The sequence below is a fragment of the Acomys russatus genome, chromosome 22 (genome assembly GCF_903995435.1).
Source record: "Acomys russatus chromosome 22, mAcoRus1.1, whole genome shotgun sequence".
NCBI lineage: Eukaryota > Metazoa > Chordata > Mammalia > Rodentia > Muridae > Acomys > Acomys russatus.
In genome coordinates, this window is record NC_067158.1 from 16,008,039 (window position 1) to 16,296,396 (window position 288,358).

Consider the following 288,358-nt stretch of genomic DNA (forward strand, 5'->3'; position numbering starts at 1 on the left):
AGGGCTGGTAAAATTCTGTGTTTAAACCATGTGGCCCTGAGTTTGTTTTGTTTTGTTTTTGTTTTGTGATTTTTTTGATCACTGCTTCTATTCTATAGAGGAAATAAGAATATTTAATTTGTTTATTTGACCTTGATTCATCTTTGGCAAGTGGAATATATCAAAAATTATCCATTCTTTACATATAAATTTTCTTCATTAAATTCTGAAATGGAAATAATTTTTTAGAGTAATGAAGTTACTCTATCACTACTAGAATCAAAGTGATTTGGTGGTACCTCATTTAAGGTCAAGTAGACTATCCTGAGAGCTTCAGTAGCATCCTAGTGGAACAATTCTTTTCAGTACCTTAGTCATCGTGAGGCAGTGAGGTGCTTACAAGACTCAGCTGTTATCACAGCAGCCATATGGAACAGATACATTGCCTATGCTGTAATTGTCTCTGAACTAAATGTTTCACTGAACAACTATAATTATTTTTCCTTTTAAGAGAAACACTTTTGATTTGTTGCCTTAATGATTACAGAGTTTGAAAAGCCTTTCTCCAAAGCAATTAATTTTCCCTAGTAATATGCCAAAAACTCAATTTTTTCTCCCGAATCATTTCATTGTATTATGACTGTAAACATTGCAATTCTTTATTATGCACTCTTTAGATGTTTGAAGAATATATATGCACACATATCTATCTTCCATGTTGTTTTGTTTTATATTTTAAAAACATATATTATTTGAAAATTTCATGTAATGAATTTTGATAATATTTGCCTTACTCCCTTCATCTCCACCTACGTCCACTCTCACCTGCTTACTTCCTCCCAGTTTCTCTCTTTCTCTCTCTCCTTTCTTCCTTTCCACCATCAAGTCCAATTTTTGCTGCTCATATGCTTGAATTCTGGACATTTGCTGTGGGGTGATTTACCAATGAGGGGTCACAACCTGAAAAAGAGAAAAACCTGACTCTCACTCTTACATCAGTCATCAATTATCATTACCTCTTAGCTACGAGTGGGTGCCTCTGTGCTGGATTTATTCTACTGTGAGCTTGTCTTACGCATGCTAGCACAGCACTGTGATTTATATGTGGAACAGCCCTATTATTTACCAATTAGTTTTGTAATTCTCTCCTTTCTCATTGATTAATATATTTGTTTACTTTACATCTCTAATGGAGCTTCCTCTCTCTCTTCTCCTCCTGGTACCTCATTCTCATTTCATTTCCCCATTCCTCGTTTCCTCCTCAGGGAAAGGGAGGCCATCCATGAATATCAACCTTCCTTAGCATATCAAGGTACAGTTGGATTAGGTGCATCCTTTCCTATTGAGGCTCTAGACCTAGACAAGGCAAGCTAGTTAGGGGACAGAACTCCAGAGACATGTAACAGAGTCAGAGGCAGCCCCTGCTTCTGTTGATAGGGGGCCCACATGATGACCAAGCTGCACATCTGTTACATATGTGTAGGGGGCCAAGGTCTAGCCCATGCAAGCTCTTTAGTTGGCAGTTCAGTCTCTGTGAGCCCTATCACAGATTAGGTGATTCTATAGGTTTTCTTTCTTTTTCAAAGAAATCATTTTATTGTAAAAACAATGTAATGTACAAAGATAAAGAAATGTAAAAAACAGAAATAAAAATATTTCTGTCATTCACAGCTTAGAGACCATTATGTAATTAGGTTAAGGAACAATTTCATGTTCTTTTTAATATTATCAATTGCTGTGTACAAATGATAGGTGCTTTAAACTCACTAGCAGTTGGTAATGTTCAATAGATGATAGTAATATATATTTTTAAAATGTTTTATGTTAACAATATTGATTGTGGGCATACTTTTTATTAATGTATGAAAAATAGTTTTTGATTTCTAATTAAATGTACCATATATTATAGTTCTTCTTTTTTTAAAAAAATATAATTTATTCAGATTACATTCTGATTGCTATCTGCTCACTTTTATCTTCCAGTTCCCCCCTCCCTTCCTATTTTGCCCTGTCCCTTCCTGTAGACCTCTGAGGGGGGGCTCCTCCCAACCATCTGAACACAGCCTATCAGAGCTCATCCAGATAGCCTGCATCCCCTCCCTCTGTGTGCCCAGAAGGACTCCCTGCCAAGGGGAAGTGATCAAATTGGGGACACCAGAGTTCATGTGAGAGGCAGTCCACACTCTTCCCCACCACTAACTATGGAGAATGACCTATCTATTAGCTATATATAAACAGAGGATTTGAGGTTCTCTGCATGCATTGTCCATGGTTGGTGCATCAATTTGTGCAGCACTGTCCCCTCCCCTGTCCAGATCTCTCAGCCTTGATGGTCTCCCTGTGGAGCTCCTGAACACGCTGGGTCCTTCTATCATCACACACTTCCATACAACTCTCAGTGCTCCACCAAGGGTCTGTCATGAGCCCCAGCATCTGTCAAGATCCCCCTAGTGAGTGGAGTCTTTCAGAGGACATCTATGTTAGACTAATATCCACTTATAAGTGAGTATATACCATGTGTGTCTTTCTAGGCCTGGGTTATATCACTCAGAATGATATTTTCTGGGTTCATCCATTTGCCTGGAAATTTCAAGATTTCCTTGTTTTTAACAGCTAAAAAATATTCTGTTGTATAAATGTACCACAGTTTGTTTATCCACTCTTCAGTTGAGGGACATCTTGATTGTTTCCAGATTCTGACAATTATGAATAAAGCTGCTATGAACATAATTGAGTAAATGTCTTTGTTGTATAGTGGAGTGTCATTTGGGTTTATGCCCAGGAGTGGTATAGATGGGTCTTGTTATAGCGCAATACCCAATTTTCTGAGAAAGCACCAGATTGATATCCAAAGTGCTTGTACAATTTGTACTCCAATCAGCCATGGAGGAGTATTTCCCTTTCTCCACATACTCTTCAGCACGTGCTGTCACTTTGAGTTTTAGCCATTCTGATAGGTGTAAGATGGAATCTTAGAGTCGTTTTGATTTGCAGTTCCCTAATACCTAAGGATGCTAAGCATTTCTTTAAATGTTTCCCAGCCATTCAAAATTCCTCCATTGAGAAATCTCTGTTAGCCCTGTACCCCATTTTTAATTGGGTAATTTGGTTTGGGGGTGTTTACTTTCTTGAGTTCTTTATTTTAGATATTAACCTTTATCAGATGTAGGGTGTCCTTGACCTCTCTGGCTCCTTCAATCTTTTTTCTTCTCTTCCACAAGGTTCCTGAGCTCTGCCTAATATTTGACTGTACACATCTGCATCTCTTTCCATCAGATGCTGGGTGAATTCTATCAGATTACAGTTCAGATAGCCTACTGTCTTCAAATGTGTCATAATATCACTAATAGTGTTGTATGTGTTTTGGTGTATCATCTTTGTGTGGGCATATGTGCATCATGATGGTGGACAGAAATTTTTGGGAGTCAGTTCTCTCCACTTTTGAGTTCCAGGAATTGAATTCAGGTATCAGATCTGCTTGGCAATCATTGTTACCGCTAAGACTATTTGGCCTGATTTTCAACATAGTTGTCTAATTTGCAATTGTATTAACTTGCATATATAGCATTCACTTGTAAGGATGTTAAGATATTATTACTGAGGTCTTATCTTCTACATTAAGTTTTCTGCAAGTTTGTGTTAACTCATCACCCAAGCCACCTAAATCTCTTCCTGTTCTGGGTATCAAGTTGTAAGGCCAGTGAAACAATATGACTTAATAGGTTGGCTCATGGAAAATCCTGTAATTTATTTTATATCTCTTAAAACTAGGAAATATTTTAACAACTTACAACGTTTAAGCTATAAAGTTATTATGCTATTGTTTATTGAATATAATTTACAATGAAATCAATTACAACACATATTTCTTTGTAATTTAACAAAAGAACACATTTTTAAAAGTCAGAACCTTTCTAACGAGAACTTAGAATGAGACATAATACATAATCTTATTTAACAAATCCATAATGAATTATTATAATTTTTTGAGATAGGGTTTCTCTGTGTAGCCTTTACTGTTCTAGTCTCACTTTGTAGACCAGGCTGGCCTCAAACTCATAGTGATCCACCTACCTCTGCCTCTCTAGTGCTGAAATTAAAAGCATGTGCCACCATGCCTGGCTATAAAGGCCACATTCCTCTTTTGAAGTTTTATAACTGAATGTAAATATTGAAGAAAATTTAGCAACCAGAAAAAAAATCAGGAACAATTTACACTTGAATTCAAGGTATTTCTAGCAATACTGCACTACAGAACTTCCCAGCAGCTTTGGTTCTGAACACAGAGTGTGAATCTTGCTCTTTATGCATGCCCTGGCTTAACAAAATGCCAAGGAATATTGCTCAAGATTCAGCTTATATTTGAGGCCATCATATATTATACATAAAATGGTTTATTTACATACAAAATTTCTGCTGTTACAGAAACATAATTACATAAAACAAATATTTTTAATATTTTTCTGCCCTCTATCCTCACTGTATACTTGTTAAATTTAAAAATCTTTGGATCATAGTATATTATAATGTTTAATTTTAACAATTGTTGCCTGATTTATTGTCTTGAGTTTCATTAAAAAATAAATCACTCAGTGAGTTTTGGTTTCAGGTTAGAATATAAGATCCAAATTGGCAGTATCTATACTGCTAATATTCTGTTGCACACATTAAAAATTGTTGGCTATAAAATAAAGATATTGGCTAATTCTGAAAGATGATAAATATGATCAATGCCCTCCAGTTTCAAGTCCATCCAAGATTTGTTACATTGCATTAAAATTAATAAGCACACCCTTATCAGTAATATGTAATTAATATGTGACTTTGTCTATTAAAATGAAAAAATTATATGTGTACCAAAAGATTGTTTTAAAATATATTTCTTTATGACTTGATACCAGTAACTTAATTTAAACACCTGTTTTGTGCACTCATGATCACATAAAATTTTCTTCAACAACAACAACCAAAAAAGATCATGGATGAAAAGAGTTTATTTTAGAAGCTCTTGTTTACAGCAAAATATTGCCTGTTGGACAAAGTGTGCCTCAAGAGCTGAAAACTCTTGCTATGGCATCTGTCCTAAGCATTACAATATATTCGACAGAGTCTTTGGACTCAAGTCATTAAATGCCAGGAGTAGTGCCCCCAAATGTCTCCACTATTGCTATATGTTACAGATGACAGAAAGATCACACCTGTTGAGAACGTTTGCTCCAGATGGCTTTTCCTGGTTCTTAATTGCACCTTTACTGGGAGCACTTTGGTGAACCCACAGGAATATCCTGTGTTTATGATATAGGCCATCCATGATAAGAAATCTGAAAAGGTTAAAATTATCTTTCTCAGCCACATAAGAACATAGTATTGAATACTGCACAGCAAGGAGACTCACAATTTGGGCCTCCTTTGGTGAGGCTGTAGTGACAGTCTTCACCTAAACTTTTGTGAGTAAAAAGAAGAAAATTCATTCCCTTTATATAACTTGATTGGTACTGAAGAATTGGTACTGAAGAGGGACTCTTAAACTCCCTCCCCATCTCACAAGATTGATCTGCTGTACTTCATTTAACATCATTAATGGTGTAATTTTATCTTTAGTCTATATGTTATTGAAAAATTATATATTGATAATCATGTATCCTATTTTGAAAGTTGAAAATCCACTTTCAATGCAATAAATCTGTCTTCAGGTCTAGAGTCTGAGAAAGCAATGAAAAGAGGACAGCTGTCTAGGTGACAAAGCATTGTAACCAATATCATTCCTTGGATTCTTGTAATACCCAACATTGTTCATTTAAATAATGCATCAAAGCCATTTTGAGATTCCATCATACACCTGTCATAATGGCTAAGATCAATAACACACAGTGGTGAGGTTGCAGAGCAAAGAGAATTCTCCTCCATTGCTGGTGGGCGTGAAAACTTGTCCAGTTACTTTAAATACCAATATGGTGATTCCTCAGAAATTGGTAATTACTTTACCTCAAGACCCACTTTTGGGGGTCAAAGCATGCTGTATCCTACCACAAAGACATCTGCTCAACTATCTTCATAGAAGCTTTATTAATTAGCCAGATCCTTGGAAAAAAAACTAGATATCCCTCAACCGAAGAATGGATTTAAAAAATGATGTGGCACATTTACACAGTGGAGTATTACTCAGCTATTAGAACATGACATAATAAAATTTGCAAACAGTAGGTAGAACTAGAAAAGATCATTTTTAATGAGGTAATCCAGACCCAGAAAAACAAACACGTTACGTACTCACTTATAAGCAGATATTAACTGTTAAGTAAATGATAATCATGCTACAATTCACATACCCCAAGAGGCTAAGTAACAAAGAGGGCTTTCAGGGGACACATAGATCTTCCTGGGAAGAGGAAATAGAATATATTTTATGAGTGTATAGGGGGTGGGTGGGGATGGGAATAGGAGAGATGAATTGAGGGAGAAGGATAAAGTGAAAGAGTATGGGAGGAGAGGACTAAAATTGGAGATCATTTGGGGGGCAATGTGGAAACTGAATGCAGTAAAAACTCCCAGGAATCTGTAAGGGTGACCAAAGTGAGCTCTCGTAATAAAGGAGAATATGGAGCTTGAATATCTTCTCTAACCAAACAAGGCTTCCGGTGGTGGGACTGAAACAACGACCTATCCACAAAACCTTCAACTTACAATCTATCCTGCCTGCAGGATGTGCTGGTGCAGTAGTGGCACAGAGCTTGTAGGAGTGGCCAACCAGTGACTAGCCTAATCTGAGGCTCATTGCATGAGAGGGAGTCCAAGCTCTTCACTGCCTGGATGACCAGGAGCCAGAGACCAGATAAGCCCAGAGACTTATGATAAAATGTCAATAAAACTATTCCTATTGATATTATGCTGTAGTCATATAATCATATAAATCTGAAGGGGGCAGACTTAGAGAAACACTGCCAAGTATAAGTTGGGGAGGAAGCTAAAATTGGCTATCTCAATTGGGTCGCTCCCACATAGCTAAAGGTATCCCACAGAATAGGGGGAGAAAACATTATAGGAGCCACTAGGAGAGAGAACGAGTTCCACAGAATGAACTAAGTAGATCTCATAGGTGCTCCCAGAAACTGAACCAACAATCACAGAAACTGCATGGGTCTGTGTTAGGTTTTCTGCATATATGTTGTGGTTGTTAGTTTGGTGTTTTTGTGGGACTCCTAAAGGTGGGTGTGGAGGTATCTCTGACTCTTTTACCTGCTCTTGGGACCCTCTTCCTCCTACTTGGTTGCCTTGTTCAGTCTTGATATAAGGGTTTGTGCCTAGTCTTATTGTAACTTGTGCAATCTTCAGTTGATATTTCTGGGAGGCCTTCTTTTATCTTAATGGAAAAGCGGGAGTAGTCAATCTACCTGGGGGTAGAGAGGTATATGTGGGAGAGTAGGGGGTATTAGGAGGAGTGAAAAGAGAGGAAAATTTGCTTGGGATATATTGTATGAGAGAAGAATGAAGAAAGAAGGAAGGAAAGAAAGAGAAAAGAGGAGAGAGAGAGAGAGAGAGAGAGAGAGAGAGAGAGAGAGAGAGAGAATATGAAAAAGTTAACTCTCCTAAAACTGGGTTCAGCTGAAAATTATTTTCCCTTGTAACTAGTCTTCCTAAAATCTAGTACATCAAAACACTTAAAAGTTCTTTGTAAAGAGTCTAATTTTTGGATATGCTTTTAATGAACATTTTCTTTCCGTATGTTTATCTGACTATTATACTTATTTGAGATATCTTTTTGTGTTTATGGTAGAATATTATTTCTTTCAAATTATAACTGCCAAAATTAAAAGTTTAATAAAACTATGACTCAGTAATAAGCTTATTTTGATTTTAGATACCACATTTCAATATTCTTACCAAGTAAGGCCAGCAGAATTTAATGAATATATTTATAAGTTAAAAATGAAAACCAAAACAGTAGTAAGACATGAGCAAATATAAGATTTGTATATTCAGAGAAGACACATAACTCTAGCTTAGAATCATAAGATATATTATTTTTGTTTTTAAATTTTTTTACTGGAGCTCAGTATTGATAAAATGTTCAATTATAGTCAAAGATATAAAATAATTGTCTTTTAAATTATAGATTATGCAGAGGAGATGAAATAATTATTAACTACACATTTTCATGGACATTATTCTGAAGCCTTTTATTGCCATCTAAATTCCATGGTCCAGAGTATAGCAATTCCTAGAATTGAAGAACACTATCATTATTTGTCTTCAGAGAGCTCAAAAATGATCTAGAAATGTCAAGAATCACTCCATATCTCTGGCAAATAGTGATCACAACACAAATCAGTAAAACAGAGACATAAAAGATGCTGGCATGGTAAAGGTAATTTTAACCAGATCCTATTTGAAGAGTAGTTCCAACCATACCAGAGCAATTGAAGGAAGCAAAGGAAGAGCCAGTTGGCTTCAAGCAAAAAGCAAATTTTCAGGGTTCGAAGCGAAGCTACAACATTGTAGATCATATGAAACTGACTTACAGAGCATGCAACACACAATGGATATAGTGGAAGAAACACACACATGCATGTGCATGCTCACCCTTCTCACAGTATGCCCCTACACCAGTTTATGCACAGAATTCTTCTGCGCCCTTCAAAGTTGATCTCTCTCAACCTCAGATGTCTAGCTACCTGCAGCTGTTACCAGTAGTTACTCTCTGGACTTTGGCGTGTCCTCACTTCCTGCTTAATTCCCATGCTAATGTTGCTCTCCCTTCCACTCTGATATATCCTCAGATCAGCAGTGGTTAATTACACATTCAGATTTGTCCTCTAGTCTGTATATATAATGACATTATGAGATATATGCATTATTGCCCAACCTCCAACCCAGAATTCCTTTCTCAGCTGACTTTTTCCTTCAGATGACCAGAATCTGGATTCATATGCATAAGCCAGAATGCTTAGGAATAAGTCTCTAGTTTTCACATTAGTACATCAACATGTTAAGACATGAGATAAGTAATTATGGTTTTCAAAATACTGTTTTTAACAAGCTATTACAGATATAATTTAAAGAGAATATTTTAGTAAGATACATCAGCTATAACACTGAGTTGTAAACTATTTTGGGTTTGTGATTTCCTCCACGGAGAACAAGAATTGAGGTTGAGTCTAATGGAAAGCTAAAATATGTCCATGATTTCTCCTTCTTAAGAAGCACATAAAAAAGAGAAAGAAGTGTTGCCATGTGCTCAGTGCATGGATATATGATGCCACTTCAGCTCTTTGGCTTCATCATACGTAATATATCGAGTTATGTAAACAAAGAAAGAGAAGCAGAGCAAGGGCATCGTCATGGGTACCCTACCCTCAAGAGCTGTGTTCTGGCTTCAAAGGCATGAACTCCATAGAGCTCAAAAGTTTGCTGAGGGCAGACAGATAAATCTAGCATGGAATTGCTTGTTTATTTAATGGTCTGCCATGTTATAAATATTTCATTGAAGAACACTCAGGGAGGAAGCATTCTGAATACACAATAAAAATCAAGCGAGAAATACTATGCAGAAAAAAAAATACTGCAATGGGCACACTACAGTGTGCCATATAGTGCAAGCAATTCATCAAGGGTTGGAGTGCTAGGGAGTAGCAGGCTGCGGAGGCTATGTACTTAGCTAAATAAACACTCATATGTATCTGGATTTTGCTCATGGCTAAGACACTGTTCTTTTAAACCCTTGATGATTGTGTTTTATGTGCTTGTAAATTTTACATGAATATGAAACCTAGATTGTAGCAAATGGCTAAAAGTAATGCTGGGTTATTTGTTCATTTTTAACAACTTTTGTTTTAGACACATTCATATTTAAAGTATTTAATATACTAAATGACATCAGGATATTGTCTGTGTGGATCAATCTGAAATGATAATGAGCAACAGTTAACTGATTACTTTACATGTCTACTCAGTTCAGCAAGTGATAATACATGGTTGATTGGACATGTTATGAAAGATGCATTCTTTTTTTTTTTTTAATTGCATTTGTAGCACGCAATGCTTTGGAGCCTCAGGTATTTCAGATATTTCTTAGATGCTCTCACTCATTGTGATTGATATTTAGATTACATCCAAAAAGTGTAGGAAGATAAATAATGGCAATTTATGTAAATTGAATGAAATATATAGATTTGCTTAGTGGATAGATGCATACAATATTACTAGAGCTTGTCCTGAATTTGCTGAATCAAGTTATTACTTGAGTCAAGGCAATTAACATTAGCCAATATCTAAGTTTTAATCTCTCAGCATTTATATAGCAGCATTCCTATCTTATTTATTTCTCTTACAATATGATCAGAAACCTCACTGATGTGAGCAAGAGCTAAGTTTCTGCTCTAGGCTTCCACCATCTTGGGAGCAAAGCTGTAAGCACTTAGAAAGGGGCTGTGAAGAGAACAGAGCTGAGAAAGGGAACTCCCCCATTCTACTTGGTAGCTGTTTATTCACCTTTGTCTTCCAGCATAATTCAGATAACTGCAGCCCTGGTCATCAGAGGGCAAAGCAGGAGAGAGTAAGTTGTATATTCACTTTCCTCTTCAGCTTCTTCTCTATAGGTGAAGATTTATCATCAGCAGTGCTAATTTCCTGGCTTCAGTCCATAAAAGCTCCAGCGAAACTGTTCCTGGAGCTCATTAGGAGTTAGGTGTTAATGGCTCGACTTAGCTTCTCCCAAATATGTTCCACAAACACCGGTTTCTAAGCATCATCCAAACTGTCTTCAACTGAAATTCTGAGATACACTCCATGCCCTGCTGGATACCAATGCGCACAATACACTCAGATGGGTGCAGGAAAGCCAAAGTCAATGATGATAAAATTGCTGTGCTCCCAGGATGGAACGTTGGTGAACTTCTAGCTAGACTTTGTTTCTCCAGCATCTGGGCACCTCACAGGTATCCCAAGGTATTAGTAAAGGTGCTGTTAACAGTGTTAAACAAGGTTAAATACAGTCCTTCCTATGTACCATAGTTGCCACTGCCCTGGAAGTGACATTGTCCCGCAATGTGCTACTACTCACCAGTTCCCAAGATGTCTGATCTTTTATGAAGTCAGTAACTCTGCAGTTATTCTTTAATAAGCATCTTGCAGGGCTACCTATAACTTTGCCTAGAAAGATATATTTTTCTGGTTTCATCAAATAAAATTTGGCATTCTCTAAATTTTATTTGCTAAATTGCTTGTGTGAGACTTGAGTGATCATGCTGGTTAAGCATTTTTCAAATTGGCATCCACTAGAGTCATCTGGGAGGACTGAGCCTTTGCCACCATCCAATCAGCTTGCAGGCAACTCTGAGAGGAGCAATTTATTGATTAATGATTCATATAGGAAACTCTAGTTTTCTGTGAGTAGATTTTACTCATATTCTTTTGTTTTCAGCTTTCCCCTTTTATTTTATGGTTTGAAAATGCAAAACATCTGATCATATCTATGCCCCACTCCTCTTTCCAGCTCTTGTCCCCCCACCCACCCATTCTCTGTACAACACATCTCCATGTTATTTTTCTCCTCTTTATTCCTCCATATGCAGATGACTACTGGGAGTCATCTCTTGGAATATGGCGATTCCACTAGTACCCACACCATCAAAGTAAAGTGACTCTTTAGCAGCTATCAACTGCTCAGGCAGGTATGGTGTCTCAGGAGCCCCTCCTCTATCTGTTTTGACTGTTTGAGTGACTTCATCTTGTGTGGGTATTGTGTCCAGAGCTCAGCTGCCCACAGCACTCTGCCCATTCTCCAGCTCTTACTTTCCTTCCAGCTCCACTTGTGTGTGGGGTGAGGAGGTGTTTATACAGATGTTCCATCTATAACCAAGCACTCATAGTCATTTATTCTCAGACTTTGAACATTTATGAATCTCCATTTCAACTACTATCAACTGCACACATAAGCTTCTATGACTAAGATTGAAAAAGCACAAACATATGCATAAAAACGTAACACTTTAGAAGGAAGTTTAACAACATGATCATCTAGTTAAACAATATTAATGGTTTCCTCCTTGGGCCTGTGACTTCCCTAGCCATGATTTTAATCTGGCTTCAATCCTAGTCATAGTCTGCATTATATTCCTGAGTAGTTGATGGACTTACAGGTGTATAGCACCCAGTCCCAATTTTCACGTTCATCCTTTCTTCTTGGCAAATCCTGTTTATCTGCTTCATTTGGAAGCTTACCATTTCTATGCTCCTAAGATTACTTAGAAAATAGAGTGGAAGCCAGGTAGTGGTGGCACATGTCTTTAATCCCATCACTCAGAAGGCAGATGCAAGTGGATCTTTGTGAGTTCAAGGCCAGGCTAGTCTACAGGGTGAGTTCCAGTACAGTCAAGGCTACACAGAGAAACTCTCTCTCCAACACCAAAAAGAAAAGGAAATAGAGTAGACGTAAGATTAGTAAAGTAATGTTGTATCCTACCCAATATTATCTTGGAAGATCATTTTCATCAGACATCATCTGCATTAATGTTTCTTTAGCTAGTTCAGAGTGACGACAAGGTCCACCATAAGTATCATAGCCAGAGTGACATGGCTCAATATTTATTTTAGGCAGGTGTATTTGCTTCATCATACTTGTGGTATGCCACTTTATACACAAAACAACTTTAGAGGACATGTACTACTGTCACTAGCCAAGTTTTATTAATATCGATCAAATCATTCTTGTTCTTGTAAGCATCAAAGTAGAGTGTCAAAGCAAAAGTAAACCGCTGCTACCTCAATGATACTTTGGGAAAGAGAAGGTCTTGTAAAGGTCAGAGGGAGATTGGGAAAAGTCTGAAAATAAACACAGGGGACAATATGGAAGAAAACAAGCCGATGAGATGGAAGAAATTAGCTTTCACAATTACTTTAAATGACACTCTTGAGAATGAAAAAAAAGAAGAAGCAGGAAAAGTAGTTACATAGAAAAACCAATTAGATGTGAGTAGGGTAAATAAAAATTTGCAACAAATTGCTTGGACTATGAGTTGAGTAGCAAAATGTTTTAAGTAAAATAAAATTAGGGGGCTAATAGACAAGGTCAAACACTTCTGACAGAAGTCACCAATAATGGATAGAAGACAGAGTCATCAAAGCTAAGAGGTAAGGTTATGAAAATAGAATGCTAAAAACATTCACGCATGCTAAAAACGTTAAAAATGGAGACATATACACTAGCTCTGTTTGAAATGGTATGTGAAGTTTAAATTGCATATATGATGAAACAAAACAAGATATAATTAAATTTTAAAGTGCAAAAAATAAAATTTCAGGGAAGATCACAAATTTTTTTCATTACTATAAGCTTAGAATTAACAATAAAACAAGTGTCACACTACAAATAGCACATATAAGATGAACGTTGGGACAAGGGAAAGGAGATGGAACGAAAAATTTTGAGTAAATATTATTTATATTCTGACATTTTGTGATTATAAATTGAACTTACAAGGTGATTAAGCAACTTTCGTACAAGGTTTCTATCTACAGTTGTTTGTGAAATATTTCTGCAAGAATACCCATGCCCTAAGCTTTTATCCTATTGACAGAAAGCGGGGATAATCAAATGTCCAAGAGAAGAGCAGGTAGTCATGTCTGCTAAAACACAGTGACATTCCTTGGACTGGATAGAAGCCTATGAAAACATTATGCAGACAAAAAGCCTTCAGGGGCCAGAGTTCATGCTATATGATTCCACTTATATAAAACTCAAAAGATCCGTATTTGTGGCCGTACAAATGGAATTATGAATGCCTCTAGTAAGACTGGGGTAGAATTGTAAATGGACAGGTATATAAAAGAACTCTCTAGGCTAATGAAAGCCAATTTTGTTTTATCTTGTATGTAATTGCAAAGAACTAGTGAGGAAAACACAGAACTCTGACTCAGCAAGCATAATATTACAAGGTCCTGTTTGTCTGGGTCTGGCTTGATACAATGCAGGTGAGTGTGCGTTGAGCAGATCACAGGTGAAGCCTGGGCAGATGGGCAGGGAGGCTAAAGCTTTGGAAAGCAGACCGGGAGTTAGGTGCTGGGTTAAGTCAGCGTTGGGCTACAATACCTCAGAAATTTAATCTTGCCATTAATTTTTCATATATTACATCTAAAATCAGTAATATTTATGCAAATAAACGAAGGATTGGTCTGAGAATTAAAATTGTTGTATAAATATCGATGAATCGCAAGTAGAGCAAAGGCCGACAGCCACAGTCAATGCTTCCTTAGTTCCTCGCCCTGCTGAAACACTGTACAGCATTACCCCATGTGATCATACAGCAATTTCAAAATGGGTACAGCTGTTCCATAAAAAGTATGATTTTGTATAATTCCATTTCCACACTCCATATATTTCTATGTATTCTATAAACTTTATTCTCCATAGTGCTCTAAGAACTAATATTTTGCCCTTTTATAAAAATAGCTGAAGGAAAGAGAGACTAAGATACCAATCCATGGATGCTGGATCATGTGTACAGCATAAGTGAGAAACCAGTGTGTTTTTCTCTAGAGCCTCTGGCCATAGCAGCTGTATAAGGAGGAAGGCATTTTAAGCCATGTCGGAAACAAGAACTTGAATATGACAAGGGACGTGTTTTTGTTTACCTCCTACTCTATTTCTATAATTCCTATAGATGAGAGAGAGAGAGAGAGAGAGAGAGAGAGAGAGAGAGAGAGAGAGAGAGAGAGAGAGAGAGAGAGAGAGAGAGAGGAGAGAGAGAGAGAGAGAGAGAGAGAGAGAGAGAGAGAGAGAGAGAGAGAGAGAGAGAGAGAAGCAAGGGAGAGAGGGAGGGAGGGAGGGAAGAAGGGAGGGAGGGAGAGAGAATTCCCTTGAACTTCTATCTTAATTCTATGATATTTTCATATTAAAAGACCATAATGCTGTATAAATAACTAACTCTTGATAGTTAAAATGATCTCCCTCAATAACCACATTAAAATTCTGGTTTGTTTGAGGGTAAAAGCAGTTTTTTTTTTTTTTCAAGTACACTGTTCTACCTTTTTTATTTCCCAATCAGGCTGACATTAATATTCTTTTCTTATTTTTGAGTACACTGTTAAGAATCTTAATTTTAATATGAATAGAGACCTGTACAGTGGGGGTTGAAGGAAAAGAAATAAAAGCGAGAAATTAAGAAAAACAGGCAGCTTTGGTTTAGGAGCCTGTGCTGCCCAAGGCAGTCAGGTGGGACTGCAGCACATCATACTTGACTCTGTTTCTTGTATGATACTATGAGTGACCTGGGGCTCTGAACCAAACTGAGCTGGTGCTGTCTCAAGAAACATCCCAAGCACTGCTGATGCACTTCTGTGGGCAGAGCTTAATGGTTTAGAAAACCCCAAGCCAGTTAGAAAGTATCAGCTATCAGTTTTCATCCAACACGGTTGAGACAGCAAAAGATTGGATCTTCTTCCTGGTTCAATTCTTGATATATTTTTTAAAAGTACTAATCAAGCTTCAAGGGCAAGCTCCAAGGTCTTCTTCTTTTTGATGTCCTCCTTGATCCCCTGCATAAGAATTAATTGATCCCTCTGTGTTTTTTTTGGCTCTCTGTTTATATCTCTAACAAAAGCTTCAAAGGGAATCCAAAGTCTCTGAGTAGAAAGCCTGTGGGACTATGGGAAAAGCAGATGGATGCTGGAGAATTGTGAGGAGGAAAGACCTCTTCCTGTCCCAGCAGGAGCAGTGAAGGAGAAGTTTAAGGGCTTTTGGCCCCAGCTTTTCTACCTCTCAAGAGCATTGGATGGAATAAGAGTAGAATTGCAGCAGCCGAGGGGAAATATAACAGAATGTAATTTGCCTGGATGAGCAAGTGAGGTCCTTCGGAAGGCTTCTATTTAGAAACACTGTTAAACAGTAAGGAGGACAAAGGCGGGCAGGCAAGTAGGTGACCTGGAGGTAGCTGCCATTGTATCAGACACACTAGACACTCGGAGGCCTAAAAAAAGCAAGTTAGCAGGACAGGAAGGCTCCAGAAAAAGGAAAGGATCAAAGCATTCTTACATACTGAGTCTCTAAAGCAGAAGCTTCTTGTTTGTTTTTTATCAGGAAATTGTAAGATATCAAACACAGTGTTGTGAATCCTCCATGCAGGAAGATCTAAGTGTTGCAAAGACAGCTGAGATCTGCACTTAAAAATGTGTTAATTGCAAAATTTTAAAGTGTAAACAATGAGCAATGGCTTTGGAGACAGATTGCCCCAGTTTGTAACTGCACCCTTAGTAGCCTTAGTTGCATGTTTTGAAGGTGCCAGTGTTCTATGGGGAATATTGATGCAATCCTGAGATGTCTGAAGATCATTTGTTCAGTATCATGCCTTGAGATTCATCTGTGAATTCTCAGAGTCACCATGCTAGCATTTGCCAAGAAGAGATGAAAGCTGCAGTAGGTTAATTTCTGTGGACACAATGCCTGAGACTTCCATGTAGTTTGTACAAGCACAATATCCAGCTACAAATTTTACATTCAGCCACTTGCTGATAGCATATGCCTTTGTAAACTTTCCCTCCATCTCCTCTTTTTCTTCAAGACACACACATATATACCGTCAGTATATGGACTACGAGATCTACTGTGTAATACTTTTCACATGTAATATTGGACCCAAATGAGAACAGATTCTTTTATTAGAGATAGGTGTGAAAGAGTAAAAGTTACATTTTGAAGAAAACTATTAAATGATTTAATGACACTGTGAGCACATTCACAATTCAAGTGTGTCAGTATCACAGTGTATAACATACCTGTGGACCCATATTTGACCACATTCCCTTGATGGGGAGGCCTGGCGGCACTCACAGGAAGGACATCAGGCTACCAAGGAGAGACTTGATACCCTATGAGCATATACAGGGGGAGGTAATCCTCCTCAGTCACAGTCATAGGGGAGGGGAGTAAGGAGAAAATGGGAGGGAGGGAGCAATGGGAGGATACAAGGGATGGGCTAACAATTGAGATGTAATATGAATAAATTAATAAAATATATTTTTAAAAATGTAAAAAAAAATAAATCTTTAGTACGTGTGATAGAAAAATTAATTCCAGATAGATTTTCACTTTTGACACTTGTGAAGTATCTTCAACATAAGGATAAAAACACTTTGCATCAGACCTTCCCTTAAAGAGCAATTTGTTCAATTTGACACTTAACAATCTGCCCAAAGTTTTTCTTTATTTTTTTCATCTTAGGAGATGCAGCCAAAACCTTAGCATTGCCCTCCTTTTCTGAAACTCTGAATAAGAAAAGTCAGTCTGTGTTCAAAGCTAACTGAGCTGTTGTGTGGGATCTTGGAGGGTAAGGATGTTGCGAACAACGCAGATGATGAAGGCCTGACTTGTGAAGTTCCAGGAAGAGTTTGAGAGTCCTACAATGATTCTATTAGTGCTGTTTGCTTTTTTGAATTAAGAATCTATGGTTCTGGTTTACTAGTGCTGAAGAGTCAGGTGTGGTTAACAAGCTATCAGAATCACTGTAGTAAAACCTTTGATATGCTGGGAAAATGGATGTTGGTCACCCAGAGCTAGGAAACCAGTTGTGATTAAAAAGAGACTAGCATCACTGATGGGAAATCTTGTGTTCCATCAGAGTCAGCACATGCAAGCTGTGTTCAGAGGTTGTACCTTATTCTAGAGGCTGAACATGGTAATGAGTAAGGGTCTTCCAGGTTGGACTGCATTGAAGGCACAAAAGGAAATGGAGATAAGGCTTGACACTGTGAGAGGTAAGGAGAGGACATTGTTGAAGGCAAAGCATCTGTAGCAGTGGAAGGGTTAGAGTCACTAAGAAAATTTCAGGCTTGGCATCATAACGAGATCCCAGAAGAGACTATTGATGATGTGGCAGCTCAGCTTTAGAAGACCCAGCATCACAATTATGCTAGTAACATGGGACAACTACCAAGATAACCAGCAGCTACGGAGTAGACCAAGCCTAAGCCTAAGATACAAACAAGCTGTGTGTGCTGAACAGCATGAATCTAAAGATGTTTTCTCACTTCCTTAAGTGATAAACAATGACTTGGAAATATAACTCAAATAAACTCTTTTCACCTCAACTTGCTTTGGTTACGGAGTTATATCACTGGTATGGAGATCCTAAGAAGGACAAGGGAAAAAAAAGTTGTAAGGCTCTGTTAAACCTAATGATAAATTTATCTAGAACGAATACCAAACATAGGCAAATGATAGAGACAGTAGCACTTTTTGCAAGGCTACAGAGACTGTAGAATGGTGGAGCTAGAGTTGAAAATGCTTCTCAAGCTCTTGAAATTATTAAGCATAGAGTCACCAACACTTCCACTTCTAGGTATCAATACAAACTTCCACATGAATGGACTTTCTCACATACTCTGGTGCCTCACATTTGACCATGTCCCCTGGAGGGGGAGACCTGGTGGCACTCAGAGGAAGGACAGCAGGTAGCCAAGAAGAGACTTGATACCCTATGAGCATATACAGGGGGAGGTAATCCCCCTTAGGAACAGTCATAGGGGAGGGGAATAATGGGAAAATGGGGGGGGAGGAATGGGAGGATACAAGGGATGGGATAAACATTGAGATGTAACAAGAATAAATTAATAAAAAAAAAAAACACAGGATAAGGACACACATATATCAGTCCGTATAAGGAGGCTGTCCTTGGTTAGTTTTTGTCCGTTTGGCATAAGCTAGAGTTTTTAGAGAAGAAAAAGTTTGAGAAAACACCTCCATCAGGTTGGTCTGTAGGCAAGTCTGTGGGGGCAATTTTCTGAATAATGATTGATTTGTGAAAATTCCTCCCAGTGGAAGTGGTGGCATCCCTCAGAAGGTGGTGCTGTGGTGTACAAGAAAGCAGGCTGGACAAACCATGTGCAGAAAGTCAGCAAGCAATGTTCTTCCATGGTCTCTGCTTCAGCTCCTACCTCTGGTTCCCTACCTTGACTTTCTGCAACCATGAACTTCAACTATAAACTGCAATACTCCTCAAGTTGCTTTTGCTCATGGTATTCATTACAGCAATACAAAGAAAACTAGGATGGAAGACTACTTTCAATTACAGAAATGGAAAAAGACTGCTAATCTGTTGCTAGCCACTCAACCATAGGGTTCCCCCATATCCTGCCCTCTCTCTCTCTCTCTCTCTCTCTCTCTCTCTCTCTCTCTCTCTCTCTCTCTCTCTCTCTCTCTCTCTCTCTCTCTCTCTCTCTCTCTCTCTCTCTCTCTCTCCCTCTCTATTTCCCCATATCTTTCCGTCTAATACCACTCCTCTTGCTTCAGTTTCATTTGGCCTCTGTGACGCTAACATTTATGAGATAGGCTTCACCTTGTTCGCTTCGTTTCTGAGAACAGTGTATTCCCTTATGGATGGTCATGAAAGATATAAGAAAATGCTGAATTCCAACAGGAGACCCTGTAGCCCTCAGATAACTCCATAAGTCTATTGACATGAGGCCTTTTGATTCCTGAAGTAAGGAACAAAGTCAAAGAAGAAATCAGACTAGTGATTTATGCACTATCTTTTGGAAACTTTCCAATGAAAATCAAGACTCACTTTACGTGAAGTGATCAATGATACCATTTTGATTTAGTCAAACACCCCAGTCAGTGTTTCTTCCAACAGTCCGTGAACTTTAGAATTGCCTTAGATTTTCTCATGGAGACTGCAGCAAAGCTTTCACATTCACTAAAACTGTGGCCCAGCTCACCAGAAATATGTACCCAGGTAAATCTAGTTTCCCAAAGTAGATCTTCAAAGTCTGGGTGGGTTTATTTATTCTGCAGACAAAGTTAGGTTCATTACTATGGGGAAGACTTCCTTGATTTCTGTACATATCTTGATCAAACAGTCCGAGAAGCAGATCTGTCATCGTTGCCTTAGATTCTGCTCCTCACTTGATGTGGTCTCAAAGGAACTAGGATGCTAACAGAAGCTGAGATACTACAAAGATGTACACTGGATATTTTTTGTGTCTTTGTCCATGGATCTTTTATAAATCTGTGTGTCTGGAGAGCAGAAGATCTGTCAGGCCTTTGCTATAGGTAATATTTGGAGAGTGTTTAGTGTGCATCTCTGGGAGATAACGTCTGTCTCCCTGTGAAGAGGGAAGCTGATGGAGTCCTTTCTAGTATAATATAATAATGTATTCTGGAATATAATTGGGTACACATGCTCAGTAAAGGATTTAGGTCTCTTGTGTTAGCAGCTTCTCACATATGGAAACATACCAGGAGATACATATACCTACCTGGGACATATCACACATGCAGACAGCAAGGAAGGAGCATTGAGAGGAACATAAACTCAGGCCACTTACCATGTGACATTCAAACTTGTTAGCTTAGACAGAGTGTGCTGCCCCAGCAGTAAAGTCAATTTGAGCTTTAGAGGTAACTCCCTTAAGGTAAAGAGAGTTTAGTCACTGCTGCTCAGAATCTTCTGGTTCAGGAAGCAGATTCAATGATACACAGTTTATTGTTTTTTCCCTGACCTGTCCTCATATTATTTACCTAACTTTCCTTCTTCATTATGGCAGAAAGACATACTTTTTTAAGCAAAAGATTAATGTTATATTTGCGTGTTTTAAGTGACATCTTTTCTCACCAAGAATTAGCTCCTATAACTTTCTGGATTGATGATGAATATGTACGTGATTCAAACTATCAATATCTATTGACTGGCTTTTAGACCTATAAAATGGGGAGCATCTTCCAATCAGCCTCTATGTAATTCCCATGGGAATTTGAGCATGAGTAGATGTGATGCCTGGAAACCCTTTCAAGTCCAAGGGTTTACCTTATATGTAACCAAGACTTTACCTTATGTGTCTAGATGATCTCATGCCTTTTGTTCCTGATTTGAGACTTAATGTTTGTGTTTCTGAACAGGTGACTTGTAGAGAATTGGAGAAAGTTGTTTAAGCAAATGTACCAATGGATAATGGTTCAAGAAAAAATGTTATCTTCACTCACTGAGAGATGACCTCCGAGTGTGTTGATGGAACCCAGAAGCCTACTCTAAGCTCCTGATACTCCAAAGGCTGCATTTTACTATTCGTGTGGTGAAGCTCCATGACCAAAGCAACTGGGAGAAGAAATGGATTCCTTGCCTAATACTTTTACATCATTGTTCCTAATCAAAAGAAGTTAGGACAGGAACTCAAACATAGAAGAAACTTGGAGGGAAGAGCTGGTGCAGAGACCATGGAGGAGCGCTGCTTACTGGCTTGCTCCTCATGGCTTGCTCAGCCTGCTTCCTTATAAGACCCGGGACTACCATTTCAAGGATGGACTTATGGCTCTGCTCTCTGAATTGCTAGTTGAGACGATGCCCTACAGGCTCTCCTACAATCCAATTTTATGGATACATTTTCTCAATTGAGGCTTCCTCTTCTAGTTTGTGTCACACTGACATAAACCAGCCAGTACAATCACCAACATCTGAGTCATGAATATAAGCACAGCCACATGTATCACACACACATACACACACACACACACACACACACACACACACACACACACAGACATACACACACACACATACCTGAAAGAGAAAGAGAGAGAGAGAGAGAGAGAGAGAGAGAGAGAGAGAGAGAGAGAGAGAGAGAGAGAGATTAAAAGGCTATGTAGTTTGCTCCAGGATAAACATGGTGCTACTAGTATGCTTGAGGTCAGGAGTTTTTGTCTGTCAGTTTAAGATAACTCTAGGGATACATGTCTAACTTTGAACATCTGGCCCTCATTCATTCATTTATCACTTATTTATGCATCTATTCACATAACATTCACAAAGTTGCTAACCAAGTATTTTTTGACAGATTCATTCTTCATCAAGTAGAGCTGACTACAATAAGAAACAAAGCCAAAATCTGTCCTTGATGATAAGTCAGATGTGAACGTGGGGTTGGATGACACACAGTGAAATACAGCAGCATGGAGGATGGCTTATGACCATGTTGGATAAGACTCAGGAAAGAGTAGATAGTTCTCAGCTCTCTGGTGTTCTCCGAAAGTCCAAACTTCTCTGTCCACTTTTTCTAAGGCCAAGTCAAGTCTCTACATTCATATACCTATGGGGAACCACATTAATTTCTTGTGTTTTGGAAAAATTAATTTTCACTTATATTTTAGAGCCTGTAAGGGAATCGACAGAGTGGTTTTTACCTTTTGTCTGGAGGGTATCCTAGCTCTTCTGGCTCTCCTAGCCAAAGGACTAAACAGCATAGAAAGTCAGAGCTGTGGTGGTAAAGACTGCACTTCAAATACAACCTTAACCCAAATCTATGAGCTTCCTAAAATGTGACATCAACACAGTGCACTTTAAAGAGTGGTAGATATTGTTTCATTCTTAAATAAATCTGGGGGCTAGTGCTTTCTTCTCCAGGTTACTATAAAATTCACTTTAGTTCGTGGGAATACAGTCTTAGAGGAAGACAAACAAGCTCATAGCCAGTGCTGACTTCCTTTCCTGAAAGACTGTGCAATGCACTTGGATTTCCTTGACCGGTTTTTCTCCTCCTGTTATGAAGATGTGAAACTTTTGTTAGAAGTTTTTGACTGATAAACTCATAACATACACTCTTGTTTTAAATAAGCCATATTTTTTCTTTGGATAGTAAGTATAAAAAACTAATTTAGTTTCTTAAATTTATTGTGTTTATGACTTCTTAGAAGAATTGATGATGGCATAACATTTGTTATCAATAAATTATATTCTTAGTGAATCTTCTGTATATTAATCATACTGCCTCAACTTAGAAATTTCATTTTTATGTGAATATATACAGCCTTGCTGTGATGCTACACTGCTAGTTGAATTATAGAGCTAGACAGCCCCTTGGAACGCACATGGGCTTAACTTTATTATGCAAGCAAGGCACTGAGGTCCAAAGAAATTAAACAGGTATCCAAGATTATACTCTTCAGACTCTGGGCTTTAGCATATTCTCTACATCACTTCTTTGAAGAGAAGATTTGAGTGGGCTTATAGATTTTTAAGAGGAGCCCACAGTTTGCTTGCACACTGCTTTTCCATGACCTCTCTACCCTATTACATGAAGCACACCCTAGAAGAAGCAAAGCTTCATAAGTCTGAAATGCAGAGTGTTTACCAGCCTTGTACACTTTTAAATGTTAGTTTCTCTTCCTTTCTTTGGTCATATAAGCATTGGTTTTGCACACAAAATGGGAAAAGTTACACACAATTCAAACACAGAGTGAAGTTAAAAGCCAATAGCTTCCTAGACAAAGCAACACAAACAGCCGGAAAATGTTTCTATGATTCATATCCTTGAAATGGTTAGAAAATTATCCGTATTCCTTATAATTTGAATATTGTATGCTGTGTTTTATAATAAATAAAATGTTCTCATTTATATATATTTCATTTATGATGAGAACTCTATTAACATAAAAGCTGTTTCTTTTTTAAATTTTTTATTTTATTAATTTATTCATGTTACATCTCAATGTTTATCCCATCCCTTGTATCCTCCCATTCCTCCCTCCTTCCCATTTTCTCCTTACTCCCCTCCCCTATGACTGTGACTGAGGGGGATTTCCTCTCCCTTTATATGCTCATAGGGTATCAAGTCTCTTCTTGGTAGCCTGCTATCCTTCCTCTGAGTGCTACCTGGTCTCCCCATCCAGGGGACATGGTCAAATATGAGGCACCAGAGTACATGTGAAAGTCATATCCCACTCTCCACTCAACTGTGGAGAATGTCCTGTCCATTGGCTAGATCTGGGTAGGGGTTTGAAGTTTACAGCCTGTATTGACCTTGGCTGGTGCCATAGTTTGAGCAGGACCCCTGGGCCCAAATATGCCTATCATAATGTTCTTCTTGTAGGTTTCTAGGATCCTCTGGATCCTTCTACTTTGCCATTCTTCCATGCTTCTATCATCTAGAGTCCCAATAGGATGTCTTCCCCTCTGTCCCAAATCCAAGTGGGTCAAAGACCTCAACATAAAACCAGAGACACTAAGTCACTTAGAAGAAAAAGTGGGAAAAAGCCTGGAACACATTGGCACAGGAGACAACTTCCTGAACAGAACACCAACGGCCCAGGCCTTAATGTCAACAATTAATAAATGGGACCTCATGAGGCTGAGAAGCTTCTGTAAGGCAGGAGACACTGTCAAGAGAACAAAGCAACAGCTTACAGACTGGGAAAAGATCTTCACCAACCCTACATCTGACAAAGGTCTAATATCCAAAATATATAAAGAACTCAAGAAACTAAACACCACCAAACCAAATGACCCAATTGAGAAATGGGGCTTGGAACTAAACAGAGAATTCTCAACAGAGGAATATCAAATGGCTGAGAAACACTTAAAGAAATGCTCAACCTCCTTAGTCATCAGGGAAATGCAAATCAAAACATCTCTGAGATTCCATCTTACACCCATCAAAATGGCTAAGATCAAAAAATGTTTCTTATGTGCTCTGTATTATGAGCATTTCTGTGAACCAAAACCCATCATCCCAACATGAGCTTTTTTTATTGTTATTATTGTTATTATTATTATTATTATTATTATTATTATTATTAGTAGTAGTAGTAGTAGTAGTAGTAGTAGTAGTAGTAGATAGTAGATACATCACAAATTATTACTTCATTGGCATATCATTATTCTGTCAAGTTTTATCAAAATTGAATATTCAAAATCTTTGGGTCTGGAAAGATAGCTTAGTGGTTAAGAGCCCTTGTTGCTCAGGCAAAGGATAGAGATTCGTTTCCTAGCACACACATGGTGACTCACAATCATGTGTAACTCTAATCCTATGGTATCTGCTGATGCCCTCCTCTGACCTATGCAGGTAACAGACATGTTATACACATATATACGCATATATACATGCAGGCCAAAAATGTATACACATAAAGCAATAAAATAAATAGATCTTTTAAAAATATTGTAGAGGTGAACATTAAGTGTACATCTACAATAATAAAATGGAGAGTGGGGAATCACTTAACCTAAGCCTTTACCCAGAACAAAATGTCATTTCTTTTAGGAGTACCTAAAATAACACTTGTGTATCTATTTATCCACATGCAATCTTTTACTTAAAAGCCAAATAATATCTCCAGTACACTTTCCTAGAGCCACTGTGCAAGTGGTTTCAATCTTATGGTCTATTTGTATGCAATAGCACATAAAAATTTAAAAGAAACCTCACAGATAAGCACTGAGAGCTGTTCAGGAATGGATATGATACATAGGACAGGAATTATTTTATTGATTAACCTAAGGGATAGAAAACACGAGGGTGAATAGCAGATCTGGTTTATATCTATTAACTTGAGCATAGTTATTATTTCATTCCCACTAAAATTCTACATTACACACATATAACTTTAGTTTACAAATAAAGAGAGCATGGAAAGAAAAATCTTGAATGTGTTAATTATTTTTATAGAGCATTTATTATTTATCAAGTTTGTTTCTAGACCATGTGTTGAAATTGAGGAAATATAGGATCGCTTTTCTTTCTGTACAACTTCTCATGAATTCCCAAGAAAAGAAACAGCAGCAAACCCTTTAGCAAGACAAGGGACTTGATGGTTGGTGAAAGGACTCAATCTTCAGAATGAGTAGGCTTCTCCAACGAGATGCAGAGGGAGCAGTGGGCCTTGAGGTAGCAGAACAACAGCTGTAACTTGACGATCCACTGCAGGCATCTCACTGAGGAGTCCTTGTTTGGTTAGAAAGAGATGCTGTGTTTCAACTCATTTTCTAGCATGAGCTTGTTTTCCATATAGATGAGGGCAGAATTTTGGTACTCTGCTGCAGTTAATTTTGGTTGTTGCATTATTCTGATGTGTTGCTTGATAACAGCTCCTGTAGAATAGAACCATGGTTTTTGTTTGCTTGTCTGTCTGTTTATTTGTTTTGTTGTTGTTGTTTTGGGTGGGGGTCATGCTGTTGGAGCAGACTTCCATCGGAGACTTGTTTTCTTTTAGGTCTTTTAATCATAGACTCCCTGTTGTATTCTTCCCTGAAAACAATAAACTGAATCTTTAGAAATAAGAATTATTTTCTTGCCTACATATGCTCCTGACAACACCCAGCCAACCTCAAAGAAGATGATGAGCATCAAAGAGCCTCCTTATGGATATGGCTTCAAAGGTGGCAAAATAACCATTGGGCAAATGTCCTCGTTCCACCACTAACAGAATCTGCCTAAAAATGGGCAACTAAGACGCAGGCAGAGTCGACGGCCACACTCTGCCAAGTCAGAGTAAGCAAGTCCTCAATAGTTCCTGCCCTGCGAACAAGTCTGGCAGAGATATTAGGCCAGAAAGCTGAAGATGAGGCTCCAGTGTTATAAAGTGTATTGGGTGACTGGTCAGGCAGTAAACTGTCTTAAGTCAATTTGTACATTTTGGAAGCTGCTAACCCACACTGCTGATTCACTCAGGAATTTAAGTTTTATTCGTTCTCAAGTCTCTGAGGGGCATTAAAGACAAGATAATATAGTTCTATAACCGAGTTTAGCTGGTTAGGGGACAAGATCGTTTTAGGTCAAGATAAAGAAGTTAAGCTATTAGAGTTGAGATAAGATAGATATTGAATCTCATTCAGAAATCTAGACCCAACAAGACAGGAAAAACACTTACTTCAAATGAGACGAACGCAGATGGCCAAGTCACTACGAATGTAACATGTATAGAACTCATTATCCTCATGATTGTCGCATGGTTCTCCCTGCTGTATGTAGTTTGTTTTATACATGTGTAATAAAATAAAAGTATATTTTTAAAAAAACAAGTATTTTCTTCTGTAACTCATTATAACTGAGTAAGGGCAACATGATAGCCAGTTTATTAGACAATACTGCAAAGGTATCAAGGGGCCCATCTACCGTGGTAGTAACCAGTGTACATAAAGATGAGTAGCTGGACCTCTATTTTGGAGAAGCCTTAGTTTTGATAACTTGAGCACATTTTCCCTGAATATAATTCTTGCTTTTCAAATAAGGGCAACTGTGTGCATCTGGGTGTGATCAATTTTGATTGGTCATACCATTCTGACCATCCCATGTTTCTGCTAGTTCACTGTTCTGTCACTTTGGTAGAACCCAGGCACAGTTCAAAGTTTTTTACTTTGGGGATGTTTTTCTGGAACAAGATTTCTTTGGGAAACACTTCCCTTTTGAATCTGATCAGCTTCCCTCAGCTGAGCTCATGTAAAGAAGGACAAAAACCTTTGTCTATGCCATCAACATTACCAAAGTGAGTTTAGAAAAATGACTCTAAGCAAATGGCTTAAAATGGCTGTGACATTACAATTGCCTTGGGTAGCATGCACTGAGAGGTCAGTGTGTTCCAAGGAAGGGAATGCATAGAAGGAGTGTAGTCTGAGAAAGGGTCTCAACAAATGGGATGCCTGTCAAAAATTTTTGTTAAACTCTGTAATAAGATGATAGAAAAGGGTATACAGAAAATGAAACATGGCATTCTTTAAAGCAGACACATGGATAAACAAATCAGTCCATGATCACAGAAGTAAACAATATGGGCTACTCTGCCAAGACCTAGCCCTTGGGAGACAGCGGTCCCAACCAAATCTCCAGAATTACGCTGTAACTTTGAACAAGTTATTCCTTGTGACTACTGAGGTAATCAATTTTTTCAATGCTCTATCATGCCAAATATCTCTTTAATTAGAGTTGAAGGTTATAAATTGCATATCTTTCACTTCATCTCCGATGCTTAATAATCTCCACTTGAAGAAGGGAAGAAACTGTGGAAAAATTATATTTTGCTGTTGAAGCAGCTAAAACACTGCTGGTGCAAATTAGAACATGCAAATTTGTTAATATGAAATACTTTACTGATCTGTACAGTGATGTTTCCTTACCACAAGTGTGAATTGCTGATAAAATCTAAATACTAATTCACACTCTATATAAAGTGATCATAAAACAACAAATTAGAGTGTAAAGAGAACAAACTGTAGATTAAACAGCTTTGCAAGAATCTTATGATCATAGCAGCGAGACTGAACAAGTGCCCAACTCTTTCACATTGTTTTTATGTGAATGTGGGCTCAACTCTGAGAAATAAGAATGCCTCCTTTATTACTTGTTATCACCTTTTGAATTTTCTCGGGCTTTGATAATAAAATAGCACAAATGGTTCTATCAAAGATTATTGTCTTATGGCTCTGAACACTAAAAATCTAAAATTAAAGTGACAACAGAGTTGTCTGAGGGCAATGAAGGAAACTCTTTGTCTCTCATCTTAGCTCCTGATCTGTGCCTGGCCTTCTTTGAGGTCAGTTCTCATAATTTTATGTGCATCTGTGTATAGGGAGGAAAAAAGCAGGATGAAAGAGGCCACTTGTAGCTAGTTGCTTCCAGTGTGCCAGTTGGAGCTTAGATATATCTACTCCAGATCACTAAAATCCAAATGGCATGATCCCTGGTCATAATCTTTTCTTGGGTACACAGTAGTCTTTCCCTTCCTGGGGTCCCCTTTAGGACACATGAATAGCTTGCTGCATGGTCAGTGGCCAGTAGCCCCCTTTACAAGTAGTTTGGTTTGTAGCTGGTAACAGCCTATTGATATCAACAGCTGGTGCTTTCCTGGCTGAGCAAGGCCTGAGGTCTCCTGCTGGAAGGAAATCATCCTGTTTTGAAACCTAAAGACCACCCTTAAGCCAGAAGGGACAAAGAACATGGGAAGAGAACCTGACCTTAAACACATGTGCACCACAATCTTCCAAATCTCCTTCCTCCATGCAAGTGCATACAGAATGACTGATTTCTGTCTCCTTTTCGCTCTTTCTATATTCTTCTCCAGATACCAAACAAAGTCCTAGGCTACTTGTCCTGACTATCTTGGTTTATGAAGACATCCTACACTCGCTGCACACAGACTCTTCCTGCTCAGCCTGCCTGCTTCTTACTTCAAGTGCCAACAGCATAACTTCTGCTGTTTCTATGTTTCTACCTCATTCTACAGAGTTACTCAGATCCATTTTCCTGCTTGCCTAATCTGTTGCTTTCTCTTAAACTTCAACAGAATTTTCCTGGTGATAAATTCTGTTCTAAAACTATTTTGTCAAAAAGGAGGCTTAGTTACTACAGAAGGGGCTCTTTGTGACATGTCTCAATGTCCCTGTTACTATAAGGTTACTGATCCTAATGGATTATCAGTCAACTATGACCTTATTCAGTCTTAACTAATGGTCAAGCTTGCAAAGAACCAATATGCAAACAAGTTTATGAAGTACTAGTAATGAAGGCATCAACATGCAAATCAAGGGAGCACAGTTTTAAACATCTACCCACTGGCCCTGCAAAAACTGTATCTGTCTCACATTGAAAACATTGCCAAAATGTTTAACCCATTCAATACCGATTGAAGTCCAAAATCTTATTTAAATGGAATCAAAATCAGATATCGGTAAAACTTAATGTATTATTCACTCTGGGGCCAAACTAATACTCAGATAGTTAAGCAAGACATTCATTAAACCAGACAGCCAATGATCATTGATCTAATCACAGGGCACAATGGTGAATTAATCATAGGAAAGATATTCTCCTTCATAAAGCACAATGGTGTGTCAGCATAAGAAAAAAAATTCTCATTCATTTATAGAAGGAAAATGCTGAGCCAAGAAAAATAAGTATGCATTCCAGCATTGTCTAAATACCTTGAGGCAAATTCTACCAGAGCTTAAGGCTATGAAGAATCCTCTCTGGCTCTGTGCTTTGTACTCCAGGCCCTGACTTCTTGGTGTCACACACTCTTTTCTTGTGCTTCAGCCTACGCTGTGGGACAGCCTCCATACGTTCTAAAATATTTTTTTCTTCATTGTATCCTATCTCATCATTTACAGTCATTTCTACCATTGAAAGTGTCTAAAACCTGCTGGTTTTCTATGTAAATCATGGGGCCCATGCAATTAAATAAAAGTGCTTGGAAAAACTAGACGTCCTTACTGGTTTCTGATGAGATGGTTCACTGGGCTTGGGAGTCACTCAGTCTGCATGACCACACCCACAGCACCACAGCCATGACATGTTTCCTGGGTAGGCAGTTTTTTTTTCTTTTGCTTAGCAGTTTCATTCTCACTTTATTCTTCTCTCTTGCATTTTACTAAAAGCTACAAGGAGAATCTAGGGCACACCTGCAACACTTTGATTAGACATCTCATCAGATGAAGAGCCAAGTTCATTACTTTCCATATTCTACTTCCCAGAATGCTGTGAAACACTGGGTTCCGTCTCCTCTGCTGGTTTATAACTGAGCTGCTTTTCTTCCTATTCCAAAGACCTGGTCAGCATTTCTTCCTGGATTCTCCTCAGAAGTACTTTAACAGTCATGCTTCTGTTACGACTAGTCTCCAGAGAACCTGGGCTCTGCTTAAAATAAAAATCAAATGCCACTGCTACATCGAGGGAATTAGTAAAAACAGAATTCCACTTCCCCATACCAAACTCTGAGAAGTCACCATGGGAAATATAATCAATCTATTTGCTTTGTTACACTTCTTCCTTCAACAATAAAATACAGTTACTTATGCATAGATAAGACCAGATAGGACCACAAATACAGTGACCCTAGAAGTAGTTGGAGCTATAATAGTTGATGTCCATGATTTATATGGCATTCTGCATCATATTTTTCACCTGTCAAAATAGTCCTCACATAAAGAGTATACATTTGTCAGAACTATCATGTTAACTTAAAGCAGACATGTTTGCGACATTCTTCAGTAATGACTCAATATGTTTCTCTGACGCATGTAGTATTTCAGACTTAATCAATAACTGTTTTTCCAAGTCTATGTTGTTCCTCTGATTTAAGAATGTTTCAATTTTTATCAGTGTCTATTTGTTCTTCTGAGAATATCATCAAATCCAACAATATCTTTCATCTGTGTCATTATTTTGATTCATTTCTATTCAAATAAATAAAAAACCAAGGACATCAAGAAATTTTCAGACATATAGATGGAACTAGAAAAGATCATCCTGAGTGAGGTAACCCAGACCCAGAATGACAGGCATGGTATATACTCACTTATAAGTGTACATTAGCCATATAATACAGGATAACCATATTACAAGCCACAAACCTAAAGAAGCTAAGTAACAAGGCAGACCCTGGAGAGGATATTAATTCTCATTCACAGCAAGTAGACACTGCAAATTGTTGAAGAGAGGAGACAGGAATGGAGCCTACCATAGAAGTCCTCTGAAAGACTCCACCCATCAGGGGATTGAAGCAGAAGCTGAGTCTCACAGGCAAACTTTGGCCAGAGGGAAAGTCTTATGATAGAGTAGGGGCTGAGGAGAGAAGGACACAGAAGGTACAGGAACCACATAAGAAGAAAAACAAAGCCAACAAATCGGGGCCCAGCGTAGCCAATGGAGACTGATGCCCCCCCAAAAGGACCGTGCATCAAGAAGACCGAGGACCTAGAGTCAGATGTAACCAATAGGAATCTCAGTTTCCTTAGGGGTCCCCATTAAGGGGAGCAGGGCTATCCCTGTCATGGGCTCAGTTGCCTGCACATTGATCATTTCCCCCTACCAGGCCACAGAGGAAGAGGACACAGACAGTCCTGAGGAGACGTCATAGGCTGAGGTCACTTGAGAGGGGAGAAGGACTGCTCCTCTCTGAGGACTAGGGGGTGGGTAGAGGGGGAAAGAGGGAGTGAGTGTGGCATCAGAAGGAGATGAGGGAGGGGGTTACAATGGGCAGGTAGATTCCATAAATTAAAAAATAAATTTAAATTTAAAAAATAAAAACCACTCTGTGTCCTTAGGGACACAATAACACAATGACAAGACAAAAATAAAAAATTAAAAAATTAAAAAATAAAAACCCACAAAGCCAACAGTTATGCTTCTGGGAAGTAAGCAAGATAGATCGAGTATGAGCACAGCATAATCTGATATGATAATATAGAGCTATAGAGATGGCTCAGTGGGTAAAAGAAAGCACTAGTTGCCCTTGCAGAGGAGCTGTATCTGTCTCCCAGTACCCACAAGGAGGCTCACTACATCTGTAACTCCAATTGCAGTTCTCATGCCCCCTTCTGGCTTCCTTGGGCACTACAGACATGTGATGTATACACAGAAACTCAGACATAAGACATGAAATAAAAATAAATAAACTTAAAAGAAGTGACAAGAGACTAGTGACTTTGCAAAGTGAGAGAAGGGATGAAAAGGTCTAAAAGTCAACTATTATGAATAACTAAAAGGAGTATTGAAGTTTCATGTGAATCAAGAAAAAGGAGATTTAGAAGGAAATTACTCTTGACAACAAATCAAAACATTAAAAATTTTCAAAATATCTCAAATCAACATTTTAAGTGCAACAAAGCCTGACACATTAAAACTTTATTCATAGTCTGGTGTGGTGGTGCACGCCTTTAATCCTAGCACTCGGGAGGCAGAGGTAGGAGGATCACCATGAGTTCTTTTGATGCTAGCCTGGTCTACAAAGAGAGGTCCAGGACAGACAGAACTACACAGGGAAACACTATCTCAAAACAAACAAATAAACAAACAAGCAAACAAAGCATAAAACCTTCCTTAAGCTTATAAAGCAATTGATTTAAAACTTTATTTATAGTTAAATTGCTAAAAATCTAGTTAAAAAAACGAATGGGGAGGTGTTGAATTGGTGGCATGTGCAATTTATTTTGCAATTCTCAGTAATAAATGTGTTTGACAACAGGATCAAAAAAATAACATATGGCAAAGCAAGAATAGAAAATATTGATGGTAAAATGATTCATATATACATTTTAGTAGGTTGAATTTTTCATTTTTTAAAATGTTGAAAAAAGGGAAAAATGCTAAAAATGAGGTATTTAAAACTTTGCCATTTACCAGTATTTTTCACATACTTAATATATATTCACTAATATATTTATATGTTCACTAAATATATATATATATGTGTGTGTATATTGTATATATATATGTATATGTATATACATATATACATGATTGTGTGTTAAAGCCCTACCTAATGTCTTTAAATAATAAAAATGACATTGTTAGGAACTTAAGATGGGTTCAGTAAATTTGAAATTTTAAAATTAATAGATTTATTTCTTCACACACAAAAAAGATCTAAAAACAACATATTCTTTTTATCCTTTCTTTTAAATTGTCATGTATTTATTTTTCCCTTGAAAATTTGAATTTCATATGTGAAGGATGATCTTGAATCTTTGAAGTTTAGACTTTTGAATATGTCTGTCAATTAGCATATCTCTCACTGGAAAATCCCTTTTTACCTTCTAAAGCTGTTCAATCGCTGTACCTCCTTTTTCTCCGAGGGATTAGAGTTGACACTTTTTATTTTTTTTGCCAAAGGATGAGGAGGTTATACTTTGCATTAGACCTTCTATAATTGAAAGTGACCCCTTTTTAAAGTAAAATTCTGACTTCTGCTTTATGTGCAGTGTGCTACTGAGAACAATATTCTGATAAAAACACAACTTTAAAAACACTGAAAAAAACTTCATGAATATTTGAGTCAGAAATGTTAACTGCAGAATGTTTTAACATCTACATATTGGAAACTATCTGAGAGCCCATAGCATCTAAATTTTCTCTGACCTACTGTCAGATCTTTTTTTAATTTCAAATTATTTTTTCCTATTTATTTATTTATTTATTTATGTAACCACTTTGCATCCTGACCACAGCCCCTGCCCTCCTCTCCTCCCAGGCCCACCCTCACATGCCCTCTTCCCATTATACCCTCTACTTCCTCCAAGGGGAGGAAGGGGAGGCCCCCAATTGGTACCAGTGCACCCTGGTATCACAAGTCATTGCAGGTCTAAGCACATCCTCTCCCACCAGGGAGTGACAAGGCAGTCAAGATAAGAGGAAACAACCCAGTCGTAGGTAACAGACTCAGAGACAGCCCTTACTCCTGTTGTTAGAGGACACAACATAATGATAAAGCTACACATTTGCAACTTGTGTATAAGGGCTCTAAGTTCAGTCAATGCAAGACCTTTGATTGGTGCTTCAGTCTCTGTGGACCCCCGTGGATGCAGGGAGGATTACACTGTAGGTCTTCTTGTGGTGTCTTTGACACCTCCCTCTCCAGCTATCCTTCCTCCCACTCTTGTATAGCACTGCCCACCCCCAGCTCAACCTATAGCTTGGCCTTGCACCTCTGCATCTGTCTCCATAAACTATCAGAGGAAGCCTCTTGGAAGACAGTTATGCTAGACTTCTGTCTGTAAGCATAGTAAAATATAATTAATAGTGACAGTGGTCTGCCCTCTCCCAGTGCAGTAGGTCTCAAACTGGGTCAGTCATCCGTTTGCCATTCTCTCAATCTCTGTTCCATCTTTGCCCCTAAGCTTTTTGTAGACAAGACACATTTTGTGAAGGTTTTATGTGTGGTTATGTGTTTCCTTCCCTCCACCGGGAGTACCACCTGACTATAGGAGGTGCCGACAATGCTCCTTAAAACCTGTTGCTTTCAGTCTCAGCTAGGGTCACTCCAATAGACTCCCAGAAGCCTCTCTTGTCCAAGAGATGTGTCTCACTGATTCCTGGTCTCCCTTCCAGTTCTTCTCCTCACCTCCTCCTCCTCTCTCTGCCCATCTGATCCCTACTTCTGTTATCCTCACCACCCCATCTTCCACCCAGTTCCCTCCCTCCATCTACTTAGGATGTTCTATTGTATTTCTTGTACTGCGTGAGATTTAGGCATCTTCCCTTAGACTCACCTTGGCTTCCTTTAGTTTGTGAATTGTACTATGGTTATCCTGTACTATATTGCTAATAGTCGCTTATAAGTGAATACATTCTAAGTGGGTCTTCTGGGTCTGAGTTACCTCACCCAGGGTGATCTTTTCTAGTTCCATTCATTTGCCTACAAATCTCCTGATTTGCTTGTTTTCAATAGCTGAATGGTATTTTATTGTGTAAATATACCACATTTTCTTTATCTATTCTTCAGTTGAGGGGTATCTGGGTTGTTTCTGGTTTCTGGATATTATAAATAAGGCAACAATGAATATGGTTGAGCAAGTGTCCTTGTGGTAGGTTGGAACATCTTTTGGGTATATGCCCAGGAGTAGTATAGCTGGGTATGACGTTGATCTATTTCCAATTTTCTGAGAGAATTTCAGATTGATTCTCACAGTGGTTGTAAAAGTGGAGGAGTGTTTCCCTTGCTCCCCATCCTCACCAGCATGTGTTGTCCTTGGGTTTCTGTCTTAGACATTCTGAAGGATGTAAGATGGAATGAATCCTAGAGTCAATTTGATTTGCATTTACCTGAGGACCAAAGAATTTGAACATGCCTTAACCTGCTTCTCAGCCATTTGGGATTCCTCTGTTGAGAATTTATTGTTTAGCTATGTACACAATATTTTAGTTTGGCTTTTTGGTTTGTTGGTGTTTATTAGTCTATATAGTTTTATGTTGAGTTATTTGATCCACTTGGACTTGCATCTTGTGCAAGGTGATAGATATGGTCTATTTGCACTTTTCTACATGTAGACACCCAGTTAGGCCAGTAGCATTTGTAGAAGATGCTGTCTTTTTTCGCATTGTAAGATTTTGGCTTCTTTGCCAAAAATCAAGTATTTGTAGGTATGTGGGTTTATTTCTAGGTCTTAAATTTTATTATCTTGATCAACCATTCTATTTCTATCCCAATATCTTGCAGTTTTTATTACTGTTGCTCTATACTACAGCTTGAAATCAGGGATGGAGATACCTCCTGAAGTTCCTTTATTGTATAGGATTCTTTTTAGCCATCCTGAATTCTTGTTTTTCTGTATGAAATTGATAATTGTTCTTCCAAGGTCTGTAAAGAATTGTGTACAGCTTTTGATGGGATTTTCATTGAATCTGTTGATTTCTTTTGTTAAGATGTCCATCTGTACTATGGAGTCCTACCAATGCATGAGAATGGGCCATCTTTCCATCTTCTGATATCTTCCTCAACTTCTTTTTTTCAGAGACCTGAAATTTTTGTGTTACTGGTTTTTCATTTGCTTGGTTAGAGTTGCATCAAATACTTGATATTATTTGTGGCTATTGTGAAAGGTGTTATTTCCCTAATTTCCTTCTCAGCTCATTTGTCTTTTGATACATGAGAGTTATTAAGTTTTGAGTGAATTTTGTATCCAAACACTTTTCCTAAGATGTTTATTAGCTATATGAATTCCCAGGTAGAATTTTGGGAGTCACTTATGTCTATTATATTATCATCTGCAAGTAGTGATAGTTTGACCTCTTCCTTTCCAATTAATACCCCCTTGATCTCCTTTAGTTCTCTTGTTGATCTAACTAGAATTTCAAGTACTATGTTGAATAGACATGGTGAGAGTGGGCAACCTTTTCTTGTCCTTGGTTTTAGTGGAAATGATTTAAGCTTCTCTCCATTTAATTTGATGATGGCTATTGGCTTACTGTGTATTGCCTTTATTTGTTTAGGTATGTGCTTTGTATCTATTATCCCTCCAAGACTTTACACATGAAGGAGTGTCGGGTTTTGTCAAAGGCTTTTTCAGCATTTAGTGAGATGATCATGTGGGCTTTTTTTTTTTTTTCAGTTTCTTTATATGGTGGATTACATTGGTGTTTTGATGGTGTTTTGTGTTATTTTTGTTTTTTGTTTGTTTGTTTGTATATTAAACCATCCTTCATCCCAGGGATGAAGTTTACTTGATCATGGTAAATAATATCTTTGATGTGTTCTTGGATTTGGTTTGTGAGTATTTTATTGAGTATTTTTGTACCAATGTTCATAAGGAAGACTGATCTAAACTTCTCTCTCTTCATTGGGTCCTTGTGAGGTTTAGTTATCAGGTGACTATGACCTTATAGAATGAACTTGGCAATGTGTGTTCTGTTTCTATTTTGTGGAATAATTTGAGGAGTATTGGTGTTAGCTCTTCTTTGAAAGTCTGGTAGATTCTGCATGAAAATCATCTGATTCTGTCCTTTTTTGGTTTGGAGACTTTTAATGACTGCTTCTATTTCCTTGGGCATTATAAGGCTATTTAAGTAAGTTATGTGATCTTGATTTAGCTTTCATAAATGGTATCTATCTAGATATTTGTCAGTTCCATTTAGATTATCCAATTTTGTTGAGTACAGATTTTTGTAAAAAGACATAATAATTCTTCAGAATTCTTCATTGTCTGTTGTTATGTCCTTTTTTTCTGAGTTTTTCAATTTGGATTCTGTCTCTCTGCCTTTTACTTAGTTTGGCTAAGTGTTTGTCTATCTTGTTGATTGGCTCAAAGAACCAGCTTTTGGTTTTATTGATTCTTTGTATTGTTCTCCTTGTTTCTACTTTATTGATTTTAGCCCTGAATTGTTAATTCTTGTTAATTTGATGTTGGAGATATAGTATTGGTGTTTGTGTGTGCTTCCCTTCTTTTGTCTTTGCTGGTGTGGAATTATTTTTTCCTGTGTTTTCTTTGGTATACTTAACCTCCATGGGGTTTTCCTTCTAATATTTTCTCTAGTGCTGTATTTGTGTATAGGTATTGATTAAATTTGGTTTTGTCTTGAAATATCTTGTTTTCTTCATTTATTGTGCTTGAGAGTTTTCTGGGTATAGTAGTCTATGTTGTCGTTTATGGTCTGATAGGGGTTACAAGACATCTGTCTAGGCCCTTCTAACTTTTTGAGCCTCTGATGAGAAGTTGGGTGTAATTATGGTAGGTCTGCCTTTGTATATTACTTGGCCTTTCCCCTTGCAACTTTTAATACTATTCTTTGTTCTATAGATTTAGTGTTTTGATTATTATGTTGCAAGGAAGGAAGATTTTCTTTTCTGGTCCAATCTAAGTGGTGTTCTGTAAGCTTCTTGTATATTTATAGGCATTTATTTCTTAAGGTTACCGAAATTTTCTTCTACGATTTTGTTGAAAATATTTTCTGGTCCTTGGAGTTGGGATTCTTCACCTTTTTTGATTCCTGTTATTCTTAAGTTAGGTTTTTCCCATAGCTTTTTTTCCTCCAGATTTCCCAGATGTTTTGTGTTAGAAATTTCTTAGCTTTAGTATTTTCATTGATTGATGTGTCATGGAAGATAGATGAGAGATGGTGTAGAGACAACTTATTTGGTATATTAGACATGAGACACTTATAAGTACATGGAAACTTTCAGCAGAATGTCAGGTTTCACTAAAGTGAAAGACAAAAATGAAAATGTAAATGCTGCAAGTACAAGCAGAAAAATGTTGATACAATCCTTGGAAAATTCATTTACTAATCCCAGTAAGATTTACATTTATAGTATTAATATGTAGGGAGCTGAACAATAAGAGAGTGGCCTTGCCACGGAGAGAGTTGGGAAAGCAGGTTACATGGTGTCTAGAATCAAATTGAGTGAAGCGTTTGCAGGATAAATGACTACTCACCTGTGTTTTGTGCTAATGACTGAGAATTAACGTTGTATGTCAAAATTTAGATTGGCTCTTAGTGACGTAATAAAAAAAGCACCATTTGAGTATGAATTATTCAAAGTGAAAATTAGTTTTGTTTTTATTAATGTATAGTAATTGTGCATATTTATGGATAAAGATCAATAGTTGAACAGGGAAAGTGTATATGCATCTGTACATGGACGTGTATGACTTAATCCTGAATAAGAATGTGTTCTTTGAACTTCAGCAATTCGATGAAGATTCAATCTTGTTTATAATGTTAGTGTATCAGTGGCCTGTTTATTTGCTTTTAATAGCATGTCTGTATGTACCATGATATTTTTTTCATAAGAGACCAAGCCATCTGTGAATGCAGAGGAGATGAACTGTCCCTTTCCTGACTGATTTCTACTTATCCATTTTTCTTCTTACACTGGCTAACAGCAACAATACAACAACTTACAGAAGCCGTGGGAGTAGACATGTTTCTGACTTCTATGGGAAAGCATTAGCTATATTATCACCAAGGGTAATATTAGCCACAAGTGATTTATAATGAGTTTCTCTTGATTTAAGAAGAAATATGCTTATATTCTCACATTTTAAAAATTATAAACAAACGCTGAGATTTTCCATGTTCTTTCTCTAGCTCTTAAACCATCTTTCTCCTCTGCTTCCTCCTCCTTCTACCTCTCCTCCTCCTGCTCCTCTTCTTTTTGTTTGACTGTTTATAGTTGGGAACACATAGGCCATTTGTTTTCTTAATATATTATCCTTAGTTTGTTGAGGAGTAACTGGAAAATACAAATCATATATACTTATTATGTAAATTTGATGGTTTTATACATGGAAACATTGTAAAATAATCCATAGATTCATGCCTGTCTATTACCTCACATCGCTCTCACATCCTTTCCCTGTTTTGTTTGCTTACTGTGTGATAAGAACTAAAATCAATTGTCTTGGTAAAACTAACTTCTTAAAATTCTTCACTAAAGATTGTCATGGAAATGCTGTGCATTAAGTGTTCAGAATGCACTTAATCTTGCACAAATGATCCACTGTGAACCTGATTAAAGTCCTCCATTTTTTCCTTCCATCCCTCACTTATGGCCTGAATCCTGTTCTTGGCTTCTATTAATCTATTTTAGAATCCCCATAGGGTAAGTATAAATATTTAGTCTTCCATTTCAACCATGTAAAAAATGGATGCATGAGCATCTTTAGTGATATGTAAACCTTCTTATGAGATGTTTTATTACAGTATTTTGTTGACTTTAAATCAGACATTTTAATTGATCTCCATACATTCTGTCAACAAGTTGAGTGTTAACCTAATATCAGTTACACCAATTTTGTGTACATTTACCCATTTTCACTCATTCATTATTTTTTCTCTTCAGAATTTCTCTTGTATGTTGAAGCTTTCTGCTTGATGTGAACCTTACTTTATTTTTGCCTTCATTATCTGTAATTTTCATTTTATATCAAAAAAGTTGTTGCTGAGAAAAGTAAAGGGGGCTTATGTTGCTTTTTCTAATAATTTACAAGTTATAGGTCTTATATCTGTGCTTTTAATAGAATTTGAATAGGTTTCTACACATGGTGTTGAGTCAGTCTTTTTTTCTACAAGTATTTGTTTCTAGATTCTATGCTATTACTTGGACCTGTGCATTTTTACCCCTTGTACTAGTTTATTATCCCTTGGCTGATTTTAGCAATAATAAATCTGCTTTAAATTCCTGTACCACTCCCATTTTGGTACATTTGATATGCTGCTAAAACTTATGTTAAGGATATTTACAGATATATTCATAAGATTTGATCTATAGTGCTTTACAATGCTTTTCATCATTTATGTGCTAGGTCAACACTGGTCTCAGAGGAAGGTAATTATAGTTGCTATGTCTTACATTTTTATGTGTATTTTTCCACTGTAAATGTTATTGCCTGTAAATCTGACTTTGAGTGGAGTTATTCTTAACAGCAGATTACCATTTACAAACCCAGCTTTGTAAAATGTAGATATTTGGTATAACATACACTAAAGATCGTACTGACAGCAAAAGATTGTCATAACTTTTGTGCAAAAATCATTAGAAATTCATAAAAAATTTTCTGTACTTTTCCCAAAACAAAAATTTAACTTCACAGGAATCTACATAAATTTTTCAATTTTCCGTTTTATGGCCATTCCACATCCATTACTGGCTTTGTAGATTTCAATTCTGAGATGGAAGGTGGATTTAAAGATGCAGACCAATAACTATAATAAAAATACATATAAATAAGGAAAAATTATAATCTTCTTGATGGACAGAGAAAAGGTCTCTGAGAAATTACAACTTCATTTCATGATTAAAAGAAAATAAGAAACCTTAAGAAATTAAAGACAGAAGTAAACCACAACATGATTAAGACATTATATGACAAAACTTATAGTCAATATTATATCAAATGAAGAAAAACTGAATTATTTTCTTTTAAAACCATGAACAAAACAAGCATGCTCAATCTTCATAGTATTAATCAAGACAGTCTCCAAAGACTAAGCTGGAACAGTAAAAAAAAAAAAAAAAAAAAAAAAATTAACAGTTGTACAAATAGAAAGTAGCCAATTCATTCCTGTGTGAGACTCTACAATATCCACAAGAAAAGTATTACATCTCTTAATTATGTTCATCAAAATAAAGAGATAAAGATGCCACAAAAGTGATTCAGTATCTTTTCTATAAGAATGAGAATACATAAAGTAATCTAGCTTGAAGTACAATACCTTCAAACCATCATAAAATACCTAAGAATATGCCTGATTAAGTTTGCAAAACTCTTTGGAATGATAGCTTTAAGAGAATGAAAAAAAGCTGGAGCACCTCTGCACTCCCAGCTGTTAATGGGATAGGATCTAGACTGGGTCTTTTCCAAGTTCTTGGCATTGCATGCAAAGCATTGAAGTAAAGACATATAGATTTTCAGGGTGGCAAGGAAATTTTAGTCAAATCACAACAGTAGTACAAATAAAGAGGAATGCACTGTCAAGGTTTCCCACTCATGGGATACATGAGTGAAGGTCCTTAAGGATACCTACAGCTATTCATGAATTCCTTTTATGACTTTCAGGAGGAAGAGAAATTTGTTTGCTTAGGAGCGCAGTAGGAATAGCTTGATAGATTGATGGATTGATTTATCTAACCATTTCTCCACTGTGCATGCATTTTCACATAATAGATCTGATTTTAATCATCTACACTCCCAATTATACGTAACCATAAGATGGTAAATAGTTGATTCCTCCTAACAGATTACTTTGAAGACAAAACTTGCCTTATTATGAATGCACACCAAACCACTTCCTGCTGTATCAGCCCCTTTACACTCTGTATCCAGGTGCAATCAATAGGATTGAATAGGATCAGTCTAAGTTTGGTTGAGAGGAGATGAAACTTATTCTATTGTGCAGAGAGGAGTGTATGTGCAGCTTGATATAGATGGGACGCTTGGTTACTAGCAGTTTGATAAGGTTGGAATTGGAGGTGAGATGTGTGGATACTATTTGAAAATAAGGAGCTGAGGCTTCCAAATGAATTAGTTAGTATAGATAATTAATAATTAAGTAATTGTGCTTAGCCTAAATCAGGGGGAGTCCCCAGTGGTTTAACTGTTCTCTATACTTTGCCTGGATTGTACTGTAGAAAGTTCTATGTTACAAAAACGTGCTGTAGATTCCCTGTGGTCGCCAGCAGAATCGCTGTGACAGTTTTTCCAGATAAAACCCTACAATGTAAACAGAAACACAAACGATATCAGGTAGACAAAGAAGTCCCATGAAGAAAGACCATTCTTGCAGTATTTCAATACCTAATCTCAAATTATACTGCAGAGCCAAACAAACAGAACTGTGGAACTGACACAAAGAAGATATGAACATCAGTGGAGTAGAATCCCAGAGGCTGAAATAAATCCACAAAGCTCCAGCCACCTAGTCTTTTACAGAGATTTCAAAAACACACACACACACTGGGGGAAAAACGACAGCCTCTTCAATAATGCAAAATTGTTCTAAGGTCCTATCTTAATGTGAGACTTTACTTAGAAATTGGTACAGAAAAATGGGCAAATGCTTGGTGATACTAGCCCAGGCAAGGACAGTCTGAAAGGGACTCTAATAGCACAGAAAATGATTCTTGAAATTGGGAAACAGCATTGTACAACAAAGTGAACAAACTACAAAAAAAAAAAAAAAAAAAAAAAAAAAAAGATATAGTCTTTAGATAGAGGAAATCTTAGCCAACTATACATCTAACAAAATCTGCAAAGAACTCCCAAACCTAAACATGCACATACACGCACACAGCACACACACACACACACACACACACACACACACACACACACACACACACACACAAATTACCCATCCAGTTATGGACTAATGAAACAAATAGGTAGTTCACAAAAGAATACATACAAATGACCAATAACTATTTGAAGATGTGTTGGAAATCTTTAGCCTTCTGGGAAATGTTAATGAAAATTCTATCTCATCCTTCCCAGATTGTTTCCGATGGATAAAACAGACTGTAACAAATCATGACAAGGATGCTGGGAAAGAGAAGCTTCTATTAGTGCTTTGAGGAGTAGAAACTGATATAGCTACTAGGAAACTTGGTTTGAAGATTTCTCAGAAAACCAAAAGTCTATCTATCATATTTCTGGGTTTATACTACAGAATGTTCAGGGTTTAGTGAAGCATATACTTGTTCATGCATCATTACTGTGGGACTCATCACAAGGGACAAGACAGGTACCTAGCCTACTTATCTATCAGCATATGCACAGGTGAAGAAAACATGGCATACCAATGCCGTAAGATTTTTTCTAATTAAATTGCCTTTTCACTTAGGTAGCTTGTCTATATGTGTCTGTGTGCGTATGCACACAAATGTAGACATCTGCCATGTTGTAAAAGTTGAAGTCAGATTACCACCCGTGGTCCTGTTATTAAGGGTGTTTTTTTCATTTTGTCTAAGGTCCTGAATTTATTAGTGAACACTTACTTATATACCCCTTGGTTTTCTTCCAATGTCTGTAAAAGCTCTGAGGCATACATTTTCTTTAACCTTTATATTGGAGAGTTTTCATTTTCTACTGTTTCTTCCAAAGTCTATCCAAAAATCATAACAGTTTTATTTTCTGATTAACCTATTCATCTCATTATGTACTAGTTTGCACTTAATATTTTGTTAATATTTCTTATTTCACAGTGAATCAAGATTTATTTATTGTTTTTACATTTTTCACATATTTATTTATAGTCCATTTTATGTTATCTTTCCAATCAGCAAATTTTGCTCTTTTACACCTTCATACATGTACATTATGTATTCTGGTCCATCTCCCCCAACTCTCTGCTATTCCTTCCCCAGCCCTATAAGTGCCTCAAAAATCTCTCTTCTCTAGTCATGAGTTTTGCTTTTTGTTTAATGTCTAGTGGAGTTTAATCTAGGCCAACTGTATGATACTCATCAGAGCCCGATGGGTTCACTAGTGGAGGCCCAACTTGATACCATGCCTCCACTCTTCTATCATCTTTCTGATGGTACCAGATGGGCAGTATTTGGTAAGGCCCTGTGAGTCCCTTCTGCCTCCATAGCTGACCGTTATGAGGATCCCACTTCTGTAGACCAAATGGTGGTATGCACAGCTGCTGGGAATGTGTAGTTCCTCAAGCCCATGTCTTTCTTAAAAGATGGTGTTTTGAAGCCCTGTACCATCCTGTTCAAGACTCAAACTTCAACTATCCTTTATCCTTATCATTTTCGTTTGCATGGGTCTCTGTGTCCATTCATTGCAAGGAGAGGCTTCTCCATAAAGCTGAGTGTAGCTTTTATTGTTGGGATAAATTATAGATATTTAGGGCATGGTTTTTGGTTAAGTGTATTACATTTTTTTTCAAAAGTATAATTTATTCACATTACATCCTGGTTAGTATCCCTCCACTCTTACCTTCCAGTTCTCACCTTCCCTCCCTCTTCCATCCTATTCCCTTTCTCTATACCTCTGATGGGAGGGCTCCTCCCCCATCATTTGATAACACTCTCCCCAGGCTGGCCTTCCTCTGTGTGTCCCTAAGGCCCCCATGCCAAGGAGCAGTGATCAAATCACAGGCTCAAGAGTTCCTGTCAGGGGCAGTCCCCTCTCACCACCCTTCCCACACACATGGAGCATGGGCTGTTTCTCAGCTACATCTGAACGGGGGGTCCAGGTACTCTGCATGCATTGTCTTTGGTTGGTACATCAGTTTGTGCAAGACCCTTGGGCCCAGATCTGCAAGATAAAACAAGACACACTAAATCTGTTGAAGAAAAAAAAATGGTAAGGAGCCTTGAACTCATTGGCACAGGAGTCAGTTTTCTGAACAGAACCCCAATAGCTCAGCCTCTGAGGTGAAAAATTAATAAATGGGACCTCATGAAACTGAAAAGCTTATGTAAGGCCAAGGATACTGTCAACAGAACAAAAGGACAGCCTACAGACTAGGAAAGAATCTTCACCAACCCTATATCTGACAAAGGGTTAATATCTAAAATATATAAAGAACCCAAGAAATTAAACCATACTGAACCAAATAATCCAAATAAAAATGGGTTACAGATATAAGTAGAGAATTGTTAACAGACGGATTTAAATGACCGAGAAACACAAAGTATTTACTTTGTAAACATAAGGCTTACATTGTCTTGAGATTTTCTATTTCTTGCACTATTATGATCATTGATTATTCTTTCTATGTATAGTATGCCATTCGTTTTCAAATATTTATTTTCATTTTTAAAATTTTATATATGTGTGAATTTTTTGAAGGGCTAAGCACATGACTGCATGTGTGTGCAGAAGTCAGAGGGCACCAGAACCCAAGGGCTGAAGTTGTACGCTGTCATGAGTTGCCTGACTTGGGCTCTGGAAGTCAAACCTGGTCCTGCTGTAAGAGCAGTACCTGATTTTAAATGCTGAGACACCCCACCATGCTCTTAGAACAATTTGAAAGGCTCCCTCTAATTCTGATATTTTGAATTTGAGTTTTGTTTGAAACATTTTCTTAGTTTTGTCTTATCTTTGTATTCATATCTTTTGCCAAGTGTTTTATTTTGCTTCCAAACATTGGAGGTAATCTAGGCATCTTTATCATATCAAAGCCAATTAAATTTGTGTGTGTGTGTGTGTGGTCAGAGAAAATCATCTGTCTGACTGAGATTTCATACATGATTCTGCTTGCAAACAGCTTTGAGACTTAAGGTGCTGCAGAAGCACCTTCTGGGAGACTCCAGTCAATAGACCGACCATGCAAACTACATACTGCATAATGGGAAAGCCCCCACCTCATCTAGTTACTGAAACTAACTCTAACACTCTCTCTCTCTCTCTCTCTCTCTCTCTCTTTCTTCTGTCAGTGTTTCCAAAAATGTAATAATATTTATATCTATACACACAGTACATGCACATAAATATACACATAGGAATGCTATGCATACATAAATGCATGCATACATGCAGAAGCTCATATACGCATATGTACAGCCTAATAGATATACATTCAAAAACTCATACACATATGCACAGATATGTAGAAACATGCATAAATATAAACTATACAGCAAGTGTACACACACACACACATTCTTTTTTATTGATTGTATTTCATTGGAAAGTTCTAACACAATTTGCCTATATGGTCTAGAACACTGTCTGCCTCGGAGAATGACCAACATAAGCTTGAATAGGACATATATTACTGCATTTTTCAGAGGACTATTGTTTAGTTACTAACTCAGTTAAAACAATGCATAAATATCATAAGATAACCAAGAGGAATTTATTCATGACATGCATGAGTTTTTTAATGTTCAGAAATCAAGTGTAACCTTCCACATAAATATGCTAAAGAAGAAAATTCATAGGATTATACTAGGTTATAGCAGAAAACATTAGACAAAAATCCAATATCTATGCATGAGAAAAATTCTTTATTGCCAATAAATTAAGGGAAATTAGCTCAGTATTATAACAAAATTTAATTAAATATACTTACTGCTAAAATCACACTGAATGGTTAAAATTTGATGATTTCCTAATAAGATCAGAAGCACAACAAATGTGTCTACTCTCACCAACTGAATTCAACATTCAGAAAGAACAAGGTCTTTCAATAAGATGTTGACACTTTGGAAAATCATAAATTTATTTGGTTTTATTTTCAGATAACTAACCTATGTGAGAGTATAAAACTTCAGAGAATCCATCAAACATTCCTCTAACTGCCAAGTAAATTTTCAAGGCCTTAGTGCATGTACTGGCACAGAATAAATCACATCAGCAATGAGCATGCCAGAGCAAAACTTTAAAATCCAATACTACCTCACAGTAGCTTCAAGGTTAATGAAACTGGTGCAAAACTTTAAAAAAAAAAAGTAAGAGATGTGTATATTTATCAAATTACATAATGCTGGAGAAAGAAACCAAAGACCGGAGTCAATGGAGAGATGTGGGCTTCTCATTAGAAGGCTCAGTGTGGCCGAGGCTTCATCTCTTTCCTGTTATTTGCAAGTTCAAGTTTAAAGCAATTCATATCCCAGTTCAGCAAGGGTTTTCAAAGACATGGTCAACATTGCTCTAAAAACATGTATGGGAGGAAAATGGAACAAAAGGAATTAAGTGAAGCAAAGGTGCTCGAAGCAAGAAGCACCACTCTGGCCAAGTCAAAGCTCTCTTCAAACATACAGTGTGAAGATATTGCTAAAAAAAAAAAAAAGCTCAGCAATAGAAAGTGTAAAACATGTAGACACTCATAAACACAGAAAATCATGGTCTGAATCAGAAGTAAAACAATTGACGAAAAAAACGAACAGTCAACAAATAATGAGTTAACACCTAGACATTCGTGGACCAATAATAAGGTGAACCTTGACTTAAGATGCACAGTTGAAAGCGGCAGGGCTCACGCTCCCTTGGCAATGTGTTGGCTGCTCATGAAGAGTATTCTGGATTCACTCTGAGCACCACATAACTACAGGCAAGGTGGCACTGACTTCTAACTCCAATCCTTAGAAGACAGAGATCAGAGGACCAAGGCCATTCCCCCCCCCCCCAAAAATGAGTTTGAGGGCAGTCTAGAATAACATGAGACCCTTCTTTTAAAGCCACTATTAAAAAAATTCTCTCACAACCTAAGATGAAAGAACAATAGATTGATTTAAGTATAGTATGTGAAAAAAAAAAAAAAAAAAAGGTCGGTGCAATCAAACATAGAGTAAAAATCACAACAAAACCAAATCCACAAATGATAAAAACAGACAAATGAGATTAGGTGCAACAATAGCAAACATATCCATATATAGGCACAAAGCCTAGCTTCTTGATAAAGTGTACATGTTTTAATTTATCCATGAAATGCAAATTTAATTTAGATATAAAAGATAAAAATATAAGTGCCAGAGTTCATTAAGATGGCTAAGAAACTGGCTTATTAATACATGCCTACTGCAACTGAGTCTGACCAAATCTGGAATATTCTGGCAATATCTTGTAAATCCATTCTCAACAGGGTGAAGACTAGACCACCCTCTGAGGCATGAATACCAGAGAGAAGAAAACTTAGATTTTCACAAAACCGTGTGCATACGTGACCTTCTGGTATTACTTGTAGTAGCTTAATATAAAACAGAGAGTATTTTTCAAAGGGTCAAGAAATAATCAGATTTTGTTATCAATATATGAGGAAGATCCGTGCAGCAATTAGGAGAGCCAGTTGGATTCGTGTAACACCTTTCATGAGTCTCCAGAAAATAATTCTGAAAGAAAGAACAGCACCTCGACATAAAAGCTTACACACTGCACAACTTTAATGTTAAAAAATTAAAAAGGAGAGATCATTTTTCACAAGGTTTTGTTGCAGGCGGGTTGAAGAAGAATGATGATTGAGGTAAAAATAAAAGCTGGTGATGATTCATTTCAATATCATGGTGATTGTAAACACAAAAACCCAAATATGATAAAATTCTGTGGAGGATATATTTGGGAATATATGTATATATAATTTGTATTATATTATATTTCATCTTATCTTTTTGTATGCTTATTTTTAATAATATATTTTATTAATATATTCATATTACATCTCAATTGTTATCCCATCCCTTGTATCCTCCCATTCCTCCCTCCCTCCCATTTTCCCCTTATTCTCCCCCCCATGACTGTGACTGAGGGGGATTTCCTTCCCCTGTATATGCTCATAGGGTATCAAGTCTCTTCTTGGTAGCCTGCTATCCTTCCTCTTATATATGAAACATATTTTTGCACATATATATGTATATATACATATACATATACATATACATAGTCAAAATATATGAAAGTGAACATAAGTAAGACTAGAGACTCCTACACATGATAATTAGATGTTTCAATGTCATATGTTTTGATATTATGCTACAGTGTTGTGAAGTATCAGCATTGGAGTTACTGAGAATGTTTACATGGAATTTCTGTTTTTTTTCTTTAAACCCTGTGTCCCTAAGCAGTATCTCAATACGTTTCAATAAATAAAAAGTGCAGCTAGTATTGAATGCTTAATTAATTTTCTCAAGGCAATCCTATAACACAAAGCCAATAAGCCCGCCTCCAGATGTTGCAGGTCTAAGCCTTGTGTTGTTCTTTCTCTCTTGTGCTGCTAAAAAGAATGCCAAAAAAAATTTATCTGAGAGCTGTGAAGAACAAAAGGCACCAAAGAAATTAGTGTTTCAAATAAATAGCTTTTAATCTATACTCCACCGGCTGTCTAATTAAAGAACACAAGCTTTTCTGGTTTTGCACTTTCCAAGTGATTCATTTCTGCCAGATTAAAATATTCACATGTTACACCTGTGTATAAGATAAAATACTAGAATATGATTTTTTGAAAAAGCAAGAAGATGTAGAAACTTCAGAGTGGATTATGAGTTGCCATAAATGAATTTACCATTCAATCACGTGGTCGTTAAATGCCTCTTTTCATGAAAACTGAATTTCAACACCAAGAAGAAGTTACTTAGTTGCTTAGTGGGGCTTCGAACTATTGACATTCCTGTGGATTGTCTTGCTTAAATATTTTTCTGCCACAGTAGTGTAACTGCATCTAAAAGTTTTAACTGTGCCGTGTGTGATTACTTTTCTGCTGCCATCATAAAGCATCATGACCAACCGAAGGTACAGAACAAAGAGTTTCTTTTGTCCTATGGTTCCAGAGGGCTATAGTCCGTCCACATAGGGAGGCAGGCAGCAGGCGTGGCTGCAGAAGTAGAAAGCTCAACAGCTTTTACCATGAGCATGGAGCAGGAAACAAACTGGAAATGGCTGGAGGTTATAAACTGAAATCCAGCCTCCACTGACATACTTCTTCCAACAAGGCTACTTCCTAAACCTCCTGAAACAACACTACCCACTGGGTACCAAGTCTTCAAATGCCTATGAGGAATGGTTATTCACAGAACTACAGTGTACGTGACAGGAATGTATGAGCGGAACTCCTTTTTATACACGAATTTTGTCGTTATGGAAATTGACATTTGTCATTGAGTCATCACTTTATAAATGTCAGTTCTTGACTCTCAATGAATTTCTTAACCTTTCCTATTCTTCCTAACACTGAGTGAATGGGGTCCATTGAAGCAGTTTTGAAAATGCAGATTCTCAAATATTATGAGCTGAATTGGCTGCTATTTCATATATGTAAATGTGTCAAAGTTCAAAGCAAATTTTATGTATTCATACCAATTTGCATAATCTGAAACACATGCCTTGAGTGTTTATTTCTAATCTATACAAATGTATGCTTTTATGTTAAAGTATATTAATCATTTTGTGTTACAACTACACTCACAGATCTTTATGAGCAACATAAAATTAATTTTAATATTTGCTGGTAAGACCATGAGACTATGTTTAAAGGAGCTATACTTGAGTAACGCCCATAGTAACTTAAATAATGTAAAAATTATACTCTGATTTACCTAGGTGCATAATATTGCCAAAACCTCACCCTTGCTTCTCGTCTACTTTCCAGCCCCTGTGAGCGCCTCTGAAAGCACACAGCTGAGGTCTGCAGGAGGAGGTACAGAACACAGACAGGATGCATTCAAGGGGTAAGAATGGTGATAGCCAAAGGCATCCTAGTGGAGGAAAACTCTCTTGTGAGGTAAGAGTAGACATGCTGGGGATATCTTTGAACTAAGGTCTTTAGACTATTTCTAAAATCTCTGAAAAATAGACAATACTTTGGAGAAATTTCTGTTGTTGTTGCTTTTGTTTGTTTGTTTTTTTGTTTCCTGTCCATGTGATTGAAAAACTGTCAAATTAGGTCTTACTGATGAGGCAATGGTATATAAAGCAATCATTTATGACTCCTGGAACCATGTTTAGGATGTTATCTGTTAATGGCTGTTCAGGTAGCTTTTCCTAGGGCCCATTTCTCTGACCAGTACATTGAGCCTGATGATGACAATTTTAGTGTTTTACACTCTGTGAATTACAAAGGGACGTCTCTATCCCTAAGAAACTTTAAGCCTGTTAATTTCTTACTAGCTACCTAACAGTAGAAAATGAAATGTATGTTTTCTTATTTAAATTCAGTTGATTTTCTTAACCCACTTTCCAGAATGTGCCACAAGGAACAGGGTAAATAAACAGTGGATTTCTTGACAACCTGTCGTGTGTTGCAGTAACCAGGCACTGTGGATAGTATATACTTTTATAATTATACACAATTTAGAACACCCGGTCATACTTTCAGGGAGCTTCATTCTAGTGTAGTGTGTGTGTGTGTGTGTGTGTGTGTGTGTGTGTGTGTGTGTGTGTGTAAAAGACAACTGATAGCTACACAGTTACTCACATGTAATGGCTGCCCAATCAGACTTAATTACACATTTGCCTTGGAAACAAGAAATTAGAAAAACTATGTTGAAGCAATGTCTTTAAAATTCTTAAAGAGTGGCCAGAATTACCCTATAGAAAAGAAAGTGTAGTTGTGGAGAGGAAATGTATATAAACTACCTCACAAAGTGCTGACTTCTAACTTAGTTTACTTAGTGCACAGCCAGGTAACATGCATTAAGTCATTAATGCTTAGAGACATATATGCTGCTAAAACACCTAAAAGGGGTAAAATAACACATATAGGAACCCATGGCTGTAAAGTTGTACTGAAAGTTTATACCAACCTAGCTGGTGTCCTTTAAGAATTGATAGCATTCTGTCTATGGCTGTTTTTATCACATAATGAAAAAAAATTACAAAACCATGCCAAGTTAATATTATTAAAGACAGGTTGGAGGGATAACCACATTAGTGCCCTTGGGTGTAGTCCTAATCATTCTTCATTATTGAGGAGTATGCTATCACTTTGTAAAAGACTAATGTGATGAAGGAGAAAGTATGCGAAGTAATTTCTGAGTTGTTACAGAGAGCTTTGTTAAGCAATGCTTAACTCCGAGGGAGGCTTGCACTGAATGGGTCTCCATGCTTTGTTGTCCCAGACATTCAAGAAAACCAAAGAATGAGAGGTTCAACTTTTAAAATTACATATCCATTCCCTGCCTGAGTGTAATTAATTTACACAAATTTGAGATTTCTCACACAGGGTCAGCGGAAATTCCAGCATCCACTCCTGAGTCGTTGTTTCCTGCGGAGTGGAAATGATGCACTGTTGGACAATTTTGAGCTTTTTGCTCCAATGTGGTAATTTAGAATTATTGTTTTTTTTATAAGATTTACACTGTTTCAAGAAATTGTCATAATTACCACATATTAGACAACATGCCACAATTGCTATCCCTTCCTATTTTTATACTTTGCCATGCTAACATTTAATAAATTCACTTTAAAGAGTTTTACCTTCCAGACTGACACTGTTTTAGTATCATTGCCTTTACAGCGTTTATGTTACATTCATGAGTCTTCACTTTTAATCATAATTTTAAATGTGGCTTCATATTGATCTCCAAATCTTTTAAATATGTTTTGTGGATTTATCACAAATTCGAACATATTAACAAATATTCTCATCCTCTTCAAATATCCTGGGTATTACAGTTTTAACTTAGAAGTATACGCCACATTGCCTACTGCTTCACTATTTCAGGGCATTTAATTCAAAAAGAAAAATAATTCAAAAGAAGACTGTTGCTTACAGAACTTTTACTAGGTCTTTCTGCCCAAATACCTACCCTGAAGCTAAATCTAAAGTTCCTGAGCATTACATGTAAGACAAACATTAAAGTGGAAAAGTTAGAAAATGGCAATTTGCTCAGAACCTAGAAAGATCAGGAATAACACAGGATGAGCCCCCGTCAATATTCCACACTGAAACTGAAGACATCAGCTCCACAGAATACTAATGGGTTTGGAAAAACAGAGGGAATAGAAGCCTGGTCATTCCAAAATAAACAAACAGCTACCGAAACAAACAAACAAACAAACAAAAACAACAACAACCAACAACAGCAAAACAAAAACAACAACAACAAAAATACCAGTTGGCATGCCAGCATGGAAAGGGGAAATTTTACAGGCCCCCATCCCTAGATGAAGAGCTAGAGGCAAGAACGACTGTTTAAATGACTCGGCGCACTAACTAATTATCCAATAACAATGATCAGCCATAAACAGATACACAACAGAGCAACACTAAATGGGCTCATTTAGTATGTGTGTCTGTGTGTGTACATATATACAATTTTATGTGTATAATATATCCAAGGTATGTATGTTCATACACATATATAATATATAATACATATTTGTTTATAAATATGTAACAATAGTAACTAAATGAGATAATGCAATGTTTATATATTTTATATTTTTAATTTGTTCAATTTACATCCCAATTGTAGCCCCCTCCGTTGTCACCTATCAATCCCATCTTCTCTCCTCAGACCCTCTCCCTCCCTCCCCTAGTCCTCAGAGAGGGGAGCACTCCTCCTCTAATATCTGACCTCTGTCTATCAAGTCTCATCTGTACTACCTGTATCATCTTCCTCTATTGCCTGGCAAGGCTGCCCCGCCAGGGGGAAGTGAACAACACGTGGAGACCAGAGTCAGTGTCGGAAGTAGTCCCTACCCCCCATCTTGTGGGACCCACAAGAAGACTGTGCTGCTTATCTACTACATCTGAGCAGAGGGTCTAGGTCCACATCATACATGGTCCTTGGTTGGTGCATCAGCCTCTGTATTGTAGTGTGGTTATTCTGTATTATGTGGCTATTATCTGCTTATAAGTGAGTATATACCATGGGTATCTTTCTGTTGACAGTGTCCTAAGCTTTTCAGTTTCATGAGGTCCCATTTATTAATTGTTGATCTTACAGCCTGAGCTGTTGGTGTTCTGCTCAGGAAGTTGTCTCCTGTGCCAACGAGCTCAAGACTCCTTCCCACTTTTTCTTCTAACAGATTTAGTATATCTGGTGTTAGGTTGAGACCTTTAATCCACTTGGACTTTAGTTTTGTGCAGGGTGATAAAAATCAGGGTCTACTTGCATTTTCTATAAGTAGACATTCATTTAGACCAGCAGCTTTTGTTAAAGATGCTATCTTTTTCATTGTGTGGTTTTGACTTGTCAAAAATCAAGTGTCCATAGATGTGTTGGTCTATTTCTGGGTCTTTGATTCAATGCCATTGATCAACTTAGCTGTTTCTATTTCAATCCCATGCCATTTTTAAATTGTTGTTACATAGTACAGTTTGAAATCAGGGATGGAGGTACCTCCAGAAGAGCTTTTGTTGTATATGACTGCCTTAGCTATGTGGGTTTTGTTTTGTTTTTCCAGATGAAGTTGAAAATTGTTCTTTCAAGAGCTGTAAAGAAAGGTGCTCCGGAGGAATCTCCATACCTGATCTCAAACTGTACTATAAAGAATTGTGTTGGCGTTTTGATGGGAATTGCATTGAATCTGTACAATGCTTTTGGTAATAGGGCCGGTTTTACTATGTTCATTGTACAGATCCATGAACATGAGAGACCTATCCATCTTCTGATATCCTCTTCAATTTCTTTCTTGATATTCTTCTCATACAGGTTTTTTGACAAGTTTGGTTAGAGTTAAACCAAGATACTTCATGGGTTTTGTGGCTATTGTGAAGAGGATATCTTCTACACTTGAGATTCTCTCTTCCATCCCTTGAATTCGGTTGATGTTGCTGTGTCTGCACTTCCTGTTCTCTTTTACGTTTTCCAAGTTCAGCATCACTCAAACTGTGTTTTATTTTTTGTTTCTAATTCCCTTTTTAAAACTTAAATAGTTTCATTCATCTCTTTCTCCTGTTTCATTGAATTTTCCTATGCTTCTTTATAGGATTGATTCAATTCTTTCATCTGTTCAAATGTATTTTCCTGTATTTCTTCGAGGGATTTATTTTCCTCCTTCAAGGCATCTATCATTTTTGTTACCTCAGATTTAAAATATTCTTCTATAGCCGGGCCTGTTGGTATATGCCTGTAATCCCAGTACTCCAGAGGCAAAGGCAGGCAGATTCCTGAGAGTTTGAAGCCACCCTGTCTCCCAAATGCAAAAACCAAACCAAAATAAAATAAAATCTTCTTGTGCTTTGTGGGTGTTCATATCTCCAGGGCTTCACTGGTTTCTGGTGGTGTCATATGGCTCTGAGTTTTGTGCTTGTCTTCTTGCGCTGGCCTCTAGCCATCTGATTGTCTCTGACGTTAGTGGGCCTGGAGGTTCCTCCAATGGGGTCGCTGTCAGTTTGTGTCTTCCATGGGCCAGGCAGGTCAGGAGCCAGTATAGAGAGCTCTAAGCTGAAGGATGTTTACTAGTGGTTTCTGGAGGCCTTCTCAGGAAGGTGGACAATGAGTGGTGGAGCCTGCACCCTGCTCGGCTCTACTTGGTTCTTTGTCTGTGACCCAGTTTGTTCCGGCAGGAGAGGAACAGGCTGAGAGAGTTTCAAGCTGAGAGCTGCTAGAGTGTGCCTCAGCTCTCCTTGATATAGTGGATAATGTGTATGGTGGCAGAAGCCCGACTCTCCTCTGTCGGATTACTTTCTGTGATCCAGATGAGCTGGCTGGTAAGCAGTATGTGGGCAGAGAGTTCCAAGCGTAATGTTGCTCCATTGTCCCATGGACCTTACCTAGATAGCTGTTAATGTGTATTTTCACCTATGCCCAACTCGTCTTTGCCTGTTTGCTCTCTGTGTACCAGATGGGACAGGCCAGTATGCAGTGGGTGGGCGGAGAGGGATTCAAGCCCAAAGCCTCTTGCAAGGGTATCCCACAGATCTTTTAGGAGTACCAGCTGATGTGGGTTATGGCTTCTGCCCAACTCACGTTTGCTTCTTCTCAGTGTCTGAGATGAGCCAGGTCAGTAAGCTATGGGCAGGCAGAGAGAGATCCAAGCCCAAAGCTGCTCAGACCTCATCCAGATAGCAGTTAATGTGGATTGTGGCTTGTGCCCGATTCAGCTCTCTGGATTTGGTTTTGGTGCACCAATCTTACGTTCCCCAGGGGGCCCTGCTATGTTCACTCGAGTGTTCAGAGGAGTGCAAAGTGCTCAAAGCTTGTGAATCCCGAACCCGGGATCATCCAGCTGTAATGGGAGGGAAGAGCTGATTCTGATCTTCAACTCCTTCCCTCTGTTCCCTGGACACAGTACACAGTGGGAACCACAATCTTGGTTTTTCTGAGACCAAGAAATCTAGAATCCTCCAGAGTAGTGGAGACATGGGAAGAGGAGTGGGGAATTATGCAAGTATAGTACACAATATGAAATCAAGAAAAATAAAAATAAAAAATCTAGTTACTCTGTGGGCTCAATTTTCTTAACAATTGTACTTTTTTATGAACTCCCTAACAAAGCATACCTCACTTACAGTTCGACTCACCTAAACAATAGGAAAAGGAGATTAAAGAACACAATAATGAAACCTTAAGGATATGAGTTCTGAGGACCGATTCTCTTGGCGTAGTCAGCAGGACCCCAGCAAACCTGCAGTTCAACCAAGGTGGCTGCTGGAAACTGAAGCAACTGGACCCAGGAGCCTCAACTGGAGTCCAAAGCCTTGAAGTTTTCCCTGGAGCAGTTCTCTCTAGGAGCATCTCTTGAAGTGTTGATGAACAGCACCTCCCCCAGAGAGGTTGGGAACCCTGCTTTGTGCCCAAGCCAAAAGCCTCAAGCACAAAGTGCTCTAGACACCCCTGAATGAGAAATGTACTCATTCAGAGGCAAGCAGTTCCCAGACCTACTCGTAAGGCATGGAACTCAGACTCAGCACCGCTGGATGCAGAACTACACATATACATAAACAGGCAAAACAATCCCAGGTCCTCTCTCTAAAGCCTCTTATTTGGCGATCTCTATCAGGATGTTTTCAGCTGGCAACATCCATGCTGCCCCGTGAAGTAGGTCAACTTGTAAGTGGAAAACCACGCTGCTCTCTTCCAAGTCTGTTTCCCATCCTGCACTTGGGATCAACATAAAAACATATTTATCTCTCCTACATTACTCCAGCTAAACCCCAAAGCAAACTTTTATTCCATCCCAACTCATAAAATATTGCTCCATGTTAAGTCTAGACCTATATGACCTATATGCTGTATCACTCTGGAGTTGCTGTCAGAAACTATCAAATTGAGAGCCTGGGTTTTCCTTCCTCCATTAAACAGTGACATCCCCTCAGCTTCCTCAGTGTAAGTTCAGGCTTCACAAGGTTCGAGGAATTCTACGCCAATCCAACGCAAACATGAAGCCCCATCACTACAAACTGGATAGGCTTAAAAAAAAAAAAAAAAAAAAAAAAAAGGCTTACTGGAGAATCCATACTTTTGTTACCCCCTAGCTGTAATGAGGGTACATGCACTACCCAATTTACATGAAGGACCGTGTAAATGTTGCTCCTAATCATGCCTAGTACTAATGAGGAGCTCTCATCTGCTAGATGTCTAAGGAGTCTGAAAGCGGAATCTCTGTGGAAAGTTGCTTATATACCAAGAATGTTTGAAAAGCAACTTAAGGAGATGATAGGTACCAATGCTGATGTAACAGAGGAATGAAAAGAAGATTACTCGGTTGTGAATTGAATTTTACTTCCAGTAACAGTTACTATAAATGAAATTGTATAAAGTTTCTCTTTAAGGAAATATAAAATATGGGAAAATACAGGTATAATGAACTAAGTGAGTGGAAACTTTCTCCTATGATAATCTTCAGAAAGAGAGAGACTGAGGGTGGGTGCATAGTTACTCAAGGAGATGATGAATATAAACTTAAAAAAAAGAAGCAACAGACCCCATGTCTACATCTTTATTCATCTTGTTTGAAGACTAAATTTGATAAGCACAAGGGAATCCATGTCAATAAGCAACAGTCTTGTGAAAAAGCAATAACATTGAAAAATTTGAAATAATGCAGATAAAAATGATGCATACTCAGTAGAAAACTAGTACTAATAGGCTTATCATTTGAAATCCACCAAATCCTGGAGAAATGTTTTAAGGCATTATAATTGTAAAATAAGAGTCTTTTTACCTGATGAAATGGATTGACAAGAAAATCAGAACACTGTCAGACATAGACAACTATGGCTAAAATAACTCTCTGAATAAAGAGAAAGATTATTTTTTTTCTGCAGCTTCAGAAAGCTAGTAAAGGGCCATGAAAACTCCTTTCAAGACTTGGTAGATAGAACACAGTGATATAAATGGGTCAGCAAATAATGGAACAGGAAATGTTAAGTGGGCTGTGCATATGAGGGCAAGGCACACCAGAAAGTAAGAAGAGGGATAGATAATATTAAAGACCTTCTGGAAAAAAAGTCATTTGAAAAATTACTACTGAAGAAACCTTCTAAAATACACTTTATCACACACCACTAGATAGACAAATGATTAAGTAGATAAATAGGTAGATTATTGACAGATGATAGATTAGATAGATAGATAAATAATATATAAATGATAAATGGATGATTATAGAAAGATAGATGATAAAGAGATGATATAGGTAGATGATTGATAGATGGTGACCGACAGATGGATAAATAGATAATATATAGATAGAGACAGACATATAAATATATATGAAAGTAATTTAAGTGGAGTTAACATATGATGGAGCAAGAATATCCCTACAAAAGAGCACAGGCTAACAAATAGCTCAAGGCCAGGAATGGATTAACATTTTTTGAGTTGTTGGATAGTGAAATCTCACAGAATATTAAAAGTCTATTGTCATTCCTTTTACATGCCCCAACTTGCTTGGTATCAAGACTATTACAGTATTACATACCTGAGTAAGAACATGGAGAAATGAAGGTGCACTTGACCTAGAAGTTTCTTCCCTGCTGGTTTGATTTCATAGTGTTGGAAGGTGCAATGCACACTAGTGGAGACAAAATTATCAACCTTGCTCATCTTTGAAATATGAAACTACAATAAAAACTAGCCTAGCAAGATATAGTCACTGGTTTAATACTGGCATAAACATGATGCAAATAAGGAGGTAGTTTCTGGTCAGATTTAAACCTTGCTCACTTCACAATATCATTAAACAAATTCCTAATTATTCTTGTGGTCATATATTAGTGCATATCTCAACCCTCATTGCAATAGATGGCAATTAATACATAGACCCGTAATTGGCCAAGTACAGAAAATGAGACTGCAAAATATTCAGCTAAATAAAGCATCTATATTATATCTCCATTCTAGGCCCCCAAAAAATGATTATGGAAGTAGGGGCTTAAATATTTTTGAATCCAGAGTCATGAATGATTAAAATAAAACTGTATTTTTTGGCCTTGATAAATGCTGGAAAAGGTAGAAGTAGTTTTCTTTTCTATCTTTTGGCCCCTGTTAGGTCAACCATGCTCAAATGGATGTGGTATCAACTAGGGATATAGTTGCCTCACTAAAGGGTTACTTGCTCTTATGCCTTTATGTGGGACTCTGCCGGATAAGGTTGAAGTATGGCTTTTCCAGACAGCCATTTTATGCTCAGTCTATGAAAAATGGACTCCCTTTCTTAGCGGGATCCACATTCCACTTGACCTGGTAACTCTAGAATTTGTAAGGGGTGTCACATAGTCCTAGGAGTCATCCTCTCACACATAGGATAATCAAAAACTGTTTTCTCCTTCTTGTGATAACGTACTGTGGTATTTATTGTAAACAATGCACTGTATGTAGAAGAAGTATCCTGGTACCCTCAGCTCTAGTGAATCAGACTTGTTCACCCTCACAAACCCCCCGCCCCAGTCCCAATTCCCAGGATGTATAAATCTCTGACTCACAAGTAAAGTTTGGCTTGTTTTCTCACTCCACCACGACCATCTCAAACTCTTCATTATGGCAAAAGAAGGGTTCCTGGGGGATGTGCTGAGCTTCCAGGTCTTCCTGCCATTCACTGGTGTCCTGAAATACCTCCTCCATTGTGGCAAGCCTGATGCTGACCACTGGGGAAGGACCTACACAGCCCACATCTCACATATTTGCCTTCTGGAATGTGTCCACTTCTCCTGCCTGCCTGTCATAAGACAGACAGATCAGATAGCTGAAACACTGTGGTAATCGCAGGCCTTAGGAATGCTCGAGTTTCCAGTACCTTCTGATTCATAGCCTATTGGCTGGTTTGGGGCATTTGCCTGCTTTTTATGCCATGACATCAGCACAAAAAGCTGTGACACTTTAAAATCTTGTGGGGTTCTTGAGTTGCCACTACCTATTGAAACCTGCAGTCTCATTCTGAAAAAAGCTAACTGTAACGCCCAGTATGAGATCTCATTTCCCACCTCCCCCAGAGAGGTTGGGAACCCTGCTTTGTGCCCAAGCCACAAGCCTCAAGCACAAAGACAACCCTGAATGAGAAATGTACTCATTCAGAGGCAAGCAGTTCCCAGACCTACTCGTAAGGCATGGAACTCAGACTCATCACCGCTGGATGCAGAACTACACCTATACATAAATGTACATATATATATATGTATATATATATACATATATATATATATATATATATGTATATATATATTTGAAAGCTTCTACAATAGTAGGTAGGTTTCCATATTAAATTTTCATAAAGTGTTTAGTGTTATTTAACCTTTCCCAAATTCCATTCATTTTTCTGATTTGCCACTTCCCACCATAATTTAACCTCACATGTTCCTTTAATACCATTTAACCTTTCATGACTGTTCTTTCTATCTCTCCTCATTGAACCCCTCCCCCATGGTCCTTTGGAAATTTTCTAACCTCTATTGTTATTGCCCAATGAAATACACATATCAGAAGATTCAACGCTAGCATCCACAGGTGAAAGAAATCATGCAGTCTTTATCTTTCCTGGCGTGCGTTATCTCACTCAGAATGATGCTTTTCCAGATCCATCAAATTTCTGTTTTCTTTCCCAGCCCTCCCCAACCCTGTCCACACACCTGCCCCACCCCCACTCCTACCCTGTTCCCTCCCTCCATCTACTTCAGATGTCTATTTTATTTTCTCTTCTCCATAAGAATCAAGCTTCTCCCTTGGGTCCTCCTTATTACGTAGCCTCTTTAGGTCTGTGGATTCTAGCACAGTTATCCAGTACTGTATGGCTAACACCACTTATAAGTGAGTACATACCATGGGTGTCTTTCTGGGTCTGGTTACCTCACTCAGGAGGATCATTTTTAGTTCTATCCATTTGCCCAAAAATTGCATAATGTCTTTTTTAATAGCTGTGTGCAGTATTGCATTGCGTAAATGTATCTCAACTTCTTTGTCCATTCTTTGGTTGAAGGACGTCTGTGTGGTTTCCAATTTCTGGATACTATGAATAAATCTGCTATGACCACAGTTGAGAGAGATCCTTGTGGTATGGTGGGGCATATTTTGGGTATATACTCGGGAGTGGTATAGCTGGGTCTTGAGGTAGAGTTATTTTCAAGTTTTTGAGAAACTGCCAGACTGATTTGCATAATTTACATAAGTTTGCATGCCCAAAAGCAATGGCCTTTGCATCTTCACAAGCATATGCAGCCCCTTACTTCTATTTCCTGAAAGAAATTATAGAGTGTGGGCACCATTATTTTCCTGCCTAGATCTGATTGAATCCAATAAACAACCAAAGCTTTATATTTTCTTCTGTGAAAGAGAATTTTAGTTTGTTTTCATAGACTCAAGTTGCATATTTCTCCTTGTGCAAACTATTTATAGTTTACTATGTCTGAGAAATTGGTTCTATTAATTTATTATCAATACATACATAGAATTCTTCATAATAATCTGTTATCTTTTATATTTGTAAAATGACTGTTTCTACTCTTTAGGCCTAATAACTCTAATTGATGTTGTCACTCTTGTTTTTTAGTTAAGTCATCTAAAGTTTTATCTGATTTATTCATCTTTTCAAAACACAATTACATTCTCATTGATCTGTCTACTCTAGTTTTCTTTTGAATGTTGTCAAAGCATAGTTTTCTCTGATCCATTACTTCTGTTAGAGTTTGAATGTTTCCCGAAATTGATGTAATTTAGTGTTAACTCCATGGGGGACAGTGTGGAAACATGGGGCCTTTAGGACGAAATTAGAGAACTGAGGATCTGCACTTAGGCTTGGTTTCATGTCAAAATCGTGGGAAGAAGTATGTTGCTATAAGTGTAGGCTGTTAGGAAAGTAAGTCTAAATGTTTTCTCACTTCTCTCATGTCTGTGCCCTCCTTGCCTTTTCACCTTCCATCATGGAGTAGTGAAGAAAGGAAGCTTCCCAGGATCTAGGCAGCCCTCAACATTAGACTTTTCAGCACCTAGAATTGTAATAAGAAAATTTCTGCTCTCCAACAACTACCTTCCATAAGAGATTCTGTTGTAGCAACACAACACAGATAGAGACAACTAGTAGAGAGAAACAGCAATAGGATTATTGATGTAATTAATATAATAAAATATACAAAATATCTATGAGCCTGTAAAATTGGTAAGCACTGAAAGAATCTGGAAGAGGATCCTATAAAATCCTATATCATCACTAATAAAGGTTTTAGATAAACTCTACTAGATTCAGTAAAATATAACTGGTGGAGAATATTAATCTTCTTAGAAATTATTTAAGAAATTGTTATACAGGGTTGATATAAACTAGGATGACAAATATATTCTAAAGATGTCTTAGACAGAAATGAGAAACGTATCAGTAATTGAAGACAAGGTAATTCATGTTTCTCAGTAGTAGAGGACTTGACAAAATTGCCTTCATGTTCCAAAACTTCAGAAAGCACAAATTGAAAACAAGCTAGGATACACTGCATAGGAACTATCAAAACAGAAAAGCATTCATATGCTTCCTGGCATCTTATTGGCACGGCCAGAAAAGAAGAGGAAGGAATAATTACCTATACCTGGAATTTATTATTCAAAGGTATGTGAAGAGCTATGAAACTACAGGTGTTATCAAACAACTATTTGTTAAATAAATATTAAAGTGGTTAAAAAGGAACCATTGCCTACTCATCAAGACCATTGAGAATGATCCAGTTTGGAGATCTTCAAGATTAAACAGGACCATGAGGGCAAGTTTTCCAGAGAAATATCCACTGGATCTGAGCATTTGCTGCTCTATGACACCTTGCAAATAAGCTCCACAAACTTTAGTGCAGTATACCCCCAACCATAGCAAACAGCTCAAGTAGGCTCAGGTGCTACTAAGTACAGCCATCAGTCTCACAGGCATTCTTGTGATGCTGGCTCTGCACTTGAGCAGAATGAGAGAGCTACATCATCAGCATTGTCTCCAGTAGAACTCAAGGGCCATAGCAAAGAGCCTGAAAGCCCATGCAAAGACCAGCTATAGGGTAGACCCCTACATAATCATCAGTTGCCAGAGTCCACTGGTAAGTTTTCTGATGGAGTCTTCAAATGAGCTGGTTTCAGATGTTGACCTAGGGGTTCATGCAGGTAGCCTTGCAATGGACTTCACTGAGGTATGCCTGGAACTTAAGTCCATGTGATGGAATCTAAAATTCTTAATTCACTGTTTTTCAAACCAGTTTTTATTTCTCTAATGAAATTCTCTTTTAATAAGATAATTTAAAAATCAGGATAATTTTGAAATTATTTTATGTTCTTTTCTCTTTCTCGAGGAGCCAAACTGTCTATTTCTTCATATATTAGAAATATTAATATATACCTTTGATATTCTCAACATTATAATCATTGATTATATACCCATTTAACAGCATAAATGAAGTTACATTTGACCACCATTCTTGTCCAGCCATCTTTAGGTATTAAAATGAGTTTTATCTCATTTTCTAACTTTTGCAGAGCAAGTGTATTTTCTTGGAGTTCTTTCTGTTGTTTGGTTTTTCTTTTCTTTCTTTCTTTCTTTCTTTCTTTCTTTCTTTCTTTCTTTCTGTGTTTTGTTTTGTTTTTATGATTTAAAAGGTGGATTTACTTTCAGAATTGTAGCTCACTGTATTTCTCTGAAAACAGGATATGGTCTCAGTGAACAGACAAGACCAGAACAGCCACATGGGTGGCTAATTAGTTGTGACCTGTGGCTAACTAGCTATAAAGTGCTTGCATTTGTTAGTCTTCAGTGCTAGGAGCAGGGTTGACTGTCATCTCAGAAGTGCTGTGTAACTCAGAACCTCCACTTTAATTGTTGTTATTTTTATTTCTACATATTTGGTGCGGGTTTTCATTCATTGATAGATTTTTTTCTTCTCCATACCTGCAATGTTATCAGCTCTTCTTTTACAGTGACTTCATCATGAGGCTATATTTGATTAATTTTCTCTTAAAGAATGTTTTCGATTCTCACAGTTTTTCCAGTGTTAAGTAATTTGGATTGTATTCTGAATACTATAGATGTTAATTTGTAAGAAATTTTAAATTAGTATTTTTATTCAAGTGTGTGTGTGGTGTGGTGTTTGTGTGTGTGTGTGTGTTTGTGTGTGTGTGTGTGTGTGTGTGTGTGCAATTAAACTGAAATGGCTTGAGATGATTTTGCTTGAGTCTCAGGTCTAAATTTTTGTCTTCAGGCCTGTCTTTTCAAAAGTCTGGTCTGAATATGGCTGATTCAAGAATCCACCAGTGTGTGTAGAATGAATTCGTACATTGCTTCTTAGCTCTTTCTTTTTTAAGTTTCCTCGCTCTTTGATTGCTTGACTTCAGTTTGGTGGTTCTCTAGGTAGAAGGTCAGGAGGATATTTCACTGATTCTCCTGTCTCAGCTCCACATGCCAAGCCAATTGCACTTGGATTAGGGCTAAAATCTTCAAAAATGAGAAAGCTATTTTGAATGGGAATTTCTGCTCTTTCATTGTCCTGCCATCCAGTCTCCTCCCATTCACCTCATTTAAAAATGTTATTTTTATTTTTTCTAGAATTTTAATTGTTTTCAAAGGTGAGAGGGTCTTTGACATGGGGATTGAACATCCATCATTTAAATTAGTCTCAAGATAATCATTTTAATTTAAGAGGTATGTGGGATATGTAGTATAAAAATGTGGATATTAAAAAAAGGTGGATATTCACAAGCACTCCTTGATTACTTATCTGTATGCTCATCAGCCTTTGTCAACTGTTAATTATGTAGCAGTTTCCTCAACTGACCCAGTAAAAACTCATTTCAAAGAACTATTAAGTAAATTTGAAAAGAAATGGATGTTTTTGCTTTATGGTACTGTTTTTTCAACGTATCTCTCAGTCTTAGTGTATTGTTTTTAATGTATATGTATTTCCAATGTTTGAAAACACATTTGCGGAACCAATACTATAAATGTAGAGTTTTATTTCTATATTGTTTTACTTACAGGCTTGTGCTGTGACACCACATATGCCTTTTGGGTGTATTTTAACCCTTATTATTATGTAATAGTCTCCTTGTGATACCTCTTTTGCCTGTTAGTTTTATGATTAATCTTTTTACACATATTCTTACTTCATTATTCTATCTGGTAAATAAAAACGGCATTCAAAAATAATCTTCTTACATTTCTAAATGTTTAAAACTTATGTTAATTATTTCAACTTGACTCAAATTTAACAATAATATATTATGACACAGGAGCTAATCAACAACAATCTAAATTATCTTATTTCATCCAGCAGATTTCTTGGGGTTATTGAACCTTTTTATGGAAAATCCATGAGCTAATGTTATATTGGCTAGTTTTATGTCAACTTGATACAAGCTAAAGCCATCAGACAGAAGGAAGCACCAATTGAGGAATGCCTCCATAAGATGGGGGTATAACTAAGCCTGTAGGGCACTTCCCAATTTGTAATTAATGAGGGATGGTCCAGTCCGTTATGGGTGGTGCCATCCCTAGGCTGGTGGTGCCAGGATCTATAAGAAAGCAGGTTATACAAGCTACAAAGAGCAAGTCTTTAAACACCATTCCAATGTGGCTTCTGCATCCACCACTGTCTGCACATTCTTCCTCTACTTTGGTGCCAATCTTAACTTCCTTTGACAAGGAACTGTTACATGAAAGCATAGCCTGAATAAACCCTTTGCTCCCTAAGTTACTTTAGTCATAGGGTTTTATCACAGCCGTAGTCACCCTAATTAAGACATATGTTATCCAAATCTCCAGTTTTTAGTGTATACATTTAAAACTTATACCTGCTTAATTACATTGTCACAACCCAGAAAACTCAACAACAATCTCTTTTTCATTTGATTTCACTATCTAATTATGTTTATCAAGTGATATCCAAAGGTTCCCCCATTGTCTCAGTGCCTCATTTTATAATTTTGCTGTTTAAAATAGGCTCCAAGTAGGGCTGGGGAGACGGTTCAGTCAATAAATTGCCTCCTGTACCAGCCTGAGGGCCAGAGTTCAATCACCAGAACCCATGGGAAAAAGACAGGTGTGGTCGTGTGTGCTTGTAGTCTCAGAGATGGGTAAGATGAGACAGGTAGATCCCTAAGGCTTAGTGGCTAGCCAGCTTAGTATGCTAATAAAACAGCCAACTTTGAAACTTGAAAAGGACAGATGCTGAGGAATGAAACCAAAGCTTGAATTCCGATATCCTCATACATATAAACATACATGCATGCATATGAATAAATGTACACACATGGGTAATAAAATAAAGCAGGTCCCAAGTGGACCTACATATGAATGTGGTTGCTGTGTATTGAATCTGATTTCTGTAGAATGTTGCTTATTGTGTTTCATTTAGTGTGATTTTCTAGTACAAAGAATATTTTGAAAACCTTGTCAGCTCATAACACAGCCTATATTTTCTGTCCATTTCTTCTCTTGGTATGATGTAGGCTCTACCTCCACTGTGCCTCTACCTCCACTCCCACCAACCTAGACATTTGCTGGAGATATGTGTTATTTGCATGCTAACCAATTTTGGTGAGGGTATTCCAAGGGTAATGTTTGTCCTTCATCCAGAGACTCAGCATATTTGTCCCAGCCTTGGTGAGCTGTGAATATTTGCTGAGGAAATTGTCTCACGACCTGATAGTGCTGCCATCCACTGCTGTTCTTTACGTGAAGTGAATTGTTCACCAGGTATCAGATGCTATCCAATTGGCTTTTCCATATTATTGCTAGAGATTCTTTAGTGAAAGAAATATCATTCTCAAACTGGGAACATCTTCATTAACATGTAATAAGCTTCAAATGACACTAACTCAATAATTATCCAATTCTTTTTCTGTACATTACAATTTTCAAGGTAAGTTTTTTTTTTTCCTTGCTAATTATCTTCAATCAAAGGTAATGTTATTTCATTTGCGGTGGCTTCTATTTATAGTATAGCAATATATTAGGCTCATACAGTATTACAAACCCACAGGGCTTCATACACACAATGAGTTTCAGTGAATTATACATATGGGCTTATTTTTGTGCCTCCAAGCATCTTTTCTAAGTCTAACTTTTTCCATGCAATAAAGTGGCTCCTAAGTTAAAATTGCATGAACTCACAGCATATTTTCTTGCACTAAAACAATATATTCTATGCATATATTACATATATACCTGACCTAGAATCAGATACCCATTTAAAAGTTCCATTTTGTCTTAATGGTTTACAGTACTCACAGAAAGCAATTTTGTTATCAGGGCTATATATTGATGCTACGTTTTCATGCCTTCACAAAATTTTGAGGTCAAAATGTAATGTGTGTTTGTTTAAAATAATGATCTGCATTAAGATTTTGATTCAAATCAAAAATTGACTTCTGTTGTTTTAGTCCTACACTATATTTTCTTTTGTAATAAGTATATAGGTTGCTAGGAACATTTAGATAACTTTATTACCCACATTTTATAAGTTGAATAGAATGCCTTCAAAAAGCAATATTATAATAACTTGTGGTAAATTTTAGCTCCCTGAACTATAGAACTCTTAGCAGTAATTATAGGAGGGCCAATGCTTAACACCTGATAATGTAAAGAACATCAATGGATAGACACATCAACTGGTGAGATGAGTTCCCAGGCAGACATTCACAACTCACCATGAACTCTGAGACTCTGGATGAATAGCAAAAAATCATGCTTATAATATCCTCAGCAAGAAATTCCTCTCACACATAGGCCAAATAATCATTTCTTAATATAGTTCTTGTATGTAAAAATTTAAAAGTATATGAAATGCTTTGATTTATACTAACAGAGACTGTCACTGTTCATGTTTCACTAAAATTAATCAGAAGGTTACTTTAAATAGTATGAAAATAATTTTTCTTTATTTTCTTGGTATGATTTTTGAGACAATGTCTCATTATGTAATCCATAGCTTATCCTTTATCTCAAGGTCTTTCCAGTTTAGGAACTGGAGAGCTCTGATTCTGGAGTGGCCAGAGACACTTCAACATCAGAAGCATTCTTTTTCATAGTTGTGATATACTCTATTGTCTGGATGGATCAGTGTTGATTAAGTAACTTTGCAAATACTGGTTATTAGCTATTGTTATGGCAAATTTATCCTCAGCAGGTCCACGGGGTTCTAAAGATGAGGTCCTCAATGCATTCTGAGGAGGAGGATTGTGTTCCAGAGCTACACAGACATGTTCAGCCCCAAGAGCCGCCTGATTAAGAGGAAACACTGTGAACAAGTATGGCAGAAATATTAGGCCAGAAAGCTGAAGATGAGGCTCCAGTGTTATAAAGTGTATTGGGTGACTGGTCAGGCAGTAAACTGTCTTAAGTCAATTTCTACATTTTGGAAGCTGCTAACCCACACTGCTGATTCACTCAGGAATTTAAGTTTTATTCGTTCTCAAGTCTCTGAGGGGCATTGAAGACAAGATAGTATAGTTTTATAACCAAGTTTAGCTGGTTAGAGGACAAGATCGTTTTAGATCAAGATAAAGAAGTTAAGCTATTAGAGTTAAGACAGATATTGAATCTCATTCAGAAATCTAGACCCAACAAGACAGGAAAAACACTTACTGCAAACAAGACAAATGCAGATGGCCAAATCACTATGAATGTAACATATATAGAAGTCATTATTCTCATGATTGTCACATGGTTCTCCCTGCTGTAAAATTATATATATATGGAGAGAGAGAGAGAGAGAGAGAGAGAGAGAGAGAGAGAGAGAGAGAGAGAGAGAGAGAAATACCTAAGCCAAGATCATAGATCATCCAAGATGGCGTCAATCACACACTATGTCTGATCCACGGCACAGCAGTGAATCTACAGCCACCAAAGTATCATACTGAGAGCTCCAAAACATAGTGCTGGTGTTTCCCAGAAAGAAGGAAATTCTGCCATGTGGATCATCCATGCCCTCCTGCCACAGGACCATGGGAACAGGCTCTGGTGAGTTCCCAGGGACCCAGGACCACAGCTGCTGTCGGGCTGTTGCTTTTCAGGTTGCGGCCTGGCACAGTGCCGGCTAAGGAGATGGCATTAGAGAGGGATACTGTTCAAACTGGGCTGGAGCAAATACTGCACCGCCCACACCACAGGCCTCACAGACCTTCTCTCATGGGCCTGGGCCATAGTCATTGCTGAGAGTTGGATGATGCAGAGGTGGATACTAGGGGCAGTACAGAGGGGGGGGGGGGGTAGGTGGAGGGGAATGGCAGATGGAACATGCAATAGAACCAGGGACTCAGGAGGTATGAATCACCAGAGCCACATGTTCCCCTGGACAAGAAGCTGAGCTGAGCCAACATCAATGGTTTCTGTGAGCAACTCAAGGAAGGCTTTGAGAAGCCTCCACTTGCCACCTGCTTAATGGCCCACCAGATCCAGTACCCACAGGAGTAGGAGGCCATCCAGGCCTTGACAGCCAGCAACAATCTGGTAAATTGAACAGGAGCAGGAAAGCTGGCCCTGGAGACACAGAAGCAAGAGAGCTGACCCTGAGGACACAAGAACAGGAGATCTTGCCCTGAGGATGCAGGAGCAGGTGAACTAGCCCTGGGGACATGGGAGCCAGAGAGCTGGCACTTGCCTGAGGACATACAAGTAGGAGAACCGGCCCCACGCCTAGGACTTTGGAGCTGGACAGTAGGCCCTGCCCTGGTGACATGAGAGGAGGTGAGCAGGCCCTGCCCTGAGGACACAGGAGCAGGAGTGCAGGCCCAGCCCTGAGGCTACAGGAGTGGGAGAGCCAGCCCTGCCCTGAGGCCAGAAGTGGGAAAACTGGCCCCACCCTGAGGACATGGGAGCTGGAGAGTAGGCCCTGCCCTGATGACATGGGAGCAGATGAACAGGCCCTGCACTGAGTACATAGGGGCAGAGAGCGGCCCCTGCCCTGAGGAGAAGGGAGCGGGCCCTGATCCAGGGCTCTGAGTGGACCTCACCCCAACATCAAACCCATGTATGTCCAGCTGGAACACATGAAGGTGCCGGACCTGCAGATTCAAAGATTAAAAATCTCCTTGACACACAGCAACAATGGGATATCTGACAGCAGTCCCAGTGAGGATCCGGTAATGATAGTGTAGGCCTCAAACCAGATCCCTGATTTATTAGCAATGAACATTTGAAAGTAAACATATGTGGACAAAACACTATACTGCGTGATACACTACAACTCCTGAGACAAGATTTTTTTTGCTTGTTTGTTTTATTTTACTAGGAGAAGGGGAGGGATTTTGGTGCATGACATATAAATCATAGACATTCAATAAAAGTTAAAAAAAAAACTAAAAAAGAAAAGAAGCATCCTGTGGGTAAATCTTATAGTAAGTGTTTCTACCACAATAGTTAAAAACTACAGGGAAGCTATTTTGAAACTAGTTGGGATATAAAGTGAATACATTTAAAAAATAAATTTAAAAACTTAAAGAAAATACTTTGCAGTCATGTGGTATGTAGCAAAAAACTCAGATATTTACATTATGACTCAACAATAGCAAAATTAAAGTTATAAAGTAGCAATGGAAATCATTTTATTGTTGGGAGTCACCATAACATGAGGAACTGTATTAAAGGGTAACAGCATTAGAAAGACTGAGAACCACTGATAAGCCAACATAGTTTGTTCCTCCAAAGTAAAAACATGCTATTACTGTTCTGAACTCATTTCCAAATAATGTTAGTAACTATTTCTAAGTCATAACATAAGATTTAATACACAGTCTTGAAATAATGCCTCCTTGCCACTATAAATGCTTGATATCTCCTTTTAGTATCAGTAGAAACAGAGCAACATTATTTTCCTCCTACCCTTCTCCTTCCCACATTTCTTCTCCTTCTCCACCTACCTTCTCTCCATCTTCCTTCTCATGCCTTTCTTCCTGATTTTTGTCCTCTTTCTCTTCCATCCCTTCCTCCTTCTCTTTGAAACAGGTCTTTCTTATGTAGTCCAGGCTGTCCTTCAAACCAAGAACCTTCTGAGCCAGCACATTGGTGGCTGTGATTACAGGGGCCATGCCAACTTTCTCACCCTTAATTTTAAATACATAACTGACTTCCATATAGTATTACTGATAGTGGGTCCTGAAGTGAGCCTGATCCGTAACAACTATTCTTTCCATTCCCACAAAAATGGTTCATCTGACTTCAATCTTTTCTTTTAGTTGATGGAATATCCAAGAAATCACATATCCTCTCCTTAAATAAGCTTTACCTACCAATCATTCGCAGTGTCTCTGTCTGGGCCAGGCTTTTACTAACTCTGAGAAGTCTTTTCACCACAGGGAATTCAGGTTGTTATTTCTTTCTCAAGATTTTTCTTATATTTTTTGGTATAATCCATATAGCGATTTATTGTAATTACACACTCACACTCTTATTTTAAGATCTCAAATTAAACCATTTTAACCAGAAGGACTGGAGGAAGACTAGGAACTTAAGTATAATTCATAAACAATCACTACAACTAACTCATCCAGGCATCATATGAAAGCATGTAAGCATTCTTGCAAAATTACAGTCATTGAGGAAAGTATCTGGTTGACTGTGCCAGGAGCAAAACTGACATATGTATGGAAATTATGAATTGGAAAACACCATATAAGTTTCTTAGTGGAAAATGGCAATGGATATATTAATAAAGTCTGTTGTTTTTGTTTTCCTTATATAATTGTTTGTTAACTACTGTTATGGTTGTTCAAGTATTAGAACAATAATTGGGTAGCATAAAAATAATATAGACTCTCTTTCAATATGTTTTAAAATGTATAATTTATTTATTTATTTATTTTTACATATACATTTATATCATTCCACATATATACAATAAATTATCTATAGCAAGAATAACCATGACACAATCTGGAATTATACAAATGTTACATTCTTAGTGTTTTTACTATTTGTATTTGACAGCCTTGAAGAAAACATCTATCTTGGTGTGTCTAAAATGCTGAATGTAAATCAATATCATCACATCTTGTTATTATCAACTTAAAACATCTATCTAGATCTAAAAACAACCCCTAAACAACTAAGCTTCATGGTAATACTAAGCTACCTGGTCTTCAACTCCATCAGAGACTTGAGAAGGAATAAATTTGATTACCTGAGTATGCCGGGAGTGCAAGTTAGTAGCGTTCCAAATGCAAAGATGACAGAGACAGTTTGCTACCTGAACAGTCACCCAAAACTCTCTATAACATTGGAGCATCTTCTTCAGCCTTCTGGCCCAATATATCTGACAGACATATTTGTGAGGCATGAATTGTTAAGGACTTGCTTACCCTGTCTTGGCAGAGTTTGGCCATTGACTTTGCCTGTATCTAAGTTTGGCCATTTTTAGGCAGACTTCTGTCTGTGGTAGAAATGAAGAAATTTGGCCCAGTGACTTGTTTGTCACATTTGAAGCCATCTCCATAAGGAAGTTATTTGATGCTCATCATCCTCTTTGAGGTATGCTGGGTGTTGCCAGGAATTAACCTTTCTCATGTTCACTGAATCTTTAAAATAATAAAAACATTTTAAATGCCATATTCCACAAGTCTCTGAGGCTTTTGAAGACCTTATCTAATTATGGTACCTTATCTTTCTATAGAATCATATCTATCGGCTGCACCTAAGATGTATATTCTTGTGAAAAAGGTAGACTAGTGAACGACATGACCATGATTTGATCAGCTAACAATTAACTTGTATAAAAAATGGCACTCTCAAATTTTTGGAAGTAACCCTTGTATTGTAATTGAGTTATATGGTTATAATACCTCATATTAGAGTGAGTATATATATATATATATGGTGTGTATGTGAAGAATAAACTTACATTTGAATTCTATACCACTATATCTAGAATTAAACTTATTTTGCATCTATACAAAATTCTATACCAATAAATTAAAAATAACCTTGTGAGTGACAATTGAGGCATTAAGTTGAGGAGTAGATTCACAAACCTACTTTTTGTTCAATCTTCGCTATACATTTCTATATTCCCCCTTCTTTCTTTTCAACCCCTATCTCCAAACCTAAGAATGTAAGATAAGGGAAAAGAGAGACATCGCTGAGTCTAACCTTATTTTCTTTCCAAATAACACCAATAATAACTTGTAACCAACTCCCATTGACAATAACCCTCTATTGCCCAAGAAAGCAACCAAAAACCTACCCAAGCCCCCTTAAAGAAAATTACGCGTCATTCTCTTAAGGTTTCTTCTTGTTGATTGGGGATGAATAATACCTAGTAGGGGCCCAAATAAAAGTGGGGAAATGGTTAAACAAGCTAGGAATGGCATTTGTGGTCCAGTCTCTGAGTGTTGAGAAACTCCAGGCTTGATTAGAGTCCTATGTGGGACAATTTGAAATGCTGGACTAATTGGGATTGGAAGCTTTCTTTGAAAGTGTCCTGGGAGCTGTCCTGTTCTGATGAGGAACAATATGTGTGTAATTTTTATTCCAACGTTTTTCTCTTCTCGCCCTATCTGCATAATAGATTGGAATAAACTCAACATGGAACATCTAGAACTTGTCTCTCATCTTGGGGAACATACGACATGAACGTAACGTGAAAGAGCATATGGACGAGAAGACTCCTGAGATGCTGATTTTTCTGGGTATGCTTCCATGAATTTTCATAAATAATTTGTTTTATGGTATCTAACCTGCAGCCCACCAAAATTCAAATTGAGAGAAGTAATTTTGATTACAAAACAATAATAAAGTGCATAGCTTTTAAAATGTACTATATGTCCCCAGAAAAAAATAAATATCTTTTCAACAACTATGTATAATTCATTATTTTCAGTGAATGAATATATATGTAGAATATTCATTATACACACATTCTGAACTGGGATTTTCATTTATAATAGTTTGATTTAAATCAAATCAAGATGAAATACATTTTAAATGGCCCTGAAGGTGAAAAGGAGATGAACAGTCACATGCAAAGAAAATCAAAAACAAAATTGAAAAGATGAACTTCAAGGAAGGCAATGCATTGTACATACTACTAAGTTCTGAAAGCAGAAAACAATAATGATTTAAAATATTATCTTAAAGTAAAATATCATAAAAGCATCAGCCCTCAACTGTGGTCCTTGATTTGTAAGTAAAATGGTCCTCCATGACCCACTTCATTCGGTGTGCTACACATATTGGATTTTTTTAAAGATTCATTTAATCATTGCTGATGAGATTCTAGAGATTGCAAGGCAAAGCAAGGAGTCTAGATGACTGTGTATAAAAAGAAATCAAAATTTAAATCCAATATTGATTCCCTCCACTTTACGTCTGGTCCTATGGATGTGCAACTCCGCTTTTGCTCTGCCTCATTTCCATCCTTTCGGATGACTCTTGCTTCCACTGGGTTTCTTGACATTAATATTCTCTAAAACTGGATCCCAAAGTTGGGGTTTACCTCAGTAAATTCCTTGAAAGTTTTCCATGGGTAAGGTTCCAATCAAGGAGAGCTCACAGTCAAAAAAGAAGGAATCAGAAGGATGTGTGTCAACAGAAGATGAATTCATGCTTGGATTTTAGATTATAGATTTGTTTGTATCAAAACAATCCTTAAGTATTACGCTGTTGCCATTTGATTTGCTTTGTTTCCCACCAAGGGTTTTATATTAACATGTGTTTACTCAATATGTTATAAATGTTACGTGTATTAAATTATGTTGCCAATGTTATGAATTTAATGGGTAAGATAGATTTAGGATTTAAAAAATTGCCCATCTGATTATGGAAGCAAATACATCCCAAGATTCAGTCAGAAAGCTTGACACATAATGTAACCATTGTGCAGTCCTGGTGTAAATTGGAAGCATATGAGCCAGTAGAGTTGAAGATCCAGTGTGCAGTAAGTAGCTCAGATCCTATAACTAGGACTTTATTTCAGTCTACATTCACAAGTCACAAAAGACTAAGATTTAGTCTCAAGGAGCTGTGCAAGAGAAATTCATTCTCTTTTAGTACTTTTGTTCTACTTGGGTCTTATATTGTTTAAATAAGGGCCAATGCTTTAGGGACAGTTGGCTGCACTCAGTTTAGAGACCCAAAGCCAGGACGATCAATGATCATCACTGCTGGGCATCCTGTACCTTCAGTCACACCAACACATGAAATCTACTCTCAGACCAGCCACTCTACATTTCCTTAACTAATGACCTCTGCGGGTTGGGGCACATCATTTGAATAGATGTGTTAGTGGGAGTTCTAGAAAACTGGTAGTTATAATTGAAGCATAACAGAAATCATGAGCTGGACATTGTACCAAGTTTTTTACTATCTTCCCACTACAGTAAACCAGGAGTTGGCAGTGTGACTACATTTTCACACCTATTCCTGTTCAAAGTGGCTCATTCCTAACAAAATTGCCCTAGTTAGCCTGATATCAACATGACAGAAGCTTGACTTACCTGAAAGGAAGGAATCTCCATTGAGAAAAAGCTTCCATAAGATCCAGTGATTGATGGAGGAGGACCCAGCCCATTGTGGGTGGTGCCATCCCTGGGCTGGTAGTCTTGGGTTCTATAAGAAAGCAGGCTGAGGCAGCCACAGGAGCAAACCAGTAAGAGCCTCCTTCATGGCCTCTGCATCAGCTCCTGCCTCTGTGTTCTTGTCCTTTTTGGGTTCCTACTCTGACTTTCTTCCATGATGAACAGCAAAACAATCTCTTTCCTCCTCAATGTGAATTTTGGTCATGATGTTTCATCACTGCAATGGAAACCCTTAGACAGACATAAAGTAATTGCTGTTGCTGTCACCCCTAGGCCCTAACACACTATCTCACCTCTATCTCCTTTTTTATCTGAGAAACTGTTACATGAACATGTCTGTGACCTGTGCTTGATGAAGAAGATGATATTAACTTTACAAAAGAGAAACAATTTTGAGAACAATGAACACAATACTCTGCGTACCTTCCCTGCCATTGAGCATGAGGAATACATACAATTATTTGCCCATTAAACTAAGAAAAATTATTTCTTTGTATTAAACTAAGCTCCTTATGGTTTTGCCTTTTTTTCTCATATTAACTTAGTATTTATCCTAATTCCTCCTTAGCATAATCCTTCCATTGCTTAGAAATCAATTTTTACTGTATGTTTCTCAGTATTTTCTCTCCTAATATTAATTATTTTACTGCTTGCTCTCCATTCATGTCACTATCAGTCAGAGAAGTGGTGATTTGTGGATGGAAAAAAGGGGTCTTGACTTGTCTTACACAGGGCATCCATCCATAAGAGCTGCAGGCTGACCCAAATAGAGAACTGCCACCAGTGGACCAGATCTAGGGCCTTAGTAAAGAGACTCCTGGGTAATATGGTGCCTAAGTGCAATCTTGGCACACCTGAGAGAAGTCAGAACAACATAACAGACTGTACGCCAAAGGGAGGCAGACAAAAAAAAAACTTCAATTTTTAAAAAAGTAGTGATAAAAATACAGAGGAGAAGACAAGTAATATGTTGGTTAAAAGCCAAGTTTAGCACAGTTCCAATCACACAGCACCTCATTCTGGTAAGGGGAAGTTGAATAGTATCCGGAAGTTGAGTCAGGTGGCCTTGGTCAAAAGAGATTGATGCTCCTCTTCTGACCACACTGCCACAGCTTCAAAACCAGTTATGAGCCTAAGTAATAGATGTTCTCACAGAAGATGGGTCAGGAAAGATAGCAGTACCATCTTGAAGGGACCATATTGTCTATACTGAGCTAGCGTGGAAACCTGAGAATGGAGAACAACTACAGTGAGGGAGCCTGAATGTATTGTGCCACTGACCCAGGGTGAGAGACAATCCAGAGAAATCATCCTGAGAGGGAAAAGGCCACATATGGAGAAGCCAAAATATGCTGGTGTTAAAGGGAAATTATGCTCAGGCAATGAAGATGCTGGGAGCAGGGCTCATCAGCTCAGAGTGGCACTAGGGTTTGATAGCCCTGACATGGCTGAGTGTGAAAATCAACCACTGGGATCACTGACCTGTAAGATCCCAGGAAGCCACATTGTCACTATGGGTAAAATATATTTGAGGGGAAATTCTCAATGCCATCTATGGCAGCATGACAGGGCTTCTTCTTCTTCTTCTTCTTCTTCTTCTTCTTCTTCTTCTTCTTCTTCTTCTTCTTCTTCTTCTTCTTCTTCTTCTTCTCTTCTTCCTTTCTCTTCTTCTTCTTTCTTCTTCTCTTCTTCTTTCTTCTTCCTCTTCGTTCTCTGTCTCTTCTTCTTCTCTTCTTCTCTTCTTCTTCTTCTTCTCTCTCCTCTTCTCTCTCTCGCCTCTCCCTCCTCTCTCTCTCTCTCTCTCTCTCTCTCTCTCTCTCTCTCTCTCTCTCTCCTTTTTTCCAAGACAGGATTTCTCTGTGTAGCCTTGACTGCCCTGGACTCACTTTGTAGACCAGGCTGGCCTTGAATTCACAGAGATCCTCTTGCCTATGCCTCCCTGAGTGCTGTTGACAGGGTTTCTAAAGAATGATTGGGCTCCTGAGATAAAGTAGGTTGTCCTGTTGTGCCGACCCCACCCCTGCCCCAGTCAAAAGGAAGTCCCATGGTATGTGCTCCCTGTCAGTTTGTCTCCTGTTCAGACTCCTGGGTTGCAAGAAGAAAGGGATAAGATTTGTCTCTTCCTTAATTTGTATCCATCCCAAACACAGCCCTGACTATAGCTTGGAAGCTTGGTAAACTTCCTTCTGGAATACTGAAGATTATAGACTCAAGGACATTCTCAGGAGGGTGCCTGCCATTTTCTTACATCATCTATAGGATAAAAGCAAAGAAACCACTGAAGGTGGGCATGACCAGTAGCCTCTCCCTGCCCAAACCTAACACTGCCATTCACTGTTGGAGAATCTGACAATTCTGAAGCTTTAGAGGTCATTTTGACACTTACAACTGCCCTTCAGCAAGATGTTTGATACGCAGAGTCTTAAAAACCACAAAGCCTGGGGCTAGAGAAATGGTTCCATGACTTGGGAGAACTTACTGTCCTTGCAAGGGACCCATGTTTGTCTTCTAGAACCCTGAAGCACCAGTATCTGCAGTTGCAGGGAGATCTGATGCCTCTGGCCTCAGAGGACATTCCCATTACAGGCAAACACCCACATGAATTCACAAGTGCACGTGTGTGCACAAACATGAGCGCACACGCACGCGCGCGCGCGCACACACACACACACACACACACACACATTTAAAAATACTGTAAGTAAATCTTTGAAAGTTAGACAAATTAGGGCCTGGAGAGATGGCTCAGTGGTTAAGAACACTGGCTGTTCTTCCTGGGGGTCTGAGTTCAAATCCCAGCAACCACCTGGTATCTTATACACATGTATAATTGGATCCTATGGATGCCTTCTTCTGGCCTGCAAGCATCCATACAGACTGGGCCCTCATATACACTAACTAACTGACTGGCTAAATAAATAAATAAGTAAGTAAACATATCTTTTTTAAAAGCTATCTGGGTGTAGTGGAGCACACACCTTTCAACCCAGCACTCAGGGAGGCAGAGGAAGGCAGATCTTTGTGAATCCGAGGCTAGCCTGGTCTGTAAAGTGAGTCTCAGACAGCCAAGGATAGACAGAGAAACCCTGACTTGAAAAAAAACAAGCAAAAAACAAAACGAAAATGTTAGATAGACAAAGTCTGGTCCTCTGCCTGTGCAGTAGGTCACTGCCGTAGTTACTTCCCACTCTCCCAACACACTTAGAATTCCCACACCAGCAAAACCTTAGCCACACTAGCAAGTAAGAGCTTTTGAGCCCTGGTCAGATTATTGATAGAGCCTGGCCAGGCTGCAAACTGTAAAGCCAACTGTGGCCAGCATAGGCCCCTGTTGTGTAAAAAAGGGAAGCAATCAAAATGAAGATAGCTCTAAGAGTTATAGGATAGCAGTCCACTATAGACTCAGCCACAATCACAAGCCATAGCAAACACAGGAGTCCACAGTGTCCTCCCTTGCTGTGCATATAACCTGCACATTCTGATTTTCAAGGAATAGGAGGCTATGCCTCAATACTTCATCGTGGCTTCAGTACCTCCTCTCCATGGGGACTCTTCCCTACTTGTTCGGGCATGGAGCTTTTGGGATTCCCATTTCTTGTACAGCAGTCTCCTTTAAAATGTGATGATCCCTTTGTTTTTAACTAACACATAGCACCTGCATGTCCAGTTTTGGGATAGGGTGGCATGTCAATACATTGTGAGACACTGATAACAGAATAATCTACACATCAGCCACATTGCTTTTATCACTTCTTTTTGTTTGTATTCTTTGGAATGTTTTCCACTAGCAACTTTGAAGCATCCAATTAATTGTGTCAACCATAGCTTGCCATTATGCTGAAGTGAGAAAAACATGTTTGCTAAATCCTGACCAGACCTTGAACTAAAACAGAGGTCAACCTGACCCTCAGGCATGTATGGTACTAACAGGAACTTTTACTAACGTGCACTGTTCTGCTTCTGTAACCTCAAGGCTTTCTGCTCCCCTATTAAATAGAAATACTTTGGTGACACAACTATGTTCTATTCTTATTAAAAGTTCATATCCTTCCATGCTTGGTAATAGTTATCACAGCTATGTCAATGGCAGGTATCAAATGTAGGGATTTCCCTTCATAAGAGAGCTGCCTTGAGATTTGTAGTCACAAGAATGTATGCCCCAGGCAGGTCTGTGTAGCTCAATAAAAATTTCAAATTAATAAAAAAGCTTACCCTGTCTCCTCCTCTTGGGTAAAAACAGCCTGGGTACAACAATGCCACACGCAGACACCCTAAATACATGTAAAAGACAAATGTCTTGATTATGTATTAGATTAGAGATTAAAATGAAGAATTCTATTCAATAAACAAGAAGAAAAATAAGACTAGATATGTTCTCACTGGCAAAATCTGACAATTTGTGCATCAAAAATATGTTGATAGTGACATTGAATAAATTAACAGTGCATGGGTTCACATTGATACAGACAAGCAAATAAATAAAGTTTAAAGAGGAAATGTAGTTTATATAGTCTATGCAGCAAGCTTACTATAACAGTAAGTTGACTCAAGAAGCCTGCACAGAGTTGAGAGGTTCCTTGGGAGTTCTCCTGTTCGTACACACCCCTGTAGCTACCAAATCACAGTGGGATCCTGCATAGCTATGCACACAAATGTGCTACGTACACATCACAGAATTTCAGAAAAAAAATCTGTTCAATAAAACAAATAGCGAAATTATGTATGCTGCTAAAGCATAACTAAACATGTAAGATTGAAGGTTTGCTATGCTTTCAATATGGAAGAAGAGCATGTAGATATTAATTTGGCATCATGGCAATCTATAGGGGAAGAAAAAAAGAAGAGAGAATAAAAGGATATACGCATTTTTCAAATGCAGTAGTGATTTTATTATTTGAGTCAGGATGTGGGATCCATTATGAGAGTTAAGTAATTATTTAAAATCACTGATATGCTTGAAATATGCCAGAATATGTTTTGAGAGATTGCTCTAGTTTATGAATAGATTGTTGGCAATGTGTTTGGATGCAGGAAGAGCAGCTGGGAAATTAGCACCATCGTCCTGCCAGGAGGTGAGGCAGGCTTCAGCTAGGGAGTTGGCAGCAAACTCCGAGAGAAGTGCGTGGTTAAAGTGTGTATTTTGGAAGGTAGAATCAATTGATTTTCCAGATGGAATGGTGCAAATGCTGATTAAAGGGGAGATTACAAGATGATTCCAAAGTTTTTTTTAAGCCATGTTAGCCACAGGGTGTCTTATTGACTGTATTCAGTATAGAGCAGCTGGAATGAAAAAAGGATTTGGAGTTCTTTCAAAAGATCAACTCTTGGTTTGGACTGCCTTTTAAACTATCTTTTTGGTCTCTCAATTTTTATTGTGTTTTTTTTTTCATTCTGCTATCTGTCGGCAAAATATGTTCTTTTAATAGTGCAAATATTTGCTTGAAATATTCCTTCTTTTTAAATGGAGGCATTTATTGATGTAAACTACTCTTCAGATAATCTTTCATTTACTAAGCTTTGGGACAGTGCTTCCATTTTAGACTGAATGCGTTGGAGGCTATGTGAAGGTTCAAGGCTGGAATCCAGGTTTGTGGATCGGTGGTAACCTGGGGCTCAGGTAAATAGGATTAGTCTTAGATCCCTCAACAACCACTCCAAGCGGCAACATCAGTGGAAAATGGGCTGCAAGCTGAATTCACATGGAGCTTGGTCTGTAGCTAGACCAATTTGAGGTGCAAGTGATGATGTATTAGGCTGGGCTTCTAATAGCAGTCCTTGACCTTGGGGATCCTGGTCTCAGAGACTCCTTTTGTGGGCACTAGGACTGTACCATAACTTTACCCATGCATGACTGCAGAAGTCTCATTCTGGGAGGATAAGTGAGGGCCGGATCCCACATTTTACTGTCAGGTGGGAGTGTTTGCTTTTTTATATAACTGCAACCTTTTTGGTCACATTATCATTTCATTTAGATGTCACGCTTGTCATTTCCTTTACTTTGGCTCATGCTTGCCTTTAGCACTTTGAGTTTATTTGATGTCATTTTGTGGCCTTTAAGAAGTCCTGTATTTTGGCCCCATCAAGGCTGGGCTTCTGTCCACTCATTTTGTCCCTTTGAACAGCATTCTTCTTTGTGGTCTATTAATTAATGAGTTCATTCATTTTAACTTATTTCTTGAAGTATGATCATTTGGCTGTTAAAATTCTAGAAGTCAAATTCTGTCCATTCCACAGTTTTGATTTTCTGTGAATAATTTAATGCTGTGGTAGGGCATCTGCTTACATGTGGCTATTTTGTTAGTTTGTTTATTGGTTTTCAATATTTACTTTTATTTTATGTATGCAGTATGCACCTGTCCTATTTATATGTGTCATGTGCATTCTGGTGCCTGTGGAGACCAGGGGCCTGGGAATGGAGGTTGAGGATTTACTAGGAATAGAATTCAGGTTTCCTGCAAGAATGGCAAGTGCTTTTAATCCCCTAGCCATTTTATCAGCACCTCCTTAGTTTCTCTAATAGAGATTCCCTTGAATACAGAGAAGGAGTAAGAGGGCAAGAGAAACAGAAAAGAGGCAAACAGTATTAGTCTGTGCAGGTGTTATATGCTGACTCCCTCTTTCGTCATAAATGGCATAAACCTGCACAGGGCCTATAGACCAGACAAAAGGGAAAATTGTCATCACCCTATTTCTTTGCTTGGGTGTGTTTTATCTTGGCTTGGTCATGACTTCCTTAACTCTCTCCTGTACAGAGATGTTGTTGAATACTTTAATTCTCTCCTCCAGACCTCCTTCTCTGCATTCAAGCGGGGAATTTTCTATTTTAATCTTCTGCCCTAAGCACCTTCAGTTTTTCTTATGCTTTACACTTCTTTTGAACAATGCCCACTGTTAACCAGGCCTGGATAAATTCTAAGTTAACCAAACAGAGAAACTCACTGCATGTTAGTTCTTTAGGCAGCCCACAGACGGATAGGAATTGACATGTAGAAACATTGGTCAGTGAGGTCCCACCTACTCTTCCTCTGGAAGTCAGGATAAAGGTCTCATCCCAGAACATGGGCTGATGTTGGCATCACTGTTTGAACCTAGATGTGCCGGAAGACAGAGTGTGAATATCATGCACGTTGCCTTGTACTTTATATTAATTGGTGTTTTCTAGGTCTGTTATTTGTGTGATTGTGTACAGCTTTGCCTGTTTCTCTATTTTCTAACAGAGTTGGTTCTCAAGTTTCTTCTTTGTATCTTACAAGGACAGAAGGGATTCTAAATGATGACTCAGGACAAAAGACCATAATAGGTTATACAGAAACAATGTCTAATTAGCTTTTGGAAAGTGTGTTCATGGAGATTTCCTTTGACAGAGGTAACGCAAGGATTGAGATCATCAAAAGAATGCCAGATTTAGAATAAGGTAAATTCCATGAAGATCCTGCCCACGTGTTTGGATTAGTAGGATTATCACAAAAGCACATTCATTATAAAAGGGAGTCGTATCCTTTTCTTTCCTGTCATCATTTTCTCCAGCCCTATGCCACCAATATGGAATGGTGACCAGTGCACTTAGGCTTCCACATGCTGAGACCATGAGTCTAATAAATCTACTTCTCTATAAATTTCTCAGCCTCAGATATTGTTTCTAAAGTGGCAATGAAGATTAATACAGCTCTGTTTCCTCCACTTAGCATTATGGTGATCTTACACAGGGCATGAAAGCTTTAGATACGTTTTTTTCTTCTCTTGGTTGCTAATCAAAATAATTATCTAACACCCTTGTAAAGGTGTTCTAAAGTTAAGCAAAGGATAAACTCAATGATTAATGTACGTTTGTATTATGATAATGATACTACTACATTCTTACCCAAGTGTTTTGATACTTTCCACTGTAATACATAATTTATATCATTCATTTTATTTTTTATTGAAGATAGTATTTTTCATACGATATATTCTGATCGGATTTCCTCCAAATCGTCCTAGATCTTCCTGACCTCTACCCCTATGTAAATCCAAGCCATTTCTTAATCTCTCTCATTAGAAGATAACCAGGCATTTTGACTTTATTTTTAATTTAAGTAATTAGTTGGACGTGAATAGTATTTTATAGAGTGAGCCTTTTTTTTTCCCCCAAGTGACTATAGGCACAAGAAAGAAATCTTCAAAAGGAGAAAAGATATGATGCACTTATCCCTCAGTCTATGAGCAGAAAAGAACAGCTCTTCACAGCTGAAAAGCCTTCCAGCTTCATCCCCAGAAAGAACTAAATGAAGACAAAATAACTAAGTGAAGTCAGCACTAGTGAATTATTTAGGTTTGCTTCAAAAAAGTCCATTTTAATGTATGAAAGAAACTTTCTCTGAGAGACTTAAGGTTTCACTAGGCAGCGTGAGGTCTTGAGCTGATTATGGGCAAAGCACTTTCCCTTGTATAAGAGGAAATCAAAGGTAAAGGAAATGTTCTCATAAAACTTGTAGCACTTAAAATATCCTCAAGACATAAAGTCAATGTAGCAAAAAACATGCTTGCTGGGTGAGAGATTCAGGCCAAGGTCACACTCCTTTAATAAGTAAACTAGACAAAGACCTATGGAAAGGTTGATATGCTTGGATGCAAATCAAGTAGGTGAGCATCACTAAAAGTTGAGTGTACCCCTGGCCAACTAGTGCAATGATGTCCCAGTGAACATCAGCTTTAAATCATTCTACTTGATTCATATTGAAGCTCTCTAATCTAGACATTTTAATCACATGACAATGTGGATCATTTTGGAGTAGATCCCCATCAATCCATCACTATAATTCAAAATTCATTTCCATTAATTCCCCTGATTCTTTTTACCTCTTTGCTCCCCTCCTCAAAACCTTAAGCATGTACAATAGATAATTACAAAATAAATCTTAGAGACCTACCAGGCAATCAAAGAAAAACTTCAAAATAGTTCCCTCAAAGTAAAGGATATAAGTTTTAAATACAACTTCAATTCCATTACAAGACCAAAACATAATAATTCAATTGTCTCCAACCAGTAGTAAGTCTTTTAGGATATAAATAAATTTACATATTATATTTGTGTGTACTGTTATATTCATGTGTAAATTTTTGTATCCTTCAGTATTGTACTTTCTATTATATTTATTGATGACAGCAGTCATATTTTTTGCAGAATTCTTTGTCTGAATAATGTCATATTTATCTATACAACTTTGTCCTTAATAATTTCTCTGTTTCCTCTTTGCTTTTACCGATTTCTACTTCATAGTCTTGAAATGATTCAAGCTGATTTCTATATGCACGTGTCAGGGTTCCAATGGTGGAACAGTAAGTAAAAACATCCATTATACAGACAGGAAGGAGGATTATGTTCCAGAAATACCAATTTGACATTTAGAGTAGGAGGAATGGTGACACATGTTGATATTCTTTAGATTGGAAACATATGCTGTGTGAAGCATGGCCTGTGTTCTTAATGCTTGGTACCCTGTCCTGGTATTATTTTAAGACTGAACTCTTAGGATATGGGATCTAATAGTAGGGAGTTATGTTTCTTGGGGCCTGTCCTGTCAAGTGGATGGAATTTGGGACCCTGGATGCTTTCTCTTTCTCTTTCTTTCCCATTGGCCTGTATGAAAGAATGCTTCATCTTTTATTCTCGGCTCCCATTATAAATTATTGAGCTACCAGAGTCCCAAACCCAAAGAACCAAGGGACCATGGACTGGGCCTTGAAATTATGAGTCAAATAAGCCTCCATCCACTTAGATATACTTATTGTGAGAATTTGCTAAAATAGCAGAAAGTGAGATGACAGACCATAGTGGTAACAAATTTCAGTGTGAAAACCCTGAGCACCAAATGAGTATTTATATTTCATAAATAGGCATAAGTTCTGAATTGGTGTTCCATTCCCTGAGATTGTGGAAAATTAATCTTACAATTTTCCAATAACTGGAAAAATAGAAAACATATAGTAAAATGTTATGACAAATGTGAGCTGTAAAGGCAGACCACAGTTAGAAGTACTGGCTGCTCTTCCCAGCACCCTTGTGGTAGTTCACAACTTTCTGAACTCCAGTAGCAGGGGATCCAAGGTCTTTCTTTGGCTTCCTTGGGCACTGTACACATGTGGTGCACAGACATGCATGCAAACAAAATACCTACATACATAAAAGAAAAACAAATATTTTTAAAATGAAGGAAATGTTAAATAGACAGCATGTTTCTTTCGCACTTGTTTTAGTGACATGTGACACATCAGGGGTTGTATGCCTGCACGGTTTTATACAACCTCCTTTGTAGATTCAAAGAATACCGTTCAGACATAAGGCTGATAGCATTTGGGGTGAGTCTCAATATTTACGAATATCCTTTAATGTTTTTCTGAAAAGGTGTCTTGGTTTATACTTTGAGATTCATGCTGATTTTTAAAAACCCTATTCCTTGTCAAGTGTCTAATGAGAAAAATGCTGAGTTTTCTACCCAGAAGCTCTCTCTTCTTAGTATTATAATCATCTGGAGACTGAGAACAGTTCTGAACAAAGTGTATTTATAACTTCATAGTTCCAGGTCTTGAAAGTGGTAGTTGAACACTAATCTGTCAAATTCAAATTCCTTTCCTTTGGTTGTAGCCACGGATACTCTCTCAAGGGCTAACTTCTGAGAGGCTGTTTTCAGGCAGCAGCAGAACAAATAACTTAGGATTTTCAGAGTTCTTTAGATTTAAGAGTTCTTTAGAGGTAACACAAAATGCGTAGACTTTTAGAGCCCTACAATACACAGGGCTTGATAAGGTGATAATGACCCTGATGGACTTTATTTGACCTTCCAGCTCAAGGTTTTAAGCAAGGAAACCAAATGCCCTTCAATGGACCCATAAGAGTTCCCAGTAAGCACATATTACAACAAAAGAAGCATGTGGCACGTGTGTGTGTGTGTGCGCGCGTGCGCAAGAGAGAATATTTTAAGTATTTAGCATTTCATTCCCAAAGGCAACAAGGTTTTCTAGTTATTTCTTAAAATGGACATAGTTTGAGGGTTTTCATACATCTTTTTCCTTTTTGTGTCTACAAACAAATAAATCACTTTTTCTAGCAAGTCCAGCTTTTCATTGTAGCAAATTCAAAACCTGGGCTGGTTGAGAGCTAGGGAGGTTTATTTTTCTTTCCCTTTTTGAATGAGGCTTTAAGTCTAAAATTGCCCTCAGTGATAGATTCTTTTTATCCCTAATCCCTCATAGAAATACCTCTATGAACTATAAATGACCAAGGCTTCAAAGAAAGAGGCTATCACAGCTTTGTAAATAAAATCCGTCTTGGAAACTGGAAGCAGTAGAGACTAACTCTTCTCTAACTGTGTTAAAATTAGCTTCAGATGTTTATCTTGTCAGAGTAAGTATTTTGGCACCAAGGCCTCTAATTCTTTTTTCATCTAAGTTGAATATTTAAGTTGTCTTCTTTGTCTAATTGTTTAGGAAATATAAGGAAAAAAAATGGTCATGGCTTCTCATTCTCTTTGGAACTGCCCATATCGTTCCTAACTGAAGCCCTTAAGTGATCAGGGCCAAGGAATCCCTCCCTTAAAGAGACTCATCACATCTTAGTCATTTATTCACTTTCACAATCTGAAAGATGTGTTGATGCACCCATCCATCCCCAGCATGATGCTAGCACCCTGCAAGTGTCAACGTGATGAGCCCAGGAGCCTGACTACACCTTCACCTGCAGACTCAGTCTCTGAAAGAGGTACTGAGATGAAGCTGCAAGATTGCTTTGCATAACAGTCAAAGGTGTGTTTTCTTTTAACTAGACTCCACCCTCAAGACTAGGAGGACCATGTTCTAAAATTAGGGCAAAAAAAAAAAAAAAACTGATATACAAAGAAAGTGGAGAACATAAAGAATTTGGTAGCCTTAGTGCTTGGCCAGGAAGATTAAGAGTTCAAGGTCATCCTGGGCTAAATAGCAAGTTGACTACATAAGACCTGATTTCAATGAATACATTTACATTTAAAAAGCTTTAAAATGATACACAAATTATTCTCTCCTATGCCTAAAATGTTTTTGGACTTGATTTTATATGAGAATTTAAAAAGATTGAAGGAACTGAAGAGCGTCTTGCCCTTTGATTAAATACATTGCTTTCACTGGCCTAATTTGACAATCACTTCCCAATATTTAACTCACTGACATAAAAAAAAAAAAAAAAAAAAAAAAAAACCAACTGTATAAATGTTGTTGTCTTTGGTCATTAAATGTCATAGTCTGCAACTGACTGCTAATCCGTTAAGAGATAAATATTATTAATATGAAAGTCTTCCATTTACAATGAATGATTCAGTTACAATTAGTACAACACAGGGAGCTGTAAAATTCTCATAACATGTCACTGTGGACATATCTGTCACTCCTGAAGGGAGCCTCCTACTTATAAGTGCTAATTCCATTCTTAACAAGGCTTCATTTGAAATCATCTTCAGCTACTCCACACTTCTTTTTTTTTACCTGGACTAGAAGATTTTCTTGGCTGTTTAAAGCCCAGTGTGAGGTTTCCACAGGTGTGACTTCTCCTAGAGAGACAGGAAATAGTGTCTAGTTACTCCAGATAAGGCAGCAAAAAGCGAAGAAGGCTTAATTCCAAGTCTAGCTTGGTACAAAACACGTAATGGGTTTATTTGTTTTGATTTTTGCTTTGTTTTGTTTATGGCCAAGTCACAGGCAGCCATGTCACTGAAAGGCCCATCCCTGCATGAGTGACCAAGTGACAACTTAGGAAAGTTGCATCCCTAAAACTCTGCTTATTGTTACCTGTACTGAAAAGCTCCCTGCCCAGCACTTACATAGAGCTTATATAACCTTAGGGAGGAGCCTGGTGATCCTATAAGATTAGATTAATGAATCTAGGAGCCCTACTCTTCCTTCCAGAAAGAAATGCTTCCATCTGGAGGAAATAGCTACATCATATCCCCAGAAGAGAGGGAATAGCTATGTCATATCACCAGAAAAGAATGAAGATAGAGGATAGGCATGAAAGATCCTAATGCATGCTCTGCCCACTGTCACACAAAATCCTCCATAGTCTAAGTTTTGAGATTGAGCTTCCTCTGTCCTCTTTAGGGATGGCTTTAAGTAAACCTACTTCTTTCCACAGATGTCTCCTTCCAGGTTTTGGTTTGTTTGTTTGTTTGTTTTTGTTTTAGAGAAGTGAATATAATGGCTCTGAGGGTCTTCTAGCTCAGCTGTGCTTGTCTCTCCCCAACCCCCCATGCACAAGTCACTTTCTCTCTCTAGCTGTCCCTAGGTTTCTTCATTCTGAGATTTTCCTATAATGGAAACAACGTAATGCATGATTTTTGGTAATTGCCTTGATTTCCCATGTTACCAGGAGTCTTTTACATTGTAGCCCTGTAAGCATATCTGGCTTCATTATCACTTAATAATTTATCAAATGGAGATGCTGTGTTTCATTTCTCCATTACATGATGGACGGATGGATCCATTTCCTCGCTATTAAGAATAATTCTGTATCTAGGTCATGTGTAATTAATTATATCCACATATATCTTGATTTCTCTATCAGAGTTTTTTGATCATCCAGAGGTGCTGTGTCATTATTCATAATGGAGATCACTGTACAGCTCCACTGGTAACGTAGGAAAGCTTTGCTTCTTCACATCCTATTCAGTTGTTAACATCTGTCTTCTTTATTAGATCCATCCTAGTGTGGGGGACATGGAATTCTTCTGTAATTTTGATTTGCATTTCCCTAATGACTAATAATAGTGAGTGTCTTTTCATCTGCATACTGCCATTCACTTTTCCTCTTGGGTTAAGAGCCTATTCATATAATTTCCTCATTTAAACAAATTTATTGAAATCAATTCACATAACATATTACTTCCTTGATTTAAGTATACAATTTAATTGGTTTGGGTAAATTCAATAATTAATTTTCAAAGATTGTAGTAAAATATATACAATATATAATTGTAAAACATAGAATTTGTTAATTTAGTCATTTTTAGGTGCACATTTCAGTGGCCGTTCTTTCACTTCACAGTGCAGCACGTCTATCGGCTTTACTTCCCAAATTCTTTTACTACCTGAAAAGTAATTCTTGTAACAATTAGGAGATAACTGCTCATTATTGTAATAACTTTTACTATGTTCTAGAGTTGGCCTATGTAGTTACCTCATGTAACAGAAATCATGCAGCACTGATCTTTGCACATTCAGCTCATTTCACTGAGCATATTTCGACAGTCTTCATCATGTGTCAGATTTTTATTTTATTTTCTATGTGCATATAGTGTTTTGCTTACTTCTGTTATCTGTTGATGTATGCTTGCAGTGTTTCATCCTCTTAACGGTTGTGCCTTGTGCTAATCCAATGAATATTAGCATAAGAGAATCCTTCCAAATCTCCATTTTTAGATCCTTTGAGCAGGGACTGGAGAGATGGCACTTGCTGCTCTTGTGGATGATGTGACTCTGTAGTCTGATGCCCACCCATGTTAACTAGCCTGCAAGCATATGTAGCTCCAGATGCAGAGGATCTAAAGCTTTCTTCTGGCTTCTAAGGAGACTTAAATATGTGTGTGCGTTCTTCTACATACATATGAATAATTAAAAGTTAAATAATCGTTAAATAATATGAGTATACAATTCTAAGTGTAGATGCTGTATGAGATTGCATTTCTAGAGTATGCTTTTGAAATATGTTACATTAAAATATAATTACATCATTAACACCTTCCCCTTTCTTTCTCCAACTCTTCCCCTTTACACCCTGCTTGCTCTCTCTTGAAATCATGGCTTCTTTTTCTTTAATAGTGTTACATATTATTTACATAATGATTACATATTATGTTGCATAGTAATGTAAAACAGCCTCATATTTATTGTTATTATTACATATGTGTGTACACCTATCTTAGTGTTCTATTGCTGTGAAAAGACACCACGACCACAGCAAATCTTACAGAAGAAAGCATTTAATTGGGAGCTTGCTGACTATTTTAGAGATTTAGTCCATTATAATCATTTCATGGAGGGTGGAGGCATGTGGGCATACATGGTAGCTGAAAGTTCTACATTGGGACCCAAAAGCAACAGAAAGAGAGACACACTGGATCTGACTTGTACTTTTGAAACCCCAAAGCCCACTCTCCGTGACACAGTTCCTCCAACAAAGCCTCACCTCCCCCAACAAGGCCATACACCTTAATCTCTCTCCCTAAGGACCAAGCATTATAAGCCTATGAGGGCCACTGTCATTCAAGCAACCGCATTCCACTCCCTGACAGACATAGGTTTGTAGACATATCATAATGCAAATTTCATTTACTCCAACCTCAAAAGTCCTTATAGTCTATCACAGTATCAGCACTGTTTAAAAGTCCAGTGTTCAAAGTCTCTTCTAAAACTCATGCCAACCTCTGAACTGTACCATGTTACAATGTACACAGGCTATACATTATAATTTAACAATCATACACATTAGAAAAATGTTCTGTAACAATGACACAGATTGTACATTATAATTTCAAAGGGGAGGAAACGGAGCATAGTGAGGAAATGCTGGACCAAAGAAGACCAAAACCCAACTGAGCAACTCCAAATTCTGCATCTCCATGTCGGATGTCAAAATGCTCTTCAGATCTGCAACTCCTTTTCAGCTTTGTTGACTGAACACACTTCTCTCTCTTGGGCTGGTTCCATACCTTGTTAATAGCTCTCATTGGCAGGTATTCCATTGCTCTGGCATCTCTAGCCTTTTGGGGTCTCCAAGCAAATATAGGCTTCCCTTTCCCAGCTTCATGCAATGTCTTCTCTGAGGCTTCATGCATGGACACCCCCATAGTACATGTCTGGCTACAGAGAGATACGCTACAACCTCTTTTTTGTATCCTTGATTCCAGAGCCAGAACCAAGCACTAAAGCTAACAAGTTCTGCATCCTGGGGCGAGAACATGACACCTTCTTTCAACTAAATCTGTATCAGCTTTCTGTTTTCAATGTTTTTCTTTTCCTCACTGCTTTATCTTTTCTTTTAATTCCATTTTACAAAATCCAGGCTTAGTTGGGTTGGGGTCTTGCCTTGAGTTCATCACCCCTTTATTCCAGGCATTTGTTTAAACTTTTATCTCCTTGAAAACTGGACTTAGCTCCATTATACTTCCTGGTGCTCCTTCTGGTGCATTTTGTAATTTTCCACACTGCTTTCCAGTATTGTTCTGCATAAGAGTGGCCACTAGTAACCACAGGACACGATAAATACTAGGCTGTTTTGAAATCTTCTCTGTCAATGCCATTAATCAAAAACTCTTCAATGTAGCTTCTGGCAGTTTTTTTTTTTTTTTTTTTTTTTTTTTTTTTTTTTTTTTTTTGGACAAGGGCAGAAAACAGTCACTTTCGTTGCCAAAATATCACAAGAACAGTCTGTAGTCCCCTGAACTAATAATCTTCCTCTCTGAAACCTCTTGAGCAGCGCCATCATAATCTACCCTGCTCTCAGCACCACTTTCTTCCATGTTCTTACTAGTATGGCTCATTAAGCCCTACTTAAAGCTTTCAACCACTTTCCTAATCCAAAGTGCCTAATATATAAATACAACCTGCTTAGCTATTTAGTTTAGCTTACATATATATATATATATATATATGATTTTTTACAGCACTTTGAACATAAGACCTAGAGGAACCAAGCTAGATCCTATTTGAAAGCCTCCTCTCTGTCAATTAGCTTTCATAGTACTGGAAGTTGTTATAAAACCTTTGAATGGAGAGAAGCATGCAACAGTCTTAAGTCTATATAACACCTATGAACAAGGAAGATCAGGACGCCACAATGAGGGTACAATAGTGGCATGCATACTTTGGCAGTAACCAAAAGCTTTTTAATTGGACTTAAATCCCACTCAACAGGAGTGAATGCCAGGAACTGAAAACACAGCCAACTACCCAGGGCTAGTAAAGTCCTGGAGGAGAACTTACTAGCACCACTTTACTAAGCCAGCATAATACCTCACTGCATTCTAAATCTTCATACCTACAGATTAGTGTGTTCTCATACCACATCAGAGGAACTTCTCTTTGTAAAGAACAAAACATTCTTGATTCAGCTTTTTGAGGAACTGTGAAATTTCTTACAAGGTGGTGTAACACACCAGGTTCCAATCAGTAATGTAACTGGTTTAAATTTCTTCATATCTTCATCAATGTGTATTTTCCTTTTGAATGTTTATACAGTCTTGCTGGTTTGTTTGGGATAAGGTCTCCTGTATGTCAAGCTAGTCTGGAGTTAAATCCTTATTCACAAAACAAAAAGAAGAACAAATCTTCCCATTTCTCAATAAGTCAGATTTTGAATTTGCTACCATGAAAACCTGCATTTGCTAGAAAAGTGATTTACTTGTTTGCAGACATAAAAAGGGGAAAGTGTATGAAACCTTCAAGCAACACACATTTCAAGAAATAGCTAGCCTTAAAGTTCCTGGTCATCTGCCTCAGTATCCCAGTACTGAAATTAGACAGGTGCTGCAACACTTGGTTCTGATTTTTATTTTGGGTGATAGTACAGTACAAAGTACAAACCAGTATATCATTGTGGGTATTGTGAGCATTTTTTTTTAATGAGCAAGAATGCTGCTCATCACTTGCAAAGAGTTTCTGTTTTCAGTTTTTTTAGAGGTACTGTGATCTAGACTAGAATGGCAAGAGACATTTCTTTCTTTTCAGTTCCTTTAAAAGAATTTGAGGAAAATAATGTTAGTTTGCTGCAAGTATCTGGTACAACTTACTAGTGATGCCATATAATCCTGTGTTTTTATTGAATATTCTACTTTTCTTATTTGGAAATATATATCATCCTATAAAGAATGATAGTCTATATAATTTCAATTACTTTAAACACATTTCTTAGGCCTGGTTGGGTTTGCAGAAATTATAAATATCATTAATATTCATCTATGTGTTACTCCGTCTTAAAAGGTCCTATTTTTCACAGTTCTCTTATAGTATCTTTCATCCTCACAGTCAGTAGTAATTAGACTACTGTTTTTCACTTTAATATTTGCCATTCTCTTTTTTTCTTTAGTTTAAAAAAATGTGTTCAGCTTTATTATTTTTCAGAAAACAAACTTTCCATTTTATTGTTATCTTTCCTTAGTTTGTCACTATGCTAACCTGTGGGGTTTCTTTTGTTTTTATACCTGATTAAGTTTACTTGCATCATCTTTTTCTATTTCCTTGATGTTTTTATTATTACTGTTTTAAGATTTTGACTGAGAATTTTGAAACTGTGTACTTTCATGTGGGGCATTGATGGAAAGATCAAAGTCTGATGTATCCAGATAACCAACTGAGCTCAGCTTGTGATTCCTTTCTCAACGTGGTTCTATCTTCCCCTGATATGGGAGACCCCAGATCTTGTAAGAAACATCACAAAGCCCTCAGGGAAGATTACAGGCTGGATCCTGTCCTAATATAACTTGTTTAGCAAGCATCTGCAGATTCCTGGAAGTACTCCTCCCATGCTAAGGAGATCCTAGTCTTCAGCAAATGAGCTTTAATTGTACCTAGAAATTCTTCCCCCATCCGGAAGATAATTAAGTATTGTGTTTTCCCTTTTGTGATAGGACCTTGAGCAATTGCATGCAAATGAGATACTGTACCACTGCACGGAAATTAAGTATCCTAGCATCTTTAGAGCTAGTAAATCAGACATATTTACCCCCAAACCCCTCTCCTCTGCCTAAGGTTTATAAATTAAGGTTGGATGCCTTGCTCTCTTATGCTTGCACCATTTCTCCACCAAATTTGAATGCACCTACCCAGTACTATATTTTCAGTTAACTAGGCAAAGTTTATTAGTTAAAAAAAAATATATATATATATATATATGTATATATATATAATTAAAATAATAACTAAGTCACCTGAGTTACTGTACAACTAAAATAAAAAATGAATGATTGTGCATGCTGCCATAATAGCTGTTGTGTCTGGAAGACACTGTTACCTTGTCCCCATCCACTGCCTCTGGCTCTTAAATTCTTTCTCACTCACTTCCACAATGATCTTTGAGTCTTGGGAGGAGGGGATGTGATGTGGGTGCTGTATTTAGAGCTGAGAATTCCAGTCTTTTATTCTCTGTTTCTTGCCTCATTGTGGATATGTTAATCACTGTATACTTCTAATAGAAGTGTCTTACGGGGGTTGAGAGATGCACTAACCTCTATAGGCATAACTGTACTTCATTAGAAGGCAGACATGCTCATTATTTTATGTTTTATTTGTCAACTATATCTTCTCTCTCTCTCTCTCTCTCTCTCTCTCTCTCTCTCTCTCTCTCTCTCTCTCTCTCTCTCTTTCTCTCTGCGTTTAAGCACCAATTTATTAAAATGAGAGACGGCAACACCATCTGCGCCAGGAGGGAGACACAGGACCCACTGTATCTTCTCATGAGCTTTCTTGTTATCAGGCTGAGATCACCAGGGAGAGACATGAGTGTGTTGGTGGGCCAGGATGGGTCTTACCCAACAATCCTAGGTACCATGTAACCCACAGATAAGTTCTTTTCAACCAATAATGCTTTATTAAACAAACAAAACACATGTTGCCAACACTTAAAAGCAAGTGATTTCATATTTAACCCAGCCTACCCTTGCCAAATCTTACCTTTGACCTCAGATTGCCCTTCCCAGTCCTTTCCTCACTCATTACAATTTCCAGACCCTGGACTTGAGGGTGTACCCCTGATGTGATGAACAACCAGGAAGTAATCACAGTGCTCTTTGAACGAGAGCAGGGAGAGTATGGGGCACAAAAGGGGTGCTCAACAACAGCTAGCGGCAGATGTGAGCCCAAAGGTGAGTCCAAAGATCTGGATCATCCTATTAAAAGGACCCTTATGTACCTATGTACCAGGCCCTGGTTCTAAGCTGAGGGAGTGGGACTCTTGGAGGGCAAGGGGCAGAAGTCCAGGCATGCCAGGGTTACAAAAGGATGGTTCTCTGGCCTGGTAGGAAGGCAGTGGGGGTGGTTGAGGAACCACCAAGGCTGCCTCACCTCGGTTCTCATGACTGGCCATCTGCTGGTCCTCAGAATCCAGCGGCCCCTATGACCAAGCTTCTTCCCACAGCTCCATGTCCGGGTTCCTCCTCGGCCGGTACTAGGGCCGCTGTGCAGGACTTTTCCTCCTCTCGCCTGCCTGCGGATGGTCCCAGACCCTGAGGTCAGAGGAACAGGCACCCAGGCTGGAAGTGACCTTCCCTCAACTATTTATTTTCAATACCATACACTGGACTGAACAAAAAGTGACATCAAGACATAAGTATAACAAATTAATAAGTTACTACAGAAAAGCAATGATCAAAGTTAGCGATCGTTTTGACTTGAGTGGGAAAAAGAATTGAAGGGCTATTAGTTTCATTGAACAATCTGAGTGGGATATAACAAATTAAATTAGGGTTTCTTGATAGGATAGTAACCTTAGGTTTTTAACCTGAAATGCTTATTTTTTATTAGAAAGAAATGCAGATATAAAACATAAATTTGGATACAAGCCTCTTTTAGATTTATTTATCTATTGTATTGAATTGTTGTAGCTTTTTGGTTAATAATCATTATATTCATTTTAAGGGAATAAATTAAGTTGTAAGATAGTAATCATTTATGATTACATTGTGAATCAAGGATAATATCAAGTGAACTCTGTATTTCAAAATATTTTTATATTAATTTCCTGAAGCAGACATTTAGATTTGATTTTTTTCAAAGGTGGGGTAAGATTAAATTGAGAAGTTGAGATTCTCCTTGTGCATACACTTGATTTTATTTAGTTAAACAATACAGGAGGTAAACTTTAAACCCCTTCCCAGATCTAGCCAATGGTCAGAATATTCTCCACAGTTGAGTGGAGAGTGTGATACGACTTTCTCACGTACTCTGGTGCCTCACATTTGACCATGTCCCCTGGAGGGGGAGACCTGGTGGCACTCAGAGGATGGACAGCAAGTAGCCAAGAAGAGACTTGATACCCTATGAGAATATATAGGGGGAGGTAATCCCCCTCAGGAACAGTCATAGGGGAGGGGAATAATGGGAAAATGGGGGGGGGAGGAATGGGAGGATACAAGGGATGGGATAAACATTGAGATGTAACAAGAATAAATTAATAAAAAAAATAAAAAAATAAAAATTAAAATTAAAATTAAAAAAAAAAAAGACTCTGGAAACTGAGTATGGTGGTACACACCTGCAAAGCCAGTTATACCAAAACTAATAGGAGATAAAGTGGGGAATAGCCTTGAATTCATGGGTACAGGAGTCAACTTCCTGAACAGAACACCAATATCTCAGACATTAAGAACAACAATCAATAAACGAGACCAACTTGAGACCCACACCATAATAGGGAGCCTAGTAGAAGGAGCCCACACCAGGAATCAGAAGCAAGACAGCCCAGAGAGCCAGAGGAGAACCAAATATGACTGTCAAAAGAAATATAGGGGCATCAAACTCTTCTTTAATCATAGCTCAGTGCCTAGCCCAAATGTCATCAGTTAGGTGACATCCAGCAACTGATGGCATCAGGTAGCAGATGTAGAGACTCATAGCAGCCAGACACTAGGAGAAGCAAGGGGAACCTCTCTGAAGAATGGAAGGAAGGACTGAAGGAGCCAGAGGGGTTGAGTATACCATGAAAACATTAGCTACAGAACCAACGAAGGAGAGCTCACTTGGACTCACAGAAACTGAAACAACAAACATGGATCCTGTGTGAATCTCAGCTGGGTTCGAGCAACCAGGTCCTCTGCATAAATCTTATGGTTGTGTAGTTTGGTGTTCTTGAGGGATTCCCTACAATGGGAGTGGTGTGTGTGTGTGTGTGTGTGTGTGTGTGTGTGTGTGTGTGTGTGTGTGTATGTCTCTTTTGCCTGAACTTGGGACCCTTTCCTCATACTGTGTTGCTGTGCCCAGCAGTGATAGGATGGTTTGCACCCAGTCTTATTGTATTAGGCCTTGTTTGCTGGATATCATTGGGAGGTTATTCTTGTTTTGAAAAGAAACAGAGGAAGGGTCTGATCTACTTGGACTTGAGTTTTCTGCAGGGTGATGAACATGGATTTATTTGCATTCTTCTACATGCACACATGCAGATAAACCAGTACCATTTGTTGAAAATGCTTTCTGTTTCCCAGTGTGTAATCCAGGCTTATTTATATATTAAGCAAATTTAGGTGTCCTTAGGTGTGTGAATTTACATCTGGGTCTTCAGTTTGATTCCATTGATCAACCTATTTGTTTTTGTGCCAATGCTATGCATTTTTTATTACTATATCTTTGTCGTACAAACTAAAATCAGCAAGGATAATACCTCTGGATATTCTTCTATTGTACAGGATAATTTAGCTATCTGGTCTTTTGTTTGTTTGTTTGTTTCTCAATATAAAGTTGAGTATTGTCCTTTCAGGCATTATAAGGAATGTGATAGAATTTGGGTGGGAATTGCATTGAATCTGTAGATTGCTTTTGGTAGGATGGCCATTTTTACTATGTTAATACTGCTCATTCATGAGAAATGGAGATCTTTTTCCATCCTCTTTTATCATCTTCAATTACTTTCTTCAAAGACTTGAAGTTTGTGTCAAACAAGTCTTTCACTTGGTTTGGGAAAGTTACCCCAAGACATTTTATATTATTTTTGGCTATTGTGAAGGGTATTTTTTCTGTTATTTTTTTCTCAACCCATTTGTCATTTTTATATAGGAGGGCACATGATTTTTTTTCAGTTAATCTTGTATCAAGCCACTTCTGTAAAAGTGTTTATTTTTTCAACTGTAGAAGTTCCCTGTTAAGATTTTTAGAGTAATTTATGTATATATCATACCATCTGCAAATAGCTATATGTTTTTATTCCTTTTATTGCTCTGTATCATCTTGATCTCTTTCAGTTGTCTTATTGCTCCCACTAGAACTTCAATATATGATATTGAATAGATATGGAAAGAGTGGTCAGTAGTGTCTTCTTCCTGATTTTAGTGGAATTGACTTGACTTTTTCTCTATGCTATTTCTTAATGCCTTCAGGCTTGCTTTAAATTGCCTTTATTATGTTTAGATATGTGCTTTGTATCCCTAATCTGTCCATGACTTTTATCATGAAGATTATTGGGTTTTGTCAAAGGATTTTCAGCATCTAATGAGATGCTCATTTTTTTTCTTTCAGGTTGGTTATATCGTGCATTACATTGACAGATATTTATATGTTGAGCCAGCCTTGCATCTCTGGGATGAAGCCTACTTTATTGTTTGGTTAATCTTTTTGATGTATTCTTGGATTTGGTTTGTAAGTGTTAATTTTTTTTTTCTGTCGCAGGGAGAAATTGGTCTGTATTTCCCTTTCTTTGTTGAATCTTTGTGTGGTTTGTACATGAGGATGGATTTGGCCTCGTAAAGTGAATTTGGCAATGTTTCTTCTGTTCTATTTTGTGGAATAATTTGAGAATGATTGTTCTTTGCTCTTCTTTGAAAGTCTGGTAGAATTCTTCACCAAAGCCATATTGTCTTGGGCTTTTATTGGTTTGGAGACTTTTAATGACTGCTTCTGTTTTCTTAGGGGCTATAGGTTGGTTGGTTGGTTGTTGGGTTTTGGTTTTTGGTTTTTCGAGGCAGGGTTTCTCAGTGTAGCCTTGGCTGTCCTGGACTAGCTTTGTAGACTAGGCTGGCTTTGAACTCACAGAGATCCAACTGCCTCTGCCTTCAACTAGTGCTGGGATTACAGGTGTGCAACACTGCACCCAGCTTCTCTTGAAACTTTTTATATACTTTCTTTGTTCTGTATGTTTAGTGTTTTGATTAATATGGAACCTTCTTTTTAATATGTTCAATCTTTTTGGGTTTCAATAAATTTCTTGTATATTTTTGGGAATGTCCTTTTTTAAGTTAGGAAATTTTTCTTTTATAATTTTGTTAAAAATATTTCTTATTTTTTGACCTAGGATTCTTCTCCTTCTTCTATTTCTAATACTCTTGGGTTTTGCTTTTTTCAGAGTTTTCTAGATTTCCTGCATGTTTTGTGTCAGAAATTGTTTAGATTTGATACTTTCTTTGAACAATGTATCACTTTCTTCTATTGTATCCTCTATACTCAAGATTATTTCTCCCATATCTTGTATTATGTTGGTGATGTTTATGTCTGTAGTTCCTGTTCACTTAAATTTTTTCCCTCAGTTTCTGTTTTCTTCATTGCTTCTATTTTCATTTTCAGGTTTTGAGCCATTTTATTCATTTCTCTCAGCTGTTTGTTTTTTCTTGGATTTCTGTAAGGGGTTTATTATTTTCCTCCCATTGTTTATCTGTGTTTTCCTGGTGTTCTTTGGGTAACTTACTCGTTTCTACTTTAAGGGCTTCTATCATCTTCATAAGTTGGTTTTAAGATCATTTTTTTTTGTGTGTGTTTCCACTGCGTTGGAATATTCAGAGCTTCTTGTAATAGGATAGCTGGACTCTGGTGGTGACATATTCCTCTATTTGTTGTTGATTATATATTTAGGTTGGCCTCGAGGCTTCTGGGTTTTGGTTAATTATAGATTTGGGTGCCCATTTCTGAGTTTGTCTTTGTTGGATGATTTTTCCTTTTCCGGTCTCCTGCCCTGAGTAGTTTTGTGGTTCTGGTAGCAGACTAGTCCTATAATCCTGTAGGGTACCTACTCTAGGGTTCTGAGTTTCTGGAATTCTGAGTGCCGGTGTACCATCTAGTAAAGCATGGACCTTCTGCTAGAGTTATGATCCAGGGTGAGGTGACCAGGAAATGGAAGACTGTTGGGTGAAGCATGGGTGTGCTCTAAGGAAATGTTGGTGATCTGACAACATGGACTTACCTGGGGTTTTGGATACCGGTGTGGCCTTTGGTAGAACAGGGTATTCTGCTAGTGATGTGGGCCAAACGATGGTGATAAGGGGAGAAGGAATCTTGAAGATAGTCTAGGGGCGCTCTAAGCTTCATCTTGGATTTCAATATAGTTCTACTTCAACCTCTTTGCTTATGTCTTAGCAGTCCTTTCTAAGTAAACAGGTACAGGATACTTTCTGTGTGTATTCATGTGTTGTCTTTCCTGGATTCCTGGCATGTTAGGGCAGGACCAAAACCTCCCACTTCAGTCCAGATTCATCAGAGAATAACAACCTTAAATTTTTTTTTTTTCATTTGTGTTTTCTCATTGTCCATGCCTTTTAGTACGTTTGCTTTGTGTCATGCAGAAGTACTGTGTAGAACTCTTCCTGGACAATGTCATTTAAGTTTGAATTTTAGGTTGTTAAGGATGTGTTTATGTCCACATTTAGTGTTGAAATGCAAACTAGTTTATTCTAATATGAGACTTGTATAAATTACATATATTATTATAAAAGCATGTCCTTTGGAAGGGTTCTAACATTCCTTTCAGATTTTCCCTATCTATTAGAAGAAGAAGAAAAAAAAAAGAATGTCAATAAGAGAGTAAGGGGAGTTATAATTTAGTGGTGTTCAATGGATTCCAATTGATGAAGCATATAATTACCCATGGGCTTAGAAAGGTATCTTATAGCTATGTCAGTTTTTCTTGTACACTGGCAGGATGGTATGTATCTGAGAAATCAGAAGCAAAACATTTTCCCATTTGTGAAGAAGCTAGAATCACCTCTTTTTACACTGTTGTGAGATATGTCATGCTTTATATAATTAAGTTTTTATCATTAATTAATCATTGTTAACTAAACAATTGTAGTACCAGTGTTTCTGAGATAGGATTTTTTTTCTTTTTGGTTTTACTAAGAAAACATGGCTTCAAACTCTCTTGTAATAGAAGTTATTCTTAAACATCTGACCCTCCTGCCTCTATCATTGAAGTACTGGGGCAACAGTTTTTAAAAAATGCTAGCTAAATGATGTTCCAGTACTTTTAAGAAACCAAAGTCCTAAGAAAAAATTCTCAATTTATTTTCAGCTAAAAAGAGACATGCTTTGTCAACTGTCAGAAACTTAAAATGATAAAATTCCCTTTCCTACAATGCACTTATATTGTTATATTGCTTTACTGAAGCCTAAAAATGAATATACGGCATTTTGAAACTGAGACCTTACTATTTTGTGTACCATCTCAATGTTTGTGGTCACACATATTTGTGAAATTGAATTGAATTAAATTTAACTGAGTATATGAAGAAGTCAGAATATGTGCCCAGTGGCAGCCTTTGCCAAAAGTCTGGGGAGAGAGAGAGAGAGAGAGAGAGAGAGAGAGAGAGAGAGAGAGAGAGAGAGAGAGAGAGAGAGAGAGAGAGAGAAGGGGGGGGGAGAATCTCCTTTAAAACAAAGTGCAACATTGCTCTTTTTTATATTTTGTTTTAAATTCTGATTCTAGTGATTTACTAAAGACTAAATGAATAAGAATCTCTGGCTATCAGGCTATTAAGAAGCTCCATAAGGTGATTTATCAGTACAAGAAAATTAGAGAACCAACCTTGATTTATCTTCTATGATAAAATGGGATCTCCTTCTCCTTGATAGTAGCTATCACTATAGGCATACAAAATTGAGCATTCACTGTGTATCTGTGGGTTTGAGTGTATGCATGTGTAAAATATGTGCTATATGGGTCCAGCATAGGCTAAATGTCTGTCTTTAGCTTTCTTTAGTAGTTCACAACTTTTGTAGGGTTCATCTTTCCTCCTTCAATCCATCCCCATCCTACCCCTGTGTAGTGCTTATAAATTGTGGTAGCTTGAATGAAAACAACCCCATAGGATCATAGAGAATGGCACTATTAGAAGCTGTGGCCTTGCTAGAGTAGGTTTTGCTTTGTGGGTAGAAGTGAGTCACTGGGAGAAGGCTATGAGGTTTAGGATACTCAAGCTAGGCCCAGTGTGGTAGTCTCTTTCTGCTGCCTATAGGTCCAGATGTAGAACTCTCAGCTATCTCTACAGCACCATGTCTGCGTAAAATACTGCCATTCTTTCTGCCATGACAATAATGGACTAAACCTCTGAACTGGATATTTTAGCCCCAACTAAATATTTTCCTTTATAAGAGTTGCTATGGTAATGGTGTCTCTTCATAGCAATAGAAACCGTAACTGAAATTTAGTATTTTCCCTATTACTGGCCCTGAGCACTTTGACATTTTAGTTGTTGGTGGTGAATGAGCTAAGATAGCTATATTTTATTTTTGGTATGATTGAGTTTATTAAGTATGAAGCAGGTAACAGTAAGATGAAAAAACAAGAAATAGTGGATAGATCTACGCACATGTCATGATCAAGTCAGGTGCTTACAGCATCTACCTGAGAAACTGAACAAACTGTTAAAGCAGCCATCTGATACTTTGGGTGGAGAGATATCTGGATAGAATAGAACTAATTCTCTTCACAGATTCAATTCCAACCTCAGATTCCCATATCAGGCCTGGTATGTCACGGAACAAGCAATAGTTGCCTTAGTTAGAAATGGTTTGTCATTCTCTCAATTTCTGTACCATCTTTATCCCTATACTTCTTGTAGGCAAGATAAATTTTGGGCTGAAGGTTTTATTGGTGGGTTGGTTTCTCCCTCCATCCACTAGATGTCTCACTTGGCTATAGGAGGTGGTGACATCAAGCTCCTTAACCCTCATGCTAGGAGTCTCTGATGGGGTCATCCTCTTAGATACTTGAGAGACTCTCCTGTCCCAGAGATGCCCCCACACTAATTTTTGTTGTATTTCCTAACCCTACGCCCAACACCTGATTCTACCCCAGTTACATTCCCCACCCTCTCTTCTTCCCTCCATCTACTTCAAATACCTATGTTGTATCCTCTTCTGAGTGAGATTAAAGCATCCTCCCTTGGGCCATCCTTGAATTCTTTGGGTCTGTGTATTACAGCATAATTATCCTGTACTGTATAGCTAATATCCTCTTATCAGTGAGTACATACCATGCATCCCTTTCTGGGTCTGGACTACATCACTCAGCGTGACCTTCTCTAGTTCCATTAATTTGCCTGCAATTTTATGATTTTTCTTGTTTTTAATAGAGGAGTACTATTCTTTTTTTTCCTTTTTTTTATTAATTTATTCTTGTTACATCTCAATGGTTATCCCATCCCTTGTATCCTCCCATTCTTCCCTCCTTCCCATTTTCCCCTTACTCCCCTCCCTTATGACTGTGCTTGAGGGGGACTTTCTCCCCCTGTATATGCTCATAGGGTATCAAGTCTCTTCTTGGTAGCCTGCTATCCTTCCTCTGAATGCTACCAGGTCTCCTCCTCCAGGGGACATGGTCAAATATGAGGCACCAGAGTACATGTGAAAGTCATACCCCACTCTCCACTCAACTGTGGAGAATGTTCTGTCCATTGGCTAGATCTGGGTAGGGGTTTGAAGTTTACTGCCTGTATTGTCCTTGGCTGGTGCCATAGTTTGAGCGGGACCCCTGGGCCCAAATCTGCCTATCATAATGTTCTTCTTGTAGGTTTCTAGGACTCTCTGGATCCTTCTACTTTGCTATTCTCCCATGCTTTTCTCATCTAGAGTCCCAGTAGGATGTCCTCCCCTCTGTCCCAGTTTCATGGTAAGTGAAGACTTTCATGGGACACGCCCCTTGGGGAATTCTCAACAGAGGAATATCAAATGGCTGAGAAATACTTAAAGAAATGCTCAACCTCCTTAGTCATCAGGAAAATGCAAATCAAAACAACTCTGAGATTCCATCTTACACCCATCAGAATGGCTAAGATCAAAAATTCAAGCGACACCACATGCTGGAGAGGATGTGGAGAGAGAGGAACACTCCTTCATTGCTGGTGGGAATGCAAACTAGTACAGCCACTTTGGAAATCTATCTGGTGCTATCTCAGAAAAATGGGAATAGGGCTTCCTCAAGACCCAGCTATTCCACTCCTTGGAATATACCCAGAAGATGCTCCAGCACACAACAAGAAAATTTGCTCAACCATGTTCATAGCAGCCTTATTAATAATAGCAAGAACCTGGAAACAGCCTAAGTGTCCTTCAGTAGAAGAATGGATAAAGAAACTGTGGTACATATACACTATGGAGTGCTACTCAGCTATAAAAAACAAGGAATTCCTGAAATTTGTGGACAAATGGATTGAACTAGAAATGATCAAAATGAGTGAGTTAATCCAGAAGCAGAAAGACTCAAATGGTATATACTCACTTATATCTGGAGTACTATTCTATTGTGTCAAAGTACCACATTTTCTTTATCCATTTTTTTGGTTGAGGGATACCTAGCCTGTTTCCAATCTCTGGCTATTGCAAATAAAGCTGCTATGAACATAGTTGAACAAGTGTCCTTCTGTATGGCAGAACAACATTTGGGTATATGCCCAGGAATGGTATAGCTGAGTATTGAGGTAGGTCTATTTCCAATTTCCTGAGAAATTGCCAGATTGATTTCCACAGTAGTTTTACATGTTTGAAACCAATCAGCAATTGAGGAATATTCCTTCGCATAACAATAAATAATAAGAACATTGAAAACCATAAAGTTTGACAAAGATCCAACAAAGCTAAACTGAGTGATGCAATCATTGTGGTGCAGTCTCCCACTTTTGGCTTTGATCACCATGTGTTGCATGTTTGGGGGGCTTTTATTATTTGTACAACTTGGTGATATTGTACTGATTAAAATATTGTTATGAATAATTAATGGTCTCTCAGGAGTACTGTTTCTAAGCTTCTCCAGGAATGTTCTGACCATAATATCCATCCTGCTTTTAGAGGGAATATTCTTATCTGGCCCTACTTGAAAGTCTTAATTGCACCCTGAAGGTTGTGACTCAAATAAATATGCCAAAGACCTCCTTATGAGACTCTGACTCAAAGATAGTATTGACCTACCTGCCTCTGCACTTAATCAGGAACAAGTTATCAGAACAAAGTAAACAGAAGAAAGGAAAACAATATTTGGTAGGCTAGAGAAATTGGCAGCAGATCAAACAGAAAGCCTCTTCTTACTAGTGATGGACAAAGAATGGTGTGGATAAATGATAAAATAATTAATTATTAGGACCTCCCTTTGTTAGGCCACTATGGTATCTTATTACCAAAGTTCAAAAAAAAAAAAAAAAGAAAGAAAAGAAAAGATTAGAAATATAAATAAAGTCTACAAATACATTAAAATATAAACATTGTATTGTGTCAGAAATACAACAATAAATACAGTAATTGGCCTGAAGATTTCCCTTGGGTCTTATGACAGTTAGCACTCTTACTATGAAAAGTTGATAATACACTGCTTTGGATATGACAATATGCCAGGACTGGCTTGAAGATTTTCTTTTTGTACAGTGCTCTTGAAACCACAAGAACAACCAGCCTGATAAATAGGCTGTTGTGCTTTAGAAAAATATGCCCTTGAAACTACAAGACTGTTAATGTTTGGTTGTGGGGTTAGTGAGGGAAAGAGATTATAAATGATAATTCTATTCTGTCACTATTTATCAATGATTACTAAACTTTTGACCAAAAAATTAACACACATGTCTGGGGACAAAATCGCTAAGATTTGTTTTGGAACACCATGGATCTATTTCTGCCTTCTAAGTTCTGTATAAAAAAGCACTCCACCAATCAGCCAGGATGTAGAACTCCCCTTGATCCTCCTGCCTGCCTATTCCTCCTTTATTGCTTTTGCATCTGCCCTTCTTCAGGCCTTGTCCTCACCTGAGACTGGATCCCAGCATCTTGGTACCTGAACAAGGACCTGAAGATAGGGTAAGTTTCCCCCTCCCTGTCTTAGTTCAAAAAGGACTTCACTAAGGTGGAGCGTATTTCAAGTATGTTCCCAGAAGTGTTATGGCTGGGTCTTGAGGTAGAACTCTTTCCAGTTTTCTGAGAAAGCACCAGATTGATTTCCAAAGTGCTTGTACAATTTGGACTCCCACCAGAAATGAAAATGTGTACCCTTTTTTCACATCTTTGCCAGCATGTGCTGTCACTTGATTTTTTTATCTTAGCTATTCTGATAGGTGTAATGTGTAATCTCAGAATCATTTTGATTTGCATTTCCCTGATGACTAGTGACATGGAGCATTTCTTTAAGTGTTTCTCATCCATTCGATATTCCTTTGTTGAAGATTCTGTTTAGCTCTGTACTTCATTTTTAATTGGATTATTTGGGTTGGTGGTGTTTAATTTCTTGAGTCCTTTATATATTTTGGATATTAGTCCTCTGTCAGATGTAGGGTTGGAGAAGATCTTTTCCCAGTCTGTAGACTGCCATTTTGTTCTGTTGATCATGTCCTTAGATCATCTCCTTAGATGTTGAAAACCATTTGACGAAATCTAACACCCATTCATGTTAAATGTCTTGGAGAGATCAGGGATATAAGGCATGTACCTAAACATAGTAAAGGCAATATACAATAAGCCTATAGCCAACATCAAACTTAATTGAGAGACCCTTAAATCAATTCCACTGAAATCAGGGAGAAGACAAGGATGTCTACTCTCTCCATATTTTCTTCAATATAGTACTTGAAGTCCTAGCTAAAGCAATAAGACAACTAAAGGAGATCAAAGGAATAGGAATTGGAAAGGAAGAAGCCCCTTAACTTTAGATATCTCTTTTCATATTGTTTTCCTCCACCCCTCTTTCCTCCCATTCCTCCCTTGATACTCCAATTCCAGCCCTATCCCAATCCACCTATAACTATATTCTATTTCCTTTCCTAGGGAGATCCATCTGTCTCCCACAGAGTCACTTACTCTATACCTAACTTGTGTGGTTCTGTGGATTATAGCTTGGTAATCATTAACTTAACAGCTAATATTCACATAAAAGAGAATACATACTGTATTTGTCTTTCTGGGTCTCGTTTAAATCACCCTTGATGACTTTTTTTTTTTTTTTTTTTTTTTTTTTTTGTAAATCCATCTATTTAATGATATCATTCTCATCTATAATATCAGTGTATCACATTTTCTTTCTCTTTTCTTTTGTTGAGTGACATCTAAGCAGCAATGAGTATGTTTGAGAAAGTGTCTCAGTAGTAGGATGAAGCATCCATTGGGTATGTGCTCATGAGTGGTATAGCTGTATTTGGAGGTAGGTCATTCCCATCTTCCTCAGGAACCACCACACTGAGTAACTGGACAGGTTTTCAGTCCCACAGGCAATGATGAATCTTCTCCTTATTCCACAGCCTCATCAGCATGAGCTGACACTTCTTTTTATTGATCTTGACCATTCTGGCAGGTTAAAATGAAATCTCAAAGTACATTTATTTTGAACTAACCTGGTGACTAAGATGTTGATTATTTCCCTAAGTGGTTCTCAGCCATTTAAGTTTTCCCTATTTATAATTCTCTGTTTAGAGTTGTATCCTACCTTTAATTGAGTATATGAGTTTTGCTTTTGCTTTTTTTTTTTTTTTTTTTTAGTTCTCTATATATCTTGGGTAATAGGCTTCCAATAGATGTGATGTTGGCAAAAATCTTTCCCCAGTTTTTAAGCTGACACTTAGTCAACATAATGATGTTATTTGCTGTGCAGAAGAAGTTTTTCAGTTTCATGAAGTCCTGTTTATTAATTGTTGATCTTAGTGCCTGTGCTAACAGTGTTGTGCTCAGAAAGTCGTCTCCTATGCCAGAAAAGTATATTTCACTTTTTTTTTCTATCAATTTCAGTGTATCTGGTTTTATGTTGAGGTCTTTGATCTATTTGTTGCCAAGTTTTGAGCAGGGTGATAAGTATCAATCTATTTGGATTCTTCTACATGCAGCCATCTGATTTGGTTAGGGATATTCCTTGAAGATGTTGTCTTTTTCCCCCAGTCTTTATTTCTGGCTTCTTTATCAAAAATAAGGTGTGCAGTGGTATGTGGATTTATCTCTGGATATTCAGTTCAATTTCATTAAACTACTTCTCTGTTTTTGTGCCAGTAGCATGCTGTTTTCATTATTATAGCTCTGTAGCAAAATTTGAGGTTGGGGATGGTGATACCTCTCATGGTTCTTTTGTTAATCAATATTGTTTTAGATATCCTGGATTTTTCTGTTTCTATATGAGGCTAAAAATTCTCTCAAGTTCTGTGAAGAAATGTGTTGGAATGTTGAAGGGGAATGCACTGAATATTTAGATTGCTCTTGGTAGGGTGGCCATTTATCCTATGTTAATCCAACCAATCCATGAGCATGAGAGAGTGGGAAGGAGAATAGAGGGAGCTGTAGGGGTCAAGACCACCACAGCAAAACCTACAGACCAAATTAATCTGGGCCCATGAGGGTTTACAGAGACTGAACCACCAATCAAAGAGCATGCATGGGCTGGATCTAGACCCCCTATACATGGAGCAGATGTATAGCCTGTTCAACACATGAGTTCCCTAACAATGGGAGTAAGGGCTGTATTTGGATCACTTTCCCCTAGCCGGGCTGCTTTGTCAGGCTTCAGTGGGAGAGGATGCATCTAGTTCTTCTGAAACTTGAGGTGTCATGATGGCCTGGTACCCCTTGGGGGCCTCCTCTTCTTTGAGAACAAGGCAGGAGGAATGGGAAAAGGGACCATGAGAATGAGACTGGGTGGAGAGGAAGGAGGGGGCTGGGCAAGTGATTGAATAAATAAAGAACAAAACTTAAAAATCTAAAAATCTTCACATGAGTGATTTTTTCACTTTAAATTCACATTTTAATGAATTATTTTTTTATTAATTTATTCTTGTTACATCTCCATGTTTATCCCATCCCTTGTATCCCCCCATTCTTCCCTCCCTCCCATTTTCCCATTATTCCCCTACCCTATGACTGTTCCTGAGGGGGATTACCTCCCTCTGTATATGCTCATAGGGTATCAAGTCTCTTCTTGGTAACCTGCATTAGTGATTTTTTTTAAAGAAAAAAGAAAAATAAACGATCATCTCATTGTTTTCAAGAGCACTTAAAAAAATCCTTAGATGTTTTCTTGTCTGTTTCCTTCATATTACACTGTTTGAGGGCCAGACTACCTCAGGACAAGGAGTCTTGGGGTTGACTTTAGACTAGTATGCTCAAGCTTGAGACAATGAGGCCTGTCTTATGATCAGAGTCCACTGTGGTCAAATACAAATAGCACATGTCAATTTACCAAGAGAATGTATTTTACAAGATACTTTCCAAAGTGCTCCATTGTACCCTAGTGGACACCTCCCCTAGTTTCTCCTCAGGGTCAACATGTTGGATTTTAACCATTCTAATAATTACTAGTGTGAACACACTGTTGTATTAATTTATAGTTCCCAAATGACATGTGGTATAGAATATCTTTACTCATTATTATTTCTACCTGTATGAACTTTTGTAATACATCCATTGAGATTTGTTGACTTTTTAAAGTTGGGTGGTTTATGGAGTAAATAATTGTCTGCATAATTTGTATACCATTCCATTATCTCAGAATATTCTTTACACACCTAAGACTATTTATACATGGGCATATGGTTGATGCTTAATCTGGAATGTTCTTTACACCTCATGCCAACTTGGTTCGAATTCTACCTAACACCTAGGTCTTGGCTGAAAAAAAACATGCCCTTTGTGACCTTTACATTATGGTAAGTGTTATCAGTCTGCATTTTCTTATTTAGTCTTTTTTCCTTGTGGAATTTTGAAGACATCTACTACCCACACTAATATAAAACAGCTTTTATGTTTACATAAGGATTTCCACCTTTAAGACAAGAGGTGTTGAAGGGGGATAGTTATCATACTTCTCCTGAGAAATATTGCTTAAAGTGGATTTGAATTTAGTAAACAATCAACAAATGTTTATGGAATTATGCCACAATAAGTTATTTTGCATATTTGCATTTTGCCATAATACTCTTAAAAACTGTATTATGATCTGGAGTTCTCTGAACAATAAACACTGTGTTGGGGATTCTGTGTATTGATCTATATTTTTAGAGAATAGGAATGTCATAACCAAGACTCAAAATTGTCTTCAGTTACTTTTTATTTCCTTCTCATTCATGTCTCTCAATAAAGGATTCTTGACTATCAGTAAATTTGTGGCACATATTTCCTTAGTAAATCACTAGCTTCTGTCACCTCAAAAGGAAAAAACGCCAAAAGAGATCATCAAATACCTGTAAAAGGGATCACCTTGCTTGCTGTAACCCACTTATTTTCAGTCCCCACCCCCATATTTGGCAACTCATTGAGTTATGATTGCCTTTGTGTGTATGTGAAGACAAAAGTTCACATAACCAGTTCTTTGATGAAACATGTCATTCTGGTGTTCCCAACCTATGGTTATTCTTATTCAGCTCAGACTAACTCTTCTTTAGGGTGAGAACAGTGCTTTGGTTGACGGTAGAACCATGACAGAATAATCAAAACTTCAAATGAATTTGGCATCTGAGTTTAAGCAATGTTTAAAAAATGACATTTTTGTTTCTTTCTTGATATATGATATACTTATCACTTCTTTAATTAGCATGTATTTTTATAATCATTCTTCCTGGTCCTTATTTACAGTTTTGTGACTGGACACTTACACCACAAATTAGACATAGTATAATAGGCTAGAATTACAAAGACTTTGCATAATTTATCAAATTAAGGTAAATTTTTAGCGACAATGCCAAATATGTTGAGGTAATAGTTTCTTCTCTTTCTATTATTTATTATATAATGTTAGAGGATGAGTAAATATTTGTTAAAGTGTCCAACATAAATGTAAGAAATATGTAAGAAATACATTTCACCTCATACATAACTACAGGGCTTTGGCTCTTTATTACAAGTGGAATTTAATAGAATGTCCTTTAAACACTAAAAAGAAAACCTGTACAGTCTTTTAGGAGATCAGGGTATATTAATGGAATTCTAATAATGTAGGGTCATTTATTGTCTATGGTTTCCTATGACTGTGACAAAACACCATGGCCAAAAGAAAGGGTTTATTTCATCGTACAGTTCCATGTCACAGTTCATCACTGATGAAAGTCAGGGCAGGAAAGCAATTGGGCAGGAAATCAAACAGAGCAGGAACCTGGAAGCAGAAGCTGATGCAGAGACCATGAAAGAGTGCCTAAACACCATGGCATCCTTACCTTGCTTTCCTATAGTACTGAATACTAACAGTAGAAAGGTGACACCTCCAATAATGACTTAGGCCCTCCCATATCAATCACTAATTAAGAAAATACCCTACAGGCTTGCCTACAACCTTATTTATAGCTACGTTTTCTCTACTGAGGTTCCCTTTTCTCAGATGACTCTGGTTTGTGTCAAGCTGACATAAAACTAGCCAGCATATCTATGTAGAGAAGTCTGGTTTATATTGTATTTGTAAAGTTGATAAGAATTTCACATTATTTCAAAATGAATGTTATATGGGATTAGCCATCTTACCAAAAGAAATATATTTGCAATCCAATAGCATTCTTTGAAAAATTGTATAAATAACTATTTTTTATCTTAGTTTTTCTACCATCTGATCACAGTCTAGCAAGTCTCATTAGGGTAGCCTGTATCCCCGTCCTCTGTGTGCTCACAAGGCACCAAGGAGTAGTGATCAAATTGCAGCCAGCAGGTAACTTCTATATCACCCCAACATAGAAGTTTTTCTGAGAAATTCTATCTAGCAGGGGTTCGGCTCAGATACTGGGACTTGCATCCAGATCCTGGGCAGAGAGCTGACAGTTGTACGGAATAGTAGGGACATGGAAGGACCCAGTGGGGTCAGGAGCTCCACAGGGAGACCTCCTGGACCAGCGGATCTGGACCCAGGGAGGCCTGCACAGACTGATGCACCAAATAAGGACAATGCTTGCAGACTACCTAGACCTCCTGTTCATCCTAGTTTTTATTCATTCGTGGGTCTTTTTAAAAGTGGGTAGCATTTGTATGAAGACAGTTGCTCTTATCCAGTAATTTAGGAGAGCGTTAAGTTAAACAAATTTCCTCTTTATATGCTTTATGAGGGGAGACAGTAAGTTGTGCTTTTCATGGAAGACGTCATGCACACAGGGAAATGGAGAATTCACAAAGATATAATGTACAAACTCACAAAGATATAATCTGTTCTAACCCGAGTTGTAGTGAAGCTAACTGAATTTATGATTACATTTAAGTAACACCCGTTAAGGAACCCATTCATTTTCTCTGCAGCATCTTGTACCTTTTTAAAAAATAGCTTCACCACAATATTTCTGTCCTATGAAATAACTATCATTTTGGTAAGAAACTTAAAGACTGTTTTTAAAATTATATCAGTGAGTATCTAAGTAAGGCACTAATGGTTTCTATTCACGATCTACGTCGAAGAAGCCTTCAATAAGTTAAGTCTCAAAGATTGGGTCATAATGTTCACCAAATTTAGGAGAGCAAAATACCAAGAAACCATTTCCCAAAAGAACTTGAAATGAAACTAATAGAGAAGTGGATAAAAAAACTCTCTTTTGTGTTTTAGAGACTGCTTCACAATTATGACCTATTATCTTCATTATAAAAATGGGGAAAAAAGATCTAACTCAGGTCAAAGCAGAACCAGAAATAAAGAAATGTGAGAGGGAAAGAAAAAACAAAACAAAACAACATGAGAAGATAGCATCTCAGAGACTCATTTTCCCACAGGAAAACATCTCCACTGTTTATTTATTTGTTTGTTTGATGGTTTTCTCAGTGACCCAATGATTTTAATTATGGTTGCTCGTGTGAGCATTCATGGGAGAACATCAGTCATTTCACGTAGTTGGGCAACTCACAATCAGCTGTACCACTCAGCATGTGTCATCAGGGACCAGCTTTATCCACAAATACTTCTTTTGTTGTTATTGTTTTAATTTTTAAACTTCGTTTACAAAATAGGAGAGAATTTCTTCTTCAGATGAGGCTAAAAGACTACCATAACATTTCCATTGACTCCATCAGATCCTGGCTATATGAAAAGTGGTGGATACAGAAGCTATGGCTACCCAAGATACTAAGAACAAACAACAGTTGAGATATCACCCCTAAATAAATTATTTACAATCCCTTCCTGCCTAAGGTCCAAGGAATGTTGTAGAAGAGAGAACAGCAAATACATAAAAGCCAGGTGATAGAGCAAATGAACAACAATCCTGTCAACGATGGCAATCATGAGCTAACCACTGTGGTCACCTGGAGGGGCTCTTCCCAAGACCTGCTCTGTCAACATTTAGTCATGAAATAGGGAAGAGATTACAGGACCTTATCCCTTACCAATGAACTATTAATTAGCTATTCATAGATTCTAGGAGAGAGGATATTGTTGTTTTCAGTTGCTTAGCCACTATTGAACCTTCCAGATTCCAAGAGATAGCTGTACCCATTTCACACACACAGTCTAGATAAGCTTGGTGGGTCACACACACACACACACACACACACACACACACACACACACACAAATGAATAAGCATGAATGTGCACGAAATACTTGCAGAGAATAAAGGAATGGATAGTACAGGAGGGAGGTGGAAAATGTGGGAAATGAGAACTTTTAGTATGTATTATGTATAGTGACACTGTTAAAGAACAAATTCAATCAATAAAATGCTTTTAAAGTTGTATTCCTTGCTTTCTTTTCCCAAAGAGTGTGCAATCTTATTCTGTATATTGGTTCTATTACACCATCTTGTAAATTTCCAACCTTGTGTTTTACGGCCTCCAAGAATCACAACAACTATCTCAATTCATCTAAAATAGGCTGCAGGGCCCCTTTATGGAAAGCTTTTCTGAAGACCTGTATCATATCTGTGAAGAATTGACAGCACTAACTAAAGGCATTCCCTCTCATCTTTTTCTGCTTTGTGTGTCTCCATTTCCCCCTTCCTATTCTACATTCCTGTTGCTTCCTTTCCTTTCTTACATTATTATACCAATGCTCCCGGGAATTGTTGGATAAGAGGGAAGGCAGCTGTATCTTTTCAGTGTATGAACCTAATTTCTTATCATTAGGTATGATATTGGCTGCAGGTTGCTACGGAGTTCTTAAGTGGAAAACCAAGCTCTTCTATTTCTAATTTCTCAGTATTTTCACAAAGGGTAAGTGTTGGATATTGCCAGATGAGTTTTCTCACTTATTATTAACAGGACTGAGGTGGAGTAGAAAGACAAGAATGGTACATGAGAAAGGAAAGAAAACTCTCACACCAGTGTTTGGTCAAGCTTCTTATCAACTGAGTATGGGGCAGGAGAGGGCAACGAGTCATGTTTTGGATCAGTAAGAAAACAAAGGCATTTACCAGCTATACTGCAGAGAACTCAGTGATCATGGCACTAACAGGAAAAACCACCTATGGAATTTAACAGTGGTGTTCAGAGCAATCCTCACTTAGTTGAGCTAGTAATGTATGCAATTGCAATCACTCAATTCCAGTTATACAAATGAAGACAATCCCGAATGGGCATTGACTCTGTGTCAGCATCTGTCGTCAACTCTGATTACACACAATCACATTCTATTTGCAGTTTGGCAGGATCAGTGACACAGTTGTCTGTTTGCTAACACTTTCTCAACCTGACTTGCACCGCGAACTTTCTTTCTCATTTCATAATCACGGCTTTTCTCTAGGGTAAGAAGGAAGAATCTAACCATAACTACCAAAATTTCATCTGAGGATGACCTAACTACAGAAAATATTTGTTTTTATACAGATTTAAATAAGAATAAACAATGCCTAAGACATAAGTATATATAACATTTGAGTTTGACCGTACTCTTTTCCCCAGGGTAAACTGGTAATTTTCTGATAATCTTACAAAGAATATTACAACAATTTTAAAAGTCAAACATATGTCTTTACCACCTTGAAACCTCTACATAGTCATGATCTCATTTCTTTGGGCTCCTCTGGGATCGGCACTCTTTATGACATCCTCTGAAAGAATTCAAATGAGACACAGGAAGCTATAGAGAAGATGAATGCTCTTAAACTTTTCTATCCATGAACAATATTTGACCTGAGAAATATTTATACTAACTCTACTATATAAACATATAAAATAAGTATACTGATTTTTTGGTAATGAGTTGTAAAAATTTTTACTTGAAAATAATTTCTGTATACATATACTTTCACCATTTATTAAGTACAAAATCAAATTTGCATACTGGTGAGCTGGATTAGTTCATTTGTCTATAAAGAATTATGTATTGACTAAATAGCACTTCAGGATACAGATTATTTTTAAGTATTTGGAGAATAGTCAAACCAATAGAACACTGCTTTGAACAAATACAGAGTACAAAATGACAGATATATGCTTGTATGCATTTCATAAATTATTGGAAATTCTTCATCCCTAGTCCTAAGTCAATTTTCATTTAGCATTTTTTAAAAAAACAAACTGGCATTATGATGAAATTGCAATTTTTAAAGCTAAACATTTAATAGAGGTAAATCCAAAGATAGGATAGTTAATCCCATGTTTAAGAATGACACTTGGAAAATATTAGAAGTGTTTGGGTTTTTTTGGTTGGTTGGTTGCTGTTTTGTTTTCTGCTTTTGCAATAAAACACTGTATTCTTATAAGAACAGAAAAGTCTTCCTGTACACTAATGTCACTGAAAAACATACCAACACTAGTCTTCAATCGGAATGAAAGCACTTCAAACCATGGTCATGAGCATTGCTGCTGTAAAGAATGAAAATGATGAAGTGTATATGAAATGCATTTAGCAAAGCAAAGAAGCTTCCCAATGCCACATGAGGCAAATACCACTAGGAACACCTCAAGTCCATTATGTGTTTGAACTTGAAATTATTTCTTAATTTTATGCCTTTATTAGTGTTCTATGCATATGTGTGTATGATGTGTAAGTGCATGTATGTGAGGGATTGAAAAATGCCACAGCACACTTTGGGATTATAAAACAACTTTCAGGAGTCATTTCTGTTCTTCCACTGTGTGATCTGTGCCTTGAGCTTAGGCTGGGAGGCTTGCATGCTAAATTCTTGTATCTCCTGAGCCTACTGAGCCATCGCCAAGTCACCTGCCCAACCTTTGTCTTTTGCATGTTGCATTCAGTAACATGTTGTGTTGTCCAGTGGTGTGTGTGTGTGTGTGTGTGTGTGTGTGTGTGTGTGTGTGACATGCTATTAAGTCTCCGTGAGACATGATTCACAGTTTAAAAAGAAGATAGGTAAAGTTTGTTACAGAGTAGAGCAATAAGCGAGAGAGGACAATGTACAAAAGGGTCATGGCATCAAATGACAATTTAGGTTGGATTTGTGTTATTTTTATGAGGGACCTTGTCTTGTCTAGATGGTTGGGATGCATGTTTTTTGTTTGTTTGTTTGTTTTCTTTTTGTTTGTTTGTTTGTTTGACTCAGCGATGATACTGTTCTTTGGCAGAAAGCCTCCAGCTGGACTGGAGTGCTTAAGGTATTTAGCTCTGGGAGCCAGATTAACATGTTCATCTACTAATGACCTTCTGGGCAATTTAGGATGTCCTATTACCTACAGGGCCAGTGTTCTGAGCTAGATCTCAGTCTTCTAATTATTAATTAGATATTTCGGTTCACATTTTTGATTTATGAATCTTTTTATATCTAGCTACCTGTCTTTTAGCCTTTTGGCCTATGTCATTTTACTAAACAATGATTTTGTCCAACACTCTTCAGATGCTGCCTTATGAGTTCACTTACCAAAATAAAAAGGATGTTTCTTAGTAACCTCTTGATCGGTAGAACTTTAGAGGCCTCTAAAATTGTATATATGCTATTGGTAGGAACCTTAACACAACTCTGTTTATACAAGTTTTAATATATATTTTGGGTATAGTATCATTTTTCCCTAATATTCCCTCTCTCTGTGTCTCTGCCAGTCTATCTGTCTCTATTTTCTGTCTCTCTCTCTCTCTCTCTTTTTCTCACTCTTCCTCTCCCTCTTTGTCTCTTTCACTCTCTGTGTCTATCTCTGACTCTGTTTCTTTCTGTCTCTCTTCTTCTTCTTCTTCTTCTTCTTCTTCTTTCTCTCTCTCTCTCTCTCTCTCTCTCTCTCTCTCTCTCTCTCTCTCATGCTTAAATTTGTGGTCTGAAGTTTTTTTGTATAAGCCTCATCTCTGATTAATATTTCTATACTGGTTAAGTAATTACAATTTCTTGATTATGGATAGTTGAAATGAAAGAATCTAACTTAACTTAGCGTTGGCTAATTTTTTGCCTCTTAATGGGCATCATTTTACCACTCACTGTGTATTTGATCCAGAAAAATCTGTCTTACTTCCTTTGGAATGAGAGCTATGTTTTGCATTGATGGGGGGAAAGTTGTTCTTAATCAATTCTATATTGACTTATTTAGAAATTATTCTCTGTGGTAAAGCCTAGAATCTGACCTACCCTAGGTAGCAATCTCTGAATGGACTCCATAGGCTGTTACAAGTGACTGGGTGATACTGTGTCTCTTGTTCCTTACCTCATTGTTGTTGGTCCTCAACTTGCTTTGTAAACCAGGCTGGCCTTGAATTCACAGTGATCCCCCTGCCTCTGTCTCCCCCAAGTGCTGGGATTACAGGCATATGCCACTGCAACAGACAACATCCTATTTCTTATGTGGGCTACAGACATCATGGCTCTATTTCTTTACTCTTTATTTTAAAGTGTTGAGCTAGGTTTGTAAATATTCAAATGAATCCCACTTGTATGTTAGCACAGATTGGACTAAGAAAGCTACATTTGAACCACATATAGCCTTTATCTATTCAGCATTCATTTCTAGTAATTTTAAAGTAGTCCCATCCTTGCTTCACCATTATTATATTTCCACTGAATTACATGTCTAAAATAGCTAAAGTCCTAGATTTCAGATTAGCTTTTACCATATCCTGCTTTGGCTCCATCTTTCCCAACCTCAAGAAAATAATATTTTCTCTTGAGTAACATATATTATGAGTTCTCAGCCTCTGCGACATGTTCCCTGATCGACAGAACTGCCATTCTTCTTCCTCCAATATCAAGAAAGCTGTACCATAGATATCCCCTTTTGTCGTCCATGTTTTGGTTTTTAATAGACTTATATAGACCCACTTTTCAATGTTTCCACAACAAAATTCTTCAAACAGTGAAGCAAAAGAAAGCAAATTTATGTCATTGGATAACAAATTGGTGTGCTCTTCCCCAGGGAAAGCTATTTCTACTGATCTCACCCTTCCTTAGCTGATATATGTGTGTGTGTGTGTGTGTGTGTGTGTGTGTGTGTGTGTGTGTGTGTGTGTGTGTATGCGTGTGTGTGTGTGTGTGTCTGTGTTAATGAAACAGAGTCAACGAACTTGGAAGGGAGCAAGGGCAACTATGGGTGGGTATGGAGGAAGGAAAGGTAAAGAGTACGTACTGCAATTGCAGGATAAACTTAAAAAACAAAAGTTTTTTTTAATTAATTTATTCAGATTACATCTCAGTTGAAGATTTTTTTTTAAAGAAAACATGTTCACTCCTTTTTGCTTAGGAAGTTAGCAACTCTAACTGAGTCCCCCTGGACTAAGTTGAAAAGGAGTATTCCTTTCCAATTATTTGTTTTCCTGCTTTCTTCAGTTCTTATTGCCTAAAAATACCCTCTGAAGCCTCTGAAAAATTCAGTATCATTATCTACAAAACCCAAGTGGTGGCGATACTAGGCATATCACTTCATAAACTCACTGCAGACTTTCCCTGAATCTTTGCTAAATTGAGAGGTAGAAATTGAGAAAGGAAATGTATTTGTAGTTTGACTAAATGTAGAGGAGAGGAAGTGCTAATATACTCCCCTAGCAAGACTCTGGATACCTTAAAATTTAAAGAGATCAATGAGACAAGGGCTAGAATCCATGTAAGTTTAACTGAGATAGGCCTTACTTTGTGAATATGAGACCTGAATCCCAGGTTGTCTCCAAGTTTTTTTTTTTTCCTTATAGATTTGCAATAACTTGAGAGCTTTTCTAATTATTATTCAACAATGTCATAATATATGCAATACATTCTGATTATCTTCACCCCACCCTATAGTATCTCCTTCCTACCTCATTAATAATCCTTTCTCTAAAAATCCCTTCCCACATTTAAGTCTTGATTTTGTTTTCTTTTTGTGTTCTCTACAATTTAAACAGGATGCTTAGTATGAACATGGGCATAGAGCTATGAGGGGCGCCCCAATCCCTAAAACACAATTCCCCATGAGCCTCTACTCCATTCCTCCATTCATGACTGACTAATGACAGGGCCACCCTTGTACAGTCAACCACAGCTGCTGTAAGTTACAACAGCCATATCATATTTACTAGACAGTATTGCACAGCCCTCTGCCCCATTAGCTGTCTCCAATAGTCTGCTTGTCCCCTTTCCATGATGTTCTCTGAGCCTTCTAGGAGCTGATACAGGTGTAATGCTCAGGATTAGGCACTCACTAGTCTGTGTTTGGGGGAGTGTGAGACTTCCCTCACCAATGACTCATACAATTACCCCTGGTTCTGTGGTTTGTGTTGTCCATATATTCAGAGCACTGCTCTCCGTGCAAACTCTTCATAAGCATATGCCCATGTGGCATATGGTTCCTTTAAACATCATAAGTTTTGATTAACCTTGTATCTTCTCGGGCCTTTCCCTTATCCCAGTGGTTCTCAGCTTGTTAGTTGTAACCCTTTTGTGGTGGTGGTGTATATATCAGATACCCTGCATATCAAATATTTATATTATAATATATAACAGTAAGAAAAATACAGTTATGAAGTAGCAATAAAATCATTTGATTTTGGGGGTGTCACCACACAACATGAAGAACTGGCTTCAAGGGTTGCAGCGTTAGGAAGGTTGATAACCAGTGCCTTACCCACTTTGTTTTTTCCCTGTTTAAACATTGCTACCCTCAGTATCCCACCTACACATCTATCATATATTATTATATAAATATATGGGCTCTTTCCATCTTCATTGTCTATACAGAAATTCAAAGATAAACATAGATCTAATCAGTCAAACCTATTATTTAAATATGTGAGAAAATGTGGCATTTCACTTTGTTGGCCCACTGCATTAACTATATACTTTGTAGATTATTCAAATTCCTGCAAATTGCATATTTCTTTATGGATAAATAGAATCTCTTTGTTTATGTACTATATGTTTATTATCTTATCAGTTGGAAGATGTATAGGACAGTTTCTTTACCTAGCTATTGTAATAAAGCATCAATGAAGACAGGATGTGCAAATATCTCTGGAGTAGTATACACAGTCCATTGGGTATATGTCCAGAAGTGGTATAGCTGTAGCACATGGTAGCTCTGTTTTTAACTGAGAAACTTCAAGACTTATTTCCAAGGTGGCTGCATCAGTTTCTCGTCCTACTAACTGTGCGTAAAGGTTTCCTTTTCACCATATCCTCAACAGCATTTGACATCACTTGTTTCCTTCATGACAGACAATCTGACTTGGGTGACATGAATTCTCAAAGTAGATTTAATCCGTATTTTTTTCTAGCATTTAAGTATGATGAACACTTTTTAAAAATTTTTTTATTAATTTATTCTTGTTACATCTCAATGGTTATCCCATCCCTTGTATCCTCCCATTTTTCCCTCCCTCCCATTTTCCCCTTATTCCCCTCCCCTATGACTGTTCCTGAGGGGGACTTCCTCCCCCTGTATATGCTCATAGGGTATCAAGTCTCTTCTTGGTAACCTGCTATCCTTCCTCTGAGTGCCACCAGGTCTCCCCCTCAAGGGGACATGGTCAAATATGAGGCACCACAGTACGTGTGAAAGTCATACCCCACTCTCCACTTTTAAAAAGATGTGTTTTTCCTCATATTTGTTTTTCTGAGAACTCTATTCTGTTTTGTAACCCAGTACTCATTTCATTTTATTTTGGAATATATCCATACTGCAGTTTCTCCTCCCAGGCCTCCCTTTGAACTCCCCTCTCCCTGAGACACACTCCTCCTCTATTTCTGTTCAGAACACAGCTAGCCTACCAGGAACATCAACTGATCATGGCATAACAAGATACCATAAGACTAGGTACAAACTCTCCTATCAAGACTGGACAGCTCAGTTTTTAAACTAGGATCTTGGCTTTCTTGGTTTAGTTTTTAGTTATTTGTATAATCTAGATACATATCTAGTACCAAATCTATAGCTCATAAGATTTTCTCACATTCTGTGAATATTTTTGATTTATTGTCTGTTTTTTGTTATAATGATTTTTAGTTTCATGATATACCATTTGTTGATTATTGGCCCTATTTTCTGAGTAATCAGAGGCCTGGTCTTAAAGTCTTATCTATAGCTTAACCTGACTCCCTACTTTTTTACTCTTGTAGTCTCATAGTTTCCCATTTAGAGTTGTTTTATGCAAAGAGAGTGATAGCAACTTAGAATCATTCTTTCCAATGTAGATTTCCAATTTTCTCAGCAAAATTTGTTGAAAATTGTCTGTTTTCCCATTTGTATTTTCACTATCTTTGTCAAAAAATCAATGACTATAGTTGTGTAGGTTTATTATTGAGCTTTCTATTATATTCTATTATATATAGTTGTGTAGGTTTATTATTGATCTATGTGTCTACTTTTGTGCCAGTACTTTGCTGTTTTGTTACTATTACATACTCTGTAGTATAACTTGAAATTGGGTATGGTTATATCTTCAGCAGTGCTTTTTCCAAGGTTATTATATCTGTCTGATAGATTTAGAAACAGTTTGTGTCTCTGAAGAATAACTGTAAAATTTTTGTTAAAATTGCATTGAATCTGTAGATTGATTTTGTTAAGATGGCCATTTTCACACTATGAATCCTTCTGATCAATGAGCATAGAGATCTTTTCATCTTCTGATGTCTTCTTCAATTTATTTCTTTTGTATTTTTCATTATAGAGGTTTACCATTCCCTTGGTTAGAGTTACTACAAGGTATTTTATTACTTTTTGGTCACCATAGTGAATGAGATTGTTTCCACTTCTTTCTCAGTATGTTCATAATTTTTTGCACAGTAAGACTATGACATGTTTTGTTAATTTTGTGCCCTAAAACTTTCTGACAATGTTTATCAGATCTACGAGTTTTCCAGTGATTTCTCCAAGGTTTCATAAATAGAATCATGTCATCACCAAATAGAGAGGCATTGGCTTTTGCCTTTCCTCTTTGTAATCCTGATATTCCTTTCTTAGGACTACCTGCACTAAGATTTCAATAATCCCGTTCAATAGGAATAGAGGGAGTAGATAATCAACCTTCAGTGCCACTGTCCTTAGTGTAAATGCTTTGATCTTTTGTTTAGCTTGATGTTATCTTTAGATGTTTGTTGTATCTAGTCTCTATTACTGTGAGATGTCCTATGTCCATCCTTAGACTCTTCAGAGCTTTTATCATCAAGGGATGATGGATTTTATCAAAAGCCTTGTCTGTATCTATTGAGATGATCATGGATAAACAATGTTTTATTTTCCATGCTAAGAAAAACAGGGTCCCACATTTTTGAAATAGAAAATAATACCAGGGTTTGTAGGATATAAGTTCCCTACCAATTCCAGACTTTGCAGTGCTCTTGAGCTTGATATATAAAATGGAAATTTCTGGTATCTTTGAAAACTCAGTTGTTTCATGTGATCTTTTTTGGAAGCTGTCTTGTGAGAGGGCATGTAATGTTTTACTTAAAACAGAAATGTTAGAGGGTGTGTGATGCTTAGAATGAATAGAAATAGAACCCTACAGAGAGTGAGACAATGCTTTTACATTGCAGCACTTCACTGTCTTTGTTGGTCTTCACTGGTTTCCTCTGGTCTTCACTTTAGAGAGAGAAAAGCACCACAGAACTTCTTATGTTATTCTGTCTGATTCTGGCTGTTTCTGTCGACTTGTGCCAGTTCAGCAGGCAGAGCCTTGAGTTTTCTGCAGGATTGTGCCGCTGCTACTGATTCGTGTTGCTGTTTGGTGTTTGCTATTGTACTGGACTGCTAGTATCCTGAAAATGAAGAGTGGAATTGTCCCAAGGAACCACTTCTAAACAGGTCCGCAATCCCTTTTTCCTATTAACCTTCTTTCTCCCTACCTCTGGTTGGTGGGTTAGAAGGGAGGTAGAAACATTTAAGAACTTCAAGTAAAGTAGATTTTGGAAAATCTAAGCCTACAGGTAGAGCTGTTTATCCCCACATTCATTTCTATTCTGACTGAAATATTGAAAGATTTTTACTTCTTTGGAGGCCAGCTTCAAGCTCAAGAATTCTGTGTCCTTGCTAAACACACCAATTTTACAAGTGAACAAAGGTGATTTTTGAAGGTAGTGTCATGAGAAACTCTATTTTGAATACCTCCTCTCTTGGGACAATTTCATCATAGGTTACTTAGCAGTACACTTATAGATCAATTATCTGTACTGTTTGAGCAAGTGAGGCAATTTACATATAAAGTAAATGACACCATTCAATAAATTACATATTTATGACTATTGTATTATTTCATGCAATTTTTATAATACCATGCAAGTGACTTTTATCAAGATACCTTATTTACCTGAACATAATATGCTTAAAAATGCAATAGTTTGTCCTAAACTTAGTATTTCCTTTTTGCTTAATCCTTGAATGAATTCTACCTATTTCAGTTGAGATATTACATCAAAAATTTTGATTGTTCAACTATTAGCATTTTGTTTCATCATTAGAACCTTCAAAAAGGGACTAGGGGAGAAAGGGTAATGATTACATCCACCAGAGAGGATTGCAGCACACAAGGGAGAGTAGGAGAGAGGGAAAAAACTGAGAAAGTGAGAAGAGATGGAGCATAAAGGGATAGAGGGAACTGGAAAAGAAAAGAGAAGGGGTGTATTCAAGATATAAAGTGAATAAGTAAATAATTTTTTTCCTTTTTTATTATTAATTTATTCAAATTACATCTCAGTTGTTAGCCCATCCCTTGTATCCTCCCATTCCTCCCTCCCTCCCTCTTCCCCCCCCATTCCCCTTCCGTATGTCTGTGACTGAGGGGGACCTCCTCCCCCTGTATATGCTCATAGGGTATCGAGTCTCTTCTTGGTGACCTATTATCCTTCCTCTGAGTGCCACCAGGCGTCCTCATCCAAGGGACATGGTCAAATATGGGGCACCAGAGTTTGTGTGAAATTCAGATCTCCTTCTCCACTTAACGGTGGAGAATGTCCTGTCCATCGGCTAGTCTGGGTAGGGGTTCGAAGTTTACTGCCTATATTTTCCTTGCCTGGTGCCATAGTTTGAGGAGGACCCCAGGGCCCAGACCCGCCTGTAGTTTTCCAGGACCCTCTGGATCCTTCTATTTCCTCATTCTCCCAGGCTTCTCACATCTAAAGTCTCAATAGGATGTCCTCCCCTCTGACCCACTTTCCTGGTAGGTAAAGTTTTTCATTGGGACGTACCCCTTGGACTAGTGTCTCGATATAAGTGAGTATATACCATTTAACTCTTTTTGCTTCTGGGTGAACTCACTCATTATGATAATTTCTAGTTCAATCCATTTGTCCACAAATTTCGGAAATTCCTTGTTTTTAATAGCTGAGTAGTATTCCATAGTGTAAATGTACCACAGTTTCTTTATCCAAATTTGAAAAATCTAAGGGAAATGGACAATTTCCTCAACCGATTCCATTTGCCAAAATTGAATCAAGACCAAATATTTTTTTTAAAGAAAAAAGGGGAAAGAAGCTATCTGAAATGAAATGACACCCACACTAAGTAAATTTTGCTAAATATTATTTTAATAATTTTAAAGATACTTTTATCGAATTAGCATACAAAATAACGCTTTTAATTATGACACGTTTACACACATTGTTAATTGTACTGGGTTCGATATTACCTACATTATTATGTTTCCTTTTTCAATGACATAGGAGTCTGCTTACTTGACAGAAGTCTGAGGATAAAGCATTCAATTAAAGTGAAAAGTGTGTAGTCCAGAGATGCTTTGCCTGCAAATCAGAGGCAATTGAATCTGACAATCTCAAGAGCGTGTTTGTTGTTTAAAGGTAGAAAAAAATGAATTGAGCCAGAATCAATCAATCCATATTTCTTCTACCTCAATGTAATGCTGCAAGTCTTACATGTGCCCCAGTGTGCTACAATTGTCTGGTTATCTACCTGTGTACTTCAAATTGTAAGAGAGAATTGAGCCCTGGAAACCACATTAGAGCAATTACTAACATCACAATTAGGCAAATGATCTGCATTGGGAAACTAAATTAAGAACTAATCTGAATTATCACAAAATATAGGTTTGTTTCCATAATCTATTAGTTCCTTTGGATTCAAATTGGCTAGGCTGAGACATCAGTGACCTTTGCTACCTATTCTTTAATTATATTATATTTTGGTCTCTTTCTGAATCAGGTTTCATTGAGTCTTCCAGGTAAGCCCATGTGTCCTTGCAAATTTCCCAGCACTCAATCCATTGTCTACTGTGTAACTAGAAATGTTCTTTCTGATTATTAATCTTGTCAACTCCCCAAGTCAAATCACCCATGTCGCACCAAAAGGCATTAGGTTTTAACAAGATATTCTAGTGATGTAGAGTTTGCATGGTAAGATAAAAGAAAGAAAGGAAGAAAGAAAGAAAGAAAGAAAGAAAAACAGGCAAATAGGGATTACTAAAGCACTGCTACTCATAATTTAGGCTTCAAAACATCTTCATACAGTCAAATTTCATCATGTTACCATAGTATTTGCCAAGATAAGACACTTCAATATGACAGTGACATTTGAGCATTTATCAAGATCTCAATGTACAAAAGGACGCCAACATAGCATGTGTAATAGCAAATATTGGACTTTCAGCATCAGCACAGCTATTTCAACTCCCGGCCCTTTGTTCTGCTTTCATAATTAAAAATCAAAGTATCTTACTCTCCTGCTCCCTACCCTCATTCCAACCCCTTGTAGCTACCCTTCCTCAAACCCCTATGATGTACCTTACTCTCTAAGTGGTAGCTCTATCATCATCATCAACATCGTCGTCATCATCATCGTTATTATTACATGTGTGTGCTCATAAGTATGTATGCATAAATGTGTGTAAATGCAATTGGTGGGTCTGTTTTTGTAGTTTACGTACATACCATTTCATGGCTGACCACAGCATTGAGCAACCAAAAAAGAGGATTATTCTTAGGAGATATCAATTCTCCTTCTCCCCGTAGTCATTAGTTTAAAAAAAAAAATTCCCCTTCCACACTACTCTGTGTATTGATCTTGCCATTGCCCTGGTCTTGTTTATACACCCATTTCTAGGAGAGATTGTTTCACAGAGGATTTCTTACTATTCTAGCTCCTAGAACCTTCCTCCCAGAGCCCTAGATCCAGGAGCTGTGATGTAGATGTATGCGCTGAGCGTGAGGTCCCAATTATTTGTTGATTTCTACGCTATATCCAGCTGTTATACATTTACTATACAGAGAGTGGCTTCTTTGATTGTGGGTAGAAGTGGCACTGATCTATGGGCATAAGAATAAGATTTTAAGTATAAAAGGACGTGTAGTGCTCTAGCAAATTTAAGACGGTATTTCTCTTAAATCTTGACATTCTTTGATCATAGATTCAGGTTCAGCAGTAAGTAAAAAGATACAGAGGGAGGGAGGAGCACATGTTGAGTGTTTGAATTAAATAGGTTGAATGTGTTTAAAATGTTTCAGTTTTACAGAATGGCTTGGGCTCCATCTGCTTCTAAAAAAGTGTGTGTGTGTGTGTGTGTGTGTGTGTGTGTGTGTGTGTGTGTGTTTAAATTAATGAATCCAAATTTAATTAGAACAATTGATTTTAATTTTAATAATCATTAAGGTTAAGCCTCTAGTTTAATATTGACTTCACTTTTACATTTACTATAATAATTCTCTTTTGTAGTTATGAAATTGGAAATATTCATCATTTTCCCTGCAGGAGTAAATAGAAGATGATAAGAACACAGCAGATGCATTGAATTTTTGATGCCTGAATCCTTGAGGAATGGATAATTCTGCTCTACTTTGTTGCTGTGTGTGAAAGTGCTACATGTTACTAAATTTCACTCATATTGTCTAAGGAAAAATGCCAGTGTCAATGTATTATTATTTTTCCATCTTAAAGGTTAGCTTGCTTTTTTGTAGGAGCTAGTGGTGCTCTGGAGTGACTTTTTAGACACGCCTATTACACATATCATTTGTATTTCTCACCTACACACAGAGAAGGCCCCTTCCTCAATAATAGCTTTGGCTTCTAACTTCCACCTTCTCTGCTTCCTACAATGAAGGATCCCTTTCTCTTCTGCTCATCAACTCACTAGAGTTTTCTGTCTCTCTCAGAAGGTGTGATTTGGGGCCTTTCCCTTTCAATCTAGGGAACTTAGTTCTTCATTCTTTAGCCATTTCTTCTTTGTTTTTCTGGTTCTCATGGCAAGTCTGGTTAATGTATGATTGTGACCACCACAGGCCTAGAATATATATTACTGTGTAAGTGTAATTGAAAAATGAATAAGTGATATTCTGCTGAAGTGATTTGGCCATGACACATAGGAACCACACAAAATTTCAGAAATTGGCACTCATGGGTTTGCAGAAATGGAGCCATGTAACAAAACAAATGTCATGAGATAAATTTGTTATTTACATTTCTAGGGATTAGATAGGAAGGGGATGCTTATAGAAATGATGATTCTCTACGACTGGTGACATAGAAGCTGTGAAGAATGGAATGGACAGCCAGCCTTTAGGAAACACGCTGACAGTTTTGCTGTCTATGGCAGGGACCATTATTGCTGAGGTGAATCTTGCAAAGAAGTCTCCAAGCTGACTAGAAAGTTCAAATTTAAAGGAATGCCCAGGTTTCTGCCTCAGGGTGCATTTGCATATTTGAAGAATTAGCTGGAAGTAAAATAAATTTAAATGTACTAGGGAGAGCTAGAAGGAACTCAAGACAAATTTCAAGAGAAAGGTGTATCAGAAGGACAAACACAGAAGTGAGCCACTCATTCCAGTGTCAATCATTGAGAAGGCTCATCCCTAGACAGAAGATACGTATAGAGGGGAAGAAGCCCCACTTAAACCTTCAAACTGAGCTTCCATTTTACACACCACAGTGTACATTCTTGATTGACAGGAAAATGGCAAGGGATGATCTCCACAAAGAATACATCCCGGCAGGAAGGACACATACCTTCTAGGCAAAGTCAACTAGTTAAATGCCCGACCTGTTTATTCACCTCCTTTGCCACTGGTGTTCAGGAAAACCTTTCCATTACCCCCAGTGTGGCTGTGTCCAGCAGAAGGACCTGAAGTAAGCTGCACCACAGTGAAGATACATCCACCAAAGAGAAATGCGAGGGCCAAGTATCCACTGCATCTGGATATGAAACTCATCACATTTTGTTTTTTCTCAAAAGTGAGCTTTTGAATAAAGCAAATGTAGATGTTGTCTTTTCTTGATTAAAAGGCCTTCATTAAAACTATGGACTCAATAAAATAAATATCCTTATAAAGATAAATTTTGACATGCAAGTTCATTCTATTCTCAGAACTATAAACCTATTCATGAATAATAAATAAGAACCCTGCCCTAGAAGGAGAGTGTGAGTTATAAAAGGATGAAGAAGCAACTGCTACAATACAGAATTCAATGATTCCATGCGCGAACAGTACATCATGAATTAGGCAAGAGTTTTGTGCTGGACACAAGGATATGACCTTACTTGCCTCTGACAGAGCTGATCATGTCTCGCGCTTCCTCCTTAAAAGGTGTCTGGATAGAAGTTGATGCCATCTCTACCTGCTCTATCTTCAAAATATTCATACAGTAAACCATGGGAGAATGTCAATATGAGAAAACTGAGGTCCTGTAAGTGTGAAATAGTTAATATCAGGTGGAATATATATATATATATATATATATATTCAGAGAGAGAGACAGAGACAGAGACAGAGACACACAGAGAGAATCTGCTTCCTAGGTTTAAATTAAATGAAGAAAATAGACTTTTAAAAATGTATTTAATATGATGGATAGAATGGTGAATTTCTTTTTTTTTTATTTTTTTTATTATTTTTTTATTTTTTATTTGTTTTTATTAATTTATTCTTGTTACATCTCAATGTTTATCCCATCCCTTGTATCCTCCCATTCCTCCCCCTCCCCCATTTTCCCATTATTCCCCTCCCCTATGACTGTTCCTGAGGGGGATTACCTCCCCCTATATATTCTCATAGGGTATCAAGCCTCTTCTTGGTAGCCTGCTGTCCTTCCTCTGAGTGCCACCAGGTCTCCCCCTCCAGGGGACACGGTCAAATGTGAGGAAAAAATAGAAAAAAACCAAAGTTGATAATATTGAATGATTAAAGCTAAAATTCCATTTTCAAGTAAAATGTAAAGCCAAAATTGAATACTTCTGTGGTATCAGTGAACTATCTGCAGGGAGAAATCAAGCAACTTGTTCAGAACCTTCAAGAGCCATCCTTGCCTGGAGCATAGAAGTGACTGCAGCAGCTTGAAGAAACTCAGCTGCTTTCCCCAGAAGGTACAGGTGAAATGCCACCACATATCCTCAGAGCTTTGCCATGATGTCACCTTCCCTGATGGCAGATATTTCCCCCTGCAAAAAAAAAAAAAAAAAAAAAAAAAAAAAAAAAAAAACCTGTTTCAGGAAATGAATATGGCCTCTTAATGAACTTCCAACTTCTGTGGTGACTTTATACATACCCCCTTCTCTTCCTCCTCAAGGCTAGATAGCAGCTTGGAGAGATTTTCAGGTGACAGGTGAAGGAGTATAGATAGGCAAATACACGGGGTTGTAGACATTTAGTACACTAAGCTCTATGTAAATATTGTATGGTCTTCAAGTAAAGAAAGGTGTTTTGAGGCACTGTGCCAGCAAGTATGATGGCCAAGGTGGTTAAGTCACAGGACACAGACTTCCTGTTGTAGGGCTATACTCTTGATTTAGTTATTGCTGCCAACTGTTCAAGCCACTTGAAAGGTGGTTGAAAGAATATATACACACACACACACACATATATATATATATATATATATATATATATATATATATATATATATATATATATATATATAATGGCTTCCAAAAAAATATGCTAACTGGACCTAAGGCTGAATAGGTGGATGACAAATGAGAATGCAGACAACATCCCAGGGAGGGAGCAGACTATGTTATAGACAGGAGGTTAAATAAATAAATAAATATACAAAAAGGATGCATGAAAGTGAATGGGTCCAACTTGGAGACTGTCAGTGAAAACAGAAAGAGTTTAGTTCTGGAGGAAGAGAGAAAGCACAGCTAAACTCAAAGCTGAATTTTGCCCTCAGAATGCAACCATGGGCCATACTGCAATTAGTGATGAACGATGTACATGGCAATGATCAAACAAAACTACAGTGGGCCTAAAAATTTCCCATCTCTTAGTCATGTCATATCAATGTAAATATTGTCACGTAATGTATTATACACTTGTCTGTAAACAAACCTACCATGCTTCAAGTCATACAAATGTATAGTATACATAATTACTGCAAGAATAGTATTTGAAGATGAGATGATTGAGATGGTTTCATAGGTAATATTTCTTCTACAAGTATAATGGCCTGGGTGTGGACGCACCCATCCACATAAAAGCCTGTAATCATAGAGCTGAACAGGTGTAGATAGGAGTGTCCCCGGGGCTAGTTTGGCAGCTGGCCTAGTCAAATCCAAAGATTACTATCTTGGGATACAGCGAGAGATGTTGTCTTGAAAAGTAAGGTGGGGAACAATGAAAGAAGACACCCGAAGTCAACTTATGACCTCCACACTCAGTTTCACATACACTACAAGAACATATACCCCCCACACCAAAAAGCTACTTGAGAGTGAAGATAATTTTTATTCTGATTTATATGCCCATTATACTGTAATTTTGTTACTTACTAAAATGAACGTTCTCTACTTGTGAATTAAAAAGTTAACTGTAAACTACCCTAGACCAGCTCCTTGGGAGTGATGCTGAAGGAATCATTCCAAGAAACTTTCAGAATGATCAGGTGTGAGCAAGGATGGCAATGATGCTGACCCACTCTACCACAAGGCTCTCTGGGCTCTCCCAATGTTCGGCTGTGAATCTCAGCATCTGTTTGATCCATTGCTGGGTGGAGCCTCTCAGAGGATAGCTAGGCTAGGCTCCATATTTTCCCAGGCTTTTGTAGATTTACATATGCCCAGTACACAAATACTTGCTATTATGCTGCTAACGTTGTCAATAATCAGCAGAGTAACATATTCACAGGTTTTCAGCTTAGGGTCAAAAAGCTCTATTCTACAAGGAATTGTGTGGTAGGTTCTACTACTGCAGCTTGTGTAAATAGACTTTGTCACACTCATAGAATGATAGAATCTCTCATAACGAACCCCAGCAGTCAACAGCTTACAACTCCAATTTATTTAGGGAGGATTGACCTCAAAAATTATCTTCAGTCACTCCTGTGAGACAATCCAGGCTTCATTGTTTACCTGTATTATAATCATATTAGTTATATTCAATATTCACTATATAGTTTTTCCTTTTCATATTATGATAATTTTTAAGTGAGGCAATACCATTAACTACTTATAGAACTAGTAAATTTCACAATCCTGTTTTAATATCTGTGTTCCTATTATGATCTTTCTGACTGTTTCAAAACAGTCTGATGGTCTATCTTTTTATTTATTTATCTATTTTTATTGACTGGGTTACTTATTTACATTATATTACATTGCCAGATTTCTCTCCCTCCTCTCCTCCCAGCCCTTCCTTCTCACCCCCTCCCCAACCCAGCTTTCCTTATCCTTCTCATCAGAAAAGAGGAGACATTCCATGAATATCAACCACCCTTGGCAGATCAAGTTGCAGTAAGATTAGGTGCATCTTCTTCTATTGAAGCTACACACAAGGCGGACCAGTTAGAGAAATGGGATCCAAAGGCAGGAATGTAGTCATAGACAGCTCCTGCTTTAGGAGTCCCACATGAAGACCTAGCAGCACAACTGTTACATATGTGTAGAGGACCTTATTCCATCCCATTCATGCTCTCTGGTTGGCAGTTCAGTCCCTATGAGCCTCTATTAGCCTAGGTTAGTTGATTTGGTAGATATTCATGTGCTGTCCTTGGCCATTCTGGCTCATCGAATCCTTTCTTCCCCTAATCCACGAGATTCCCCAAGCTCTGCCTAATGTTGCAATGTAGGTTTCTACTTCAGTATCCATCAGTTGTTAGTGAAGCCTCTCAGATGACAGTTATGTTAGGCTCCTGTCATCAAGGACACCAGAATATCATGAATCCTGTCAAGGGTGTATTCCCTTTCATGGCATGGGCTTTAAGCTGGACCAGTCACTGATTAGCTCTTACCTCAAATTCTGCTCCATCTTTTATTCCTGAACATCCTGTAGAAAGGACAAATTGTGGGTCTAAGTTTTGTGGCTGAGTTGATGTCCCAATCCCTCCATTAGAAATCTTGCCTAGATGCAGGAGATGGCTGGTTCAGGCTTCATATACCCCATTACTAGGATTCTTAGCTTGGGTAACCAAAACAGATTCCTAGGGGTTTCCATTGTCCTCACTCTCTAGCTTGTCTCAGAGACACCCTTCTATCTAGTTATCTCTCCTTTGATCCTCCCTCCAACTCATCTGTCTTGTTCTCATTCTCACCCTTTCACCCAAACAGTCCCTTCCTTCTATCCACTCCTGATTTCTAATCTCTTCCCCTTCACAGTGAGATTTAAGCATCCTCCCTTCGGTCGTCCTTGCTACTTAGCTTCTTGGAGTCTGTGGTTTACAGCATGGCTATCCTGTACTTTATGGCAAATATCCACTTATAAGTGAGTATATACCATATTTGTTTTTCTGGTTCTGGGTTACATCACTCGGGATGATATTTTCTGGCTCTATCCATTTGCAGGAAAATTGCATGATGTCCTTGTTTTTAATGACTGAGTAATACTCCATTGGGTAAATGTACCACATTTTCTTGATGCATTCTTTGGTTCGGTACATCTAGGTTATTTCAGTTCCTGGCTATTATGAATAAAGCTGCTATGTGCATAGTTGAGCAAGAATCTTCTGTGGTATAATGGAGCTTTTTGCATATGTGTCAGAGTGGTATAGCTGGGTCTTGAGGTAGAATTACTTCCAGTTATCTGAGAAACCACCAAATTGATTTCCACAGTTGTTGTACAAGTTTGCACTCCTACTAGCAATGGAGGAGTGGTCCCCATATAGTGTCACTTGAGTTTTTTTTATCATAGCCATTCTAGGGGGTGTAAGATGGAATATAAGAGTTATTTTTCATTTGCATTTCTCTGATGACCAAGGATATTGGACATTTCATTAAGTGTTTTTTGGCCATTAGAGATTTTTTTCTACAGAGAATCCTCTATTTAGATCTGTTCCTCATTTTTTGATTGGGTTATTTGTTTTTTTTTTTTCATTCTATATTTAATAAGAGTTTCTGCTTTATTTTCAATAGTCTTTCAAGGTAATTGATGAACTTTCAAAATTCAAAACCACCTAGGATTAAACATAAATAACATTTTGTATAAAAATTTTTTAAATACCCACACCCATCACACACAGAAAAAAAGAACATCAACCAAAACATATCTATAAACTGTCTATTAGATGGAATGACCTATTTAGTTTTCTATTTAATACCAAATCCCTGCATTCAAATTTACTTGTCCAAAGGTAAATCACTTTGGCCTCTCAACGGAAAATATTACCTTCCAAGTGCTTATTCAGGTTCTTGGGTGAGCTTCCAGTAATCTTTGATGTTTAGTTTCTTGAGGACTTTATATACTTTGGACATAAGACCTCTGTCAGATGTGAAGTTGATGAAAATATTTCCCATTCTTCAGGCTGGCATTTTGTCCTTTAATGGTGTCTTATCTTTTTCAATTTCATGAGGTCCCATTTGTTAATTGTTAATGTTAGTGTCTGAGCTATTAGTGTTCCATTCAGGAAGTTGCCTCCTGTGCCAATGACTTCAAGGCTATTCCTCCATTTTTCTTCTCTCAGATTTATTGTATCTTATTTTATGTTGTTTTTCATATACTTGGACTTGAGTTCTGTTCAGGGTGATAAATATGCATCCATTTGCATTCTTCTACATGCATTCATGCAGCACCATTAGTTGAAGATGCTTTAAATTTTTTCATTGTATAGTTTTGGCTTCTGTGTCAAAAAGAACTGTCAGAGATGTGTGGATTTACTTCTTGCTCTTCAATTTGATTCCGTTGACAGTCTGTCTGTTTTTATGCCTGTAACATACATTTTCTATTACTATTGCTCTGTAGTACAGCTTGAAATCAGGGATGGTGACACCTGTTGAAGTATTTTTATTGTACAGAAATGTTTTAGTTATCCTGGGATTTTTGGTTTTTCATATTAAGTTGAATATTGTTCTTTCAAGGTCTATAAAGAATTGTGTTGGAATTCAAATGGGATTTGCATTTAATCTATGGATTGCTTTTAGTAAATTAGCCATTTTTACTGTGTTAATTCTCCCAATCCATGAGTATGGGACATCTTTCCATCTTCTGATATCTTCATTCATTTCTTTCTTCAAAGATTTGAAGTTCTTGTCATACAAATCTCTGATTTGGTTGGTTAGAGTCATACTATGTATTTTATATTATTTGTGCCTATTGTGAAGAGCATTGATTCCCTAATTAATTTCTCAGCCTATTTATCATTTGTATAAAGGAATACTGATTTTCTTAAGTTAATTTTGTATACAGTGCTTTGCTAAAGGTGTTTATGGGTACAGAGACTCCTGGTAAAATTTTTGGGATCATTTGTTTATATTATATCATCTGTGAATAGGGCTATGTTCATTTCTTCCTTTCCAATTTGTATTCCCTTGATCTCCTTTAGTTGTCTTATTGCTTTAGCTAAGACTTCAAGTACTATACTGAACAGATACAGAGAGAGTGGGCAGTCTTGTCTAGTCCCTGATATTATATTGAACAGGTAGAAAGAGTGGGAAGCCTTGTCTTGTTCCTGATTTTAGTGGAATTGCTTTACGTTTCTCTCCATTTAACTTGAGGTTGCCTATTGGGTTTTTGTATATTGCCTTTATTGTGTTTAGGTATGTGCTTTGTATCCATGATCTGTCCAAGACTTTTTAAAATTAAATTAATTTATTTATTCTCTTTAAATCCCTATCACAACCCACTCCCTCCTTTCCTTCCAGATCTACCCTACAACCCTTTTAGCCCTTGCTCCTCCACTTCTCAGAAAATATGAGCACCCTCACCCCCCTCCATTCCATACCAATCCACCCTGGCACATCAAGTTGCATCAGGACGAAGCACATGCTCTTCCACTGAAGCTGGACAGGGAGAAAGTGATCCAAAAGCATGCAATAGTGTCCAGGTCAGAATCAGCCCTCAATCTACTTGCTAGCTGACCCACAGGAAGAGAAAGTTGTCCATCAGTAGTAACATATGTGTCAGAGGTGTACATCCCAGCCATGCCTGCTCTTTGCTTCAGTCTCTTTAGCCCCCATGGGCCTATGTTATTTGACTCTGTTGGTCCTCTTGTGGAGTTCTTGTCCCTTCTGGGTCCTTCTATCCTTCCCCTGCCACTCTTCCACAAAACTTCCCAAGCTCCACCTAATGTTTGGCCATCGGTCTCAGCATCTGTTTTGAGTTGCTTCTGGGTGGACCCTCTCAGAGGGCAGTTATCTGTTCTGTTACATCACTAGTATGAAATCTTACTAATTTCTTTATGATGGCATTTAGTGCTATGAACTCTTTTAGCACTGCTTTTTCATTGTGTCCCATAAGTTTGGTTATGTTGTGCATTCATTTTCATTCAATTCTACAAAGTCCTCAATTTCTTTATTTCTTCCTTGATCCAGTGGTCATTGAGTAGAAAGTTGTTCAGTTTCCATGAATTTGTAGGCTCACTGTTGTTTCTGTTGTTGATGGAGTCCTGCTTTAATCCATGGTGGTCTGATAAGATTAGTCCAGGCCACCAGGTGGTTATTTCAATATTTTTTTGTATCTGTTGAGACTTTCTTTGTGACTGTGTGAATTGCCATTTTGAAAAAAAGTTCTGTAAGATGCTGAAAATAAAGTATATTTGTGTTTTGGGTGAAATGTTCTGTAGATATCTGTTATGTCCATTTGTTTGAATATATCTGTTAGTTCCATTGTTTCTTTGTTCAGTTTCTGTTTGGATGACCTGTTCTTTGGTGAAAGTAGGGCAGTGAACTCTCCCACTCTTAACGCATGTGTTTCAATGTGTGATTTAAGGTTTAGTAATGTTTCTTTTATGAATGTAGGGATCTTTCTATTTGGGTCATATATGATGTTAGATAGTTTCGTTGGTGAGTATGAAGTGTCCTTCCCCATCTTGCTTCTTGGGTTCATTTGTTTGGATAATCTTTTTCCAGCCATTTAGTCTTAAGTAATGTCTATTTTTGATATTGAGGTGTGTTTCTTCCATGCGTCAGAATGATGGGTCCTGTTTTTGCATTCATTCTGTTAGCCTGTGTCTTTTTATTGGGAAATTGAGCCCATTGATATTGAGGGATATCAATGACCAATGACTGTTAATTCCTGTTATTGTAATATTGGTGTGTGTGTGTGTGTCCCATTTTTGGCTTTGATGGTGTGGATCATTTATTTCCTTGTTTTCTTGCGTATATATAGCCCCCTTGTGCTGGAGTTTTCCTTCTAATATTTTTCATAGGGCTGGATTTAGGTAAAGATATTAGTTAAATTTGGTTTGTCATGGAATGTCTTCTTTCTCCCTCTATGGTGATTGAATGTTTTCCTGAGTACAGTAGGCCTGGCTGGCATCTATCATCTCTTAGAGACTGCAAAGACATCTACCCAGGCCCTACTATCTTTTAGAGTCTCTGTTGAGATATCAGGCATAATTTATATGTTACTTGGCCCTTTTTCCTTGCAGCTTTTAACATTCTTTCTTTTTTCTGTGCGTTTAGTGTTTTGATTATTATGTAGTGGGAGAATTTTCTTTTCTGGTCCAATATATTTCATGTTTTGTAAGATTCCTGTGTGTTTATAGGCATCTCTTTCTTTAGGCTAGAGGAATTTTCTTCTATGATTTTGTAGAAAATGTTTACCGAATCTTTGAGGTAGAAATATTGTTTTTCTTCTACTCCTATTATTTGTAGGTTCTTAATGTTCCAGATTTCCTGGATTTTTTTTTGTGTGAGGCACTTTTTAGATTTAATATTTTCTTCGACAAATGTATCAGTTTCTTTTATTGTATCTTCTATTCCTGTGATTCTTCTTTTTCTTGTATTCAGTTGACGGTTGCATCTGTAGTTCCTGTTCTTTCCCCCGGTTTTTCTATCTCTAGGATTGCCTCAGTTTATTTATTGCTTCCATTTCCATTTTCAGGTTTTGGTATGTTTTGTTCATTTCCTTCACCTTTTTTTCTTGCATTTTAAAAGGAATTCTCCTCCCCCACACCCAGATTTCTTGAAAGGACTCATTTCTGCCAAATTATAAGATTGAATTTTAGTTCATTTCTTATGCTTCACCTGTGGTAGTATACCCAGGGCTTGTTGTAATAGGATAGCTTGGCTTTGGTGGTTCCATATTTTCCTGGCTATTGTTGATTTTGTTCTATGCTGGCCTTTAGCTATCTGGTTGTCCCTGTTGCTGCCAAGCCTCTGAGAATGCACCAGAGTTGTGTACCAGAAATGAGGCATAAGGGATAGGGCACAGTTTGCTACTGCTGGGTGTGCCTTAAGCGGAATTAGAAGTCAAGGGGTTTGTGGGGGGCAGTTCTTAACCTCCACGCAGGTCTATAGGAATTCAGGAAAATTTGTAGGTCAGAAAATAGAGTGCAGGTGACATGACTTAATTCACTAAGAGGTGTGCCCTAAGAGGACCTGAAGGTCAAGGACCCAGGGGATTCTTAGTGGGAAGAGGATAGGATGGGTTCTCATCTGGTTGCTTCTGGTACCAGCAGGCGTCAGGAAGTGCAGGCATAGCTGTGGGATAGAAAGTGGAGTGTAGAAGATTAAGTGTAGTTTTTAGCTGTAGCCTGTGCCCTAAAGGGACTTGGTGCACAACGAACCTGGGGAAGCATCTTGCCTAGATGCTTTGGTGCCAGCACACCTCCAGCAATTCAGGCTGAGTGATGGACCAGTGCTTATAGCCAAATTGGGCTTCCAAGTCTTTCTGAAATACCTTCAAATAGATTATATTGCATGTTATTATAATAATTAGAGCATGCTATAGAAGCTTGATTGTGTTCATGTATGAGTGGCCCTCAGTAAGTCTGCTTGGATGAGTTTAGTGTGACCTTCACTGACAGAGACTCTCATGGATTCTGTCAGGATAGAGGAGGCATTCTACTTTCTAAACAGATACACTGCATCCCTCCATCTTAAAAAGGCGAAGATGACTTGAGGCTTCCACACAAGAAAAGACACCCCCCAAAAGTACTGTCAAACTGCATCACAATCAAATCTATTCATTTGTTGGCCTTTCTCTCATGGGCTTCTGTAAACTTTTAGACTGCCAAAGGCAGTTTGAAGAAGACATTACATGTTTCCTACTGGTTTGGCCAAAGAGTCAGCATAATACTATTTTTTTTACTTTTTAATTCTTTTGGAATAAAGGGACACTAAAACAGAAAGAGCCGTGGACCCAGATGCTTGGTAATATGAATGTCTGTGAATATACTTTTGTTACACAGTAATTCCTAGAAAGCAGATAGCACGTTCAAGCTATACCCATGACCAACTACTAAGGGACTGATATATATTTATTCAGTAAAGGAAAGGCTACAGAGGTTAGCTGTTAAGTTAGAGAAATGGAGTTTCAGAAACCTTTACTCCCTAACATGAAAAATATCTACTCATATTTTAATGTGGTAATTATGACTATTTTCGGGTATTTTTACAAGCAATTCCAAGTCAGCTTATATTATGTGACCCTTGTAATGTCCAAGTGTAGTCCCTGCATCAAAATTCCACCAAAAACAAAACAAAAATACAACAAGCGAAAAACCAAAACAATGAATTGGGCAGATACAGAATGCAAAACTCACAAAGACTATCAAATAATTAGTGGCAAAACAGAGAAAAACTATCTGATGCTCATAATTAAGGTCAGGAGAGGATTATTTTGCCAGGAATGTGCCTGCCATGATCATAAGAGACATGAGCCTGGATTCCCAAAGGTTGGTTAAGTGAAGCAGGGCTAAAACATGACATAATTTGTTTAAATTTAAAGACAATACCAACTGTTGAGGCAAAAACAATATGAACATGTATTATAACAGTCTCTGAATTTTCTATGTATTAGAAAATTTTCCAGATTTTTAAGTGAAATAAAAGAAATATATATTATAAAAGAGAGAGAAACAGGGTTTTAGTACTGCCCACTCTGGCATGTCAATTGATGTCATTCTTGTTTAGCTTATGTGTAGGCTGACATGTTGATGAGACTTTATGGTGCATCTTCTGACATGACTAGGAGACACATTCTCACAGGAAATTTCCCAATCCTCTAGCTCTTACAGTATTTCCACTCCTCTTCCCGATGTTCTCTGAGATTTAGATGCAAGAATGGTTTGTAGATGTATCCATTGGAACTGGGCTCCAGAACTATGCATTTTGATTGGTTGTAGTAGCCTCTGTCTGGTGCAAAAGGGAATTTTCCTATATTATAATGCAAAAATAAAATAAAAAAGCAGGGGTGGCAGCATGTTCACCAACCGTAATATTAGAAGGTATAGATATTGGACAATCACCCCAATGTAACCGGTGAGCTTCAGTTTCAGTGTGAGACCCTGTACTGAGAAGTACACCTGATGTTGAATTTGGACCTTCATGTGCACCTGCACTGTACCTACATGCAACTGCACCCTGCATACAAATGCCCTCAAATACATACATGAACAAACACATACCAATAAGTGTAACACACACACAAACACACACTGCTATAATAATTACTACTACTACACACAAACTAACACTGAATAACTTTTCACACAAACCACAACTGGATACAATGCAGAAATGAATGGTTCCTGGGAATCCCAACCCTTGCAAATACAACCATATCCATGGCTCAGGGAACATCTCAGAAGGGAAAGTTGAAAGACTGTAAAAGCCAGGAAAAAAGGAAGTCTGTTGTGAAACATTCTGTCTTAGAAATGCCCATATAAGTAAGGTCAGAAAAAAAGGTAATATCCAGAAATTTGTGGACAAATGGAGGAAATTAGAAACGATCATACTGAGTGAGTTAACCCAGAAACAGAAAGACTCACATAGTATATACTCACTTATAATTGGACACCAGCCCAAAAAGCATGTCCCATGAATGTCTTCACTTACCAGGAGATTGGGACAGATGTGAGGGACTCTAGGTGAGAAAAATATAGGAGATGGGGAAATAGAAAGATCCAGAGGATCTTGGAAACCTACAAGAAGAACTTCTTAATGTGTGGATCAGGGCCTGGGGTGTCTGCTCAAACTGTTGCACTAACCAAGGACAATACAATAGTAAACATCGAACCCCTACTCTGATCTACCCAATGGACAGAACATCCTCCACAGTTATATGGAGAGCAGGAACTAACTCTGACATGAACTCTGGTGCCCCATACTTGACCACCTCCCCTTGGTGGCACTCAAAGAAAGAATAAGCAGGCTACCAAGATGAGACTTGATAGCCTGCGACTATAAAGTGAGGGAGGAGATCCCCCTTTGGGCATGGACCTAAGGGAGAGTAATAGGTGGGGGTAATAGGGAGGGTAGGAGGAATGGGAGGATATGAGTGATGGAAAAACAATTTACTTGTGTAATCTGAATAAAGTAATAGAAAAAGAAAAAAGAATAAAAGGTAATATCAATGGACATGTTAACAGGGAAAGGGGAAAATTTTCAAAGGTAACTAATGACTGCTGGGAGAAAGAGAATTAGTCTTTCCCATGGATGAGGACTGTTTTTGTTTGTCTAATGTAGAGCACTCAGTCTCAAAACCACACACACACAAACAACAAAAGCAGACTCAGCAGGCTACTTTTATATATATATTGTTATACATTTGCGCATGTACAAAATATAATAGAATGGAGACTATAAGAAGAGTAGTAGGGATATGGGGTGAGTTCAGAGTTAGCAGTTTGTAAAAATTAAAGGGAGGAAAGAGAGCAGGAAAGGGACTCCAATTTCATTCACTTAAAATGATAGTAAAAGAAACTTTTATTCGTTCTTTTAAAAGATAAATCTTTAAATAAAGATGATTTATTTCTGTCCCTCATCTTCTCCCAGTCTCACCCTCCCTCCCTCTTTCCCCTTTCCCCCTTCTCTACTCCTCAGAAAAAAAAGAGGCTCCCACCACAGCACATCAAGTAGCATCAGGACTGAGAGCATTCTCTTCCCCTGTGATCTGACGAGGTAGAACATCCAGGGGGGAAATTACTTAAAAGCAGGCAACAGAGTCCATGCCAGAGGCAGACCTCAACACCCTCTTCATGGAATCAAATGTGAAAGAATTTATTTCACCCAAAATAGTATTAATGAACATGAATTCCCAGTGCTACAACACTGATGATTATCACATAAAAATTTTTTTAAATCCTTTCAAGTATTCATTGAGGCAAATATAGTATTAATTGAAAACCTATAAGCTCTACTCTAAAATGATTTTCAGATAAGGCTCATGTTTAAATAGAAGCAGAAAAGATGAGGTAAATAAAAGATTATCAAACAAAATCCAATAACAAATTAAAAATATCACAGTTTAACTAAACGGGATATATTCCAGGATTACAGCCTAATGCATCAGGCAAATACTGAGAAGAAACACAAGCAGACTTGTATTTCCTAGGCTTCAGCTTAGTGGGCTGTAGAACTGGGGAAGTAAGAGCCCCAGGATGATGGCGATAAAAAGGACGGAAACTGAAACTTAACTTGCTTTTCTTGGGCTGCTTGGGAAGAAAAAGTATTGCAAATCTAGAAGCAATGGAAACATCCCTGGAGGAAATGCAATGATGACGTATGGTAAGAGATGATGAGGAAGGAAACCTTTGAGCACGACTGGCAGATGCTGTGCAAGGAGATCAGCCAGTGAGTTGCTCAAGGTGTCGGAAGCTAGTAGCACGTGTGAATCCCCTGTACACCACACATTGAAGCGTGACACTCAGGGGAGCCACACTACCAACCTCTTTCCTGCTGTAAGAGGAGAGGATGGCTCACAATCATTTTCAACCCTTAAGATTGAATCTGTAATTTGAACGGGACCCCGGGGCCCAAATCTCAAACTATAGATTCATTCTTAAGGATTGAAAATGGTTGTGAGCCATCCTCTCCTCTTACAACAGAAAATGGCACCAGCCAAGGACAATACAGGCTGTAAACTTCAAACCCCTACCCAGATCTAGCCAATGGACAGGATATTCTCCACAGTTGAGTGGAGAATGTGGTATGACTTTCACACGTACTCTGGTGCCTCGTATTTGACCACGTCCCCTGGATGGGGAGGCCTGGTGGCACTCAGAGGAAGGATAGCAGGCTACCAAGAAGAGACTCGATACCCTATGAGCATATACAGGAGGAGGAAATTCCCCTCAGTCACAGTCATAGGGGAGGGGAGTAAGGTGAAAATGGGAGGGACGGAGGAATGGGAGGATACAAAGGATGGGATAACCACTGAGATGTAATAAGAATAAATTAATAAAATAAAATTTAAAAATTAAAAAAAGAATGAATCTATAAAAACAGGAGCTTTAGAGTCAAGATGTAGCTGTGAAAACAACACTTTCACTGAGTTTACAAAATCACCCCTCCCCCATCATGTTACACGGACCCCACATATTCTAATAAGAAGGTCACTTTGCAGATGTTCATCTTTTCTTCTCCCCTAAACACAATCTGATCACAACATAAATCAGATAAACCCAAAGTGACATGAACTCTACATAATATTCCATCAGTAAATTTCTGAAGAACCAAACTACAAAAAACAAAACAAAACAAACAGCCTCAGGATGAAAACCTGTTTCCAATTACAGAAATGTTAAATTGTCAAGAAGACAGAATACAATGGGAATCTTTAAGTGGAGGAATGATTTTGATGGAAGTTGTGCTAAAGTCTTCATAAGAGTTTGCCTCTTAGTTATCATCCACATAGTAAACACAGTTTCTACAAAGTTTCTACATGAATTTTACAAAACTTTAGATGTTTACAAACATTACATGAATGTTGATGGAAGCTACACCTCCATTCTTTTTAAAAATTATGTGTAATTCTAAAAAAATTTTTTTTAAATTAAATTAAAAGTTGCAAGGGAAAAGGACCAAATAACATTTAATGGCAAACCTATCAGAATTACACCCGACTTCTCAGCAGAGACCATCAAAGCCAGAAGGGCCTGGACAGAGATCCTGCAAACCCTAAGAGACCACAGATGCCAGGCCAGACTACTTTACGTAGCAAAACTATCAATAACCATTGATGGAGAAAACAAAATATTCTATGACAAAAACAAATTCAAACAGTCCCTATCTACAAATCCAGCTTTACAGAAGGTACTAGAAGGAAAACTCCATCCCAAAGGGTCAAGCCACAACAAAACTACTCAGGAAATAGATAACTATCCCATGGCAAAAACACAACTACACAAACGCTCGACTGGAAACAACATCAAAATTAAGACTCTTAATAGTCACTGGTCATTAATATCTCTCAACATCAATGGTCTCAATTCTCCAATAAAAAGACACAGACTAACTGAATGGGTGCATAAACAAGATCCAACATTTTTCTGCATTCAAGAAACACACCTCACCCATAACGATAGGCATTACCTCAGGGTAAAAGGTTGGAAAAAATATTCCAAGCAAATGGTCACAAGAAGCAAGCAGGCGTAGCCACTTTAATATCGAACAAAATAGAAATTCGACCAAAATTAATCAAAAGGGATGAGGAAGGACACTTTATACTCATCAAAGGTAAAGTCAACCAAGATGACATCACAATTCTGAACATCTATGCTCCCAATACAAGGGCACCCACATTTGTAAAAGATCTGCTAAAAAAGCTGAAACCACACATCGATCCCCACACAATAATAGTGGGAGACTTCAACACCCCACTCTCACTGAAGGATAAGTCATTGAAACAGACACTAACCCGAGAAATAACATCATTAACAAATGCCATGGGTCAAATGCATCTAACAGATATCTATAGAACCTTTCACCCAAACAAGAGAGAATATACCTTCTTCTCTGCACCCCATGGAACCTTCTCCAAAATAGATCACATCATAAGTCACAAAGCAAGCCTCAATAGATACAAGAGGATTGAAATAATACCTTGTATCCTATCAGATCACCATGCTCTTAGGCTGCAATTCAGCAACAACAGAAATAACAAAAAGCCTACACGTACGTGGAAACTAAACAACTCTCTGCTAAATGACACCTGGGTCAGGGAAGAAATTAAGAAAGAAATCAAGGAGTTTCTGAAATTCAATGAAAATGAAGGAACAACATACCCAAATTTGTGGGATACATTGAAAGCAGTGCTAAGAGGAAAATTCATAGCGCTAAGTGCCTTTAAAAAGAAATTGGAAACATCGCACATAAGCATCTTAATGACACAACCGGAAGCCCTAGAAAAAAAAAGAAGCAGAAACACCCAAAAGGAGTAGACGTCTGGAAATAATCAAACTCAGGGCTGAAATTAACAAATTAGAAACTAAGAAAACAGTCCAAAGAATCAACAAAACCAAGAGCTGGTTCTTTGAGAAAATCAAGAAGATAGACAGACCATTAGCCAAACTAAATAAAAGACAGAGAGACAGTAGTGAAATCAACAAAATCAGAAATGAAAAGGGAGACATAACAACAGACACTGAAGAAATACAAAGAATCATAAGATATGATAGTGTACATAAGTGACCCTCAAAATTCCACCAGAGAACTCCTGATGCTGATAAACACCTTCAGCAAATTGGCTGGATACAAAATTAACTCAAAAAAGTCTGTAGCCTTCCTGTACACAAATGACAAGCTTGCAGAGGAACAAATTAGGAAAACCACACCCTTCACATTAGCCACAAGCAATATAAAATATCTAGGAGTTACCCTAACTAAGCAAGTGAAGGACTTGTATGAAAAAATTTCAAAATTCTGAAGAAAGAGATTGAAGATGACCTGAGAAGATGGCATGATCTTCCTTGCTCATGGATCAGGAGAATTAACATAGTAAAAATGGCCATCCTACCAAAAGCAATCTACAGATTTAATGCAATCCCTATCAAAATACCTACACAATTTTTTAAAGACATTGAAAGTTCAATTCTGAACTTCATATGGAAAAACAAAAAACCCAGAATAGCTAAAACAATCTTGTACAATAAAAGGTGCTCCGGAGGAATCTCCATACCTGATCTCAAACTATACTATAAAGCAATAGTAATTAAAACAGCATGGTACTGACACAGCAACAGGCTGGTTGATCAGTGGAATCGAATCGAAGACCCAGATATGAATCCCCACACAAATGGTCACTTGATTTTTGACAAAGAAGCCAAATCCACTCAATGGAAAAAGGATAGCATCTTCAACAAATAGTGCTGGTCTAACTGGAGGTCTATGTGTAAAAAAATGCAACTGGACCCATATTTGTCATCATGCACAAAACTCAAATCCAAGTGGATTAAAGACCTCAACATAAAACCAGAGACACTAAATCACTTAGAAGAAAAAGTGGGGAAGAGCATGAAACAAATGGCAGAGGAGACAACTTGCTGAACAGAACACCAACAGTCCAGGCCTTAATGTCAACAATTAATAAATGGGACCTCATGAGGCTGAGAAGCTTCTGTAAGGCAGGAGACACTGTCAAGAGAACAAAGTGACAGCCTACAGACTGGGAAAAGATCTTCACCAACCCTACATCTGACAAAGGTCTAATATCCAAAATATATAAAGAACTCAAGAAGTTAAACACCACCAAACCAAATAACCCAATTGAGAAATGGGGCTTGGAACTAATCAGAATTCTCAACAGAGGAATATCAAATGGCTGAGAAACACTTAAAGAAATGCTCAGCCTCCTTAGTCATCAGGGAAATGCAAATCAAAACAACTCTGAGATTCCATCTTACACCCATCAGAATGGCTAAGATCAAAAATTCAAGCAACACCACATGCTGGCGAGGATGTGGGGAGAGAGGAACACTCCTTCATTGCTGGTGGGAATGCAAACTAGTACAGCCACTTTGGAAATCTATCTGGTGCTATCTCAGAAAAATGGGAATAGGGCTTCCTCAAGACCCAGCTATTCTACTCCTTGGAATATACCCAGAAGATGCTCCAGCACACAACAAGAAAATTTGCTCAACCATGTTCATAGTAGCCTTATTCATAATAGCCAGAACATGGAAACAGCCTAAGTGTCCCTCAGTAGAAGAATGGATAAAGAAACTGTGGTACATATACACTATGGAATACTACTCAGCTATTAAAAACAAGGAATTCTCAGAATTTGTGGATAAATGGATTGAGCTAAAAATGATCATAATGAGTGAGTTAATCCAGAATCAGAAAGACTCAAATGGAATATGCTCACTTATATCTGCCTCCTAGTCCAAGGGGCATGTCCCACAAAAGCCTTCACTTACCAGGAACTGGGACAGAGGGGAGGACATCCTATTGGGACTCTAGATGAGAGAGGCATGGGAGAATGGCAAAGTAGAAGGATCCAGAGGGTCCTAGAAACCTACAAGTAGAACATTATGATAGGCAGATTTGGGCCCAGGGGTCCCACTCAAACTAAGGCACCAGCCAAGGACATTACAGGCAGTAAACTTTAAACCCCTACCCAGATCTAGCCAATGGTCAGAACATTCTCCACAGTTAAGTGGAGAGTGGGATATGACTTTCTCACGTACTCTGGTGCCTCACATTTGACCATGTCCCCTGGAAGGGGAGACCTCGTGGCACTCAGAGGAAGGACAGCAGGTTACCAAGAAGAGACTTGATACCCTATGAACATATACAGGGGGAGGTAATCCCCTTCAGGAACAGTCATAGGGGAGGAAAATAAGGGGAAAATAGGAGGGAGGGAAGAATGGGAGGATACAAGGGATGGGATAACCATTGAGATGTAACAAGAATAAATTAATTTAAAAAAAAAAGAAAAGAAAAGAAAGAAAAAGAAAAAAATTAAGTTAAAATAATCACACTTAATATAAGAACTATTTCCCAGACTCAGTTATTATAAGAGAACCACAAATTAATGTTACATTGAAATAATATTAACCATCTATAAACTTTTACATGTAAAACAACAATATGCTCTGTCAAGTCAAACTTTGGAAAACACTTTATTATATAAATGTGAAATTATTCAATGCATATAAGATATATGCAGGAATTCCTGGAAATATAACCTATATGTTTACAATTTTATCCCTCATTCTTACTTCTACAAAAAAATTGCAAACCTATTCTCCAAGGGAAGAATTTTGCTGTGTAGTGTTACATGCAATAGCAAGAAATAGAAATACACAAAATACCTCAAACTATGGAAACATTTTCTGGTAGAAAGAACCATAGAGTTGTACTAACTTATTTAAAGTGGTAGGAAAATGCTCACATTAATATATTATTATTGTCAGTACCCAATTTTTAAAAGCGGAATGAGAAAATAAAAACAATGAAATCCATATGTGTAAAATTTAAGTTAAAAACATCACTGTTTACTTTTCCTTGAAATTACATAAATTCTAGAAATGCATGCATGGCTGTCTAAAGGCCATGGCAACCTCATGGCAAAAGCTACACACAGTGACAAGTTAATGCTTTCTAAATAGCATTTTCTAGTTAAAAAGGCAGCAGAGTGCTTTGGGTGAAGGCTGACTTCTTATCTGGGGCAAAGATACATGATGTGTACTGTGTTTACCTTGTGTGCCAGATAGCAAAAAACCTTTAAAGCCCCAAAGGTCATACAAAAACACTCAATTCAATAGAATATCCAACTAGGAGGGAAAATATATTAATATGTTAATAGTAATGAATCTATTTAAACCTTAAATGCAATGCATGTATAATCAATGAGGAATATATATAATGTAATAATGATATGTAATAAAATATACAAGAAAGGAGAAAAGAGCATACACACTTAATGTGCTTTTATCAAGCCATTGGCATTGCTTCTGAAATCTTAGAAAATTATTAGCTATTTCTTGGCATCATGTCAAAGTTAACTCAGTTGTTCAAAAGTCGTTTTTCCTCTTGGCATTTATAAAAGAATAAACTGTCTTCTGTAAGCTGGATTTGGTTTATTCTAATAGGATTAACCTGTAAGTTCCTTTAACACCAGCACAGTTCCACAACTCCACATTTCCCCATCTTCTTTAGTGCTGCGTGTTATTGATAGCTGTCTAGATCACTGATTAACTTGAAGCTCACAAACTGTGTTTTGCTTATGCGTTTCCTCTTTCTCATCCCCCTGAATAAATTGGATTGATTCTGTAAAACATGCTTCCCCTTATCAGGTGGTCTTCACTTAAAGTTGTTGTTTATATCTGAATTATGAAGCATTGTATCCTCATTCATTTTAAGTATAATTTTATGAGTGATGGTTAAGCTGTTTCAATTATATCTGCATATATCTGTCTCTATGTAGCAGCGTTCTCCAGACTATAAGTGCTTACACATGAGGCCTTTGCCATTTCACATGGTTTCCCACATGCAACTAAAGGGTTTGTATCTAGATGTCTCATGAGGTCGTGTGAAGCTGTAAGGAGTCACAACTAACATCATCAGTTGAATTAACTGTGTGAGAAAGATATTCTTTCTAAAAAAAAAAAAAAAGCCACGACTCATGAGCGTGGCTGTTGCCTGAAGGCTTGAGAGCCTTCTGGATGTAGGTAGGAGATTGCAGTTTCTTGCCAACATGATCTTTTCTATACAGTCAGTTGTTCTCTTCAGAGTAAAGAATTAAAACGAGAACACAATGTGGGCAAGGAGGAACTGGACCCTTTGTAACATAGTCCCTCAAGTCACACACACACAAAAAAATTTAGCCTTGCAGTATTCATTTGGAATTAGTTACTGACTTCAGCCAACACTCAGAGTAGAAGAATAAGACCTAGTGCCTTGATGGAAGCATGAGGAACCTATGGGATGGGTTTAAAGCTAGCATAGAACTTGCTTTATTCTGTCTGTCTGTCTGTCTGTCTGTCTGTCTGTCTCTGTCTCTGTCTCTCTCCCTCTCTCTCTCTCCCCCCTCTCTCTCCCTCTCTCTTTCTCTCTCTCCTTCCCTCCCTCCCTCCCTTCCTTTCTTTCCTTCCTTTTTTCCCAAAATAAGGAAAGACAATGTGAATGTACTATACCTTGAAATGGCCAGGCACACATAGCCATTGCTAAAGTGATAGCACTGGGTATAGGAGCTGCACCTGAAGATCAGAGGGGAGTGTGGAGTAACCTATGCTTGTTTGGGGGTTCAATTTTGAGCAAGTGCAAAATAATAATAATTATATTACAATTACTACCAAATTTAGAACAGTCACTTCAACAGTGGAGCTTATCTGAACCAAGAAAGATCACGAATTAGGCAGCACCATGAGCCAGGGAAAGTTTAGAGTACTATTATGTGCCTGGCAGCATTTATTGACAGAATAAGACTATATGACATTTAATTTCTGTGGATATTATTGCCTGAACTTTAGCTATTCATTGCAATGATATAATCTCAAGTTAGACTGTAGATCATTACATAGTACCTTAGGTTAGTTAGCTAATTAGGGATACAAAACAGTGGGGCAACCTTAGATCAAATATAGTTTAATAGCTGTTATCAGTAGTGTGGGAGCCAATGAGCAGGGAACAAAAAAAGACTGTGTAGGTTTTTGTTCTACTGCCTTCATGTCATGGCTAGCTACCTATTGCTTTTTATTTATTACATTCTGCCCTTTTGTCTTATATATGACTCGTATGAACATAAAATTAAAATCCACATTTTTGTATGAAAGCAATTCAGATTGATAGCAGTGAAATTCTATCTCCCTATAGTAATAAATCCTTCTATAATTTCATAAGTAAACCAATAGATCCACAATATTTAAAATCTGACTATGCTCTATGAAACACAACGACCAACATATAATATAGGTGTTATAATGTGTTGTTTTGTTTTTCTTTGCCTATAGTTAACACACATCAGGTTTATATTTAAGCATTCATTGGCTAAAGGTACGAAGAAACAATGACTACACAGTTAAGTCTGAAGAGTGTACCCTCAGCCATAAAATGCATTTAGACACTTCTCATTTTTAAAAATCTCACAATGATTTTGGTGTTAAAAGTTTGCATATTGGGATTTTACTCACTTCCATGTTTGTGTACAAATTTGCCTTCTCCCAGTCCATTATCGTTTGCCACCATGGCTTCCACTCCAGTCTTTAAGTAGGTTGACTATTTCCCCAATATTAACTCTCACCAGAAATAATTCACATGGCAGAACTCTACCTGGATCTGTTTTATTGCAGGATAGTGAAGCTTCTACCAAGAACTCCTCTGAATTGCGGCAGATGCCAGCAGTGTCTCATTTGTGGCTCCATTTCCTGTTTCTCAAGTGTGGCTCCATGGCTTCCATTATCCTCTACAACACGGCAGATAGAGAGAAGAGCACCAAGAAACACTGTGACCTGGACCTTGGCCATGCTTCTTAGTAAACAGAAAATCTAGCTGATCCTCAACAAAAGTATATGTCACAAGCACACACTGTTCTGTGCTATGAAAATGCTCAGTTTTCTATATAAAAAAGACAATATACATTTAAAAAATTTTTAACTTTTGAAATTTATTTACAACATTTTCTCCTCCCTTTCCTTTCTCCTGACTTGTCCATATACCCTTTCTTGCTGTTTGTAAAATTCATGATCTCTTTTACATTCCATGCATATATGTTTATGTAAGCATATATATTACATATATATTACTAAGCATTATCAGCTTAGTCTGTATAATGTTGCTTATATGTTCATCTTCAGGAATAACAGTTGGTATTAAGTAACCCATTGGTGTGCTCTTCCCTAAGGAAGACTATTTCTCCTTCTCTCAGAATTTCTCAGTTGCCTGTACCTCTTTGTTTATGTTTGAGGCCCCTTGGGCTTTGCTGTCCACTTTGCCATGTCTACTGCTGTTACCCCTTTCAGCTCATGTTTGGAAGTCATGCTGGTAAAACTTTATGGGTGCATCCTTTACTAGAGAAAATTGCTGCTTATTTTATTCCTGTTGTAAATGTTTACCAAATCAGTATCATTTATTGTTCGAGATCACAATAAAGCATTTAATATAGAATTAAGTGTTGCTGGGCTATTTAAAAAGTGGTGCTGAGTAACTAAGTATTTAAGGGCAATATTTGCAGGTAACATTGTGATCCTCATTTTGTTCTAAATGTTGGAGAAATAATTGCAACTCTAATAAAAATCTTTATGATTATACTTAAAATTGCATCCGTAATTCACAAATTACATTTAATTTACAATCTCATCTGCCTTTGATAGCTAAAGGAAGAAAAAAAGGTAAGCCAAGGTGTTAAAGAAAAAGATGTTTCTTTATGTTTAGGTAGAATTTGGGTATTCCTATTTTCAGATGAGCAAGACATTGTTCATAAAAAAAAAAATCAATAGAACAGTAGAAGTATCTAACCCCAGGAATAGCCAGGCAGAGCCCTTCTGGGCCAGGAGACAGGAAAGGGATTGGCTCCCAATAGACAGCACAAATACTTTGAGAGGAAGAAAATATCCCAACACACTTTTACAGTGAAGAAATTGATTGAATTCTACCCCCAAAGCAGGTGAATTTTATGGCACATAATTAAATCTCAATAAAGCAGTTTAAATTCATAGGCTGTTTTATAAGGCTTTTCACATTTCAGTTCTGACAGATAAAGATCTTGAAGTCATTGTTTTCATCTCTACAAATAATAAATAGCTGAATCATTCCTTGAATTCATGAAAGAAATAAGTGTCATCCCCAAGGCGGGGCCTTCAAGAAAAATCAAACAACATTCTGTTTCCTGTGAGAAGAAGATGACAACACCGATGAGCTGGTTGGCACAGCTGCTCATCTCTTTGCAAATGACATTAAATTATAGGAATGATAGTGGTTAATAACTATGAGGGAGAGACACTCTGAGGGCCCCAGCATTTGGATCACATTCTCATAGTTTCTCAAAAGACTCCAAAGTGTGGCTACTTAGGTTTCTGCAGGTTTTTGCAAAGAAAGAAAGGAAAATCTATTATAAAATGAACTCAGTGATTTCTTGATCATGAAGATTTAAGTACCAAAAAGAAAGGCTCTTTCAGAACTTTGTCTCAGGTAAGGAGGAAAGAAGAACAACATCTAAAATGTAGTACATTTGTAGGAGGGATAGGCATGGAAAACTATGCAGGTACACACACATACACACACACACACACACACACACACACACACACACACACACACACACTTCATGGGGACTAGCTCTAAAATTCAATGGAAGCCTAAGGCTCCACACAGGTTGCTTCTGTTATACATATATACTATAATTTCCTTTATGAATTATATACAGTAAAAGATAAGGGTACCTAATAAGAAAGAAGAACAATTAGTACAGCAGACTATAATAAAGTTGCTCCTTGACTCTCTTGTTTGGGGACCATTGTCAATTGAAATAAGAGTGCCTTGAACATAGGCACAACGGCCCTGGGATAGTGATGGGATAGCCTACAGTAGCTAAGAGACTAGCTAACAGGTGGGACATATATATGTAGACTATATTACATGGCTGAAACCGTGGAGCAGGCATTGTGGATGAGACAGTGTGAGGTTTCAGCTGGCCTCTCACATATAGTGCACAATACAAGGTGTGTGGGTTATCTCTTTTTTATTTACATCAGCCCTGATATAGAACATGTGATAAGCTGCACATTTCATGCGTAAAAAAAATCTACACCAGAACTTACTCTATACTGTAAAATGGTAAACTATCCAGCTTTCCATTTGGGCACAATTTCTTGTGTAAGTGTAAATTGTAAGTATATTTTCCACTTGTATTTGCAAGGGGAAAAAAAGTCTATTATATAATCATCATGCCAACTTCATGGTCTCTGCCTTCTTCTCATTGATTGATTTTTTTTCTAATTTTACTAATATACTAAATGTGTTAAAATCATATTTTTGTTTCAAAGTATTCTTTGAATTTTTTACTATACATGTCTCTGTTATTTCTTTATTTTATAGTATCACATGCCTCCACCACTACTCTGATTGACAGTAAGCTTATGCTTTTCACTGAAATTTACCAGAGTGCAATGTCACCTCTGTTGCTTTGTTCCTTCAACATCTGGTGCAGAGAAAGTATTCAATAAGTAAACTTTTATTTAATGAATTTTTTAAAAGTCTGTCCAGGTGTGCTGTGAGATTTCAGCCCTTCCAGAAATACAGACAGTGTTCACAAAAATTCAAACAAGAAAACTAGTTGTACTTTTTGTTTGATTTTTGTTTTTTCTTATTCTTCTTTGATATGTCCTGACTTATGGCAGATAGAGGAACTCTGCAGAAGTCAATCTGTCTGTTCTAAGAGATAAAAGAGCACTCTGAAGTCAGAAAGACTGTAGTTCTGAGTCAGCTTCTATGAATGGCCTTCTAACCTCCTGTGAACCAAATTACTCAGCATTACATTGTGATATTACATTTAGGATATGTCTTATTATCTTTCTGTCACAATTAGAAATTACAATGACCAAAGGAATGTATACATAAAAACACATAATTTGTGGGATCACAGTTTCAGAGTGTAGTAGAGTTCATGAACACCATTGTTAGAAGAATGGCAGCAGGCAGGCAGGCAGGCAGGTAGGCGTGACATTGGAGCAGTAGTTGAGAGCTTACATCTTGAGACAACAACCAGAAAACAGAAATGGAAAGAGAGATAGAGAGTCCCAACAGATAGAGAGTCCCAACTGAAACAGTGTGGGCTCCTGAAACCACAAAGCCCTTCTCCAGTGGGTTTCACCTTTACCAACAAGGCCGAACCTTCTAATTCTTCCTAAACAGGAGTACAAACTTGGTACCAAGTATTCAGACGCCTGAACCAATGGACACATTCTCATTCAAAAACCATTCCTGAGTGCTAAAAAAATAATAAAGAAAATACAAAATAAGGAGATTATGTGAAGGAAGTCTGCCTTTGAAATTACCAAAATTAATAATAAATAAAAACACATGTTCACGTAAGTCTGAGATCATGAAGAAGTATAGATAATCAGTACAAGTGGAAACCCAAGCAGACCATACTGAACTGTACAAAATCAAATTCAAGATGAAGACGTTGGAAGCACCTAGAGTGAGGATTAAGAAAGCTTCAAAGAGAGACGGGGTAAGGATGACAGTGGGCTTCCCAGAATCCACTTATTAAAAGATGGTTATGGTTATCTTTTGTTTTTCAAATTGCTTTTAGTAGACAGTTGAAATATGAGTTATAAATATCTAGTCTATTTTCACATAAAGAAACAAGAGGCACATTAATAAAAACATCCATTGAATAAAAGTCATTATTGGTACATAAACATCCTGAGATTTGAAAATGAAACCATAGTACCAGTTCAGTTATATGGCTCTAGTTATCTCAAGTAGCCTTCAACTAATAGGCACACAGATTTCTCAATTTGCATTGGGTTCTAACACTAAATCTATGTTAGGAATCAAATGCTAACATGGGAGAGGAACTAAATGTGAACAAAGAGACTGGCTTTTGGGTATTCCACGGTTTATTTTTATTTTATTTTTTTCCAGTTTTTTAAAATTAATTTATTCTTGTTACATCTCAATGGTTATCCCATCCCTTGTATCCTCCCATTCTTCCCTCCCTCCCATTTTCCCCTTACTCCCCTTCCCTATGACTGTGCCTGAGGGGGACTTCCTCCCCCTGTATATGCTCATAGGGTATCAAGTCTCTTCTTGGCAACCTGCTGTCCTTCCTCTGAGTGCCACCAAGACCCATGGTTTATTTTTAACACATTATAACCCTATCATATTTCTACTCCCATGAATAAACATATCATATGGTATTCTTTAGTGACAAATTCACTCATGCAACATCAGTATTGCATTTGGTTGATATTTATTGGAAAAACACTTTGGTTTCAATTTGCACATTCATTAGTTTTGGAATTTTTCTATTATCGTTAGTGAAGTGAAGTGAAAGATATGGAAAACTATCACACACAGTTTTCTGCCACAGCAAATAAGTATTTTTATTTTTCCAAATAATATTGCAGATTTTGAATTCCTTAAACATTTGTTTCTTAAATAAAACAACAGTTTTTTTTCAAATAGGATTTCCTCATACAATGCCATTGGGAGATCTCTGAGATTAATACTTTTTCAACAGATATTCTGTAATATAATACATATTCATATCATATATATTAATATATATACAAGTATATATATTCATTCTTGTAACAAAACGTAGATTACAGTTTCCATAGCTGGGTGTGAAATCTTAAGACATCAAAGAATAAAGACCATCTACATAATATTCTGAATCCAAAATAACAATTCAAAATAAAAAAGTGAGAAGAGATATATGTTTTATTTGCTAAAATTATCTGTGAACAATTTTAAGGAGAGCAAATCACACCTAAACCAACCAGAGAAACATTAAATAATAACAATTAAGCCACAGCTTAAAGGAAGTAATAAGAAAAGAGTGCAAAATGAAATATAAGCCTATAAGAACCAATTCTATTCCTATATAAGAAATGTGAAATTCAAATTTAAACTTAAAATACAATGTATATGAAAATGAAATAACTGTGTAAAAACTGAGCAACCTATATATAGGGTCTACATCAAATTAAAGAAAATGAACAATGGAAGAATAAATGGATACATTGTAGAATACTTAGATTGGCAGGACTCAGACTTGTTAAAGTATCAGCTCCTCTCATCCTGTTTATACTTTTAATATAACAACCAAAACTCCAAGCCACTTATTTGGTACATATCATCAGCTATTTTAAATTTATACGCTGAAGCTGAGAATCTATAATAGCCAAACAAAGCAAAAGATGTAACATATATAAGGACCCCATCCCACACCTAGTCCCCTGCTTATTATAAAGCTTAGGTGCTCAGAAATAGGTCCCTGGTTCAGTCAAATTATTCTCTCTCTCTCTCTCTCTCTCTCTCTCTCTCTCTCTCTCTCTCTGTGTGTGTGTGTGTGTGTGTGTGTGTAGAGGTATGCACATGAATATACAGGTGCATATGCACAGACCTGCATGGGGAAAAGCAGGATCTGTTGTGTCATCTACTGTCACACTCTGCCATATTAACTTCTAACAGGACCCTCTAGCAAGCAGCTCACTGTTTTTCTAGGCTACCCGGTCATCCAGCTCTCAGGATCTTTGTATCTTCTCCCTACAAGCTGGGGTTACAGGTACATGCAGCCATCCTCATGCTAGGAATTTGAACTCAGCTCATTGGGGATGCAGAAGCAAGTATTCAGCCACACTTAGTGTATTCAGTCTCATGAGATCCTATACAAAACCACCATCTTTTCATGTGCAAGAAAAATAAAAGGAAGCCAGACCCACACACTTCCTGACTCACACAAACTGTAACCAACATACATCATCATCTTAAGCATAAATGCAAATGTCCAACTCTTGTCATAGAAAACAGAAGAGAAAGTTTATGTGAAATGTGATTATTGACTATTAAGAAAAAAAAAAGATTTGAAGATGGCAAAATAGAAGCTATATCAAAAAAGAACACATAGAGTTTGACAATAGGCTTTTGTATAATTTCTCCAGCTTATTTACTATAAAGAGGTTAGAAATTAGAACAATTTGGTGGCAAGTCTTCATTGTTACCCTAACGAGATTTGGAAATACCCAGGACACACACTCAAGCTGGATACAACTTTGTGGGAGTTTCTGGAGATTTAATTTAATGGAGGAGGAGAGACTACACGGAATATAGATAACACAATCCCTTCAGGCTGGGGACACAGAATAAATAAAAAGAGAAACAGTAAGCAGCAGCAATATTTCTCTCCACCTTCTCTCTTTCTTTCCATCCCCCATCCATGGACACAGTGAGACCAGTCACCACATATGCTTCCTGCCACGTCATACTCACTCAAACCATAAACAGAAATAACCCTTTCTTCCTTAAGCTGCTTCTGCCTGATGTTTGGCCCAGCCTTGAGAGTATTACCAGCACACAAGAGAAAGAAAGAAAAAACTACACACCTATTACAATAGCTAAAACCTACGAAACTGATTATTCCAATTTCTATCCCATTGATTGTTATCGGAGATATAAATTTGCACATCCCATTATGCGAGCTGCCCTGATGTAAAACTTATACATTGTCTAATTGTAAATGTAACGATCAAATTTAGTGCATAGTCAAACATTTCAAAACATGTACAAAGTTTGGCACATAAATACTTATAGCAATCGTATCAAAAAAGTCAAAAAAAGAAAAAGAAAAATGCCCTTTAATATACATGAAGATATCCAAACTAAGGTAATGAACAATCCCAATACTATATACCACTCAGTCACATACAGAAATCAGCTCCCTTCCCACAGAGAGAAAAGGAGATTGCTTAAGAACACTTTGCTGAGTGAGGAAGGCAGTGTGTATGAGTCCATCCACTTTCATGCCATGTAGAATGCTCAAGCACAGCAACACTGGACCTATCCACAGCCACAGTAGGCTCTGGTTAGAGACATGAGAAAGTTCTGATGCAGGAAGTCTTCAAAATATTATATAATTTTCAAAACGTTTAGAACGTTACCACATAAAGAGTGAAAGGTTATAACATGAATAATATTTTAAAAGAGAGTTTTGTAGACTTTGATAAGAGTAATATCATTGTATAAACGATGCATGAAATAACCCCATGGAAGGATGTGGGGAGAGGCATTAAACAAGGCCACTCTGGAGATGAGTGGGGTCTGAAAGACTAAGAACAAAAGAGAACTGGATATACCACTGCGTTATCTAGTCGATAGACTCAGTTCCCACAGAAGTAGGTCAAACAATGCAGATATTGCCATTGATGTATAATGCGACTGAACAGTTAACTAAAGGAAAGGCAGATGGTTGTGGCCAGGTTTGCTAGGCTTGGAATGAGAAACAGGTAAGGAGAGCGGGGGTTATGACCCAGAGCAGAGTATTACATTTCAGGTATATGATACTCATAGGTTTATTTTATGAGTTGAAGACATAGATGCTACTACCCTCTAAAATAGTTAGCGCACAGAGAACTCGGGGTCTAATAACTACGTTCCAGTTGAAGAAAGTGGGACTCTTTGAAAAGATAACAACACCTGCAGATTCAAAAACTAAATACAGAACAATCCATGAAGCCACAGAGAGGAAAAAAATTTTAAAAATTAGAAAAAGTGAAGCAATAAATAAATAAATAAATCCAAAGTTACAGGGATATATTCACAGATTAAGGAGGCAAATGTGGGGAAACCAGAAAGGCGCTTGGGGGCCTACACTGAGATAATTCCAATAAGAAGACAGTGGAGGCTGCATTGGGTGTTAAATTTCTATTTTACTCCTTAAAACTAACACATTCATGAAATATAGGAAAGAAAAGAGGAAGAGGAGGATGTCCACAGCCAGGAGGAGCCAAGGACATACATGTAAAGCTTTTTTTTTTTTCAGTCGAAATGATTTTATTCAAGAAGCACAAAAGCAAAAAGCAGCCCTGTCTCTGACCCTTCCCTTTCCTGTACTTAGGACAATTGTCACCTTGTACCTTTGATGTCCAATTAGGGAGCAGCCAGGACATGTGCCCTGGCCATAGCCCATCGAACCCTGGGAGTGTGCTATAACTGCGAAACACACACCAGTTCTTAAAACAAAACAACAAAACCAAAGAGAACAAAAAACCCTTATGAAATAATATAACCCTTCTCATAAATATGTCATCTCAGTTGCATGTCTATAAATATTTGGGGTGTCATGAAGTACATTTCACATGTTTCCTTCTATTTTTCCAAGTGTGGCTCTGGGGAAATTTCAAGTTGCATATGTGGTTTACATTTGTTGCTCAGCTTGTATTTCTACTGGACTGTGCTGGTCTGTTAGACAATAAATGTTTTCTTGAAAAATTGGGACACAAAGTGATAGTCAATAGGGATAAAGAAATATTGAATAAAGCATTGGCTTCAGCTAATAATCTGTGTCCATTAACATTAACAAACATGGCCAAACAACAGAAAACAGTAGGGATGCGATATTCAGAGGTGTGGAACATGCTGCCCTCTCAACGGTATGCAAACATAAATTATTTTAAAAACATTTGAAGTCAATGAAAGTAGCAGCAAAAATATGGATAAGTGAAAATAATAGTGAAATATAAGTGCAAATATCACATAATAAACAGAGAAAAAAATCACACCAAACTAGGAAAACACATTAATGAATATGCCTTTGTCTTAAAATTATCAAAACTATTAGATGATTAAGTACTATTACAAACATATGGATAAACAGTTACAGAGTATTTGAAAATAAACATAAAATTTAACTTAAAATATTTACTATTACACATAAGTAGTTTATCTTTAAAATTATAGATTACAACTTTTATCATGCTGTCACAGTTCCATGTTGAAAGATGAAGTATTTTTACAGTGATAAAATATTGAGAGGCTATATAAAGATATTGGTAATTATTAGGAACTCCCACTAACTCTATATGACTTGATTCTATATCCATATATTACATGCTTATAAGCATTTCAGTTTGAAAAATAAAGTTTTGTTTCAAAATGGTTATGATCAAAGTTGAATATATAGAATCTTACAGGTATGTAAAATGGCAGACATACTGAAAATTACTGTTCTATTCTTACTGAGCTGAAATACAGCCATCAATCATATTTTATTAATAATAGATTCCATCAATAAAATTTCCAGTAGAAATGTCATCCTAAGATAATGTATCCTTCTCCTGAAAGATCTGATTCATCAGAATGTAGAATCCTTAAAGACAACCAGAACCAGATTCTAAAGGAATGATTTACCCTTGGCATTTCTTTCTTACCTTCTATGATCACCTGTCTAACTATAGCTTCCATCGCAAACCTTCCAGACTACATCAGCAGTGCTCACATTTAGATCATAAATGGTACATATATGTAGAAGAGTCTGACCTCTCCGTTAAGGGGAAAATTAAGCATAAAGGGTGTATATGTTACATCTTTTTAGGTTATTCAAATCTTGTATATTCATTTTTACATTAAATTATGAAGATTATATTGCAGGTACTGGAAATTATTATAAAAAATGAGGTAAATGTGTGGACTGATAAAGGGAGGGCTCAAACTCAAATTTCTATGATTTAGATAGTTGAAAGTAGAGCATAATGATAAATAAAAATTTAAAAACCTTGTGAAATAAATTGAGAGTTTTATAACAACAAAAGAAGTAAAAATGTAAGGATTTTGGCTCAATAATGGAAAGCAAGAATAATTGAGGGGCAATTTTCTAGAACAGTGGTTCTCAACTTTCCTAAGGCTGTGACTCTTTAATACAGTTCGTCATGTTGAGGTGACCCCTAACCATAAAACTATTTTTGCTACTGTTGTGAACTATAATATAAATATCTGATATTCAGTCCCTGTGTGGGTCCCTCCCAACCCACAGTTGAGAACCACTGCCTTCTAGAACAAGATAAACAATGACAAGATTGTATTGGGCAATTGTCTCGCTGACAGCAAGATCTGATTTGCATAACTTATTATTATCCATACTCTAAGTATCCCATCATAACAAGCTTTGTTGTGATTTCACTACAAATGGAGTCAATATTAAATGTCTGACAATATTTCTGTCCTAGAGATACTTGAAGAGCAGAAAATAACAAAATGGCAAAATTAATCAGAAGTAACAAGTGGAGAGCAGTAATGACAGTTTCTTTCTTTTTAGGATTTTTTTCATCATATTTATTTATTTACTTATTGATTTACTTATTATAATTTATTCACATTACATCCCAATTGTTATCCTCTTGCTCTTATCTTGCCATTCTCACCCTCCCTCCCTCTTCCACCCTATTGCCCTCCCCTAGACTGCTGACAAGGGGGCCCTCCTCCCCGTCCTTCTGACCTTAGCCTTAAGCACCAGAGATCATGTCAGAGACAGTCCCTGCTCTTCCCCGGCCCCTACATGGAGAATGATCTGTCCATCTGAACAGGGGGGCTAGGTTGTCTACATGTATCAGTTTGTTCAGCCATGCAGCCCCACCCGGGTCCAGATCTGCAGGGCTTGATGGTCTTTTTGTGGTGCTCCTGGCCTCTCCATGTCCTTCCATCCCCCACTCTTCCATGCAACTCTCATTGCTTCCCCAGAGTGCTGTGGGGAGTCCCAGTATCTGTCCCAATCCTTCACTGGGTGAAGTCTCTCAGGGAACATCTATATCGGGCTGGTAGTATCCACTTATAAGTGAGTATATGCCATGTGTGTTTTCCTGGGTCTGGGTTACCTCACTCGGGATGATCTTATCTAGTTCCGTTCATTTGACTGCAAATTTCAAGATTTCCTAGTTTTTGATAGCTGAATAATATTCCATTGTGTAAATGTACCACGGTTTCTTTATCCTTTCTTTGGTTGAGGGACATATAGGTTGTTTCCAGCTTCTGAATATTATGAATAAAGTTGCTATGAACATAGTTGAGCAAATGCCCTTGTATGGTGGAGCATCTTTCAGGTGTCTTACCAGTTCTGTTGCTGTAAGTTGATTGACTTAGATTCTAAAGTTGATCATGCTTACAATTGCATTGTAACATTTTGAAAAATTCATCAATCATATCTCATGAGCTTACTCAAGCCAGCTCCAACAAAACACTGAAAATGCAATCTACATATTTTAATAATGTTCTGAGAACGAGAGTTGAAATCAAAAAAAGAGGAAAAGGGTTTGATAAAGAAACCGAAGATTTGGCTAAGGATAAACTAAAGCCTAATAGGCTAAAGGCTTCCCATAATGGAGCTATTTCTTTATTTTATGAGGACTATCAGGAAAGTGTTTCTCTCTCTCTCTCTCTCTCTCTCTCTCTCTCTCTCTCTCTCTCTCTCTCTCTCTCTTTCTCTGTGTATTTGTGCATGTGGGAATTAACAATCTGATACAAATGCTTACTACTGGATAAAGTTAAAGTAGACTCTAGTGAGTCAATGTGGAAGTCTTTTCTGTACTCAGAGAGGAGGGAGGTATAGAGTGCCAGAGTGAAAATAAGACAAGGAGTATCAGAGCCCATGATACATTGTTGTTTGCTCTGTAAATCAGAGCAGAGCAAATATGAACTCTGTATATAAAACATAATTTCTGTTTTCTTGATTGTAAAATCTAGCACTTATGAAGAGAAAACCCTAAAGACTACAGGTACTCCTCATAGTAAAATAAAGCACTCTTTATCATGCTGTTACCTTGTTTATTTTCCTTTTGTGTAAATTTTATATATCTAATTCAGTTGTTCTCAACCTTCCGAATGCTGTAACCTTTTAATGCAGTTCTTCATATTGTGGTGGCCCCTACCATAAATGTATTCTTGTTATTACTTCATAATTATAATTTTCTAGTTATGAAAAATAATGTAAACTTTCGTGGAGATATGGTTTTGCCAAAGGGGTCACAACCCACAGGGTGAGAACAACTGGTAAGTAATCTGTTCATTTTAATCTGGTCAGATTTAAGCCTGTTTGTAAGCTCGTCCTAAAAGTGTGTCAGAGATGGCTGAGTGAGTGAAGGTACTTGTTGCTAAACCTGCCTACCTGAGTTTGAATCCCCAGGACCTATGTTGGGGAAAAGGTAAATTGACTACTGAGGGCTGTCATCTGTTCTACAAACACACACACACACACAAAGTTTAAATATTTAAACATTTTAAAAAGGAGTTAATTCAGCATATTTGTGTATAGTGGCTGGGTGTTAATTTTTAAAATGAAGCCAGGCAAAGTGGCACATAGCTGTAATCCCAGCACTCAGGAAGGTAATGGCAAGCAGATCTCTGTGAGTTCAAGGACAGACTGGAATACCAAGTGAGTATAGGCCAGCCAAGGCTACACAGAGAAACCCTGTATCGAAAGTAATAATAATAATAATAATAATAATAATAATAATAATAATAATAATAATAATAATGATGTACCTAACTTTAGAAAAAGTATATAAATGTGTAACTATTAAAAACTATTCTATATAATTATTAAAAATTTTATAAACATTATAAACAATTTTCTATACTTTTGCAAATGAATGGGCATACTTTTCAAAACTCAAGGCAGACTTAAAAAATCTGCTGCCTTTGAGGGGGGTAATGGAACTATAATTAACATGCAAATACTTTAACCTAGCAGTTAGCTAATCTTGAGGACAACTTTACTGAGCCACTTCGGTTCATAGATAAAGAATTCAGATAGTTTAAGTTAAGCTTTTCAATGGGTCACGGAGATACACATATCATACAGGGTTTTCTGTGAAAACTATTGATGTGTCCAATGAGTAGCATGGGACAGGCTCCTCCATCAGCACTCTCCTGCAACAGGAGATTAACACCATTTTTCCAAATTGTACCTGCTCAGGGACACAGATAATACGGAGCCATTCTTGTTAAAGTTATTAGTGTTTAGAAAATATGTAACTTAGAAAGCATTACTTTGTTGTATTTCAGAATGGAATATAAATTTTACTCAGAGATGTCTTCAAATATTTTGAAGGATGGAATAGCCAACATAAGCTTTGTAGCTCATTTTTACATTCTTGACTACTTAGGGGTTTTTGGAAGTTATTTTTATTATTAATTTATTCAGATTACATCTCAGTTGTTATCCCAACACTTGTATCCTCCTGTTCCTCTCTCCCTCCCGCTTTCACCCTATTCCCCTCCCCTAGGTCTATGACAGAAGGGGACCTCCTCCCCCACTATATGGTCATAGGCTATCAAGTCTCGTCTTGGTAGCCTGCTTATTCTTTCTTTGAGTGCCATCAGGCCTCCTCACCAAGGGAAGGTGGTCAAATACGGGGAACCAGAGTTCATGTCAGAGTCAGTCTCAGCTCTCCACATAACTATGGAGAATGTCCTGTCCATCTTGACTACTTGTAAAGTGAAGACTCATTAAACTTTTTAAAGGTGTCTATCTGTGGATTATTCTGGCCAGATGGACACAGATAAACACGGAACATCTCCGTGAGTATAATTGCAAAATTTACAAAGTGCAGAACTTAAGCACTGGAAATCATCAAATCCAAATTCCACAATTTTATGATTGAAAATTGTGTTTTCTCAAGATACCAACTGACTTGTATAACATCATACAGTGAGGGAAAACTCCCCACAGCAAGTGAAACAATTAGGGACCCAGCCCTGTGGGCAGATGTCTTGTTCCATAGACTCATCCCTTATATAACTTCATGCTCCCGTTGTCTGTGTGTATGTGTGTGTGTGTGTGTGTGTGTGTGTGTGTGTGTGTGTGTGTGTGTGAGAGAGAGAGAGAGAGAGACAGACAGACAGACAGACAGACAGACAGACAGAGAAAGACAGACAGACAGACAGACAGAGACAGACAGACAGACAGAGAGAGAGACAGACAGACAGAGAGAGAGAGAGACAGACAGAGAGAGAGAGAGATCTGTGCTGTGTCTCACTTTAGTTCTCTAAGTGTAATATCAGTCATACTGATTGGTGATGCCTTTGCTCAATGACAGAGACAGTCACAGTCCCTGTGTCAGGACTCACTAAAACAGAATAACTACTCCAGATTTCTGCTCCCATCTGAGCCATATCTTACCAATTCTGCACCTAAAACTTTGCAGTGTGCTCACAGTCAATGCTGATAACTTACGCTTATTTTTTTTCTATGTGGAAATGGATTCAACTGTGTGTCCTGTGTTTAAAGTCATAAAAGGATAGTTGTCCATTTAGGATTTAACTAAATTTCACAAATGTTATTGCCTTTCAAAGCCATGGCCTCAGCCTGATACTAGTAAGAAGGGCTCTTTATCACAGGTCTTAAGCTCCACTCGGGGAAAACAGAAAGCAAACCAGCTTGTCAGTTCAATTATTTGACGGATGTACACATAATATCTAAAAACACAGAGCACTTGAAGCAGGAGAGTAGCACAGCTCTTTAGAGTAGATGGGGCATAGACTAGATCTTCAGGACTGAACCAATTCAAGCAATAAAAGAAGAAAGGATTTGCAGAGAATGTTGCTAAATGAAGAGCATGAAAGCAGTAGACACCAGGGAGAACATATCAAAAATACAAGAAGGAGGGTATGTCTCAAGGGATGTGAGTAAAGGGCATTAGAAGAACACAAGGGGCGTGAATGATGGAAAGCTTTCTCATTTGTATATTTTCCTATTTGGATTATTATTATCAGGTAGGTTTGGCTTAGTCCCAAAAACAGGAGAATCTAGACTTCATTTCCCACACCTGTCGGAAGCTTCCAAAGAAGAAATTCCAGCCCACCCTGAAGAGCATAGTGAGATCCTGGCTTAAGAGTAAGTAAATACCTCACATTTGACCATGTCCCCTGGAGGGGGAGACCTGGTGGCACTCAGAGGAAGGACAGCAGGTTACCAAGAAGAGACTTGATACCCTATGAGCATATACAGGGGGAGGAAATCCCCCTCAGGAACAGTCATAGGGGAGGGGAATAAGGGGAAAATGGGAGGGAGGGAAGAATGGGAGGATACAAGGGATGGCATAAACATTGAGATGTAACAAGAATAAATTAATAAAATAATTTTTAAAAAAAGAGTAATTAAATAAAGGTCTGGAGCTAACTGGGCATACTGCTTGACCAGTTAGACACAATCCCAGTTTCTGTTCCCACATGACATAAACCAGACATGGTGGTACATCTCTGTAGTCCCAGCACTTGGGTGATAAAGGCAAGAAGACCATCTCTAGTTACTTGGTAAATTTTAAAGCCTTGTGGTGTCTAACTGATTATTTTTGACAGGTTTTGGTCAGTCACACGTCGCTACAAAATTTCTCAAGGCTAGAATAGACTTGGGGTTTTCAACTAGTCTGAAAATCACTTAGAGCTTGGCCTGAAAGGAAGTCATTGGTTCTTGTTGGTAGTGGTGATTTCTGTTTTTCAAAGGTTGTATTTATGTGTGTGGATGTTTTGCCTGGGTGTGAACCATGAGTGTGCTTAGTGTCCTCAGGGCAAAGAAGAGTGTCAGCTACACTGTCTGGAGTTAAAGGCCGTGTGGATGCTGAGAACCAATGCACTTCTCTATAGTTGCTGAACTCTCTCTCAAGCCCCCTTTTGTGGTGTTCTTAGGGGCTACCCCTGTTTGCTTTTCTATCCCTGTGATGAACACCATGAAGGAAAGCAACTTGGGAAGGAGAGAATGAGTTAAATCATATACTTCCTTGTAACAGTCTCTCACTGAAGGAAGTCGGTGCAAATGCTCAAGGCAGAAATGGAAAAGCAAAAAAACAAAACAAAACAAAAAACAAAAAAACAAAAAAAAACAAAAACAAAACAAAACAAAAAACAAAAAAAAGCAAAGAAGGAATGGTTCTTTACTGGTTGAATAGGCTTATATTAATCGTCCTTACTTATATATCCAAGGCCTACTTGAAGATTAATGGAATTGTCCACAGTAGACTAGGATTTTCTCATCAATTAGCAATCAAGCAAATGCCCCTACAGACATGACCTCAGGCAATCTGACAGAGGCAATTCTTCAACTTAGGTTCCTTCTGCCCCAGTATGTCAAGTTGACAACTGAGTTTAGGCATCACAAGAACACTTCCTGATCCAGGTTTGCATGGGGATATGCTTCTGTTTTGGGTCTCTCAGTCATAGCCTTTAATATATATATATATATAATAGGGAAACATTAAATCAGGTAAATATCTAATTCTTATCTAAAAGGTAACATTAATGCCTATGCATCATAAAATTATCACTTATCAGTGTATCACTCTTACTTTTCATACTTCTTTTTACATTGTCAGGATCCTAAAATATTCACTTTCTATAGATTAGAACAGTCTTTCTAAAACAGGTGTGTACTTTACGGCATGAGGCTAAGTTTTACAGCTCAGTGAGGCTAATGGCGGACAAATGTGCCCAAAAAGCAACCTTTCCATTCAGAAAAGTGAGAATCTGCATTTAGCTGCAGAGAAGTCATGGCCACCAGGAACTCTTTCTTCCTTTTCAAATTTTGTCAAAGGGCAAACACCTCATTTTGAGATTTCTAATAAGAACTCAGACAGAATGTGTAAGCAGCCTGCAAGCAGTAAATCCTATGAAAGTCAATGAATATGATACAAACATCTAAAAGTGGGCAGTATAGCTGAACAGGATCGCTGACTTCCCAAGGAAAGACACTGGTTTGTTTCTTTGGTTTTTTTCCCCTTTGCATCATATTTGCTGTGGCCCATCTTCTACCTCTATATGCTTTCAAGTCTCATGCTGTTTTCCACGGTTTCTTCTTTTCATCTGCTGATATTGCCTTCTGATACAATGCATGTGATAGAACTCCTCCCTGACGAAAAGGAGCACAGAAGCCAATATTTCTGTTTCTACTCTTGATGCTTACTTGAACTTTGATGCTTATTTGAACAAATTCCAGAGGAAGTTGTAGATGATTAATAGAAAATAGATGAGTGGCATATACTACATGAACTGTATTGATATGTGATATACGTCTGGCAACATAGATTTCTAAGAGAAGACAGACCCCACTGGCTTCAAAATGACTGGCCTGGTTAATTTCAGTTGTCAACCTGATAAAACCTAGATCACCTAGGAAGAGAGGGAACCTCAGCTGAGGAGCTATTTAGATAAGATTGGCCTGTGGGCATGACTTTGGGACATTATCTTGATTGGTGATTAATGTAGGAAGACCCAGGCCACTGTGAGCGACACCATCCTTAGGCAGATGGGCCTAGACTGTCTAATGAAGTTAGCTGAAAATAAGCCAGGAAGTGAGACAGAGTTATTCAGTGAGAAACAGTAATCTATGGATTCTGCTTTGACTCTTGTTTTACTTCCTGCCAGGGCTTCCTTCAGTGACGATTATGACCTGGAAGTGCAAGCTGAGTTAACTCTTCCTTCCTAAGATCAGTTTATCACAGCAATGCAGCCAAACCAGGAGCTATAGCCAAGGTGAGTAACTAGGCGCAAACTAGGACAATAATCACACTGATGGTAATTCTATTTGGTTTTGGCTTTTGGCCAAGGTCACAGAAAACCTTTGACACAAAGGCCTGCAATGAGTTTTTCTTGTTCTTGAAGACAGGAAAAGTCAGAAAGAAATATGCATTGTCAGCTTATAAGGATGCACAGAGTTGAAGAAAATGATTTGGTTTTGGCAGGAGTATGTATGCTTCCGCATACTTAAAAGGGAGAGCAGACAGGGGAATGAATAGAATAAGAATAGTTACATAAGGATTAACATTTCTATTACCTACACTGGCTTTAAAAATGGCTTGCTAATATAAAGAGAAATAGTCAAGCTCATATACCACAGAATAAAAGCAATGAAGCTCTTTGGGGGCTTTTGAGTTACAGGTTGTTACAGAAGGTAACTGCAGAACCGGACAGATGCTAATAGAATTGCAGCCTCTACTGGGTATCCTTCCTGCCTCTGTAACCAAGTTGTTGAGACAAAAAGCATGATGTTAAGTTTCACAGGTTTTAAACTAATTCTTCTTCTCCCAGCAGTCATCAGCTGCCTCTAGTTCTTTGCCTAGGGGTAGGGCCCCCACAACACTTTTCTCCTTCCGAATCAATGTGTATTAATCATGCCACTCTAGTTTTGTTTATACAACTGTTACTAGGAGACACTGTTAAGGCAGACTCCCTAGTACTCTACCTTGTTGAATCTTTCTCCTGGAGTCAAAGACGCAAGAGCTGTGATCTAGATGCATGCACTGATGCTGGGCTCCCTCAATCTTTTGATCTCTCCATTGCATCCAGTTGAGTAAAGAGAGACATCTTTGATGAGAGGCGCAAGTTGCACGTAGCTGTGACATAAGGATTTAGAATGTAGTAAGGAAGTGACGACGATGGTCTAGGAAAGGGACACTAGTACATTATTTTCTCAGGTCCATGACATCACTTCCTCCAGGAAGCTGGCTAGATTTTCAGTACCAGGTCTGATTCTTCTCTGAGTAGGCCTTAAATCCGACCGAATAGCTGTTGGTTGCCACGGGAATATGAATGCCACTTATCAACCCTTTTTACATATACTGTGCCATGCTGAGGATTATTATGGTCTATAGGCAGGGCTGCTTGACTGCTTCCCTCCTTTTTCTCCTTTCCACATTAGCATTTACATTGACCCTGCCTTGTTTAGGCCTCGCTTATGCAGCCGTTTCTAGGAGAGACTATCACCCAGCATACGTGCTGGTATTCTGGATCTCACGATCTTTCTGTGATGTTTCTTGAGCCATGTATCTAGGAGCAGGGCGTGGGCTTGCCACGGTTTGTTGATCTTTGCATTTGGTTACATTGTGCTTTCCTGTGATGATGGCTTTGCTAAAAAGAGAGGTTTCTGTGATGAGGGGTGGTTTGGAGGTTGTTGGGGTGGCTCATGCTGGCTAGATATGCTGAAGAAGCAGAGGCAGGAGGACATTTATTTCTTAAAAGAAAAGAAAACCTCCATGCCCTAAGAGACTCCATTTTACAAGCAGTTTTTAACTCCATTTTGAGGAATAAGGATGATTGTATTCCCTGGGTGGATGCAGAGCTGCACCATCTGCCAAGGAGAGCTTATCTAGCATAGACTAAGAAATGACTTAGTCCTGGGAATAAGAAGAGGCGCCGTACAAGTTTATTCAGAGTATGACACGACCTGCTCTTAACAACATACATCTCCAGCCTGGTCTCTTCCTCTGTAATTTAGGCATCAATCCAATGCTTAGAGATGCTATGAGGATGAGCTTAGTTTAACACATGAAGCATTTAGAATATAAAAATGAGTCTTGAAAAATTCTTTTTTTTTTATTAATTTATTCTTGTTACATCTCAATGTTTATCCCATCCCTTGTATCCTCCCATTCCTCCCCCCTCCCATTTTCCCATTATTCCCCTCCCCTATGACTGTTCCTGAGGGGGATTACGTCCCCCTATATATTCTCATAGGGTATCAAGTCTCTTCTTGGCTACTTGCTGTCCTTCCTCTGAGTGCCACCAGGTCTCCCCCTCCAGGGGACATGGTCAAATGTGAGGCACCAGAGTACGTGAGAAAGTCGTATCACACTCTCCACTCAACTGTGGAGAATGAGGAGGTACCTGAATGGGTAACAGGCATGTTATAAGTACCAACGTGACACAAAGTAGGCATAATGGTACTCCTGCCATCAGTAAGGTAGGGAGGGGAGGAGCAGAAGTTCAAGGTCATCATCAACTACATAGAACTGGGGCTACATGAATCTCTGTCCCCCTAAAAACAATCACCTTTGTTATGCAGTAGCTGTTGACTTCTGATGTCTATAAAGAAATCAATTGTGTTAATCCCATGTAGACGGCTGGGGATAGATGCTTTTCAGTTACACTCACCAAAGCCATCTGTACTATCCTTTCGTTTGGAATGTTCTGGCCAATCCCTGATTGCTCATGCAAGTACTGTCTAATATGCTCCATTCCGGGTGCCTCATGTACTTATCAACACAGGAGTTTAGCCCTAGTATGTTTATATCTGTACTTGTATAAAACCAGTTTGACTAAATATTATTCATTGAATAACTAGAGAAATTTTATATATTTTTATTATAATTTATTTACATTACATCTCGATTATACTCCCCCCCTCGCTCTTATCTATGACTAGAGAATGTAAAGCAATAACTCTGCTTTGTTCACTTTAAAAATTTCCATTTCTTCCTTCTTTTTATCATGTCTTTCCCTCATTCAACATAACTCAAACAGCCTCTACCCCGACTAAAATGTTTCAGTGGCTTTTTATAGGTCTTATTCACAGCAAAAGTTCTTCTCGTAGCACTTAAAGATGATACTATGTCTAAACCAGATACAAAAATATAGATACAAAATCCAACATTTAATGAATGGTCAGTCATCCTGGTTAAACAATCATATATATGAATAAGAACCTACAGTTGGTGTTGTTATTGAATTTTGAATTTCAGAGGAAGGGGCAAACAACTATGGCATCTCTAAAACCATGGGAGTCATTCCCGTCTTTTTTATTCCCAGAAGACCAGTCAGGCTGAAGAGTTAATTAACTTCTACAGAAGTTAATTCCAGATTGTTATAGAAGACATATTTGAGGAGTTTGTCTTGCCTGTTGAGACAACTTTTCTTAACACATTAAAAATATGTTTAAGCGAGAGAGTAGGTGGCACATTGATAAAGATTAATCTGGAAACAGGAGAAGGCACAAAGGAGAAAGCTGGTACAAACAGGTCTTTTGGAAGTTTTTTGAAAATGTCTCAAGAGATACAGAAAGTGAGATAATTCACTTTCATCTGAAAGAACAACTTTGAAGTCCTGACCATGTTAAGTGGTAAATAACTTCAAAGTGGAAACAAGTCCTCTCTAGACTCTGCAAGAATTTCAGGTACCACTTGATGTGCATGTGTTCTGAGAGCTGTCCAGAGTCATCATTTAGAAGGCAGTGATTCTTATTTTATCCATTTAATACACTGGATTAGTAGGCACTTGGTGCTTTTTTACTGAGAGCTATTTTCAGTATTTTCATTAAGGTTTACACACCTGTCATCTACCTTCTGACATTTTCCATAAGCAAAACCTGCCTCTGTGTGCCTTCATAATCTGCATTTATTAGCTGTCTCTGCTGATACTTGCAGTAAATAGCCATACTCCCTAGATGACAAACCTGCCTTTCACAGTATGGAACACACAATTATTAAGATGCTGAGTTAATATGATTTCTGGTGCGTAGAATATTTATTAAGATATCCCAAGTCTCTGAAAATTTTCAGCATGAAACAAATAACCTCCATGTGGCTTAATAAAATTAATCCATCATGCCCTTCTGGCTGATTCCCTAGCATTATTGGGTTATCTGTAAAAGCATTTCCTTCACAGAAATTACAGAGAGTTCTGACCTTGAATTCCCTCAGAGACAATTCGGCAGTGCTTCCATGTTATTGTCTGAAGCTAATTTATTCATTAAATGGAGGTAGAGCCATTTGGTCAGCTACCTACTCCCCTCAGATCTTCCCATGTCTTCTTTTCCAAATAGATTTGGGGCACCATGCTATCTAGCATTCATTCACACCCTTGACTTTGGCAGAGAAAAGCCATGAGTCTGTCTTCCATCTCTGCTAATAACTCTCTCATTCAGGCACTCACTACTTTTATGTGGATTTGTTCTTCAAAATCACTTCCAAATTTTCTATGTTTTTGCATGTCACCTAATATTTCTAGGGACATTTGTAAATTATCAAAGAGCATCATAGTGTCCTATTTTATACCAGTCCTGCCACCACATTCTGGCAGATGTTGACATTTGATTGTCACAGCCCCTAAGAGAATGTTGTAATTGTTCCTGTTTCAACGGCAAGTGAAAATGAGAGAAAGTTGAAAAAAAAAACCAAAACAAAACAGGGCGTTGGCTCACAAATTCTTGCTCCTTGGGTTGTGTATATTCCACAAACCGTTAGAGAAAATAAACTGACATATTCTTCATTTGTTTTTATTTTTTTCAGTTCTATTTGTGTGAAGGTGTGCGATAACGTGCTTAACTGTGTTTTTTAAAAGTTTTTTATTCTGTATGTCGAAGTGTTGATGTGTGTGTGTGTGTGTGTGTGTGTGTGTGTGTGTGTGTGTGTGGACAACTTTTGGGAGTCTCTTCTCTCCTTCCATCGTGGGTTCTTAGAGTCAAACTCTCTCTGGCCCTTAACTTCATTTCTGACTGGGGAACACATTCATCAATCATATCAACATTATTTTACATCCAGATAGAGCTCATGATTCAGATTCACTCAGATTTGCAAAATCCAGTCGTCACTTAGCCCAGTCTTCTAACCGCTGGCTGTTACAAGGGAAGGGATAATTGTTCCTCCTTCCTCCTGCTTTTACAACACTTCCACTCTCCTGTTAATGTGATTCAGACAGTTTAAATAGCTCTGTTCTTTGTGTGTCTTTGCTGTATACTGATATTACGGTGGTTCTTCACCATTTGGGGACATCAATACCACAAATGGAGAGGTGATGTTCTGGTAACTCCATTCAGGCCAGATGAGGTTCCCACCTATAGCTCTGCATCCTGATAGAACGGAGTGTGGGCATCCCATAGATATGACTGCCAGGGACATCTTGCATTTCCTACAGGACATCTCTATTAAAGAAAAGGCTTTTCAAGGGGAATTTATCCTGAGACTGAAGTTCACTTATTGAAATCCAAATAGTGCTGCAGTATTACATGCTTCTTTCATAAGTCATGGTTATAGAAGCTATGACTGAAGGATGTGAAGGCATGTTAGAGACTGACGGTGGTTTTTGCCACTTAAAGTTCTCATTTTGAAAATCACATAGAGCTACAAACTCTCATGGAGAAGACAGAGTCAGAACATTGGCCAGGGAGATGTTAGCACCGCTGAGAGGCAGAGACCTAAAAAACCAGGGTTCCCGGATGAAACTCAAGGCTATGCTATCAAGGTGTTACATGTGTCATCTTTCTCTTGTCTAAGAAAACAATCTCCACTTCTGTTACTACCTGCCATGCTACAGCTCACACTGTGTTACTATTTTCCATGATCTCTTCTAGTACACATGAGTCAGGATATGTGGAACTTATTCTAGCTCTGCCAGACCATCTAACTTAATGCTAAAGATGTGTAGTGAATGCAGTCAAGCTGACCCCAGAATTATTTCACAAAAAGAAGCACAGTTTAAGTCCACTGTAGTCTCGCCTGTATCCAGATTCAGGGACAGTGAAGGATATGGGTCCAACTGATATTATTTTTAAAAATTGTTTTATGATTTTACATATACAGGTATATTACCTGCCTGTGTGTCTGTGCAGTGTGTGAGCATGCCTGGTGCTAAAGGAAGCCAGAAGAGAATGTTGGATTCCTCCTGGGACTGGAGAGTTGTGAGCTGCCATGTTGGTGGAAAGAATCACATCCTGTCCTCTGCAGGGGAGCCAGTGCTCTTAGCTACTGAGCCATCTTTCCAGTTCTCAAATAATTCCCTTATCAAGCACAGCACATTATGTGTATTCTTGTCCACTAAAATAGAAAAAAATAGTTTTCATTTTCTCTGTGCATAATATGTTACTGAATTATTATAGTAGGAAATATAAATGCTATTATTAGTATTACTTTTTAAAAACAATCTCAATGGTTTTATGTTTTATAGAGAAAGGGCATATAGATTTAAATCACTTATCTATAAAAGTACAAATTGATTTACTTCAACAAAATTTGATTTGTAAATTTAACTATGAATTATCATCTTGTGAGTTTGGTGGTATACACAATTTTAAATATTGTCAGTACCCTGCCCTATATATACAGCAGAAAAATAATCCCTGAGGACTATTTGGTGTTCAAAGAATGAGTGAAGTCCACATAATTTTATTTTATTTTATTAATTTTTACTGTTTCATGGTCACTGCTATTTTGTTCAAGATGATGGGCAGAAAGAGTCATTTCCAATATTAAGGGCAAAGCTCAGAAGCAAGAGAGGGAAATAGATTGTCAGACATGACAGGAGCAAAAGCACATTGAACAGCTCTAGGACCTGCCGTCCTCAGTGAATGGAAGACACCCTTTCCTTCCATATGTTTATCATGGCCAACACAGACACAGACACACACACACACACACACACACACACACACACACACACACACACACACACGGGATTCAAAGTTGCTCTTTCATCCTCTTGATTCCACATACAATGGGGACTTCATAAGAAATAATTTATTTGGACTTTTAGAATGATTTTCACATAAGAGTAAGGACAAAAACACTGAAGACATGAGAAAAGAAACAAACATTTTTTGGGGGTGGTTTTCCCTTTAAAAAATTTTTTTATTAATTTATTCTTGTTACATCTCAATGGTTATCCCATCCATTGTATCCTCCCATTCTTCCCTCCCTCCCATTTTCCCCTTATTCCCCTCCCCTATGACTGTTCCTGAGGGGGATTTCTTCCCCCTGTATATGCTCATAGGGTATCAAACATGTTGTCATTAGCTGTCCCCGTCCCGCGGGTTTAGTTATTCGGGTTCTCGAAGGGGGTCGCGGCCTGTAAATGAAGAATAGGGCGGGAGAGAGACACGACTCTAGAAAGGTTGTCTTATCAAGAGTCATTTACTGAAAGCAGGTGTATGATTTTTAAAGTGCGCTTCAGGAAGGGCGGGGGAAGGAGGGAGAGCAGTGGGAAAGTACAGAATCTTCTGGGGTAGGAACCCCTGGGACAATGTATGGGGCGGGGGGAGAAGACAGGTGGCCCCACGGTCCTCTCCCAGAGACCACAACACGTCAGATGTTCATGTACCATGACTCCTGTGAAAGGCTACAAAGCCACGGTACACTGAGTGTTCCTTTTCTCAGGGCCAAGTTCCCTCTCCTGGGGCCAAGCACGATGTTTGCGGTTTGTTCGTGCCAGGCAAGATGTTTGACAAGTTCTTTCTGTATAGGCTGGCTGGAAAGGGTCAGCTGCAGTTCAACGCAACCAGGGTCTCTCAGCTCAGCCAGGGTCTCTCAGCTCCCAACATCTCCCCTTCCCTATTTAATAAGGGCCCAGCACACCACATGCCAAGGAAGGTCTCACACATTCCCGAGAGCGCTCTCTGTCGGGGTGGCGGAAGGTGAAAACTGGTGCCACATGTGGGCGCAGTACTTCGCAGCTCTCCATAGGGTGTTATATGGGCAGTGAGCTTAGGAAAAGGAAATGGTCTGATCAAGGCTGGAACATGTCTCAGAGCCAACTGATCGAGGACCATCTTAGAGGTGCCAATCAGTGCCATCCCGTGTGCAATGGGCAAGCTTCCCTGCGGGGTGCAATGGCCAGTGGGTGCACGCTGATATAGGGTGCCTTACGACATGCAATGGCAACCAGGGCCAGTCGAGTGCAAAGGCCACGCAGAGAGAAGAGAGAGAGACTCACTGCAAGTTAGTTATGTAGGACTTACAGGCAGCCTGCCAGGCCTGGGGGAATGATCTGACCTCTAAGGCAAAAAGGCTGTGCGGTAAGAACTGAGGATGATGGGAAGGGGTTTGATGAGGTTACCAGAAACGCCTGGGGCAGAGTCGAGCCCTCCATTTGGCATCGCGTAATGCCTAGAAATGTAGGGGTTGTCCATAGGGCTGCTGTGAAGGCTGTTGGACCCTTGAAGTCTCTGTTTCAGAGGCATTATTTTTAGGATTTTCTGAGGAGAGGCGGTGGTAATGGACCTGTATATTCTTGGTAGCAGAGTCAACCTGGCTTTTAACAAAGGTGGTTAAACAATGGAAGGCCCAAGGCCCAAAAGAAAGGAGGAGGAGGATCCCCACAAAGGGGCCCAGGAGGCTGGGAAAGAGGGTAGAGAGCCATGGGGAGGAGGAAAACCAATTTTGATACCAGGATTCTTGTTTCTCTCTGGCTCGCCGACGTTCCTCCAGGGCCTTGGAAACTTTGTCAAGGCTCTTTTGTGCTAAGCCTGTTTTACTGACATAGAAACAACATTCCTCTTTAAGAGCAGCACAGAGCCCCCCCTCCTTGAGGAAAAGGAGGTCAAGGCCTCTGCGGTTTTGAGGAACTACCTCTGCAAGGGAATCAAGGGAGTCCTTTACCTCCTGAATCCCATCTCTCATATTAGAAATATCTCTATCAATAATTGTCTGGAATTCAGCAAAACCTTGTTTGGAGGTCACCAGGGAGGCAATTCCTGTACCTGCCCCCACTGCACCAAGGCCCAAGATAGTGGCTATGGTGAGGGTCATAATGGGCTCTCTCTGAGATCGGGGGTGGATGGAGACGCCCTTATCTATAAAGTTCAGGAAATCTTCAGGGTTGTGGACAGAGAAGCGAGGGAATAAGAGGACCGTCACACATTTATCCACATTTGTGGATAAATAAAGGGGTAAAGAGAAAAGAGGCCAGGCCTGAAGAGCAGGCAAATAAGTACCATTAGGGGCCAAGGCAAATTGGAAGGTGGTATTTAATACAAGAGTCTGATTACAAACTTCCAATAGGTCTTTGGGGGGAAGCATCTTTGGGCCCAGAAGGCAAGTGCCAAAACCAGAAATAGATTGAACTGTAATGGAGTTGTCAGGTTCGGACGTGGAAAGGGCGGGAGGTGGTAAAGGAGGGGGTGGAAAAGAGCGTGATGCCCTCATAGTAAGGGGAGGTGGGGGAGAAACATATCCAACATTCTGGGTAAGTGGAGGAGTTAGCACTTTTAAGGGTCTGGATAGAGGCATTAGCGAGATCAATAATGAGTTTTGCAGTACTAGGGGGACCAACAGGGATGGTGGGTTGGAACAGGGTAGGGAAAGAAGAGTGGGGGGGGTGGCAGAAGGATGAGGGGTTGGCTGTGGCTTAGGTGCAATAGGCTTTGGGGCGACTGCTACAGGCTTATGAAGCATATTATTGGGGCCTGCAGAGGCAGCATTTTTATTGGGGACTTCTTTTAAGAGCCTGATTTTAAAGGTTAATCCCATGTCATAACCTATTTTATAAAGGCGTAGGCCCCCCTCAAAGCCTCTGTCAGTCCACATTTGACGTTTACCTGGGGCGGTGAAGGAGATGGATAGGGGATTGCACCAACCGAGGGTGGCGGAACGAGCGCTATTGCAAAGGTTTTTTAAGTCATTAGGCATATAGTAATTATTAACTTCAGGGTGTATCCAAGAACTAGTGACAGAGATATAATCCCAGGGGGAAGATGGCTTCCAATAAGTGGTTCCTGATGTCTCACATCCCCAGGAGGCACAAAAGAAATCATTAGAGCCTCCGCACTTGTAATTATTGGTCCAGGGACGATGGGAAGTGCCAGGGCAAACATATAGGCCTCCATTTAGTCCCCAGTAGCCTTGTCTTCTTAAAGCCTTATGAAGCAGTATTTGTTCTAAATCATTGCGGCATCCGACATAGTCTCTTCCTCTTATGGGCTGTTCGGGAGCCTTAGACTCATGCGTGGGCCAAAAAATGTTCTCAGTACCCCAGTCAGGGTTAGCCCCGAGTGCCAGTGCACAGAAGTCTACTTGGAGGACCGGCCAATGGGGCTGAGCTCCCAGGTGGCTACTGGAATTAACGATGTCACCAGCCTGGTTTACAATGACCCATGTCTAATTGAATATCACGTAGGGATTATAGCGGGGCTGGGAGAGGGGAGTACTCACCACTGGGCTCAGGAGAATGAGGAAGAAGATGTGCAGGGACATTCTAGGAGAGAACACATTTATTGATCTTTCTCAGGGATTTTCCCTGGGGAGGTCGTTGGGTTAGCCAGTTTGATTAGCCTTTCAGGAAGCCATCGAGCATTTTGTTGAGTCTGGTCATAGACACAGGCATGGCCTTTGCCCCAAATGAGCACAGGGTCTGGTCCATGCCATTGATGAGTCAATGGATCTTTCCATAGTACTTGAGCATAAGTATCGGCAATTGAAGGATGCCAGAATCTATCGGCAGCCGACTTTCCCTGTCTATCAAGGGTTAAAAAATTAAGGATAAATAAGGCATGATTTAATAAGTTTTTATGATTATTATTGATGGGGTATAATATCCCCCCAGAATTTTTGAGTTTTAAAATCATATTTTTTAAGGTTTGATGAGCTCTTTCTACTATGCTTTGTCCTTGGGGATTGTAGGGAATTCCAGTAACATGTTTAATTTGTAATTGGGCGCAAAAGTTTTTAAAGGAGGAGCTAGTATAGCCAGGCCCATTGTCTGTCTTAATGGTGGAGGGCCGGGGCATAACTGTGAGGCAGGAAAGAACATGGCTGATTACATTCTTTGTAGCCTCCCCAGACTGAAGGGTGGCGTAAAAGAATCCACTAAAGGTGTCTATAGATACATGGATGTATTTTAGTTTTCCAAAAGGGGCAAAATGGGTAACGTCCATTTGCCACAACTCTCCTGGGGTGAGTCCCTGAGGGTTAACTCCCAGATGTGGCTCAGGGAGGAAGGTAATGCAGTGTTGACACTGACGTACAATCTGTCGGGCCTGTTCCCTGGTAATGGAGAACATTTGTCTCAGGGTTTGAGCATTTAGGTGGTGTAGTTGATGAACCTGTTGGGCCATTTGAAGAGGGTGCTGTTCTTGGGATAACAGAATTAAGAAGCTGTTTCTGGTGGCCAGATCGGCCAAATGATTGCCCCTGGCCAACGGTCCAGGCAGACCGGTTTGGGCACGAATATGTCCGACAAAGAAGGAGCATGTCCTTTGCTGGATACTTTTTTGGATTTTAGCAAAGAGGGGGGAAGCATTAGTATCTGGCCGAATAAAGGACACAGTTTCTAACAAAGGAATGGAGCAAGCGACATAAGCGCTGTCTGTATATAAATTAAAGGGGCGGTCTTGTAGGGTTTGGAACACTTGGAAGACCGCAGTCAGTTCCACTAGTTGAGCAGAAGATAGATTAGTCTGAAACCTGGTAGTTTGCCAATCAATAACATAGGCAGCCACACCGGAGGAGGAGCCATCAGTAAAAACTAAGGGGGCTTGTGGGATAGGGGTACTCTTGGTATGTTTAGGAAAAATTAGGGCTTGTTTACTGAGAAATTGGATAAGTTTGTCAGAGGGGAGATGGTTATCAATCTTTCCCTGGAAGGAAAAGCAATTGACGGCCCAGTCATCGGATGTTTGTAGTAGCCATTGGATTTGGGCGGGGCTATAGGGTTGGCTGACTATGTCTGGGTCTTTTCCAAATATTTTAAGGGAACTCTCTCTTCCCAACCTGAGTATTTTGGCCACTAGGAGGGGATATGGGGAAAGGACTTTTGAAGGGGTAGCGCGTAAATGTAACCAGTATAACGGTTTATTTTGCCATAGCAAACCTGTGGGCGAAAAAGTGGTGGGGAGGATCAACAGCCAGAGAGGGGAAGAGGAGGAGTAATATGAAATGGTCTGATTTGAAATAGCAGCCTCAACAACCTGTAAGAATTTTATAGCCTCAGGGGTTAGTTGTCGAGGGGAAAAGGGGTCAGGATTGCCCTGAAGAATAGAAAAAAGGGGCTTAAGATCTCCAGTGGTGAGTTTTAAATAGGGGCACAACCAGTTAATGTCCCCCAGGAGCTTTTGGAAATCATTTAGGGTGTGTAAAGAAATTCTTCTAAGTTCCATCTTTTGAGTGAGAATCTTATGAGAATGTAATTCATATCCTAAAAACAAATAAGGGGGCTGAAGCTGAACCTTTTCTGGCGCAATATGGAGCCCAAACTCTTGGAGCCTGGCTACTAAGGAGGACGCAACTCGCAGGAGCTCCTCCCCATCCGTTCCCTCCAAAAGGATATCATCCATGTAGTGGATAAGGTAGAGATCAGGATGTTCAAGGCGAAAGGGATCTATGGCCTGGGCCACATACTTTTGGCAAAGAGTAGGGCTATTGGCCATACCTTGGGAGAGTACCTTCCACTGGAAGCGAGGGGAGGGTCCTATACAATTAACAATGGGTAGGCTAAAGGCAAAGCGCTTGCAATCCTCCGGATGTAAAGGGATGCAAAAGAAGCAGTCCTTAAGATCAATAACAATTTTTGAAAATCCCTTGGGAATGGCGACAGGGGAGGGGAGTCCTGGCTAAAGGGCTCCCATGGGAACCATAGTTTTATTTATTTCTCTAAGGTCTTGTAGTAGACGCCATTTACCCCCTTTTTTCTGGATGACAAAAATGGGGGTGTTCCAAGGAGACGTAGAGGGCTCAATATGGCCTGCGGACAGCTGTTCCTGCACTAACTGCATTGCCGGGGTGAGTCTTTTGGTGGGGAGGGGCCATTGGTCGATCCAGACAGGGGAGTCATTTCTCCAAGTAATCTTATCAGCCTGGAGTGCAGGGGAGCAACGGCCCTTATAAAAAAGAAGTACGGTAACCCAATCCTGTTCGATCTAGTTTGGGAGTGGTCTGGACAGAAGTTGGGCATCCCTGACTGTTTTTGCCCAAGCCCTGACCGGGGAGGAATCCCTGATCTAGCATTTGTTGTGTCACAGTAGGAGAGGGGCTGAAAAGGTAAACTCCCATCTGGCTTAATATATCTCGCCCCCAAAGGTTGACAGGCAGGCCAGGGACGATGAATGGCTGAACACAGCCCATATTGCCATCAGGATCCTCCCATGTCAGAATCTGGGAGCTTTGGAGGGTGTTGGTGGATACGCCTATACCCTGGAGGTGGGTTAGGGAGGGATGGCACGGCCAAGAGGAAGGCCAGAAGGCCTGAGATAAAACAGTGGAATCTGCTCCTGAATCGAGGATGCCTTCAAAGTATTTGCCATTAAGTTTAAGTTTAAGGTGTGGACGTTCTCTGGTAATCTTTTGGACCCAATAAATGTCAGAGGATCCGGGAGCAGAGGGCCCCCTGGGCGGCCCCAATGCAGGCGTAGAGGTATCGAGAGGAAGGGGTAGGGCCTGAGCAATACGTTGGCCCTGACGGATGGTGAGGGGCCCTCTCGTGGAGGAGGCCAAGATTTTAATCTCCCCAGTGTAATCATTGTCTACAAGGGAGGGGAAAATAGTAATGCCCCAAAAAGCCGCAGAGGCACGCTCTAGGATTAAATAATAGGTCTTAGGCGGCAGGGGTCCAAAGACTCCTGTGGAGATGACTTGAACGCCTGAGTCAGAATTTAATATTGTGTAGGCGGAGGCACAGAGGTCCAATCCTGCACTTCTGGGGGAGGCACGGCAAAGGCTTGTGGCATTTGGGGCAGGGGCTGAGGGGGAGGCAACAGTGGGCTGGATTGTGGCTGGCTGACCCCCGAGGCTGGCAGGAATTGAATGGGTTCTGGGGCCCGGGGCTGGCCCCGCACCCCGTTTCCTGGGAGAGGGGGGAGAGGATTACCCAAGACATCGGTTTTGGAGTGGCAGGTGTTAGCCCAATGTCGGCCACGGCGGCAGCGGGGGCAGACCGCCGTGGGGGATGGGCGACCCATACCAGTAGCAGCGGGAGAAGTAGGTAAAGGTTTAGATTGGGGGCAATTTTTGGCAAAATGACCTAGCTGTCTGCAGCGGAAGCAGGGCTGATTGTTAGGCGGAGCCCCCGCTACAGCTCCCACAGCAAGGCTGACAGCCTGGGTGACTTTATGGGTAAAGGGATCTACTTCTCGGCAGAGCTGAACCATTTCATCAAGATCTTTACTCTTGTATTTTCCTCTGAGGGCAGCCTTGCAGGCAGAATTAGAATTTTCATAGGCAAGTTGGTTTAGTAATTTATTTTCATTTTGGCCAGGGCCAAGAGACCTTTCAGTGGCTTCAAGAAGGCGAGCTACAAAGTCGCTGTAACTCTCCTGAGCTCCCTGAACAATCTTAGAGGAGAGAGAACGGATCCCTGGGTGGGAATCGCCCTCCAAGCGGCCATGGCGGCGGAGGAGGACTGAGCCAAAAGTCCCAGGGAAAAACCTTTCTGTTTATCATCAAGAGCATATCTGCCTTGTCCAAGAAGCTTATCCAATGTCCACCGTCTGGTGGAAGCATAGCTACTCTGGCTGTTAGACCGTGCTGTGGAGCGGCAACGGTCTGACCAGTCTGTGTGCCAAGAGAGAAATTGGCCCCGCGTCAATAAAGACTGGGCGACAGTAGTCCACTCATTGGGTGTGAGATACCTGCTACCGCTGAGGCTCTCAAGCAGGGAGAGGGTAAATGGAGCATTGGGACCGTAATTTCTGATGGCAGCATTTAACTTTTCCAATTTTTTGAAAGGGAGTTTGCGATAAACAGTAGGAGCGGGTGCCCGCTCATCAGCGTCACTTTCATTTTCACTGTTTACATTGTCGGAGTCAGATTGCTCCGCCTGGGAGTCAGAATGGAGATTAATGAGGGGAGGAGGGTCCCTGCGAGTGGACCGCCGCGAGGCAGAGGCAGGAGGGGGGAGTCAGGAAGGTGTGGAAGAGGGAGGAGGCGAAAGGCCCGCAGATCCGGAAGCAGAAGGTTGCGGTGGAAGAGTGGGAGGCGGGGCAGTCTCTCGGCCAGACTCAGGGGCCGTCAGGGAGCGTGTGACAGGGAAGGCGAGACAGACGGAAGGCAAGTCTGAAAGGGGAGATGATCAGAGAATGGAGAGGCTAGAGAGGCGGTTTTGAATTTGGAGGACTTCCATAAGGTCTTGGATCCGCTGTGTCAGGCGGGATTTCATAGCGGTGAGTGGAGTGAAAGGAAAAGGGGGCGTGGCAGGCAAAGAGGCAGGCGCGGGGGCCGGCGGAGCAGCCGACTCTGGCGCAGCCAGAGCTGGAAGGAGAGGAGGAGGAGCGGCGGCGGGGAAGGAGACACTGATGGGAGGGGGGAGGGTCGGGAGGGGCAAGGGAGGCCACTCTTGGGAGTGGTAGCGGGCGGCTTTATCCTCAAGGGTCACAGCGTCTCTGGGATCTAGGGGGTCGTCACCATTCTGGGCAAGGAGCACGGCGGGCGGAGCAGAGGGAGAGTTTTTGGTCGCAGGAAAGACAGGGGCACAGAAAGGAGAGCAGCCACGGTCTGCAGAAGAGAGAGGGTCATTATAGGCAGACGGGAAAGAAGGATAGGGAGGGGTCGTAGAAGAAGGAGGCGGCGGCTGGGGAGGTTCCGGAGGTGGGTCGACAGGGGAGTCCTGAGGGATATCTATGGAGGTGAAAAGGAGAAGAAGCAGGGGCAGAGGTGCGAGAGGAGGAACAAGAAGGCGGCAGGGAAGACTTGAGGCAGTACTCTGCAACAGAAAGGAGTTGTTTGTGTCCAGTCTCCGAATCGGAGGCTTGAATAATGTCACGAATGAGACCCCAGTATGAAAAAATGTTGTGTCCTAGGGCATCATTCCCCTCCCTAGTTATGAGGACATTTAAATCACGACCGACTCGCTGCCATTTGTGTGAATCTATGGTCGGCCCATCAATAATGAACCAGGGACATTTCTCATCGACAAAAATGAAAAATTCAACCAAATGTTTCTTTTTAACCCTTATGCCTCTCTCTCTGAGTGCGTCTTTGAGGCCTTTAATGAATTCCGCCTCTTTAGACAAAGTTTTACCCATTCTGAGAAATTGGACAGATGACTCACCTAATAGTTGAAGCGGCCGGGCGAGCGGCGACAACCATGAAGTCACATGGGCAATCGCGATCTTAATCTGTTCGTGGGGCGACCCGTACTCCGACAACCACGTCTGGGCACCACTGTCCCCATCCCACGGGTTTAGTTATTCCAGTTCTCGAAGGGGGTCGCGGCCTGTAAATGAAGAATAGGGCGGGAGAGAGACACGACTCTAGAAAGGTTGTCTTATGAAGAGTCATTTACTGAAAGCAGGTGTATGATTTTTAAAGTGCGCTTCAGGAAGGGCGGGGGAAGGAGGGAGAGCAGTGGGAAAGTACAGAATCTTCTGGGGTAGGAACCCCTGAGACAATGTATGGGACTGGGGGAGAAGACAGGTGGCCCCGCGGTCCTCTCCCAGAGACCACAGCACATCAGATGTTCATGTACCGTGACTCCTGTGAAAGGCTACAAAGCCACGGTACACTGAGTGTTCCTTTTCTCAGGGCCAAGTTCCCTCTCCTGGGGCCAAGCACGATGTTTGCGGTTTGTCCGTGCCAGGCAAGATGTTTGATAAGTTCTTTCTGTATAGGCTGGCTGGAAAGGGTTAGCTGCAGTTCAACGCAACCAGGGTCTCTCAGCTCTGCCAGGGTCTCTCGGCTCCCAACAATTAGCTGTCCGACATTTTGGCCATAGGTGTCTACATGCATGGGCACGAAAAGCGCACTAGAAGTGTGCACCCATGATCACACTGTATCTCCATAAAGATAAAAGTAGTCCTAGAAAGAACCTTTAAAGCTCCCTCTATGCCCACTGTTGCAGTTTTAGAAAGAAAGGGGAGCAGAACGTCTACCATCTATTGCTCTCATGAATACCTATTCTGTGCCAGTATCACTTCAGGAAATCACACTGTTAATCCACCTGTGCAACATATATTGCATCAGGTACTAAAATTTAGTTTTTCTTTCTTCTCAACACTTTATTAAGTATAGTTAAATTCAATTTCTCAATATAAAGTCAAATTTAAATATAATTGCTATAACCTACATACATCAGAGTTAATTTTTAAACAAGCCACTTGATTTTTCTTTTTTTAGATTTTTTTTAAAACTATGTGTATATGTCTATGTGTAGGCATGTGCACATAACTGTCAATTCATGAGGAGACTGGAGGCAAGTTAGAAGCCATTATGAGCAGCCTGATATGGGGGTTGGAAATTACACTTGCGTCCTATGTTAAACCAGTGCACTGGTTGGTTTCTGTCAGCTTGAAAGACACCTAGACATGTCTGGGTAGAGGTGATCTTCTGTTGTTTGTAGTCAAGTTTGTGGAGTATTGTCTTGATCAGTGAGTATGATTGGAGATGCCAGCTCACTGTGTACAGTGTCGTCTCTGAGCAGATGACCCTGGGTCACGGAAGGAAGCAGGTTGGGAAAGCCAAGTGGAGCAAGGCTGTAAGGAGCATCCTTCTACGACGTCTGCTTCAGTTTCTGCCTCTAAGTTCTGGCTGAGTCCCTGACAAAACTTCCCTCCACGATGGATTGTAATATAAATATAAATATGCAAACTAAATATACATATAATTTAAATATCTAAGATGTACTTTGAAAAGATATCAAAACTTGAAGTCAGGAGTGTATTTCAAAGGCATAAATTAGTGTTGCTGATTTTGCATATACATATGTGTGCTTAAGACCTCCCAGATTTTCACTCTACCCAGAAAATACACACCTTTCAGTTTGTAATATATTCACACTGTAGTTATGTTTACATTTTCATCAGGGGTACTTACATTCATATACATATTCTTAAAGAAAACTGGGAGAAGAATTGCTAATGAAGAAAATAAGTTTATTTAAAATTTAAGCAAAGCTGGTACAAAGAGACTCCTGATTCCCGTCAGCCACTTCTGTAGAGGTGTTACAGCTCTGTAGACAGGAGTACTAATGGTGGCCAAACATTTAGAAATGAGAAACCTGGTGAGATTTAACCTCAATCTGGAATGCATTTTCGATGAGTTAAATATTTTGGTGTAGACATAAGTGATAAATGAATTACATGGAAGATACATGTAAAAATACTTGTCTATATAATATCATTTGTATACTTTTAGTGTGAAATTCTCCTTAAACACAATTCTGAGACTGATGAAATTCTTAATCATACACTGCTTGTTTGGAAGGCTATAACTGAATATAAACCATGCTTGTATTAAGTTAAAGCTAAACAATAAACTGCCAGGGACTATTTTTTTGGTTCTGGGGTTTTCTCGTTTTATTTCTTTTTTAAAGGGAATTACCTAAATTGCATACTGACGATGAAGTGTGAATTTACAAGGTAGTTAGTGAAAGTGAACACAGTGAGAAGGGAGACCACATGCTGTTAATAACCGTCCTTTTCTCAGCTTGGTCCATACCTTCAAAGACGTTGCCGAGGACCTCTGGGTTCCTGGGACAAACAAGGTGAATTTCAAATTCCCTGGGAAAGCAAAGGGCCTGGCAAAGGAAGAAAAGTTTGCTCCTAGCTGAGTCATGTAAACCCCTAGGGAAATGGACATTTGTCTCTTGTTCCTTCTCACTAGCTGGGAGCCGGTGTCCCCAACCTCCCACAGCCTCAGTCTCCCATCTTTAGCTGGACACATACTTCAAGGTGGTAAAAGATGAAAGTATGCTACCTTACAAGATTGTGCATGTCTACTTTTTCAGAGGTGTAGAAGCTCTCTAGAGGTGCTGCCATTGCCCTCCAGTCTCCCCATCTACACTGTGTGGACCTGTGGCACTTTGTATTCTGACACGGTATTGGAAAGACCCAGGGCCATGTGCCTAATGACTATCAGGTACCTTCTGTGTTCTGTGCAATCTGCCTATTAAAAGGCCAGCACTAGCTGGAAGGACTCAGTTACTTCCTTAACTAGAGGGTTAGATGTGTCTCTCAAGTGAAACCATCCTACCTAAGCAATGGTTACAATGCTCCACAAGTTCACCAGTCTGAAAACAAGCAAAGGACTGAGATCCTCCTGTTCCACCAGATACATGTTTGGGTTTTAGTTTGTGCCTTCAGTAAATCTAGTTCTTTATAAGCGTCAACATGAAAACGCTTCCCTGTTTTTCTGATTATTCAAACACCTGCCCGCAAAACACTTCTGTCCCCCTGCTGCATTCCAACTCTATCAAATCAAAAGTGGAAAAACAGACAAAACAACTGCCCACATTTTTCTTCACTTCAACTGCTTTTACTGAGTTATTACAGTGAGACATAGCATTTCTTTATTAATAGTTTTACCATCTTGTTATGCTTTATATTGTTAATTTTGAATATATTGCTTCTATATAACATAAATTTTCTGTGCCTAATGTTGCTTAAATATAACTCTGAACTTCAAGAAATCCACTTACATGAATTATTGAGTTTTTATGGCAATATTTAATGTATAGTTTACTAATAGAGGCGTAAAAAATAAAGCAAAGTTTTCATAAATATGTAAGAGGTCTGCATTTATTCAAACTCTTGTTGTGAAATTAGCCTATAAATTTTTATAGAATCTCGTGTTTCTCCCATTAGTAGATTTACAAATATTATGAGTCCAGAAAAAAAAATAAGGCAAAAAAGAAGAAGAAGAAGAAGAAGAAGAAGAAGAAGAAGAAGAAGAAGAAGAAGAAGAAGAACCATAACTCCAAATCCCAAGAATCAGAAGATTTAATGAAGAAAGTTTTCATATTGAAATATATTTTCTTACATAGGAAGTACCTTTTGACATATATATGCCATACAGCAGGTGGCCAGTGTCTGTAGGCCACTCCATGTTCTCTTTCATAAAGTCTTTGTCACACTCTGTAGAGCATGTAGCAGGGAGGCAGTGTTAGGAGGTAGTCTTAGGACAATGAATGTTTGCATTATGACAGCAGGTCGGTGAATCCTTCTCCCTAAGAATAAAGAAATTTACCCTAAGTGGGCTTCTCATGCTGGAGGGGGGTCCTTTTGGTGGCAAGTGTTTCTACAGTCAGAAGGCTCCTTTGGTGGGAACCAATTGGCCTTCCTGTCTTTGTCCAAATTATATAATATGGAGTAAGGAACAGAATTCATCACAGGCCACAAACATAAAAACATGGACCTTTCAGAGGAGGAAGGACTCTCAGACTCTAGATTCTCTCTTCACGTTAAGAGTCTGTCCCTCTGCTGCCTGACCCCTAGATGGTAACTGTCATATTGCTAGAATTATCAACCACAAAGGTGAGGGAAGGAAAGGGAAGCCCAGCGAGTACACGCAACATGAGCTTCTGCTGGCTTTGCCACCTCCCCAGCATAAGGTCCTGCTATTACAGGTGCTATTCCCTAATATATTTTGAACATCCCTGGGAGAGAAATTCAAAATTAGTTAAGATAAATATGAGGTAATAGTTTTGAAATTTCATGTGCGTGACCATATATCTAGATGTCTTTTAATCATTTTTAAATTTTTTTAATAATTCTATATTTTAACATTCTAAATGGTTAGCAATAATATCGTCATCCCTGTGTATGAAGGAATAAACCCAAAGCCCAGAGGATCTAATACATCCGCCCAAGGTGGCTCACTTCACAGCAGAGGGGCAGTCTCTCACAGACATCCTGGCCTTGAGTGCTGTGTCACCATCTGTAACAAGCACCACATTTAACAGAAATAGGGAAGCAACACTGCTCAGAAACATAATGGCTTTGTCTTTTCAGCCAGTGAGATTGATCTTCAGTCCCAGGACTGCTCCATTGAATAAGGGAAGAAGTTCACTGGATCACCAGCTTTCTCTAAGTAAAATTCCACAACAAAGTCATAAGGATCATTTCTTACGAGAAGCAGAGAGCCTAGAACAAAAAATGTCCAATTTGTGTTGGTGATGCGGAGGAAGAAGGGAAAAGAGGAAAATGGATAGGATGCTGGAAATAGTTTGTCTTAGCATCTATAGGAGGAAAGTGTGGCTTATTTGATATTGGGAAAAGGAGGTGGTGACACTGAAGGTATTGTAATTAGGTGTCAACAAGCAACAGACTCCTCAAGAAACACATCTCAGGGCAGTTTCATCAACCTGTCGACATGAGACTGCACTTACACAGAGCTGGTGGAAAACATCTTTGAGGCTGTGCTACTCCTCAGTCAGCACTTCTCATTTCACTGGTCAAGTAAGACAGGATGACCTGGAACCAGAACAGATCACCTAGGGCTTCTTGCTGTGGTGCTACACTGGCAGGGCGTCACTGACAAATTTGGAGGTCTGTGTGTGTTCTTCCCATGGCCCAGCACAGAAACTCTCCATCTGTGACCTGCAGCATTGCCGCTTTCACGGTCTCCATGGCATTGACTCCCCCGCTTTGTGGATAAACATCCTTCTACCGCGGCAGGTAGTTCTTCTACGGACCTAGCTTGTTTGGAGTTTCAAATATCTTCCGTTAGTGCAGGTCAGTACTGCTAATTAAAAACACAGTTTTCTCTGTGGCTGTGATCATCATGGCTGAGATAGATTGGCTTCTGAGCCTGGTCATCACTCTCCATGTCGAGAATTCCTCCTTATCCAACACAGGTTCTTTTGACGACTGTTTAGTTCCATTGTCTTTAGCATAGAACAGCTCTCTTATTTGTTCTTGCTCCTTAGGTGAGGTAGAAAGGGACATGGTTGACAGCTGAGCCACTGCCACTCATTCTGTAACTTCCTACGATTCACCCACTTCCAATCTTACATCCAGGCCAGCCATTGGGTGTCCTACCGGCAACATTGCTGAAGAGAAGTGTTTACCAAACTCACATGAGTCACAGCTAAATAGGTTAGTGAAAGCCACCCTTCCTGGACCTTCATCCCGGTATCCTATTCATAAAGTCTTTTTGGATATAAAATATCCCTGTTCCCCATGTCCTAAGTGACACAGTAGGGCTGGTCCAGCTGCACTCTGAGTGGAACTGTTCTACTCAGCCTGTTTATACTATTTCTTCATCTACGTATCTGATGAAGCGTGTGCAATCCTGAAAACCCATCATGTCAATTGATGGATGATAAGAGCTTAACTTATAAAAGCATATAGCTCATATTTTGCAATATAATTTGGATGCAGACATCTTTCCAAACATGGAAGATATAATCCAATTATAAACAATCTAATCAGAAAAAAAAAAAAAAAACCCGTAAGGTCTGCCTTTATCTCCATTTTTCCTGGTACATATTTTGCTTCTGTTCCTGTCATAGCTATAGTGCTTAAAATGTTTTGCTGCAAAGGCTCAGGCTCATAAAGCAGCAATTATCTTGTTAACGCTTTTATTTGTCTGCAGGAACAAGTAATACTATGTTGAGTATAATGTATGGAATAAGAAAAGGGAATTTGAGAAGTTGAAGCCTGTCATTGGTGGAAGGCCCTACATCCCATCCCATCCCATCCCATCCCATCCCATCCCACCATGCAGCACAGTTTGCTATACATGCAACACCTCGAATTATGCAATAACCTCTGTGATGGTCATCTTGATTGGCAACTTGCAAGATTTAGAAGCACCAGGGATCCCAGTGTCTTACATAGCTGTGAGAGAGTTTCTCCATTAGGTTAATTAAGGTGAAAAGATCCACCCTATATGTGGACAGCACCGCTCACTGTGTAAAGAAAATGAATAGCTTCTAGATCATGCCATACAGAAAAGTGAACTTCAGGTCCTTTGAAAAATCTACATCAAAGCAGTAATTCATAATTTATAGCAATTAATAATTTACATGACAGTGAATAGATTTTGTAAAAATAACAAATACAATAGAAAATATAATTACATCTCATTAAATAGAAAGTTATTTGTTCAGAAATATTACTAAATAAGTAAAACAAATATAAGTCACTGAGAGAGAACATTAAGTTATTTCTTATAAAAATATCACCTACAAATTATTATGGCATTTATCTTACTTCCAAGTAAGCACCATTTCAGTAGCCATTACCATTTTAAAAACATATATGACCATGCAGTTAATTCTTACATAAAGCACACATAAGTGCACTCGCGCACACACACACACACACACACACACACACACCCCACAATATGACCATAATAGAAGAAAGAAAAATACATTAATTTTGGCAAAGTTTGATAGTTCTTTCAATGATTCTATTGGATAAAGTAAAAGTGAGCACAAAGGAGAAAGTTATTTGTAAAAGAATGTGATAATGAAATACTATTTTATAATTCCAGCTGAATATATGCCAAATCTGAGAAAACACTACACAACGAGATTCATCTGTGTCCCCATGGATGTGGAGTACTTTCATCCACTATCATCCTTCCAGTGCAGTAGTGCGCTCACTTAAGAAACGCAGTGTGGAAACTCCTAAAACATTTAAACAAACACTCAAAATGTGTGCAAGCAAACCTGTCCTCAGCTATATACTCAAAGAGTATATACTTCTCACAATATCCGAGAACTGGAACAACCCATCTTGCCACTAATACAAATTAGATATACTTATAAATACATATGTATTATATGTAAAATATATAAAGCTTGTTTATAGGATTGATAAATTTTGTAACTGAGCACAGTCTACAAATTCCATTCCAATACAATGCCATCACTATGTATTTGAATGCTTCTGAATTTAACACTGTTTCCCTGGGTAATTAAATAAGTTACTGGTGTGCATGGCATTGATAAATCTATAAATCATCATGGGGAAAGAAAATACAGAAAGGCATATTTTAAATTCTTCTTAGGAGATATTTTAGTAGGTTTTCTCTTCTTTCTTTTCTTTCATCTGGAGGTTGGTATCAGCATGCCACAGTACACCTGTGAGAACACTTTATGAGAGTTGGCTCACTCTTTATCTGGAAATCAAATTCGGGCCATCAGTCCTAGCAACAAAAAAGCTTTGCCTAAGACTCATCTTGCTAACTCTTTTTAGGTAAAATGTTAGGCAAAGCAAACCAATTGCTTATTGCTATGAAGGGGAATGGTGATTAAATTGAAGCATAATATGCCATGCATTGACTGTGGATGGAAATGAAAAAGATTTTCATGATGATGAAAATATTCTGTGTCTTGATGGTTGTAGAGACTCATATATTTTATAAAACTCATTGAGCTGTAATCATGGTCACAGTAGGTTATTATATTGTATGTGTAAAGCACTATTACATTTTTGGCCTTACTATGTCATACCTAAGAAGACTAGAGGAAAAATAAATACCAAACTAAATTTTAAAAGAAAAAACTTTTAGATATAAAAGCATAGGACATGGAGCAATAGATCACTGCCTGTCCAGTGATCTTCCAGAGGTCCTACGTTCAATTCCCAGAACTCACATGGCAGCTCACAACTGAAAATAACTCCAGTTCAATGAATCTAATGCTCTACCTCTGGACTCCATGGGCACCAGTTATACATGTGATACACAGATAAATATGCCAACAGACACCCATACACATAAACAATACTTTTTAAAGTTTTAAGACAGTAAAAATAGAAATCCTTGTATTTTTATTATCAGTTGATTTCCCTGAATGAAACTGGCTTTGAAGTTGGCTCTCTGGCCTCACAGCTGTCTTGGTAGTGACATGACAAGTTGAATAATACATCTTCAAGAGTGCCAGTCCTACAGTAGGCTCTTGGGAGAATATGGAGGTGAATCTAGCTAAGACCCCTAGCTGTGGAGGACCTGGAGACTGAAGTGGCCACCTCCTAAATGGGCAAGACTTCCAGTGGAGAGAGGCAGACAGCAACCCACCCACAAAACCTTTGATCCAGCATTTTTCCTGCCTACAAGATGTGTAGGGATAAGCATGGGGCAGAGATTGAGGGAAAGGCCAACCAATGACTGGCACAAACTGAGACCCACCCCATGGGAAAGAGCCAACACCTGACATTGTTAATGATACTCTGCTATATTGGCAGACAGGAGCCTTGCATTAATTGTCCTAAGAGGCTCCACCAAGTAGCAGATGGAAACAGATGCTGGGACCCAGAGCCAAACCTCAGGCAGAGGTTGAGGAGTATTGTGGAAGAGTGAGTGAAAGGATAAAAGGTCTGGGAAGGGACAAAAACTCCTCAAGAAGATCAACAGTCAAGTAACATAAGCCCATAGGGGCTTACAGAGACTGAAGCACCAGCCAAAGAGCATTCATGTATTGGACTTAGGCCCCTAATATAGATGCAGCTGATAGTCAGCTTGGTCTACATGTAGGTCCCATAACATGGATGCTGTTGTATGCTTTTGTATCACTTTCCCATAGCTGGAATGCCTTGTTTGGCATCAGTGGGAGATTATGTGCTTAGTCCTGATAGGACTTGATGTGTCAAAGTAGGTTGATACAAGGACAAGAGCGGGGAGCTCCCCTTTTCTGAGGAGATGGGGAGGAGGAAAGAGGGAAGGGAATGGGTGGGTGGGGCCAGGACAAGAGGAAGAAGGAAGCTGCAATTGGGATGTAAAATGAATAAATAAATAATTTAATGAGTTTTTAAAAAGCACCCAAAAGATATGGACTTGATGCTCACTCTCACTTTCTTCTGAGATGATGCCACACCCATATGAAGTTATACATCTTGATAACTTAGGCATTTCTTTTGTGTCTTCCCATATCATATCATATCATGTCATGTCCTAGAACATTATTTTCTTATTACTACTGAAGATGTGAATTTTCAGAATGCACTTGGGGTTTGCCACAGATGTTAAGTGAATACTCCACTGAGAAGGATAGAGGCTACAATACCCACCAGAACTCACAGAAGGCTTTTGCTGGTTTTTTGTTTCCATAGAAACAGACAAAACTGTACCAAACGTGATGTCAGGTCCTTTAATACAATTTTCATTATGAGCAGTTTTCAAGGATAAGATTTTACTTTTCCCTGATAAATGTATTTATTTGATGTTTGAAGTTAACCAGTGCCCTAAACTTCATAAACATCAAGGTATATAGCTCATGGAAATGCATTGCAACTGTGAAGCTATCACTCTAGGACAATATGTTCTGATTCTCTGGACCCAATGATATCTGACTTTTAGTTCTAACGCAAGAGCACTTGGGCTCTGAATACCACATTTACACAGAAATGGAAAGAAATCATAGTAATATTAAACATTAAGAATTAACTTTGAATATCCTAGAGAGAAATTCTTTAAAAAAAAAAAAAAAAAAGAAAGAAAGAAAAAGAAAAATTCTTCCTAACAACAAGGCAGTGATTTGGCTTGAAATAATATTCAGGAGTTTTCTCATGCTATCCTTGAATAAAGACAGGCCAGTCCATCATCACTTCTTTTTACATGACCCTGCTCTCATTCACAAATGTCCTGTTCCCATACCTCTCTTTTTTATAAACATCTAGAGAAGCCTCCCTGCCTTCCTTTATGCAACCAATGTGATGTTCAGCCCTGGATGACAGGGATGTGTTCTTGGCTTATGCTGATGTGTGTCTTGGTGTGTGGGTATTCTTGAGAGACTTGAGTCTTATCTGTGGGCAAGGTGACATGGAATGATGCAGGTAGGTAAAAAGAAAAAGATAATTTTCTTGACTGAGTTTAGGGTTTATCTCATTCTTAGCACCTGACAGGTGGACAGTTTTAGGGAATTAGCATGTGGGCAGGCTCCCAAGACAGACAAATAAATAGTATTTCAAACCTTACTACTTCATGTTATTTTCTAAAACTTCAGTCTCTTCTCTCAATTATTATGTGAGGGCTTTGAATTTGATGATTTTCATCTCCCCCATTCCTAGATTGTTTAACAACCCTTTTCTGCAGAGACAATTTGTCCAGAGACTTCACCTACATTCCATCCCTCCTCTTTGCCCCTCTGTGGTTCACCACTACAATGCTCTTGACCTTTCTGATTGGTCTCTGTCACTCACTTTAAATTGATTAGAACTATTTGCCTCCATAGGAGCATTTACTAGAGAATATTTTTGCCTCCCTCCAAAGGAAATAGAATGGTATTCCAAAACGAAAGTGACATATAATATAAAGCTAAAAGAATGTATCTTAAGCATTTCTTCAGATATTGAGAGTAGAATAGTGTTAACCAGTGGCTGAAAAAGAGTCTGGGAAGGGAAAATGGGAAAAGATTGACTTTACAATAATATATATTAAATTATAGCTCAGTAGGGGTGGATTTCTAGCTTGCTCAGCAGTGTAGTTAGGACAATCATGAAGGGCAACATAAAGAAAATGGAGTTTAGAAAGTTTTCACTGTGTAGAAATGTTGTAGGGATATGTATACTTATCTTTGTTTGGGGACTCATGCAATATAAGCATGGTGAAACATGCACAGTATTGGCAAATAGATACTATTTTATGTCTTTATATATCAAATAAACGCAAATTTTTAGTTTAATAATAAAAATACTCTTCTAAGATATAATTCTATGATAGCCTGGCAATATATCTCTGTATGAATTGAGCTACAAAGGTTGGTCTAGTTTAGATTTATTTCTAGGGTGAAATCTGAAACCAAGAAAAGACTTTCAATTTTTCCCACCTTGCCTTTCTAATGTCATTTCAGTATCCTGCTTCATATCAGAGACCAACAGAATAATCACCATCCATCAAACAACCATTTATGACAGGAGCATTATCAATGCCATAGCTTCCAACAAAGAGTCTAGCACCTGTGTTTCAGAAAAATCCAAGCTTCTTGCACAGGGCTCTCACCATAATGACAGCCACTAAGTTTAGGCTTTGATGTCTGCTTTCCCAGCACATTTTAGATAAGTGTTTAAGAAGTTGTGGGGTTTGTTGGGTATTTTTTCTTGAATTCTGAGGGAAAATCTTATTGTATTTCAGATTCAGCACTTAGTATTGTTTGAATCACTGACACTAGAGCCATTTCATAAGCTTGCCAATGCCTAAGAGACAATGACCCTATGATGAGATCCTGTCTAATGGTGGAACTCCAATACCTTGGAATATTGGTCACTTGAAAGGTAACCTCATAGTAATCACAGGAATGTATATGAGAGTTGAGAGAAAGGCAGACTTGGTCCCATGCATAATTTTATTTGGTCCTTTCTACTATCCAATCTACCCTGTGCTACCCAAATCATGAACCTCCAAGAAGTAAGTTTTTTTAAATGTCTATTTATTTACCTGTGCTCCTTTTGGAGAGGAGAGGAAAGGAGAGGATAGGAAAGGAGAGGATGGGAGGGGAGGGAGGAAAGGGAGTACGAGAGATAGAGAGAGAGAGAGAGAGAGAGAGAGAGAGAGAGAGAGAGAGAGAGAGAGAGAGAGAGAGAGAGAGAGAGAGAGAGAGAGAAGGAGAGGGAGAAAGAGAGATCAACTTTGATTCTCCACTGTTAAACTCAGATAGAGGATGTGAACAAGTAAGGAGACTCTTACTTAACAAACTCATGCACACATGGCCCTGGGTTTGGGTTCATATTGCTGAATGACTTGCATGACACAGAAGGTTCAGGGAATTCCCTAAGCTTGTACTTTTTATTACAGGCATTCACAAAAGCATTGCATCTGGGGCCAGCTTTCACAGACACACACACAGGAAAAATAGAGATTAGGATCTGTGGTCAAGGAAATCTATCAGAGTGACAGAAAACCCTCAGTCCTCCTTCTCCTGTCCCCCTGGAACTTCTAACTCTTTCAACAACAGCAGTTATGAGAGTGCATTTGGGAAATGAAGTCCTGTAACTCTGAAACGTGATGCAATTGGGAGCTGGCAATTTAATATCTCCTTTCCACACCTAATGAGTGGCCTCAAGTGGTGGTGTTCTGTGTATATAGGTGTGCTGAAGTTTACTTGGCAAGCCATAACAGTCCTTCACTGGATATATATTTTGACTATATATGCACAATTGGGTTTTGTTTTAAATTCAGTTGTTAATGGTGGAGAAAACTAAGAGCTACTCATATGCAGGTGTGAAATTTCAACTCTACAAGAAGAAAAAATTTCAAACATCTGCTATATCTCCATATCCACACTTAACAAAGTGGTATGCTATGCCACGGAGAAATAGTGCAAGAGTGCCACACCTCCTGTTAAGTGTTGCAAGATAAAACACACACTGTGTATGTTTCGATCCCTCTGCATCCTCGGCAGTCCCATTCAAGTTTTGCTTCATTTATTTTTCAAAATGCAACCTTGGACTTTGATATAAATTAGTTTGAATACACAGGCAAATATTGTCATTAAATAAGTCCCAGTCTCACAATGCATGAGTTGCTTCTCCACTTACTTTTTCTTTCAGCTCTTGAGTTATTTTTTTCTTTTAGAATGTTGTGGATGCCTCTACAATGCATTTTGATCATGTACATCCCACAGTCTGTGGGTTTGCAGTGTACAAGATATACCCCTCTTTTATCTAATATATTCTGGAGAAACATGGCAGCATAATGTGTAAATTCCTGCCTTGTTCTTCATCTTAGAAGAAACATTCATTCTTTCAGAATTATGGGAGTTGTAGGCGTTAATAAGAACTACTTGGTTTCTCCTTGCCTCGTTGCCTCTTTCTGTACTTCCCTTCCTCTTCACCTCATTCCCTTGCTCTTTCTCTCTCTGTTCCATTGAGTGGTGGGGAACAAATCCAGAATTGTTGTCATGCTAGGGTAGTGCTCCAAAACCAAGTTATGTCTCAGTAATAAACTACTATTACTGTTTTCAGCTTTGGTATCCATTTTTATCTTTATTTTGTTGAGTGCTTTTGATTTTATAAAATGCTTCTGCTTGCTCTTTAGATGAATATGATTTTGATTTTTTCTTTGCCTATATTTTTTACTAATTAAATTTGTCCTTTGGCAATTTCACACTTGCACATAATTCATGCCAACTAGTTTCAACCTGACCCTCTCCCATCTCTCTAGCATGCCTTTCATTCCGAAACAAAGCATAAAAAGATCAACAGTCTTTCTCTGTGTAGTGACAACTGTCTTCACACACAAACTTGGAAACCCAAGCCACTGGTACGTTATGTGTTATATACCATAACTATGGATATTTATTCCAGAAATGCCAGTAACTTTGTTTAACATTTGAAACCAAACAACGTGACAAAGAATGACACAATTAGACACAAATAAAACCTCCAGTGCCAGGAATGGGTTACATTTTGTTGAGCCATTGGCTAGTGAGGTACTGTGGAATGCCACCAACATCACAGGCTATTTTCAAGGCTGTTTGTTGCTCATCACATGAGAGAAGTCAAGCTGGTACCTAACTAGAAGCTTCACCCCGACTGACATGCATTCATGGGGCTGGAAAACTCAATGCGCGTTTACTGAAAGAGAAAAGTAATTATCAATATTGCACAGCTACAAACCCTATGACCTGAAACAGAGACCTGTCTTCAGATACACTGGTATAATAGGAGCATACATGTTATGGGAGTATCCAACCACTTTTTAAAGACTGGATTTAGAATTCAAAACAGGAGACAGAACACATACTGGTAGATAGAGCATGAGCCTAGTGAAAAACTTACTACTATTATTTTGCTAAAGGAACATACCATTAAATGACTCCTGATGGCACATTCCTGTACAAAAAACAAAACAAAACAAAAAACAAAACAAAAACAAAACAAAACAAAACAAAACAAAAAAAACAAAAAACCAGAGCCTTTATCAACATTCATCTGAAAAACTTCTTCTATAATTAGATGGAAATTCACACAGAGACCCACCACTGGAATGTGTACTAATAGTGAGAGACTTTAGAGCTCTCATTCCTAGCTAATTCTTCCATTCAATACCCAGAAATCTATGCAGAAAAGGGTAAAGAAAAATTGTAAGACAGAGAGGTGATTAATGCCTTCAAAAATCAGTATCTTTAGATACAACATGACTTCTGCACATATGAACTTATAGAGACTATGGCAGCATGCATCATACCTTCACAGGTTCAACCCAAGATTCCTCATAACCCCATACTTTAACTCAATCTGGACTGCACATTGAGGCTCACTTAAAAACCCCCATCCCACCACCAGTCTGCCTGGTGTCTCTTCTGGGTAGTCTAATAATTTATATTATAAAAGACAACCAGCATCTTATGTTCAGGTGCCCAGACCCTATTACAAAAGTCACAAACACAACAATAAACCAAGACAAAGTTTCCACTCAAGAAATCAATCCCCTAGTAAATGTTCTCTAAGCAGATCAACAATTATGAAATTGAGGGCCTGGAATTCAAAAGACAAATATTAACACATTCAGTGGTTCCAAAGAAGTTAAACAGAACACAAATGATCACTGGGTAAATTTAAGATGATAAGAATGACAGTATTGAATCTACGAAAACACAAGCAAAGTGGTAAGTGAAATAATGAGGACAATTCAGGACAAAAATCTCAAATTCAATAAACAGATAGAATACTAAACAAAACACAAACTGAAGCAGGATATGAAAAACCTAGCTGACCTCACCTGGGGCTCAGAAGAAAGTTTCACAAGCATAATAGATAGGATGGAAGACAAAATATCTGGTCCAAACACAAGACAGAATAGCAGGATCACTCAGTCAAAGGAAACACTGAATTCAATGCCTGTAGAAACTTTGAGACCCTATGAAAACACCAAACCTGTGAACTATGGCAACTAAGAGGAATGCCAGGCCAAAGACACATTCAGTGTTTTATAAAACCATAGGGTAAAAATTTATAAATCTAGATAAAAAAATTTACCCCAACATGAAAGTCCCAAACAATGCCACGTAAGTATGACCTGAAAAATAACTCCTCGTGGCCTTCTATAATTAAAGCCCTGAATCCACATGCTAAAGAAAATGGGAGGGAGGGAGGAATGGGAGGATACAAGGGATGGGATAACAATTGAGATGTAATGTGAATAAATTAATAAAAAAAACAGAAATACAAGAAAGAAAGAAAGAAAGAAAGAAAGAAAGAAAGGTGACTAAAAACTCTTAAGAGTGAAACAAGTCAAATATAAAGCAGATGCCACTGCAAACCCAGAGCATGGTACTTAGTAAAATTGTGTACTAACATTAAAGAATATTTTTTAAATTCTACAATTAAAAAGAGACTAAACAAAGATATAAACACAAAGCCAGCTAGGTATACAAGGCCACTGAAAGATTTGTTAAGACTAAACAGAAGGATAAACAAATCCAAGCGGAAAAATAAACAACAACAAGAGAATTAGTCAAAACAACTTCAAAAAGTCATCACAAAATCAACAGAAGGACAAAGTTAATACACATCTTTCTATAATGGATGTGAGTATTAATCGTCTCATTCACAATATAAGAAGAGACAGACATCCCCGTACCATCAAACATAGAGAATGTTTCAGGATAAAAGGATGGATAAAAGTATTCCACTCAAGAAAATAAGCAGGCTATTCTAATATCAGACAAACCAAACCTCAAATTAAATCTAGTCTGAATAAAACAGGCTCCTTCATGCTAATGTAGCAATTAATCTAGTCTATTACATATATATATATATTTATGTATCTCACAGGTGCACAGATTCTCAATTTCATAAAAATGTATACCACGTGATATAAAACCACAGATTAACTTCAACACAGTAATAGTGAAAGATTTCAATATTCTGTCATAGCCCATAGGTAAGTCATAGACACATACACACAAACAGAAACATCAGAGTGAAAGAATATTATCAATCAAGTACAACTAACATATCTATAGAATAGTCCACTTAAATACTAAAGAAAACACATTCTTCTCAGAAGCACTCGGAGCTTCTTCTTCCAAATAGATCACGTATTAGGATACAAAGCAAACCTCGGCAAGCTTGGGAGAATTAAAATAGCATGTGTACTCTGAGTAAGATGGAATAAAGACAGATATCAATAAGAAGAGAAAGTGAAAAAAAGTAAGCTCCTGTAGATTAAACAATACATTTGAATAATGAATAGGCCACAGAAGAAATTCTGAAGGAGATTTTTTTTTTTAATGCCTATATTTGAATGAAATGAAAACACAACATTTCAGAATCTGAGGGATACGGTGAAGGAAATCTAAGAGGAAAATTTAAAGTCTTAAATGTCTTCATATCATTATACATGAATTTGACACATATGGGAACATATGTGCATATATATCATATTGTGTGTGTAACAGGAATTTAAAAATACCTTCCAATCATGTAATGGTTGACTAAGGTTACTTAAATAATGATTAAAATATGAGGAATGTTGCTTTAGTGTTTGAACTAGTTTGGTGATGATGAAGATTCACTCAGAAGATGTAGGGACATAAACACCATTAAATTTTTCTCTACTTGAAAACAACCATGAAGGCAGAAAAATAAATAAAATAAAATAATAAATAAATTAGGAAGTACACACAATTATCATTAGGATGAAGTTAGAATTTTGCTAATAAAATAATGGCGGTATATCAGAACTGCTGTTTGTAAAGGATTACTATTTTAATGGGATTTGTTTGAAGAATATCTAGGCACAACAAGTGAATTTTGAAAATAAATTGAAAAAGTCATAGATTCTGAGAGTATTGTAAAAGTTCAAGGGACACAGTTGATAGGTTAATAAAAGCAGGAAACGCAGATGCTATTAAAGCAAAAAATTCAAAATGTACAAATGCATAAAATATTACTTTGACAGCGTAACCATTTTCTGTAATACTGGCAATGGCAACAACGCTGACAGCAGTACATGGAGAAATAGATGAATTTGTTAGTGAAGCTCACCTAAGACCAGGCAGAGAGCTGCCTGGTTAGCTGTGATTGAGAAGAATTAGCAAAGAAAAACAGACTATCCCAAGGCAGAAACTGTAGGAGAACTTGTAGGTTCAGTTTTCTTAACCAATATATTTTATTACAAACTTGTTAACCGAGAGTACATCCTTTATAACCCAACTAACCAAAACAACAGGAAAAAAGGATCAAAGAATAACAAAACCATGAGGATATCCGTTCTGAGGAACGATTCTCCTGGCAGAATCAGCAGGATTTCTTCTGCTGGAACCTGGAGTAACCAGAACCCGGAACCTCAGCAGGAGCCCGGAGCCCTGAAGCCTTCCCTCAAGCGGTCCTCTTCAGGAGCGTCTTGAAGTGGAGCGATGAACAGCCAAAACTATCTCAAGTCTCCAAAGGCCTCATCTCCAGTTTTGGGCTCATTTATATATCTCCTCCCAGAGTGTGCTCACAGGATCTTTTCAGCTGGCAACAATCAAGGCCCTGCACGAGGTGGTTTGTCTTCTAGTGGATTAACCTCACCTGTTCTCTCACAAGATCCCACTAGGGATCATAACAAAAAAAAGTTTATCTCTCCAGAAATAACCTTGGAGATTCACAAAGGTAAGGCAGGGTACCCTTCAGAGTTCAGAGGTAAAGACTAATGATATACTGGAAAAGCAGTAAGCCATGATGAACACAGTTCATCTATCCACATATAGATGGCCCTAGTGAAAAGAACTGTACCTTAAGGACAAGCAGACAATCTTTTACTTTCGTTTTCCAACTTAAATTTATTTATCTATTCATTTTACATCCTGATCGCAGCACCCTGTCTCCTCTCCTCCTGGTCCAAGCCTCCCACCCTCTTTCTCCTTGACCCCTCCCTTTCTCCTCAGAAAAAAAGAGAGGTCCCCTCAACCAACCTTAGCTCATCAAGTCATCTCAGGACTAAACAAGCCCTCTTCCACTGAAGCCAGACAAGGCAGCCCAGCTAGGGGAAAGTGATCCAAGACAGGCAACAGAGTCCATGTCAGAGAAAGCCTCCACATCACTTGCTAGGAGACCCACTTGAAAACCAAGCTGCTCATCAGTTACATGTGTATCCTGGGCCTACATTCAGTCTGTGCATGCTGTTTGAATGGAGCTTCAGTCTCTCTAAGCCCCATGGTCCTAGGTTAGTTGACTCTATTGGTCTATTGTGGAGTTCTTGTTTCCTCTGGGTCCTTTTATTCCTCCTGCCCCACCCCTATACACACTCTTCTTCAAGGCTCCTGAGCTCTTCCTAGTGTTTACCTGTGGATCTCAGCATCTGTTTTGATCTGCTGCTGGACTGAGCATCTCAGAGGACAGTTATGTTAGGCTCCTGTCTGTAAGTATAGCAGAGTATCAGCTTCACGTTCTGCTAGAGTTTTGGTGAGACAGTGTTTGCACTAATACATCAGTAGAGAATAATCGCTTTTTAAAAAAAATTTTATATGTATGGTGCAACCCGCATCATGGTGAGTCTTTCTTATGTTAAGTCTCTGTAAAAATACCCTCATAACTGTCCTGAGATGTGCCTTATAGGTGAGGCCAAAACCATTCAAAGTACAATACAAATTAACTATCACCATGACCAAGCTGTTTGAATTCTCAGTGTGAAAGGGTGGTTACTCGCAGTCAATGCATATTATATAGTGCATGAGTAGGCTTAAAGCCAGAAATTGCATGACTATCACAATAGATACAGAATAGTTTAACATGCTTTCACAATAAAAAAACCTCAATAACTATGAATAGAAGGAACACAAGAGCACAATATGTCTATATTCAACACACCTACAGTACGTATTATACTAAATGAGAAAAGGTGAAAAAAAAAATGTCCTCTGAAATCCAGAACAAGATGTGAGTGTCTTATCACAGTACCCATAGTCAATATGGTATTTCTAGTCTTAGCTAAAACAATACAACAAGATGAAAAACAGGCCGGTATGACCAGAGAAGATAAGAAATAGAAAGGAAAGCAGGCTACCAAGAAGAGACTTGATATCCTATGAGCATATACAGGGGGAGGAGGTCCCCCTCAGTCACAGTCATAGGGGAGGAGAGTAAGGGGAAAATGGGAGGGAGGGAGGAATGGGAGGATACAAGGGATGGGATAACCATTTAGATGTAATATGAATAAATTAATAAAAAAGAAATAGCTCAACATCAAACAATGTGATTGTATATTTAAAAGAACTTAATGATTCACCTAGAAAGTTCTTACACCTGACACACTCAACAGAGTAGGAGAATTCAAACCAACACACAAAAGGCAGGAACTTTCATATGTGAAAAAACTTGTGAAAAAATTATTTTCTCACTCTAAAAGAAACCTTTTCATACCCTCTGGGATAGGTGTACATCCAGTTTTTGTACTTCTTAAAAACTATTTTAATTTGCATGGCCAATAAATTATAAATGATGGTAACTGAATATACAGGTGTGTCTAAAACCCCTTTCTTTTTCTTGGATTTTAATATTCTTAAGGACTTGCACAACAGCTTTCAATCACTTTAAGTCTCTGAGCTTCAATCAGGTAATGTACTGTCTGGGGGATTCATACATATTTATTGACAGATTAAGTGACTGAACAAGCAAAGAGATGAAGCACCAGAGGACACTTGTACACTCAGTCTGCTGGCACTTTTTACTCGTGACCCATAACTCTTGGGAAATCCAAGGAAGTGTGCCTGTGTCAGGGGCAATGAAACCCATTGCTTCAGCCAGTCTGCTATCATCATCCCCTCCAAATACGATTGCTCAGGTTGCTGATTTATTCCTCATTTTCCTCCCACCAGATGTCAAGTTCCTATTCTCATTGTCTTCCACTAGGCTCTTGGCCCTCACTCCAGCCTATTCCACCAGAGTGAAGTTTTCACTTTGTGAACCCAACTGAAAAACTTACAGGTAGTTACTGTCTTTTCCCTTCTGCCCTTCCTCCTTTCTTTCTTCTCTCTCTTCCTTCCTCATTTCCTCCTTCCCTCCATTTCTTCTCCCCTCCCTGTCGCCCTTTCTCTTTCATCCCACGCAGAAATACAAATGTGTGTGTGTGCTAACAGAAAGATAAAAAATATGGATGATCCCTACTTTAGCTTAGCTTTTGTCATCTATGTTGAACTGACCCCTTTAAAATAAACTGTAGGATGTATCCTTGTCATCCTAGAAACTTTTCTAAAAATGTATTGAACACAATGCAAGTACTTGCTTTGCTTTTTAAACATTTTTAAGGGGCATTTTATTAGATGAAGCAGCAGTGAATGCAGTTGCTCTGTGCAGGATAACAACAGCTGAACCATTCCACCACAGTGGCCTGACATATCAACTTGAACACAATAAAGATAATCCCCCACTGGCATGTGCATAAGGCCTTCTCCTAGGAGATTCTAGGCTATCCCATGTTGACAATTAACAATAATTATCACAACTGGTTTTTAAAAAGTACTGAATCATATGGAAAGGGGACAGAGAAACACTTCCTCTTTCCCTGTCAATCATTTTCAGTACCTGAAGGCTTTTCCTGCCAATTATTTGGATTCTTCTTGGAAATAGGCTGCTTAACTCTGTGGATGTGTTCTGCCTGGAAGATGAGCTGGTAGGAAATACAAATTGTTTGTGTATCTTAAAAGTATTCTTTGTTCAAAGCTACCTTTTCATAAGTCAGGCTGCTACAGTGAAAGGCCACACACCCAAGAGTACTTGGGGCAGAACAAATTAGTCTTGAAGCGTTCATAAAATAGAAGGATACAAAGTGGGAAAGGTAAGAGGTAAGGTGGGCCTGATAAAAGTGAGGGAATAAATACATATAAGCAAAAACCTGTCAGAAATGTGAATGTATCAAAAGACTAATTTTAAAAATTTTTTTAAAAAAAATGAAAAATGAACAAATTTTCTAAGTAAGGTTTTCAAAAGAGAAAAATTGATGTTTTGAAGTGCAACATGAGATGTTCAACCTCTCCTAAAATTAGAAAAATGTGATTGGAAAAAAGTAAACATATACTATGGAACCTGAAGTCCACAGTTCTGAAATATTGATGATACTCTCTTAAGGTATGAGGGAGACAGTGCACATGTACACTATTGGTAAGATTCTGAGTGGCAATGTTTTTAAAGAGAAATTTTTAATGCATTTCAAAATTTGAAATTTGCCATTCCATTAATACAACTTTATTTTAGGGAGTACTTGTATGTCTGGGTAAAGTTGTGTAAAGATTTTCATTACATTATCATTGATGAGAACATAAAGCTACAACAACTTAAAAGCTCACCAGTAGCACATAGATAGAATATTATTTCTATATTCATACAAAAGAATACTATGCTTCTTTGAAAATAATTAGACATTGTTTCCTTCTGTGCTAGGGAGTAATTACAAAGACTTCTACATAGAAACAACAATGCAAAGTACATATAAATTATTCCCCAGCTTTACAAAGAATAAATTCAGAATATTTCTGAAGTGGTAATTTGGAATGAGAGAATAATGGTTGCCTCTGTGAAGGACACTTGGAAACTGAGGTTTGAGTTTGGGAAGATAGTCAGCATTCTATGTCCCTTTCTCTCCCTCTTAGTTGCTATCTGCTGCCAATAGCTCTTTAGCTAGTCATGACTTCATGCCTGGCTCCAATCTCCACGATGGGTTTTATCAGGTTGAATTTACCCAAGTCTTATTCAAGCTTTCCAAACTGCTATGTACTAACATGTGTAGCTGTGTCTAGAAGACACAGTTTTTTTGTTACTATCTACTGTTCTTGCCCTGTCTCCCTCTCACAGTGATTCCTAGTCCTTGGGAGGAAAGGGTATGATATAGATGACCCAGTTATGGCTGAGCATTCACCAGTCTGTTATTCTATTTAAGCACCTTTATATGTGTATACACACACACACACACACACACACACACACACACACACACACATACATATATATATATATATATATTAGGAAACTCATATAGGTTTTTAATATGATGTTTTTGAAAGGTCTTTAGTGTTAGTTATTCCTCCTCATATTTCCTTCTTTTCCCTGTCCTTACATTCCAAACTACCCAGTTTAACCCTCCTGTTCTTTTAGTCCTCCTTGTCTCTCCTCTCTCTTGAAAGCACCCCCCATGGCCCCTTACTAGTTTCCTGACATCTATGGGAATTTCAAATGAAAAAGAGATATCTAAGGACTCAAAGGTAATATCCAAAAATTTGAGAAAACATAAAATGATTTTTCTTTCTGAATCTGGCCTATGTCATTCTAAATCATTGTTTCTTTGTCTGTCCTGGTTACTGATACATTTACATGAAGAGATACCATGACCAAGGCAACTCTTATAAAAGAAAACATGTTGTTGGCATTTGCTTATAGATTCAAAGGGTTAGTCATCGATAATCGTGGTGGGAAGCAGGCAAGAGTGGAGCTGAAATTCTAGCTAAGAGCTTTCACCCTGTTGCGAAAGCAGAAAGAGCAATACTTGGCCGAGTGTGGGCTTTTGAACCCTCAAAGCCCAGCCCCCAGTGGCACACCTCCTCCAACAAGGCGACACCTCTTAATACGTCTCAAGCAGTTCCACTAACTAGGGACTAAGCATTCAAATATAAGAGCCTATAGGGTGGGGGAGCAGTGGAGGAAACACTTTTCATTTAACCCACCATATAACTACATCCAGTGACTTTCAATTTTCATAATTTCATTTCTCAAGAGCTAAATAATATTACATTGTGTAAATGCACCACAGTTTCCTTATCCACTCTTTGGCTGATGGTAATTTATGCTGTTTCCAGTTCCTGGCTATTGTGAATAGATCGACACTGACCATGCATGTCCCTGTAGTAGGATATGGATTCCTTTGGGTATATGCCTGGGTGGTACAGAAGGGTCATATAACACAAATGTAGGAAAGTTCCAGGTTTTGAAAGGGTCATAATAGATGCCACAAACTCAGAACTTGTCTTTCACCATATTTTAACTGCCCTGAACATGACCAGGTCATAGACAGCCAAAATCACTTTTGGATCCAGGGGTATTTCAAGCTTTTTGAGGAAAGTCTATGATTTTCACAGTGGTTGCACTAGCCTGCTCTAGCAGCAACAATGATAAAGTGTTCCCCATATCTACAACAACATCTCCTGCCATTGGTGTGTGTGTGTGTGTGAGTGTGTGTGTGTGTGTGTGTGTGTGTGTGTGTGTGTGTGTGAGTGTGTGAGTGTGTGACTGTGTGTGTGAGTGTGTGTGTGAGTGTGTGTGTGAGTGTTTGTGTGTGACTTACCCATTCTGCCTGAAATAAGATGAAATATCAAAATAGTTTTAATTGGCATTTTCCTGGTGGCTAAGAATGTTAATTCCTTCAAAGTATTTCTCATCAATTTGTATTTTGGGTTTTGTTAATTTTCTCTCTACTTACATGCCCCATTATTTATTCTTCTCTTTGTTTTCTTGTCATTCAGTTTGAATTCTTTGTACATTCTCAATAATAAGCCTTTGCCAGATGTATAGCTGGTAAGATTATTTCTCCCTGCTGAAAGATGTTTTGTAACTTGCATGATGCTATCCTTTTTCACACAGTTGCTTCTCAGTTTTGCATGGTCCCATTTATCAGTTGTTGGTCTTAAGATCTACACCACTGGAGTCTGTTCAGAGAGTTCTTTTCCATGTCTGTAAGCTCACCCATATTGCCCATTTTGTCTTTATCAGATTTCAGGGAATCACATCTTACAGTGAGGTTCTTGTTCCATTTGGAGTTGAGAAGGGATTGCTTCATGATGAGAGTGCAAGGCTGACTTTTTCATCCTTCAGTCTGAGAAAGAGGAAAGCAGTTATCCTATAAAAATCTGTAAGAGTACAAGCCCCTTCCCTGTGTTAACTCTTAACCTCCATGGAAAATGCTTTGCCTATAAAACTTGAAGGCAAATGTAAGTAAAAATTTTTCCAAATTGTCACTAATCAAAGATATTAGGCAGACTGAAAAGTATGCCTTGCAAAAAGTAAACTGAATACCAGATGTTCTCTCAGAAAAAATACAAGAAATATGAAAAAATGTGACACAGTGTCTTTAAAAGAGGCCAGAGTCCTCCACTGAGAGATGTCAGGAGGGACAAATAAACTGCTTAGAATCATCAGGCAAACTGAAAAACAATTTAGTAAATATTTACTAATAAATAGGTACATATAAAAATAACCAGGAACTCACTTCAGACTAGAAATAAATGAATAAAGAATTACTAGAGAAATCCGTATGAAATAAATGAAAAAACTATGAAAATATGGCTGGTTGGAAACATGAAATATGAAACACAGAATAAAAATTAAAACCAGGTGCAGTCACTAATATCTTTAATCACAGCACTGCAGAGGCTAAGGCAGGCTGACCACTATGAGTTTCAGCCTAGCCTGAGCTACATAATGAATTACAGGCCAACCTGTGTTATTAGTGAAAATCCATCTAAGAAACATAACTAAATCATGAGAAGTCTAATTTTATACTTGAGCAATCTTCCATCAAGTAAGTAATTACCTTAATTTCTGGGTATTTGGGGGGGGTTAGTCTTAGTTTTCATATTGTGGGTTTTTTTTTTTTGTAGAAACAACAAATGAAATTAATTTTGAAATTGAAGAAGCCCAATAAGCCTCCCAAAATATAAGCAAGAATAACTTGAGCACTAAGCATTTAGTATTTAAGGTGTAGGGCATATACAATGAGATTGCATTATATATGAGAAACACCATAGGACCCAGAGGTGATGAGCTGGAAATGGGGATGGGGGTGGGGAGAGGGTAAGCAAAACTAAAAATATATTCTGACTTTTCTGTGCTGTGTTTAAAGAGTGGAGAAAAATAAACAAGAAAATGTTAAAAAGTTTGTGGGGAGTACCCTACCAGTCAAAGGTCATGGAGAGGGGAATAGATTAGAAAAGCAAGGGAGGGTGGAAACAGGGAGATAAGAGCAAGGGGATTACAATTGGGGTGTAATGTGAAGAAATTATAATAATAAATTTTTTAAAGTTTGTGGGGAAACCTTAAAGGAAGATATTTCTAAAACTGATAGTTGAAAACATTAACACACACACACACACACACACACACACACACACATATATATTCTTTCAATTATGTATTGTACTAGCATGTGAGAGCAAAATGTTGGAATTATTTAAAAACTGGACTAAATAAGAGTAAAACACCCACAGCATGAGTTATGAATTATGAGAGATCCCCAAACCATAAGACAAGCCATTTCACAGAATAAGCAGGAATCCCATGAGACGTGCGAATAGCTGCTTGATGCTATTAAAAAAAAAAAAAAAAACCACAAAACCAAACAACCCAGTTGCGAAATGGGGCTTGGAACTTAACAGAGAATTCTCAACAGAGGAGTATCAAATGGCCGAGAAACACTTAAAGAAATGCTCGACCTCGTTAGTCATCAGAGAAATGCAAATCAAAATGACACTGAGATTCCATCTTACACCCATCAGAATGGCTAAGATCAAAAACTCAAATGATACCACATGTTGGCGAGGATGTGGAGAGAGAGGAACACTCCTTCATTGCTGGTGGGAATGCAAACTAGTACAACCACTTTGGAAAGCTATCTGGCGCTTTCTCAGAAAAATGGGAATAGGGCTTCCTCAAGACCCAGCTATCCCACTCCTTGGAATATACCCAGAAAATGCCCTACCACACAACAGGGACATATGCTCAACCATGTTCATAGCTGCCCTATACATAATAGCCAGAACATGGAAACAGCCTAAGTGTCCCTCAGTAGAAGAATGGACTAAGAAACTGTGGTATATTTACACGATGGAATACTACTCAGCTATTAAAAACGAGGAATTCCCGAAATTTGTAGACAAATGGATTGATCTAGAAATTATCATAATGAGTGAGTTCACCCAGAAGCAAAAAGAGACAAACGGTATATACTCACTTATATCAAAACACTAGTCCAAGGGATACGTACCATGAAAATCTTTACTTACCAAGAAAGTGGGCCAGAGGAGAGGATATCCGATTGAGACTTTAGGCAAGAGTAGCATGGAATAAAGAGAAAATAGTAGGACCCACAGGGTCCTGGAAACCTACAAGAAGAACTTTATGACAGGCAGATCTGGGTCCTGGGGTCCTCCTCAAACTAAGGCACCAGCCAAGGAGAATATAGGCAGTAAGCTTCGAACCCCTACCAAGACCTAGCCGACGAACATGATACTCTCCACCGTTGAGTGGAGAGTGAGATCTGACTCTCACACGAACTCTGGTGCCCCTTTTCTGACCATGTCCCCCAGATGGGGAGACCTGGTGGCACTCAGAGGAAGGATAGCTAGTTACCGAGAAGAGACTTGATATTCTGAGAGCATATATAGGAGGAGGAGTTCTCCCTCGGTCATGGACATAGGGGAGGGGAGAAGGGGAGAAATGGGAGGGAGGGAAGAATGGGAGGAAACAGGGGAAGGGCTAACAATCGAGATGTAATATGAATGAATTAATAAAAAAAAGATTAAAAAAAATAAAAAGAGAAAAAAAAAACTGAGGAAGAGGAAGTTAACACCAAAACAAGTCTTCCTTCCTCCTGTCACACTGGCAAAAGTGCAAATCACCTGCCAGAGCCATGTTCCTGAGAGGGTGCACAAGGAACTCTCACACATCATCCTGAGAATGTCTTGAGATTACACTTTGAATAACAACTTAGCATTGAATTCTGATGTGAAACACACAGGTCCAAGAAACCAGCAGTTCGGCTTTTATAGAAATCTTTAAAGTTCTTCTCCATTCTCAACATGTTTCCAGCTGTGCTCACTTCAGAATGGTTTCTGATGTTACGAGACAAAGCCCCGAGACCCACCTGTAGCTGAATGCTAAATAGTCAAATCATAATAAGGACTACAGAAATCTAGAGTTAATTTCATTCCCAGCGCATATCTGACCGTGGGCGAACTGCATCACCCCTAGCATTTTAGTATCTGTGATGAAGTGGGAAATCATTAATAACCCGCTTTTGTTTCTATGAACTTTTAAATTAAGCTATGTTTTAGAAGGAAGCGACATATGGCCAAATATTTTAAAATTTAAAGAATGTTAAGGCAGCCAGAAAGTTGGTAATTTTGAGGGCATAGGAATAGCAGTTTTAACGGTTGTTACAGACTTTTTTCATGAGTCAACATTCCATGATAAATACCATCCATATCTTCTTTCAGATACATTTGTTTTGGAATGTGAAAGAAAGAGGCTATCATATAGCTCCACTAACAAATGAGAGGATAAACAAGTCATTTCAATAAATCCCATAAGCATTTCATAAAATTCCACCCATATGGTTTTTTTTTTAAAAAAAAAAGAAGAGCAGGGAGTGGTACCAGATGTAAACACACTGAATCTGAGGAAGTGAGTATCAGTCCAACCGTGCCAGGCATAAACGTGTCTTTGTTGACTTGTATTGATGGTCTTAAAGGTACAGAATTAGAAATCATATTGGCATCATTGTTCTAAGCAAAAAAAAAAAAAAAAAAAAAAAAAAAAACAAAAAAAAACAAAACCAATTGTATATTTATACATTTCAAACAGGGATTATGATTAGGAAATTTAGCTCCCAATACGAAGAAAGGACTGTGTTAAGTCATCATCTTACAGTAGGGGGCGGAAGTCACACTCAGGGTAATTGCCCTTACCTTTAATTGAGGTAATTGTGAAGCACCTCCTTCCGCCACGTGTAATCAGGCACACAAGTGCCTTGTTGATTCTTGGTGGGCGTGCTACATTTACACAGATTTCTCCGTGAAAAGGTGAAGCCGTAAGAAAGTGAACCGTTTTTATTCGTCTCCTTCAGCCTTGTCATATTGTTAGCATATTTAGACAGAGTTTCACTTAATTGTTATTTTTTTTTAAGAAGATCAAACACCTGAGGTTTTTTCAGGGAAAAGGAATATTGAAATTAATGATTTTTAATTCTTCACATTTTTTTGTAATAATTAAAACACTACTAAATTAAATATTATCCTCACTGTGGGATATAAGTGAAACTTGATTTGAAAATCATATTACATCTTATATGTATTTCACAAACTTCTGTGGCTTTCTTATAGGTACAAGTCCAGAGTGCAGAGGGACAATTTAAGAGAAACAAGAATATTTACCCAGTGAACTGGGTGATTATATAAGGGACCTATCCAGGAAAAATAATCTTAGCTCTTCAAACAGCCTATAAAAATTTAGAAACCAAGATGGGCCAAGGGAAAAACTGCTAAATTCTAAGTGATGTAATTTCCTAGAATTTTCTCAGATCTGCGGGACAATAACTTAAAATTCTTCTAATAATTTCCAGGAAAGAAAATGCCACAACTTGGTTTATAATATGCACAGCTGAAGGCCAGGTAAGGCTGTTTCTGCTCTCTGTCTCTTCCTCTATCGCACTATGTCCATCTTTTTATTGTTTCTTCTCTTTTTTAGGTATGTTTTGATCTACATAGTTGGGGAGAATATCTGAAAAATAGTTCTGAACCTAGTTAGTACAATGACAACAGTACAGGTGGATAGTGCAGAGATACAGGTGCTGGGAAGTGGGAGGGAGGGAGGCAGGCAGTAAGGTCCAGGAAAGCATTAAATACTGTGGAGCAGAGAACCGAAAAGGACTCTGTTGCCATTTTCTGCTTTTGCTTCCTGGCTTCCTGGTTTGTTGGCACTAAGGTAATCTCAGAGCAATCAGGATGTCCTTTCATGTCCAGGACAGCTCTGCTCCACAGACATGTTCCTGACGATGGCCCACACACCACCACTTACCTCAAATACCTATCCCTAAGTCAGCAGTGACCTTTGTGGTCACTTTTCTCTTGACTTGGCTTAATTTACTTATTTTTATTTTCTAAGCTGTGAGAGTCACGGAAAGCCAATTTCCTTGCTCCAAGATACCCCCACACTCAACCCTACTGGAAGTTGTCTTCCTTGTCTCTCATTCCTTTAAGAAATTTACCAATAGCATGTGATGGGTGATGCAGGATTTAGGTGTCGGGACCACCAGAGACAAGGGAAGGTCAAAGAAGCAAGTTAAATCACTAGCAAAAACTTTCGCATGTGGTTCATTGCTCAATGGGTGTGCTGTGTTCCCACACCCATGACGCGTTCTGGCTGCGCTCAGCCAGTTGAGGATCTCCAGGGCTCAAATGGTATTTCCATGGCAGTAGTTTCCACAGAGCACAGGATCAGAGAGTACCGCCAGGCTGCCTATTCTGCTCGGCAATATAAAAACCTCCTCCAAGACTTTAAAGAAAACGGCAAAGATAAAAAGGATTTCTGAATCATTAGGCAGGTCATCTTTCATTTCTTTGACAGTTTAGAAAGCCACACTTATCGTTTTCCCGGGGATATAGAAGCTTCCCTGAAAGCAAAAGAGAACAGTTTTAAATGATTTCTGAGGACAAAAAGTTTATTATCATTTCTCCCGTGCCTCCTCTTGGTAAGTGCTCATGCACGTGCGTGGTGGTGCACTGTTCCTCTGTGGCGTTTTCTACAATATCCCAAATGAATATGCATGGGGGTATGCAGTGAGTGAAAAAGAAAAAGCCCGTGCAAGGAGGCTGGCTGCCAGAATTCCATGAGCTTCTGGACATTGTCCCCCCCCCCAGTGTGGCTTCCTGTTCCCCTCAATTATCAACACCTATTTGAGGTAAACTGGCTTGGGGCAATTGCTATGTTGAAGTGGTTTCCTTTAGTGATGTGTTCTGAAGCCTAAAGCCGTTTTGGTTTTTAATTGTCGGTTAACATTTTTCTGTGTAGACTCTCCTCTGCCCGTATATGATGTGTCGCAGAATTTCAAGAATTTGCTATGAACGTTGGTGACAAGGTCATGATTATGGAAGAGAGTGAGCAACCACATATTTCCTAGGTAGGTAAATGAAATGATTTCTTCCACTTAAAATTAGTCCTGAGCTGTTCATTTTGGAAGAGACCCCTTGCTGGAGGTAGAAATTCTGAATAGGATCTTGAGGATGCCATCTTCTGCGGGGAGTGTAGACGTCCCACAGAGGTGACAACACCACCAAGCACACTTTTCTGGATCCGTTGTTTCGTGTTACCAGATTTAACAAGAAACAGGCTTGTTATCTTCTTGTGGTGACAGTGAAGACACACTGTGAATTAAAACTGACCCTTGTGCCCTCCTACAAGCATGCTGAAGGTATGCCTGCTGTTGCATCAGCGCATACATTTCATCACCTTCTGTCTGCAGAACTTTTCAGTTTCTCAAACTGAAACTCTTTCACTGTGTAAGCACCAACTCCGTGTGCGTGTGTCCCCCACCTCTCCCCTTCCTGCTGCTTTTCTGCTTTTGTCAGTTCATGTCCTGGTTAGGGTTACAATACTGTGATGAAGCATCATGACAAAAAGCAAGATGGGGAAGAAAAGGTTTATTTGGCCTACACTTCTGTACCATAGCCCATCATTGAGGGAAATGAGGACAGAAACTCAAGTAGCTCAGGGAACTGGAAGCAGGAGCTGATGCAGAGATCTTGGAGGGGTGCTGCTTACTGGCTTGCTCCCCATGGTCTGCTCAGTCTGTTTTCTTATAAAACCCTGGACCACCTGGCACGCCAACCATGCACTGGGCCCTCCCCCCTCAATCATTAAATCAGAAAATATTTTACAGGCTTACTGACTGCCCAGTCTTTGGGAGACATTTTTTTTTCCATCTGGGGTTCTGTCATTTCAGAAGACTCTAGCCTGTGTCCACTTGACAATTAACCAGCACACTAAGCATATTGTCTGAAAGGTTGATCAGGGACATAACTTCCAACAACTAACATTCTACAACTATATTCCCCAATCCAACCTTGCTTTCACACCAGGAACATACAATACATGCATAAAATATGTTTTGTCCATATCCGCCCAGGGTTTGCTCCTTTACAATTCCTACCCTGTCCCTACCACCACTGTTCTCTCCCAATTTCATATGTTGCCTGTTCTTTTAAGGCTCTAGAATCTTCTCAAAGTACAAAATCATTTCTACCCATGTCTTTAACATTTCCAATCTCCTTTTTCTCTCCCCCAGCTCTCAAATTCATGACATATTTTAAATACATATAGTATTTTATATTATAATATATTATATATGTGTGTGTCTATCATGCACGCTCTTATTCAACCTACTGAGTATATTTACTGTTGCTTGTATGTACATGTGTTTAGACCTGACTGCTTGCTATTGAATAACCTCTGAGGGAACATTTTAAGCTTCTCTTTCTAATCTTCATACATTTTCATTTTCATGGAATGTGAAAATGTTACTTCAGTAAAACATCTCATAAGCACTCACTGCTAACATAGGATTGATTTATACTAGATTTGCATGCTGCTTTTTGTAGCAAGGTGCTTTTATGTCCTTTGTTTATTAATGTTTATGCTTCCATAATACGTTATGGATTAACTGTTCTGTGTGTATTGATCTTTCATTTCAATGAGTCACACAATAAATTTATCCAAATGAGATGTCTCCTCTTTAAGTGATGGGCAGACTGATCCAGTTGTTGGCTTTCAATACCGAAACTTTAGCGATATTCATCAGGAAGCTGACAAATGTTGAAACAATTTCCAAATATGGAATGAAAGCCCACTGAGGATTTTTGATAACATTTTTCTATTTTTTGAAATATGAATATTAAAATGTGTATATTGCTTGTATTATCTGCATAATAAATTGCATTTGACATTTTAAAATAGCCAATGTCAATTAATTTTGGCAAGGTAAATAGGCCAAAATCAGGAGACAATAGTCAAATCCTTGTTGCACATGTTAATATTCAATTTACAGTCTCAGTGTTACTGCCTGATAATATCATAACAGTGAAAGAATCACAAGGAGATCATCAGACAATTATGTCAACTACGGCTCATTCTGATGGGCAGATGAAAACAATGTGAAATTACATGGAATTTGTACACCATATTGTTTTCTGTTTTCCTTTTAAGAATATTTTGGCTAACATGAAACTTCGGGTAACATTTTCATATATTTGATATATTTTATTATGCTTTCTTCTTGTTTGAGCTCCATCAACTGCCCTCGCCATCCTTCTCTCCCTCTCTCAATAGTCTTCTTCCTCCCCCAAGTATTTTCATCTTCTGCTTTTCTGTTGAGTGTTCTTCTATTATCCTCTTTTTGTTACACACACATAAAGAGAAGATGGAGTGGGAGGAGAAAGAGAGTGGGGGAGAGAGGGAGAGAGAGAAATAGAAGGAGAAAGAGAGAGAGAGGGAGGAAGAAAGAGAAATGGAAGGAGAAAGAAAGAGAGGGAGGAAGAAAGAGAGAGAAATGGAGGGAGCAAGGGAGGGAGGGAGGGAGGGAGAGAGGGAGGGAGGGAGGGAGAGAGGGAGAGGAGGAGACAAAGAGGAGCAGGAATCCCTTTGTAAGTATGTAGAAAAGGATGAAGTCTGGAGAGAATGTTTGTTGTAAACATGACCATGTCCACGTTAAGGACTTCAATACCTCAGAATGACACAAAATCTTCTCCTGGTTCACGTGCAGATATTGACAATGTGTGTTGAAAATATAAACTGTTGTTTCCTCCTCCCGGATGTTCATGTTTTGAGACTGTTCTTCTATCAGTCTATCAGCTAAACCCACTTCCTTGTTCAACTGTGTAGAGTAAACCCACTCCCTTGATTAGATGTATAAAATAAACGTGCTGAATTTCTAGGCTGTTGTTGGCAGTACATCTCCAGCAGAGTACACAGCCCACTTTTCCGAGCTTTTCTATACACAACTGCCCTTCTTCATTCCCTGTTGTTCCAGTTAAGCCAATCCCTAAGCCATGAAGGTTGCAGCAGACAGTCACATGAGTTTAAATCTACCTGTATCCCACATATGAAGGAAAACATGGTGTTTGTTTTTCTGTTCCTTTATCATTTCTCTTAACAAAGATCATCAAGCCATTCCTTTTCCTGAAAATAACATAATTTCACAATGCACATAACATACCTTGAATGCATGTGCCACATTTTCTTTATCCAGTCACTTGTCAGTGGAAATCTAGACTAGTTCATTATCTTTGCTATTGTGAATACTTCAACAATAGCCATAGATATAAGAATATGGCAGCATGGAATCCTTCAGCCTATACCCAAGAGTGGTTAAACTGAGTAATGTGGTGGTTATATATTTTATTTTTAATGACTCTTCTTCCTTCTTCTTGTAGTGATTACATCAGTTCCTATTTCCACCTGCCATGTATGATGGCTTCTCTTTGCCCACACCCGTGCCAGGATTTCCTGTCATTTGTATGCTTGATGATAGCCACTTTGGCTATAGTGAGATGAGGTCTCAAAACAGTTTTAAGCTGAATTTTCTTGGTGGCTAAGAATATTCAACATTCTCTCAAATGTTAATTGGCCACTTGTGTTTTTCCTTTGGTGACTATCTAGGCAAATTCATCACACATTTGATTAGTTGGATGACACAGTTAGTGTTTTATACTTTTCTAGATTGACTACAAATCTGCCATTTTACTAATGTACAGGTTGAGAGACATTCCCCATTCTGTACCTTTCTGATGGTTTCCTTTGCTGTGCACAGTCTGTTAGGTTTCACCCACTCTCTTTTGTCAGTTATTGGCATTGTATCCTGTGCTGTTGCAATCTTCTCCAGAATATCTCTGCCTACGTCTTGAGATGTTTTCCTTAGTGTTCTTTTGCAGTTTGAGGCTTTCAATCTTATGTTAATGTCTTTGACCCATTTTTTTAGATGAATTTTGATCAGCATTAAAGAAACTGATTCAGTTTCATTCTTTTAGATGTAAATATCAATTTTCCTCAAAAGCACTCATTGAAGGGGCCTGCCTTCTTTTTGCCAATGTTTTTTTTTTTTTTTTTTTTTTTTTAACTTTATCTAAAGTTTAAGTGGTTGTAGCTGTATTATTTCTGGATATTCTACTTCATTCCAGTGGTCTATTTGTCTGTTTCTGTGCCACTACCATGCCTTTTTGTCACGATGACTCTAGGTTATTGTTTGAAGTGAGATAAATGATTCCTCCAGTGTTGTTGTTGTTGTGGTGGTGGTGGTGGTGATAGTGGTGGTTGAAACAGGGTATTTCTGTGTAGCCCTGGATGCCTTGAAAATCACTCTGTAGACCAGGCTGGCCTCAAACTCACAGTGCTGAAATTAATGATGTGTATCACCATGCCCAGATCTGTATTGTTCCAAACTTTTCTGCTTCCATATCAATTTTAGAAAATTTCTTTTTGAGAATTGTTTTTATTTGAGAGTATTATTTGGATTTTTCTTGGGAGTACATTGGTGTTGCATGTCTCCAGGTATATATTCATTATCACTCTGTTAATTCTTACTCATGTATAAAATTTCTTTCAATCCTTTAGCTACAACGTCTATATTTAGTGTTCTAAGCCCTTTATTGTATAGGACTTTCACTTCCTAAGTAATTTTTGAAGCTATTGGGAATGAGATTTTTCCCTTGATTACTTCTCAGCAAGTTGGTGTTGGAATGTAGAAAGTATACTTAATTTCGTATGTTGATTCTGTATCTTGCTAAAAGTATTCACTGAATTAGAAGCTTTCTGGCAAATTTTTTTGTGTATTTAAATATAAGATTATGTTGTCTACAAATAGGAATATCTTGATTTCTTCTTTTCCTCCTTGTGTCCTTTGTATTTATTTCTCTCCTGTTATTGTTGTAGGTTAGAATTCAAGTGCAAAGAGTATACACGTCTTGCTCCTGATTTTTGAGGAAGTGATTCCTGGGTTTCTCTATTTAATATAAAATTGGTTTTAGGAATAAAGGATTTTTTTCTTCTATTCATACTTTCTTGGAATTTTTATCTTAAATGGATGTTAAACTTTGTTAGTCCTTTTTTTTTTTTTTTTTAAAAAATATTTTATTAATTTATTCATATTACATCTCAATTGTTAGCCCATCCCTTGTATCCTCCCATTCCTCATTCGCTCCCGCTTTCCCCTTACTCCCCTACACTATGACTGTGACTGAGGGGGATTTCCTCCCACTGTATATGCTCATAGGGTATAAAGTATCTTCTTGGTAGCCAGCTATCCTTCCTCTGAGTGCCACCACTCAGTGTCAAGGGGACGTGGTCAAATATGGGTCACTCTAGAGTTCATGTGAAAGTCAGTCCCCACTCTCCACTCAACTGTGGAGAATATCCTGTCCATCAGCTAGATCTGGGTAGGGGTTCGAAGTTTATTGCCTGTATTGTCCTTGGCTGGTACCATAGTTTGAGCAGGACCTCTGGACCCAGATCGAGTTCTTTTTTGCAACCGTTGAAATGTGTATTTGTGTGCTGTATGACACACACAGGGTTTTTGGGTTTTTTTGGTTTTTGTTGTTGTTGTTGTTGTTGTTGTTTTGTTTTGTTTTCCTTTTTTATTATTAATTTATTCAAATTACATCTCAGTTGTTATCCCATCCCTTGTATCCTCCCATTCTTCCCTCCCTCCCGCTTCCCCCCCTATTTCCCTCCCCTATGTCTGTGACTGAGGGGGACCTTCTCCACCTGTATATGCTCATAGGGTATCTAGTCCATATATTTGACTGGATGTACTGAGTATGACAGATTAAAGGAATTGGTGTTATCTCTTCCTTTAATATTTTGTGAAGGAGCCATCTGTAGCATATGTAAACATATTTTTTTTTTTTTGATCCCGAGTGTGAAATGGGAGAAAGACTTATGAGAGAACAGGTAATGTTTATCCACTAGAAGAGGAACCGCCTCTTTTAGTTGCTTGGTCTTTCCTAGTACGGACTCTGAGATTATATACATGAGCCCAAAACAAGAGGCTGGTCCTTTTGGTTTTGGCATCATTTCCTATTGTTTGGTCATTTATCACTCCAGTTCGAGACACTCCTACAGAGTGTCTTTGAGGCTCCAGGTTTGGGTTGCTGTTCTGGGTTGAGGCAACTACAGTTGCTGTCACCTTTGCTGAATTGCTGGTTTGTTGTTTACGGGTTCTGTTGGAATCTGCCAACTATGCCAGTGGAATTCCTCTCAGCAACTGAGTCTAAGAAGAGCTACTTCTTCTGTTCCCGTAAACCTCTTTTCTCTCCTATCTAGGATAGGTGGATTGGAAGGGAGGTAGAAGCATTAAAGAAACTCAAATAAATAGATTTTTAAAAAGTCAAGTTACACCAATGCAGTGCAGATCTCACATTTATTTGACAACTTTGGTACTACTTCCGTCTTTGATGATTTGGATCTGTTTGAGTTATTTTTATCTACTTGACTTAATATTGGAAGGGCACCTATATTTAAGCATTTAAAGATGTCTTTCAGATTTTCTAGTTTTGTAAAATGTACATTTTAAAAGTGTTCCCTATTGTTCCTCTAAATTTCTTTGGTCTCTGTTGCAACATCCCCACTTACTTCCTGTTTTCTCTCTTGGTTAGACTGGCTGGAGCTGTGCCCACCACTTCTGTTTTACTCTAACTGCTGTTGTTTAGTGTGTGTTCCATTAATTTATGGTACAATATTTATTATTTATTTCCATTTATTTTTTTAAGGTTTGGCTTAATCTTATTTTTCTAAGACTTTCAACAATATCATTAGGTTACGTGTTTGATATCTCTGATAATTTTATATAAGAATTTATATAAGGATAATTATATATATACATATATATATATATACACAATTATATATAAGGATCTATTTCTAAGGTTGTAGAAGACAATGCTTTTATATTAGCCTGATACTAGAAATTTTAAATTTAATTTTTGATCTATAACAGAATACTTTTTACACAAGGATGTTATGTTCAATATTCAAGTATTTTCTGCTTCTACTTCTCTTCATACTGATTTCTTGCTTTATTCCTGATGGAGCCTTGGAGCCTACACATAACACACCTAGACAAATTCTCAGCACAAAAACTTTATTACCCAAGAGGGACAAGTTGGGAGCTGCCTCTGAATCAGGCACAGATGGCATCAGGTGGCTCTGCATGAGTGGTATTTAAGGAGAAAAAGGAAACATTTGTGTTAGAATGAATTGTTAAGTCCTGACTGGACATTTTAGTCAGTGCAGCCAAATAATGCAGTTTGATTACTGGACCTTGGCATTTTGATAGCCTGTACCTTGGCAATCAGTCTAAGGGATGAGTTAGACATAAGGAAATGACCAAATAAAAGAATGGACCTTGGTGGCTAGATTTAGAAATGTGGAAGTGCCTAATGAGGAAATCTAATGGTTTAGGGAGTGAGAGGGAAGGAGAGATGGTAAGAATTGCTAGTGCCATGTTTACAATGCCTGTTACAGAGCCCTTCAATTCCACCATTTACGCATAATAGGAATATTTAATGAATTTGTTAAGATTTGTTGCGTGACAGAGAATATGTCCTGTTTTAGAGAAGGTAATTTGTATTCTAGGTCTTTTGGATAAGACAGGGTATCTGTTAAGTCCACTGATCTATGATATAGTTTTACTTTAGAACTTCTTCATAATATTTAGCTTAAATAAACTGTCTAAAGATGAGAGTCAGGTGTTGAAGCTATTTACTGTTATTTTATCAGGACATATCTGACTAATTTTGGTTTGAAGTTATTACTATGATGGCTAATCTTGGTTGTTAACTTGACTCCATCTGGAATCAACTAAATTCCAACCTACTCCACTCACCTGTGATTTTCATGATGGATTAGTTGAGATAGAAAGACCCACCATAAGTCTGGGCCAAACTTTCTAGTAGCAGCCTACTCAAAAAGACAGGGAAGAGGAAGTGTCTACCTTTTTCCTGCTTTCACTCTCTGACAAGTTCATCTATCCTGCGGCTGAGTCATTCAACCTTATTGAAACTCACTTCTTTGGGATTCCAACATAGACTGAAGACCAGCAGCTCTCCAGGAATCCTAGCCAACTCTAGCATCAGAAATATCCAGCCTCGTGGCATGAAAGACAGCTATAGTCTTCATGCTTCTGTTGTGAGGCCATCATTGTTGGACTACAAGAATCACAGGACATATGCCTGTCTAATAAATTCCCTTTAGAATCATTTATTCTGTCACTTCTATTACTTTAGAGACTCTGATTAATACAATTACTTTATCAGAATATCTACGACAGTGTATTTTCAGCTTAAAATTGGTTGATATATTGACATATAATTCTGACTCTTATTCTGTGGATATCTTCACGAGAGAGGTATTTATTGGAAACATAAGATGGCTTGATCTTGCTTTTTTAATCTACTTAGGTAGTCCCTGTCTATTTATTGATGTACTAAAGCTGTTTACATTTAAGTTACAATTTAGAGATATTGGTTAATTCCTGTACTGTAATTTTGTGAGTTTTTTTTTTTTTGATTGTTTGTTTTTATTATTTTTTTTTAGACAGGGTTTATCTATGTAGCCTTGATGTAGTAGGATTGTCATTATTTTTTGTTCTTTATTTCTCCTCTGTAAAGATGATCTTTTCTAGTTCCATCCATCTGGCTGCAAATTTCAGGGGTTTTGTTGTTGTTGTTGTTGTTGTTGTTGTTGTTGTTGTTGTTGTTGTTTTGTTTTATTTTTTTGAGGCAGGGTTTCTCTGTGTAGCCTTGGCTGTCCTGGACTCACATTGTAGACCAGGATGGCCTCGAACTCATAGGGATCCACCTGCCTCTGCCTCCCGAGTGACGGGATTATAGGCGTGCGACACCACCACCTGGCAGATTTCTTTGTTTTTAATAGCTGAGTAATATTCCATCATGCAAATGTATCACACTTTCTTTATCCATTCTTCAATTGAGGAACAGCTGGGTTGTTTCCAGATTCATGCTATTATAAACATAGTTAAGCAAATGTCCTTGCTGTATGGTGAAGCATCATTCAGGTATATGCCCAGGAGTGGTGTAGTTGGGTCTTGAGGTATCAATATTCCTAATTTTCTGAGAACACACAAGATTCGTCTCCAAAGTGATTGTAAAAGTTTGCACTCCCATCAGCAATGGAAGGGTGTTTCCCTTTTTCCATATCCTTGCCAGCATGTGCTATCAATTCAGTTCTTAATCTTAACCATTCTGATCGGCATAAGATGGAATCTCAGAGTAGTTTTGGTTTCTTTGGGTGTTTCTTTGCCATTAAATATTCCTCTTTTGGGAATTCTCTGTTTAGCTCTATACCTCAATTTTAATTGGATTATTTGGTTTGTTGGTGTTTAATTTCTTGAGCTATTTTTCTTTGCATGTGTCATTGTTTTTATTGCTTAAAATATTTTATAAAAATGAGCAGTAACAATGAGAGAAGCTCTGTAAAAGAAAATGTGTCCACTTCCCAAAGGTCTGCCGGCCTGCTAATTGTCTTTAGTCAAGGCAAGAGCATGAACATTTAGAACTCACAGAAGGAGGAGCTGGAAGCTAGCGATGTTTGTCCAACTTAATTAACCTAATCATTAAGAATAATTTAACTACAGAGAAAGAGGTTACAGCACCAAGTGCATCAATTACTGTTCTTCATCAGAACAAGATAGCTTCCAGGACACTTTCAAAGAAAGCTTCTAATACCAATTGGTCAAGGATTTCAGACTGTCCCACACAGGACCACCTCCCCTGGGTGGGGAGACCTGGTAACACTCAGAGAAAGAGTAAAAGGCTACCACCAGGAAGAGACCTGATAGGCTGTGATCTTATAGTGGAGGACAAGGTCCCCTTCTGTCACAGACATAGGGGAGGGGAATAAATGAAAGAGGGAGGGAGGGGGAATGGGAAGATACAAGTGGAAGGATAACAATTGAGATGTAATCTGGATGAATTACTTAATAAAAAAACTTTAAAAAAAAAGAAAAGGAATTTCTCAACATTTAGAAACTGGACCACAAATACTGGACCACCATTTCCCCAATTTTATCGTGGCCCCTACAAAGGTACTATTTATCTCAAATCAGCCTGAAGAATCCTTAAGAGAATGATGCCCCACTTTTTTTAAGGTTGCTTTCTTGGGCTAGAGAGGGTTATTATCGATGAGAGTTGGTTACAAGTTATTGTTGGTCTTATTTAGAGAGAAAATAAGGTTAGATTCAGTGATGACTCTCTTTTCTTTTATCTTATATTCTTAGGTTTGGAGATAGGAGTTAAAAAGACAGAATGGTAACATAGAAATATATAGGGAAGACAGAACAAAAAGTAGATTAGTGAATCTAATCCTCAACTTAAAGCCTCAATTGTCACTCACAAGGTTGTTTTTAATTCAATGGTACAGAATTTTGTATATAGATGCAAAATAAGTTTAATTCTAGATACAGTGGTATAGAATTCAAATGTAAGATCATTCATATACATATACATATATATACATATATATATATATATGTATATATATATATATATATATATTCTAATCAGAGGTATTTTACACTTACAATTCAATTATAATATAAGGATTACTTCCAATACTTTGGAAGTGCTATTGCAGGCTGTTTAGGATAAATAAGTTATACAAGTTAATTTTTAGTTAATCAAATCATGATCATGTCAATTACAAGGCTACTTTTATCGTAAGAATATACACCTTAGGTGTAGCATATAGATATCATTCTATAGAAATAGATGGTAGGATAGTTAGATAACGTCTTTAAAAACGTCAGAGACATGCAGAATATGGCATTTAAAATGTTTTATTACTTTAAAGATTCACTGACAATGAGACAGGTTAACTCCTGGTAACACCCAGCCCAACTCAAAGAAGATGATGAGCATCAAAAGACCTCCTTCTGGAGATGGCTTCAAATGTAGGAAACAAACCCTTGAACAAAATGTCCTAATTTCTACCACAGACAGAATTCTGCCTAAAAATGAGCAAGCTTGGATGCAGGCAGAGTCGATGGGCAAACTCTGCCTAAACAGGGTAAGCAAGTCCTCAATAGTTCCTGCCTCACAAATGTATCTGTCAGATATATTGGACCAATGTTATAGAGAGTTTTGGGTGACTATTCAGGTAGCAAACTGACTCTGTCATCTTCTCATTTGGAAGTCTGTTCACCTGCACTCCCAGCATACTCAGATAATCAAGTTTATTCCTTCTCAAGTCTCTGATGGAGACGTAGCTTAGTTTTACAATGAAACTTAGTTGTGTAGGGGTTAAGATGTTTTTAGGTCTAGATAGATGTCTTAAGTTGATAATGACAAGATGTAACGGAGATTGATTTACATTCCTAATTTTAGACACACCAAGATATGAAAGATGTTTTCTTCAAGGCTGTCAAATACAAATAGCCAAAACACTAAGAATGTAACATTTATATAATTCCAGATTGTGTCATGGTTCTTCTTGCTATAGATAGTCTATTGTATGTATTTGTAATAATATAAATGTATATATAAAATGAAATGTTTAATTAATAAAAAGGAATATTTTAAATGATAATTAATCTATGATAAACCCAATTCCACACTTCCACCATTATTATGACCTTTCAAGTAGGGGCACAGTATATACATGGTTGCATTAACTTCTGAAAAGTCTCTGAAATCTAAGAACTGCACAGATGCAGAGGGCCCTAGGGTCTCTCTTTACCCTGGAGTTCACCCTCTTCTAAAACGTTACTTTATTTTATAATAATTTATTCACTTTGTATCCAGATTGTTATCCTCTCATTCTTATCTGCCCATTCCTACTCTCCCTCCCTCTTCCTCCCTATTCACCTTGCCTCGACCTCTGAAAGGGGAGAGAGCTCCTTTCCTACCTTCTTAACACAGCTATCAGGTCTAATCAGGATAGCCTTCATCCTTTTCTTCTGTGTGTGCACAAGGCTGCCCCACATCAGAGTTCATATCATAGGCAATCCCCATTCACTCCTCCTCTGAAAATGGAGAATGAGCTGTCCATTGGCTACATCTGAACAGGGGGTATAGGTTCTCTGCATGCATTGCCCTTGGTTGGTGCAACAGTTTATGCAGCCCCTGCTTGCATCCACCAGTCTTGATGGTCTGCCTGTGGAGCTCCTGAACCTTCTGGGTACTTCCATCCACTCACTCTTCCATACAACTCTCAGCACTTTCCCCAAGTCCAGCTGTGAGTACCAGCATCTGTTCTGATTGCTCACTGGGTGGAATCTCTCATAGGACATATATGTTGGGCTAATAGCCACTTATAAGTGAGTATATACCATGGATGTCTTTCTGGGTCTGCGTTGCCTTATTCAGAATGATTTTTTTCTAATTCCATTCATTTGCCTACATATTTCAAGTGTTCCTTTTTTTTAAATATCTAATTAGTATTCTATTGTGTAAATGTACTAAGGTTTCTTCATTCATTAGTTGAGGGGTATCTGGCTATTATGAGGAAAGCTGTTATGAAGATAGTTGAGCAAGAATCTCTGTAACATTGAAGAGCATCTTTTCTTTGCGTATTTTTTGATATTAGGCCTATGTCAGATACAGGGTTAGTAAAGATCTTTTCCCAGTCACTTTGTTCAGTTGACAATGTCCTTTACTTTACAGAAGATCTTCAGGGAACCTAGGCCATTGGTGTTCTGTTGGGTAAATTGTCTCCTGTGACAGTGAGGTAAGGCTCTTCCCCACTTTTTCTTCTCAGAGATTTGGTGTATCTGACTTTGTGTTGAGATCATTAATCCACTTGGACTTGTATTTTGTGTGGGGTGATAGATATGCATCTATTTACATTTTTCTTCATATAGACATCCAGTTAGACCAGCATCATTTGTTGAAGATGCTGTCTTTTTCCATTGTATGGTTTTGACTTCTTTGTAGAAGATCAGGTATCCTTAGGTGGGTGTATTTATTTCTGCATCTTCAGTTTGATCCCATTGATCCTACAGTCTATTTCTATTCCAAGACCAAGCAGTTTTTATTACTGTTGCTCTACAGTACTGTTTGAGGTTAGGGATGAAGATAACTCTGGAAGATCTTTTATTGTACAGGATTATCTTAGTTAACTATTCCAGTATTCATGTTTTTCCATATGAGGTTGAGAATTGAACTTTCAAGGTCTGAAGAATTGTGTTCACATTTCAATGGGAATTGCATTGAATCTACAGACTGCTTTTGATAAGATGGCCATTTTTACTATGGTAATCCTACCAATTCATGAGCATGGGAGATCACTCTATCTTCTGATATCTTATTCAGTTTCTTCAGAGACTTAACACTTTTTCATACATGTTTTCACTTGCATGGTTAGAGTTACACCAAGATATTTTATGGGTTTGCGCGTGCGTGTGTGTGTGTGTGTGTGTGTGTGTGTGTGTGTGTGTGTGTCTATTGTTAAAAGTGTTGTTTCCCTAATTTATTTTCAGCCCCATTTGTCTTTGGTATACAGGAGGGCTACTGATATTTTTGAGTTGGTTTTGTACCCAGCCACTTTGCTGAATGTTTTTCTCAGGTGTAGCTATTCCTTAGTGGAATGTTTGGAGTCATTTATGTACACTATCCTATCATCCATGAATAATGATACTTTGACTTCTTCCTTGATCTCCTTTAGTTGTCTTATTGTTCTATCTAAGACTTCAAGTACAATGCTGAAAAGATGCAGAGAGAGTGGACATCACTGTCTTGTCCTCGATTTCAGTGGAGTTGATTTGAGTTTCTTTCCATTTAGTTTGATGTTGGCTATAGGTTTGCTGTATATTGTCTTTACTATGTTTAGGTTTGTGCCTTGTATCCCTGATCTTTCCAAGACTTTTAACATGAATGGATGTTGGATTTTGTCAAATGTTTTTCAGCATATAAGGAGATTATCGTGTCTGTTTTTTTTTTCTTTCAGTCTGTTTATATGGTGGATTACATTGATGGGTTTTGGTATATTGCACCACCCCTGCATGATGGGAATGAGGCCTACTTGATCATGGTGGATGATAGTTTTGATGTGTTCTCGGATTCAGTTTGCAAGTATTTTATTAAGTATTTTTGCATCAATGTTCATGAGGCAAATTGGTCTAAAATCCTCTTTCTTTGTTGAGTCTTTCTGTGGTTTAGGCATCAAGGTCACTGTGGCCTCAAAGAATGAGTTTGGTAATATTCCTTCTGTTTCTGTTTTGTGGAATAGTGTAATGAGAATTGGTATTAGCTCTTCCTTGAAGGTCTTGTAGAATTCTGCACTGAATCAATCCAGCCCTGGGCTTTTTTATTTTTGGTTGGGAGACTTTTGATAACTGCTTCTATTTCCTTAGGAGATATAGGCAGATTTAATTTGTTTACATGATCTTCATTCAATTTTGGTAATTGGTAGCTATTAAGAAAACTGTCCATTTTATTTAGATATTAAATGTTGTGGCATATAGCCTTTTGAAGCTGGACCTAATGATTCTTTGGATTTCCTCAGTGTCTGTCATTGTTATGTCTCCTTTTTCATTTCTGATATTGTTGATTTGAGTACTCTCCCTCTGCCTTTTAGTTGGTTTGGCTAATGTTTTTTTCTATCTTGTTGATTTTTTTAAAGAACCAGCTCTTGCTTTTGTTGATTCTTTGCATTGTTCTCTTTGTTTTTAAATTATTGATGTCAACCCTGAGTTTGATGATTTCCATCCATCTACTCCTGTTGGGTGTGTCTGGTTTTTTTTGTTGTTGTTGTTCTAGATCTTTCAAATGTGCTGTTAAGTTGCTAGTATGAGATCTCTCCAATGTCATTATGAAGGCACTTAGTACTATGAACTTTCCTATTATTACTGTTTTCATTGTGTCCCATAAGCTTTCATAAGTTGTGCCTTCATTTTCATTGAATTCTAGGAAGTCTTTATTATCTTTATTTTATCCCTTACCCAGTTGTTCTTAAGGATATAATTATTCAGTTTCAATGTGTATATAGACTTTTGTTATTTCTATTGTTGTTAAAGGTCAGCTTTAGTCTATGATGGTCTGGTAAAATACAAGGGATTATTTCAACTTTCTTGAATTTGTTGAGGCTTGCTTTGTGACTGACTATACAGTTAATTTTGGAGAAGGTTCAATGAAATGCTGAGAAGAAGCATATTCTTTTGTGTTTTGGTGAAAAGTTCTGAAGATATCTGTTAGGTCCATTTGTTTCATGACATCTATTAGGTTCATTATTTCTCTGTTCAGTTTCTGCCTTGATGATGTGTCCACTGGTAAGAGTAGGGTGTTGAAGTCTCCCACCATTAGTGTGTTCTGTTCAATGTATGATTTAAGTTTTAATAAGTTAGTTCCTGTTTTGTTTCCTAAGTTCTCCCTCTCCAGGATTTCCTCCGTTTGTGCTTTTATTATTATTTCCATTTCTATCTTCAGATCGTAAACCAATTTATTTATTTCCTTCATCTATTAGTTTGTATTTTCGTCTATTTCTTCATATGATTTGTTCAATTCTTTCACCCTTTTGTTTGTATTTTCCTGTAATTCTATCACTAATTTATTCATCTCCTCTCTAAAGGCCTCAAACTATTTGCTTGTACCTTCTTGTATTTATTTAAGGATTTTCTTTGTTTCCTCCATTATCATTTTTATAAATAGAAGTTTTATGTCATTTTCTTGAGTTTCAGGTATGTTAGGGGATCCAGGGCTGCTTGCCATAGGACAACTCAGTTCTAAAGATGCCATATACCTCTGGGTTTTGTTGATAGTGTTTTAATGCTCGCCTTTGGCCATCTGATTGTGGTGTTGGCTGGTAGATCATGTTACACACAGAAGGTCTCGAGGGTGTGGCAAGAACTGGATGTTCTTCTAGGTGACTTCCTCAGATTGTTGAGAATAGTCTCAGACTGACAGGTGGTTGTCAGGGATTTTCTGGGAATTCACCTCAGCTATTTGATCCTGAGTACCAAGTGGGGTGTTCATGAGTTTGGAAACCCTCCTCCCACTAAACGAATTCACAGAGTTGCCTGCCCTGCTATTGCCTTTTTTGTTCCAAAGTTAATGTGGTCCTACTGCCCAAACACTGTATGTACTCAGTCACTGCTAAGACACTGTGTTTACTGAGTCAGGAGCCCATGATTGGAGCAGCCTACCCAGGTATCAGAAGGTATTCACTCTGCAGGAAGGGCTGAGATTGGGGCTGCAAGTTCCAGTACCCTAAAAGTCTCCTCTGAAGGGGACAGTGAGGGTTAGCACCTGAGGTTGAAGCTGTGTACCTTCCTCCTAGAACATAACCACTTCACTGGGGGGGTCTGAGGTTGTGGCTACAAGCCTTGGTACCCGGAAAGTTCCTTCTCTGTGAGAATGAACACCTGTGGTTGGGCTGTGCTACCCAGTACTGAAAGGACTGAAGCTGAGGCTGTGGTGGAGGGAACTCAGTAGTAGCTTTTTAGCAGTGGCTCTGCTCTCATTGCTCTCCTGCTGTTCAGATACTGTGTGTACTCAGTGCCGCCATCTTGGATTCCCCAGGAAATGTGTTTCATTCACCTTTTCATTTTAATATTCATGATATATTTTTATTGAAAATGATGTTTTTTATGTACAATATATCTGATGTTCACTCTCCCTCCATCATTTCTTCCTAATCTTCTCCACCTTGACACCCTTCCAGTTCCACATTTTTTTCTCTCTGAAAAAAAAAAAAGAGCAAATAAAGACAAACAAAAAGAATAAAACAAACAGCATACAAAACATACCCATGTATAAACATGTGTTCACATAGAAACAAAATCCATAAAAGTACAAAATCAGAAGTCATAACATACAAGCAAAAGACCAATAAGGTTTTTAAAAAAGGCTCCCAATACTTTTGAGTACTTTTTGTGTTAGCCATCTGCCACTGGACATGGAACCTGCCTTGAAGTGTGGTTTGCATACCCAGTGAAACTCCCTTAAAGAAACAATTTTTTCCTTGACAAGTGCTTATCAATTGAAGATAGCTTCTTGCTTATGCATGGGAGCTTATATCAGCTTAACCATCTTAGCACTGTGACCCTGTTTGATTTGGACATATGCATGTCTTATGTATGCTGCCATAGTCTATATGAGTTGGTATGTGCATCAGTCCTATTTTGTCTTGAAAACACTGTTTCCTTCATCATAATATTTTATCCTAAGAAACTAAATATAGCAAGGTCAAAAAAAAACCTCATACGTGTGGATTACAGAATAAGATATATTTTCTCTGACAGCTCCAATTTCCTCATTGATCATGCTACCTCATGTGTCAGCCTGCCAGAGATTGCAGAGATTAGGTGAGCAGAGCATCATATATGAGAAGCATTATTTTTCCCCATCGATCAAGTCACCCACAGTATGAAAAAAGAGATATTATTTACTTGTTCTAGGAGCAATGTTCTAAACTGTTCCGGCCTTTTACTAAGGGTCAATTGTTCCAGATAAAGCTACTTGTTCAAACTGAAGACCATCTATGAGGACAGAAAGGGATATAATGAAGAGGAGTGAGGCAACATCAGAGGCTATGAATTTTGAAAGGCAGGCGATCTGCATATGGGCTATAGAACACTCTGAAACTGGAGATAAAGAGTTGGGTAAACATTATAAGGCAGATGGAACCTTAGCCTCTTTGAGGGTGCATTAAAGGTAAGTCTTAGGCATAACATCTGGGATATGATGCATCATTTCCATTGTATTTGGTTTATTCATAAATCTTAGTCCATAGGTGGTAGGAAGTGCTCAGAGGCCTCTGTAGAAGCAGAGAAATATGAAGTGTTGGTGGTTTTAGAGCCACATAAACCTGATTTCTCCCAGGGCAAGTTACTAACACATCCATGAGGATGAAGATTAATATATATACTTCGTATTATTATTTCTACTACTATTACTATTATTTTGTTGAATTTGGAATATATATAATTTATAAGCTTTAATAAATATTCTTATAAATATAGAACTCAGGACCAAGAGCCTAGGCAGGGCACCACTGACAATGGGCTGGGATCTTCCATTAGTTAAAAAAATTCCCTACAGGATTGACTACAGCCTATTATTATGGAAGCATTTTATCAATTGATGTCCTGCACTTCTCAGATGACTCTAGCTTGTGTTAAGTTGACATAATAACTAGTCAGTACACCATCCCTCCTTTTGTGATTACTTAACCATCTTAAATGATACAACTCCAAGAGTGATGATGGTAAACCAATTTAAAATCATTGTACATTACTTAATATTATTTTAAAAGAAAAAATATAATCTATGTAAGGTGAGTGAGTATAAATATTAAAAGGTACTATCAACAGCACCTTTGGAGTGAAGAAAAATGCTCAAGGTAGGAAGCCTTGTGGAAGGTCAGTTCTCTGTGCTGGGCTTGGCTGAGTTATAAGTACAATCTTGATGGACAGAGGACAGCGCATCTAGAGTCCCATTGTTGAAGCTGGGATCACAATGAAATCAGAAAACAAACACACAGAATGTGAGCTAAGATTGAGAGTTGAACATGCAGAAGATGATGATGGTGGTAATAATGTGGCATGAGATAGTCAAGTAGCTCCTCTATGGGGAAATCTGGGACAACATGCTCATAAGAGACTGACTGAACATCAAGGTGAGAGGCTGCACATGGTTGGATGAGTGTACCTCAAGACTTTCAGCTCAATGCACCACTCATAAGCATGCAGTTCAACAAATCCAAAGCAACACAGTAGATCCTTCTGGGTCTATAAAGAACCTTTCCTTCAGCACTGGATTAGTTCCTTTTATCTTCACATGGGACCAAATGCATGATTAGGAACATCTTTGGCGATTATTATTATTATTATTATTATTTCATGGTTTGATGGAAGAGAGTCAGTCACAATGGGGAACATGTACAGTGGGAGTGACTGGTGGCTATTGTAGCAGTAGCACAAGGCTGTTTGCTGACATCTGTGGAAGCAGAGCAGAGAGACAGTTGGTCTCTACTTCTTCACTCATTAATCCAAGACATGAGACAGTGTGTGTGACCCACACTGAGAGTATGCCTTCCTCTACCTCTCAGTCAATGCCCTCATATTTCTACTATTGAAAATGTTTATCTAACTGAAATTACAGATTCTATATCAGTCATGATTATGTGACTACTTCACATGGATTTTAACCAAGTCACTCTGGTCTTACACACCTATAACCTTAGATAAACACTTTTTAAAACCAAAACTGTAGTTGTAAAGATCTCTGTGGATTGAATTACATCTAACACATGCATTTAAAGTTGAAGTATAACATTTTAAATGAGCCAAAGGGGGAATTTATATTATCACAAATGTAATTTAAATTTCAAAAATGGGATATGAAGACAGTAAGTACATAAGCTTAAATGTACAGATACTTCAAATGTACTATGTGTTGGAGCAGGAATAATCCAAATGCATTTATCTACAATATTTCTTATCACCAAGCATAGCTCTCACAGTCCCAGGTCTATAGCTTATCTGTTTATATTTAGCTCATTTGATTTCAATATATTCATTATAACTTGTCACACAAATAACAGAGTGCATAGATTCAGATGTGTTGCTAAGAAACTATAAAGTCAACAAGCATGCCTTTTCAATCATTATTTCTCAACTTGTGCTATCATTTTTCTTCTAGACAGAACAATTTCATTTACTTTTAAGGAAGAATGTCCCTGTGCATTTTAAATACTATTCTTTATAGTTGCCCACTTCTGCATATTACAAAAACAAACTGCACTCAATTTGTACTCTGTCCAGTTTTTTCTCACTTAATATACTTGAAGACATGTGTGACTATCTGTCACTATTGTTGGTTTTTTATATTTTAGAATAAAACCCACTATATAAACATGTAGATGTTTATCATTTTTAAGTCTTAAAAACATTAATTATTTTTCTTGGGATAGAGTATTAAAAACTACTACTATGGTTTAAAAATTTTCTCTTCAGGATTTCTATGTTCTAGATATACATATTTTGGAGCTAGTATTGGATATAAACAAGTTGACCATTACTTGTGAACCATTACTGACCGCAACTTCTATGATGTTGTATGGAGTAACTTCTCACATGCTAGCAGGTCCTTTGAAATCCACAAGTCCACAAGACCAAGAGGAATGAGTAAGGTCCTTCAGAAAACCAAATGACAACAGTATACAGGAAATAAAGAGAGTAAAGAATTGCTTATGATCAGGTCAGTCTTAGGGCTTTCATGGCCTTTCTCTTCCAGAAAACACTTACACTGCCAATGTTTTACACAGAAAAAAAAAAGCTCTCTTGCTGGATGGGAGCTGATGAGCAAACTGACCAGGTGCTGGGTACTGAGCTGGGCCTGGATGTTGGCAGCATGAGGAGTTAGAACCTAAGCGCTCCCTGGAAATCTCCCATTTTGCTGACTTTGAGTTGATCAGGTACTTTCTGAGTTTTACTGTTACTTTGACAGTTGTTTATGACACGTGCCTATCTCTACCAAGTCATCCTGGTATGTTCAGTTGTTTATGAAATGTGTTTACAACCTGAGGCTACAGATGTGTTTGTCTTGTTTGAGCAACATAAGCACTTGTACAAACAGTTCTTGTCTGTTAACGGTGCTGCTTATTAGTACTGGGAAAATTTGCTTAAACTTTTGAAAAGAATACCTCTATTCAACAGCTTTTAGAAAAGCATTCTTTCCCATTCATTTGATAAATCGTGCTTTTAGGAACAGAACAGAGAATTCTCAACAGAGGAATATCAAATGGCTGAGAAACACTTAAAGAAATGTTCAACCTCCTTAGTCATCTGGGAAATGCAAATCAAAACAACTCTGAGATTCCATCTTACACCCATCAGAATGGCTAAGATCAAAAATTCAAGTGACACCACATGCTGGCAAGGATGTGGGGAGAGAGGAACACTCCTTCATTGCTTTTCCACTCCTTGCAATATACCCAGAAGATGCTCCAGCACACAACAAGAAAATTTGCTCAACCATGTTCATAGCAGCCTTATTCATAATAGCCAGAACATGGAAGCAGCCTAAGTGTCCCTCAGTAGAAGAGTAGATAAAGAAACTGTGGTACATATACACTATGGAATACTACTCAGCTATTAAAAGCAAGGAATTCCCGAAATTTGTGGACAAATGGATTGAGCTAGAAATGATCATAATGAGTGAGTTAACCCAGAAGCAGAAAGAATCAAATGGTATATACTCACTTATATCTGCATACTAGCCCAAGGGGCATGTCCCATGAAAGCCTTCACTTACCAGGAAACTGGGACAGACGGGAGGACATTCTATTGGGACTCTAGATGAGAGAAGCATGGGAGAATGGCAAAGTAGGATCCAGAGGGTCCTAGAAACCTACAAGTAGAACATTATGATAGGCAGATTTGGGCCCAGGGGTCCTGCTCAAACTAAGGCACCAGCCAAGGACAATACAGGCGGTAAACTTTAAACCCCTACCCAGATCTAGCCAGTGGTCGAACATTCTCCACAGTTGAGTGGAGAGTGGGATATGACTTTCACACGAACTCTTGTGCCTCACATTTGACCATGTCCCCTGGAGGGGGAGACCTGGTGGCACTTAGAGGAAGGACAGCAAGTAGCCAAGAAGAGACTTGATACCCTATGAGAATATATAGGGGGACGTAATCCCCCTCAGGAACAGTCATAGGGGAGGAGAATAAGGGGAAAATGGGGGGGGGAGGAATGGGAGGATACAAGGGATGGGATAAACATTGAGATGTAACAAGAATAAATTAATTAAAAAAAAATTAAAAATGTACACAGTACTCTTTTGCTATAAATTTCAGAGTTTTTTCCTCCTGTAATCTATCTTAGATATATATTCATTTATTCACTGATTTTTTATTTTTATCTCACTAATGAGAATCCCAATAATTGATCTTAATCTATCATTGAGTCCACAAATTCACCTTGCCTCTTAAAAATCTACCAGATATCTAGATATCAAGATTTAACTAACTATGATTTTTTTTTATTATTTTGAATTTTACTTTAACATATTAGTCTATTTAGTTCTTTTAAAAAATATTGGGTGATCTTTATTGACTACTTTCCCTATAGACATTACATTTCTTTTTGTACCTACTTAAAGTATTTATCTAGATGTTTTATAATTTCTATTCATTTATGCACATACATCATACATTTTCTGGTTTATTTTGGCAGCTCATGTTGCCTTACTCCCTTCTGTGATCAGTTACTATTATTACTATGTCCTACGGATTTACTATCAAAGTGCCGTGTTTCTTAATGTCTCCAATGTACTTGACAGCCAAATCATCACACTTTCTTCCTTAATTTTCCCAGAAGCCTTTCACCCATAATTACTCTTGCACTGATTTATAAATCAAGCCATGTCAAGGAGACTTTTCTTTTAATTACAGATGTGATGACTTCTTGCCTCTCTAAATGTCTTTATAGCCGTTATATTAGCAGACAGTAAATCCAGAAGCTTTACACTCTTTACCACCATCCCTACTTTATGTGACTATTCCCTCTTCAAAATTACAAACTCATGCTTCCACTAATCTCCATAAAGCTTCCTGAACATTCATGAGATACTCGCCTTGCCATTTGCCTTTGCGTAAGCTCTTACCTCTGCTAGAAGGTTCACCTCTCCCTTATACTTGAAATCCTCTCTGTAGGAAGCAAAGAAAGCTTGAGGGAGTGAAGTCACGTGTGAGTGTATACTGCTGAGGTGGGTGCAGCCAAGTCAAGGACCCCTGCGCCTCAGAACCATGAAGGAATAACAAAGCCTTCTCCCTTACCTTGCCTTGGGGTGAGGCCTTAGGAGAAATGGTAAAGCCTCTGGTCTATATGTAGATGTTGATAGCATGATCAGGAAATGTGTATCATAGATTTTTCCAAACCTGTACATTTATGACGTGATGCCTGCCTACTTCCCTACAGAGACTGTTCATAATGAGATTAGCTAAATCTGCCTCCTTGATCTAACAGTATGCCATAGATGCTACCCATTGTTTATCTATGTGTAATAATGCTGCCTTCTTGGTCAGGTGTATGCAGTAACCCTGTCTCCTTTTCAGTTCTATACAATAAATATCATCTTCCAGTGTGATGTAGTTGTGGTTTCCCTAGCTGAACACCCAGACCACTTGATCACATCTTCCAGCCTTCTGTGTCTCCAGATGTGTATTATTTTTTTATTTTCTTGACACCCCTGTCATTCATGTACCTGAAACCATTCTCTCTCTCTCTCTCTCTCTCTCTCTCTCTCTCTCTCTCTCTCTCTCTCTCTGTGTGTGTGTGTGTGTGTGTGTGTGTGTGTGTATGTGTGTGTGTGTGATACACTACTATTTTGCAATGCTTACTTTAAGTATATCTCCAATGCATGGTGAGTGCACAGTTTAGACTATACTATTTATCTTCATATTGTTCATCTCTATAAGTAAAATGTAATCACACTGAATAAAGACTATGTATTTCCAAAAAAAAAAATGTATTTTACACAGCTTTATTGTGGCTGCCTTCAAATATAGTAGAGGTTTATTTGGAATTAGAATATTTTGCGATAGAATTGGATTCCCAGAAGAAGTTTTCATGCCTCAGTTATAAGTAATTTTTTTCAAATAATTACTGATGATAAACAAATGTTTCCCCTAGCATTCCATGTTGCAATCTTTACGTGTACAGATGAAGAGTACTGATGATCTACTGCACAGTTACAAGATACTGCCACCGCACTGTTTGTTAACATGACTTTATGTCTAATGTAATTTGTGTCCTTCTTTAAAAGATTTTGTTGCAGAAGGAAAACATGAATTTTCTTCTGACACATAAAAAATATTACCCTAAACTAATGCCAGTAGGTGGAATCAGTGAAAATTTGCTACAATTACAGCTCTTATCTGTCTTTTGCTTTAAGATGCAATATTTTCTAAAGGGTAGGACTTTCGTGACTAACATCCAGACATGCTATATCTAACCAAGCCAAATATGTGCGCCAAATATAAATCCCAAAACAGTGTTCACACTAGCAACTTATTAATAAAACTTCACCTACAGAAAACCCTAAGCATATTTTAATAAAAGCACAGTTAAACATGAACATCTGTTTTGCACATAAAAAGATATTTTCTTTTTCTTCTAAGTGTCACTGTCTTTCTTAGCGTTAACACTCAACCTCACATGGCCTAGAGTCAACTAATAGGAGAATTTCTATTGAAAAACTTCCTCGGTCACACTGGACTATAGGCATATCTGTGAGAAATAGTCTTGATTATCTTAATTAATGTCTAAGGGCCAGATCCACTGTGGATGGTGTCATTTTCTGAGCAGGATGTCCTGGTCTGTGAAAGATAGCTAGCTGAGCATGAGGCTATGAACAGACTGGTGAGTGGACCAGCAAGCCACATTTTTTTTTACAGTCCCCACCTTCAGGTTCCTGCCATAAGCTCCAGCCCTGACATCCTTCAGTGATGAATTGGAACATGTGAGTGAAATAAGTCCTTTCCTCCCAAAGTTGTTTTTGGCCAGAGTGTTTTATTACAGCGACAGAATGAAGCAGCTTATTATCAAAACAGAATGAAACTTGTACACCTTGCCTGTTTCCATTTATTTTATGTGTAAGTGAACACAGGACTCAACATGGGTGTGGATGCAGAAATGCATGTCCAATTCACAGGTGTGAGTGCCCAATTTTTTTCCAGCTATTGAGCTGTGTTCCCCATCCCACTGTGAGAGCATTATCCTAGAAGCCATGATGCCACTAAGCAATGTACATGCAGCCTTCTTGCACTTTGGTTATTTTTACCATCACATCACTATTAATAACTACAGAGTAGGTCACGTGTGTTTAAGATGTCTGAATGATAGAATCATTTTAAAAACCTTCGTGTATACAAATAATCCTATTCCTAGGGAAACTGGTTATACAGGTGACATTTTAGTTTACAAGGAGTTATAAGGGTGATAAAGGGTGACATTGAAGTAGAAAAAGTTAGAATATTACTTTTGTAACCACAGAAGCAAATACAGGCATTATTACAATTACAGTGACTTTCTCTGTGATTTAAAGACAAGTGGGCAGAATTCTCGGTGATTAGGGCTAAGCATGAAGACAAAGCACAAGTGGAAAAGAAGATCAGCTTTGTTTCTTCTGCTTGAACAGGACATGGCTAGAAGAACACGAATTTTCCCTGACAGGTGTACTTGTTCTTTTGTTGATCAGGCCTGTGCTATACCGAGAGATGCACCTGCCCCATCATCCTTCACTGCATCCCAGGGGACCACAGCAAAGGATTGGCCAACAGTGGGAGCAGATACACATTCAAGCAGAGAGAGGATGCTATTAATAGTAAGCCCTGAAAATGTCTTATGAGAAGAACAATTCCCAGGGCAGTAAAAAGCCTCCCGAGGAAAATGAGTTTCTGTGTTCTCCCTTTATCAGAAGCTGCGTCAGCATTTTGATTTCTTTCCGAGCATCCCTGGCGTCCTTGTCTCCGACCAATAAACCAAGCTGAGAGACTCTGTAAGAGCTCTTCAGTGAACCCCATACAGCTACACCCTCACAATTGTAATGTGTCCATCTGTGCACACAACACATCTCTAGGAACAGAAGGAATCTACTCATTTGCTAACCACAGCTTGCTTGCCATTACTAGTAGTGGATATACTAAACTCTCATTTTAAATGTGTGTAGATGCATCTACGGACCCATATGTATGTTGCATGCTGGGTGTGTGTGTATGGAGGACAGAGGAAAGCCTTGTGAGGTCAGATCTGTCTATCTACCTTCACAGGTTTTCCAGTGACTGAATTCAATCTCCAGGTTTGCACGGTGAGTGCTGCTACCCAAAGAGCTGTCTCTTTGGCTTTAGGGTCTCACTTTAGCTTATGGTTCTTGATGCTTGCTTTCTGGGCACTATAAATCCTTCCTACTGTGGCTTCTCAGTCCTGTTTCATGTCCCTTGTATCTTATGATAAATGTGGACACCCACTCCTCAAGTCTAAAGAAAGCTCCTTCTCTTATCACTGTGGAGATGGAGATGGATGTTTATTTTTGGTGATTCTGGTCCTGGGTGCTCACTTTGAAAGGGCAGGTGACATGAGATTCAGTCTCACTCTTTTTTTTTTTTTATCATTTTTTGTTTCTATCATATATTATATCCCGACAGCAGTTTTTCCTGCCCTTCCCTCCTTCAGCCTCTCCCTGAATACATTTTGTTTTGTATTTTTATCTGTGTAATCACAGCTTTCCCTGCAATTCACTCTGTAGTCCAGGATGACCTCAGATTCAGAGATCTGCCTGCTTCTGCTTCCTAACTGCTTGGATGAAAGGTGTACACCACCACTGTCTGGCCTCTTTACCATTCTTTGGGAAAGAATCACTTCATGCAGACACACACACACACACACACACACACAACTACCAATGAGGTTGACGCCTATGTCAGCTTTCTCATCACTCCCACCAAAACACCCAAGCCTTCCCTGAAAAGCCCTCATATATGTTAACTCCACACAGGCCACTGTTATTTGTTAGTTCCTGTTAAGATGGGCAATAGAAGATACTGTGCCATGTTAGGCAACAGAAAAGCGAGGAAGATGAAATTACCTGGTCTCTCTTTAACGAGTGAGAGGGTCGTGGAACTCCTCCTGCTGAGCATGAATCATTCTAACCTGCCTGTACCCAGAGCAAGGCTCAGATAAAGGCTTAGTGGAGGAATGAGTAAGTGAATACACCAAAGGACCAGCACTTGGTTACAAGAAAACATGGCTTATTAAAAGACCAGTGTCTTTCCTTGACTTTAAAACATATCTAGCCTCTGATTCTGCTTCATTTCTCAACATGTGATTTGAAGTGCATCTCATATTCTCAATGGGCTTTCTTTTCTTAGTATTCCACTCTCCTCTCTAAAAGACTCACTTGTATGGTTCATAAGGAAGGAAATGCTCAACCTTTACCTGGTCCTGTTTTCCAGGTAATGTTAACCCCGAAGGGACATCTAGAAAAGTTCCCATGTGAACAGCTTTAGCAGCTTTAGAACAAAGCCAGAAAATCTCACATTTTCTGACCTCTGGGTCTCCAGAAATCTGCTCTTGCAATGGATCTGATCCAGAAGAAAAGTATGCTTTTTCAAAGCAGCTGGGCTCTATGTCTTAGGCACTTTCAGTACTGCTTTCTTCTCCCATGGATGTGACACCATCATTTCCAGATATTAAGCCACCAGACTCCAAGCTATGACCCCAAGACTCCTACTCAGTACCAAGCACTGGACCTCTTGTGCACACTACTGAGGCTCTCACTCAAGTCTTCTTCCTGATGCATTGGTGTAGTTGTCCTTAGAATATGCTCGTGCGGCCTGTGGCCAAGGTTGAGAATTATTTAATCTCTGACCTTGGTACCTTATGTTTCCTAACTAGTTCACTCCAGCCTTCTTCTCTGTATGCATCTAGGGCAGACAACCATAGTGAGACTGTTCATTGCTCACCTTTCATCACATCCTGCCCAACTCCCTCTACTATATTTAGCAAATGATGTAACTGAAATTTGTCATACATCAAGCCTTGTGCTAAATCCACATGAACAAAGTGAAAGAATGGGTATGCCTATTATAGTTCCTCAGCCCCTCTACACACATACATAGCACACACACACACACACACACACACACACACACGCACACACACATGTGCGTGCACACCCACACACATGCATACACACTGCACTGCACTGCACAGACTCACTTTTCTCTAGGATTTCTTGCTTGAGCTTTGTGCAACACACAGCTCATGAATAATTCTTTCGAAGAGACAAAACAGCACTGGAATCAATGCCTTTCAGGATGTATTGGAGAAAAGAAGAATGCACAAATGCAGTCCATCTGAACAAAGCACAGGAAACTGACATCTACAAGCAAGGAAAATGGAGACTCTAATCCCTTCTCAGTGGTTTGTATCTCCACAGTCAGAGTGGAGTCAAGAGATCTATATCCAGAGATAAAACCTTTTGAAACAAAAGCTTTTGAAAAAGAAGTGAGCTCTAGGTTTGAACATGAAAATAAACTTTCTTGTGGCGATGTCCAACTACAACAAGCAGATCACTTCTAAGATATCTTGTTTTTCTGTTTGATTATAAAGTTCTTTGTTCAATCAAATAGAATCCAACTTTATTGTTTGAAGAGAAAATAGCTGTCACACATTTGTGTTGAGTCTGTGTTTCAGAACTAACATTTTTTTTAACTTATAGCATAGTCCTGAAAAAATGCTACAAATATCTCAGAAGGAAACTGTTGCTGCCAGATAGTTGAGAGTAGTTATCAAGTACTAGATCTCCTGATCTAATCAAAGGGGTTGTTCTTGAAAACATATGTCTTGGCCATTTCTCATTTCTTTTTCTTTTTCTTTCTTTCTTTCTTTCTTTGGTTTTTCTAGACAGAGTTTTTCTTTGTTAGCCTTGGCTGACCTAGAATCACTTTGTAGACTAGGATGGCCTCAAACTCATATGGATCTGCCTGCGTCTGCCTCCCAAGTGCTAGAATTAGAGGTGTGTACCACCATATCTGGCTCATTTCTCATTTCTAATGTGTTCTAAAATTTTATTTGATAAATTTTGACATGTACTTGAGGATATGTCTGTTTTCTAGAAATTTCCAGAAAGTTGTGGTGCACTGATCTCTTAGAAACAGTTGATAAAGATAACAAAATGACAACAATAGAGGTCTAAAATAAAAAATAAAAAAATTTAAATGAGAGTGATGTGGTCTAGAATGTGACACACAGGTGTGAGGATTATTTGGAGCTAAAGATACTTGCACCTCAACAGCTGAATGAAGAATCTTTCTTTTTATTATTTTATCTTGGAAAAAAAAAAAAAAAACAAAAACCTGCCTAAAGAGTAAAGAGTTCAGTTGTTAAAAATGCCTTCTCTGGGTGTTTCACAACGTGTGAAGGCTGACTCATTACCAAAGACAAGAAAGGATAAGAAATCTCATGAATGTTCAAAGATACTTTTAAAAAATGGAACAAAGATTGGGAGAAGGGCCAACCAATGACTGGACCAATATAAGACCCATCCCATGGGACAGACCCAATGTCTGACACTATTAATGATACTATGCTATCCTTACAGACAAAAAGCTGGCATAACTGTCATCTGAGAAGCTTTATCCAGAAAATAATGGAAACAGATGCAGAGACTCACAAACAAACCTTAGGAGGAACTCTGGGAGTCCTGTGGGAGAGTTAGGGGAAGGATTGAGAGAGCTGGAGGGGTCAAGGAAACCACAAGAAGACCTATATAGCCAACTAATGTAGGCACATGTGATCTAATAGAGATTGACCCACCAACCAAAGATCATGCATAGACTGGTCCTAGGCTCCTGACACATATGAAGCTGATGGACTGCTTAAATGGGTCCCCTAACAATTGGAGCAGGGGCTGTCTATGATTTGGACTCTACTTCCTTCCTCTGGGTCCAATTTTCCTAGCAGTGATGCCTTATCTTGCTTCAGCAAAAGAGGAGGCACTTAGTCCTACTGAGATTTGATGTGCCAGGTTGGGCTGCTACCAGGATGGGTGGTGAGTGGAGGGGGTATGGAGGAAAATAGTGGGGTGGTACTGGGAGGAGAGGAGGGAGTGGGGTTTTGGTTAGGACAAATAAATTAATTAATGAAGAAAAAAAATTAAATCACATGAACACACATTGTCATAATACTTTCAAATCTCCCGTACCTTTGCCTAAGAACTCACTTGCTTTTCCTTTCTCAGCCCTTTTCTAAGGTATTGAGTCTTGCTTCCCTTTAAATTCTTGTGTGTGTATACAATTAATTTTAGTTACTCCATTTTGCTAGGTGGTACAGCTTATAAATGCACTTCTGTCTAAGATAGAATAATATAGTCCCAAGTATAATTTGCTGTAGAAGAAGTACAGATGGTAAGAGAATTGGTTGAATTTGCATTAGGCCATTGTGAGAGATATTCCTGGTAGGCAACTTGAGTATATTTGGAATTACTAAAAGCCTAAGTGACTGGCTATGCATGGGAGGAATTTCTCTTTTTTTATTAAACATTTTTTATTTATTACATATACATTTATATTATTACACATATATACAATAAACCACCTATAGCAAGAAGAACTATGACACTATCAGGAATTATAAAAATGTTACATTCTAAGTGTTCTGACTATTTGTATTTGTCAACCTTGAAGAAAATATCTTTCCTATCTAAGAGCATCTAAAATTCTGAATATGGATCATTGCCTATCATATCTCATCATTATCAACTTAAAATATTTATCTAGACCTAAAAATATCTTAACCCCTAAACAACTAAGTCTAATTGTAAAACTAAACTATCTTGTCTTCAATGCCATCAGAGACTTAAAAGGAATAAAATTGATTACCTGAGTATACCAGGAGTGCAGGTTCGTAGCTTTCCAAATGAGAAGATGACAGAGACAGTTTACTACCTGAATAGTCACCCAAAACTCTCTATAACCTTTGGAGCATCATCTTCAGTCTTCTGGCCCAATGTATCAGACATACATATTTGTGAGACAGGAACTATTAAGGACTTGCTTACCCTGTCTTGGCAGAGTTTAGCCGTCAACTCTGCCTGCATCCAAGCTTGCCCTTTTTAAGGGAGAATTCTGTCTGTGGTGGAAATGAGGTCATTTTGCCCAATGGCTTGTTTGCCACATTTGAACCCATCTCCATAAGGAGGTTCTTTGATGCTCATCATCTTCTTTGAGGTGGGCTGGGTGTTGCTAGGAGTTAACCTGTCTCATTGTCAATGAGTCTTTAAAATACTAAAAACATTTTAAATGCCATATTCTGTATGTCTCTGGGGTTTTTGAAGACTTTGTCTAAGTATTTTACCTTATCTTTTTATAGAATCATATCTATCTGTTACATTTAAGATGTATATTCTTCGGCACTCAGAGGAAGGACAGCAAGTAGCCAAGAAGAGACTTGATACCCTATGAGAATATATAGGGGGACGTAATCCCCCTCAGGAACAGTCATAGGGGAGGGGAATAATGGGAAAATGGGGGGGGGGGAATGGGAGGATACAAGGGATGGGATAAACATTGAGATGTAACAAGAATAAATTAATAAAAAAAAAGAAAAAAAAGCTTAAGAGAAAAAAAAATAATAGACTAGTAATTTATTATTTTTTATTAATTTATTCATATTACATCTCGACTGTTAGCCCTTCCCCTGTAATAATCAAACTCAGGGCTGAAATCAATAAATTAGAAACAAAGAGAACAATCCAAAGAATCAACAAAACCAAGAGCTGGTTCTTTGAGAAAATTAACAAGATAGACAAACCGCTAGCCAATCTAACTAAAAGACAGAGAAACACTATCCAAATTAACAAAATCAGAAATGAAAAGGGAGACATAACAACAGACACCGAAGAAATACAAAGAATCATAAGAACCTACTTTAAAGGCATTTATGCCACAAAATTCAAAAATTTAAGGAAAATGGACAAATTTCTCGACCGATTCCATTTGCCGAAATTGAACCAAGTCCAGATAAACAAATTAAATAGCCCTATTTCGTCTATAGAAATAGAAGCAACCATTGATAGTCTCCCAACCAAAAAAAGTCCAGGGCCAGATAGTTTCAGTGCAGAATTCTACCAGACCTTCAAAGAGGAGCTAATACCGATACTATTCAAGCTATTCCAAAAGATAGAAATGGATGGAATATTACCAAATTCCTTCTAGACTAGTAATTTATATGATCATTATTTGATCAACTGAAAATTAGCTTGTATAATGTGTTTATCCTAAACAGCCTACAATAGCACTTTTAAAGCATTGGAAGTAAGCTTTGTGTTATAATTGAGTTATATAGGTGCAATACCTCATAGTAGAGTAGAAATATATCTAATGTGTGAAGAATAATCTTACATTTGAATTCTATACCACTGTATCTAAAAATTAAACTTACTTTGCATCTATATACAAAACTTTATACCATTGAATTCAAAATAACCCTGTGAGTGACAATGGAGGCATTAAGTTGAGGAGTAGATTCACTAATCTAATTTTTGTTCTATCTTCCCTATATATTTCTGTATTTCCCCCTTCGTTCTTATCAATCCCCATCTCCAAACCTAAGAATGTAAGAAAAAAGAAAATAGAGACATCTCTGAATCTTACCTTGTTTTCTCTCTAAATAAGACCAATAATAACTTATAACCAACTCCCATTGAAATTAACCCTCTGTAGCCCAATAAAGCAACAGAAAACCTACCCAACCTCTCTTAAAGGAAACCCCCATTAAGGTTTCTTCTGGCTGATTTGTGGCAAATAATACCTTTGTGGGAGCCCAAATAAAATTGGGTAAATGGTGAAACAAACTGGGAATAGCATTTGTGGTCTAATGTTCAGAAATTCCAGACTGAATTAGAGTGCTGTGTGGGATAGTCTGAAATGCTGGACCAATTGAAACTGGAAGCTTTCTTCAAAGGTGTCCTGGGAGCTGTCATATTCTGGTGAGCAACATCACATCAACTTAATCACTTGGTGCTGGAACACGAAGAATGTAGGATGTCAGTGTCCAGCATGCTGAGAGGAATAAATCCTGTCAGGTCTGATCCAGTGCCAGTATCTGGTTCTTTTTTTTTTTTTCCTGAAAGTATATACTTTCTCACAAGCATTATAGAGTCCTAAAATTATAAATGTGTAAAAGTGTGCATGATGCGTAAAAAACAATTAGACTGTTTTTTTTCTACTTCGTAAATTTGTAAATCCTCATTCTCACCATATGAAGAATGGCATCTAATAATAATTCATAGGGTTATGTAGCTAACAGGAAGCATTTCCTATGCCGAGACATTCATGTCTCAGCCTGTCTCAGCTATTCCCATATAGTGGGATTAGTAATATAAGTTACCTGCTTTTCCTGCAGTTTAAATTCTTCTCATCCTGATTGTATCACCCTCCCTCATCTGTACTACCTGTAACATCTTCCAGTGTAGCCTGGCACAGCCACTCTGCCAGAGGGAAGTGATCAAAGTTTCATAGTCAGAGTACATGTCTGAAGTAGTCCCCACTATCCACATTGTGGGACCCACAAGGACACTGCGCTAGTACATCTGAGCAGAGGATCTAGGTACACGTCCTACATGGTCCTTGGTTGATGTTTTAGTCTCTGTGTGTAGTTATGCTGTATTATATGACTAATAGCCACTTATGAGTGAGTACATACCATGTCTGTCTTTCTTTCTAGGTCTGGGTTACCTCACTCGGGATGATCTTTTCTAGTTTCATCCATTTGCCTGCAAATTTCAAGATTTCCTTGCTTTTAATAGCCGAACGGTATTCCGTTGTGTACATTTACCACAGTTTTCTTTATCCATTCTTCAGTTGAGGGATATCTAGGTTGTTTCCAGATTCTGGCTATTACAAACAAAGCTGCTATGAACATAAATGAGCAAATGTCCTTGCTGTATGATGGAGCATCTTTCCAGGTATATTCCCAGTAGTGTACGGCTGGGTTTTGAGGGAGAATTATTCCCAATTTCCTGAGAAAGCTCTAGATTGATTTCCAAAGTGGTTGTACAAGTTTGCACTCCTACCAGCAATGGAAGAGTGTTCCCCTTTCTCCACGTCCTTGTCAGCATGTGCTGTCACCTGAGTTTTTGTTCTTAGCCATTTGGATAGGTGTAAGATAGAATCTCACAGTCATTATGAGTTGCATTTCCCTGATAAGTAGGGATGTTGAGCATTTCTTTAAGTGTTTCTCAGCCATTCAATATTCCTCTGCTGAGAATTCTCTGTTTATATCTGCACCCCATTTTTAATTGGATTATTTGGTTTGGTTGTGTTTAATTTCTTGAGATGGCTCAGTCATTAAAGGCTAGGCTCACAACCAAAAATATAATAGGACAATACAGGCAGTAAACTTTAAACCCCTACCCAGATCTAGCCAATGGTCAGAATTTGAAAATGAGTAATAAGAGGTGTGTTAGAGGGTTTAGAAGGAAGAAAGTGAAGTAATTATATTATAATCTCAAAATAAAATTAATAAAAAAAAGCATCTTAGATCATACTGAAATCTGCTGAGTTAGTATATTCAAGAATCTACCACAATTCCCTTTACAGGCTGATCAGAACTTCCTCTCCCTCCTCTCCTCCTAGTCCATTTCTCTCACCTCAGCTCCTATCCAATATTCCCCCTTCCTTTATTCTCAGAGAAATGGAGACCTCCTGTGGGTATCAAGCCGATTGGGCCCATCCTCTTCCATTGAGGCTAGATAAGGCAATCCAGTTAGGAGACATGGGTCTGAGTCAGAGACAGCCCCAGCTCCTGCTGTTAGGGGTCCCATATGAGGACCAAGCTGTCTATGTGATACATACATGTAGGATGCCTAGTTCCATCCCACAGATACTCTCTGGTTGGTGGCTCAGTGCCCATGAGCCTCTATGGGCCAAAGTTAGTTGATTTTGTAGGTTTTCTTGTGGTGCCCTTGCCATCTTTTGCTCCTTCAATCCTTTCTCAATCCTAATGTTTGGCTGTGGGTCTCTGCTTCTGTTTTCTTCAGGTGCTAAGTAAAAACTCTCATATGACTGTTATTCTAGCCTCATGTCTGTAAGTATAGAAGAATATTATTAATAGTGTCAGAGGTAGGCTCTCTTTCATGGCATAGGACTCAAACTGGGCCAGTCATCACACAGGTTATTTTTATTCAGAATATGAAATCATCATCTCTGAGGCCTCATAAATTCTTGAATCATCCTAACTCCAAGGTAAGATGCATTAATATAAAGATACTGGGGTTTTTGGTTAACATTACAGTGCATGATGTTCTCAGACAATCATGAAATTTGTTGTGGACACTTCTTTCATATCACATGCAGTTGTAATGAAAACTGTGAAGGCTTACACTGATATAAAGTCTTCATAATAACCCATGAAAATGAAACCCACCATGTCCCTTCAACACTGATGGCTGGAGCTCTACGAGGTTATCACACACTGTCTCATGACCATGCACCCTCATGGGAACTGTTGGATTAGTGGATGGAAAACAATATTCAAAGTTGAAACTTCAGGAGTCTCTTGGAAAACATTGACTAACACATCAAAAAAAGTTGAAATTAAATAGTTTAGCATGTAGGAAAATGTAACTCAGGCCCACTTCTCATCACTCAGAGTCATGTTGCTCTACCTTCCCCTTACACTACCATTTATAACAGTGCCTATGAATCATGGCTTTGGATTGGAGTGTATGCTCCTTAAATCGTGAAGTTGAATTCCACCTTTCCAATTGGAAACAACATCAACAAATGTGCAAAAAATGGAGGTGAGAGAGGACAGAAGGCTGATGCCACGAAGATATCCTGGAGATGTGAGGCCCACAGCTGGCATCTGCTGCCTCAGCCTCAAGTGAAAGCAATGATTATTTGCAAAGATTATCCAAACATATATTGATTCAAAAACCTGTCTTCTAGAATTATGTGTAATTTTGTGCTTTTACCTACATGTAAAGACTACCTAACTGTGGCACATCACAGCTTCCTCTCAAAGTGGCCCCTGTGATTGCTTTTTTATGCCTCTGACCATCAATTGAACTATGTGATTAACCATTCATTACTGTTTCTTGCTGAATCACACGCATTTGAAGTGAGAAACATATCTCTTAGTGTACTTATGATTCATCTGGCACATTTCACTTCCGATAAATGAAAATGGTAAAACAGTCTCATAGAGAAAATCCATTTTCTACTACTACTATTGAGTCACAGTGAATATAAGTTCAGTAAAATGTGATCAGCATTTGATGTTAAGTTTTTGACTAGCTAGATGGAGCACTAAGATAAGTTCTCACATACATGTTTTATAATGAGCATGGACAAATCTGAAAAGCACATAATGACACTAAAGCTAGCCTTTACCATGATATAACCATACTAAAAATATCTGATTTTTCTCCCACAGATCATTGAAGTATGGTACACAGGAAATTAACACATCATCTTACTGATTACATATTAAAAGTATATTTTGTGTACACGTCCTATATCAATTGCTGGACAGCACGCCTATCTTTTTATGCAAGAAACAATAGCGTGTTGGTGTGGAGTTTTGTATTTGTTTCACCAAATGAAATGGCAGGAGGCTCACTTTTGCTTTTTGTTTCCCCACAGTATAAGTGACACAAATTCCCTAACTCACCACCATTTAACAGAACTTAAAAAGAGGCTTTCTCTAGATATCAAAAGATGTAATTTTGCTCCAGGAGTTAAGCAACACTGACAAAGAATGAAAAATCCATACCTGCCACTCTAGCACAAAACAAAGATACACTAGGACCACAGATGGAGTTCAGCAGATAGAGGTACTTGCTGTGACCTGAGTTGGATAAGTGCAACAAATATGGTAAAGAGAATTTACAACTGTGGGTTTACCTCTGACCTCCACATGTACATCATGGCATAAGCATACACACACATATATATACACTCAAAATAAATAAAATCTATTTTTATTTAAAACCTCAAAACTTAGGTTGTGTGTGGTAGAGATGTATTTGGATTACCATAAAATCCAAATTATACCAACCTTAATTTTGAAACAAAAGTATTATTTATACACACACACACACACACACACACACACTCACCATCTAGAGGATCAATGTTTTTCTTTCTCACTCCCACTGAAAGTCTTAGAATTCCCCTGTACAGGAAGGCATAATTTAAGCATGTCATTTTAATTCTGCTCCCAACACTATGACATGCTTTAATTATGCCTTCCTGCACAGGGGAATTCCAAGACTTTCAACCTGTGACACTTTTCAGGCACGTTTCTCTGGATCTTGGAGATCTTGGAATACTCTCAGGTATTTTATCTTGTTCCCATCTTGTTATTTCAGTATTTCAAAACACTCTTTAAATGGTGATTTGTAAGTCAGAAGTGCTGGTGTGTGCTGTCAATACCAGTATTCAGGACACAGAGGCAGGTGAATCTAAGAGTTCAAGGCTATCTATGGTAACATAATACATTCACTTCTGTGATTAGTGGACATCTAGTCTGATAGTCCCAAAAGACAATTATAGGTTAGAATCACAGGAAAGAAGAAAAAAAAATCACTTTTCCCAAACTTGTCACCAGCTTGAAGAACTCGTTCTGGCTCTCTGAGCCAAACTTGTCATTTCAACACTGAACACATCCAGTTGGATGAGGTAGACCTGGATTACAAAGTGGGTGCCATGTGGTACTCTGTCTCTGTGGATGCCTGCTACTGCTGCCATCAAAATGTACGTGGAGCGATTTTACAAAGCTGCTTGCAGATTTTATCATTTTTACTCTACTGATCAAGTAATGCATGCTATTTTACCTGCTGAACCTGGGGATTGGGAGTCTGACTCCTTAAAATTCTGAGATAACGAAATTTCTTATGCTGCCTGAGGATATTTACAAAAGGTAACACATTGCCAAATTATAAGCTGGAGGGAATATTACATAAATGGAAACAGCACAGGCTCGTCCCCTTCATCCTATACCTTCCTCCACTATTTCCCTCAATGGAGAAATAGGATTCATGGGATGAAAAGGCAAATTGTACCTCTTTTTCCAGCAATTTTTCTACTGCAAAATTCTATGCCATCATCCCTTCCTTTGATTATTGTCATTTCTTTTTGCTAGGATGGGTCTCGGTGATCTTCAGCTATAATCAGTATTCATAATTTCCCACCGAGGAAAGATCCCCTTCTGGAAAATAACTGTGATTTTGCTCCTCACAAATCAAATCACGCTTGGTGCAAAAATGCCGAGGAATGGCTTTACCCATTCTGTGTCCCACCCATTCTGTGCCTAGTAAAGTTACTAGACCAAAGTCACAGTGGATCCACAGGACAGCTCCCTATTCATTGCGAGGAGACAAAAGCTACACCCGAAGCCAAATTCCTTTGTGTTTACATTCAAGTGTGAACGTGTCTGTGCATGTTTGTGCCCATACTTGGGTCTGAATCAGACTCAGATCTGAGGGCTGGATATGCCGCCTCTCTGGCATTTGATATCAGCTCTGGAAAACGGATCACTGAACATGGCTGGGTTAGTAACAGGTGCCCAAGGGTGAGGGTTAGAAATTTGTTAATAGCTCATTTGTTATGGAATGCCACAGATTGTGTTTGAGATTTAGCAGAGGATAGAAAAGTAGATATTATCTTGATCCTGTCTTTGAAAAAGTACTATAGAATTTTAGTATTGTATTGATGCATTGATGTAAGTTTGGGCCTGGACTTTTGAATGAAGTTTGTCTATCTGAAAGAAGAAAAAGACACAAGCCCAGGCTTTGCCATTTTCCTTAATTAACTAGGCCGTGTATATTATCTCTATAAGCCCTACTTATAGCAACCACAAATTTTTTTTTTAAAAAGGAAAATTAAGACACTCAAATAACATGTCAATAAACTCCATGACAGAAACCTTTGATGAGTAGGATATAATTCACCGGAGTATGCACAAATGTATATAACAAAGATTGGGCTAATCAATCTTACTGAACCACTAAAGTTAGTGCTGGGGAGGTGTTTCTCTGGAACCTCTAAGTCCATGCCTTGCCATTTTATGGTCTCAGCACCCAAATACACAAAAAAATCAGACAAATCTAATGCTCATGCACAAAAATAAAGTTACTTTAGCCAGTTAACATATTGGGGTTCCTCTATGATAACTGTCAAGAATCAGTAAGTATGAATACTAGGATTTTTCACTCATTCTGGTATTTTGGCACTTGATTTAATAAGTTAAACATTGTAATAACACTCATATTGATTTATATGGATTAAAATTTTTGTAAACACTTCAAGGACAGAAATTTTGCACTATTTTGATGTCACAGTCATACACACAAACCTCATGTGTATCATAACTCTCTTGATTGTACTATTCTGTTAGAGAAACAAAAATGCAAAAGATTTATCAGAATGAAATGCATCACAGATTTTTTATAATACATACGGAAAAAAACTTCATAGTGCATGAAAAATTAAGTTAAAATTATTAACCATCAATTGAATGTTGTAAATCAAATGAAAGTAACATGTAAGAGAGGGATAAATGATATGAAAAATTCATGGTTTATAATACCAGTGGGAAATACCCAAATCAGAAGTTTTTAATTTTCAGGAAACGATTAACATGTCATAAAAAAAAAAATGTCAGAGGGAAACAGCAAGATCTTCCTGGGTTTCAAATTCGGGGAGGTTGTGAATTTCTTTTGCTCTTTCCTCCGTCGAACTTGTGGTTTTTTTAACTTGTTGTGTAATAGCCTCAGTGTTTATGTTCCTTACCAGTCTAGTAGGGAATACTGTGTTAAAACTATGCACACATAGTTGAGCATTTGAGGAGTCAAGCAGTCCTTACTTCATGCATCAGTCATGGCCACTGAGTCCAATTCGTAACATCATAGGCTTTGGGGTGGTTCTCTACAGGCAGAATAAAGAATCACTGAGGGTGCTGTCTTCATTCTTGTGGCCAGGAAGATGAGCAGGAAATGATTGTTTGTGTGTGTAATTGCTTGTTGTTTTATTTACATCTATTTACTTTGTTCTTTTTCATTTTGGATCATACCATGTAGCCAAGGCTGTCTTGGAACTCCTTCTTTACACCAGACTGGCCTGGCATGTGTAGAAAGGCAATTGGCCAATAAAGCCTGAGAAGCCTGGCATGAAGATGGAAACCACCAAGTTAGACAGGTGGCTCTCACTTCTCCCATATCAGTGGCCCAAGATTAGATCTCATTGAAATTATTAGCATTAAACACATTGTAGCTATGAGGGATTGGGAAACAGTGGCGTATACCTCCCTCTCTTCATACAACCAGGCAGAAAGAAAGAACTAGAGTAAACACTGAGACAGTAAATCCCTTTCTCTTCCACATTCTCTGAGAGTGGAATTCTAAAAAGTTTAAAATTTTGGAAGATTTTTCCCACTATTGCTCTGGTTTATATTTTATGTCATCACAGGAAGCTAGAAAAACTAGACAATATCATTTCATTATTCTCTGGTACTGTAACCTCTGGGAAGAATATAACCCTCTTTAGCTTTTGTGATCAGTTTTCTAGAATATTCTGTGTTATTTTAAAATTTTACTGCCAATCTTACTCTTTTTCTCTGTGATATTTTAGGAGTACATTTTTTTAAACCAATCTCATTCTACATTTACCATGGTTTTCTTTTTCATATCTGAGTCACACTTTCCACTTTTACAGAGCCAACCACTTTCTCTCGAACACGTTCCTTCCTCCATGTTGTCTTTTCTTCTAGTCCTTATGTCTATGTGGCCATCTTTATGCAAGAAAGCTGCAGCTCTTAGAACTTGTCACTGACTCACCATGGTGTTCTAACCCATATGAGGACATCAAAACTATTCAACCTTCTAAGTGGCATGGTTTCTGTTCCTATACTTCGATTAGTAGAATTTGTCTCCTTAATAATGCTGATAACATTTAATATCTGGAATTATTTGTTAGATGCGAAATGTTGAGTTATGGGTTATGTAGTCTTGCAAAAAGAACTAGGAATGTTTGGCATATTTGTTCTAGGACATGTCTCCTGTGATATCTCCATATTGGACCCTATGATGATCCCTCAGAATTAAATAATGTCTGTTGGTATTATTGGAAGATTTTGTATATGCATACCAATCTATGACAGATACCTAAGACTGAACTTTTATAGGCAGCTTATGTGTCTATATAAAGTCTCTCAAGGGAACCATTATGTCTGTTCCAAGTGCATCACCAGCAGCAAGGCCCATAATATTTTGTCCGCCATATGGTGAGTTAGCATGTCCCTCTCTGGGTAAAGATCCAGTTATTTCCTTCCTTCTCCTGTGTCTTTATTTCATGATGGCAGCCCAACATCTTGCCTTCCCAGGGTCTCCTACCACACACTTCCCTTTGCAACTTTTCCTTTCTCATCACTGATTCTGAGACGGGTACAAACCATCTAGCCATACTCAATACATTGTTATCTGGTTTTCAAACAAGACAATGCTTATTGGGTCAGGAAGCTTTTGAAATTCACCTTTTAGTTGATGTGGTTTGCTTGGATCTAATTAGATAGATAGATAGATAGATAGATAGATAGATAGATAGATGGATATAGACATATACATTGTGTGTGTGTGTGTGCACGTGTGTGTGTGTGTGTGTGTGTGTGCATACACATGCCATAGCACCCTGTTTCATGTTCCCGTATTCTATAATTACTAGTGTGGGCACTTTAGAGGATTCATATTCATCCTTAGCTTCCTCACCACCCAAACAGAGTCCTAAAGTCTATAGCCATACACAACTCCATCTAAGCTAAGCCATTGGCTCAAAACTATGACCTTTCCCATATATATATGAGTATTTCTTTTACTGAAATATTTTTCACTGCTCTTATGTTTCCTTTATCACTGTCAACTTAGAATGCAAAGAGAATAAGTAAGTGCTTTCTTAAATATTAGCAGAAAGTTTTCTCTTTTATTGGCTTAGGCATTTTCCCTGACACTCAGGTATTTGAATAATGTTGCAGTGATGTGAGATGAGAGACAATCCACAAGAAACAACTTCAGTAGCTGAGCTGGGTCTTGCTGAATCAAAGAATGTCCTGAGTGGACAGCACTAGAATTTTTGTGGAAATGGAGGGATTTCTCTTAGTAGATCTTTCTATCCTTTTCTGAGATCACGACTCAGGAAGAACTAAGCATCCCTCTGGGAACACGTGGCATCACACGTTTTGTTGATGTCACTGCTTCCATCAGAGACAAATCCAGCTGACAGATGTCTCAGCAGTTATAGGATGGCGTGCATCAAATCTACTTCAGAGAGCTACTTGCTAGTCTGTGAGTAGATCTATAGAGACGAACAATGCTGCCCACTGAGTCAATCTAAGGGGTGTGTGCTGTGGTTGTGATTGGCTGACGTGGTATTTCTAGTCCTCAGCAAGCAGTACAGTATGCCAGAGCATAGGTAGAGTTCGACTTCTTGTTATAAATGTCTGTTATGGAGGATGACAGGACCACAAGTTAGTTGCCATTGCTTCCTCCAAGTTTTCTCATGGTCTGTCTTTCAAATGGTGTCTCCAGAATTCCATGCAACATGATCCCACTAAGGGACAGACCAAGGCCAGTAGGGGGAAACTGTTTCAATGCTAGTCTACGAGGCCTGGGCAATGTGTCCCTCATCTCCATCTGGAGCTTAGCCTTTGGCCCTAACATTAGTAATCTAATAATTACCATTAACCCTTATTAGTCACATACACACACACACACACACACACACACACACACACACACACACATACACAAACACACCCTGGGGAAAGGCAGCAATAAATAACTTTCATTTACAATGGATTCAATACTGTTTGTGTTTGGGTCTGCAGCTCCATTTCCCATTATTTTCAAATTAGCATGCACTTAGTAGAAGAGAGTCAAAGGATAGCCTGACAAGTTCTGATTATAAACCTGAAAAATTGTGACTGCTTCCCAACATATGAAACCATATCCAGGGAGTCCATCCATTTATCTCTTGATTAGTTCTTCAGGCAGAGCTTAGAAGTAACCACACAATTGAGAAGTACTCACACAATGGAAGGAGAAATGACCAGCGAGATAAAAGCATAACAGTTCTCTGAAGAAAGCCTCTTTCACACACAAACACACACACTGAGGGAGCTTTACTTACAGAAAACTGGAACTTTGTAGGTAATTCAATTTTGATTTGACCTCTGCAATAAGCTTATTAGGGAGCAAAGCAATGACTAAGACTCAAGAGAGAGTTGAATTCACAGGTAATTTTGACTGGACATACACTGAATAATAAACTGAGTTACAATATATTCATGTACAAGTGACAACTGTGCTTTCTTTTGTCAGTCTCACACAACAATTTATTCTCATAAACATTTCATTTGGTAACAAATGTTATCTGCATAGGAAGCCCTTAGTACACATGTTACCATTTTCCTCTGGAGGAATCAGTTTCAGAATTTTGTCATGAGTCATTCTTTTTTTTTTAGCTTTTTTATGATTTATAAAATGACAAACTTAAAAGAAACTCAAAATCTCCAAGAGTCCTATTAGTCTCTCTACAATGGGAATACTCTACAATAGAGTGCAAAGTATTGTGGTGCCTTCATCCACCTAGGCACTGACATCCATGTGATGTAATCTACATACACAGAAGATACTGGGTTTTCATGCCCTTCCTTTTTCTTCTCTCAGTGTATGCACTAAGCACATCATGACATTCTGCCATGTATATGGGTTCAAGTGAACATGATCACAGATAGGACACAGAGTTGTTCAATCCACACACAGGAAATGGTGCTGCTGCCCCTGTGGACACATACATCCTTGGGTTCCCATTCTCATTCTAGAACACAACCCATCATCACTTCTCTGTCTCTCCTATCATTTCAGGATTGTTGTATAAATGGAATCAGATGGTATGTAAGCTTTCTGTACTGGTTTTCTTGCTCAGAACAATCCCCTGGAGAGCCATAAAAGTTGCCAAGTGTGTAATAGTTTGTTTTCCTTTTATTGCTGAGTGGTATTCCATTGCATGAAGGTCTCACAATTTGTCTATCCATTCAACCATTGAATGCCATTTGGGTTCTTTCCAGGTTTTGACTATTGCAAACATCTTCTATAAACGTTTGTGTTTAAGTTTATGAGTGAGCATAAGTTTTCATTTCTCTATGATAAGTGCCCAGGAATGTGACTGTTGTGTCATATGGGAAACTTACCTTAGCTTTCTTGTATACAAAGCAGAAAAATATTTCCATGGTGTCAGTTGTTTTCTCTCCCATCAGCAATATATAGGAAGGTCAACTTCCCCGCAGCCATGAGCAATGGACGACAGGAGCAGTTTCTCTAGGGTCATCAGCACTCACTGTCCTTTGAGACCTTGTCTTTTGTTTCTCCATTCTAATAATTGTGCCTAGCTCTCTGATCATGACTTGAAGCTGCACTCACTCCCATGATGTTCATCATGTTGAACATCTTTGGACAAACTCATTTTCTCTCTTTTGCGTTTAAGTGTAACATGGAGTTTTAGGCAATTTTCTAATTGAATTGTTCATTATTTGCTTTTAAATTTGGCGTGTTTACATATTCTGCATAATCCCTTTGTCTGATTTGTTATTTCCAACTACTTTCTTAAGTCTATGAACAGCCATTTCATTTTCTTTTCTTTTCTTCCTTGAGACAGGATCTCACTAAGTTACACACACTGGCTGGCCTTGAATTTGCCCTAGAGCTCATGCAGGCCTTGACTCTTAAATTCTGTCTACCTCCATCTTCTGAGAAGTTAGAATGACTGGTCTGAAGCCCAACTCCAGCTCACTATTTATTTCCTTAACTGGATGCCTCACAGAATAAAATTTTGTTACGATGAAAATAAACCTATCTTTTGAAAGATACACACACACACACACACACACACACACACACACACACACACACGCTTGTACTGTGCTGCCAATGGCCTTGAGCATTTAGGGATACAACTCTATCAATGAGCTGATCCCTAGCCTCAAAGATAAATTATTATTAAGAGCTAGATTTGAGTAACAAATATCTGTGTTTTATTATAAGTATATAACTGCTTTTCAATTCCCCATCACCTATTATCAGTTAAATTCTAATTTGTAGTAAATTTATATCAAGTCTGTTTATTATATCATTCATTTATTTTGTCACCTGCAATCCATATAATAAATGAAAGGGTTTGGAATGAAGCAGTGGAAGGAGAAATGTTGTAATTCAATTCAAACTTAATCTCTCAAATCTTTTTTATAAAGAAAGGAAAGTCCCTTAATGTCCACTGGCAATGCCCATTGACTCTCTTGTAAACATGACACTCTTCCATTGGGGCTTGTGTCTGACCTCTATTGATATCACTTTTACTTAATTGCTGTAGTTATACAGTAAGTTTTGAGATGATGTGAGTTTATCCTTCCTTTTTGAAGAACAATTTTGTTAATTTACTTACTGTGCTTTTCCATCAATGTCATTCATAATTAAAAAGATGAACAACAAAGCTAGGTGAGACACTGTTACACAGAGAGTAGAATGGCTTTCTTCAATATGATAGACCTTAATAAGTGTTGGTAATCATGTAAAGAAACTTCTAGCCCAGTTACAAGCCTGGTAGGATTATAAAATGTTATATCTACTTTTCCAAATTGTTTGTCAGTTTCTTAAAAAGTTTAATATATAACATGATCCAATAATTTCACTGTCTGTCAAGAGAAAATTTGAACATGTGCTGATACAAAACTCTGTGACTGAATATTGATGACAGCCAAAGCATTCCAAACTCATGTCACCAGGTGAATCAATAAAGAAACATCGCATACCCACAGAATTGATGCCAACTCAACAATAGAAAGCCTGTGTAACTGACATGTAACAAAGCTTGGGTGGACATTACAAACATTAAACTGAGCAAGAGAAACCATATGAAAAAGGACCATGGTCTATATGACTCCATTTATAAGAAATGTCCAGAAAAAGACAAATCTAAAGACATAAAAAGTATGCTAGTGACTGTCTGAGTTCAAGTACGCATGTGACAATAAGCTAAAAAGAGATGAAAAATGGACACATGACGAAATGGGCTATGGAACTAAAAAGGGAAGAGCTATACAATTGCTGTCTACACATGAAAAGATACCAACCTCCTTCTTACAAAAGATAAACATTAAGATTTGTAAGTCATACTGCAACAAACTTACTAAAATGTATCCCTAAGCCTCTGCACAATAAATAATTGTTTCCTTTCATGTGTCTTTCTATTTTTACATTTAAAATTCACTTACCAGGAAACTGGGACAGAGGGGAAGGCATCCTATTGGGACTCTAAATGAGAGACGCATGGGAGAATAGCAAAATAAAAGGATACAGAGGGTCCTAGAAATCTACAAGTAGAACAATATGATAGGCAGATTTGGGCCCAGGGGTCCCGCTCAAACTAAGGCACCAGCCAAGGACAATACAGGAAGTAAACTTTAAACCCCTACCCAGATCTAGCCAATGATCAGAATATTCTCCACAGTTGAGTGGAGAGTGTGATATGACTTTCTCACATACTATGGTGCCTCACATTTGACCATGTCCCCTGGATGGGGAGACCTGGTGGCACTCAGAGGAAGGACAGCAGGTAGCCAAGAAGAGACTTGATACCCTATGAGCATATACAGGGGAGGTAATCCCCCTCAGGAACAGTCATAGGGGAGGGGAATAATGGGAAAATGGGGGGGGGGAGGAATGGGAGGATACAAGGGATGGGATAAACATTGAGATGTAACAAGAATAAATTAATTAAAAAAAATACCAAAAAAAAATTTTTTTTAATTTGTTCATTTTACATCCCACTTGTAGCCCTGTCCCTCCTTGCCACCTGATCCTACCCTCCCTCAATTATACCCTCTCATTCTCACTCCTAGTCCTTACAAAGGGGAGCCCTCCTCCCCTAACATCTGACCTCAGACTATCAAGTCTCATCTGGACTCCATGTATCCTCTTCCTCTGTGGTCTGCCAAGGTCCCCCACCAGAGGGAAGTGATCAACTTGTGGGGATCCAGAGTCTATGTCAGAAGTAGTACCTAACCCCCATATTAAGGGATCCACAGGGAGACTGTGCTGTCCGTCGACTGCATCTGAGCAGAGGATCTAGGTCCTTACCATGCATGGTCCTTGGTTGGTGCATCAGTCTCTGCAGCACCCCTCTCCTCTGCCTGGATTTTTTGGTTCCATTGGTTTCCTTGTAGAGCTCCTGACCCCTCCAAGTCCTTCTTTCCCCAACTCTTCCATAAGACTTCCTGCACTCCACTTCAAAGTTTGGCAGTGTGCCTCAGAATCTGCTTGGCTCTCCTGCTGGGTGGAGTCTATTAGAGAACCTCTATGGTAGGCTCCCTTCCTGATCCTTCTGTTCAACTGCTTCCAGTGTCTATTCTAATTGTCCTTCTTAATGAGAAGTAAACACTGTCCCTGAGGTCCTCCTTGTTATTTAGTTTCATAGGTCTGTGTATTGTAGTGTGGCTATCCTATATTATTTGGCTAATATCCACTTATAAGTGAGTATATACCATGTATGTCTTTCTGGGTCTGAGTTACCTTATTCAGGATGATCATTTCTAGTTCAATCTATTTGCCTACAGATTTCAGGATTTCCTTGTTTTTAATACCTGAGTAGTATTCCATTGTGTAAATGTACCGCAGTTTCTTCAGTTGAGCAAAATTTAGGGTTTTTAAAATTTGGGCTATTATAAAATAGCTGCTATGAACATAGTGGAGCAAATGTCCTTGTTGTAGGGTATATGCCCAGGAGTGGTATGGCTGGGTCTTGAGGTAGCACTATTCCTAGCTTCCTGAGAGAGCGACAGATTGATTTCCAAAGTTGTTGTATAATTGTGCAATCTCACCAGCAATGGAGAAGTGTTCCCCTTTCTCCACTTCCTCTCTAGCATGTGCTATCACTTGAATTTTTGATCTTAGCCTTTCTGATGGGTATAAGATGGAATCTCAAAGCCATTTTGATTTGCATTTCTCTGATGACTAGGGAAGTTGAGCATCTCTTTAAGTGTTTCTTCGCCATTTGATATTCCTCTGTTGATAATTCTCTGTTTAGTTATGTACCCCCCATTTTTAATCGGATTATTTGGTTTGGTGGTGCTCAATTGATGAGTTCTTTAATATGTTTTCATATGTATGGTTGGTGAAAATCTTTTCTCAGTCTGTAGGCTGACATTTTGTTCTTTTGTCAGTGCCCTTTGCCTTGCAGAAGCTTTTCAGTTTCATGAGGTGCCATGTATTAACTGTTGATCTTTAGGCTGAAATATTGGCATTCTGTTCAGGAAGTTGTTTCCTGTGCCAATGAGCTCAAGGCTCTTCCTCCTTTTTTCTTCTAAGAAATATAGTGTCTGTGGTTTTATGTTGAGATTTTTTTTGGGGGGGGGTTAAATTAATTTATTCTTGTTACATCTCAATGTTTATCCCATCCCTTGTATCCTCCCATTCCTCCCCCCCCCATTTTCCCATTATTCCCCTAGTCTATGACTGTTCCTGGGGGGGATTACCTTCCCCTGTATATTCTCATAGGGTATCAAGTCTCTTCTTGGCTACCTGCTGTCCTTCCTCTGAGTGCCACCAGGTCTCCCCCTCCAGGGGACATGGTCAAATGTGAGGCACCAGAGTAAGTGAGAAAGTCATATCACACTCTCCACTCAACTGTGGAGAACATTCTGGCCATTGGCTAGATCTGGGTAGGGGTTTAAAGTTTACTTCCTGTATTGTCCTTGGCTGGTGCCTTAGTTTGAGCGGGACCCCTGGGCCCAAATCTGCCTATCATATTGTTCTACTTGTAGATTTCTAGGACCCTCGTTATCCTTTTATTTTGCTGTTCTCCCATGCGTCTTTCATTTAGAGTCCCAATAGGATGCCTTTCCCTCTGTCCCAGTTTCCTGGTAAGTAAAGGCTTTCGTGGGACATGCCCCTTGGGCTAGTATGCAGATATAAGTGAGTATATACCATTTGATTCTTTCTGCTTCTGGGTTAACTCACTCATTATGATCATTTCTAGCTCAATCCATTTATCCACAAATTTCGGAAATTCCTTGTTTTTAATAGCTGAGTAGTATTCCATAGTGTATATGTACCACAGTTTCTTTATCCACCATTGGCGCTAACTCAGAGCAGCCACAGGTCTCCTGCTGTGGCGCAGGCTGGACAGAGCTCTCGGTTCCACCAGCTCTAAGACTCTGGTTGGACACCGTGTGCAGTTATGTTGAGATTTTTAATTCACTTGGATTTAGTTTTGTACAGGGTAATAATTAAGAGTCTATTTACATTTTTAACAAGTAGACACCCAGTTAGTTCATCACTATTTGTTGAAGATCCTTTTCTCTTTTCCATACTATGAATTTGGCTTCTTTGTCAAAAATCACGTGTTCATGTGTGTGTGGGGGGGGTTATTTCTGGGTCTTTGATTAGACTCGATTTATCCAGTTGTCTGTTTTGAAGCCATTATCTCCTCGTTTTTATTCCTGTTGCTCTATATTACAGATTAAGATCAGGGATGGAGATACCTCTGGAAGATCTTTTATTGCATAAGATTGTCTTAGCTATTCTCAGTTTTTTGTTTTTGTTTTTTCTTTTGCTTTTCCAAATGAAATTGAGAAATATTCTTTCAAGGTCTGTAAAGATTTGTGTTGGCATTTTGATGGGAATTGCATTGAATCTGTAGATTCCTTTTGGTAAAATGGTAACTTTACTATGTTAATCCTACCAATCCATGAGCATTGGAGATCCTTACAACTTCTGATATCTTCTTAAATTCCTTTCTACAGAGACTTGAAATTTTTTCATATAGGTTTTCACTTGCTTGGTTAGAGTTACAGCAAGTTACTTTATGTTTTCTGTGGTACTGTGAAGGGTGTTGTTTCCCTAAGTCCTTCCTCAGACTGTTTCTCTTTTGTATAAAGAAAGGCTACTGATATTTTCAATTGATTGTGCATCCAGACACATTTCTAAAGGTGTTTATCACCTGTAGGTCTTCCTTGGTAGAATTATTGGAGTCACTTATGTCATATCATCCTCAAATAGTGATACTTTGACTTCTTCCCTTCCAATTTGTATCCCTTTGACCTCCTTTAGTTGTCTTATTGTTCTGGCTATTACTTCAAGTACTATATTGAAGAGATATGAATAGAGTAGACAGCACGACTGGGTATTGGTTTTTGTCAAATGCTTTTTCAGCATCTAAGGAGATGATCATGTGAGTTTTTTCTTTCAGTTTGTTTATATTATGGATTACATTGATGGACTTCCATATATTGAATCACCACTGCATGCCTGGCATGAAGCCTACTTGGTCATGGTGAATGATATATTTGATGTATTCTTGGATTCTGTTTGCAAGAATTTTATTGAGAATTTTTGCATCAATGTTTATAAGTGAAATTGTTCTGAAAATTTCTTTCTTTGTTAGATTTTAGTCAGGTTTAGGTATCAAGGTGACTGTGGCCTCATAGAAAGAGTTTGGTAATATTCCTTCTGTTTCTACTTTGTAGACTAGTTTGAAGAGAATTTGCATTTGCTCTTCTTTGATGGTATGGTAGAATTCTGTGCTGAAATCCTCTGGCCCTGGGCTTTTTGTTGTTGTTGTTGTTGTTGTTGATAGACTTTTGATGACTTCTTCTATTTCCTTAGGAGATATAGGACTATTTAATTTGTTTATCTGATCTTCGTTCAATTTTGGTAAATGGTAACTACCAAGAAAATTGTAAATTTCATTCAGATTTTCAAATTTTGCAACATATAGTCTTTTGAAGTTAGACCTAATAATTCTTTGGATTTCCTTGGTGTCTGTTATCATGGCTCCCTTTTCATTTCTGATGTTATTTCTGTACTCTCCCTCTGTCTTTTAGTTAGTTTGGCTAAGATTTGTCTATCTTGTAGATTTTCTCAAAGAACTAACTCTTGGTTTTTTTGATTATTTGAATTGTTCTCTTTGTTTCTAATTTCTTGATTTCAGCCCTGAGTTTGATGATTTTCAGCTGTCTACTCTTCTTTGGTGTGTCTGGTTCTTTCTGTTTTAGACATTTCAAGTTCTCTGTTAAGTTGCCAGTGTGGGATCTCTCCAATTTCTTTATGGAGGAACTTAGTGCTATGAACTTTCCTCTTAGCACTGTTTTCATTTTGTCCCACAAGTTTTGTTATGTTGTTCCTTCATTTTCACTGAATTCTAGGAAGTATTTAATTTCTTTTTTTATCTCCCTAACCTACATGTCAGTGATTCGGGAGTTTTTCAGTCCCCATGTGTCTATAGGCTGTCTGATGTTTTGATTGTTGTGGAGTTCCAGTTTCAATCCATGGAGACCTGATAAGATGCAAGGGGTTATTTCTATTTTCTTGTATCTGTTGACATTTGCTTTGTGACCAAGCATGTGGTCAATTTTGGAGAAGCATCCCTGAAGTGCTGAGAAGAAGGTATATTGTTTTGTATTTGGGTAAAATGATCTGTAGATATCTGTTAGATTCAGTTGATTCATGACATCTATTAGTTTAGTTATTTCTCCATTTAGTTTCTGTCTCAAAGATCAATCTATTGGTGACAGTGGAGTGTCAAAGTCTCCCAGGATTAATGTGTGGAGATGGATGTGTACTATAAGCTTTAGAAATGTTTCTTTTAGCAATTCAGGTGCCCTTGTATTTGATGAATAGATCTTCAGGATTGAAAAATCCTTTTGGTGTATTTTTCCTTTGATGTGTATGAAGTATCCTTCCTTTTGATTAGTTTTCATTGAAAGTCTATTTTGTTAGATACTAGAATGGCTACTCCAGCTTGTTTCTCAGTCCATTTGCTTGTAAAATCTTTTTCCAGCCCTTTCCTCTGAGAAAATGTCTATCTTATTTGCTGAGGTGTGTTTCTTGTATGAAGCAGAAGGATGGGTCCTGTTTTCACATCCATTCTGCCAGCCTGTGTTTTTTTTATTAGGGAGTTAGGTCACTGATGTTGATTGGGTTGGAGTTTTCCTTCTAGTACCTTCTATAGGTCTGGATTTGTGCGTAGGTACTATTTAAACTTCGTTTTACCATGGAATATCTTGTTTTCTCCATCTATGGTGATTGAAAGTTTTGCTGAGTATAGTAGTCTGGGTTGTCATCTGTGGTCTCTTAGTGTCTGCATGACATCTATCCAGGCCCTTCTGGCCTTCACAATCTGATGGGTTTAATTCTAATAGGTTTGCCTTATCATGTGACTTGGCCTTTTTCTCTTGTAGCTTTTAATATTCTTTCTTTGTTCTGTACATTTAGTGTTTTGATTATTATGTGGCATGAGGATTTTCTTTTCTGGTCCAACCTATTTGAAGGTCTGTAGGCTTCTTGTATTTAGTTGGTTTTCCTTGTATCTGCAGTTACTTTTCCCTTCCATAGGTTTTCCAAATCCAAGTTTACCTCATATTGTATTTTTTTGTTGCTACTAATTCCCTTTTTAGGTCTTTAATAGTTTAATTTATTTATTTCATTTCTTTCTCCCCTGAGATTGAATTCTCCTGCAATTCTTTATATGATTTATTCAGTTCCTTCATCTGTTTGAATGTATTTTCCAGTATTGTTTTGAGAGATTTATTTTCCTCCTTCAAGGTGTCTATCATTTTCATCAGCTAAGATTAAAAATCTTCTTCTTGTGCTTCATGTGTGTTAATAACTCCAGGGATTACTGTGGTAAGATCACTGGTATCCAGCGGTATTATATGGCTCTAAGTTGTGTTGTTTGTGTTCTTGTGCTGGCCTCTAGCCATCTGGTTGTCTCTAGTGTTAGCAGGCCTGGAGGTTCCTCCAATGGGGACTCTGTTTGTTTGTGTCCCATATGTACCAGCTGGTTAGAAGCTGGTGAAAAGGCCTCTAAGCTGAAGGCTGTTTGCAAGAACTCCCCAGAGGACTTCTCCGGATGGTAGATAATGGGTGTTTGAGACTGCACCCAGCATAGTTCTTTTGGGTTCCCTGTCTGTGTGCCTGTTGGGTCAGGTAGGAGAGGAGCAGGATGAGAAATCTCCAAGCTCCAAGATACTCAGGTGCCCATCAGGTTTCCTTAGTATGGTGGATAATCTGTGTTGTGGCTGGGGCCTGACTCACCTCTGCTGGTTCACTTTCTGTGACCCAGATGGGCCAGGCCTGTAAGCAGCTGGTGTGTGGCGATAGATCCAAGCTCAAAGCTGTTCAGGTGTCCCACAGGCCTCTTAGTAATATCAGCTATTGTGGGTTGTGGCCCATACCCAACTCAGTTCTACCTGTTTGCTCTCAGTGTTCCAGATGGGCCAGGCTGGAATCAGCAGGTGGGCAGAGAGTAGTGAAAATCCCAAACCTACTAGGGTGTCCCACAGGTCTCTTCAAGATAATAGCTGATGTAAGATGTAGCCAGGACCCAACTGAGACCTTCTGACTTAGATTTGCTGTGCCAAAACTCTGTTCCCCAGGGAGCCTGCTCTCTGCTCAAGTATTTGGAGAAGTGTAGGGTACTTGAAGCTTTTGGTTCTGGAACCCGGGAGAAATATGGCTGAGATGGGGGGGGGGGCATTCTGGTCCTCCCCAACTCCTTCCTTATAGTAGGTTTCTCAGTCTCTGATCCTCATTTCCCTAGACACGGGACACACTGTATACTGCATCTTGGAATCTTCTTTTCTTGTGGATTTGGGGTCAACAGTCTGTTTGAATGAATTAACTTGTATATTGGCTTAAAATGCTCACAAATATACTCCAAAGATTTTTCTAAGCAAATTAGATCTACACTCTTTTACTCTATTTTTTTGGTTTTGTTTTTGTTGTTGTTTGCTTAGATTTGTGATGTTTGTGTCAATATTTCAGAGTCCTTGGATTCAGCCAGACTCATTATTCCCCCCAATTTTTCTTTTTTACTATCACAGATATACTCTGGGGTTTTGATCAAGCATTATAAGAAATCTTAAACTAGTTAAGTGTATTGCATTTGTCAATGATATATCAGAAAGTAATAAAGTTACATGCTAACTATATATGTATTACATAGAACCATTTCTTGTGAGTGTAACCATCTGTGCTGTGAGAACATGCTTTGGAATAAAAGAAACAAAATCTTTAGTCTTCTGTAACATGTACAAATAGAAATAGGTGGGTAAAGTGCAAATACTTGAGTACTGGGTAGATTTTAAGACTGGCACTGTATAAAGTTGTGTATAAAACCAGCTTCTTCACACTTAGAAACATTTTTCAGGTTGTCTTAGAGTTATATTTCTTGGTCATAATTTGAGACACATTACCAGCATAGACTAAGTATTTCATAGTTTAACCAAAATATAAAGTTTAATCAAACGTCTTGAATTAAACATTTTTTTTTCCTCTGGGACAGACATACCAAATTTCATCTGTGATCACATTAGGAAAAAAAAAGGTCTATTTGATGTCAGTACCAGCAGAAAAGAAGGAGAAAAGGAGTGGAAATTAGCATAGAAGTAAACACAAGTTTATATTAATTGCAATTAGATTCTGCAAATTTAATATGTAAATAGCATAATTTAAAGGGAGATGCTTAGAGAGTAACTTTTTGTGACTTAATAAAGGAAATAGAGAAGGAAGTACAATGCACACCAGAAAAATAGCATAAGAAGATGATTCTGCAATAATTGGGGAACAAGGAAAAATAAATTATATGGGAAAAAATGAGCAACATTGGAAAAGTTTTTCAGTCATCAACAACTGCATAGAGTATAAGAAAACCTCTGCTTTAAAAGTACAAATGAATAGCATGAATTTTACAAAGTATCCAACCAAATAGCACCAGAAAAAAAAAAGCACCAGACCTTCAAATCAGTTAAGAGTGAAAATAAGCTTTACACCTTGTGAATAGTAAGTCAGTAAAACCCAGGCTAACTCCACTAACATCCAAAACTGTATAACAAATAAACATTATATCAAAACTATTTACAACAAATAAAAAGAAGAACTGAATCTTGATAAAAATAACCAATCCTTCAAGAAGACATTACACACATTCTTTATAAAATAAAAATATAATATACTTTGTTTGTAAAAATGAAATCAAAACATATAAAATCATGGCTTGTAGAAATAAAATGAAAAATATATTAAATGCATGGTAAGACTCATCAAAAAGATTTTTAAAATAAAACAGTAGTCTAAATTGAATGCTGTATGTGGAAGGCATTTTACAAGGCATTATAGGTCAGGAATCTCATATACGAGATCAAATTTCCCTATAAATAATAAATTCTCTGTTAGCTTGAATCTCTAAAGCAACTATATGGCTAGAAACTTCTATGTCTTCAAAATTCAAAGACAGAAAACAATACACTCTTACTTGGCAGCCTCATATGATTTGGGGTTTTTTGTTATGTCAGCATAAACCAAACCCGTCGTGATCAGGCAGAAGTTAACAGCAAGTATACCAAACAGTTGGATAGTTGGATGAAATAGTCAGTGATAACTGAAAAATTCACTCCCTACTGATGGAAAGCTCTTCAGTTTATATAACTGGTTGTGATGCCGGTGATTTTGCTCTGTTTCTATCAATATTAGTTAAAAAAAAAAAAAAAAAAAAAAAAAAAAAAAAAAAAAAACGCTTTCAACAAAAAATATTTTCTTTTTTTTTTTAATTTTTATTTATTTATTTATTTATTTTAATTAATTTATTCTTGTTACATCTCAATGTTTATCCCATCCCTTGTATCCTCCCATTTCTCCCCCCCCCCCATTTTCCCATTATTCCCCTCCCCTATGACTGTTCCTGAGGGGGATTACCTCCCCCTGTATATTCTCATAGGGTATCAAGTCTCTTCTTGGCTACCTGCTGTCCTTCCTCTGAGTGCCACCAGGTCTCCCCCTCCAGGGGACATGGTCAAATATGAGGCACCAGAGTAAGTGAGAAAGTCATATCACACTCTCCACTCAACTGTGGAGAATATTCTGACCATTGGCTAGATCTGGGTAGGGGTTTAAAGTTTACGTCCTGTATTGTCCTTGGCTAGTGCCTTAGTTTGAGCAGGAACCCTGGGCCCAAATCTGCCTATTATATTGTTCTACTTGTAGATTTCTAGGGCCCTCTGTATCCTTTTATTTTGCTATTCTCCCATGCGTCTCTCATTTAGAGTCCCAATAGGATGTCCTCCCCTCTGTCCCAGTTTCCTGGTAAGTGAAGGCTTTCGTGGGACATGCCCCTTGGGCTAGTATGCAGATATAAGTGAGTATATACCATTTGATTCTTTCTGCTTCTGGGTTAACTCACTCATTATGATCATTTCTAGCTCAATCCATTTATCCACAAATTTCGGAAATTCTTTGTTTTTAATAGCTGAGTAGTATTCCATAGTGTATATGTACCACAGTTTCTTTATCCACTCTTCTATTGAGGGACACTTAGGCTGTTTCCATGTTCTGGCTATTATGAATAAGGCTGCTATGAACATGGTTGAGCAAATTTTCTTGTTGTGTGCTGGAGCATCTTCTGGGTATATTCCAGGAGTGGAATAGCTGGGTCTTGAGGAAGCCCTATTCCCATTTTTCTGAGATAGCACCAGATAGATTTCCAAAGTGGCTGTCCTAGTTTGCATTCCCACCAGCAATGAAGGAGTGTTCCTCTCTCCCCACATCCTCGCCAGCATGTGGTGTCGCTTGAGTTTTTAATCTTAGCCATTCTGATGGGTGTAAGATGGAATCTCAGAGTTGTTTTGATTTGCATTTCCCTGATGACTAAGGAGGTTGAGCATTTCTTTAAGTGTTTCTCAGCCATTTGACACTCCTCTGTTGAGAATTTTCTGCTTAGTTCCAAGCCCCATTTCTCAATTGGGTTATTCGGTTTGGTGGTGTTTAATTTCTTGTGTTCTTTATATATTTTGGATATTAGACCTTTGTCAGATGTAGGGTTGGTGAAGATATTTTCCCAGTCTGTAGGCTGTCGCTTTGTTCTCTTGACAGTGTCTCCTGCCTTACAGAAGCTTCTCAGCCTCATGAGGTCCCATTTATTAATGGTTGACATTAAGGCCTGGGCCGTTGGTGTTCTGTTCAGGAAGTTGTCTCCTGTGCCAATATGTTCCAGGCTCTTTCCCACTTTTTCCTCTAAGAGGCTTAGTGTCTCTGGTTTTATGTTGAGGTCTTTAATCCACTTGGATTTGAGTTTTGTGCAAGGTGACAAATATGGGTCCAGTTTCATTTTTTTACACATAGACCTCCAGTTAGACCAGCACCATTTGTTGAAGATGCTATCCTTTTTCCATTGAATGGATTTGGCTTCTTTGTCAAAAATCAAGTGACCATATGTGTGTGGATTCATATCTGGGTCTTCGATTTGATTCCACTGATCAACCAGCCAGTTGCTGTGCCAGTACCATGCTGTTTTAATTACTATTGCTTTATAGTACAGTGTGAGATCAGGTATGGAGATTCCTCCGGAGCACCTTTTATTGTACAAGATTGTTTTAGCTATTCTGGGTTTGTTGTTTTTCCATATGAAGTTCAGAATTGAACTTTCAATGTCTTTAAAAAATTGTGTAGGTATTTTGATAGGGATTGCATTGAATCTGTAGATTGCTTTTGGTAGGATGGCCATTTTTACTATGTTAATTCTCCTGATCCATGAGCAAGGAAGATCATGCCATCTTCTCAGGTCATCTTCAATCTCTTTCTTCAGAATTTTGAAATTTTTTCATACAAGTCCTTCACTTGCTTAGTTAGGGTAACTCCTAGATATTTTATATTGCTTGTGGCTAATGTGAAGGGTGTGGTTTTCCTAATTTCTTCCTCTGCAAGCTTGTCATTTGTGTATAGGAAGGCTACAGACTTTTTTGAGTTAATTTTGTATCCAGCCAATTTGCTGAAGGTGTTTATCAGCTTTAGGAGTTCTCTGGTGAAATTTTGAGGGTCACCTATGTACACTATCATATCATCTGCAAATAGGGATAATTTGACTTCCTCCTTTTCCATTTGGATACCCTTGATCTCCTTTTGTTGTCTTATTGCTCTGGCTAGAACTTCGAGTACTATACTGAAGAGATATGGCGAGAGTGGGCAGCCTTGCCTTGTTCCCGATTTTAGAGGAATTTCCTTGAGTATCTCACCATTTACTTTGATTTTGGCTATTGGCTTGCTGTATATAGCCTTTATTATGTTGAGGAAAGTGCCTTGTATCCCCGATCTCTCTAAAACTTTAAACATGAATGTGTGTTGAATTTTATCAAATGCTTTCTATGCATCCAAGGAGATGATCATGTGGTTTTTTACTTTCAGTTTGTTTATATGGTGGATTACATTGATGGATTTCCGTATATTAAACCATCCCTGCATGCCTGGAATGAAGCCTACTTGGTCATGATGAATGATATCTTTGATGTGTTCCTGTATTCGTTTTGCAAGTATTTTATTTAGTATTTTTGCATCCATGTTCATAAGAGAAATTGGTCTGAAATTCTCTTTCTTTGTTGAGTCTTTGTGAGGTTTAGGTATCAATGAGACTATGGCCTCATAGAATGAATTTGGTAACAATAAATATTTTCAGTAACTTATTTGTACCTCTAGTAGTTTAGAATTCCCCAGGAAGTTGGTCCATAAAAATAACCTTGTTATGTTTTTTATATATATTCTAAGGACACAATAGACAACAAATAGAAAGACATTGGTTCTCCTAAATAAAACCTCAACCTATCCATGCACTCTTAATTCCCTCGTAGTGCCCTCATCCTCATGTTTGGAATAATAGCCAATAGAACAATGATATGAACCAAGCACCCTCTCCCGGCTATTTTATTTTACTTATATTTTGTACAGTCCTTAGAGCAAATCTCAGACAAGTCTAAAGCACCCAAGCACTCTATTTACTGAGGGATATGCCAACCCATGCCGTGACTTCTCTAATTCTCACCTGCGAACTAACTGGAGACGCAAGCGTGCCAACGCGTCTTAATGATACATGTGCAGAATGTAGCAGTATCTAGCTTTATAGAGATGACAAACCCTCACCACCTCTTTCTCGCTTGTCTCTAGCTGGCCAGCAGATATTTTACATATAAACCATTTGTTAAAAATCACACAGTTACGCCCCTTTCCCTAATTAGGTTCACTAGACACTGAATTCCCTCTCTTAATATAGAATGCATGCAATTTAGAGGCGTCATGATATGAAAGATGTCTTCTTCAAGGCTGTCAAATACAAATAGCCAAAACGCAAAGAATGTAACATTTATATAATTCCACATTGTGTCATGGTTCTTCTTGCCATGGGTAATCTACTGTATATATGTGTAATAATATAAATGTATATGTACAAAAATAAAATAATTAAAAAAATAATAAATGAAAAAATATAGGATGGATGGAAAGGAAATCCTTATAGTGTCTCAGTGTTTTGTCACAGAAAAGAGGACAAAGAATGTTTTTAATGATAGAATCTGAAATATTTTACATCTTCTTAGTTATGTATACCTTTTTTGAGATTTTTATTTTATACTCAAGATCTCCATAAATAAGAAACTATGTTGTATCAGATGGGTAGAAAGAAAAAAGTAAAATACTAACTACACCAGGAATAATAAAGTTTGAGAAAGAGAATTCTCTCCTGTGGACACATACTGTTTCCTAATCACAGTTTTCTAATTCACAACTGTGACTTCCTACTGACAAAAATGAAGAAATGTTACACTGGTATTCTTGATGTTGCTAGCCTGAGTTTACACTCTGTTTTTAATTTTAGCTGCAAAAATCTTGTGTTGCCAGAGAATAAGAGAGCCATAGTCTATTTCCAGACACTGTCTGAGACCAAAATGTATCAGATACTTTTAAATATTATTGGTCCCCTGACTGTGTTCAGGTGCTGTCAAATCCGTCACATGCCATTCACTTTACTTACATACCTGCCTCAACCTTTCCACTGGACTGACAGTCGCAGTAACTCCAGTTCAGCTTACCTCTATGCTAATTGCAATAGCTAGAGGCGGACAGCACAAATCAGGTGTAGTGCCTGGCACCTGTTACGACAGGACCAACAATGTCCTAAAGTGACTCGAAAATGGCCTCTTCTGTTTCCCATCATTTACAAGGACCCATCAGTAACCATTTTCAGGCAGGGGAAGACTACACATGGATGTAAAATAAGTCTTCAAGCTTTTAAGAGAAGTCTACACTGATCTTTCACAAAAAAAAAAAAAAAAAAAAAAAAAAAAAAAAAAAAAAAAAGCCCTGGTATCTTATTCTAAGGACTACAGCATAGCAAATTAGGGGTTTTCTGAGTCATCAAACAAACCCCTAGATGTCCTAAGAAGAAAACCTGCTCTGATAATATATTTTTCCCTTGCTGGTCATAAAATTCCATTTAATATTCCTCTGCCATCTGCTTATTCCAATCTTGCTTTCCAGTTAATTCTAACTTTATTGCACCTTCCTGGTCAAGAGGACATAAATATTTCACTTTGGTAGTGAGGCTGAAATACAAATTCTCATGATGAACACAGGTTTCAGACCCTGTATTGTGATAATTTACACACTCTGGTTTTACCACAGCCATCTACAATGTGAATTACTGCCCTCACTTTACAGGTAAAAGAAAGGGGATGTCATAGAGATTCATCCCTTGCATTAGAGAGAACATTTAAAATATAATCTCAAGAATACAATACATTCATATTAACTCTGGTCTCTATGTATATTTTAGCAATCACTCCCAACCACATGTCCATGGGTTCTGGATGGCAAATTCCACAACGTTTGTGAATTTGAAACCATCATGATCCTCACGCTAAGTATGTAGAAATACATATAAGATAAAATACACATGATTTTACTTATCAATTATTATTTTAGTAAGAATTCTGCCAGTTATTTTCTACACACTGGAAAATAAATCTATGTTTCTGATGCCAGATTCCCAGTTGTTAGAGTAAAGCTCCTGCCAGACAGACAGATTGAAGATAAATATTATACTACTGCCCATTTGGAAATTCCATCAGGATCAGGAATTCCCTCAAAATTCAGTTCACTTATCAGTTAATGAGATTATTTTCTATGTTCCAATAATATAAAATATATATATATATATATATATATATATATATATATGTACATAAAATAGATCAAGTGGTTCATTATATAAAATACAAAGTATGGGAAATGATGGACAGTAAAAAATAAATGTGATGACCAGCCCTAGTTACTCTCTTCATTTCTTCTAGAAAGACGGGTGTTTTTCTGAGTAACATCTCAGGGTCAACATCAGTTTCTCTCTATCAGATGGCCATAAAGGAAGAACAGCAGAGAAACATGGCCTGATTGGTTGGTGACTCCTACAATATATTTCCCTCAAAAAGATTAGCGGCAACTGTGAAGAAACAGGAGAAAGTGGACAGAAGATGCTTGCTCTCTGCTGCAGGGATGACAGTGTTCTTCTCCACCTGTGTGGCTGCTGCCCATTTTTGGTAAATTGGATCAGAGTTTTATTAGCTACATACACGCTGAGTCTTCTCAAAGGTAAATAAATCATTTCAGAGAGATATGTAGCAATATTTTGCAGAACCTGTTACAAGCACATTTATTACAACTTACCCGCAAATTTGAGTCAATCACTTGAACAGAATAAAATGATAATCAGAAAGGTTCTACTTTTGATGGAAAATTCAGCTTTGCTACAAGAATGTTTTCATGTACACATTAAAATGAAGAAAAGAAGAGCATTTACAAGATTCAATTTAATCATATCACAACCCACTAAGACATCTTCTCTGTAATACCTTTAAACTACTATAATGAAGATAATCTTCTGATAAGTTGTGATGATCTACTTTTATGAGGGATGCACGAAAGTACAAGCTTTTAAAGTGAATAAACAGACAAAAATAAACTTCTGAATGTATCTTTTTCAAGCACAAAAGGAAAGCATTTTCACACATTACACCACAGATAGACATTGAAATTATTATAACTTTAAAAAAAAACTAAATCACACAGTGTTTAGTTTCATTTAAGTTAAATGCTCAGAGATTGAAAGCGACAGTAAGTAAAGTCATGGTTGCCAAAAACTGAGGCCATGGGCAGGGTTGTTATACGTAGCAGTGTTTAGTAGGCAGTGCCTGATGAGTTGTAAAATCCCCTGTGAGAGATTACAAAAAAAAAAAAAAAAGTGTTTTAAAATTCAATTGTAGGAGGTTATATACTGTTAAAACATTGTAAAACATTGAAATTCTTATTTTAAATAGACAACCTTTGAATATGTACCTGATAAGTTTCATTTTTAATATCGGAGTTTTACGGTCATCTATTTTGAAGCAGTCCCCTTGCCAACCTAGACTTGCTGGTGTTAGCCATGTTAGAGTCTGTTAGAGTCTGGCCTATGCCATTTGAGAGTCATCTCCCTCTGCAAAATATGGTCAATATTATTTTCATGATTAGCACAGCAATATAAAAAAATCATTTCAATTGGTCCAGACTTTTCCAATCTAAAGACAGATATGATGCACTTGTAATTGCTATATCTACACTGTGCCTTAATTAGAGTGTTTCTTAATGTTGATCTTGCATGTGTTGCATCTGTTGTTTTCTTCTTGATGACCTTCTCCATTTAATGACTGGAGGATGCTTTCCTAATTATGTAAATACCTATCTCTATGTGGTTATGAAATGAGACAGAAGATATATCTCCCAAATCTTTTATTTCCTAAGAAAAGACGGACCTAAGAGTTAGAGGTGTCTACTTTGGTAAAAGTAGAGAACTCTTCTCAATATTCTAATTAATGTCCAGTCAATGTCATGGTTTTCTCTTTTAGTAATTTGTATTAACTGATATACATTCAAATAATCTTCTTCAAATTATTTGGCTTTTTTTCCTTCTATCTTAAGAAGTAATGCTTTGACAATTTTTGAGTCCATTTTGGATACATTTCGGTTTAGAAGGCATTTTTAGGAATAATTTTCACTACATCTATCTAAAAATATATTCTCCAATTTAGCCCAATTACTTGTAAAATGGAATTTTCTATTTAGCTTCCACAGATTAGAGTCCAAAAGTGATTGTTTAATTGCAAGTCTAATAGGGTTGCTGTGTAGGGTGACTTTGATTCCTCCTGAGAGACTTTTCTGTGGTGTACCTTACAATTTCCCAACACCTTGTGATATTTTCTACCTTTAGATTCTGACTTCTGACTCCTGCATTTGGGTTAAACATTTCAATGCATTTTATTTTCACATTTATATCTTTAGCCAATTTCTTTCACCAGCTATCTTTTTTTAAAGTTTTTTATTAATTTATGCTTGTTACATCTAAATGGTTATCCCATCCCTTGTATCCTCCCATTCTTCCCTCCCTCCCATTTCCCCTTATTCCCCTCCCCTATGACTGTCCCTGAGGGGGATTTCCTCCCCCTGTATATGCTCATAGGGTATCAAGTCTCTTCTTGGTAACTTGCTATCCTTCTTCTGAGTGCCACCAGGTCTCCCCCTCCAGGGGACATGGTCAAATATGAGGCACCAGAGTTCGTGTGAAAGTCATACCCGACTCTCCACTCAACTGTGGAGAATGTTCTGTCCATAGGCAAGATCTGGGTAGGGGTTTAAAGTTTACCGCCTGTATTGTCCTTGGCTGGTGCCTTAGTTTGAGCGGGACTCCTGGGCCCAAATTTGCCTATCATAATGTTCTACTTGTAGGTTTCTTGGACCCTCTGGACCCTTCTACTTTGCTATTCTCCCATGCTTCTCTCATCTAGAGTCCCAGTAGAATGTCCTCAACTGTCCCGATCTCCTGGTAAGTGAAGGCTTTCATGGGACATGCCCCTTGGGCTAGTATGCAGATACAAGTGGGTACATACCATCTGAGTCTTTCTGCTTCTGGGTTAACTCACTCATTATGATTATTCCTAGCTCAATCCATTTGTCCACCAATTTCGGGAATTCCTTGTTTTTAATAGCTGAGTAGTATTCCATAATGTAAATGTACCACAGTTTCTTTATCCATTCATCTACTGAGGGACACTTAGGCTGTTTCCATGTTCTGGCTATTATGAATAAGGCTGCTATGAACATGGTTGAGCAAATTTTCTTGTTGTGTGCTGGAGCATCTTCTGGGTATATTCCAAGGAGTGGAATAGCTGGGTCTTGAGGAAGCCCTATTCCCATTTTTCTGAGATAGCACCAGATAGATTTCCAAAGTGGCTGTCCTAGTTTGCCTTCCCACCAGCAATGAAGGAGTGTTCCTCTCTCCCCACATCCTCACCAGCATGTGGTGTTGCTTGATTTTTTTATCTTAGCCATTCTGATGGGTGTAAGATGGAATCTCAGAGTTGTTTTGATTTGCATTTCCCTGATGACTAAGGAGGTTGAGCATTTCTTTAAGTGTTTCTCAGCCATTTGATATTCCTCTGTTGAGAATTCTCTGTTTAGTTCCAAGCCCAATTTCTCAATTGGGTTATTATTTGGTTTGGTAGTGTTTAACTTCTTGAGTTCTTTATATATTTTGGATATTAGACTTTTGTCAGATGTAGGGTTGGTGAAGATCTTTTCCCAGTCTGTAGGCTGTCGCTTTGTTCTCTTAACAGTGTCTCCTGCCTTACAGAAGCTTCTCAGCCTCATGAGGTCCCATTTATTAATTGTTGACATTAAGGCCTTTCACCAGCTATCTTGATGGCATCATACAACACTTTCTTTACATAATGGTTACTCACAGCATGTGATTGCTTCATATGATCTATGACTCAGATTAAAACCTCATGGTATACATATATATATAATTAATATATTACATATCTTATGTATTAAATGCTAATACAGTGTTATACATTACATATGTTATATATTATATTTATATATTACATATGGTTATATTACATATGGTTATATTACATCTGTATACCTACATATTACATATGTAATATATATTTATACTATATATAATAAAGATAGATTATAGATAGACAGACAGAATGATGGTCTAAATGTATATGGATAGACAGATGATTGATAGATAGATAGATAGATAGATAGATAGATAGATGATAGATAGATATTGCTAAAAATATATAGCTCTGTTCTCTGTACTATTTTTCAAATGCTTTTTAAGTCCATATACTCAAAGATTAGTATTATAAAATGAATTCTTTCTCAGAAGGTAGACACAATCTCTGAAGTCTAGCCATTGTCTTTCCTAGGCAAATGACATGTGGCCTTAGGCATATAAAAGGTTGCTAAAATATATAAGCAAGGTCTTACATGGTAGGTAAACAATCTCATTGCTTACATAAAAGAACAATTCTGATTCTAATTCTCAGAAAGCCTCTGAGTTATGAACAAATGTTATATTTATTCACCATACATAGGAAACCAACAAACGGCCAAAGAAATTATTCCACTCAATTCGCTCTTAGTGATCAAGTGAGCACATTGAAGTAACAAGGGAGAAAAGGACTAGTTACAGGAGCACCACTTACTCACAGCATCAATGAAAAGTTTCTTGCTTGAGCTTCATGCATCTAGGGCAGCAATTACTTACTGATCTTGTAGTCTTGTAGTGGAGGGCTTATCAGTTGTAACTGTTCTCTAGAATAACTTATATAATGAATATAAGGGGATTTATTAGCATAACTTAAAGGCTGTGTACCTGTTAATCTAAGAATGGCTGGCTGTGAACAGAAAGTCTAAGAATCCAGTAGTTGCAGTAGTTGCTCAGTCCACAAGGCTGAACATCTCACCTGGTCTTCAGTATATGCTATAATCCCAAAGAAGCTCTAATACCACTGAAGGAATGGATTTGCTAGCAAGGCAACAGCAAACAACAAACAGCAAAAGCTTCCTTCTTCATTGTCTTTATATAGGCTCCCAGCTGAAGATGTGACCCAGATTAGATGTGGATTGTCCCAGCTCAAAGGATCTGGTTTACAGATATGTCTTCCAGGGTTGAAAAGATTGCTCAGTGGTTAAGAGCACTGGCTGCCTTTTCTAAAGGACCCAGTTTCAATTCCCAGCATCTACATGGTAGCTTACAACAGTTGGTAGCTCCTGTTCCAGGGGATCACACACAGACACACACAGACACACACAATGTGTTATAGACCAGTAACAATTCCTATTAGTTTGGGGCATAGTTCTGTCCCTCTTTCTTATGATCATTCTGCAAATGACAGGTCCTAGAAAACCTTATGCCTTTCCACTGAAAACAATGCTCAAGCAAGGAATCAAAAAGGCTTCTTATTTTGTAGTTATTTCATCTAAAGGATGAGAGAAGATTTTAAGACACATGAAGTAAGCAAAACTTATGAAGCTCACAAAGAAAAACATAAAGCAAAAGAGGTTCTGATAAGTTAAAAGACTGTTGTGATGGCTGTTCTTGGTTGTCAACTTGACTAAATCTGAAATTAACTAAACCCCCAAATAGAGGACACACCAGTGAGGTTTTTTTTTTCTTAATTTAATATAGGAGGAACAATTTCTAATCCAGATTTTTGAGATAGGAAAACACACCTTTTAAAAATCTATTATGTTAAGTGCATTGGTGTTTTGCTTGTGTGTGTGTGTGTGTGTGGGCATGTGTGTGTCTGTGTGTATGCTCACATGCGTGTGTGTGTGTGTGTCTGTGTTCACTCACATGCATGTGTGTATGCAAGATCTGCACCTTGCCTTAACTCCCAGTACAGAGCATTGATTTCAGTTTGCATGAAAGATTTTCTTTTTTTGTTGTTTTGTTTTGTTTTGTTTTGTTATTGCTTTTTCTTTTACTGTTTTTTTATTAATTTATTCTTGTTACATCTCAATGTTTATCCCATCCCTTGTATCCTCCCATTCCTCCCCCCCCCATTTTCCCATTATTCCCCTCCCCTATGACTGTTCCTGAGGGGGATTACCTCCCCCTATATATTCTCATAGGGTATCAAGTCTCTTCTTGGCTACCTGCTGTCCTTCCTCTGAGTGCCACCGGGTTTCCCCCTCCAGGGGACATGGTCAAATGTGAGGCACCATAGTACATGAGAAAGTCATAAGATTTTCTTTTTTCTATCTTTGTGTTTTGGAAGGACAGCACTGTGTGGCTTTGTCCTAACCTATGAATTTTGAAGTAACATTTCAATACCTTCAATAGCCCCTCTTTACTTTACCTTTGTTTCTTTGTGCTTATGGATTTTATTTTTTGAAATCATAATATAATTACATTATTTATCTCTTTCTTCCCCTCAAATGCTATCATATACACCTTATTCTACTCTTTCAAATTAAATATCTTTTTTAATTAATTGTTATTACATGCATATATATTCCTAAATATTACCTACTCTTCAGTCTATAAAATGTCACTTGTATTATGTTTTCAGGGCTGTTCATTTGATATTGAATAACCAATTGGTAAACTCATCCCTGAGGAAGACTCTTTCTTCCACTATAAGCATTTCTTTTTTATTATTTTATTTTATTATGTTTCTTTTTGACATATACATTTATACTACTACACATGAATAAGACAAACTGCATTCAGCAGGAAGAACCATGAGATAATAATGAGTTATATGAATGGTACATTCGTAGTGATTTGGCCATTTGCATTTTTCAAGCCTGAAGCAACCATCCTTCCTACTTTGTTCGATCCAAATTTCTGAATAAAAGTTAATATCTATCATATCTCATCTCTATTAACTTACATCATCTATCTTGATCTAAAAAGATTTTATCCCCTAACTAACTCAACATGTTTGTAAGACAAAGATATCTGGTCTTCAACTCCATCAGAGACTTGATTTGACTGTAGTTCATTATATAGGGTTATGGTATCCTGTGATTTTTTCTGTCTACTTTGACATTTCTATTGATGTCATCCTTGTTCAGCTCATATTTGGACATTCATATGGGTGAGAATTTATGGGTACCTTCTGACTTACTAGAAGACACTGTCTCATAGAGAACTCCTTGATCTTCTGGTTCATATAGTCTTCCTACCCCATTTTCTACAATGTTCCCTGAGCCTTAGAGCAGGAGTTGTTTTGTAGATGTATTCATGGTACTGAATTTCACATCTCTGAATCGTGATTGGCCATAGTATTTCATAATGGTCACAATCTGTTCCAAAAAGAAGTTTCATTTGGTTTAGTGGGGTTGTTTGTTTGTTTGTTTGTTTGTTTGTTTGTTGAAGAGGAGGGAGGAATGCACTTATCTGTGGATACAAAGACAAATATTTAGAGTGTGATTAATGATGCTAGTTTAATAAAGCGGTGATTATATGTTCTCCTCCAAGATTCATGATGTCACTACCTTACATTTCTTGGCTTGGTTTCAAGTTTCTAGCCTGATTTCTGTCTTGTTAAATAGGTCTTAAAACCAAACAGAGAGCTGTGGGTTTAGTGCTAGCATGCGTGTGCCACGGCTGCACCATTGGGGTTATTGTACAATGCTGGTCATTGCTGTGGTTCATAAGTGTCATAACTGGATAGAATCTTTGGTTGCTTCCCTCCTTTTGAGGCTAGCATGACATCTTTTGTATTCATGAAAGCTAGTCATCAGTAAGGAAGGAAGGTTTAGGTCAATTCCAGCTTAAGGGAATCTGGACCCTGTGTCTGAAATACAAAGTGTCTTTAGCCCTAAGAACTTACCTTTCAACTCTGAGAAGTAACCAAGGCCGATAGCAATGACTTGTATGTTTTCAGCGTTTCCTGAAGAGCCCTGGAAAATAACTCAAAATAGCGTTTATCATGTCTCATGCTTCGTTTTCTGTTAGTTGTCGTTGACTTTCCTAATGAGCACTGTGTGGCCAAATGCAAAAAAAAAAAAAAAAAAAAAAATCATTTAATCTATATATGTATATTTATATATACTTATTGCACTATACTTGTTATGTTTTAAGGAAAATAGTTAGTAGTATGATTCCTTATGACTTTTTCCAGACATTCTTAATGTTGTTTAACCCTTCTGTCCTTCTGTATGTATCTCTTCTCTCTCTCTCCCTAATAAGAACACTCTCTTTTCCCAGATTAGATCACATATAACTTGCTGTCCCAATCTCTATCGCTCCATACTCTTTATTTTCTTGGTTTCTGCAGTTACTTCATGATATGCACTCACACCCAAAGATTAGGAGTTAGGAGCTTCAGATGAAAGAGAAAAATGCAACATTTGTTTTTCTAGGTCGGAATCACCTTACTCATTATAATTGTCTCCAGTTTCATGTACATACTGCGCTGGACCCTGGAGAAGGATGTCTAATTTGTTTTGTTTGCAATAATACCCTCCTAGATACTTCAGTACAGTTTTGAACATGCTCTGTAGCGGAGGTTAACTGGGATCTCCCATTTTTCTACCCCAGGTCCTTAAGTGCTAGCATTCCTGACATGTGCCATCATGCCCAACAGTACTTCACTCTACTCAGCAGCATTTTCTCATGCATTGTACTTCAGGGTTATAGATGTTTCTTACTGTTGTAGAATCTAGAGTTTAATTTCTTCCTTTTCATTCTATTTGAATGATGTTTTGAAAGCAAAAGTGACAGCACCATTTTCCTCGGCCATTTTTCTTAGAATGGCTGCATAGAGTTTAAGAAGCACTTTCACATGAGTAATCACCTTCTTTCCAGATGAGACCTCTGTGTGGTTGTGATATTGGTGATAAATCAGTTTGCATCACTCAGGCAGTAACTGGAAGTGCTTGATTGGGACCATGTTCTTCTGCATCCCAAAGGCTTTACTCCAATGCATTACAACATAATTTATTAGACATGGAGAAAGTTAACTTATATATTTGAACCTAAATTCTTCATATGTCAAAAGGAGACTGTCCACTTATGTGGGGACCATAAAATAATGTGTATGAGATACTAACCACAGAGCCTATGCTCAGCGAATACTCAACTGAGTTGAATTGAAAAGAATTCCATTTGGGAGGTAGTGTTGAATAGGACTTCCTAGTTAATGTGTGGGATAATCTAAGAACAAACATTTCATCTGGTCTGCTAAGCCAGGAAGGCAGAACTGAGAATCTACTTTGTATGTGTTAATTGTTAAGTGATTATATGTAACTTAACCGGCCCTGCTCAGGACAGAGAATGCATCTCAGTGGAAGGTGCATGCCAACAGTGCTATCACTCATTAGCTGTGTTGCCAGTGGCCTATGTTTCCCTCTGGGCATTCGTACTAACAATAATTAATACTTAAAAGTTGTTGAGTGTCAATAACGTGTCTAGTCAATAGAAAGCTGCTATTGTACTGCTGTGAGCAGCACCAACTCAGTTTTCTTGATAAGAAGGAGTATAGTGTCCCAGAAGGGGCAGCGAGCAGCACCAGTCCCTGAGAGATGCTAGCCCCTACTCTAATTTTACAGAGAACTGCAGTGGGATCCTGAGAGTTACTCAACATCTGTTTTGTTCCCTGCATCTGATCCACTCTGGAAGCCTTTCAAACTGTAACTTGCTGAAGCTGCAAAGCTTGCATGAGAACACAGATCACGGGGATCCTATATATAGCACAACCCAAGAAGACAGCTGGCCTCCTTAGATGACATTTCTGCTCCCACACAACCCAGATTCTAAACCCGGAAGGGGTTAGAAATGACATATAGTTCAAAGTTGCTCTCCTCGTGCCTCACTACTTACTGAATACTGCAACACCCTTCCATTTACACAGAGGATGTACTTAGCATTTGCAAATCATTTTCTGGAAGCCAAATGGATTGGTATTTTTAAGCTAAAACTGTTTTCCCCTCTTAAGGATGCTTATCAACTTAAATCCTGAAACAGAACCAAATCTTTACTCATCAGATTTAAAAAAACAGTGTAACGCAGAATCCTAATTCTCCCATTCAATGAAAACCTATATTCCTTACTACTTGCAGGAAAACCAACATAGACACTGTAAATACTCAAATTATGATTCTAAAAGCCGGTAGCATGTCTAAGGTTCAATCTCAGGATGTCAGTGTACACAACAATATTGGTTGTGTGAATGCATAAGTTTCTCTCACTCATTACAAAAAAAGGCTAGCACTCCCGTATGGAAATGTGTTCACAACATCAACAATGGGACACAAGAGTCACTTAGGAAAGTCATCTGAAACAGGTGTGCAGTGCCTCCTGCTTGTTTCCAGTAGATGGTCTTTAATCTCCTTTTTCTTTATGGAAGACATTTTTCCTCTATAACACAAAACATGGCAATAAAATAAAATGATAAGATCAGGGAAAGAAAGCATAAACTCTCAGAAATGGAAAGGATCAGTATATGTCCTAATCATTACTTTCAAGGCAAAATTAACTACAATAAGTCAAATGCCTCTTGTCCTTTTTATATCAACCCAGCACACACATTTAGTGAGTATAAACTACCTAGATTTCACATAAGTAGTCATAAGGTAAGGCCTAGCACCTTCTCTAGAAGACCAGGAGTGGGCATTTGTCTATTTGTTCTCCTACACCAACGTCTACCAATCATCTACTACCTATTTTGAAAGTGAAGATGAAACAGAACAGTCATCTATATTGTTTTATCTATATCTGCTTTCTTCTCACACCAGCATAAATGTGTGATTGCAATGTTCCTTAAAAGCTACAAAGCTGGGGGCTGGAAACATGGAGCAGCCTTAAGAGCAGTTGCTGCTCTTCCAAAAGACCCAGGTTCAAATCCTGGCACCCACATGGCAGCTCACAACAGTACATAACTCCAGTTCCAGGGAATCTGACAACCTCACATACACAGACAGTCATGTAAACAAAACACTAATACACAGAAAAATTTAAAAATATATTAAAAGCCAGGTACAGTGGCATATGCCTGCAATTCCAACACTTAGGGATGCAGAGTCAGGTGATCTCTGGGAGTTTGAGGACAGCCTGGTCTGCAAAGCAAGTGCAGGACAGACAAGGCTACACAGAGAAACCCTGTCTCAAAACTCTCACCTCTCCCCCCCGAAAAAAAAGAAAGAAAGACATAGGAAAAGAAAGAACAAAGCTAAAATAAATACTCGATGCCTTTACATTGGAAAAAATAAAAGTTCTAAGCCATGAAATTTGCTTATATGCAAAAATGTTTGTATTGTAATTATGAGGATCTGGGTTCAATTCCGAGAACCCATATAAAAAAAAAAGCTGGACTAATGGTACATGTTTATAATTCCAACACTGAAGAAGCAGGGATAAATGGATTCCTGAGATTCACTGTTCTATCAGTCTAGCTTATATGATGGTCTCTAGGCCACTGAGAGACCCTATCTCATAACAAATGTGAGTGGAGTCTGAAGAATAAGACCTGAGTTTGGTGGATATTATTTGCACATGCTTTGGTCTCCATGCACATGTGCATACATATGCACATACACCCATGTATAAATATGCACCTGTACATATATAAATACAGGCATGCACACCTACAAACACACAGAGTTTTGGGGAGAGGTGAGCATAGCTCAAGGCCACTGCTTGTGAGCTGATTGAGTGTATGATTGTACTGACACCTGTCATTCTTGCATGGCCTTCTTCTTAACTATTAATAACATCAGAACATCGATGTTCCATGATGTCTCTTTACCATTAAGTGACACAGGCTAGCTCCCAAGGACCTTTCCAGTTAGTTGCTGTGAGATGGGAATTTTCTCTTCCAAAAAAAAGGCAGCATTGGGTTTTTGCAACAATGTTCACAATCAAATTCCAAAGTTTTCCTTAAGAACAATCATTATTCATTATTAGATGTCCATAGCATAGATCCAAATAGTTTGATATTTTAAAGTCATTGGGTTAATATATTCTTATTAATCCCTACATAATGATTGAAGAAGACTGATGCTTTAAGAATGCACCAGTTGATGACCGATCGATCCTATCCTTTCTTTGAGGTCACTGCTTTCTGCATATGACAACTGACGCTGTGCTACAAACAGCCACCTTAGTCTCAGTTGTATACAGCCCACCATGTCGTACAATGCCCATTTTCCCTGGCTGTCCATAGCAGGCCTATGACTTTCTTATTCAAATTTATGATACCTGAAGAGCAACCAAACTGAAATATAACAAAAGCAAACCTCAGATCCTCCTTAGTATTAGTGCTCATTTATAAACTCAGGACTTTAGTCTCCAGTCCTACTCAGCACAATGGATATACAGTGGCTTCATGTTCACATGCAAGCCTTCAAAAATATATTCATTTCTGTGTGTGTGTGTGTGTGTGTGTGTATGTGTGTCTATGTGTGTGTGTGTCTGTGTGTGTGTGTGTGTGTGTACAGGTATGATGAGCTCAGGTGTTGGTCCTCACTCACCATTCACTCTGATTGCTTTCCTATGTTCTTTCCCCCACACATTTTACTATGTGCTTGCAAATTCAGACACATGACTTGAGTACTGATCATGCCTTCGTGTGTGTAGGTGCAGCATTGTGCGAACACTGAGTGCTTTGAAACATTTCTGCAGTTACATTTGTTTCATAGAAGACATTCAACTGTTATTGAATGCATGAGAACACAATTATTTTCGTAGACTTTCAGCTTAATCTTTTCTGCATCCCTCAAAATGCCTGGTGAAGCAGAAATCACATTTCCAATAATGACTGTCCTGAATGAGTTATGTTTCTTAACTCTGCTTCCTGCTGGCTCCGGGACTTGATTGCTTAAATACCTTAGAGACACTTATGACTCATTC